This window comes from Bos javanicus, chromosome 5 (assembly GCF_032452875.1).
Source record: "Bos javanicus breed banteng chromosome 5, ARS-OSU_banteng_1.0, whole genome shotgun sequence".
NCBI lineage: Eukaryota > Metazoa > Chordata > Mammalia > Artiodactyla > Bovidae > Bos > Bos javanicus.
In genome coordinates this window covers 112,724,657-112,981,379 of record NC_083872.1, presented here as the reverse complement: position 1 = coordinate 112,981,379, position 256,723 = coordinate 112,724,657, and the positions used below count along the sequence as shown (strand labels likewise).

The 256,723-nt window shown below is 50.5% G+C and overlaps 6 protein-coding genes, 1 long non-coding RNA gene and 2 other non-coding genes across 42 annotated transcripts; 5 read left to right on the top strand and 4 right to left on the bottom strand.

Moving 5' to 3' along the window:
- Nucleotides 1-15,659: 15,659 nt before the first annotated feature.
- On the bottom strand, nucleotides 15,660-39,135 carry TEF (TEF transcription factor, PAR bZIP family member). 2 transcript variants are annotated; one of them, XM_061418652.1, is made up of 4 exons: nucleotides 38,936-39,135; nucleotides 25,065-25,379; nucleotides 20,588-20,808; nucleotides 15,660-19,242 (listed from the first exon to the last, which is right to left on the bottom strand). In XM_061418652.1, exons 1-4 carry the CDS (start codon nucleotides 39,036-39,038, stop codon nucleotides 19,027-19,029), a joined length of 855 nt encoding a protein of 284 aa, XP_061274636.1. In that variant the 5' UTR covers nucleotides 39,039-39,135; the 3' UTR covers nucleotides 15,660-19,026. The 2 variants fall into 2 exon arrangements, with proteins under 2 accessions (XP_061274636.1, XP_061274635.1); XM_061418651.1 differs by lacking the exon at nucleotides 38,936-39,135 and adding an exon at nucleotides 28,786-29,082.
- A 5,691-nt stretch (nucleotides 39,136-44,826) lies between these two features.
- On the bottom strand, nucleotides 44,827-114,354 carry ZC3H7B (zinc finger CCCH-type containing 7B). Of its 7 annotated transcripts, XM_061418632.1 has the most exons (24): nucleotides 100,158-100,445; nucleotides 83,258-83,452; nucleotides 78,406-78,464; nucleotides 74,657-74,690; nucleotides 74,321-74,518; nucleotides 73,336-73,494; nucleotides 70,376-70,456; nucleotides 69,213-69,269; nucleotides 66,277-66,319; nucleotides 65,493-65,686; nucleotides 64,759-65,080; nucleotides 63,866-63,954; nucleotides 62,973-63,072; nucleotides 61,068-61,229; nucleotides 58,844-59,049; nucleotides 57,760-57,860; nucleotides 56,544-56,725; nucleotides 53,476-53,561; nucleotides 48,438-48,574; nucleotides 48,227-48,332; nucleotides 47,987-48,095; nucleotides 47,628-47,761; nucleotides 47,337-47,500; nucleotides 44,827-46,995 (listed from the first exon to the last, which is right to left on the bottom strand). In XM_061418632.1, the coding sequence occupies exons 3-24, from the start codon at nucleotides 78,456-78,458 to the stop codon at nucleotides 46,749-46,751; spliced, it is 2,964 nt and encodes a 987-aa protein (XP_061274616.1). In that variant the 5' UTR covers nucleotides 78,459-78,464; nucleotides 83,258-83,452; nucleotides 100,158-100,445; the 3' UTR covers nucleotides 44,827-46,748. The 7 variants fall into 7 exon arrangements, with proteins under 7 accessions (XP_061274616.1, XP_061274617.1, XP_061274618.1 ...); XM_061418633.1 differs by lacking the exons at nucleotides 83,258-83,452; nucleotides 100,158-100,445 and adding an exon at nucleotides 114,266-114,354; XM_061418634.1 differs by lacking the exons at nucleotides 83,258-83,452; nucleotides 100,158-100,445 and adding an exon at nucleotides 100,552-100,643.
- TRNAG-UCC (transfer RNA glycine (anticodon UCC)) lies at nucleotides 92,059-92,131 on the top strand. Its single transcript has one exon. It is a non-coding gene; the product is annotated as a tRNA-Gly (tRNA).
- On the top strand, nucleotides 108,749-108,855 carry LOC133249032 (U6 spliceosomal RNA). The gene has a single exon (XR_009736840.1). It is a non-coding gene; the product is annotated as a U6 spliceosomal RNA (small nuclear RNA).
- RANGAP1 (Ran GTPase activating protein 1) lies at nucleotides 110,789-139,520 on the top strand. Of its 5 annotated transcripts, none has more exons than XM_061418648.1 (16): nucleotides 110,789-112,651; nucleotides 115,028-115,177; nucleotides 119,962-120,089; nucleotides 122,823-122,882; nucleotides 125,110-125,289; nucleotides 127,316-127,450; nucleotides 129,450-129,608; nucleotides 130,606-130,719; nucleotides 131,142-131,241; nucleotides 131,322-131,406; nucleotides 132,418-132,595; nucleotides 133,616-133,735; nucleotides 135,206-135,308; nucleotides 136,300-136,388; nucleotides 136,613-136,734; nucleotides 138,521-139,520. In XM_061418648.1, the coding sequence occupies exons 2-16, from the start codon at nucleotides 115,066-115,068 to the stop codon at nucleotides 138,588-138,590; spliced, it is 1,755 nt and encodes a 584-aa protein (XP_061274632.1). In that variant the 5' UTR covers nucleotides 110,789-112,651; nucleotides 115,028-115,065; the 3' UTR covers nucleotides 138,591-139,520. The 5 variants fall into 5 exon arrangements, with proteins under 5 accessions (XP_061274632.1, XP_061274631.1, XP_061274630.1 ...); XM_061418647.1 differs by lacking the exon at nucleotides 110,789-112,651 and adding an exon at nucleotides 113,178-114,116; XM_061418646.1 differs by lacking the exon at nucleotides 110,789-112,651 and adding an exon at nucleotides 114,406-114,690.
- A 90-nt stretch (nucleotides 139,521-139,610) lies between these two features.
- CHADL (chondroadherin like) lies at nucleotides 139,611-151,207 on the top strand. 3 transcript variants are annotated; one of them, XR_009736705.1, is made up of 6 exons: nucleotides 139,611-143,192; nucleotides 144,700-144,868; nucleotides 145,400-147,100; nucleotides 147,633-147,799; nucleotides 148,439-150,628; nucleotides 150,972-151,207. XR_009736705.1 is itself a non-coding variant. In XM_061418640.1 (6 exons), exons 1-6 carry the CDS (start codon nucleotides 143,185-143,187, stop codon nucleotides 151,002-151,004), a joined length of 2,277 nt encoding a protein of 758 aa, XP_061274624.1. In that variant the 5' UTR covers nucleotides 139,611-143,184; the 3' UTR covers nucleotides 151,005-151,207. The 3 variants fall into 3 exon arrangements, 2 of the variants coding, with proteins under 2 accessions (XP_061274624.1, XP_061274623.1); XM_061418640.1 differs by having other exon boundaries at nucleotides 148,439-148,637; XM_061418639.1 differs by having other exon boundaries at nucleotides 148,439-151,207.
- A 571-nt stretch (nucleotides 151,208-151,778) lies between these two features.
- Nucleotides 151,779-173,476, bottom strand: L3MBTL2 (L3MBTL histone methyl-lysine binding protein 2). 5 transcript variants are annotated; one of them, XM_061418644.1, is made up of 17 exons: nucleotides 173,388-173,476; nucleotides 167,955-168,195; nucleotides 166,290-166,423; nucleotides 163,145-163,268; nucleotides 162,226-162,305; nucleotides 160,791-160,908; nucleotides 160,266-160,400; nucleotides 159,913-160,001; nucleotides 158,479-158,710; nucleotides 157,877-157,953; nucleotides 157,602-157,706; nucleotides 156,638-156,785; nucleotides 156,184-156,266; nucleotides 155,645-155,879; nucleotides 155,071-155,136; nucleotides 154,113-154,229; nucleotides 151,779-153,707 (listed from the first exon to the last, which is right to left on the bottom strand). In XM_061418644.1, the coding sequence occupies exons 2-17, from the start codon at nucleotides 168,172-168,174 to the stop codon at nucleotides 153,595-153,597; spliced, it is 2,076 nt and encodes a 691-aa protein (XP_061274628.1). In that variant the 5' UTR covers nucleotides 168,175-168,195; nucleotides 173,388-173,476; the 3' UTR covers nucleotides 151,779-153,594. The 5 variants fall into 5 exon arrangements, 4 of the variants coding, with proteins under 4 accessions (XP_061274628.1, XP_061274627.1, XP_061274625.1 ...); XM_061418643.1 differs by lacking the exon at nucleotides 173,388-173,476 and adding an exon at nucleotides 169,995-170,153 and having other exon boundaries at nucleotides 167,955-168,244; XM_061418641.1 differs by lacking the exon at nucleotides 173,388-173,476 and adding an exon at nucleotides 169,995-170,147.
- On the top strand, nucleotides 171,829-213,844 carry LOC133248443 (uncharacterized). 17 transcript variants are annotated; one of them, XR_009736720.1, is made up of 10 exons: nucleotides 174,392-174,852; nucleotides 175,727-175,766; nucleotides 183,639-183,827; nucleotides 188,730-188,869; nucleotides 196,223-196,328; nucleotides 204,195-204,378; nucleotides 210,870-211,066; nucleotides 211,831-211,870; nucleotides 213,048-213,243; nucleotides 213,466-213,844. It is a non-coding gene; the product is annotated as an uncharacterized LOC133248443 (long non-coding RNA). The 17 variants fall into 17 exon arrangements; XR_009736723.1 differs by having other exon boundaries at nucleotides 174,393-174,528; XR_009736722.1 differs by having other exon boundaries at nucleotides 174,393-174,548.
- On the bottom strand, nucleotides 189,736-253,826 carry EP300 (E1A binding protein p300). The gene is made up of 31 exons (XM_061418630.1): nucleotides 253,248-253,826; nucleotides 233,859-234,496; nucleotides 228,568-228,744; nucleotides 227,049-227,310; nucleotides 225,744-225,857; nucleotides 224,631-224,876; nucleotides 222,202-222,295; nucleotides 221,496-221,633; nucleotides 219,784-219,901; nucleotides 218,955-219,126; nucleotides 217,167-217,244; nucleotides 216,619-216,728; nucleotides 215,044-215,181; nucleotides 213,838-214,275; nucleotides 212,061-212,240; nucleotides 211,714-211,858; nucleotides 209,731-209,849; nucleotides 207,743-207,982; nucleotides 207,237-207,325; nucleotides 205,349-205,429; nucleotides 203,407-203,463; nucleotides 202,729-202,806; nucleotides 200,934-201,001; nucleotides 200,164-200,314; nucleotides 199,901-200,047; nucleotides 199,185-199,298; nucleotides 198,311-198,476; nucleotides 197,278-197,442; nucleotides 195,803-195,964; nucleotides 193,273-193,554; nucleotides 189,736-193,019 (listed from the first exon to the last, which is right to left on the bottom strand). Exons 1-31 carry the CDS (start codon nucleotides 253,339-253,341, stop codon nucleotides 190,845-190,847), a joined length of 7,236 nt encoding a protein of 2,411 aa, XP_061274614.1. The 5' UTR covers nucleotides 253,342-253,826; the 3' UTR covers nucleotides 189,736-190,844.
- Nucleotides 253,827-256,723: the final 2,897 nt, after the last annotated feature.

Below are 256,723 nucleotides of genomic sequence, written 5' to 3'. Positions count from 1 at the left end.
AACAAACCTTCCCAGAGCCCCTTCTCAGTGGCAGGTCCTGACCCGGGCTCTGGGCATGGGCCTGCTGGAGGACAGGGGGACTGCTGGTGGAATGAAGGCACTTCCCTGGTGGTCCAGTGATTAAGACTCCGCGCTTCCATTGCAGGCTCAGCTCCAGGGCAGAAGGATGCTCAGGGAGCCATACGTGCCCCAGTGAAGGTAAAAGTGTCTGACTCTTTGCGATCCCATGGACTGTAGCCCACCAGACTCCTCCATCCATGGAATTTTCCAGATAAGAGTACTGGAGTGGGTTGCCATTTCCTTCTCCAGGGGAACTTCCCAACCCAGGAATCAAACCCATGTCTCCCACATTACAGGCAGACACTTTACTGTCTGAGCCACCAGGGAAGCCTAAGTGCCCCAGAGGAGGCTCCTATCCAGCCTAAAGGCTTTTCAGACGGTCGATAGAGGGTCATGGGGGAGTAGCTACAGCCCAGCACACATGCCAAGTACAATAGCAACTAGACTCAGCACTGAGGGGCTCCCTGCAGCGGGTAGAGAGGCAGGAAAAGGAACAAGACTCGAAAGCAGAGACGCAAGGGAGTAAAGCTGTGGGCACAGTAAGTGCAGATGACGTCCTTCACAAAGCGACAGAGATATCCAGAGGGTGGAAAAGTAAAACTAAAATTATAAGACATCTAAACGAAAACAGACGGAGAAGCCAATGGCACTCCACTCCAGTACTCCTGCCTGGAAAATCCCATGGGCGGAGGAACCTGGAAGGCTGCAGTCCATGGGATCGCTGAGGGTCAGACACGACTGAGTGACTTCACTTTCACTTTTCACTTTCATGCGTTGGAGAAGGAAATGGCAACCCACTCCAATGTTCTTGCCTGGAGAATCTCAGGGACGGGGGAGCCTGGTGGGCTGCTGTCTATGGGGTCACACAGAGTTGGACACAACTGAAGCGACTTAGCAGCAGCAGCAGCAAACGAAAACAGAAGAGAAACTTTCTTGGCTGTCCAGTGGTTGAGAATCCGCCTTCCTATGCAGGGGACTCAGGTTCCATCCCTGGTTGGGGAACTAAGATCCATATGCTGCAGGACAACTAAGCCCATGCACCACAAGTACTGAGCCCACTGGCCCTAAAGCCCGTGGCCCGAACAAGAGAAGACTGCTCACTGCCACGAGAAGCCCTTGCGCCGCAACTAGAGAAAGCCTGCGTGCCACAACAAAGACCCCATGCAATAAAAATTTTTAGGAAAGAGAAGAGAAAATCTTTGTGATCTTAAGTTATACAGAGATTTCTTAGGACTCCAAAAGAATGATCCATAAAAGACTGATAAGCTGGACTTTATCCAAATTAAAAACTTCCCTTAGATACTATTAAGAGAATAAAAAGACAAGCTAGACTGGAAGAAGACATTTGCAAAACAGTCTTTGTAAGGGTTTTCATAGAGAATCCATGAGGAACTTTCAAAAGTCAACTATACTATGTCAGAGTATATACAAGTATCAAAGCATTATGTTGCAGGCCTGAAACTAATACAATGTTACAAGTCAGTTATCAGGGCAGTTTCCCACTGCCTTGTGGTTAAGAATCCGCCTGCCAATGCCAGGAAACATAGGTTCGAGGAATTAGTAACAATTATTCACTGCTGGTGGAAATGGAAAATGGCACAACCACTTTGGAAAATAATTTAGAAGCTTCTTTAAAAGTTAAGCATTAAAAAAATAATAATAAATAAAAAATAAAAGTTAAGCATTTATCTACAACCTGATCCACCCCCCATTCCATTCTATTCACCAAGAAGAAAAGGAAATAAATGTCCATACAAAGACTTGTATACAAATGTTCATAGCAGCTTTATGTGTTCGCCCTAAACTGTAAGCAACCCAAATGTCCTTCAGGAGGTGAATGGCTGAACAAACCCTGGTAATCCACACTATGGAAAACTACTCAGGAATTAAAAAAAAAAAAGTACTGATACATGAATGAAGCTCAAAATATTAATGCTGAGTGAAAGAGCAAAAAAAAAAAAAAGAAATACTGTTTGAATCTGCTTATGGAAAATTCTAGAAAATGTAAATTAATCAGGTGGCAAAAGAAAGCAGGTGAGTAGTTGTTTGGGGACAGGAGGAGGAGGGGAAGGGGCAGGAGGGAGGGATTAAAGAGGGGAACATAGGAATTTTCGGGGGTGACTGAAAATCTCATGTTTGACATATTATATACTATGAAACCATCATCACTGTTTATCAATTATTCCTCAATAAAGCTGTGAGACAAGTCATAGTCCCTGCCCACACTGGGCTCATGTTCCAGTGGGCAAGATAAATAGTAAACCTGATAAACAAATGAGAAAAATACCCTCAGGGAAACAAAACCACATGGGAGAACTTGGCAGAGGGGGCAGCAGCGCGCCGTGGGGAGGGAGCCTCTGTGTTCCTCCCCTCTCTGTGCCCCCACTCCCCAAGGCAGCCCCCTGCCTGCCCCACTCTCCGTGAACTCTCAACTCTCAGCCACTGTGGGGCTTTGCCCAAACCCCCACCTGTCTCTGCAGCTCAGCTTTCTTAGCCCTGGGCCGTGAGGGGTGGGGAGACAAGGTCATGGCCTCTCCCATCTTGGTTCTCTGCCCAAGGGGGCCTCTCACCTGGACCTGGCTGGATTTGGGGACAGGGACAGGCAGAGCAAAAGTGCCAGGGGCAGGAAAACATGCTTCTCAGGAACCCAGCTGGCTTCGTGGGAAAGGATACTAGGGAGCCTGTCTCTCTGGACTGGGGTCGTTTTCTGGGGAGAGGGCATGGTTTGGAGCAGCGGGCACCCCTCCTCAGCAGGGCTCGCAGAGAGCCAGGAGGGGCTGAGGCATGCCAGGCCCCGGGAACAGGGAAGGCTGGCCTGAGGCCCAGAGGGGTGGAGCGGGAGGTCATCGGCCAGGGGCGAGGGGCCCACTTGGCCCTCTCTCTGGACACAATGTCCTGGACTGCTCCACAGCTTGGCTGGCGGACAGGGAACAGTGGCTGGCAGAGGGTTCTGGCAGCCAGCCCAATGTGGGGGAGAGCAGCCTGGCCTGAGCAAAGGCTGGTTCTTACAACCTGTCCTGCCACCTTGGGCAAAGAATGGACCAGCTTTTCCAGGAGGCAGGTAGGGGGCCTGGCGCCCTGTGGGGACCTCAGCAATCCCTCCCTACCCTGGGCCTTAGTGGCTCCATGTCACCTGCAGCCGCTGTCACTCGAGGTAAGTTCGCCAAGAATATAGAACCCTGAAAACCAAGGTCCTGTCCCTCACTGCTGTGGCCTGAGGCAGTTCACAACCTCCCTGAGACACAGAACTCCACTTGGAAAATGGCATCGACTTCCTTGGGCTTTAGTACTTGAAAGCATTTAGGATAGTTACCCTCACAGAGGAAGCCCTTGATGGAATAGTTTGCTATAATTGGGTAATGCTGGAGACGCAGGAGACAAGGGTTCGATCCCTGGGTGGGGAATATCCCCTTGTGGGTGGGGGGGATGGCAACCCACTCCAGTATTCTTGCTTGAAAAATCCCATGGACAGAGGAGTCTGATGGGCTATGGTCAATGGGGTCACAACGAGTCAGACACGGCTGAGTGAGTGGGTACACATGTGTGCACACACACACACATGCAGGTGTGCACGGACAGCATTTAGGATAGTCACCCTCACAGAGGGAACCATTGATGGAACAGTTTGCTATAGTCACCACATTATAACATTTACATCAATATATTGAGGGCCTCCTGGGCGCCGGGATAGCAGGCTTTATCACCCTCCTTTTACAGGTGAGGAAACTGAGATGTAGAACAAAGGGACAACTGATATCAAGGAGCAGTGGCCCCCTCAAGGGAACCCAGCCTCCCGCAACAGGGAGGAGCCTGATGGGTGGACCCTGGGGATTCCCTCTGCAGAGCAGAATGAGGGAGGGGGCACTCAGCAGCAGAACCCAGAGACCACGCTTGCTTCCCTTAGGTCTCTCTTGGTGGAGAGCAGACTAGACTGTGAGCCAAGGTGCTCAGCAAGGTTTGGGGGCAGGTCAGGGGAGAGATGTTTTTGCTCATTCAGCAAATATGGATGGAGGAAAAGACAGTCTGGTGCTGTCGCATGCGGCCTCCGGAGCTGGACTGCCAGACTTTCCACTCAGACACTGTCACCTGTGAGATGCGTGTGGCCTAGTGACTCCTGCTTTTCCCACTGAAAGTGCCTTTGCGCCTGGGCAGACCAGGACTTTTGATCACCTGCCTGGAGGAGTTACTCTACCTCTTGCGGTCAACTGTAAAAGGGCACCAGTTCTCATCTCAAGGTGCTGTTTGAAGGTAAAATGAACATACAGCCCTGGGCTCACACTCCAAGCCCGATAAAGGGGAGCAGGGCTCGAGGCATTTCATCTCATCCTGGCAGAGGCTAAGCAAGAGGGAAGGGAAGTGTGATTATCCCCATGTTGCAGATGAAAGAGACTGAGGCTCCCATTGTGTCTAAGCACCACAAAGGTCTGGGCAGATATCTCTCTCATCCCAAAGCCTGCTTGTAGAAGATGCTCAAAACATGTTGGGTGGGCTATTTCAGAGAGTGCAAACAAGGGTGGCACTGCAGGGAACCCCCGGGTGCTCCCAGGGGTCTTGTGGGAGGGCAATTGGGCAGGGTCTGCTGTGCGTCAGCAGTGGCCTCTGCAGGATCAGCCCCCACCCACCCGCAGCTGCCAGCCAGGCCACAGGGCAGACCCGGACCACGTGCTCCCTGGGCAAAAGCCAAGGTCCACTGGGAGCTGACTGGCCAGGCGGGGGCACCGCCTACCAGCCCAGCGCCAGGCCCAGGCCCTGCACTGTGACAGGTCCTGGGAGGGGTGAGTGGAGGAGACGGACAGTTCATAGTTACCTTGTTAAGTACCCAGCAGGTGCTGACATGCAGGGTTCTTCTCTAGGACATGAGAAGGAGGACCCGTGAGCAGCCCCATTTCCTAGGTGGGGACACTGAGACTCAGAGGCAATTTACCCAAGGTCACTCAGAGGGTGGGCGGAGGTATCAGTCACCACTGGACCTCACTGCCTGACTTTAGAATTCAAGATACTGGTGGCCCACGCGCAGTGCGCAGTGCGGATGATTCCTCAGCAGGGGACCTCCAGAGCCCCCAGGGTCAAGGCCAGGGAGGGAACTTTTGTTCAGAGGAGGAAGCCGCGGGCCCCACCCGGAGCTGGGGCTCTCACCGCAATCTAGGCCCCCCCGGGGGCCCCAAGATCCGGGCGAGAGCATCCCCCCGTGCACCGCCCCGCTCGCTGTGCTCTGCTGGACAGCTGCCTCAGTTTCCCCTCTGGCGCTAAGTAGAAGGGGAAAGTGCTGGGAGAGGAAAACTAACGCTGAGAGACAGGGCCCAGACCGATCCTCTGCTAGATCCCCAACCCCAGCAGAGTGCGAGAGGGCGGGCGCGGGGCGCGGGCGGGGTTACGTAACCTGCGGCGCGGGGCGGGGCGAGCGCCAGTGCAGGGAGGGGCAAGCGCCAGGGCGGGGCGAACGTCAGTGCAAGCGGGGAAGGGGAGGGGAGCCGCTGGGGGAAGAGCAGTTCCCGGGAAGAGCCCGGCTGTTCTGTCTTCTCGACACCAGGGCAGCCCCCTCCGCGCCCCTCCACCCCTTCACCTCCCGCAACCCCGTCCTCGGCCCCTGAGAGCTAGGGTACCAGGGGGGCCTGACACTGGGGAGACCAAGGCCTAAAGCAGAATCGGCGAAGTCGCCGAGGCCGGGGCTGGGCGTGCGGAGGGGCCGAGGCCGCTCCCCGGGGCGTGGGGGAGCCCTGTACTCAGAGCCCCTCACTGGCTCCCCAGTGCCCGGCCTTGGCGCCGCGCAGCCTCCTCTCCAGAGCCTGACCCGGCCTGGTCACTCCTCCCGCTTGGGCCTGGCTTGGAAGCTCGGCAGCGCCTCGGCTCCGCCTCGAGGCCCAGAGGTTCCCCCGCACCCCGCACCCCCCCACCCACCCCGTCCCTAAGGTCACCCGGGACCCGAGGGAGCTCCTGGCCCTCTGGAGCGCCTCTGCCTCCCCCGCTCGCCGGCGGCGGTTCCTGCCTCCCTGCTCGCACTTACTTCATCCACCCGGCCTCGCTGTTATTTATAACCGCGTCTGTCTCCCCAGCACCGAGGGAGGGCGGCTGCAAGCCCGGCGCTGAGGCCTGCACACGCGGCTGGTGCAGCAAATGCGGGCCTCTGGGCCCACCTTTGGCGCGTAGACCGAGGAAGCCCTGCGCCTAAGCCTGGCAACTACCATCCGAGGTCATCCCCAGCCCCAGGTCCCTCCTGCACGGCACTGGCTCTCCCTCCCTGGTGGTCATGGCATGCCAGGAAGTTCCAAAAGTAGGATCCTTGGGGCCACTGGAAGGCTTCTTGCAATGCGGGTTCCGGGGTTCCGCTGCAGGTCCCTTTGCGTGGGCCTCCCGGGAATGACGCCTGGGATTCTGCATTTGAAGCACGGTTCCCTAGGAGAATTCTGAGCTTTCTTTGATTTGGGAACAGTCTGTCCTGTGGTTGCTTTTGGGGAAGGGAGAAAGCAGACAGCAGGAGGGTGGCAGGTTGGAACTACCTACCCCTTCTTTGGTTTGATGGAGCAGGATGGAAAGGAGAGGTTCAGTTCAGTTCAGTCGCTCAGTCCTGTCGGACTCTTGGAGACCCCATGAACCGCGGCTTGCCAGGCCTCCCTCTCCATCACCAACTCCCTGAGTCCACCCAAACCCATGTCCATTGAGTCGGTGATGCCATCCAACCATCTCATCCTCTGTCGTCCCCTTCTCCTTCTGCCCTCAATCTTTTCCAGCATCAAGGTCTTTTCCAATGAGTCAGTTCTTTGCATGAGGTGGCTAAAGTATTGGAGTTTCAGCTTTAACACAAGTCCTTCCAATGAACACCCAGGACTAATCTCCTTTAGGATGGACTGGTTGAATCTCCTTACTGTTCAAGGGACTCTCAAGAGTCTTCTCTAACGCCACAGTTTAAAAGCATCAATTATTTGGCGCTCAGCTTTCTTTATAGTCCAACTCTCACATCCATACATGACCACAGGAAAAACCATAGCCTTGATTAGATGGACCTTTGTTGACAAAGTAATGTTTCTGCTTTTCAATATGCTATCTAGGTTGGTCGTAACTTTCCTTCCAAGGAGTAAGCATCTTTTAATTTCATGGCTGCAATCACCATCTGCAGTGATTTTGGAGCCCCCCAAAATAAAGTCTGACACTGTTTCCACTGTTTCCCCATCTATTTCCCATGAAGTGATGGGACCAGATGCCATGATCTTAGTTTTCTGAATGTTGAGTTTTAAGCCAACTTTGTCACTCTCCTCTTTCACTTTCATCAAGGGCTCTTTAGTTCTTCTTCACTTTCTGCCACGAGGGTGGTGTCATCTGCATATCTGAGGTTGTTGATATTTCTCCTGGCAATCTTGATTCCAGCTTGTGCTTCCTCCAGCCCAGCGTTTCTCATGATGTACTCTGCATGTAAGTTAAATAAGCAGGGTGACAATATACAGCCTTGATGTACTCCTTTTCCTATTTGGAACCAGTCTGTTGTTCCATGTCCAGTTCTAACTGTTGCTTCCTGACCTGCATATAGGTTTCTCAAGAGGCAGGTCAGGTGGTCTGATATTCCCATCTCTTTCAGAATTTTCCACAGTTTATTGTGATGCACACAGTCAAAGGCTTTGGCATAGTCAATAAAGCAAAAATAGATGTTTTTCTGGAACTCTCTTGCTTTTTCGATGATCCATTGGAGAGGTTAGGGCAGAGCAATTAAGGGCCTGGGGGGAGGGTAGACGGGGGGACTTGGCCAGAGAATGAATTGTGGCCTTCATGCAATATTCCCAACCCCATCAGAAAAGCCAACTAAGGGATACAACAGATCCCACCATTCTCCTGCAAAATGGGCCTTGCCCACACCTTATAAGGCTCAATCTAATTCATTCATCCAAGCCCTGGGTTTGGAGTAGTGCTTGGCCTTAAGACTTGCCAGTCCAGGAAGAGAGGCAGGCAGCAAACAGCAGATCCGATGGAGCAATGATGGCTCACAGCGGAATTGTGAAGCATGAATAGGAGTTCCCCGTGAAGATTCGATACAGGAGGGGCATTCCAGCAGCGGGAACATCTTGTTCAACTGCTCAGAGGCCTGAAATAGCAATCTCTGAAGGAATCTATGAGCAGTTCAGCGGGTCTGAGTGTCAGGAACATGGTGAGGGATGAGGCTGGATGTTCAGGGAGACTCTTGGCCAGGCCGAGAGGGCAGACGTGGTCCTGAGTAGGGGCTTGGAGCCCATGGAGGAGGGATGGGAGAGAGGCCGAACAGGACACCCTGACAGCAGCGGTGGCAGGGCTTCCCTCCCACCTCTTCCCTGTATCCCCATGGCAGCCATCCATGCAGCCCCCACCCGGCTCCAGAAGCTCAAACAGGGGACTGCCAGGAGAGACGGGACCCCATCTGCACCAGGCGTGATGTGCTGTGAGGCCTGGAGTAGGTGATTTTGTGCTGCGTTTCAGTTTCCTCGTCTGGAAAACGGGGGCAGCACTGAGCCCTGCCAGTCCCTCCTCCAGATCAGACCGTATTTGTTCTGAACAGGGTTGAGCGTGGTCCTGGTCCTGGGCGTTTGCTTACTTGGTGCCTCCCCCTGCCCTCGTCCAAGTGAGCCTTCTCCCCAAATGCTTCCCCACCCCGTGCCCACTAGACTTCAAGAGTCACTACTTGAGGGCCAGCCCTGCTAGCTTCCAATTCTGGAGCTGCCAAATCCCTCAAAGGAAGGGGCCTCAGGCAAGTCACAAGTTCCCTGGGCCTCAGTTTTCTCAAATGCAAAATGAAATACTCCTGAGTGTTGGGGGAGGAGGGGCCCCGGACAGCCCCTCTGGACGGTGACAACCTAGGCTGGCTCTCCCCAAACGCAAACAGCGCCCAGGTGCAGAAAGGGCAGATGAGGACCCCTCCGCCCTGCTGTGTCCCCACCTCCAGCCCTGCCAGGGACATCCTGTGCCCCGGTGATGTCACCAGGGCCTGGGAGCTGTGGCCGGCTGTGGCTGACAGCACTCAGGGTTTATTTTTAAACTCTCAGGGCTTAGTCAGCTCCTGCCCCCTCCGACCCCATCCCACCTCACCCTGCCTACCCTGTCTCCCACAGCCCTGCTGAGTCCCCAGCCCTTCCTTGAAAGTTCTCTCCACATATGTTCTGCTGTCTGACCGCATCCACCAGGCTTCTGAGGGCCACAGGGAGCCAGGCCATTGGCCAAATATCTCTGACCACCAAATCCAGACTTGCCAGAGTAAACAGATGGGCCCCTGGAGGTGGATCACAGCCCGCTGTGCCTCCTGGAGCCCAGAGAGGGTAAGGGGCTTGCCAGGGTCCCACTGCTAAGGCTGGAGGGTCATCAGGCTCTATAGACACCTGAAATCCTTGACTGGGCCTTAGGGTTGTCACTGAGGATTGATTTGGATTCATTTTTAAAAACAGCTTGTTGCCTGTGGACCTCGAGGCTTTCTGAATGCTGCTCAGACAAGCTGCAGAAATAAACTGGGTGCTGGGGCAGCTCCCAGAGGCACCATAGCCCTCACCCACACCCCGGGCAGGGTGCGTGTCCGTCACAGTTGTCACATACTTACCCTCTCAAGTGACTTTACACTGAGGACCTCTCAGCACCCTGAGCTTGGAAACATATGTTGATGAAACACCTCTTTTATATCAGTTTCATATGCTGGCCTTCTGGAGAAGACTGTGGCTGAAAACGAGACTCTACTTGAAAAGTCCATTTGAAAATGGCAGCCTTGATTCCTCACACTGTTCATGGGGTTCTCCAGGCAAGAATACTGAAGTGGTTTGCCATTCCCTTCACCAGTGGTGATGGACAGGGAAGCCTCGCATGCTGCAGTCCATGGGGTCGCAGAGTTGGACACAACTGAGTGACTGAACTGTACTGACGCCTTACAGCTGCCCTGGAAGGCTGGGCAAGGGCTGATGTCCTCTTTGGGGCTTGTCAAAGTCATACAGAAGACAGAGGAAGGTGGGATGCAAACCCCTGCTCGATGGGCAGACTCCCCAGAACTCCTCATCCCAGACGCCTTGCTCCCATTTGCTGAGCCACCCATTCTCCCCACCCCACTGTCTCAGGCTTACATATCCACTCCCTCCCTAGAGAGAGCCTAGAAGTCCAGGCCCTCAGAGGCAGACAGCTTTCCCTTCCTTCCAAGGCTCTTTGGATGCCCCTAGACCGTGTCCGCCAGTAGCAGCTGGAGGGCAGGCTGGGCGGGGCCAGGGCAGCTGGTGCCTCTCAGCACCGCCTGGCACGGGAGGCCGTGCTAGGTTTGCTGAGAGGACGAATCTGGAGGCTGGACCAGAGGTCACTGCCCAGGGACGTGTCTGCAGCGCCGCCTGGTGGTGGCAAAGGCACTCCTGCTACACTGTCCCTGGTGAGGTCGTCCTTTCCCTTTAGGTTCAGCGAACGAACTTAGTGAGGTGGTACTATGATGTGGGGATGGCACCACCAACCCAATGGGCATGAGTCTGAGCAAACGCCAGGAGACAGTGAAGGACAGGGAAGCCTGGCGTGCTGCGGTCCGTGGGGTCACAAAGAGTCGGACACAACTTAGCAACGGAACAACTATGTACCAAGCACCAGGCAGGCCAGGCACAGAGAATGGGGTTTGGCTGAGAAGATCTCGGGGACAGCACTCCACGCAGACAGAATGGCAAGTGCAAAGGCTCTGAGAAGGGAAGGACTTGGCCGTGACCCAGGAGAAGCAAAAGGGTCCAGAAGGGTGGAGAGGGCGGGGAAGTGCATGGGGTAGGTGGCCAGGTCTCAAAGGGCCTTTTAGGCTATGTTGACAAGTTTGAGTTTGTTTCTGAGCGTGCTGGGAACCACGGGATATGACGCAGTTGTAGGCAGCTGTGAGGAGGACAGGCTGCAGGGTAAAAACAGGCAAGCCAGAGGAGGCTACTGGAACCCAGGCAGGACATACGATGGCTCATTCACCATGGGGTGTGTTTGGGGGCAGGGAGACGTGGCTGGATTCTAGAACTGACAAGAACTGTGGACAGATTGGATGGGGCTGTAAGATAAAGCAGGTGATCTAGGATGACCCCAGGGCTCTGTTATGAGCACCCGAGGGACGGTGGGGTCCTTTCTTTTGAAGGGAAGACTGAGGAGGAGCAGGTGTAGGGAGACCAGGAGCCTCTGGGCAGGTCAAGGCAGAGCTGGAGAGGGAGTGGGAGGAGGCACTGAGTCTGCAGCTCGGGGCAGAGGGTGAGGCCGAAGACACCAGAGGAAGTTGCTGGGGTATGGATGGCACTCCAGGCATGCAGCTGGCCACCTGCTGACCCTGGGGCTTCTGATATTTAGAGTTCAGAGGGACAGGAGGAACAGCCAGGGAGGAAGGAGAACCTGGAGCTGGTGGGGAGAGGGTTTCAAGGAGGCCGGAGTGGGCAGCTGGGCCGAACGCTGCTCAGAAGTCAAGAAAGATGAGCTTGAGACTGACCCAGGTTGATGTAGCTACACCAAGGGAATCTCCAGGGTGACCCTGCGAAGGTGGCTTCAGTGGACGGTGGAAGTCTTAGGGGGCCTGTGGAAGTTCACTATACAGGGAGCAGATGGATGGTGGTAGCTGGGGAGCCGTGAGAACTCAGTTATTTAATTTTTAGGATGGAAGATCTTATAGTATGTTTTGGGCTGACAGAATGATATTGTGGAGAGGGACTGATGACCAGGAGAGAGAGAATCTCAGGGGCATTTCCCAGGTGCATGGGGACAGGATGGGTACCCTCGGGGAGGGATTGGGTTACTGGAGGCAGGGAGGCTGAGAGAGAGGGCCCTGGAGTTGGGCTGTCTGTGTCCAAATCTTGGCTCTACCACTGACAGGAAGTGGAATTAGAACAAGTCGTTTCTGCTCTCTGAACCTCGGCTTCCTCACCTGTAAAATACAGGTGGTGATGAGAGTAATAGCTGGCACCTACAGCGGCTTGCTTCCCTGGTGGCTCAGCTGGTAAAGAATCTGCCTGCAATGTGAGACTCCTGGGTTGCGAAGATCTCCTGGAGAAGGGAAAGGCTACCCACTCCAGTATTCTGGCCTGGAGAATTCCATGGACTGTATAGTCCATGGGGTCACAAAGAGCTGGACATGACTGAGCGACTTTCACTTCACTTTTCATGGCTGCTTGCTCCGTGCCAGGCACTGTTCTAAGCATTTCACAAGTTTTAACTCATAGTATCTTCACCTCAGGGTAAGGGAGGGACTGGGCCTAGCTGGGGGGACCTGCCAAAGAAGGTGTGGTGTGGGACGGGACCATGCAGGAGCAGCTACTGGTTCTCAGTAGTGCTGGTGAAGCCTTCCTGGTGGAAGTTCGCTGACTGGAGCCTGGAGGGATGGAGAGGAGATCGTGAGGCAGAGAAAAGAGGAAGGGTAAGGCTTGGCTTGCCAAACACCCCATGCAAAGCCCTGGGGTGTTCTCCAGTCTGGATATCAGTACTGAGATCCACAAGTCTGGTGTTTTGGGCAGATGGGGAAACTGAGGCCCCAAGCAAGGAGGAGCCTAGCAAGTCTGGTGGGTTTGGCACTGGCTCCCAGCTCAAAACTCTGATCCCAGCTTTGGGCACCACCACTTGCTCTAGCCACACCCCAGAGGCCTGGGAAGGCTCTCGGGTGGGCTCCTAGGGCGATCTGAGCCTGGTCTAGCAGTTCTTCAGAGACCTGCTCCAGCCTTCAACAGACCTGGGTCAGACCCCAGGAAAACAGTCACGCTCTTCAGCCCCGAGCAACACAGCCCTGCTGACCTCCAGCCCATTCTGTTTCCCACAGCCCCCAAGCCCCCACCCCACTGGGACTTGGACTCAGCCTGGAGTATAGGCGGGAGTGGCTGCCCCCTCCCCAGCCTGGGGGCCCCTGCAGCCTGGGAGCTGAAGGAGGCTGAGCCTGGTGCACCGCACAGCAGCCCTTGCCCCTCTGGGTTCAGGCGTCGGCCAGCTTGGCTGGGAGGCTTTGCCGAAGCAAGATGCTGAGGAGGGCGCAGGGAGGGCTGGCTGGGGGGCTGTGGGCACCCACCTTCAAACCTGTCTTCTATTTCCTCTGCTGCTCAGCCCCATCTCTGGCTGGCAGCTTTCCTAGATTAGGTGCTGACATCAGGAGCTGCCAACTGGGCTGCTGTGGTGCAGCCGCTGGGAGGTGTGTGGAGCTGTCTGGTCACTGGGTATAATCAAGGAAGGGGGCATGTGTCCAGCTTTGGGGGATTTGTCCTCCAGGGAGGTGGGCGGGAGGGAGCCCTGTGTCAGGTACTGGAACATTATCTATGCGGCACGTCCTTGCTGTACAGAGAGGGAAATAGCTCAGGGGGTGGGGCCTGGGAACCCTGGCTGGATCCCACATCATCCGGTAGACACCCCCTCACCCCCACCCTGCCCGCTGCGCCATGGCTGACAGCCACCAGGCCCCAAAGCCTCATGTCCCAGTCGGTCAGTACCCTCTGCAGCATTGCCACAGTGGCAGCTGCCACGTGGGGAGCACCCGCTCTGTGAGAGCTGCCTGTGAGGCTGAGGCCCATTCTATAGATAAAAAACCAGAAGCCCAGACAGGGGAAGTGACTTGCCCAAGGTCACACCCCAAATTGGTGATGGAGGCAGACTTGAACCTGGGACTAACTCCGAGCCTGTGTTCTTGCATGCCACATGCTCACCAGGCCATAGCCCCTGTGCTTCCTGAGACCGCAAGAATCTCCACTCTGGGCGAGAGCATTTGCACCCAGAGCAGAAAACACAGTGATCACAACAGATCTTCTCCAGAGACCTCAAGGGCACAAATCTCAGGGAACGGCCTCATAGGCCCAGCTGGGTCACATGTTCATTCCTTGACCAATCAGCTGTGCCCAGGGCTGCATATGTACTAAGTTGCTAAGTTGTGTCTGACTCTTTGCAACCCTATGGGCTGTAGCCACCAGGCTCCTCTGTCCATGGGATTCTCCAGGAAAGAATACTGGAGTGGGTTGCCATGCTGTCCTCCAGGGAATCTTCTCCACCCGGAGATATGACCCGTGTCTCTTAGGTCTCCGGCACTGGCAGGTGGATTCTTTACCACTAGCGCCACCTGGGTCAGCTAACCATGTGGGCAGCCCCTGGAGGCCACAAGGTGGCTCAGGGGTGGGGCAGGCCTGCACAGTGATCTGTCTGCCTAAAGATGTGACCCCTGGGCCAAAGGATCTGTTTGAGTTCATCTGCCTCCCTGGGCCTCTTGGCATCTTATTCCCAACCTCAGTGACAGGAGGCTGGGGTGTCAGGCTTTCACGCACCCTGGGCCCTCTTGTAACTGCTTTCCTGTGTCCACCCCTTCGGCCAGCTGGTTGGGTCACATCTATCCGGGGAACTGAGGTGTGTGGATGGGGTCAGAAGCTGCCCGTGGACTTGGCTCTGTGACCAACTTGTGTGGCAGCCTTGGGGGCAGGTCACATCCCTTTATCCTCTGGTCTCAGCTTAAATGCCACCTACAAAGAGATCTTCCCTGCCCCTCTAATATAAATGGTCTCTCCCAGACTCCCCAGTCTCCTCAGCTGCACCGCTTACTGCATCCGTCATTCTTTTCTGTGTAATGTTTGTCTTTCCAAGCGGATTGTGGAGGCAGGGCTGACACAAAATAGACATTTAATAAATATTTGCTGAATGACGTCTCTCTAAACTTGGGTTTCCACATCTGTGCGGGGTTTTGAGGGGGGGACAACATTCCCACAGTGAAGTTTAAATAAGATAGCGCCTCAAAGCACCCAGCCCAGGCTCACAGTCCTGGGAGCAGGGAGGAGGGGAAGGCTGAGCTGAAAGGCTCTGTAAGTCGTCAGGAATGGGAAGACCCGAGGGTGCAGCTGGTGGACAGATGGGAGTAAGTGACACTGCCCTAAGCCCAAGGCCAAGGACAGTCTAGGAATGCTTTTCTGAGCTTCAGTGTTTCTTGTAAAATGGCCATTTAAAAAAAGTCCACCTTGCTGGCCCATCTCCAAACTCCAAACATAGGTTTCTTCCTCTTAGAAATGAAATGATTACCGGTCCCTTAAACCACAGGAGCACGAACGGCGTGCAGCATGGGAAGCAGGGGAGAACGGCCATGCCGCACACAGGCACCAGCTCCAGGCACGCACACGTGGACGGAGCAGACGCAGCATCAAGAGTGGGCAGAGATGTGGGAAGGGGGGTGGAATTGGCAGTGAGCACGGCCAAGGGTGGACACCCTGTTCTGCTCTCACCCCAGGAGCCTGGGCCTGTCCTGAGCAGGGGACCTGGGGACGCCAATGCTGAGTGGCTCAGCCCGACAGCTCCGGTGCCCAGCAGACAGCTGCACCCTGTGTTTAACCTTGTCTTTTAACTGTGACGGTCTCACAGTGTAGACAGAAAATGTGGCAAAAGTAAACAAGGAAAACCTCGAGAATCCCACTCCGAGCACTGTTGAGGATTCCGTCTGGGGACACTTCTCATGAGCAGTTCCCTGGCGTTCCAAGCAGCTGTGCTGCACTTTCATTTGTTCTAACTGCTGAGGACGATTCCGGGGCCTGGCACTTGTCCCTTCTCAGGAACTGTGTGGCTAAGGGGGCAGGGATTCCTTCCACCTGACACGTGAAGAAGCAGGCACAGACTGGCTAGGGCGGCTCGGCCTTGATGTGGGAAGGAGGACAGAAAAGACAGCCCCGAGATTCTCGTCTCAAAATATTTAATTTTGTTTGAAAAGGCTACATCCCCGGCTTCCCTCCCGCCATGTCACCCGGGCCCACCAGCAGTGGCACACTCGCACGCACACACGCACATAAGGCCAGCGGGCTACACTCCGCATCTGCCCCACGCCGGCCAGGGAGAAGGGGTTTGCGCCGTGCCTCCTTCCCCGACACGGGTGAAGGAGAGAGGGGCCTGCTGGAATGCCAGCTCCCGGGGGAGGGCGCAGAGCCCCACACACTCTGTCACATCACATGCACTTAGAAAAATAAAACCAAGTGGTGCTCTGGCGTCCCCAACACTGTAAGACAGCAATATCCACCTGGAAGTCATCTTTGCCATTTTCTAGAAAAATTTATTGCACTTAATTAACAGATGTTAAAGGAGCTCTGGGGTGGTAGGGCTTTGCCATGAAAACCAGGGGGCTTTGAGCCCTTTGCTCCCAGGGTCCCGGATGGAGAGCTGCCCAGCCCAGAGCAGCCCTTGTCAGCTGGCCCCCTCGCCTGCTGCCCCACCTCTGCCTGGATGACTGCAGACGCTGCCTGCCAGGGCCACAGCAGGTCCCCCCTGACCAGGGCGACGCTTACCCAGAATCAAGGGTCACTGCTACGTGCCTTCCCCAACCTCAGGCCCCAGACAGGCAAACCCTTTGCCTTGGGCCAAGGGTAAGAGTTACCCAGGTCCTCCACAAGACTGCTGGTCACTGTGAAAGCTCTCCCTAAATATATATGTATTCTATGTCTAGATATACATTTATTATATGCATATTCTTGCAACATTCCATCTCATTCATGATTTGTCTGTTCGGAGGCTGCAACGGAGGTGAAAGGGGGCGCTCAGGAAGGCATGGCCCGTCCCAGCCCACTGCAAGCCCAGGGAAAGCCACTCACACTGGCATCTCTCGGCTCTGGTGCTTTGCAGAGGGTGTCAAAGACATGAGGACAGGAGCCTCAGTTTTTGGCCATTAGCCCTAAGATGGAGAGGGCCTGGCAGGGAGTCAAGAAGACTCCCAACTCCACGATGGAAACTGAGGAGGCACCACCTCTCCTGCAAGGACTAAGAAGACACGCTTACCTGAGCACCCTTTTCCCCAGCATGTCAATCTCCACGGACCTCTCCTTCCTGTCCCCGCCAGACTCCTGACTCGAAGGGGCTCTTCTAGAAGAGGCCAGCAGCCACGCTCTTTCCAAGTGAGCATTTTGGGAAGGAACCAGACACCCACTGCCTGGGGCGGGGGCGGGGGGGGGGGGGTTGGGGGAGGTGCAAGGGGAGGGCACCCAGACAGGCAGAAAGTGGGACAGAGAGAAGAGACAGCAGGCCATCACCACACCTGCTGGGGTCGGAGAGTGGACGCCACCCAGAGACTAAATGTCCATCCCTTAGAGGGGGGGAAAAAAACCAAGAAAACACAAACCATACACTTTCTGGCCAAAGAAAATGAAGAGCTTTTAAGCTGGTGGCTCTTCTCCCAATAACAAAATGAGAAGTGCCCTCTGGGTGGGTGGCCAGACCAGAGCGAGAGTGCCCGGGCGGGCAAGCTGCCCAGGGCAGGACATGGACATGCTGGATGCAACTGCCCTGCTGTGGTTATAAGAGTGAAAAGTGTTAACATGGTTTTCATAGAACCACGAAGTCAAAGTCGGGGGGGCGGGGGGGGAAGGGGCACCAACGTCCCTCGGCCTCGAGGACCTTTGTCAAGTCCCCTGGAGAGGTGGGGGTGCAGGTCTCTGGAGGGCCGCGTGTTCCCCTGGGGTGTGGTCCACGGCCAGTGGATGGCTTCCCCTGCTCTTAACATCTGTTATAAAAAGTCTTTAGGGGTCAAGGCCCAGGACTCGGAGCCACCACTTTAAATAAAACCAGTGGTGAATGCGACAAAAGTGTGCCTGTCACCTCTGACCCCTCCTTACCACAGGCTGCCCGCCCTGAGCAAATAAATACACCCATCTCCAGGTGCCCGGCTGACCACAGCGAGCAGAGGGTTCCGCAGATGTCCGTAACAAGTCTTCCGGGCAGAACCGAAGGATGAGTCCAGCCGGACATGAGAGGAAGGAGCAGCTGCGAGGTGGGCCCCTCCACCCACACCTTGGCCGGGCCTGCACAGCTGGCCGTCTCCTAGGACCCGGATGGAGGGGTTTCTAGCCTATGTCCAAGTCCCAGGAGCCTGTTCTTCCATATGAGCTGGGTGGGACCCGGTGACCGGGGCCCTGCCCGGGGATGCCCTCTAGGCTGCTCACACTTGGGTGGATCCTGAAGCGAGAACCAGGAAGCCCTCTTCTGCTTTTTGGGGAGAGCGGGCTTGGGCATGGCCCGCACGAGAAAGCAGAGCAAGAAAGAACGGGAGCTTCTAGAGAAACATGCCCAGCTCTCCACCAGCGGTGCTGGGGGAGGGTGAGAGGGGGCCGTGGAGGCCAGGTATCTGAACACCATGCAGAAGGTGCGTCTCCACTCCAGGAAGTTAAGCTCCCCAGACGAGGGGACTTTTCAGGTAAAATCCAAGATCTGAGCGTGGTCACTGGGTGAGGAAAAACAGCAGGCCCAGAGGCCCAGTCTGGTGAGACAAAGGAGACTTAGGCAGCCTCCACGAGTGCCCCGGAGAAGAGAAGATGAGCACGGTGACCAGGGCGCAGAGACCACCGCCCTGGGAGTCTCTCCCAGCAGTGGATGGAACGCACAGGGAGCCCCTCACCAGGGCCTCCTCCTCCCAAGCCTCGAGCCACAGAGAAAAGGGGTCAGGGAACCAGAAACGGCTGGGTGACCTTCTGCTGCAGGCCCAGATGCAAAGGTCATCCCCGGCTGCGTAGAGACCACGCCCCCATGGCCTGGTGCCCACACAGACGCTACAGAGGAGCTGGCATGTCTTTCTACCTCTGAGGAAGATGGTAACAGAGGCTTCTCTCTCTAAGACTTTCTGGGGAGGATGACAGACCCGCCCTGCCTAGAAATGTGCCCAGCTACCTGAGAAGACGTAAGGGCGACAGTCATCACCACTCATTCTGCAGATACTGGCCCGGCCCAGGCTGGAGAAGAGGGAGAGTCACGGAAGCCTGGGCCCCCTGGGAGAGGAGAGCCTGTGCTCCAGAGGTCCCCTTCTGGGCCAGCTGTGACAGCCAAGGACAGAGACGAAGGCTTATTCACCGCCTCGTAGATTCTCTCGAGTCCCGCCAGGGAGGAGGCCGGCCCCCAGGGAAGTCTCCGCACTGGTCGTGTGTGATAATGAAGCTTGAACGTGAAGGCTCCGGGGCAGGTGCGCCGCCATGCGCCCACGACGAGTCATAAGTCTCCACGCTGGGGTGGGTTTCAGGGGCCCTGGGCAGAGGTCTGAGTGAGGCAGCGCCCCGGCGGGGGCGCGTGTTACAAGGGCCCATACTTGGTCTCATACTTGGACACGATGGTCTTGCACTTGCCCACCTCCTTGCGCAGCTCCGCCACCTCCGTCCGCAGGGCCGTGTTCTCCTTCTCCAGGAAGGCTGCCCGGATGGTGATCTGATTCTCCTTCAGGCGCCGGGCGTCCCGGGACCGCTTGGCCGCCACGTTGTTCTTCTTGCGTCTCGTCCAGTACTTCTCGTCCTGTGGGGAAGGGTCTTTGGTGGGTCTCTCCACTTTCCCAAGAGAGAACCCACCCCTCCCCTCCTGCCAGCACTCCACCCCACCCACACCGATTCCCCTTTTAACCCACATGGTGCAGCTGGGACCTGGGGACTCCCAGGGGCCCAGCCCTTACACCCAGGGAGCATTATCCACAAACCCCACAGAATCCAAGTGGGACCACTGGTGGAAGGATGGGCCTTCCTCTTACCAGTGGTCTCTCTCTGCTGCTCCAACATACAGCACTGTCTGTACTCCTGCCTCACTTAGGCTGTGGCTGAGGGTCTGCACCCTGACTCCAGTTCCCGGAGTTGACATCTTGTTCTGCCACTTTCTAGCAGTGGAACCGAGCAAGTTCCTTAACCTCATGATGTCTCCCCACCTTGTCTTTACAATGGGGGGTAATTAGTTACTGTAATTACTCAAAGTTGCCTGAGAATTAGAAGAGTTAATATGTACAAGGTGCTTATACCAATGCCTGGCTTATAGTAAGGACCCCATAAAGGTTTACCATTTTCATCGTTATTATTGTAAAAGCCTCAGAAACCTCTCAAGAGGCAGGTATGGTTATTCCCATTTTACAGATGAGGAACCTGAGGTCTGCCTGACTCTATAAAGCTTAGGTGAAAAGTCCCTTTTCTGAGTTTTTCTCAGTGGGGAAGGGAAAAACTACAAGATCCTCCTCTCCTTCCAGTCCCGTTGCTAACAGCCAACTCAATGGAAAAGACCCTGATTCTGGGAAAGGTCGAGGGCAAGAGGAGAAGGGGACAACAGAGGATGAGATGGTTGGATGGCATCATCAACTCAACAGACCTGAGTTTGAGTAAGCTCTGGGAGTTGGTGAAGGACAGGGAAGCCTGGTGTGCTGCAGTCCATGGGGTCGCAAAGAGTCGGACACAACTTAGTGACTGAACAACTCCTCCCATCCCAGCTCCTATAAAACCATCAGCTTGAAGGCTGCTGGCTCATCCCTGTCATGGCAATGTACAGCTATCTTTTGTCCTTCAAAGTGAGGGCTTGTTCAATCCCGGTTTCTGTGGCCGACTGAGCTCTTGCCCAAGGGCTGGGCTGAAGCCAGGGAAGTGGGAGCACGGGCATAGCCGGTGACTAGAATGGAAAGAGACGTTGCGGGGAGTCAAGCCGGGGCCAAACGCCACCCAAATGCCTTTCTCTCAACTGCTGCAGGATGTGGCCCAAAGCTCTGAATGCACGCCTTTCTCGATGTGTCCCCAAGGAGGGTGGGTCCTCCCAGGGAAACTGAATGGAAGTTGGGGAAAGCCCCTTTACCCCTGAGCCCACGCTGCACTTTCACTATGTACCAAGTTACCTTCTGCTCATCAGGGACAAAGACCTTCTTGGCCTTTTTGATCATGGGCTGGGGCTTCAGGTCTTCTTCGGCAAACTTGTGCTTCCGAGGGTTGAAGAGCTCCCCGCCGGGCACGCTGGAGAGGACCAGGTCGGCAGGGTCGGGATTGAAGTTCACATCTACCTCCACGCAGTTGGGGTCGATGGGACTGGGGGTCTCCCTCTCCTTTTCCAGGGAGGATTCTGAAAGACAGAGAGGCAGGTGGTCCTGAAAAAGCCTAGACTCACTAAATAGCCAAGGCTCACGTCACATACCCAGACACCTACTTGAATCTCAAGGTCACAGAAGCGACTGCTGCTTGGAGGGAAGAAAATCTATAAGAGCACCACCAGCCCCTCACACGCCAGACTGGCATATGTGATTCAATTCAACAACGCAAACACGAAAAGAATTCTTCCCTTTAGGAACAAAATGCTCAAAAGGAAACAGGGGCCTTCGAAAAAGACAAGATTTTCCAATTGTTTTTCCCCCCAGAAATGTTAAGCAAAACATTAAATCATTATACCCCCTTAACTTCCTGTGGTTTCAAGTTCTCAAGTAATGAGAAGCAGCTGAATCTCACCAGGAACTATAATGGTTTAGGGACACAGACTGAATAATGAAATGGCTTCCATTTCTGAATCCCCTTGAGACGAATCAGTGGCTGTGCTCATTCAGTCTCATGACAACTCTGAAAGGGAGATGGGTGTTAACCTTATTTTACAGATGAGGAAACCAAGGCTTGGAGAAATGACAAGGTTTTCCTAGGGTCACGTGGATGGTAAATAAACTAAAATTTAAGTCTGGCCAAAAAAACAAAAAGCAAAACCCTATTCAAATCTTATGTGTTATTAGGGATAAGTTATTTTTTTTTAATCTATACCTTTGGCCTACTTGCTCAATGCTACTTATAAGAGGACACAAAAATAATTATTCAGTCAATACATACATTATTAAACATCTACTATATGCCAAGGACTGTCCTGGCAAAGACAAAGCAGTGAACAAAAGAAAAATCCTTGCCTTCATGGAATGTTATCCTATGGGGAAGGATGACGTTACATAAGATAAATTACAAACATCCATACAGAAGTGTTGGATGCCATGTGGATATTTGGGAGAACATTTCAGAAAGAGTGAACACCAAGTGCATGGTCTGTGCACAGGCAAGTACTGGGAGACTTGAGGAGAGCAGAGGCCATTGTGGCTGGGGTGACTAAGAGGGAGGAGTAACAGGATGGGGACAGAAAGCGTAGGACCTTTAATCCCAGTAAAGCAGTGGTTCTCAGTCAGGAACAAGTTTGTTCTGCAGGGGACACGTGACCCTGTTAGGGTGGAGGGGTGTGTTCCACTGGCGTCTGGTGGGTAGAGGCCATGGGTGCTGCTGCACACGCTGAGGTGCAAGGACAGCCCTTCCCCAACCCCAGCAAAAACTATCTGGTCCGGACGTCAACAGTGTTACTGATTTTGACTCTCCCCTGAGGTGAAAGAAGTCACTGGAGGGTTCTGAGCAGAGGTGTGACACGATCAGACATAGGTTTTAACTGGATCGTGCATATAAACGACTTGTATCCTATCAGACAGGTTAATTACAAACAGGGCTGAGTGTCAGAAGAGTGAGTGGCCAGGGACCAACGTGGTAACTATAGGAATAAACAACCAACAGCCAAGGTACCACAGCCTGGCAACTAGACCGCCCCTGTACTGCTGGTGGGAGTACAAATGGCAACAGCCACTTTGTATCCTATTTGGAAACATCTACAAAAAGCTGACTGGGTGCAACTCAGCTTCCCTTCCAGGGAGTATTCAGAAAGACAGAGAGGCGGGTGGCCCTGAAACAATCTAGAGTGAGTCTACGTGCAAGTCACAATCCTTCCCATCCAACACTGGGTATCCGATGCTCTACTCCTCGGAAAATGCCCAACAGAAAATGCATACAAAGACTCACAAAATAAGAATTAAAAAAAAAAAAAGACTCACACACAAATGTTCATGGCAGTGCTATTAGGCATAACCCCGACCTGGAAACATCTCTTGTGTCCATCCCCTAAAGAGTGGGTAAAAACTGGTGTGGCCATGCAATACAACTTGGAGGGACTTCCCTGGCTGTCCAGCGGTTAAGACTGTGCTTCCACTGCAGGGGGCACAGGTTCGATCCCTGGTGTGGGAACTAAGATCCCAAATGCTGCATAGTGAGGCAAAATAAAACACGGAATACCATTCAGCAACAAAAAATGAATACAGCTCTGCTACAGGCAACAACATGGATGATTCTCATACACGGAGTTGAGGAAAGGAGCTAGTCACGAAAGCATACAGACTACTTATTACAGAGGAACTGAAAAATGAACTGTTTCATTTCTACCACATGTATAACTCTTCAGTATAAATCTTACTTTATTTGTATCGTGGTTTTTCTGTCACAGGAGTAGTCCATAAGTATGTTCTATAAACCTATTTTTAGTCACTGATGCCCACATGATCTGTATGTTACTATAAAGCTAGCCATAGGAAGCTCTAAATGTGAACGTGTAAATGTAATTTACTTAAAGAAAAAGAGAACGTAATATACAGTTCCATTTACAGAACGTTCATCTATAAACAAAACGAATCTCTGGTGATGGAAATAAGGATGGTGGATACCTCTGGGGAGTGAGGACTGAGTGCGGTCAGGAGGAACTTCCAGAATACCGACTGTTCTCTGCTCTGAATGGGGCGTAGTTACATGGGTGGGCTCACTCTGAAGATTCATCGAGCGGTGCACCTATGATAGGGGCACCTCTGGACGCCACACTTCATTAAGGTCTACTTAAACACAAAATCAGAGGGAAATTCCACCTAGGCGGCCTCAGGTATAAGAAGAGGGCTCATTTCCAGCTCTGTCCCCTACCCACACACGGAACCAGCCTTTCAGGATAACCTGACCAGCACAAAAATGAGCTGCCTTCAAACAAGAATTCGGCTGGAATCAGCTGAAGCCTCTGAAGCTGAATGGTTTACAGCACAGAAACGAGGGACAGAGGAGCATGTTAAAAGGCAGTAGAGGGATATAACCAGAAAATCCAGCATGTGTGAAACTCTATAGGACAAACAATTCAGCTTCAACAAACAAACTGCAGAGAAATAAAAAGGAAAGGAGACCCCACAGACTACAAGAGATTTAAGACACATCACTAACTGAAATGTGTGGGTCTCGTTTGGCTCCTGATTCAAGCAAACTGTAAAACAGTAACATTTGGATTTACTGTCAATTTCAGATGTAAAACTGGTATTTCTGTTCTTAAAAAAAACTATACTTTACATATACATTTGATTGAAAATAATCAGGTTAGGGGAATGAAGGAGGTTATAGAAAACAAGACTGGTTATGAGCCAATTACTACAGAACCTGAGTGATGGTTATTGGAGGTTTATTATAGCAGCCCTTCATTTTCATATCTGAACATTTTTCCATTATAAAAAGAAAAAAAATAGAGCATGAGAATTCCTTGGGTGCAGGTTTCCTGGGTTCCACACCAGCTCCTGGGGTCTTTTCCAGGAGACATCTGCCTATATGCCTTGAACTGAGCCTGTGGAAAGCTTTGCAGAGCCCCTGAAACAGGGACCATGTCTGCTCTGATGGGTTCATGACCCAGGGGCATGAAAACCAACCAACTGGAGGTAAAACAGAAAAAGGACAAGAGGATGAAGCAGGAATCCCAAAGATGGTATTGGTCCTGGCAGTGGAAATGCCTTCTTCGTGGTAGTACCTGAGAAGTACCTGGCTAAACAGTCGGACATCCTGGGTTCAAGTGCTGCCTCCACTTCCCATCAGCTGTATTACCCTGGGCAAGTGACCTAACTTCTGAGTTTCCTCACCTAGAAAATGGGGATAACAGGGGACTTCCCTGGTGGTCCAGTGGCTAAGACTCTACACTGCCAATGCCGGGTTTGATCCCGGGTCAAGGAACTAGATCCCACATGCTGCAATTAAGAGTTCACGTGCCACAACCAAGACCCAGTGCAGCTAAATAAATAAAATAAAATGGGGATGAAAGTATCAACCTCATAAGGAGGTTTTGTGAGGATTATGTGTTAGTGCCTGGCACAGAATAAATGTTAAATAAATGTTTGCTGTTGTTATTATTATTGCCTGAGCTTCCTAAGAATCTGAGGCAAAGTGCACACGGCGGCAGAGAGCAGTACTGCGGAGAGGCAGGATGGCACTGCTATCCTATGAAGCCTCCGACTGGGACTGCTCACTCCACTGGGCTGACCATCTGTAGCAACCAAAGACAGGAAGGCTCCGGCTGCCGCTGAGGGGATGGCTATTTTTATCTCCAGCCGTGGGGGATTGTGCTGAAGGGTGGGGGAGCAGAGGGCTTCTGCTAATGGTAGGTCCAATGGGACCACGCAGCCCCCTGGGAAGTGGATCTCCTTGGATGAGGCAGGTGGCCCTGCCCAAAGGCTCATCACCAACCTGTGCTGGACACGGTTTCCGAGGGCTGAAAGACGGCAGTGGAGGATGGTGGGGACGCCGTGGAGGAGCTGGCTGACTCCTTCCCTTCTAGCTCAGCCACCGGCAGCAGCAGGTTCTGCACCAGGTGGGTGGGGCTGGCGGGGATGCCATTCTCCAGCAGGAACTCATCCAGGTCCATGTACTCCAGGTGGAAAGACTCGCCATCGTACGGGATGGTTTTGTCCCAGATGGGCGGCATGAGGGAGGCTGAGACGGCCATGGTGCTGGCTGCTGCAGCCTCGTCTTCCTCCAGCTTTTCCTTCCCCTTTTCCTTATCTGTAGACACAAAATCTGTGATGAGACATCTCTTGAGAGAGTAACTCAACCCCAGGAGGCACGTGGTGAGCCTCACAGGGCAGAGCCATCTCTCTCGGAGTCCTGATCCATCCATGCATGCATTTCAAGAGCCCACATCATTCTCCAGTTATAACCTGGTGCTTGAACCAGGACCACTGGTCTCCTTTAGAGATGGCAGCATACCCTCATGTGCTGCACATCCATGCCTGGGCTTCCTAGGATGCTTGCCATCAGCTCTGAGGCCTGATGTAGTCCCAGGGTTAATTCAGAACAGGCTGTGGGATTATCATCTGCTGGAGAGAGCCTATCGGCAGGGGTCGGGGGGTGGGGAACGGGGTTTTTGATCCTGCTATCTTAGGAAAGGGCTGACTCCTCAGGCCAAGAACTTGCTTGTTCTTCTGTCCTGTCCCATCCTGCCTGCCACCCACTGCAGTGATGTGTGACCTTAGCCATGTTATTTAACCTCTCTCAGCTTCAATGTCCTCCACTGTAAGTAAGGATAAAGCTCCTTCTTTGGTGAAGACTACAGGTAACATTTGAAAGTGTCTTGTAGAGCTCCTGGCACACGCCAGGCATTCATTATTATGGTGAGCTTGCTCAGGGAAGGGATTGTGTTTGATTCATTTCTAGATCATGGGGACCAATACAGGAGCAGGCAAGACAGCAGACCCCAGGAAGATGAGTGTACCGAATGAAGAAGGCTGGGTTTATAAAAGAGAGGGCCTGGAGCTGTCTTTTCAGGACCTTTTTCACAGCAACCATTTCCAGAGACCATTTGCTTATCCCTGAATGAGCAGAGACTTAAGGCAGGTTTTTTGGGAAGAAAGAGACGCATGGAGCTGTAGAAGAAAGAATGCTCCCATTCAAAGCAAAACAAATCAATCAGTGGGGACATGAACCCACCTAACTGTCTCAGCCCGAAAGTTATACACGTGGATGGATATCCAAGAAAGGGCAAATTGAGAAAAAAAGAGAAAAATGTGACAAGGTTGGAAGAAAATCAGAGTGACAGGGAGGCAAATGAGGGAAGTGGGAGATAAGATCATGACAAGCTCATAATGGGTTTTCAAATTGAGGGCGACAACTTTGAACTCTGGTTTCTGAAATGAAACAGAAATCAAATACGATTATGTTGGAAGTAAACCAGTCATGCATGGACGCCTAGACCTCAGACAGCCAAAAAGCAGCTTGTTGGTTCAATAAAAATGGACACACCCAGTGAAAAGGTGGAGGTTTTGACAAACAGAATTTGGTCATGGCTACTAATACAAAGTAACTCGAATTCTTGCAACTGCCTTCTGTACCAGGCTTTGGTTTAAAACCAAATGGGAAGTAAGAAAGCCAAGCTTTGGTGAGCTGGGTGGGCCAGATGGCCTCCCTGTTCTCCTTCCCTGACACTGACTCTACATTCTGATCAGAGATGACTGAGATTCCTGTTGGGTGGGGGTCGTGGGGATTAAAAGAGGAAGAAGGGAGGAGACAGAAAGACAGCCATACTGGAGAACTAGTACCAAGTTCCAGGGTTTGTCTGGCCTGAGCAATTAAGCACACTGTTAATCAGTGTTTTTATAAGATGGAGTTTTAACTGTAGGAGATGTTCATCAGTGGTTACCAGTGATACAATGTAAGGACTGGTGACGTGACCTTAAGGAAACATCCTCACCGCTCTGAGCCTCTGCTTTCTTCATCTGAGAAGTGGGGTAATACCATATAGGACGGCTGCAGAAGACTAAATAAGATTATGTCAAGGGGCTCTGGAAGAATTCTGCAAATGTGAGATGGAATTATTATTATGGATGGTTATTATTCGGTAATCTGACAGAACCTGACAGATTTGCACACCCGTCCCGGGGCAGCTTGCCTCAGCCCCAGATTTGGAACAAAGCATTGCCTTAAAAATAAACAAAAGGGTCTGTGCATATGAGGTCCTGAAGCGGAAGGAGAGAGCCTGGCCTCACCTAATGTGCTGAAGCTATTTATAACCCGACCATGATAGCCATAGGGATGGGAGTCTCAGAACACACCCAAGAAAGGAAGAGAAATGGCATTTTTTAAAAGAAAATGAATTCCCCAAGACCGGTAATTCACAAAAGGCCCATTCCTTCCCAAATCCCTGAAAGACACCAGTGGTTCTTGGAAATTCAAATCTCAGAAGACTGAAAGCATACCTCAGTGCCCCTGAAACTCCACTATAGGTGGTATTCCTGCTGCTCCCTGAACCCCATGCTCTCAGACCAAAAACAAGGCCAAACTTGCTTTCCACAAAAGCCCCAGGGACCTCTGTGGCCTAGGAAACAAGACAAGGGCTTCCCAGGTGGCCCAGTGGTAAGAATCTGCCTGCCAGTGCAGGAGACACTGGAGACCCGGTTCGATCCCTGGGTCGGGAAGATACTCTGGAGGAGGAAATGGCAACCCATTCCAGTATTCTTGCCTGGAAAATCCCATGGACAGAGGAGCCTCGTGGGCTACAGTCCATGTGGTTCCAAACAGTGGGGACTTGACTAAGCACACACAGCAGCAAACAGGACAAAGACCAACCCTGTGGCCTCCAAGTCCAGGGTCAGTCCCAAACAACCAGGTAAAGGGCCTCAGGGGCCTCTTTCTGACCCTTATCCCTCTACCTTCATCCCAATCTCCCCCTCAGAAGGCACCTCCTGTCTCCTCCTGACACCCCTCTCCACCTCGGCAGCAGCCCTGAAACTCATTTCCAAGAAATCTCCAGTGAGGACCCAGAACCTGAGGATACTCACAAGCAGGGAAGAAGGCAGGTCCTCCTCCCCGCTGGGAGGAGGACGGCCATAAACAAAAGCAGTTCGCTACGGTGTATCAGGGCATCTCAAACTTTAGCGGACTGTGGAATCACGGAAGTGGGGTGGTGCCCCTTAAAATGCAGAGTCCTGTCTCTGAAGCCGCAGATCCAGTGAAGGGTGAAGGGTGGGGCCCAGAAATGGGCATTTTAAACAAGCATCCCAAGTGATTCTGATGCAGGGGTCCCCAGGGCAGGCGTCCTGGAGCGTCACTGGAATAGCTGCTGCGACCCCCATCAGACTCCTCGGTAATCCCTTCACGTCGCGCGTGCTCCGGACCCTCCCCAATGAACCTCCTCCCCGCGACCCCCACCCGACTGCCTCCCTCCCCCACCCTTCCCCACCAACCCCCATGTGACTCCGCCTCTCTCAGCTCATCCGCGACCCCTTCCTACCCCCTTTCGCCTCGCCCTCCCGTCCATGAATCCTTCCTGGCCCCATCCCCCAGGCTGGACCACTTCACCCAGACCTCCGACCTCCCCGGCCCCGCCCTCACAAGGCCCCGCCCTTGCAGAAACCCCGCCCCCAGAACAGCGCGGAACCCCCACCCCACCCCACCCACCGCCACCTCCCCTCACCGAGGCGCGTCTCGCGTGGGGGGTTCTCCATCAGCTTCTTGAGGACCAGAGGGAAGGAGCCCGGCAGGCCCCTTTCCCCAGCTGCGCGCCCCGGCCCCGGGCCCGGCCCCGCCTGCGGCTCTACAGGCGGCTTCTTTCCACCGCCCGCGTCGGACATCGTGCCCCGCGCTCGGCTCGCGCGCGCCTCGCCTCGCCTCGCCTCCCCCGCCCGCCTGCCCGCCCCCCGAGATGGGACGGAGCCGTGCGACCCACCGCAGCTGCCGACACAGGCAGCTACTGCGCAGGCGCGCAGAGGCCCCCCCACTCCCCATCCATCCCTACCCCGCAGGCGGACTGGCTCTGGCTTATTAATTATTCATAAAGCCAGGCCAGCTTCCCCGGATGGCGGCCTTGGATTGGCCCATCCCGCGAGAGGGGGCGGGGGCAGGCGCAGCCTTCCGGATCGTGATTGGCTAGGCCGCCCCTAGGGTAAACGCCACACGTGCCGGGCCAGGTGAGAAGCAGGGCCGCAGGCCCCGCCCCGTCCTCCTCGCTGTCACCTGATTGGCGCCTGCCGAGGCCTGGGTCTAGGGGGCCCTTTCCGGCGACAACCCCTGCCCCTCAACCCACGCTTTCGCCTTCGCCGTAACCCCTGCCCTTCTCTCGGACCACTGTAAACCGCTCTCCCTGCCCTCGCATCCCAGTCTCGCCACCTTCCGGAAGCGCCACCCAGAGGAGGCGGGGCTGGCAGCGGCCATGCCGGTGGGGAGGTAGCCTATCAGAGAGACCCCTAGGGGTCCCCGCGGCTGTTTACCCCATCCTCTCCCCCCTCCCCTCCGCGGGTCACGTGGAGCTGCAGCCGAGTCCCGCCGCGCGGGGAGCAGGGGGACAGGAGGAAGGCGCGGAGCAGCCAATGGAGGGCGGGGGGCGGGGCCCGGGGCGGTGCACGAGGCGCAGCACGTGCGGAGCTGCGGCGGGGAGGGAAGGGGCGGGCCTTTCTGTTCTAGGGACTCTGCCTAGGGTCGTGGTACCGGGACTCACAGCGCAGCTTTTATCCCGCCTCTCCCCCACCCCGCGACCTAGAGGTTGGCTGAGGGCGGGGTCGGGGACGGCGACCTGCCCGCCCGTAGGGACGGACGGAACAGGCTTGGCTGCCGCTGAAGATGGTGTCAGATTCTACCCCCTGATCCCGGGTTTCTGGTGCGGGCGTGGCGGCCAGATAAACACTAGTGTGGAGGGCGCATTCTTGAGGCCGCGGGTACAGAGAGAGGGCCTGGGCCCTGAGCCAGGGCGGGAGTACGCGCTTCCGTCCTCGCGCTTAACTAGCCTGTGACCTTGGGAAAATCCAGTTGCTTCACCCGAGCCTGTTTCCTCGTCCATAAAATGTAGGGCTTGGGCTGGATAAGTCTCAAGTCCTAAACAGCTCTGAAATTCTGTTTCTCTCTAGGACATTGCCTTCTTTTTCTTAGGGAAAAAAAAAAAAACCGCAAAATTCCTCCCTCTCAAAATATATGCACATGCTTCCTAGGAGTTCATCGGGAAACGGCGGGTACAAATGTCAAACGTGAGGTTGGGTGGCGGACACATGCTGAGTCCTTCTAGGAACCTGATCCTACAGGTCACCCAAACTTTGTACCTCTTGATAGCAGGAATCATACCCTGCTTTGAACCCAAACAATACTAGGTACTCCCTGCCTGAGAGGGCAGGGACTTTGGCTTATTTGTCCCTATGAGACCAGTGACTTTAGTTTATTTGTTCCTGTGAGACCAGTGACTCTTGCCTTCCAGGAGCGAGGCTGCGAGATGCAGGGCACAGTCCTTGATTCATAGAGTAGGTGTGTGACCGCGACACCCAGCTAGCTCAAAGTTGTCAGCCTGATACAATCAGTACTGGCAGTTGAAGCAAGAGGCTGGGCGCCTGAGCAAGCCTGGAAAGCAAAAGATTTGAAAGAACTCTGGATGGTTGTGGAGGACAGGTGACAGAGCCTGACTCCAAAATTCAAGTTCTCATAGCCTCATTACTTAGACTATAATCACTTTTTGAGTCTGATATCTCCAGCCTATTGCTTCATCTCTCCAGGCCACCTTTCCTATTCTTTGTCTGAGAGAGATGGGGAAGGACTGACCTTGTGAGGCTAGCGTAAGCCAGTTCATGTAAAATACACAATTGTTTTTGTTTTGTTGTTTAGTGGCTAAGTGGTGTCCGACTTTTGTGACCCCATGGACTGTAGCAAGCCAGGCTCCTCTGTCCATGGGGTTTCCCAGGCAAGAATCCTTCTCCAGGGGATCTTCCCAGCCCAGGGATTGAACCCATGTCTCCTACATTGGCAGGTGGATTCTTTACCACTGAGCCACTAGGGAAGTCCTGAAATGCACAATTGCAAACATGCAGTCAACAAATCATTTTCATAGCTTTGCTACCCTTGATGGGTACAAATCCACTGCTTGATGTATCCATTATCCTAGAGGGAGGTACAGTGCCCATGTCACTCTCTAGTTAGTGAAAGTACTAAATTAGGTACAGAACATCTGTTGTGTTGCAGAGTTGTTATTAGTGGGAATTCTCTATGTGGCTAAACTAAGATATCTTTAGGATAAACTGACCTAGAGGTTTTTAGAAACAAATTTCAAAGGACAGTTCAGGGAAATTGATTAAAACAAAGTATGGGGAAAAAAAGTATGAGTTTAAAAAAGACAATGGCTAGTTTGGCCAGGGAGAGACTTATTGGATTACTGTTAAATGTATATTTTCATAGCTAATATGACACTATTGAAGGGGAAAAAATTCTTAAGATATTAGAGGAGGATTTATAGTAACAAAACAGTGGAAAGTTGTAACATTTGTTTATGACAAAGGTGGTATGTAGTATGACATTTTAGATTTAGGTGTTTTTTTTTAAGATTAAAAAAAGTTAAACAATTTTTTTTTAATCTTCAGTTATTCAAAGGGGATAATACCCACTTCATTTACCACCCAGCCTGGAGCAACTGATCTAACAGGCAAGTGGCACTGCTAAGCAGGTTAAGAAGCTGGGTAAACAGGTTAGGGCTTTAAAACTTTGTTCTGATTTAGTCCTCTGTTCATGTACTGACACTCCCCACAGAGGGTTTTTTCCCCTGGATAACCACAGGGTAAATGGTGTGTCACAAACACTGCAGGAACGTCATAAACATGTTCTCTCTCGTGCTTACTTGCAGGCTGGGGGGTTAGCCACGCTGCCGACTGGCAGCATTCAACAGCACCATCCAGGAGGCGGGCGCCATTATGTTCTTGTCTTCATTCTCCAGCGGATCTGAGAAGACCCACAGCGTCCTCTCTCTGCCTTTGTTTCTTATCAGTAAAGTGGGAGGAACATTGCAGCCCCTCCTCTTAGTGGAGGAAAACATTTGAGAAGCAGTTAGCTAATTTCCACAGTGTTTCATAGTGTTCCATAGTGTAATTTCCACAGAGAGCCCTGACAAAGAAGTAAACTCTATGAAAAGAACATGTTGTTACATGATTAAGATGTTAAAACTGTGAAGTAGCACCTTTGTATTCTAAAGTATTAGGGTTTCAATGCAGCAGCTTCTTGAGGAAGGTGGGGGTCCTGGGGCAGTGCTGACTTTGTGGGGATGAGATGCAGGCCTGGGTAGAGACCCTCCTCAGTGGCTGCCTGACCTCTTGTCCAAACAAGTGACTTCTGCTGCCTAAGTCTCATGTATTTTTCTCTTGGAAACAGAAATGGATCTGCCTACGTCACAGGGTGGTTATGAGAATTACGTGTGGGAAGCAATGTCAAGTGCCAGCCTGAATGGTGTATGGCATGGATTGTGTGGGCCTCCACCCTTCCGCTTCATTCAGGCTGTGTTGGGTGAGGAGCAGGATTCTTTGAGGTGGGGGGACAAGGTGGGTTCTAGAGTCGAGAAGGGATATGAAATGTCCATTTTCCAGAGCTGGTCTGGCTTTAAATTCTACTCTTCAGTGTTCCAGAAACTTGCTAACCAACCCAAGTTAAAAATTTAATTCAATTGAACATGTGCAGAACAAAGGACCTTACATGAAACCATTATGCCAATTTGGGTAATTTAAACTTGAAGCTCAGAGGAGCTAAAATTCCAGCATGGGAGCCTTTGGCCAGATACCCCATAATGACTCTTTGGCCTCATAGTCAGCATCTTGCAGGACAGTATGACCCTCTCTCCTGACTTACTGCAAAATGTGACATGAGCCTGGTGTCTGCAAGAGCAGGACGATGAGAAGGCTTCCACTGAGCACTAACAAAGGCCAGTTATCTGTGTGCTTTGCGATCCCAAATGCAGGAGAGCACAAAGCTTTGTTCAGGGTAGTCACCCACTAAATATTTGTTGGCTTACTTTGTTGTTGGTGCCAGTAGGAGGGCTAACAAAAACTTTCCAGAGCTAGGTCATACACATTTGGAACATTACTAACATTAAATAACACTCATTGTGTTTAATTCACAATCAAACCTAGAATAGTAAATAAAAGCCACCCTTATGGCGAGTCCTCCACCACTGGCCTTGCCAACGACTGCCTCCTCTTGAGCCCACATACCTGTGGCTGCATAGTTCTGGGCCGCGGTTTGTACCATGGTCTCAGTGTGTTCTAGGGGAGAGGTGGTGGGTGGAGGCCCTTCACCAACTCTTGCCCATCTCTCAGTACTCTCAAGAGTACTTAGTTTCCTGTTTGGCTTGCATTTTGTCCACTGCCCAGCTTAGAAATATAGAATGATATCCACCCTAAGAGTAGTATTTCCAAAGAGAAGCCCTTACCTCCAGGCTCTGCCACGTCTCAACAGCCACTTTCTGACAGCTAAGGGTTCTCCAGTGGAGGCGGTGTTGGTAGGGAGTGGACTCTGGAGCTGGAACGTGTAGGTCTGATTCTTGCTTGGACTACTTCCTGTGTGACCTTGGCAAGTTACTTAACCTCTCTGAGCCTGAGACGGAAAGGAGCAGTTCAGGCACACTGCTGAGAATAGCACTTGGGAGCATAACACGCACTCACCTGAAGTTTATCTCTGACTACAATCCCATGTTGGGTTGTCCTGGCAACACCCCATTCCTCCCAACCGGCCACTTCCCCAAGAATAGTTGGGGGAGGGTGGGACCTTGTAGTCAGGGAGAAGATGGCCTCACTCTTCTTTATGACCTTCAAGGCCCTGCAGTCCTTCCCCTTGCGGGTCTCTCTAACCTCACTCTTCCTCCTTTCCCATGTATTCACCTTCTGCAGCCACAGTGGCCTTTTATTCCTCAGACACGTGTCGTTTTTGACCCAAACAGGGCCTTTGTAGGTGCTGTTCCCCCAGCCTGAAAGTTCTTGGTGTAACTGGCCCTTCCTCACTCTCCAGGCCTTGGCTCAAATGTCCCCCTCTCAGAGAGGTTGGCCCTGACCCTCCTGATTGCTGTCTGTCTCCCCACTGGAATGCAGACAGCAGGCGAGCAGGGCAGTGTTTGTCTCACTCGCTCCCGTGCCACACGTTAGCAAGCGCTCAGCATGATGAATGTTTGGATGACTGGGGAGGTGCTGCCCTGAGACGGTTCTGGAGACCCCGGGGAAGCCTGTGGGTAGGGAGGAGCCTGGAAGCAGGCCAAGCTGGGTTGGAGCCCCTCGACAAGTGTCTGGCTTTCCCATCTCTGAGTGTCAGTCTCCTGGTCTGTAGAATGGATAATCACACCTCTCTTGCAAAGCCGTTTCACAGATGGTAATGTAAAAGCCAACGGCACTCCACTCCAGAGCTCTTGCCTGGAAAATCCCATGGGCGGAGGAGCCTGGTAGGCTGCAGTCCATGGGGTCGCTAAGAGTCGGACACGACTGAGCGACTTCACTTTCACTTTTCACTTTCATGCATTGGAGAAGGAAATGGCAACCCACTCCAGTGTTCTTGCCTGGAGAATCCCAGGGACGGGGGAGCCTGGTGGGCTGCCGTCTATGGGGTCGCATAGAGTCGGACACGACTGAAGTGACTTAGCAGTAGCAATGTAAAAGCACTGAGCATAGTCCCCAGCCACACCTGGGAAACAGGGGCCATTAGAACCAGGATTCATTCCCTTAACCTAGCCGTGGGACAGGCCCATTAGGATGCAAAAGTCATCTGGATTGCTGGACACTGCTGTCAGTGTCCACACTAGGTGAGAATGAGTTTCTCACATTTCTCTGATTGGGACAGGTAGAGAAGAAAGGTAAGCCCCTGACAAGGGAGGTGGAGAAGAAGCTGGCCTGCGTACTGACCCTGAGGGTAGCCAGTCCTCTGAGTGTGTTTCCTTACCATTAGGATATGGTAGCGAGGGTTAGGGGCTTCCCAAGTGGCGTGGTGGTAAAGAATCTGCCTGTCAATGCAGAAGACACAAGGGACACGGGTTTGATCCCTGGGTTGGGAAGATCCCCTGAGGAAAGAAATGGCAACCCATTCCGGCATTCTTGCCTGGAAAATTCCACGGACAGAGGAGCCTGTTGGGCCACAGTCCATCTAGTCTCCAAGAGTCAGACACAACTGAGTGACTGAGCACAGCACAGCACAACAAGGATTAGAGATAACACGTGCAGTACATGTAAGGCCACTTCTCCAGGCTCTTTTTCCATGGAAGCAAATTTCATGATTTCTTGCTCTGGTTCCCCCAGGCTGGGAGTGGAGGCGACCACATAGACCATCACTGAGGCCAAGCGCAGGACAGCCCAGGCTGCTCTGAGTCCACCCTCTCTCCTGCTCACCTCAGTTCCCCAATGGGAGGTTACCCAGACCCCTGCTTCTGCCCCACCAGGTCCCACCGAGCCAGCTCAGCTGGGCTGTCCTGCTTGGCACAGGGCTGATGGCACCGTGACCCTAAGAACCTCAGCACGTGTTTCCATGGAGACAGCCTTGCTTGTGTGCCCACAGCCTTGCCACATCCACTTCTTTCCAGGAGAATATCCACGGAAAGGAGGGAGTGAGGGTCAGACGGCAGATGTGATGTCCATGGAAGGAGCCTAACCAGGCCCAGCTGCTGTTTATCTTTTGCAGAGAAAACAGCGTGGCACTTCACAGTTTGCAAACGCTTTCATCTGGGATATGTCATTTAATCCTGGCCACAAGCCTGTGAAGCAGGTATTCTTTTCACAGATTGGGGATGGAGAGAGGCATGTCAGGGATACCTGCTGGGTAGCCCACAGTGATTCCAGTTAGGAGCTCCTGACCTGGGGATCCCGCCTGCCCAGCTCAAAGTGAAGGCCTTGTTCCACCTCCGGTGTGCTTTTGCGCTCCGTGGTTCCCTGAGAAGGAGGCCTGAGTGGCCAAAGCTGGCCGAAAGATGAGGTGCCGGCCTCTGAGCACAGCCAAGGAGTTGGGGAGTAAAAGCGCTAACCATGTGGTTTGAGAAGCCGCGTCTTTCTGTAAACTGGAGATGAAAGTGGAGGGTGAGCAGTCTGGAACGGAATGCCTCCTGGGAGAGGATCCACAGGAGAAAAGGCAGGCAGGGGAGCGGGAAGAACAGGGCCCACAGACAGAGGGGAAACTGAGTCAAGGCTTGGGGCACAGATCCACTCTCTTGCTGGGCAGAGATTTCTCTTCCCGCAAGAAAGCTGGTTGCCTGGGTGGCCCAGAGTGACAGGCCACTGGGTGGTGGTTGTAGCCTGAAAACAGGGAGTCTGGAGCCTGGTCAGCTCTGTTGGAGAAAGTCTGTTCCTCCAGGAAGTTGGGGAGGAGGAAGGGAGGCCCAGGGGCAACAAGAGCCAGAGGCCCCACAGTTGGGGTTCAAGGAGCATCGTTGAACACAGTCTGCAGGGCGAGCAGGGTCTTGTGAGGGCATTGTCTCACCATCCCCAGGACTCTCCTTGGATGTCTCCTCCCTCTGGACCCCAGGTGTGCCCTGCACGTGACCCATGACCCCCACGTGAGCTGAAGCACAGGAGGCAACCAGACCTCTGTCATCCTCCTCCCGGGGGGATTGAAGCCAGCATGAGGAACGCACACGGGGAGAAGCCCCTTCGTCAAGAACTTTTAAAGCACAGGTTGTTCCTCGAACAACTCGGGTTTGAACCACAAGGGTTCCACTTATACGTGAATTTTTTTCACTAAATACATACAGTACTACTCAATCTGCGGTTGGTTGAATCTGAGGATGTGAAACCATGGATCTGGGGGTGGCCATAAAGTTACAGGCAGATTTTCAACTTGGGCCCTAACCCCCGAGTTGTCCCAGGGTCAAGTACACTTTTTCCCTGCTGGCTGGGAATTCCAGCTTTGATGTCCTGTGCCCTGTCTTCACCAAGGTACACTGCCTTCAGGTGGATACTTTCATGAAAGATTTGGAGAGTCTGGGAGCTTTGGAAAGTGGCGACAGCAGATGGAGGGCAGTATTAAGAGTGAGGTCTTTGTGGGGTGTACTGGCTCCCTTGAGTCTCCAACCCTCACTCCATCATTTTATCCAATCTGTCAGGGTCTCATGCCTCGGACCCTCAGTGAGAGGGCACATGGAGAAGAGACAGGAGGTGGCCTGAGATGGTCCGTCTCCCATGGACCAGCCCAGCTGTACCAGACCCACCGTCCTCTGTCAATTTCCCAGCTCTTGACAAAGCTCTGCCTGAGACCCTGGCGAGGGGGGCGGGTTTCTGGGCCTGGACTTTGCCATCCACAGTGACTGATGGGGACATTCCACAGGGCTCTGGGGACCAGGTGGGATCCAGGAACCAGCAGCTGCTGCCACACTTCATAAGCCTTGTTGCCCTGGTCTGAGGAGCTGCACCCTGAGTCGCCCCCAAGAACTCTTCCCTGCCCAAGTGGGAGCTGTCCCCGCAGACCCACCAGCAGCCCAGCTGCCCCCTGTGCCCGCCCTGGGCCACAGGCCCACCCTGCCTTCTCTAGCACTCAGACCAAGAAGGGAGCCCTTAACATCCAGATGTCCCGCCTCACCTCCCCACACAGGACATTCAGGAATGGCAAGAAAACATCAGCCGTGGTTCTTTTCCAGGCCAAGCTGTGAGTTTCCGGAGGGGATGGGCTTCTCCCAGTGAGCAGCCAGGACCCTGACTGCCGAGAGGGCACAGACTGCCGACGGGTGAGGTCCGAGGGGCCCAGAGCTCCATGGGAGAGAGCCCACGGGGGACCCTGCCGTGGGCTCTGGGCGCTGCCTCCCTCCCTCAGGCGGTGTCTCCGTGCTCAGAGCCTGCCACCCTCCCTTCCTGAGCCCAGTTCCCTGAGAGGCGTGTCCAGGCAGGGGCTGTGGTGTGTGTCCTCGGGCCCCAGAATTTGGGAGTGGGCTAAGGGTCCCGTGGAAGCGGGGCCTGCGGGCCCAGCCAGGGCTACCTGGTGATGGGGTGGATCAGGTACCTGCAGGGGAGGTGAGGTGTGGGGAGGGGAGGGAGAGGCCTGAGAAAGGTCCCCTGAAGGGCCACCTGGCCCTCAGGTCAGGCTCTGGCAGCCAGGGGGAGCTGGGCTCCATTAAAGGCATCCCTGGGGCTTGAGCAATGAGGACCTGACGTCTCAGAACAGAAGAGATGAGGGGAAATATTTGTCGGGAGGGAGAGCCCCGAGCAGGCTGGCCCCCAGAGTTCTCATGGCCCCCGGGTTTCTCAGGCAGGACTCGGGAGACACCTGGTGCTGGCTGCTGGCTCTGCCCCTTGTCCACACCCTCCTCCACAGGCTCCCTCGCCCCGTGTTTGCCTGTGGTATCCTAGGAACCGGGGCTTCCAGCCTGTGGTCCTGTTACATAACAGCCTTCACCCCATCGCCGGGTCCAGCACCTCCGGCGAGCGGGAGCTGAAGCAGGCGCCCGGAGGCCAGCTTCTCCTGCAGGACACAGGCAGCTGGCCGCCTGAAGCCACAGCTTCTGCTGGTCCCCTGCACCCCAACACACGGAGGGGGGAACGTAATAAGCCGTCAGCATCCGGAGCGTTCCTTCAGCAGGGCCCTCTGGTCCTGTCCTGGTCCTGCGTGAGCCCCGCACCTGTCAGTGGCCGCATGCTGGCCGCAGCTTCCCAGGGCCAGCAAGCCTAGGGGGCATCCCCGGAGAGGCAGAGGCCCTCCCCACCGTGACCCTCTCTACACCCCAGCCCTTCCTCGCCCAGGGAAGAAGCCAAGAGAAGACCCCTGCTGAGGACCCTCCCTAGCCTGGAGATGCCTGTCCGGCCACAGTGCCCGTGGTGGCCCCCACCCCTCAGGCACCTGGGTGGCTGGCCATTGCAGGCCACCTCTGTTCCTACCTGTCCTCTTCTCTGGCCAAGGCAAAGAGTGCTCGAGCAGGGACTTGAGGACCTCCGGCATGTCCATGGCAGGGGCCACTCCGATCCGGTCACAGCTCGACATGGCCTGGCGGGAGGTGCTTGCTGGGGGAGTTTAGAAGCAGCTGGAGAGGCAGGCTCTGGCCCAGGAGAGCCGCAGGCTCTGGAGGCAGGCGGGGCGGGAGCCCGAGGCAGCCAATGGGCAGCACGGGCCCCGGCCCGCCCGTCCACCCCCGGCTCGGCCACCTGCCAGCTCCGGCTGCAGCCAGGCCTTCCCTTCCCGCTGCCTGGCAGGGCGGGCCTGGCCCGGCGCCAGCATCAGCACGTGGAGCCACAGCGCCAATCCTCTGACAGAGAGCCTGGTGTTATCTAACTTTGCAAAGGGAAGTTCTCCTCCAGGCTGGGAGCCAGAGCCGGGCCTGCCAGGTGAGAACAGTGAGCTGGCTGCCCGCCCACAGTGAGCGTGCACTGCACACTCAGGCCCACTCGGCAGAGAAGCTTCAGAGGCCAGGCCCTGCGGGACCCGCAACCCCGGCCGCAGGCAGCTGGGCACAGAGGATGTACTGTGTTGGTGAGCACAGGCCCACAAGTGGGCGTCACGCACTTACCTGCGAGCTTGTGAGTCTCAAGGGGGTGTTGGTGTGTTTTGATGCTGGTCTATAGGCTGTGTACATGCACACGTGCCCTGGAAGGCACACGGTGTGCGTGTGGCATGGGTAATTGGGGCACGCTATCTGCAGAAACTGAAGCCTGCTTTTCTAAGGGGAGGGACAAACCTGCAGCCTGAGATCCCTTTGGCCTTCACGGACGGAGGGGAGGGGGAGATGAGGCAGGTGCCCAGCGGACAGGTACTGGCAGGCAGGCAGAGTAGGTGCCACTGAAGGGGAGCGGCCCCGCAGATTGGCTGAGACTCTTTCTGGGACACCGTCCTGCTTCTCAGCCTCTGCCCCAGCCTGGGGGCCTGGGCAGCAATTGGCTGTTTGCAACAGTCCCCTCCCTGGCCCTCTCACTGGCCTCTGTGGTCCCTGGGCCACTTACTTGAACGTGAGGTTGAAGCCATGATTCTGTTTGGCAGTCTCTACAAAGACCGACGCCAGCCTTGCCCGAGCGGGGGAGGTGGCGGGGCGGGGGATCATCGGGCTCCTCCCCTCCACATGTAGCATCGTGAACAAGCTGTACTGCTCTTTGGAGTCTCAGCTCCAAAACCACCAAATGTGGCGACCTTCACGGCTCCTTTCAGCTCTGGTTCTGTCTCTGGTTCTGTTCTGTCTCTGTTTGGGTAGAATAAGCCTTTGGTTCCCTGCACTTGTAGCTGATTTCTATGTCATTCTTCCCCACTTTCCAAAATCCCATTTTGCTCAAACAGCAGATACGTCAGGATGCCTTCAAGCCTCTCCTTTTCCCAACAGTCCCCAGCTTATTCTCCAGTTACCCTCTTTTCCACCCCAACATGTGTGTGTATGCGTGGTACTCAGTTGTGTTCAACTCTCGTGACTCCATGGACTGTAGTCTGCCAGGCTCCTCTGTCCATGGGATTTCCCAGGCAAGAATACTGGATTGGGTTGCCATTTCCTCCTCCAGGGGATCTTCCTGATCCAGAGATCGAACCCACTTCTCCTGTGCTGGCGGATTCTTTACCGTGGGAAGCCCCTTCCACCCTAATCAGTTCAGTTCAGTTCAGTTCAGTCGCTCAGTCGTCCGACTCTTTGCGACCCCATGAATCGCAGCACGCCAGGCCTCCCTGTCTATCACCAACTCCCGGAGTTCACTCAGACTCACGTCCATCGAGTCAGTGATGCCATCCAGCCATCTCATCCTCTGTCGTCCCCTTCTCCTCCTGACCCCAATCCCTCCCAGCATCAGAGTCTTTTCCAATGAGTCAACTCTTCCATGAGGTGGCCAAAGTACTGGAGTTTCAGCTTTAGCATCATTCCTTCCAAAGAAATCCCAGGGCTGATCTCTTTCGGAATGGACTGGTTGGATCTCCTTGCAGTCCAAGGGACTCTAAAGAGTCTTCTCCAACACCACAGTTCAAAAGCATCAATTCTTCGGCGCTCAGCCTTCTTCACAGTCCAACTCTCACATCCATACATGACCACAGGAAAAACTATAGCCTTGACTAGACGGACCTTTGTTGGCAAAGTAATGTCTCTGCTTTTGAATAAGCTATCTAGGTTGGTCATAACTTTCCTTCCAAGGAGTAAGCGTCTTTTAATTTCATGGCTGCAGTCACCATCTGCAGTGATTTTGGAGCCCCAAAAATCAAGTCTGACACTGTTTCCACTGTTTCTCCATCTATTTCCCATGAAGTGATCCACCCTAATAGCCCTCCCCAAACCATTTGTTCTTTCCCCAAATTAAAAATTAATTTCCATTATTGAATACAAAAAACAGTATGTGGCTCAAAGCTCAAAGCTTTTGATAAAGGTGCATTTCAGGAATCTCATTCCCTCCCTGTTCCCCTTCCTCATAACAGATTCAGTTTATTTATCCTCCCAGTTCCCTTTGCCTCTGTGACCCTGGAGGGTCCAACTCTGGAGGGCGGAGAGTGTGGAGGACCTGGTGTGCAGGTTGCCTCAGTTTGACCTGTGACTCGTAGGCTGGGGCTGGGGCTGGGTTTAAGTCGGTGCATTAGCCATCTCTTGGCCCACGAACACTTTCATGTGCCCGACTGGCTTTACCCCAGTGGTGAGTGGGCAGGTGCACACAGAGTGTGATTTGGGAGGCAGCGGGAAGTCCCTACGTGTCTCAAATGTGCCTGCCTGCCGCGTGATATTTCATTCTCGGAAGTTCGCTCCTGTCAGACCCCTTCCAATGCACAAATGTACGAAGCCTCTAAGGCTGTGAATGATTGCTCACTGCATACCTGGCACCAGCCTAGACCTTGTAAGGAGTTCAAAGCTAAATAACAGACCGGGCCAGGCAAGGCCCTGCCATTAGGGAATTTTCATGCCATGGAAAGTCAGTCTACGTGGCATCCCCACTCACAGTCAGCATGTCCAGCTGGCAGCATCACCCATGGCTCACACAGGGGCCACATCAGCAGGATGCTGGGTCAGGCGGCTGGGGTGGGGGGGCAGAGGCAGGGGAGGGGCGGCACACGGAAACCTGGACACGTCCAGAGGGCCCACATGGCAGGCATGCTGGGATCGTCCGCACGCACTGGGTCTCCTGGCTCAGAGGTCTGGTGGCTGTGCCGGTGGGGGCTGTATGTGCATGCAGTTTGGGCAGAGTCCCCTAGGTGCCCAGGCAGCCTCTCACAAGCAGCTTCCCCGAAGGCAGGAAGGAGGAGCTGGGGAACCATAGTGATGGCGGTACGCAAGGCGGCCCCTAATCACAGGACCAAAGGCCAGAAATGGGCCTATGTTCCATATCTGGGTTAGTTAGCTCAAGCCAGCTCAGGCACCTTGATGGATGAAGCCACTGACCATAAATATCTAGGTTACATTGGGCATTTCTAGGTTACATGTCACAGGTGGAGATGCACGTGTGAAATGCAACCAAGAAAAGGGAAGATGCAGAGTAATAAGTACACATTGATTACGACGATACAATCTTTTTAAGGCTCAAATCCAGGCTCACCTCCCCCCAGGAAGCCCTCCCCAGCTCCCCAGCGTGGATGTGGTACCTTCCGTGGCACTTGGTGTCTCCCACCACTGTCTGTCACATCATCCTACACTCTTCCCTACAGGCCCATCTCCACCTCACAGACTGGATTCCCAGAAGGCCACGTTTTGTCTATCATCTTGTATCTGTAAGATCTGAGATGGGACAAGTGTTCAGCTAATGCCTACCAACCTGAGCTAAGAGAAAACTGGATGAGAATTTAGGGGCATTTTTGAGAATTTAGTCCACTCGGTTCACTGAAGTACTGCTTATCTTATTCTTTGACTTTCTAAGTTTAAAGGAGGTTCTGATGCATGTTAACGATCTCTTCGGCCTGAGGACAGGTCTGCATTTTCTCCTGAGAGCTGGACCCTGACATACCCTGCTGGTTTTTCACAGTGCAGCCAGGGGTGCTGGGAACCCCAGAACACCAGTGCTGAAGGGACCCTGCTGATCACCCAGTTGCCACTGATTCTCCATCTTTTTTGTCTCTTTTCTGAGGGTCTTTGGAACCCTTCACGGAACCTCTGTGAGCTGAGATGTGGACTCCAAATGTTCAGGTTGCTATAGAGACAGACTTGCTATATCCACAGTGCCTGGCATGCAGAAGGTGCTCCATCAAGTCAGCTGCTCCTGTTATTCATCTGGTCATTTATCAAGCATCTGAGCCCCTACTGAGTACCCAGCCCAGATGATTCCCTGTCCTCAGAGGATTCACAGACCTTCGACCTCTGTCCCTGGAGCCACTGCACCCTGTAGTTTGAAATTGTCTGGCGAGAGCTTACTCTCAATGATAGCTGCTCCCGTCAGGACCCCTTCCGTCACCTGTAGCCACACACAATCCAGGAGATTTGCAAAAGGGCCTCCGGCAGATACAGGAGTCCCCAACTGAGAATCCTTGATCCAGTTTGCTGTCTCTTAAAGATGAGGAAGCTGGTCCCATGTGACTCAGACCTCCCTTAGGCACCAAGGAGTCCAGGCTGCATACAGGCTCACGTTCCAAAGCTCGTCAGAGCCCCTTACTTTTCTGGAATAAGCCACCCCCAGAAAGGGCACAGAGATAGCACAGGGTAAAAGCAGGAAAGTGTGGGTACTGCTGAGTCCCCACACAGAGGCCACGAGCAGACAGGCTGCGGAAGAGCCAGCAAAGGGTGGCCCATGGGGCCACTTAAACCAAGAGTAGTTTGTCCCCGCCAGCGAGGCTCTGTGTGAGCCAGGGTCAGCCAGGCTGCCTTGTTTGCGCAAGGACACAGACCTTCTGCCCCTTACCCCTCGGAATTTCTGCCTTGGGGAATGCCCTGTGCCAGCCAGCCGGCCAGCTCGTCCCACAAGGGCCCCCTGGCACAAGTGCTAGGAAGGGAGGAGCAGGAGTGACACCTCGGGGACAGAGGTCAAAGTGCACGTGTTTATTTTCTAGAACAAAGGCTAAAAGAAGCAAGTTTCTTTCATTTTATTTTAAGAAGGACAAAAATTGTTATTAAAACATCTACATTATTATCAAGATACTAGACCTTATGAATATTTAATATTAAAGTGTGGTATTCTTAAATTTTTAATACACAGACATTTTTAAAGGACCATTAAGTTGATTACTGCCCACCTGAGAAACGCAGCCTCCCTCCCGGCCCCATCCCTAAGGGACCCTCACATCAGGGGTGCCTGTCCCCGCTTTGCCGTATCTGCCGTGATGTCTAGTCCCTGCCTGCCGGCGGGGGGGACACAGGCCCACTCCAACTCTCTGAGCCTCTCGGTCGGGTTCACAACTGAAATAAACACACTCATCATTCAGAGTACACGCCTGTCTCCCACCCCCACCTCCTGCTCCCTGCCTGCCTCTGGCTCGCTTCCAACCCCATGGGGGAATCCAGCTCCGGCCAGGCCAGGGTGCCCCCAACATCCCAGGGGCCTCTGCATGGATAACAGGCTGGAGAAGAAGAAAAATCTGGATTCTAACCCTATTCCTTCAGGTGGGAGACAGACACCAAGCCCTTTTCTTTCCCTGAGCACACGTGCTCCCTCCCCACTCAGCTGGGGTGGTCTGGAAGCTCTGAGGCAGAGCTGAGCCCAGGCAGGGACCACTTCTGCCCCTGCTGCCCAAATTACCTGCTCTCCCCACCCTGCTTCAGTCCCTCAATCCTTGTAAAAGGCTTGCTGACCCCGAAAAATCCTTGTTATGCCAGGATGGCTGCATTTTCTGGCCAAATGCTTTATCTTTAGCCCTCATTCTTTATCATTAGAAGTGATTCCTTGGATACCACACACATATATAATATTATATAGAGCGATATATTTAATACCTGTGTATATATGCATCACGGGGGCGACATATATACACACTAAAAACAAGGCTGGTGACGACAGACTGCAACGGCACAGATCAGGGAAAACAAGTGTCATCAACATTCACGGCCACGGCCCCCACCTCGGGTCTCTCCTCCCCCTCCAGCCACGCCACCAGCACCCAGACCCCTCAGTGCTGGCCTGCCGGGGGGAGGGGCGGGGAAAGGAAAGATGCATGCCACAATTATCAGGAAGAGGTCGGGCAGCGGCAGCGAGAACAGGGTTCTCTGTGGCCCAGGGTGCCCGTCATCATATCATCGCACACTCGAAATTCTTGTTTGAGGGGAAATAAAGGGTATTCCATTCTCTCTGTCTCACCCCCCACCCCTCACCACTGACTCCAGCCTTGGTCCTCAGCTCCTTCCGGGGGACCCCACCTCTTGTGCCAATGGTGTGGGGCGTTCTGGAATGTCTAGGGAACCGGGGGAGGCTGGGTCTGCCCACAGCGGGTGGGATGGAGAGGAGGGGGTGCACGCAGACACATGAGACAGGAGGGATGGGAGAAGGCTTGGTTGGGTGGGGGGGGGCGGGTGGGAGTTGGGGGTCAGCTGGGATCCCAGGCAGCTGGTAGGGCCGGGATCAGGGAGGGGCTGGGATGGATGGTCCTAACTGTATGTCTGGGTTGAGGGGAGAAGGTGGAAGGACTCTGCTGAGTCCCTAAGAAAGAGGGGCTGTGTCCGATCCTGGAGCAGCCCATGGTGCCCACGATCAAGTCTCCCTTCTCCCCACGTCCCATGACTGCCCACCCTCCCAGTCCCCTCCCCCCAGGACCTTGTGCAGAACCTGAGCCCACAAGCGCCCTGCCAGGTAACCTCCTCTCTGGAGCAGACCATAGGGAAGTGACCTTCACTGCTACACTCCTTCCGACCATCCTCAGAGGGAACTGTCCCTCTACAGGGTGTGGCCATGACCCACCCCTGGGTGGGGCTGCCTGGGATCCCAGCTGCTGATACAGAGACTGTCACATCCCTGCCGAGAGCCTGGAGGCTCCGGCTGGTAACTGGCCCTGAGTCTTGTGACCACATGTGCGTCCCAGCTGAGCCATGCCGTGTGCTGGGGATGCTGGGCAGATCACTCCCCTCTCCTAGGCCTCAGTTTTTCTATCTGCAAAATGGGGGTTGGGGGTGTGTTATCTCTGAAGGCTCCGATGATCTACTATCTACATTCGGTGGCCCACAGACAAGAAGGGCTGGGCAGATGGCCTCAGCAGAGAGCCAGGCTCCCCAGTCAGGCTGCAGAGACCATGAAGTCCAGCAGCTCCCATTCTTCCAACCAGAGGGGAAACTGAGGCCCCAGAGGGTTAAGTGACCTGTGCAGTGTCTCCAGTCCTGTCCTGGGGCTGTGTTTTAAAGCTAGTTGGGGGCCTCCTGCCCTTGTTGTGTCCTGATCTGCCCCCAGGGGCGGGGAGGGTGGGGTGGGAGTGGGGCAGGGAGAAGGACCCTCCTGCTGCAGATTCAAGTGGGGGACCCCAGGCTCCCCAGCCCTGAGCATTGGGCCCCCTTGAGGAGCAGACAGAAGTTAAAGCTGTAGGCTGAAGCTGGAGGGGTCAGCCAGACCCCTCCCTCCACAACCAGGAGAGCTGGGGTCGGGGAGGGGAGGCACTGCCCAGGGCTTCGGTAGGATAAGAACCCTGGGACCAAGGGGTAAGGGGGCAGGCTGCAGCTCGTGCACCTGGGTATGCACGGGGGCGGTGGTGGGGTGGGGGCAGAGAGGATGGATGGGGCCCCGGGGTGGGGGGCTGCCCAATGCCCCCTGCCCCCAGCCCTGGCTGGCCCCAGTCCTCCCAACAGCGCTCTGTTTCCACCCCCGGCCCCTGATCCTAGGACTTCACTTGTGGCCGAGAGCTGGCCTAGTCCCCGGTGCCGGCGGCAGTGGCAGGGGCCTCCAGGGCGGCACCAGGGGCGTTCCCATCCTCCTGTAGCAGGAAGTTGTATTTGCCGAAGTCGTCGTCCCGCGGGCACAGGAGCATGTCCTTGCGGGCCTTGGCCAGCTTCTGCTTCAGAACCTCACGCCGGTCCAGCCACTCGTTGAGCTCCTCCTGCCCGTGAGCGCAGCGGCACTTGTCACCGTCCGGGCAGGCCTTGCCCTTCTGGAGCCTGTGGGCAGCAGGAGGCTCACTGCCCAAGCCCTGTGCCCTGGCCTCCACAGGCTGCCCGGCCTGGGGCTGGAAATCCCCATTCCCCGCAACGACAAGCCTCTCCCCAGCAGCATCAGCCCCAGGACAGCAGGCCTGGCCCAGCCTTCCCCGAGGATCTCACACATGGAGGAGCAGTCCCCACCTCCAATGCCCCCATGGTCCTCATGCCAGGAGTGACTGTTTCTGGACACGCCACCCCCGCCTGCCACCTCCCAGCCAAGCAGAACCAGAGCCAGCCACCCCACAGCCCTCCAGGCCCTGCCACTCCGGCCCCCCGGCCCGGCCCTCCCCAGGGGGCACCTGTCACAGAGCCGGAACTCGCCCATGGGGAAGCGGTAGGCCCAGCCGCTGGCATCGCTGTCAGACGTGAACACCTTCTCCTTATGCTTCTCAGACTGGATGTGCTGCTGCCATTGCTTCTTGCTGTTGCTATTCTTGCCACAGAGCCAGCAGTGGTACCCCATCTGGGGACACGGCCACCATGGGTGCCCACTCCCCGCCCCTCTGCCCAGATCGCTTCCCCCGGGAGACTGAGGCCCTCCCCTCGGCCCTGCCAGGTCAAGCTGGGACCAGCCTGCGGGTGGGCGTTACCATGATGTCGGCGTAGTCCGTGGGCATCTGGATCTGCTTCTCCCCTTCCCGTGAACCGACAGGCGTCCCTTCCCCTGGCTTCCCAGGGTTGTGTTTCTTCAGCCACATATCATAGGTCTGCTGCATGTCCAGGACTGGTGGGCAAGAGGGGATGGAGGGCCTGGTGAGCACGGATCCTCCTTCCACTCTGTCCCACGACCCCTGCGGGACCCCAGCTTCGGGGCTGCCTGGTCCACTGGAGACCCAGAGAGGGCACGGCCCAGGGCAGGGCCCTGGCAGCAAAGTGAGGTTCAGCGGGTGCCCTGGGGCCTGCCAAGTGGGGCTGTCGGGGTCAGTTCTGCCCCACCCTGCCCACTCACTCTTGTTCTCCTTCATGAACGTCCACATGTCCCTCTCCTCCGGGCTGTGTGCGAAGGAGCAGTTCCCCACGTACTGGCACTTGCGGCCGTTCTGTGCGTGGATGCAGAGCTGCAGTGGGGGCGTAGGGAGAGTCTGCTGAGTCCTGCTGGACAGTGTCATGGCCCCAGCGAGCGGGCAAGCCCTCCTGGGCCCCGTATCTGAAGCCCTGATGCCACCCTGCACCCCGCCCTGGCACTCACATCGTATTGCTGTGGGAAGTTGCGAATGGACGGCAGCGGCCGCACCGATACCCACTTCCTCTTGGCCTTGGACATCACCAGGAGGACCCGCCGCTCCTTGGTCCAGCTGCAGGACGCAGAGGGCTGTGTGACCTCCTCAGGGAGCCTGGCTTTCTCACCCATGGCGCTTGCCCCCCCCACTGCCCATGCCCCTGCCTGGCGCCTGGCTCACCAGTGCCGCGCCTTGGCGCTGCAGTACTTGAGGTCCTTGTCGGGCTCCACCACCTGCCCATTCCTCCAGCACTGGCCACACACAAACTTCATCTGTAGGTCAAAGGTGCTAGGCCCGTGGGTCCGTGGGGCACCCTGCTGGCGAGAGGGGCTGGTGAAGCCACAGGACCAGGCTGAGGCCCTGGGGTCTGACACACAAGCTGCCTGGAGCCTTGGAGTCAGTAGTTCCATTCCCAGTTACTGGTGGGAAGTGAAAGAGCAGAGTGAAAAAGCTTGCTTAAAACATTCAAAAAACTAAGATCATGGCATCCAGTCCCATCACTTCATGGCAAATAGATGGGGACAATGGAAACAGTGACAGATTTATTTTTGGGGCTCCAAAATCACTGCAGATGGTGACTGCAGCCATGAAATTAAAAGACCCTTGCTCCTTGAAAGAAAAGCTGTGACCAACCTCGATGGCATATTAAAAAGCAGGGACATTACTGTGCCGACAAAGGTCCATCTATTCAAAGCTATGGTTTTTCCAGTAGTCATGTATGGTGTGAGAGTTGGACTGTAAGGAAAGCTGAGCGCCGGAGAATTGATGCTTTTGAACTGTGTTGGACAAGACTCTTGAGAGTCCCTTGGACTGCAAGGAGATCAAACCAATCAATCCTAAAGGAAATCAGTCCTGAATATTCGTTGGAAGAACTGATGCTGAACTGAAGCTCCAATACTTTGGTCACCTGATGTGAAGAGCTGACTCATGGAGAAGACCCTGATGCTGGGAAAGATTGAGGGCAGGAGGAAAAGGGGACGACAGAGGATGAGATGGCTGGATGGCATCACTGACACGATGGACGTGAGTTTGAGCAAACTCCGGGAGTTGGTGATGGACCGGGAGGCCTGGCGTGCTGCAGTCCATGGGGTCGCCGAGAGTAAAACATGACTGAGTGACTGGACTGAACCGACCCCCTAACTCCGGGCCCCACGGCCTCTCAGCATGGGGGCCAGGCCTGGGACAGGGCTCTGGTCTCCTGAAGGAGAGTACTTGTCACCTTATCTGGCTAGTCCCCACGGGCCTGCTCTGTGGAGCTTCTGGAGTATCCCTGGGCATGGCTTGTGACCTCTCAGCTCCCTGCTTTTGCACATGCCTGGAATGCCCCTTTCTATCAGGCTTGTTCTGGAAACTTCTGAAATTCAGCTTAAGTACCACCTCCTTCAGGAAGCCTTCCCTGAAGTCCTCCTAGGTAGCAGCTGGCCATCCTGTGGGCTGCCATAGTACCTAAACCACCTCACGCTGACTGCCTCATCTAGTTATGAGGGCCAGGCCTGGTGGAGAGCAGGTCCTAGAGGGTGGGGCTGGAGGAGCCTGCCAGCCTATCAGTGGGACAGTCTTCTGAGCAGCCCTGGACTCTTTTTTTAATATTTATTTTTATTTGTTTGCGTCAGGTCTCAGTTGCGGCATGCAGATCATCAATCTTTGTTATGGCCTGCAAGATCTTTTAGTTACAGCATATGGGATCAAGTTCCCTAAGCAGGGATTGAACCCGGGACCCCCTGAATTGGGAGCATGGAGTCTTAGCCACTGGAGCACTAGGGAAGTCCCAGCCTCTCTGAAGCCCCAACATGTTCCTTCCCATTCTCTGTCTCAGCCTTTCCTTTGCAGGCAGAGGGCCTGCTCTTCCGCACTCCTGCCTGGGGCAGGGTCGGGGGCTGGGCGAGAGATGGAAGGGGTGCCCACCAGCCTTGTCTCCTACCGCTTGCAACCCCTCGCCCAGCTGTGCTGGCCACCCTGCTGGCCCTCCTGCCAGCTAGACCTCCCCAAGCTCCCTGGGGCCTCAGATGTGGGGTCACCCCTCCAGGCAGCCCTCTCCTCTTCCTCTCCTGCCACGGGAGGATCCTCTGTCCCCGGCACTGCCTAGACCAGGGCCTCCCTTGAGCAGGAGGGGGCTCTCACTTTGTTGGATTTTTTTTTTTTGGCCGTGCCACCCAGCATTTGGGAGACTAGTTCTCTGACCAGGGATTGAACCCGTGTCTCCTATGTCAGAAGCACAGAGTCTTAAATGCTAGGTTGCCAGGAAAGTCCCTCCTGGGTGTTGAATGACCCTCTTGCTGGGAGACATGCAGCCTGGCTCAGCCCCAGGTTAACACACATCCCAACAGCAAGGTAAAATCCCGCCTTTGTAACCTGGCTAAAGCTACCTGGCAGGCCCCTATCCCCACCCTCTAGGCCCTGCTCTCCATCGGGCCTGGCCCTCATAACTAGATGAATCAGTCAACAAGAGGTGGTTCAGATCCCGCAGCCTGGCTAAAGCTGGCAGGAAGTTTATGTGTCACCAGTGATTTTGAGACGTCCCATTGATTCCTCACAGAAGTGTGAGAGGGCCCATTTCACAGGTGAGGTAAGTGGAGTCCAAGGAGTCCCATGGCTTAGCCACTGCTCTAAGGAACAGCCACGCTGGCCCACAGTTTCCTTTTCAGAACTGCAGACTCAGCATCTTCTTGCAGCAGACCTGGGGGTAGGGGTCATTCCCACTGGACTGAGTGGAAGCAGAGGCTCAGAGCGGTCACTAACCCTGCCGTGGGTAAGTGGCCTAAGGACAGAGATCTGATGTGAGGCAGGTGCTCCCGCTCCCCTGTACAGTGGCACAGCTGCACCAGGAGCACCAGGCCCGAGCAGCTTCTACCCTGGCATCCTGTCCTTGACCTCAAGCTGCCATTGGCCCCACCCTCTGATGGCAAGCGAGACACCTCATGCCCAGGGCACAGCCAGGTCTGGCACAGAAGGCCTGTTCCTGAGCCAGGCCCGAGAGTGGCATCTCGGGGGGGCAGGATGCAGGGGGATCAGAGGAATGGTGGTGGTGCAGACTTGGTGTTCTCTCTCTAGCAGACAACGTTGCAGGTCCAGCTTGAGTCCTGCATTGCTTCCCAGCCGGGCTCCTGGCCAGGAGCAAAAATAAACTGCATGGCAGGTGGGGAAGAGGACTGAGTGGGAGAGGGGCGGAGGACAAGAACCACTAGGAAGAGAAGAGAGAAAGAAAAAGGACCAGGAAGGAGCAGGTAGGCCAGGAGACTGAAGGCCGAGGTCAGCCAGCCTGGCCCAGGCGTACCCCACTGGCCAGCCTGCCTGCTCCCTGGCTCCAAGCCATACCCAGGCCGGCCTTAAGAGGGGCCTGAGGCCCAGGGTCCTCCCTAGGTGACCAGTGGGTGGGCGGGGCATGGTGGGAGTCATCCCCCACGTGACTGTCTCCTGGGCCCTAAGACCACCCCTCTCTCCCCTCTATCAGATAGAGTTACAATGACCCCTGCCGCTTGGGGAGAGTGTGAGCTTCAGGGGTGATGGGGTCCCTGCATGGAGCAGGGACATGGTCAGCTCCTGTGAGCCTCACACTGGCCCTGGAGATGGCAGGCAGGATTCTGATCCGCGGTTTATGAATGAGGTGCCCTCAGGCTGATGGGGATGGAGCGGCTGGGGCGGGAGCAGAGTGGACTCTAGACGAGCCGTCAGAGAACCCAAGACCACCTCTGCTGCTCTGCTCGAGTGCCCCGGGCAAGTCTCTAGCGTGTCCTGAGCCTCAGTCTCCCCTCCCGAAAACACCACCACGCGCCAGCTCACGGCAGGGGACCCGGGTGAGGATCCAGAGGGATAGGAAGTGATATGAGCAGTGGGGGCAAAGGCTGAGGGACACCAGGACATTTACAGAGTCTCAGAGGCCCTCCAGGAAGACAGTCATTCATTACAAAGGAGGAGAGATCAACTTCACAACAGAGAAAGCTTTCCAGTGGAGGCACCTTTAATCAAGTTACCGGGGAAGGGACAAATGGAAGTGACATGTCTCCAATCAGACAATCCCAAACTGACAGGCCTTTTACAAAGCATCTGGTTCTTCAAAAATGTCAATGTCAGGACTTCCTTGGGGGTCCAGTGGCTAAAAACCCTGTGCTCCCAATGCAGGGGCCCTGGATCCCTGGTCAGGGAACTAGATCCTAAAGCTGTAACTGAAGATTCTAAAGCTATAACTAAAGCCGTAACTAAAGATCCTAAAGCTGTAACTAAAGCCATAACTAAAGATCCTAAAGCTATAACTAAAGCCATAACTAAAGCCCCAGGTGCCACAACTAAGTCCCAGCATAGCCAAATAGATAAAGAATAAATATTAAAAAAAAGTCAATGTCATGAAACACAAAGACTGAGGAACTGCTCTAGATTAAAGGCAATCAAAGACACACACACACACAAAAGACAATAAAGGAATACAATGTGTTGCTGGGATCTGGGGAGGAGTCACAAAAATTTGAATAATAGTACATCACTGGAGGAGGAAACAGCAAGCCACTCCAGTATTCTTGCTGGAGCATCCCACGGACAGAGGAGCCTGGCGGGCTACGGTCCAGGGGGTCACGATGAGTCGGACACGACTGAGCAACTAAGCACGCGCGTACAGTACAGCACAATCCGGATAATCACCCCAGCGTGAATTTGGTGATGTTGGTAACTGTACTGTGGTTATTATGGAAGAGAGTGTCCTTATTTTTACACTGAAGTATTTTGGGGTAACGGGGCATCATGTCTCCATCTTACTCTCTAATGGTTCAGAAAAGTGTGTTTCTATAAATAAATGTATATGTGTGTATGCACACACACACACAGCACAAAGTGAGTGTGGACAGTTGTAAAATGTTAACATCAGGGGACTCTAGAAAAAGCTATACACAAATTCTTTGTGTTCTTAAAATTTTCTGTTAAATAAATGACGACTAGGTAAAGAGGTGGGGGCTTCCCTGGTGGCTCAGATGGTAAAGAATCTGCCTGCAATGCAGAAAACCCGGGTTTGATCCCTTGGTCAGGAAGATCCCCTGGAGAAGAGAATGGCAACCTACTCCAGTATTCTTGCCTGGAGAATCCCATGGACAGAGGAGCCTGGGGGGCTACAGTCCATGAGATTACAAAGAGTTGGACTCTCCATTACATAAAGATAAACCAAAGGGATGGGGAACGGGGGATGCCCCTCGTGGGGGCTGACCCCACCCCCTATGCCAGCCCAGGGTCTTACCAAGCTGCTGCTGGCCTTCCCTGTGTGAGCCTCCATCTGCTGCCAGTATTTCTTGGATTCCTGGACGATGTCTTCGTGGGTCATGCCTGGGAAGGGAGAGGGGGGAAAGACATGGCATCCCTGGAGCTCAGTGAGGAGAAAGGCGGGGGGTCCAAGAGGTGTTGGTGCCACCCCAGGCCCAGGGAGGAGCCCCACTTCCCAGTTAGGCCAGGGAAAGACTAGGGGAGCAGGGATACCCTGCACGTTCTCTAGGCCCGTTGGTTCATCTGCCGCTGGAGACAGAGGCCTGATTCCAGGCCTTATTCCAGGTCCCACAGAGAATAAGATGCAGGAGCAAGATGTGGGCTCTGCAGGATGACAGGGGCCTCCCTGTATCCACGCCAGTGTCTCTGTCCCTCCCCTGTCCCCTGCCTCCCTCAGGGGGGACCTCAAGTCTGACCCCTGCTCGGTGGCCTCTAGCCCACAGGTTCTTAGGGCTTCATGTCTGGCCCAGCCCGGCTGCCCCGCTTACCGAGGGGCCAGGACTTCACTGCCAATTGGTAAAGGACAGATACCCAAGCCTGGTGGCCCAGACCCTCCCAATCTGACTGTGGACACTGAGCGCACCTCCGAGGGGCAGCTCACAGCCTCTTCCATGAGGCCTGCCCTCCTCCCAACCTGGCTCTGGTCTTCTAGTTCCTTCTGCAGACCCACTTCATTTGCAGTCTGGCCCTGTGGATATCGCTCCCCCACGGCGGCTCACTAGTAGGGCCTTACTCGGCCAGGCATCTGCTTGGCACCCACCTTCTTGCTGATGGATGCATCTCCAGCCCAGAGCTCTCCTGGGACCTTCCAGACCCCCACATCTGGCTTGCCTGCTTGACCTTTCCACCTGAAGTCCAACAGGCAGCTCAGACCGCCCCACATCCCACACAAGCCTAGATGTGATCCCCTGACCTGCTCCTCCCCGTCTCAGCCCACAGAGTCCCCACTGGAGTCAACCTGATGCCCTTTCTCTGTCTCTTACATCATGTCTGGTTCATCAGCTCCCGCTGGCTCCACCATCAAAACACCCAGAATCCGATCACTTCTACAACCTCCACTGCTGCCACCAGGGCCTGAGCCACACCCCTGGGCCCCCCTCCATCTGCCCTTGGCCCCTCTGTTCTCCACCCAGTAGCTAGAGCGAATTCTTAAAAACACTGATCAGGTCATACAACTCTACCCGCTCAACCCCCGACCCCCGAACCCTGCACATTGTATTTAGAACAATCTCAGCTGGCGCTGGTGGTAAAGAACCTGCCTGCCAACGCAGGAGACATAAGAGACTGGTGTTTAATCCCTGTCGGGGAAGATCCCCAGGAGGAAGGCATGACAACCCACTCCAATATTCATGCCTGGGAGAATCCCACGGACAGAGGAGCCTGGCGGGCTACAGTCCATAGGGTCACAGTCAGACATGACTGAAGTGACTTAGCATGCACACATGCATGCAACTATTTCTATTTCTGTTATGATCTCGAGACTTTTTCACCTCTTAGGCCTCATCTCTGACACTGCCCCTCCCCCCAGCATGAAGCTGCTCTGCCCTCACAGACATCCTTCCTTCTGTATCAAGCTTGCTCCTTGGCTGCCAGCCTTGCCGATCCCTCTGCCTGGAACGCTCTCTCTGCCCTTCCTTGCTCAAATGCCACCTACTCCAAGAAGCCCTCCCAGACTTCCTAATCCCAAATGCCCCATCCCGCGTCCCTCTCCGTCTTCCTGCTCTGCTTTCCTTTCCTCATGTTACTGATGTACATCTGAAATTCTATCACCCTACTCCACCAACTCTCAGAAGACAAGGCTTGTTAGATGCACCGTTATTTTATGCTGCACACAGAACAAAAATGCTGTTAAGTGAACAATGACAGGCAGCAGGGGACAGTGTGCCTCCTGGAGCACAGGGATGGAGGGTCCCTTACCTCCCCATCCGACTGTTTGCCTTGCTGTCATGTACATCCCAGGGCCCTGAGGCCAAGGGCCTCCACATGCTCACTCAGGACCCTGATGGAGTAGGTGCTCAAGGAATCCCATCAGGTGAGCCAGAGAGCAAGTGAATGGCTTTTAACCTCCTCATCGCTGAGGCGGAGCTGACATCACTGCCTCACAGAGGAGCAGTGGGGCTCAGTGAGGGGCCGCTGGTGACCAGACCACCCAGATGGCCCATGGAGCTCTGCCTCCTGGCTCCTCTGCACTGGCTCCCCTAGCAGTGCCCACACAGGGATAAACCCAGGGTCTTCTGGGCCTGGAAGCCCCCTAATGTAGAGCCTTTGAGTCCTAGGATGTCCAGGAAGTACTGGTTTCTCTGCAGCCCCCATCACAACATCACTGCCCTCCTCTGAACCCTGCAGTCCTCTCACCCTCACCTGAGCCCCCACCTGAGTCCTCACCTGAGCCCCCACCTCAACCCTCACCTGAGCCCCCACCTCAATCCTCACCTGAGTCCCCACCTGAGTACTTACCTGAGCCTTCACTTAAATCCTCACCTGAGCCCCCACCTGAGCACTCACCTAAATCCCCACCTGAGCCCTCACCTGAGCCCCCACCTGAGTACTCACCTGAGCCCCCACCTCAACCCTCACCTGAGCCCCCACCTAAATCCCCACCTGAGCCTCCACCTGAGTACTCACCTGAGCCCCCACCTGAGCACTCATCTGAGCCCCCACCTAAATCCTCACCTGAGCCCCCACCTAAGCACTCACCTGAGGCCTCACCTGAGCCCCCACCTGAGTACTCACCTGAGGCCTCACCTGAGCCCCCACCTGAGTACTCATCTGAGCCCTCACCTAAATCCTCACCTGAGCCCCCACCTGAATCGTCGCCTGAGCCCCCACCTGAATCCTCACTTGAGCCCCCACCTCAACCCTCACCTGAGCCCCCACCTGAATACTCACCTGAGCCCTCACCTAAATCCCCACCTGAGCCCTCACCTGAGCCCCCACCTGAGTACTCGCCTAAATCCTCACCTGAGCCCTCATGTAAATCCTCATCTGAGTCCCCACCTGAGTCCCCACCTGAGCCCTCACCTGAGCCCCCACCTGAGCCCTCACCTGAGTACTGCTGCAGGAGCCAGACCTTGAGCTCGATGAAGCTGTGGGCGAAGTGGCAGCTGTCCTCGCGCAGGCAGCCGTATCGCACCTCATGGCGGCACACGTCGAACTGGAAGTGCTCCTGGAACTGGCGAACCTTGGAGTACTTGAGGGAGGTGGAGCGGACGATGTGCACCAGGCACCTGGTGGGGGGGGGCGGGGCATGATGCAGTCTGCAGCCCCCCATCCCTGGCCGAGGCCCTCTCCCAGGTATCTGTGCCAGACACTTGATGAAGGTCTCCTACCCGGCTGCCTCCCCCTATTCACCACTGGCACAGGAGGGAAGGGGCGGGGGTCCTATGCTCAGGCAGGTCTGCCGCGAATCCCAGCGGTGTGCCCTTCTCCCAGCCTCACCCTGGAGACGGCTTAGGAAGGAGCTGCACCAGACCCCCAGAAAGGGCATCTCCCTTGGGTTCCCCAGCTTGATACCCTAGAGTTGGTCTTGCACCCGGAGGGATGACGCCTGAGCATCTCCTCCAGGCTGGGAATTTTAACTACCTTCCCAGTAACCCTGGGAGATGGGGATTAACATCCACATTATAGAAGAGGAAACCAAGGGTCACAGAGGTCAGAGGATATAAAACAGACCAGGGTCTGAGCTGGGGTTTGGACCCAACTCTGATTCCATCAACTCAGGCTGGGGCACGGCCAAGAGGAGTCAGAGGGACCATAGGTGGGTGCTGGACCCCACAGCCTCTCACACTCTCTGTCCAGTGCCTGTGTCAGGACCGTGGAGGGCGCTGGATGGGAGTCAGGGATGTGGCCCTCACTTGCTGTCTGAGTAAGCAGCTTCTGAGCCTCGGCTTTGTCAACCATGTATCAGAGACACTCACTCCTCCACACAGGAGGACTTTAATGACTGCTGCTGCTGCTGCTAAGTCACTTCAGTCGTGTCCGACCCTGTGTGACCCCATAGACGGCAGCCCACCAGGCTCCCCCGTCCCTGGGATTTGATTATTAAGAAAATGCTTGGACTATAGTAGATGCTCAGTACATGTGGTTCTGTCCTTTCCAGGTGGATGCTGGATCTGAGTCTCAAATCCTGCCCCTTGCCTTGACACCCTAGGCCCACCCTATGGCCACAACTGCTCCCCAGGCATCTAAGCTGCCCCAGGGGGCCTCTCCACCTGCTCCCTCCCTGATCCAGGCCATGGGTCTGGCTGTGGGCCTCACTCACTTGTTGTTGTAGAAGCTGTGCTTGGCAGCCAGGTTGGAGCAGACAGACGGAGAGTCCTTGGTGCCTTTGCTGATGATCCGGGGTTTACTGTCAAAGCAGATCTGCCCAGGGAGGGGGTGGGCTGGGACCCAGCATGGCCACCCCAGAGGGACAGACTGGGTCCCTGCAAGCCCTGCCCTGAGTCAGGGGGATGAGGAAGGGAACCCCAGGGTCTGTGGCCCCCACCTCTCTGATCCCACCACTCCAAATGGCTGGGGCAGGGGTTACTCCTTATCTCTGAGCCTTCGTTTCCTCAGCTGTAACCCAGGGGAAAACCACACCTGCTCTGTCCCACGGATCCACTGTGAAACCGAAGAAGGATCTAACAGAACTGCAGGTGCTTTGTGAAGTCTATGCAACCCCTAGGCTGCAGACTGTGGTCCCCTGAAGGGAGCGGGAGGCCCACCTGCTCTAAGTCAGAGGGAAGGGTTGGCTGTGTGAGGGATGGGGGCTGGCCGAGCAGCACCAAACCGTGCCGGCAACCCAGACCCAGTGCCCTCACTTCCCAGAGATGGAGCCTGTCCCTGCCCGTATCACGTGATGCCTGGTGGGGAGGCTGGTCTCCTGTGACAGCTCTGGGGAGGAAATGAACAGCTTGGTGGGGCTGCTGGCATCACCCTTGAGACTCAGAGGGTCCAAGACGCAGAAACATAGGGAGGGCACCCCGGGGAGAGGGCCTGGCCTGGACATAGGCAGGGAAGTGGGCCGGAAGGTACCATGGGCATTAAACCAGCACAGCTGAACGAGGAAGCACGGGGAGCTTAGCATGAGTTCCTAGGGCACCTGAGTCTGGCCTCTGGTGGCCGGAAGTCAAGAGCCAGGTGTGGTTCCTTCTCTTTGTGGCCTCAGTTTCCACCTCCGCAAAATGAGGGGACTGGATAGGATCTGGGCTCTAGTGCCATAGGGTCCTATGGGCCTAACTTTATGACAGTCCCAGGAACCTACTCATTGGAAGGACAGGCCTCCAAAACCCTTGGGTCCCCGGGCTCATCGCCCACCATGGAGCCCACCCCGGTCTGTGCATGGACTGGGGAGGGGCTGGTACCTCACAGAGGAAAGTGAAGATGCCCTGGTGCTCCTTGAGGAGCTTGGCGATGGTGAGGCTGCCGCGCTTGACGCCCCCCAGCGGGTCAAAGAGCAGGTCGCGGTTAAGGGTGCCCTTCCGCTCCTCCGTCCACACGTCGATCTCCTCCTGATGGTAGGCGAAGGTGCAGTTATCCCCGTACTTACAGTCCTGCTTGTTAATCATGTCTGCAAAGAGGCAACAGGACACACGGTCCGCCAGGCGGACGGCACCGCAGCACCCTCGCGGCCACTGCCGCGGCTGGACGGACAGGCAGCCACCCATCGGGGCTTGGGAGAGTATGCGGTCATCCCTGCTCCTCCCCTACACAGAGCTGCTGTGTATGGGCCAGGCAAGATGGCAGGCACAAATGGGCTTTGTAGACATATAGAAAGTGAAAGTGTTAATCGATCAGTTGTGTCCGACTGTTTGCAACCCCATGGACTGTAGCCCACCAGGCTCCTCTGTCCATGGAATTCTCCAGGCAAGAATACTGGCGTGGGTTGTCATGCCCTTCCTTCAAGGGATCTTCCCACCCCAGGGATCAGGGTCTCTTGCATTGCGGGCAGATTCTTTACCATCTGAGCCATCAGGGAAGCCCAGACATATATAAGCCTCTAAATAAACATGGGAGGTTTTATTATTATATTATTATTAGTCACTAGGAAAATACTCCTGGTGATGGAAAGCATGGGCCTTGGGGTCTGGCAGATGTGGCCTGGGGATTCCCTGTTATTCCTGAGCCTCAGCTGTCCGTGAAATGAGAACACGGTTGTTGTAAGAATTAAGTGAAATAATATATAAAATAAAAAGTAATGATAGTAAATAGAATAATAATAAATAAACTCCTGGGGGCCAGGGAGCTGGGAAGGCAGCAGGTTTATAACCTGGAGACCAGCCATTTCCTGGCAGTGGGAACTGCTTTTCTTTCTTCATCCCCCTCCCTTACACTCTAAGTCGCCCCTGGCCCCTGGCCAGGCTTGCTGGCACACAGGGATGAGCAGGCCGGTGGCCAAGTGACCCCACAGACAGTGGGCTCTGCACTGTGACCAACTCTGAGTCCATCGGGGAGCCCTGGGGGGGCTCCCAAGATCTGGGCACTGCTTCAAGGAGGAGCAGAGGATGATCAGGCTCCCAGGGCACAACGTGTACAAGAGTCAGGGTTCAGTGTATGTGGTGACTGCTCAGGGCCGACGGGGGACTTGTAGGCCTCATGGAATCGGGATTTCATCCACACTGGCTGGGCACGACCGGAGACCTTCAGGCTCAGAAATGACAAGTCTTTAAGATCCAGCTGAGGGACTTCCCTGGTGGTCCAGTGGTTAAGAATCCACCTTTCAATGCAGGAGGCACAGGTTCAATCCCTGGTCAGGGAACTTAAGATCCCACATGTGGTGGAGCAACTGAACCCGTGTGCTACAACTCGAGAGAAAAGCCCACATACTGCAAAGGAAGATCTCGCAACCAAGACCTGACACAGCCAAAAGTAAGTAAGTAAATATTAAAAAAAATAAAGCTAGCTCTTAGAACCAGCCGGGAAGACAACAAGCTGATCCAGAAAGCCTGGGTGGGCTACTGCCACGGGCTGGGTTGGGGGACAAAGGCGGAGTCTGGGGCAGGCTCCCAAAGCCTCAGTTTCCTCACTCAGAGTTGTCATGAGGATGTGTGACGGTGGCAACAAAAGGGTGACACTCTAAAGCTCTGAACGCTATCAAGACTGTTCAGGTCTTGCACCCAGATGGCACCCAGATGCTTGGTTGGGAAGAAGAAGAAGAAAGCAAATGAGGTACCTGCCGAATATCCACAACATGTCAACCCGATGTGAGCCAGAAGGGAGGATGATGACAACACATGAGTTTTTAAAAGCTAGTGTCTATCAAGCCCTTACTATGGTCCAGTCTCCAGTGCTTTACATAGGTTCTCTCCACATCCTTCCCATAGCCCTTTGGGGCCCAGCAGCGTATCAGAACTCTCTGATCCTCCCACCCAGGAGCTGCTGAGGCCCCAGCTCGAGTGTAACACCCAGAGGCTCTTGTCTGTCTGCAGAGCTGGTCAGGGCCGGGGTTGTTTGTTCTTACGTTGACTCCATCCTCTCCAGACCACCTGTCTGTCTGCCTGTCTGCCTGCGGTGAGGCGCAGAGCCGCGGCCAGCTGTGGGCAGCTGGGCCCTTGGCCGTGCCGCCCGCTCCTGCGGCGGCCCACCCACCTTTGCACAGGTAGTAGGAGCCCACGAAGCTGGTCTTGGTGGGCCGGGGCCGGATCCGCTTCCACGTCTGGTCCTCAGCGCTCCGGAGCCGGCCGAGCAGCATGTCCCTCTTGCACTTGTGCTCCAGGCCCTCGCGGTAGGTGTAGTCGCCTGCCCGGGGGCCTGTGGGGGAAGGGAGGTCCGGGACTGCGGTTCCGGAGGCAGAACTGAAGGGGGACGGGGGACTGGCCACCCCACTGCTGCCTAGAAGCCCACCTCCTTCCTCCGGGCCTCCCGCCAGTTCCTTGCCTGTGCTCCCTGCGGACAGGGTGTTGGGGCTGGCCGGAGATCCCCTCTGAGGAGCCCCTTCTCAGCATCCACCCCCTTTCCACCACCGCCCTGACTCTCCAGTCAGAGAGCCTGACCATGTCAGTGTCTGCTTGGAACAAATGATGAAGACAGAGGCCGGCAGAGAGCAGGCTCCATCTCCTCCTTTTCCTGCCCATGGAGGCATGGCCAGCTTTCCTTAGCCTCCCTCCCCTGCTCCTTTTCTTCTTTCCCCTGGTCCTCCTGAATCTTCTGACCAAGGGACTCCTCTCTCCCAACAATAGAGTGGGGTGAGTCTCCCCAAAGAGACCAGAAGGACCAAGGTCCCTCATGGGGACCTACGTGACGTGGCTGGCCAGCAACTGGTGGGCAAAGGCTCTGCTTCCCTAGCAGGGGACTGCGGATCACTCCGTACAAGGCAGAAAACCTCCTCGTGGGCACAGACACCCAGCTAGACGGCGTTTTGTCCCCTGGCCCTGTAGGGCCATGGGCTTCGCAGGATGACTCTGGCAGGCGTGATATGCATGTGATGGGGAGGGGGTGGACGACAGCAATAGATGACCTCTGAGGTCCTGTCAACTCCAGCCCCTCTGAGATGGAGAATTTCAGGCTGGGAAGATTTGTAACCCTGAGATACCCAGAGAATATTATTCTGAAACATCAGGACTGTGGGATTCTGGCAGATGAAATGATGTTGAGTCTAGAAATCTGAAATTCTAGGTGTGTTGAAAATTGTTTACCAACACCAGGTACCTAGCTGGAATTGCTCCTACAGTCTCCTTTGGGTTCAGGGGTGGGGAGCCCAGGAAATAACCTTTCTCAGGCTCCTCTGTCCTCTGGATTCTAGGCAAGGTTTGAATTCACCCAGTGAGAGCTGGATGGAGAGGTGAATGTGGACAGAGATGCAGGCTGCACTTTCTCAGCAGATATGTTTGCAGCAGCTAGCTAGACCCTGCCTTCCACAGCCAGGAACCAGCCTCTGGGCTATGGGATAGCCGTGATACTGGCCAGCAGCCCCCTGAGCTCTGTGTGAGCAGTATACCCCACTTCTGGGCCTCAGCTTGTGAAGAAGTAGCCTACAGGCTCGATGGTGTCTCCTGGCTTCCACCCCTCCAGCCTTTCTGGCAGTTTTGAAAGTCCCTGCCCCACCCGACATCCCTGCTGCTGCTGCTGCTGCTGCTAAGTCACTTCAGCCGTGTCCAGCTCTGTGTGACCCCATAGACGGCAGCCCACCAGGCTCCCCCGTCCCTGGGATTCTCCAGGCAAGAACACTGGAGTGGGTTTCCATCTCCTTCTCCAATGCATGAAAGTGAAAAGTGAAAGTGAAGTCACTCAGTTGTGTCCAACTCTTAGCGACCCCATGGACTGCAGCCTACCAGGCTCCTCCGCCCATGGGATTTTCCAGGCAAGAGTACTGGAGTGGGGTGCCATTGCCTTCTCCCCTGACATCCCTGGCTGCTCTAAATAGCCAGCAGGGCTTCTGTCTTCCCAGACTTCTCTCTGACCGGTGCACTGGGGTTCTGGCATTCTGGGATTCTACGCTCCTGAGACCCCTGCTATCTCTGGGCAGAGGGGTGGAGCACGGAGGTGTGGCCTTACCTGTTTTAGGGTAGCACAGCTGACAGGCCTGCTTAAACTCGTGGGTGGCAGCCAAGGGGTTCTTGATGAGCAAGGCGGTGTTGGGCATGGAAGGCTCTGGCTGTAACAGGAGGAGGTTGGCCATTTTAGGCGCTGGACAGTGGCCGGAGCCACCAGGGCCAGCCTGGGCACCAGAAGTGTGACATCCCCCCCATCCCACTCAAGAGCTGAACCACAGCCTGGGACCCTCCTCCTTCCCCCAGCCTCCCAGACGGGGAGGTCCTTGTAACATGATCCAAGAATCCAACAGGGCTACTTCAGCCTAGTCAAGGTGCCTGCGTGACAGTGACCTTGGCCTAGAACCCTTCCTTGAGTCAAAGTCCAACGTAAAAGGAGTGAACAGGAGTGGCCCTGACTGGGGCCCAAGCACAGCCCACCACCAGCCCCCGCAACCCATCCTCTCTCCCAAGCCCCTACAGCCTCATTAGATGGGAAGAAGGCAAAACTCAGAGAGGTTTGGTGGCTTCCCCAGGGCCACACAGCTACTGTCTTGGCTGAGGCCAGAGTCTAGGTCACTTGAGTCCTGGACAGATGCTCTCTTCAACTCAAAGCTGGCTGAATCCTGAGATATGGGATGTTAATGACCCTGGAGAGATCACTCAATCCTCTGAGTCTCGATGTCCTCTCCGGTCAGAAAAGCGAGGGCCAAGCCCTCTGCTTGCTCCCAGCACGCCACCAGGCCAGGAAGGGTGTGGAAGGGCCAGGAAGAGACCATCTCTGGCCCACCTGCTCTTGAGTTGCTGGACCTCATCCCACGCTGAGGGCTCACCCCCACTCTGGAGCCCACAGGGCTTTGCCTCCACCCCCCGGAGAGCACGAGGTACCTGGGCACCCATCCTGGCCGAGTCACTCACCGAGGGGGCTGGTTTCTGAGTACCGCTAGAGGGACGATGGTCCTGCGAGTTGGTGTCCTCTGGGCGAGAAGACAGAGGGGTCACCTGTCCTGAAGGGTGTAAGGGGCCCTCTATGTTTCTGTATTTCTCTTCTGTATTTCTAACTTGGAGAAGCCATCCAGGCCACACATGCTCTCCTATGTGAGCTATCGCCCGGGGACAGAGAAGCCTCCCAGCTCAGGCACATCCACCCCGCGCTTACACCTTCTATGCCCTGATAGCCCCTGGGAGAAAGCCTGAGCTCCTCAGCTTGGCTCACGGTCCTCCAAGACCAGCCTCAGGCCTTCAAGGCCCCCCAACCCACCCACCCTGTGGGCAACACCTCTGCTCATCCACCAGACCCTCCAACACCAGGCCTGCATAGCATCGCTCCGTCGGCTGGCAGGCAATCCTGCTAGCTGTCACTTCCTCCAGGAAGTCTCCGTGAAGCCCATCTGTGCCCCCTGGGAATTCCCATCAACAGCGAGCACTCTAGGCTAGGTCTGTCGGAAAACTGGTCCCACAGAGGCCCAGGAAGGTCTGTTTCCTTGCAGGGTCCTAGGTCAGAGTGGTGCTGGAGGAACCCATGGCCTTGCATTCTGCCCCTAGACCCAGGATCATCCTCCCACCAGTCTGGCGATCCCAGGGTCCTGGGAGGCTGGGCAGAGAGCACCAGACTATATACCAGCCCTGCTGTTGATCTTAAGCAAGTCACCCAGCCCCTGAGGTCTTGGGCCCATGCTGTGGTGGGCATTACAGGAGACGCAAAGCCAGGGGCCCCAGACCAGGAAGGAGTTGTCATCCCAGCTGCACTCTCCAGAAACTAGAGACAGATGGCATTTTGCCAACTTTCAGGTGGTGGTGGAAGGCCTCACCCAGGAAGGAGCTGGGCTTGTCCAGGGAACCACGGGATGACCCGAAGCTGTCAAGGGCATCCAATCGGGTCTCCGAATATGGCAGCAGGTCCAGGGAGTCTAGCCCTGAGCCCGGAGGCTCCAGGGCATCCAGCACAGAGGCCGCCAGCTTCTTGGAGGGGTCCACGACGAGGCCGAAGGAGGCAGGGGGCAGCGGGCTGGACACGGGGATGGAGCCCCCCACCACAGGGGGCAGCAGCGGGGTCCCGCCGGGGAACACGGGGATCAGCTGGGGCAGCTCGCTGGGCACACCGCCGCCAGGCAGGCCTCCCTGCACCAGAGACTGCGAGATGGGAACAAAGGGAGGAGTTGGAGGAGAACACCAGCGAGATGCGAGTGCCCAGGCCCGTTCCACAGGGCGGACCTCAGTCCCTCCTGGAGGAGAACTCCAGCGAGATGCGAGTGCCCAGGCCTGTTCCGCAGGGCGGACCTCAGTCCCTCTTGGAGGAGAACACCAGCGAGATGCGAGTGCCCAGGCCCGTTCCACAGGGCGGACCTCAGTCCCTCCTGGATGCGTGATCTGTACTTTTCTTGTTTCATCCAGCGCAAGCAGCCTTCCCCTAGGCCTCAGTCTCCCCACTGCGACATGGATGCGGGCCTTCCCTCCCCCTCACCTGGGATGTGAGGATGTGATGGGGTCCCAGCGGGGAGTGGGGAGAGGGGTTCTGGGAACAGGAGGGGACAGCCATGCTCACCAGCGAGTCCAGGAGGGTATCCAGCTCTGGACCAAAGACGTCCCCATCGGAGAAGTCATCCAGGCTCTCAGTGCCAGGGAGGGCCCTGCTGCTGCTGTCCAGGGGGGCCAGCAGGTCCAGAACGTGAGGGAAGAGGGGCATCGTGGGGGTGGAGGGGAGGGGGGCCGGGGAGCCTCGCAGGTCCACGTAGCAGTCTGTGGATGGGGGTGGGCTCAGTAGCTGCAGGGAGTCCCATCTGGTGGGAATGGGGGAGCTGGCCCGGGGCCCGGGGCTCCTCAGCTACCATCTGCCCTCCTCCCCTGCCTCCCCGGAGCCTGGAGCCCTGCCTGCCCCGTGGCCTGACCCCACGGGGAGGCTTCGCTGGCAGAGGGGACTTCAGTCTTGTGGCATCTCCCAGATGGGCCAGGTCAGTGCCCACCTCTGGGGTATGCAACACCCCCTCTCAAGGACACTTTGTAACTGTGACCCCTCCTGGAAGCCAGTGAGGAAGACAAAGAAAGAGGAGGACTTCGAGAAAGGTGGACCCCCACCTGGGTCCCACTGAGGTGACCCCATACCTCCCAGGCTGGAGACTCGCCCTGCAGGGGAGTCTGTTTTCCTGCACTCACTCTTTTCTTTTGTACTTCAGGCAGTCCCCAGGGCAGGGAGCCCCCAGGAGCCCTGTCTGCAGGGCCAGGGATCTGCAGGGGCTTGACCAGGCTGACCTCCCGGGGTCGTGGGGGGTGGGGGCTGAGTTCTCCCCAGGGCGCATCTCCACCCCGTCGTCTGGCATCACGGACACTACCTGTTTCGATGTCATCTATGGAGCCCAATCCATTGGAAGTTCCCTGTAGAGAAGGGGGACGGGGCGGGTCAGACAGACACGGGCTGGGAGGGCCCCTCCCTGAGTGGCCCGCTTGTGTTAACCACCAGGCCGGCTGGTCAGGGGCTTTGTGTCTGCCTCTCACCAGAGTGTCCTCAGAGGGAGGGGACGCAACCTCTGAGCTGGTTCCTTGCCCGTCACAAGGGGGTGTTTTACTGAGCCCTCCATGTGCATGCCAGGCGTGGACAGGTCACAGCTCAAAGCCTAAAACACCAGTCTCCTGATTGACCAGTGTCCCCTCGCCCAGTTATAGCCTCAGGCCCAACTGGCCCAGGTGGGACTCCCCTGCCCCCTGCGGACCTCCCACTGGAGGAAAAGCTGGGCCCAAGCCTGTGCTGTGGGCCTGACCAAGTCCCCCACCCTCTCTGGGCCCCCTTCCTCATCTGTAAAATGAGGACAGCACAGTCACCTCCTCCCCGGGCTGTTAAAAGGATGAGATCACGTGGCATTTGTACAGAGCTTAGAATAGTGCCCGACACACAGGGAGTGCTACATGTGTCAGTCGAATGTGAAACATCAACTTTTAAACCCAGGCCACCAGGAGGTTGGCCTGGGGAACCTGGCGTTCTCGTCCACCGGCCTCCACGCCTGACCCGAGTGGACTCGCCTGGCTCGTGCCCAGCACTGGGCTGTGGCCTGCCTTTCCCCACCTGCCTCCAGGCACTCAAGTGAGCGGCTCCCTCCTCTCCACCTGCCGGCATCCCGCAGCCTGGCTGCTCTGCGAAGTCCAAGGTGAGCAGGAGGCCAAGGCTGCCTCAGGCTCTGTCTGGTCCTGGATCTCACAGTCCTCCTTGCATCTGGCTCCCCAGGCTGCCAAGAGTGCCCCGGGGCCTCGCTGTCTCCAAACCACGGGGAGCGCCCTGTGGGCACAGCTCGTGCCATCTCTGCTCCCAGGCACGCAGGGAATGACTGCCTGGCTGGCACCTCCACACTGGAGAATCTGGTGGGGAGCCCAGTGGCCAGGCTCACATGCAGCATCTCAGTGGGACCTCTGGAAGGTCAGGGGATCCAGCTGGGCCCCTCCTGCCCTTCCGTCCCACGTGTCTGCAGGCCACTGTGTGTAGGGGGTGGTATGTGGGTGTGGGAGTGTGTGGTGGATGTGGGGGTGTGTGTGCACGTGTGCACATGTGTACGCATACATGGCACCATGCTAGCACAGGGAGGCAGGGTCCTCTCCATCGTGGAATCCTCTCTGCCTGGGCTTCTTAAAGACTCCCATCCCTGTGACCAATATGTAGTGGGGGATCCATAAGGTTGCAGGGATGGGTGGCTGGCTTGCCAGGGGCTGGGGTGCCCACTGCCATGCACGGCACCCCTTGGCTACAGACTCAGTGGACACCGAGGGTTGGCCCTTGTGGAGCTGAGCATCCCACCCATATCTGCTGTGCCCCTTTGGCCATGATCATTCAGTTATTCAACAACTGTCTTCTCAGCAGCCACTGTGCCTGCCCAGCGCCACTCTGCCTGCTGTGATGAGCAGACACACCCCCTCATGGGCCCCAAGGACCTGCAGGGGCTCCCCAACACTGCCCTGGAAAGACCCGACAGGCCCAGCCCTGCCTCGGGCACTGCACTCCCTTATGCCAGCCACACACCCACCCAGGGACCTGGGCACCAGTGTCATCTCCATTCTACAGAGGGAACCTAAGGCCAGGACATGATGTCATTTCCTTTAGGCCATGCCACCAGTGACAGCAGGAGACCCTCCAATCTCCAGAACTGTGAGTAATAAATTTCTTATTTGTAAGTCACCCAGTACATGACTGTTTTTTTTTTTTTTTTTTGGCCATACCACATGGCCAAGATCTTAGTTCCCTGACCAGGGATGGAACCTGGGGCCCCAGCAATAAGTGCCAAGTCCTAGCCAGTGGACCACCAGGAAATTCCCCGCATTCTGTTACAGTGGCCAGAACAGACTAAGACATTCCCTTAATTTAAATTTTTTCTGAAGACCCGGTATGCGGCCGACCTAGCCATTCTGGTTACAAACCATCCTGAACGCTACCCAGGCAGGTCCACGTGTGCCTCCCTGCAGCCTGCAGGCACCCAAGGCCAAGGACACGCCTGTCTCAGCTCTGGCCCAGCGGCAGTCCAGAGCCACGAAGGGGTTCCCTGGGAGTCTGGAGTAAATGAGTGAATGAGCTGTCCTGCTGTGTGGCGCTGGCCAAGTCCCCTCGTCACTCTTGTGCTCAGTTTCCCCCTACGTACAACAAGGAGGCGGGACGCCAGCCACGGTCAGCTCTCACAGCCCGTCCCCCTCCCCAGGTCCTCCTGAGCAGTTCCTGTGTGGTGGGTGGTGGGGGGTCTGATGTGTGCAGGGCCCTGCCCCGCCCCCTAGACAAGGCCTGGTGGTCCGATCTCAACCGCCTTTCTCTCTCAGTCCTACTCCCACTCTTCCTGTTGCCACTGGCTTCTTTCTCGGGGTCCACAAGTGAGGGTACCCCCAACGGTCCCCCTGCAGTGACCTAACCCTGACTCTAATGTGTGGGGACCACTCCCAGCACCGCAGCCACACTCCATACCCCCACTCCGCCCCTGTGGTCCCAGGAGGCCCCTCCTGGGAGCGGGGAGGTGCTCTGGGTCCCAGGGCTGCCCTCAAGAGCCTGGTGCAGGCCCAAGCTGTCATCACCCCACTTCTCCAGGCAGGGACTGGCTGCAGTGGTGAGAATGGGGACAGATTGAGCCCAACCCTTCAGTGTGCTGCCTCTGGCTCTGCTGCTTGAGGTTGTTTATATCCGAGAACAAACCCAAAGCTCTCATGATGGATGAACCAAGATAGGCTGGTCCTGGGCAGGGGGTGGGGTGCGGGGCAGTGGTACAGATGGTGGGGATCGGCTCAGGGTCCTGCCCCATCCTACCTGATCTGCCACACCAGCCGCAGTGCCGTTGCTGAGCAGAGAAAAGGTTTCCAATTCCTGCCAGAGATTGGAGAGAGACAGGAAGAGATGGCGATTCTGCAAAGGTGCTCAGCTGCTCCTACCAGCTGGGGCTGCAAAGGAGCCCCAACCAGGCGGGTGGGGTCTGCGGTGCCCTCCCAAGCTTCCTGCCCCCAGGCTTGCAGGGTGTCGCCCACCCTGTCTCTGTGAGTTCCATTTGGATGTTTTCTTCCTGCTACCACGACCAGGGCAGAGGACTTCTAGGCACACACTTCCTGTGTGTGCCCGGCACAGTCTCAAACACTCTCTCCCTGTGATCCTCCCATGAGCCCTCTATTGTTGTTTACTTGCTAAGTGTGTCCGACACTTTGTGACCCCATGGACCGCAGCACACCAGGCTTCCCTGTCCTTCACTGTCTCCTGGAGTTTGCTCAAACTTGAGTCCACTGAGTTGGTGACGCCATCCAACCATCTCATCCTCTGTCGCCCTCTTCTCCTCCTGCCCCCAGTCTTTCCCAGCATCAGGGTCTTTCCCAAGGAGTTGGCACTTCTCATCAGGTGGCCAAAGTACTAGAACTTCAGCTTCAGCAATTCACTGAGCCCTCTGAGAGGGGACACGATTATCCCCACATCCCAGATGTGGAAAAGAAGGGGGAGAGAGAGGAACTAACTTGCTCCAGGTCACAGCAGAGACTCTAGAGCCATACCCTCTCCTGAATGTGGCTTCCTGGCCCAAAGTAGGAGCCAAATGAATACACGTGGATGTGAATGAGCCAAACAGATACCGACAATTCAAACATGCACCACACGGGGGTTATTTGAGAACAGGAGGCTGAAGGACACCAGTGTCAACTGAGGCCATCTCTGGGATGTTAAGGTCGGCCAGGACAGGGGACTGAGCAGGCTTTAACAGCTGGTGTCTAGGGTGAGCTGGGAGCTTTGGCTGTTCTTTCCTCTTCCGAGAGGCTCTGAAAGCCGTTCCAGGGCTTTCAGCCAACAGACAGGGAAGATTACCTGCTGTCACCCCCTCTGTCCTGGCCTGGCCCCAGCCCCCCTCACCTGTGTCTCTCAAAGGCCCTGGCCCCCCCTACACGTCTCCCCACCCCCCAGCCCCACCCAAGCCCCAGCGCCCAGGGCCCACCTACCTGGGGCCTCTTATATGCCTTCCGAACTCGAAGCCCAAGCTTCTGAGCCAGCTCCTGACCAAGCTGAGTTACACTTTCATCCTGAGAAGGCAAGACACAGGGTAAGGGGGGATGAGTTTGCTCCGACTTGCGAAGCTGTGCTCCAAACGCTTGCGCAGCCCAGCAAAGGGGGACAGGGTCCCCATTGCCCCAGGTTATGGGTACGGAAGCGAGATCCTAGGAGGGGATGCTAGCTGCCCAGGTCACACGGCCGATGCGTGGGGGGCTGGGGCCAGGAAACCGTGCTTCTCCTGTTCCCTTTATTATGGGGAGTAGAAAGGAATATGTTTGGGGTTTCATTTCAATATTATCTTTTTGTTTCCACAATTCAAGTAACAGTTACTGCAGAAGGCAGAAATGTCAGAGATGGAGTAAGGACTCCCTGGACTCTCACCCTAGACTCCCACTCACATAGGGGGAGCTTAGCCAACAAGGGTGCTCTGTGTCCCTACAGATCTCAGCTAGGGACTCACACACACGTGGATGACAAAGGATGTTTAGTTTTGCTTTGTGGGGATTTTCTCCTTCTTTTTGTATATGAGTGAGATTATATTACACCTGTTGCTTGTTCTACAATGGGCTTCTTTTATCAAACAGTGTCTTGGAGCTCTCTGCAGGTGAGGACGAGCAGATGGAGCACAGGCGCCAAGGAACAAGGCTGGGTAAAGTCTAGAAGGAGCCTGGCCCACGGCTGTGCTCAGTAATGGCACCCAGCACCCCTTCCACCCTCCATGTCTGTACCACCGCCTATGTGCCAGGCACAAGCTGGAGGCCAGGGACATCGCAGTCACAGGGCAGGTGGGGCCCAGGCCTCCCTGAGGCGCCAGTTCAGTGGGGAGACCAGTCAGTGAACAGAGCAACGGCGACTGCAGTCCTGACTTCAGATGGGCATTGGGGACGCTGTTCATTCATCCACCTCCCCACCTCACTGACAACTCCTGGAGCCCAGGGTCTGGGTCACCTCTGGTCCTGACACCCAGCACAGAGCAGGGCCTGGTCAGCATTTGCCCGGGAAAACGAGGGAATTCTCTGACTCAAAGGCAGAAGTCCTTATGTGGGTACGTCCCTCTGGGGAGTTACCAGCCCTCACAGGGAGCCCTTACAGGTCTGGCTCCCTGGCCTGTACAGCGAGGTGAGAGCCACCCTCTCCTCCTATAAGAAGGCAGGCCCAGGACCCAGATGTGGACCTGCTGCAGATGCTGAAGAACTCGGTGGAGGTCGGGGACTAGATCAAAAGAGAGTAAACTGAATTGGAGAAGCAAGAATAATAAACAGAAAGTATAACAACAGTGAGTGTTCTGAACTCTTACTGTGTCCATCCACTGTGCCCACTTCCCTGTATGACTTTCTGATTCCATCCTCAGCACGGCCCTATGGTGCATGGTATACCATCACCCCCGCTTCATGTCATCGCCCCCACTTCAAAGGGGTGCAAACCAAGACTCAGAGGGGCTAAGCCCTGTGTCCAAGGGCACAGAGCTCATAGATAGCAGGCCCAAGATTAGAACCCAAACCCAGACCAGTTCTCTGGCACTGACATTCCTGATCATCCTGCCTCCAGCCTCATCTCTGCTCTGCCCACTCAAATCTTTCTTGCTTCTTCCAGCCCCACTCAAGCCCTGCCTCCTCCTGGGAGCCCTCCAGGATCCTGACCACTCCTGAGAGCTCTCTTAGTCCTTCCTAGGCAGCATTTACCCTTCTCCAAGCCCTTTCACACCCATGATTCCAGAGACAAAGTGGGAAGGGCACTTTATAGACATGGAGCTGATCTGCAGAGAGGAGAGGAGGGGCTTTGCCAGGATCATGTCAGGCTCCGTGCAGCCAGGCCTAGACCTCAGGGCTGTTTTCACGTGTCTCCCTCCAGACTGTGGGTCCCTGGAAGGCACAGATCTGGACACTCCATGGGCGCTTCATAAATATTTGTTAAGTTGATGGATAAATGGGGAGGGGACATGTGCCCAGCTGTGCGTGAGCTGGGGCAAGCAAGACCTTTGACTGGATTTTCCCATTGACCTTCCCCACCTAATGACACCCTGGACGTCAGGATCCCACACACACGACACCCCCATTAGGTGCTCACTGCAACCCTTGACTCTAGGAGAGGGGTGGAGATTAAACAGTCAGACTGCTCAGGCTTCCCTGGTGGCTCAGTGCCAATGCAGGAGACATGGGTTCAATCCCTGATTCAGAAAGATCCCACATGCCCCGGGGCAGCTGAGCCCGTGAGCCACAACTACTGAGCCTGTGTTCTAGAGCCCATGCTCCCAACTTGAGTAGCTCCCACTCGCCGCAACTAGAGAAAGCCTACTCAGCAACGAAGACCCAGCGCAGACAAAAACAAATAAAAGTGAAAGTCGCTCAGTCATGTCCAAGTCTTCCTGACCCCACGGACTCTACAGTCCTTGGAATTCTCCAGGCCAGAATACTGGAGTGGGTAGCCGCGCCCTTCTCCAGGGGATCTTCCCAACCCAGGGATTGAACCCAGGTCTCTGGTGTTGCAGGCAGATTCTTTACCAGCTGAGCCACGATGGAAGCCCCCCAAAATTTTATATATATATATATGTGTGTGTGTGTGTGTGTGTGTATGTATGTATGTATATAAAAGGAGTCAGACTACTGGGCTCAAGTCTCGACCCTGCCCCCTCACTGGGATCTTCAGTAAGTTCCCTCCTCTCCATGCCTCTGTCTCCTCATCTTTAAAATGGGGATAATGAGAGCGTCTATCTCACAGGACTCTCTCAAGGGTTAAGTAAATTAATATAGAACCTGAATATTAAGTAAGTTGATACACAAGTATATGTTTAGCAGTGCCTGGTGTTAATATCAGCATCTCAGCGGAGGAAAGCAAGGCTCAGAGGGGTGAGGCGCGTGGGCCCAGAGAGGATGGGGAGCCTGGCCTCCGCGAGCGAGGCGGCACTCACGTGGGGCAGGGCCAGGGAGCAGCGGCTGCTGCACGCGTAGGCCTCCTTGTGGCGCCCCAGCTCGGTCAGGGCCCGCGCCTTGCGGAACAGCGCCCGGATGTTCTCGCTGTCCAAGCCCAGCGCCTTCTCGCTGTCCTCCAGCGCCTTCTCATACAGGCCCTGCCAGAGAGGAGCAGGGGGCCGCCCGTCAGCCTGTTACCTGCCCTCCCTCAGCCTCCTGCCTCCACGGGGACCTAGGACCAACCTCCTCCCTTCCTCGCAGACGGGGCGGGGGCAAGGGCTCCAGGAGACAGCTCTGGTGTTCAGACCCAATCAAGGGTGTTTGTTGTCCAGCCAATGAGCCCTGGCAGGACATGAAGGGGAAGGGCTTCGAACTCTACAGTCATGAGCCCGGCCACTCAGAAGACCATGGACTGCAAGTAACACAGGCATCTCCAGAGGAGGCAACATCAGGAAAGTGGCTCAGCACACAGAACACACCGTGAACGGGCATCTGGTAGACCCGTTCATCCAGCCCTGACTCCCCTAACCCTAACCCTCGGCAGAGCCCACTGCAGAGCCCCGTAGGATCTGGGGAATGACTGAGGCCCTGAGCGAGGACAGGCAAGAGGAGAAGGCTGGAGCTGCAAGAATGAGGGAAAGGCAGAACCTGAAGTCTGGAGAAAGGAGGAAGGTGGTGGAGGATGGGGAGGAGGTTTGCAGAAAGAGATGGTGATAAGGGCGCCGGTCCTCAGCTCTGATGGCCCACAGACTCCTGCCAGGGCCCAGGCCGTCGGAGAACCTAACTTAACTCATCTGGGGCAGGGCTTGGGCTCCATATCATGACAACACTTTTTATTATGTATTAGTCCTTTAAAAGCTCTCCAGGTGAGTCCATTGTGTGCTGGGGTTGAGAGCCCTGGGAGCACAGGGCGGGGGTGAGGGGCATGGGGGCGGAGCAGCCACAGGGGCGTGTGGGTGGGACCAGCGGGTGGGGGGAGCTCACCATGGTGAAGTAGCAGGCGGCCCGATTGACGTGGAGCTTACACAGGAGTTCCCGCGGCAAGGCTACCTGGTCGGAGGCGGCGTAGTCGGCCACGTTCAGCCCCTCCATGTACTGCACCAGCGCTTGCTTGTAGTCCTTCTCCCGGAACAGGTCATTGCCCTCAGCGAACAGGTTCTGCACCAGCTTGAGCAGAAAGGCCTGCCGGGGCAGGGCGTGGGGATGAGGGTGCTCAGGGGGTCTTCTGCACCCAGCTCGGGCCCTGTCACCCAAGCCCCATGTCCCCCACCAGGGACACCCTGCCCTTTGCCTTCCCCCAGCCCAGCCCCTGATGCTCACCTCATATTCTTCTTGCTTTAAGGGTAGGGTTGACCTATGGGAAAAGGACACAAGGTCTGGACGGGCCCAGGGTTCTCAGCCTCCCACAGACCCAGGAACCAGAGCCACAGGTTAGAGACCATGCCTGGGAGCTGGTTCCCCCAGCTCAGACCTCAGACATCACCTTGTGGACTGAGATGAGGGGACAGCAGTTTGTTTTTTATCCCCTAAATCAACACCACGCTGCCCCTCTCTTTCCTACAAAAGGATGGTGGAAGGTCCTGCTTCTGCCCCAGGCCTGGCAGCCAGGCTTTCCCAGGTGCTGCTGTGGTTTTTCAGTCGCTAAGTCATGTCCGACTCTTTGGTGACCCCATGGACTGTAGCACGCCAGGCTCCTCTGTCCTCCACTATCTCCCAGCATTCGCTCAAATTCATGTCCATCGAGTCGATGATGCTATCTAACCATCTCATCCTCTGACACCCCCTTCTCCTGTTGCCTTCAATCTTTCTCAGGATCAGGGGCTTTTCCAATGAGTTGGCTCTTCGTATCAGGTGGCCAGACTACTGGAGCTTCAGCTTCAGCATCCATCCTTCCAATGAATATTCAGGGTCGATTTCCTTTATGATTGACTGGTTTGATCTCCTTGCAGCCCAAGGGACTCGCTAGAGTCTTCTCCAGCACCACAATTCGAAAGCATCAATTCTTCAGCGCTCAGCCTTCTTTATGGTCCAATTTTCACATCCATACATGACCACTGGAATAACCATAGCTTTGACTGTATAGACCTTTCCAGGTGCACATTGCTGAGAAGGAGCTCTGGCTGGCTGTCCTCTGCCTAAGAAACCAGTCCCTGGGTACGACCATGTCCCTGCAAACCAAACTTGCAACTTCAGATTCGCAGGCAGCACCCAAAGTCTACCTTGGGGGCCATTCATTTGGGAGTCACTGCACTTTTTCTGTCCCTGCCCACAAGACACACAAACCCCAACCAATGCCCAGCACATAGAACCTAACCCTTCTTGCCAAACTCAGCAGAGTAGGTGGGACCTTAGGCACCCTCTCCTGCCAAAACAATGCCAGCTCAGAACAGCTGAGCCCAGGAGAAAGTGTGAAAGAAAGGAAGGGAGGGGAAGGGGCTTCAGGGAGAAAGGAGAAAGCAAGGAGAAAGCAAGCATGAGCCCAAGGCACATTTGTGAGGCTACAAGGCAGCACTGGAAGGGAAGCTGGGGTTTGTCTTCTGGTCTCTCATGTCACAGAGGGGAAACCAGACATTCAGAGAGGGGCAGTGACAGGCCCAAGGTCACACAGCAGGTCCAAGCCAGGGCCAGAGAGCAGGGCTGGGGCTCCTTCTACTGCCTGGAGCCACTGTGAATACCTGTGCAAAAAAGAACAGCTTAGGGACTTCCTTGGTGGCTCAGACGGTAAAGAATTCACCTGCCAATGCAGGAGATGTGGGTTCGAACCCTGGGTTGGGAAGATCCTCTGGAGAAAGAAATGGCAACCCACTCCAGTATTCTTGCCTAGAGAAATCCATGGACAGAGAAGCCTGGCAGTCTACAGTCCATGGGGTGGCAAGGAGTAAGACACGACTGAGCGACTAACACAGGGACTTCCCTGGTGGTCCAGTGGTTAAGACTCTGTGTTTCCAATGCAGGGGGCATGGGTTCAATTCCTGGTTGGTCAGGTAAGATCTCATTAAAGGCAGCCTAAGCTGGTGAGTGACAAGTGGTGAGTGGAGACCCCGGAGGTCCCCTGTGGGGAGGGGGAGGTGTCCCTGACTGTGACAGTGGGGCCGGCCACCCACCCTCTCATTTGCCGCCCACCATCAGAAACCAGGGCCTGTCCCTCCTCGCTCAGCCGTGGCTGCCCGCCGCTCTCCTCCTAACTCATCTTCCACCTCCAGCCTCTCTTCCTCCAGCCTCAGCTTCATCTTCAGTAGGTCACACTCTGTCCTTAAGGTCACCTTATTCTGGTGTTTAAGGCTCTACACAAGCCCATCACCCACCTGTCCGCAGCACTTCATGGCTCCTATGGTGTTTGGTGCCTAGAGAAGCACACGAGGTCGGCACACGAGGAAACAGCCATTTCCAAAGGAGCAGGCCTGACTGTATAACCTGTAGTCCCTCAGGAGACCAACGTGTGGGCTCCTGGGAGGGTGACCCACTGCTATACCTCCTCAGAGTTCCCCTTTGGGAAGGGGAAGGAAGACACGGAGCTAACACTGACCTCAAGCGCAACGATCTGGAGAAGGAAGGGGCATTCTCTCTGTTTCACAGACGCTGAGACCACAGAAAGCAGGGGCACCGGGACGGGGGCTGAAGACTGGGGCTTGGAGGTCCAGTTACACAGAAATCAGTGACTTGAAGATAGAATTTTTATGACAGACAGGATTCCCAAGGCCTGCCTTGTTCTCCAGAATGGCCTCTGAGCAAAACTTGGGCATTTGACCAAGATCAACGCTCTCCCCCAGATGGAAGACGAGCCCCCTGTGAAGAAGGGTGAGGCCACAGCTCTGAGCTGGCAGAAGCCAGGAAAAGTGGCCGTTTTGCAAGTTGAGGAAGGAGAGCGTGTTGTGAGAATATAAACACAGAGCAGATCATGTGTGTGTGTGTCTGTGTGTAGAAAAGGACCGAGCTTGTGCTGAAAAGGCAGGTTGCATTTTGCAGGTCTGCGTGAGCACAAAATCAGGGAGTATATGAGGGTTTGTGGGGCTTTTGCGGTGGCTCAGTGGTAAAGAATCTGCCTTCAGTGCGGGAGACACAGGAGATGTGGGTTTGATCCCTGGGTCAGGAAGACCCTCTGGAAGAGGAAATGGCAACCCATTCCGGTATTCTTGCCTGGAAAATTCCATGGACAGAGGAGCCTGGCAGGCTAACAGTCCATGGGGTCGCAAGAGTTGGACACAACTGAGCTACTGAATGACAACAATGAGGGTTCGTATGTGCAAACCCCAGTTTTGTAGGCAGTCATATTTAAGATAAAGACACAAAATGAGAAACGAAGAATTGCTAGGCAGTCTTTCAGGGCTTTGGAAAGAACTCTTACAAATGAGGGGCTGGGAGCTTACACTTCATCAGAGTCATGATAAACGTGCCTCTGAGGGTCCATTTCAGAGAGAGAAAAGAGTTAATAAAAATATTTTGTGTGTAAAGAAAAAGATGAAAAAAAAAAACAACATGGCATATGGGTACCAGGGGCAAATAATGGAAAGAAATTTGGGTTTTGGAGTCCGCAAGACCCAGGTTAGAATTCCGTCGTTTAGTAGCTGTGTGACTAAACCAGTTTCTTAACCTCTCTGAGCCTCAGCTTTCTCATCTGCAAAATGGAGATAAAACCACCTGCTTAACTGAGCCGTTGTGAAGATGAGAGAAACGACGGATGTGAAGGGCCCAGCATGGAATAGAAAGACGTGCTCAGCAAGCAAAGACTACTGACTTATTATGGGATGTGCACAGACAAGCAAGAGAATTAACAGGGAGCGTAGGAGCATGCGTGGACAGGGAGGGTAAAATGATATGCTGGACAAGGCCACAGGGTGGCCAGGGTCAGGTCAGGAAGCGTGTGCACGTGTGCAGATCATGGCTCAGGGTTAAGAGCACCCCCGGGGCCCGCCCCGCCAGCCCCTTCCCAACCTGTCCCACCTCCTCACTCCCCAACACACAGGGCAGCCAGAACAGCAAAAGCTCAGTAAGCAAGAAACGGGAGCCCTGGAGAAGATGTGCCACCCTCCGACCCCTGCCCCCCCCCCCCGCCCCAAACACACACTCACTGAATGAACTGCAGCCCCTTCTCGATGTCCGCCTTCCGTCTCTGCCTCTCCATCAGTCTCTGCGGAGAGAACGCCGTCCATCAGGAAGTCAGCAGGGCTGGTCGCCATCTACACCCGCCTTCCCACCGTGTGTTCCCTTACTCCCTGCTCACCCCATCTCACAGGGTGTCAGGGCGTCCCTGAAGGCGGTGACCCATCTCGGGGGCCACATAGACCTCCAGCGCACGGCTCTCCATCCACACCTGCACCTCCCCTGGACCCTGAGTTTGTACAGCACCTTCAATGGACAGGGGGGTTCGTGAAGGCCACCACCCCTTCCCCATACGTGGCTGGGGCTGCCAAACTGCACAGGACACCCTCAAGTTCAAGGGGAAAGTCTTGCTTTACCAGCAGGCATAGTTTAGAGAGAAGAAACACAGAAAATGCCAGCATGGCCATGATTACAGCTACAGTGTAGCATCACACGTGGGCCAGGCACTCTGTATCAGGCTCACTGAATCTGCAAGGAGGTGGGTATCTTTTTTTTTTTTTTTTGCGGTATCATGTGGCATATGGGATCTTAGTTCCCTGACCAGGGATTGAACTCATGCCCCCTGCATTGGAAGTACGGAGTCTTAACCACCAGACCTCTAGGGAAGTCTTGAGGTGGGTGTCACTTTGTCCCCATTTTACCAGGAAACTGAAGCTCAGGGAGCCCTCGTCATAAGCTGGCTGGCCTCCACCACAACCAGGCCGTGGTGGCCTGGTACCCACACCGTTTCAGTGAGATGGTGTGAATTCCCCATGTTATGGATGAGGGGAGACCAAGGCTCAGAGAGGCTGAGGGGTGGCCCAAGGCTGCAGAGCAAATGAATGGCATTGAACTCGTGCAGGGATCTGCTCCAGAGATGAAGGGAGTGAAAACGGAAGGCAGGGGTGCGTCAGGAGAAGGAGGCGCAGGCAGAGCAGCTAGGGGTCTGGTATCCCCAAGGTGAGGGCCCCCCCTCCTCCCCGGGAGCTGGAAGCTCCTGGCCAGATCCAAACAGCCTGCTGGGCTCCTCCTCCATGCCACCATGGAGCTCAGCTGATCCCGCCCAGTGACAGCCCCGAGGGGGCCAGGCCTACCCCAGGGGAGAAACTGAGTCTGGGGCACTCACTGCCCTGCTGCCCAGCACTTTCTATCCCAGCCACTTCCAGGCCCTTCCCAGGCTCTGCCCATCAAACCATTACTGTGAGAGGATTCAGGCAAGGCTCGGGGATGGGACAGCCGGGGACTGCAGGACCCCTCCGGCTTCATATCTCAGCCCCACACAACATCTTCAGAGGGCTGATATGCAGACACAGGGAGAGGGTCCTCACTGCCTCACTGGCAAAGAGGTCTAAAAAAGCATTAAAAAACACCTAACTGCTTTGGAGAGGCAGCAAGTGTACCAAATTGATACTTTCTAAAAATTCTCTGCTTCTTTGTTCTTTATTCCCCACTCCGGGTTGGACCACCTTGTCCTCACATAAGGTAAGCGGGCAGGGGGTCACTATCCCCATTTTTCAGATGAGAAGAGTGAGACACAAAGAAATCAAGTCTCTTTCCCAAGGTCACTTAACCCGTGGCTGGAACCCAGCTTGTCAGAGGCCACAGCCCTACCCACACTCCAAGCTGTGAGATGCCATGAGGCCCAGGTCAGGCAGGGTGCCCCTGAGGCTCCAAGGAGACTGATGAGAGCGTTAAGAGCGAGGAGCTCAGGCCATGGGAACCTTGGTCCGCCCGCCGGTCCATCCCAGGAGGGCTGGAGCCATGCCGCGTCTTCAGGCTCCCAGAGCAGCGCTGCTCACACCTGTTCCCACTCCAGGCAGGACTGGGGCCACTGGCAAGCACTCACTATGCGTCTGCTGGCCCTGCCAGGGCCTTGGGCCAGCACTCTGGACTCAGACCTGGGTATGAGGGCCAGCATTTGCACACCACGTGACTCTGGATCTTGGTCACATGCCTGACGGATGGGGAAAGTGGGGCTGATGGTGCTCCCGACGCGCCGGCTGTCATGGGTTCAGAAGATGACACGTGCGGAAGGCCTGGCTCGGAGCGACAGTCCAACAACCGTGCGAGTGTCTGTCATCCACTCCCTCTTCCAAAGACGCTGCGAGTGTTTCCTGGGATGGACCCAACCGGTGAGACCCTGTTCTCCTGCAGGAGGCGGGCAGCAGTGGCCCCAGGCTGCCCGTGCCTCCCCGAGCGGGCCTCTTGGTTGGTGTCCTGGCCCTCGGTGTCCCTGTCTGTGATACAAGCGCTCATCATCCTTACACCCATGCCCCACATCAGGGCTCCAGCCAGAAGGCCTGGGGGGTTTCCCGCCTCCAGGCTTTTCCCTCTGCCGTTCCTTCCGCCTATGCTGCCATGCTCCTCTATCCGCCTTGTTAATGAAACTCCATCCATCTTTTCAAGCCCGGTTCCTCCATGGAGCTGCTCCTACTCTCTCCAACAGCACTATCACACACTCAGTTATCCCATTTCCTGGGAGCCTGGGGTCAGACCCAACCCTTGCCCTGGAAGACAGGCTCATTGGGTGGAAAGACAACAGGGCAGCCCAGCACTGGCCAAGAAGCTGGGGGAGAGTGGGGGATGGGAGGGAAGAAGGACCATGCCGGCCTGGACCACCAGCAGCCCAGGGCGTGGCCAGAGTGTCTACCCCCAAAGCTGCCATGCCCATGGCCACCACACTCATGGTCTCCTCATCCGTCCCTCCCCACCACCTGGGGTGTTGCCTGCCCCCACTTCCTCAATGCCATCACAGGGGTCTTTCAAACCACAGATCAGACCCCGTCCTCCTCAGCCAAGAGCCTCTCTTGACCTTTGCTGGTCAATTTCCCCACACCAGCGCACACTTCGTGGGAACACGTGCCCTGTTGCTCCCCCACTGCGACCCCTCTGGGCCCCATTCAGCCCACGGTCTTCTCAGAAAACCTCGGGGGTCACAGACGCGTTTCTGCGTCAGCTCTCTAGGTCCTGAGGTCTGAACAGACTTAACAGAAACAAATGCTGCCTGTAACCATCCTAGCGGTAATTCCTGACAAATCTGAACCTCATGCCAGGGAATAAACATTCTCTTTATTCTCTGCCCCAGGCAGTATGAAGGCTCCGCTGCCGGTGGGCGTTAATGCGTTTCTCTGACCACCAAACTCCCAAGGCAGCAGCGCGGCCATGCGCGTGGGCTACGCAGAGGGGTTCCAATCCCCTCTGAGTGGCAGTTTCCTGCTGTGTAAATCGGAGATTACAACTAGTGCCCACCAACAGGATTAATACACAGAAGGCACCCCTGGTACACAGGGCCTGGTACACAGCAGACAATAAATGACGGCCGTTATCAGAGTTCCTATGCTGAATATTCAAGTCAACACTTGCAGTATGTCCATTACATGCAGATGAGAAGAGGAGCCTTAGAAGAGCCCCCAGCCACCTGCAATCCGCCGGAGAAATGCCACCCCATTGTGGGCCTATTGAGGATTCAGCAATGAGCAAAGGTGATAAAGTCTCCCCTTGTTTATAGAGCACATGTTCTGGGGGAGCAGGGACACCACATTTAGATTTAGGGGACTTTGGTGGTCCAGTGGCTAAGATTTCTAACACGGGGGGCCTGGTTCAATCCCTGGTCAGGGAACTAGACCCCACATGCTACAGTGAAGATCAAAGATCCTGCGTGCCGTATGCAATGAAAGACTCGGTGCACCCAAATACATTAATAAATAAATATTTTTTAAAAATCAAAGGAACAAATAGATTTAAATCATAATAATGAAGGAGAAAATAAGGAGATAGAGTGACAGGGTGCTATAATTATATAGGGGACTCGGGAACAGAGACCTCAGTGACCAGAGGGTACACGTCATTGTGAATGTTTGGGGGAAAGGAACAGTGGGTGCAAAGGTCCTGAGGTAGAAATTGGTTGGCATATTTGAGGAGGAGCAGGGAGGCCAGTGTGGATGGCCTGGGGTGGGTACTGGGGAGCATGGTGAGTAGGAAGGCTCTGCCCTACATGAAAACGTGTTGTCATTAAACAAATGAGATTTACTTAAGTTTCACTACGACCCCATCAGGCAGGAAAATAGTGCTTCCAAGAGGCTAGGGAAGTTGTTCATGACCATGTAGGGATGGTGGGACCTGGGTGAAAAGGCCTGGAGAGATGGGCCTCAGACAGCCGCCTTAACAAATGCCAGGTGAGCAAAGACAGGCCCCCCCCTCAGCCCCAGGAGGCACCGAACGCCCCACATGCCTCCCCTTTCCTCAGTTTCCCTCCCCTGGGAAGAACATTTTTACCCGTGGTTGTTATGAATTAAACGTTTGTGTCCCCGGCCAAATGCATATGTTGAAGCCCTAAGTGTGACTGACTGTACTTGGAGACACAGCCTCTGAGGAAGGAATTCAGGTTTCATGTGGTCACGAGCAGAGGGTTCTGATCCAGTGTTTTGTTCTGGCAGACTGTCTAGACGAATATAGATTTTGGTACTGAGAAGTGGGGTGCTGCTATAACAAACACTAAACATACGGAAGCGGCTTTGGAGCTGCGTGATGAGTAGAGACTGAAAAGGTTTTGAGGTGCACGCTACCAAAACCCCCTAGACTGCCATGGAAGCACTGCTGGTAAAAATGTGTGTGTGCTCAGTCGCGTCCGACTCTTTACAACCCCGTGGACTGCAGCCTGCCAGGCTCCTCTGTCCATGGGATTCTCCATGCAAGAATACTGGAGTGGGTTGCCATGCCCTCTTCCAGGGGATCTTCCCGACCCAGGGATCAAACCATAGTCTCCTGCCTCTCCGTTGGTAAAAACATGGACACGAAAGGCAATTCTGGTAAGAACTCAGATGAAAATGAAGGATAGGTTACCTGAAACTGAAGGAAAGGTGATCCTTGTTAAAAAGTGACAAAGTACTTGGCTGAACTGTGTTCTTGTCTTGGTGGAGGGTAGACTTTGCAAGTGATGAAACTGGGTATTTAGCAGAGGAGTATAGAGGCAGCGGGTCTAAGCCAAGTCTAAGCCAAGTCTAGAAGTGTTGGCACGGGTCCTCCTTATTGCTTATGCTAAAATGCAGAGAAGAGAGATAAATGGAAGGAGGGATTGTTTAACAAAAGGAACCAGAACTATCCATATCTATAGCCAGAATGTATCCATATTGCAAAAAAAATGAGGAGTGTTCTGAAAAGCACACCAGAACAACTGTTTGGTGTGTGGCTGAACAACTGTTTGGTAAGGAGATTAGTACAGCTCAAACCAGCCATCAGCAGAAATCAGAAACAGAGATGGGATTATGGCAGCAGAAATAATGCCAGTCTGAACTGAAGGGGACAGAGAAAACTGAATGGCAGAATGAAGGCAGGCTGTCATTAAAAAGAATGAAATAACTTCATCTGCAGCAACATGGATGGATCTAGAGATTGTCATACTGAGTGGAGTCAGTCAGACAGGGAAGGAGAACCATCGTATGGCATCTTTATATGTGGAATCTAAAAAGAAATGATACAGAATGAACTTACAAAACAAAAAGAGACTCACAGACTTAGAAAACAAACGTATGGCTGCCAGATAGTTAGGGACTTCAGGAAGGTCATATACACACTGCGATATTTAAAATGGATCACCCCCAAGGACCTACTGTAGAGCACACGGAACTCTGCTCAATGTCAGGTGCCAGCCTGGATGGGAGCGGGGTTTGGGGGAGAATGGATACATGTGTGTGTGGTTGAGTGGCTTCACTGTTCACCAGAAACTACCACAACCCTGTTCATAGGCTACACCCCAATACAAATAAAAAGCTTAAAGTCTGGGGGGAAAGAGATCATGTTTCTTCTTGAGCTTAAAAGAAAAAAAAAGAGTGAAGAGAAGGCTGGAGGACTTCTGAAATTCTACAGGACAAGACAACAGAGCTATGTGGCTACATACATGCTCTATTCTTTAAGAAAAAGGAAATATAACCCTAAGGTGATTCAGGGATCATCAGGGCCACCTGCTCCATTTCAAAGGGTGGGGCCACTGCTTCCTTTTCTACAAGCCCAGAGTCTTGGGGGCGGCAAAGTGCTGGCAGAACTGTGGGGGTGATGCTGCGCCCCAGGGGCCCAGGAAGGAGGAACATCAAACCAAAGAAGATGCTTCTCAAGCCTTAAAATCAAATGGAATTTGCCCCCCTGGGCTTTGTACATACTCGGAAACTGTGACCTCTTTCTTCTTTCCCGTGAATCCCTTTGAGAAGGAGAATGTGTCCCATGCCCATCCCACCACTGTGCTTTGAAAGCTTGTGATTTGCCTGGTTTCACAGGTTCACAGCCGGAGAGGAATTCTACTTCAGGATGAATCATCCCTCTTGTCTCAACCATATCTGATTCAGATGAGACTCTGGACTTGACAGTTGATGCAGGAACGAGTTGATAATTTGGGGGTTAATGTGATGGAATGAATCCATTTTGCATGTGATGAGACCATGAATTTTGGGGAAGTGGGAAGAGTAGAATCTACGGACTGAATGTTTGTGTTCCCCGCAAACCACATGTTGGCAGCCCTAACCACAAATGTGACTGTTAGGAAATAGGGCCTCGAAGGAGGTGATTAAGGTTAAATGAGACTATAAGGGTAGGCTCCTGGTCTGATAGGATTAATTCCTTTATTAGAAGAGACACCACACAGTTCTCCCTCCCTCTCCCTACAGGCAGGCATCACCAAGAAAAGGCCAGACGAGGCCAGTGAGAAGGCAGCTAGCCGTCTGTAAGAAGGAAGAGAGTGCTCAGTAGAAACCAAATCTGCCAGCACCTTGATCTGGGTCATCTATGCTCCAGAACTGTGAGAAAATAAATGTCTGCTGTTTAAGCCACCCAGGCTATAAGATTTTGTTACAGCAGCCACAGCGGACGAAGACAGTGGTTAAAAGATCACTGGTTCTCAGCCAAAGAGGGAGTGAGCTCCTCCAGGGTGAGGGTCAGGCACGGCTTGGAGAGGGCACTTGGTGAAAGAGCAAGGAGCATGTAAGCCAAATAAATCTTGTTTCCCTCTAAAGAAAAAAGTCCAAGGAGAAAACCAAGGCCCCAATCTCCCCAGAATCCCACCACCAGACTGGGCGGTCCCCTCCCCCCAGCTCTGGGTCCAGATTCTGGTAATTTAGGAATTCTAAGTGGGACCTGACTCAAATGAGCTCGTCTCAGAAATACAGCTGTGAATTAAAAGAGCCAACAGAAAACGATTCCGTCAATATGTCAGCATGGTATGTGACCTCATACCCAGGGGCATGCTGGTTCAAATCCAAGATCTGGCTCCCTATTAACTGCATATGAGCTGCTTAATTTCTCAGTGTCTGACTTCCCTCGCCTCTAAAACAGGAATAGTAGCTACTGTCAGGGGTTGTTGTGAAAGTTCAATGACATGTTTGACACAAGATATGCATTCTGAAGGAGATCAGCTCTGGGATTTCTTTGGAAGGAATGATGCTAAAGCTGAAACTCCAGTACTTTGGCCACCTCATTGGAAGAGTTGACTCATCGGAAAAGACTCTGATGCTGGGAGGGATTGGGGGCAGAAGGAAAAGGGGACGACAAAGGATGAGATGGCTGGATGGCATCACTGACTCGATGGACATGAGTCTGAGTGAACTCCAGGAGTTGGTGATGGACAGGGAGGCCTGGCATGCTGCGATTCATGGGGTCTCAAAGAGTCAGACACGACTGAGCGACTGAACTGAACTGAACTGAACTGATTTTTATTCTATAATTATTATGATTACTTAAAAAGAGGAGCAAAGAACATAAAACAGGAAATTCACAGGAAACACACTGCAACTACAGAGTCACGACTAGAGAAAAGCCCTTGCAGCAACAAAGACCCAGCACAATAAAAAATAAATAAAATTATTATGATAATTAAAAAAATAAGACGGGCAAAGAATATAAACAGGAAATTCACAGGAACATAACTCATTAAGAAAAGATACTCAGAGGACTTCCCTAGTGCTTCAGTGGTTAAGAATCCACCTGCCAATGCAGAGAACACAAGTTCTATCCCTGGTCTGAGAAGATCCCACATGCTCCGGGGCAACTAAGCCCATGCACCATAATTATTGAGCCCTATAGCCCTGCGCTCCACGACAAGAGAAGCCACTGCAGTGAGAAGCCTGTTCTCTGCAACTAGAGAAAGCTCACACACTGCAGTGAAGACTCAGCACAGCCAAAATAAATAAATATAATTTAAAGAAAAAAAAAACGTGTTAAAACAACAAGATAACTCTTTTCACCTATGAGGCTAATGAAAGAAGAGAGCCTGGTCAATGAGGTGAAGGAAAGAGCAGTCTCCAACACCGTAACGCACTCAGCCTGTGAACTGGTGAGGTCTCTGTGAAGCAACACCTACCAAAATGAGCAAGCTGCCTACCCAGCAGCCAGCATCACTTCCTCTGTCTGCACACAGCCGGGCAGGTGAACCTGCACTGGGCTAAACCGATCATAATGGTTCTTTTCCTTACCAGTGATTGGCTTGGGCAAGGGCATGTGACATCATCCTGGCCAATAGGAAGGAGGGGACATCAGCCAAGGGGCTTCTGGAAAAGATTTCCTTCACACTTAAAATGGGACTGTACCTAGAGGGGTCGGATAGGGAGGGAAATGGCGGGGTGGGGGGTTCAAAAAGGAGGGGATATATGTATACCTATGGCTGATTCATGTTGAGATTTGACAGAAAACAACAAAATTCTGTACAGCAATTAACCTTCAAGAAAAATTTTAAAAAAACCTTAAAAATAATAAATAAAATGGGAGTGCAGTGATTATCCCTTTTTCTGGTACTGTATAACTAGAAGCAACCTTAATGTCCATCAGTAAAGAACTGGTTTAATCAAACTACTACATTATGGAATACAACCAGCTATTTAATCTATAGGTACTGTCATGGCAATGCCTCTGTACATGGTTGAGAAAGGAAAAAAAGAAACAGATTTCAGAACATTTGGGTTTGTATGATTACATCTGTGTGTAATGTGTGTTTATATAAAGAAGGCATTTGAGAGAATATTCTCCAGTTTCACTGGTTCTTTCTGGGAACTAGGATCTGCCAAGAGGCAAGAGCACACAGACCACGTTCCCTTCTGCTTTAAATGCCTCAGCAGGGTTTGGACATTTTGCAGGGAGAAAGTATTTGCCTTGTAATCTAAAATACAAAATGAGATGACTGACTTGACGCCAACAGCAGGACAGGGGCCAAATGGGAACCAGGAGCCTGATTTTAAACCCAGTGCTCTGGGACTGCCAAAGCATCCGTGGACTGTCCTTCCTAAGAAAAAGACCAAACCATTGACCTGGGAGCCACGAAGGAAACCCGATGTTTTTCCCACTTTGGAGAAGGGTTTGAAGATGACAGAATTTTAGAGACTCAGATCTTCCTCAGACCAGGCAGGGACTATGCTAGGTTCTCCAAAATCTCAACGTCTGGCCCATGTTTGACATAGAGCAAGTGTTCAGGAAATGGTGGTTTGGATGAAAAAGAAATGGATGAATGAGTATCAATTCATTCAATCCAAGCATTACATAGATAAGAATGAATGAGTGTTGAATAAATGAATGAAAAAACTGATACCAAGATACACAATCAGGTAATAATATTTCCTCAGTGATTATGATGTTCCAGGGACTGTCATGATCCCTATACACATAATACCTTTCTTTTTTTTTTTAATATTTATTTTTAATTGGAGGATAATTGCTTTACAATATTGTGTTGGTTTCTGCCATCTATCAGCATGAATCAGTCTTAAGTATACATATGTCCCCTCCCTTTTGAGCCTCCCTCTCACCCTCCCTTGTAGCTTAGTCGGTAAAGAATCTGCCTGCAGTGCAGGAGACCTGGGTTCAATCCCTGGGTTGGGAAGATCTCCTGGAGAAGGAAATGGCAACCCACTCCAGTATCCTTGCCTGGAAAATCTCATGGACAGAGGAGCCTGGTGGGTTGCAGTCCATGGAGTCACAAAGAGTCGGCATGACTAAGCGACTAACACTTACTTACCCACCTCCCACCCCACATAATACCTTTCTTAAGACTTGCATAATCCTATGACATCGGGACTACTATCATTCCCATTTTGTGGAGAAGCAGAGGGCACAGAGAAGTTAAGTGACTTACCCAAGGTCACACAGCTGGAACTAGGCAGAACTGGGATTCAAACCCTAGCAGCCTGGCCCTCAAGCCCACGCACATGGCCGTTACCTTTAGTGTTGCCCGTTAAGCAAAGAGACCTAGCCCCAGGAACCTCCATCTGTCATCGCACTCAAGTCTTCCTCACCCCTCAAAATAATTCCCTCCTCAGATCCCGAATCCCCTTCTGGCGAGCACAAACTTGATTCCCTCTCTTGGTCACATTCTGTGAAAGAGTTGTCTATTCTGTCTCCACATCTACACTTCCCACTCCACTCCCCAACTCACGACAAGCCCACGCTCACTCCACTGAGGGTGCTTGCCAAGGATCCTCCTCGTCCCAGGGACCTCCTACCTGCTCAGTCCAGGAGGGGCCAGTTTTTCACTGGCCTTTTCTGGGACTGCTGGCTGCATCTGTGGGTCCTTGTCCTCGTCCGCCCAGGTCTTCAGCTTCAGGGACAGTGCTCTTGGTCTCCTCACTCCACCTGCTCCCCCTAGATGAGCTCTTGCATTTCATGATCTCATGAGTCATGTCGATGACTCACAAATCTATTCCTCCCACCAGGCTCACCCCCTCCCCAATATTTCAGATTCGCGTCTTTTACTTTGTGGGAAATGCTACCCAGATGCCCAATACCCAGGCTGCTTATGACTTCTGTGCCTTTCCTAATCCTGAACCCTCTACCTGGAATGCCCTCCCCCTCCCCAGCCACACCCCCAGCCAACTCCTACTCATCCTTTAAGACCCAACATGGATGCCTCCGTGTTCAGAAAGTCCTCCTTGGTACCCATTCCAGTTGAGCTGAGTGTTCTTTCCGACTCAATACATTCCAGACTTAACTCAGCAGCTTCTCCCCTAATCCTGCTCCTCCTCCGTCATTCTCCAACTCTAGTTATAGATCCAACCATCATCCTTCTCTCAGTCAATCTCCAATTCCAGCTTTACCTCTGAAACGCTTGTCCACACTTCTCCCACCACCTCCACAAGCAGGCCTTCCATCACCTCTGACCATTGTGCTCCCTGCAATCTGCTGCCATTTGCTGGTCAGGGATCTCTGTCTAATTCACATATCAGCATCACTCCCTTGCTCAAAACCCTTCCAGATGCGTGCACACACCCACATGGATGTAGGTTTAAAAAAATGTGAGGACTTCCCTGGTGATCCAGTGGCTAGGATTCGACCCTCCCAATGCAGGTGGCCCAGGTTCAATCCCTGGTCAGGGAACTAGATCCCACAGGCCACAACTAAGAGTCTACATGTCACAGTGAAGTTCCTGAGCACCGAGCACCGTACAACTAAGACCCAGCGCAGCCAAATAAATAATAAATCAATTAAAAAAAAAAAAGGTGAAAAGTGAATAAGCTCTGTGGTCCAGTAATGTACCAATGTCATTTTTCTGATTTTGATATTGGCTATATATCACCATCAAGGGAAGCAGAGTAAAGGGAACCCTTTGTTACCATTTTCGCGACTTCCTGTGAATAAAAAGTTAAAAACAAACAAAACCTTCCATGACACCCACTACCAGGAGGACAAAGGCCAGGCTGTTCATCCAGGGCACACAGAGCCCGTGGCCCGGTCTGGAATGTGACATTCCAGCAACTTTGGACCACGCAGCTTCCTGTTCAAGCTGCCGGCTCTTTCTAGAACAACCCTGATTAACGCCTGTTTCTTAAAGCTCAGCTGAGGTGGCTTTTCTACCAGGAAGGCTGTCTGCCCCAAAGTCCACCCTAGCACAGCTCCCCAAGCTCACAAGCACGGCAGCGATCCTAGTTAACTGAAAGTATGTGCTCATATTCCCATTCTCTCCCTAAACTAGGTGCTCCTTGAACGAAGAAGCTGTATCTGCTTTATCTCTCAGCAGCACAGAAAAATACACTCAGAGTAAGTACAGTCTCATGAAAGCTGGAATAAAAGTGAAGATGCAGAGTTCAGTCACCATTTATTGAGCACTTTCTCTTACCGGATATTATTCTGAGTTGTTTGTTCAGTTGCTAAGTCTTGTCTGACTCTTGGGAAACCCCGTGGGCTGGAGCCAGCCAGGCTCCTCTGTCCATGGGATTTCCCAGGCAAGAACACTGGAGTGGGTTGCCATTTCCTTCTCCATGGAATCTTCCCGACCCAGGGATTGAACCTGCATCTCCTGTATTGGCAGGGGGATTCTTTACCACTGAGCCACCAGGGAAGCCCTGGTGAGCTTTAACTATAATGCTATACTAAGATACTATCCAATAAAATAAATTAATTTTAAAAAGATACTATATACCAATAGAGTAAGATACTATATACCAAGAGAGTAAGATACTATATACCAAGAGAGTAAGATACTATATGTAACATACTATAAGACACTATATATAACATACTATAAGACACTATATATAACATTAAGTATACCGCTTAATCCTTATAACACTCCTTAGGAAGGTACCACTATTACCCTCATTTTACAGATGAGGAAACCAAGGCACAAAGAGATGAAGTGACCTGCCAGGGTTAGTTACTAAGTGATGAAACTGGGCTTTGAACTCTGGCAGTGGGTTCTGGGGCTCAGATAGTGTCACCTCCCAACTCAAAAGTGCTCCCCCACCCCCACAGGCTGCCTTCAGCCTGGACCTGCACTCCACCTCCCCCTCCAACCCCCGGCACTCACCGCCCCACCACAGTGTGCAGACAGGTTACACACCACACGAACACTATCTGAGCTTACGTCATCTCCATGCCTGGCACTTCTCCTGACTCACCAGGCCCTCGACGGCTACCCAGAGAGACCGGGAAGGCTTTAATTCCATGGTCTCTGACCTCACTCGTCAGCTCGCCGGGTCTGCATTTATCCCTTCCCCTCATCCTCCTCCATCCCCCATCTGTCCAATGGACAACCCTCTGCTCCAGGGAAGTCATTTCTGGAGGTCATCTGCTGGGTGTCCAGCCACTTCTATGGCAGGAGTTTTGAACCTGGGTCCCAAGGAGAGAACTCAGGGGTCTGTGACCTTTTTTCAGGGGTCTGGGAAAACACAACTTTTTTCACAAACTTCTACCTCATACTGACCATTCCCCTCCAATTAGGAACACAGGAAAAACACCCCAAGAGCGCCAGGCACAGAAATCACAGCTTTTTCCCTGTCACATTTCAGCTGCTGCAGACACAACAAAATCTTGGTTCACGCTCACCCCAACTTTGAAATTTTGGTAGTTACATAGACTCACTGCTAGTTCTTATTTTTTAGTGCAATGATTTAAAAGAGACCCAAACTGTAGTTCAAGAGCATGGATTTCCTTGGTAATCCTGTGTGTTTTTACCATATGCATCTAGAAAGAGTATTCTGAGAAGGCATTCATGGATGCCCCAGGCTGCCTGACAGGTCTGCAGTACAGAGGGGCTTGAGAAGCCCTGCTCTCAGGATCAGGTTATTTATCCCCACAGTAATCTCAAAAATAGGTGCTCTTATCCCCACTTTCCACCCAAAAGCGAGGCCTATAAAAGTAAAGTCTTTTTATTAAAAAAATAAAGAAATTTGAGGACTTCCCTGGTGGTCCAGTGGTTAAGACTCTGTACTTCCAATGCAGGGGGTGCAGGTTCGATCCTTGGCCGGGGAACTAAGATCCCACATGCAGCGTGGAGCGGCCAAAAAACAAAAAATGAGGCTTGGAGTGCTCTGTGACTTGTCCAAGGCCACACTGCTCCCAGGGAAGCGGGCTGCACGTATGTTCAGGAATGGACATGCAATGGATACCCACAGGCCTCAGCAACCTGTAATTTGTTTCTTTTAATTGGCCACCTTGAACAGAAACCAAGGTTCAAGAAACTTGCCCCAGGCCTCCTCCGGCGCGCCACCATAAGCCAAAGTAAAAGCAAGCATCAGCAGCAAGGCCTAATCCCCACCCTTCTGCAGCACCCTGGCTCCAAATGGCTTTGATTCAATACTTTCTTCACCTTGTCTTTCTTCTTCCCAGCAACCTAAGGGCCCAATTGCACAGAAGGGTTCAAACCTACATCTCTCTCCAGGGAACCAACGCTCTGCTCCTGCTTCTCCATCAAGACCCACCTGCTATGCTGCTCAAGTGAGACATTTGAACAATAACTCTTTTGTTTTATTTTTTTTTTTAATAGAAAAGTAACAGAAGCTTACTCTTGGGAGTTATGGGCATGCACACATTAAAAAAAAAAAAAACAGAACTCAACCAGGGTCCCAGAGCTCCGACTGACTGCTTACTATTCTTTTTTTTATTTTTTTGAGCAATTTGAAGTCACTGCTCCTGTTCATGGGAGAAGAAATCCTTGTGGTCCTAACACCTGAGCACCAAGAGTTTCATGAGCTGCTCTGCCTGCATCATGGGCTGAAGAGAGGCCAGAGCAGTGCAAAGGGCCCCGAGCTGGGTTCCCATCATAGCCCTGACTCATGCTAGCTTTCATGGCATCAGTCTGAGCATCTGTTTTGTCCTTTATAGGATGGACCTAATGATATCCACCTTGCAAGATTAATGATGACACCTGTGTGCTCAGTCGTGTCCGACTCCTAGAGCCTATGGACTGAGCCTACCAGGCTCCTCTGTCCATGGGATTCTCCAGGCAAGAATACTGGAGTGGGTTGCCATTTCCTCCTCCAGGGGATCTTCCCAACCCACAGATGGAACTCGCATCTCCTGCACTGGCAGGTGGGTTCTTTACCGCCGAGCCACCAGGGAAGCCCTGCTTTCTGTCTAGGCCACTCTTTCTGGGCAAGGGCTCTTCTGGACCACTCTGCTACTACTGTTCATTTACTCAACAAACAAGCACAGAACACCTTTGAGTGCAGTGGGCTCTACCGGAGCCGAGGGAATGAGATTAATGAAGTCCCTGGCCTTGGGGAGCTTGTGGTTCAGGCGTGGAAAAACAAATAAAAAGGTCAGTGTTAAATGCACAAGACAAGCAGAGATATAGATAAGAGCTACACAGAGACTAAAATAGGGAACGTGGCAGGGAATGACGGGGGTGGGGCGGCTGGGAGCTTAGGGAAGGCCTGTCCTGAGAGGTGGCATTTAAGAGACAAGGAGCCAGTCACGGGGACACGGGAGGTGGGTAAGGGCGCACCTGGCACCGGGTGCAGCTTGGGGAATGGCCCTGAGGTGGGAACAAGCTTAGAATGTTCAAGGAAGAGACAGAAGGCCAGTTGAGGCTGCAGGACTGGAACGAGAGCAGGTCAAGCAGGAAGCAAAAGGGGCAGGGGACAGGCTGGAGCTGGTCAGAGAGCTACACGCAGGTCACTCTGTGCGAGAGCCAGCTCTGTGCTCCACGTGTGCTGGGAAACCACCAGAAGGTTTTCAGCAGAGGACTGACAATCTCATCTATTTTTTAAAATATTTATTATTATTATTATTATTTTATATATTGGCTGTGTGGCATGCAGGATCTTAGTTCCCTGACCAGGGATCGAACCCATGCCCCCTGCAGTGGAAGTGCAAGTCTTAACTATTGGGCCATGAGGGAAGTCCTGACAGGGTCTCCTTTAAATTTTGAGAAGACCCCTTGGCTGCTGCCTTGGGAGTGGGTCCTAAGAGGCAAAAGTAGAAGGTTAGGAGGCTGCCTGCTGTTGTGGTCAAGGCCCAGATCAAGGCGGGCAGTGGAGAAGATTCAGGAACATTCTGGAGGTTATTCAGTATTCATGGCCATCACACTGGGTGGTCTTTATAACTTTCAAAGTTCCTTCATTTAAGTTTCAGAGCCAACCTGAGGCAGATGGGACTGAATCAGCAAGGCCATTTCACAGACCAGAAGACCAAGGCCAAGACTGAGGAGGTGCTGGTGCCCCGCTCACGCAGCTAGTGTGTGCTGGAGCGGGGAACGAAAGCCAGGACTTTGGACCCCTCTGCCTGCAGAGGGACAGGGTTTGACACGGAATGCTCCAGAGCTTAGAGGAGCCTCTGAAAAGGGTCACAGTCTCGACCTTTGCCTGCAGCCCTCAGGGAAGTGCTCGATAGACACTTGCTGGCTGACCCCAGCTCTCGGTCTCAGGGTATCTGACACCCGGTTGGTCCCCTCTCTGAGTCACACTGTGGACAAAGCAGGAAGAATTGGAGGGTGGGTGGGTCGCCCCTTGGTTTCTTTTGACTAACAGAGATTTCTCTTATCATGAAGGATTATCATGAGGATGAATGAGAGACTAGACACACATGTCAGATAACTAGGGTTTCCAGGCAGGTAAGAAAAGAGCTCAAGGGACTTTACTGGTGGTCCAGTGGTTGAGAGTCCACTGTGCAATGCAAGGGACACAGGTTCAATCCCTAGTTAGGGAACTAAGATCCCATGTGCTGCGGGACAACCAAGACCGCACGCTCAGGAGCCTGTGTGCCACAACTAGAGAGTCCTCGTGCCGCAAGGAAAGATTCCACATGACACAATGAAGATCTTGCAACTAAAACCCCATACAGCCACATCGATAAATAAATATTTTGAAAAGGAAAAGCAAAGAGCTCCCTGGAAACTGAAACAGCTTGACAGCATCTCTCTGGCAGGGCAGCTAAGACCTCCGACTCGGGCTCGGGCTCCCCCTGACCCTCCTGCTCTACCTCAGTCGTATGATCTGGGAACCTTAGTCTTCTCTTCTGCAAAATGGGGCTGCTAGCAGGTTTGGTAACAGAAGGCACACAGAAAGCACAAGTACAGTGTGGGCACACAGCTGCGTCCAGCTGTGGTGGTTGCTGGCGCTGTAGCCGCTGTGCCCATCAAGCTTGAATCTCAGGCTTTGATCCGGAGCTCAGGAAATGCTGCTGAACTGAAGTCAACTCTAGACAGCTCCTGGATGCAGAAAGGCTGCCTCCCCTTCCCTCTGGGCCTCCAAGGCCTGATGGTAAAATGGCGTTAACACACCTGCAGAAGCCATCAGGGCGCTTGCAAAGAAACAGACTTACTAGGAGAAATAAATAAGGTGGGAAGGAGCCCCATAGCTGGTGTTGACAGAGAAAAGGAAAACGAGCCCGTTTTCTATGGACCATTAAATGTGATGAAAGGAGCTGGCTTCCGTGGAGGCTCCAGGGAGCTGACACATAGCCGTCACTTCATCAACCCCAGCTGAAGTTGCAGTCAGACTTCCTCAGAGGACACCTCCACCCTCTGCTGTCTCAACTGTACCACCACCGGCCCCACGAGTCTCCTGCCTCCCTCCTGCCTAGCCTCACCTGGTCCCCAAGTGGGCCAACTCAAGAGCCAGACTGCCCCGGTTTGCCCTCCAGCTCTGCCACTTACAGGATGACATTTAACCTTTCTGTGCCACAATTTCTCCATCTGTAAAATGGGGATAATTGTAGCACCCACCTGTATATGGCTATCATAAAGATTCAATAAGCTTATCCAGGAGAAAGCACTCATAACAGCTGGCCACTAGCTAATCGCTGGATTGGTGTTTGTGAAGTTACTAAAAAAATTTAAACTCCCCTGCTGCTGCTGCTAAGTCGCTTCAGTCGTGTCCGACTCTGTGCGACCCCATAGACAGCAGCCCACCAGGCTCCCCTGTCCCTGGGATTCTCCAGGCAAGAACACTGGAGTGGGTTGCCATTTCCTTCTCCAATGGGTGAAAGTGAAAAGTGAAAGGGAAGTCGCTCAGTCGTTTCTGACCCTCAGCGACCCCATGGACTGCAGCCTTCCAGGCTCCTCCATCCATGGGATTTTCCAAGCAAGAGTGCTGGAGTGGGGTGCCATTGCCTTCTGCATAAACTCCCCTAGTTCCTCTCATAAAGAAAGCTGAGCACTGAAGAATTGATGCTTTCGAACTATGGTGCTAGAGAAGACTCTTGAGAGTCCCTTGGACAGCAAGGAGATCAAACAAGTCTATCCTAAAGGAAATCAGTCCTGAATATTCATGGGAAGGACTGATGCTGAAGCTCCAATACTTTGGCCACCTAATGTGAAGAGTCAACTCACTGGAGAAGACCCTGATGCTGGGAAAGACTGAGGGCAGGGGGAGAAGGGGGCGACAGAGGACGAGATGGTTGGATGGCATCACCGACTCAATGGACATGAGTTTGAGCAAACTCCAGGAGATGGTGAAGGACGGGGAAGCCTGGCATGCTGCAGTCCATGGGGTTGCAAAGAGTCAGACACAACTGGGCCACTGAACAACAAAGTTCCTCTCATATGAGTCTCCTGTCCCAATCCCCTGGCACTGGGCTTCTCCTAGAGGTTACCATAAAACATCATCAACTCTCAGAGTTCCTTTTCAGAAAAGGAAACTTGGGTCCAGAGAACCCAAGGGACCACGGTGGCAGAGCCTGACTTGAACCTGAACTCACACCTGCCACCCGCACTGTGGACTGTACCAGACAACCTGCCCGGTCTGACTTTACACAGCCCTGCCTTTGTCCAGTTCAGCTCCTCTCCTTAGAATGCCCTTTCTCAACCCATCTTTCCAACACGTTATTCTTTTTTTTCCTTTCCAATGTTTTAAGTGGCACTTCTTGGAAGACCTTCCAACCCCCAGGGCAAAATAAATCTTCTTCCTCTACACTGGGACATTATTCAATTTGACAAGACAATAGTTGATCGTGTCTTCCTGGCACTTCCACGGGGGCCTGGGACACAGAGGGTGAATCAGAACCAGTTTCTGTCCTTGGGAGACTCGGGTTAATCATCCGTATCCTTCTCCTTTCCAAGCACAAGCTCCTCGGCAGTATCAAATCAGGCGCTGGCAGGCACTGGGAACTGAGCTCGGATCTCATGCTCGGGACCCAGTCTCCTTCCACCACCAGTCTGCCTTCTAAAATCAGGCTTCCAATAGCTGCCTGAGAGGACTTGCACTGGGCCAGCCCCATAAGACCATGGGACACAAGGCTGGTTCAGTGAAACTCTGGCCCTGGGGAGCCTACCGACCTTTCAGCCTGGGTCCTCACCCCTAGAGCGTTTGCCAGTTCAGACTGTCTGGGTCCCTGTTGTTGCTCTCCATATTTGGGATGGAGGTGGTCCAATTCTGACACCATGTAGCCCACTCAACTGTCACACAGGACTGGCTTCAAATCCAGCCAGGTGACCTTGGGTGACCAGCCAAGGTCCTGTGTTCCTGTGTTCCTCAGTTTCTTCATCTGTGAAATGGAGATAATAGTGCCTACCCCTCACGGAGCCGCTGGAAGAATCAGAGAAAATGTACACCAACGTCGCGGCGCAGAAGCAGTGGTGAGGAGCCCAGAATCCCCTACTTTTTCTCCACCCCAGCCACACCTCCTCATCCTTTCAAGCTCAAGATCCACCTGCTGGAGGAAACCTTCCCTAACTTTTCCAGGTTACCCTGAGAGCTCTCTCTTCTCTCCGCTCTCACCGCCTGGACCCCAGTATTGATCATCTTCTTGTTCTCTCATTGCTTCACTAGAGTTAACTTTTCTCTTTCCAGCCAGCCTTTAAGTGGCAAACTCAACCCAAGCCGACTCCACAGCATCACACTGTACACCATAAGAGGCTCTTGAAGACAAATTTGCTAAGGTAGGCAGGGCTCTGGGAGAGGGTGAAGATTTGCAGGCAGAAAACAAAGCAGGAATCCTAACTCTGTTGTGTGACTTTCCAGGAAGACCTTCAACTCTCTAAGCTTCAGATCTCTCATCTGGAAAATTAAGATTGAAAAATGTCGAGCTGACATGGTTGCTATGGAGGACAGATGAGAGAACATATGTGGAAACCCTTTTGTTATAAACTAAAAAGTGCTATTTAAGGGATTATTATGTTTGGATTCTCAAATCCAAACCTACTGATGCCTCAACTGTCCTATACTTAAGATTCAAGAGCCCAGATCATCCCACAGAGCTTCTTAGCCCCAAATAGTCCACCAAAACCCACATTCTTTATTGTTCATCCTAAACAAAAAGCCAGCAGTCATTCACAGTATCCATGGAACCTCATCCCAGTACGAACGTGCATGCATGTTCAGTCGTGTCCGACTCTTTGTGACCCTGTGGATTGCAGCCCGCCAGGCTCCTCTGTCCATGGGCTTCTCCAGGCGAGAATACTGGGGTGGGTTGCCATGCCCTCCTCCAGATCTTTCTGATCCAGGGATTGAACCCAAGACTCCTGCATTGCAGGCAGATTCTTTACTGCTGAGACACTGGGGAAGCCGTCATCCCAGCTCAGGGATCACAAAAGTTTTCTCCCATCCTCAGATCTCAACCCTTCTGGAACATGTTTCTTCTTCCCAGCTTAAGGAAGCCCACACCTCAAACCTGCTCTAATTGTGATCTGCTGGGCATCATTTCTAGCTTGCAGTCCAATTTCCAAGGGAAGTAAAAATGGGGAAAGACAACCAAGGTGGGTATGCTTGTATTTGCAGAGAGAGGAAGAGGAAGATTTGGTAACAGAATGAAAGATTCTGCTGGAATTTTGTGTCCAACAGTTGCTAAACATACTATAATTATCCCATTTGTGTGAGGATTCAAGGATCTGCATTCTGCTATTTTCATGGAACTTGATGAACTGCAAGCTCTGAGGGAAAATGCTAAGAAGTTGGGGTTCAAAGTCTTGTACCCAGGACCAAAGTCCCAGTAAGCAGCCCCAGGAAAATGAAATCCCTGACAAAGCTGCTGGGGGCCCCCAGTCCCCTACTCTGGGCTCAGACCCCTTCTCCAGCCCCTACTTTTCCCCACAGATGGCATGTAGGCATCACACCCATCAGAGTCCATCAGAGTGAATCCTGATTTTTTTTTCTCCTGGGAATACTGCTTTGTCTCTGTTAAAGACCCCCAAATCAGGCACCTATAAACGTCCTAGTCGGTCAGATTTTAGGGGGAAATCAGGGAAAGAAAGGGGCAGGCCGGGAAGGGTCCTGAGGCCCGCGGAGGGTAGTAGAGGGGTCCGAGGCCGCCGTTGTGGGTGGCTCTCGGGGACCCATATTCAGGGGGCGCCCCGCAGGCACTGGAGCTGTCCCCCGCAGCCCCTGAGCGCACCTGGTCAGACGACGGAATTCTCGCAGGCCTAGGAGTCCTGGGACCGATCCCACGACCGGAAATTCCCCCCACCCAGACCGCGCCCCCCTTTCCTGCCGCCCTCTCCCCCCGGCCGGGCCGCAGGCCCCGGATCCCCGGGCTCGCGTGGCCGCCGCAGCCCGCAGGGGCGGCCCGTTGGCGGCCGCTGTCCTCCGCCCGCGCTGCGGTCCCTCCAACTCCCGGCGCTGCGGGGCCAAGGCGCACACAAAAGGAAGGGGAGCGCTGCCAGCGACGCCCCCGCCAATCGCCAATCCCCTCGAACCCCATCGCGGGGACCCGCAAAGGCTCCGCGCACCCCAAAGCTCCGGACGCCCAAGAGAGAGCCCCCATGCAAGAAATTCCGAGACACCTCCCGGGGGCTTGCAGAGGCGGCCAAATCACCCAGCGGCAGGTGCCCCCGGCCGCACAATAACTTTGAAACTTTGGGGCTGGGCGCGGGGGCCGGGAGGGGGAGCCCCAAAAAGAAGGAAAGGGGGATTGCGGAGGGGGAGGAAGCTGTGTCTTTATTTTTGCAACATGCACTCTCCAGGCGTCCCCAGCGCAGCTCCGGCCGGGCCAGGGGTCCCCGCGCCTCCGCCCGGCCCGGCGCGGCCCCCGGGTACCCCGAGCCCTTCCCGCGCCGGCCGCCCGTCCGCGGTCGGGCCCCCGGCCTCTGCCCCGCGGGGCTCGGGCCGCACGCTGCACTCACCTCGGCCGGGCTGCGCTCCCCGCGGGCCTGCGCCGAGCCCGATAAATGGTATGCTATGACTAGAGGTATGATTACGTTATTATTATTAGTAATAATAAGAGTAAATGCTATTTAATTACGGGCAGCCGCATCCTGCTCCCGGCGCCGCCGCCCCGGCAGCTCCGTCCATGTGGCTCCGGAGCGCTTTACTTTCATTTCCAGCCCTCCCCGCCGGCCGGCCGCTCGCGGCAGCACCCGCTGGAGGCTCGGTCTCCCTGCAGTCCCTCCTCCTCGGGTCCTAGAGCGCGGCTTCCCTCGCCGGGCGCCGGGGGTGGGCGGCGCGGGCCGCGCACCTGGGGGCGGAGGGGGCGGGGAGGTCCCCCTTCCTCGCCGACAGCTCATGCCTGGAATTCACCTTTATTTTCTTTACAAGTGTCCTGCCCTCTTAGGGCTTTTCTCTTGGCGATTCTGCATTTCTGGGACGGTGCTGGTCTCCCTGAGCGCCTCCGCCCTTCTTCATGCGTGTACAGAGCACCCCCTCCGCCCCCGCCCCAGAGTTTCTAGCTGCTTTCAGTGTAGGCTCCCCCAAAACCCTAGGAGCCTTGTGCCCTTTTCAAGAGTGGGAACCCAAGGTTGTTGTTTGTCTAGGATCTTTCCCTAAAGGATGTGAGGCCGCTTAGAAGACCCAGTGAATGGGGTGGCAAAGAGTGGGACACGACGACTCAACAAAGAAGACCCAAAAGTTAAGGGGAGATCACCCGAAGGAGAAACCAGCTGTCAGAGGTCCAGGTTGAATTTGAATCCAGAGCTTCAGATCCAAACACCGTGTCATCCATCCCACCCTACCATTGATTCCTAGAGTTCTTTTCCCTCTTCATTTTACACACATGTATGTATATGCACATAAATTTCTTTATTGAGGGGGGACTTCCTTGGCGATCCAGTGGTTAAGATTCTGCACTTCCAATGCTGGGAGTGCAGGTTTGATCCTTGGTTAGGGAACTAAGGGGCTTCCTCTGTGACTCAGGGGTGAAGAATCCACCTGCAGTGCAGGAGATGCAGGAGATGCAGATTCAATCCTGGGGCAGGAAGATCTCCTGGAGGAGGAAATGGCACCCCACTCCAGTATTCTTGCCTGGAAAATCCCATAGACAGAGGAGCCTAGCGGGCTACAGTCTTCGGGGTCACAAAGAGTTGGACATGACTGAGCATTTGTCCCAACAGATCAGTGGTAAAGAATCTGCCTGCAATGCAGGAGACACAGGAGACGGGGGTGCTATCTCTTAGTTGGGAAGATCCCCTAGAGAAGGAAATGGCAACCCACTCCAATATTCCTGCGGGAAGATCCCATGCACAGACGAGCCTGGTGGGCTACAGTCCATGGGGTCTCAGAGAGTCAGATACCACTGAGATCCAGGCATGCAGGAAACTAAGATCTCACACGCTGTGCAGTGAGGTCAAAAAAAGAAAATTATTTAGTGAGGATCAACTGTGAGATTTGTGAAGATTTTATCTTTATAAATGTTATCATTTCCACATTTGTGCCATACAGTCTTAGGAACTGGAGGTACATTACTGAGATGAATTTTAAACATGTGGCAAATGTTGGGAGGCACAAGAAACTTAAACAGTTTACCTAATTCTCACCATAATCCTGGAAGATTGGGTTTATCATGCTCATTTTACAAATAGAAAACTGAGTCAATTCAGTCACTCAGTCATGTCTGACTCTTTAAGACCCCATGAACCGCAGCATGCCAGGCCTCCTTGTCCATCACCAATTCCCAAGGTTTACCCAAACTCTTGTCCATTGAGTCGGTGATGCCATCCAACCATCTCATCCTCTGTCATCCCCTTCTCCTCCTGCCCTCAGTCTTTCCCAGCATCAGGGTCTTTTCCAATGAGTCAGTTCTTCACCTCAGGTGGCCAAAGTATTGGAGTTTCAGCTTCAGCATCAATCCTTCCAATGAACACCCAGGACTGATCTCCTTTAGGATGGACTGGTTGGATCTCCTTGCAGTCCAAGGGACTCTCAAGAGTCTTCTCCAACACCACAGTTCAAAAGCATCGATTCTTCAGCACTCAGCTTTCTTTATAGTCCAGCTCTCACATCCATACATGACTACTGGAAAAACCATACCCTTGACTAGATGGACCTTTATTGGCAAAGTAATGTCTCTGCTTTTTAATATGCTGTCTAGATTGGTCATAACTTTCCTTCCAAGGAGCAAGCATCTTTTAATTTCATGGCTGCAATCACCATCTGCAGTGATTTGGGAGCCCAGAAAAATAAAGTCAGCTGCTGTTTCCACTGTTTCCCCATCTATTTGCCATGAAGTGATGGGCCCAGATGCCATGATCTTAGTTTCCTGAATGTTGAGCTTTAAGCCAACTTTTTCACTCTCCTCTTTCACTTTCATCAAGAGGCTCTTTAGCTCCTCTTCACTTTCTGTCATAAGGGTGGTGTCATCTGCATATCCGAGGTTATTGATTTTTCTCCCAGCAATCTTGATTCTAGCTTGTGCTTCATCCAGCCCAGCGTTTCTCATGATGTACTCTGCATATAAGTTAAATAAGCAGGGTGACAACATACAGCCTTGATGTACTCCTTTTCGTATTTGGAACCAGTCTGTTGTTCCATGTCCAGTTCTAACTGTTGCTTCTTGACCTGCATACAGGTTTCTCAAGAGGCAGGTCAGGTGGTCTGGTATTCGCATCTCTTTCTGAATTTTCCACAGTTTATTGTAATCCACACAGTCAAAGGCTTTGGCATAGTCAGTAAAGCAGAAATAGATGTTTTTCTGAAACTCTCTCACTTTTTCAATGATCCAGTGGATGTTGGCAATTTGATCTCTGGTTCCTCTGCCTTTTCTAAAACCAGCTTGAACATCTGGAAGTTCACGGTTCATGTCCTGCTGAAGCCTGGCTTGGAGAATTTTGAGCATTAGTTTACTAGCATGTGAGATGAGTGCAATTGTGCGATAGTTTGAGCATTCTTTGGCGTTGCCTTTCTTTGGGATTGGAATGAAAACTGACCTTTTACAGTCCCGTGGCCACTGGTGAGTTTTCCAAATTTGCTGACATATTGAGTGCAGCACTTTCACAGCATCATCTTTCAGGATTTGAAATAGCTCAACTGGAATTCCATCACCTCCACTAGCTTTGTTTGTAGTGATGCTTCCTAAGGCCCACTTGACTTCACATTCCAGGATGTCTGGCTCTAGGTGAGTGATCACACCATCGTGATTATCTAGGTCGTGAAGATCTTTTTTGTGCAGTTCTTCTGTGTATTCTTGCCACCTCTTCTTAATATCTTCTGCTTCTGTTAGGTCCCTACCATTTTTGTCCTTTATCAAGCCCATCTTTGCGTGAAATGTTCCCTTGGTATTTCTAATTTTCTTGAAGAGAACTCTAGTCTTTCCCATTCTATTATTTTCCTCTATTTCTTTGCATTGATCACTGAGGACGGCTTGCTTATCTCTCCTTGCTATTCTTTGGAACTCTGCATTCAAATGGGTATATCTTTCCTTTTCTCCTTTGCTTTTCACTTCTCTTCTTTTCACAGCTATTTGTAAGGCCCCCTCAGGCAGCCATTTTGCTTTTTTGCATTTCTTTTTCTTGGGGATGGTCTTGATCCCTGTCCCCTGTACAATGTCACGAACCTCCGTTCATAGTTCATCAGGCACTCTGTTTATCAGATCTAGGCCCTTAAGGATTAAGTGACTTGTCCAAGGCGGCAAGTCTGACTGCAGAGTCTGTACGCTTTAGATGGCCTCCTGTGCTTTTCACTATCCACCTCAAGGAAGCCTTGGAAAGGGGTGGGGGAAAGCACACCTGCACCATCGGCATTTCTCCAGCCCTTCCTTCCGTGGGTGCCATCGCTCCCCTCACTCCTCTGAGGTTAACAACAACAATAGAAAGGCAGTCTCTGGCATGAGGGGACGTCTAGAAAGGAAAAGCCACGTCCACGCAGGCTCACTGTGGTGGGGTAGAGGAGGGTTGTGGCATGTTTAAAATGAAGACTTCTAGAGAATTCCTTGGCCGTCCAGGGGTTAAGACTCCACACTTTTGCTGCAGGAGGCTCGAGTTTATTCCCACAAGCTTCATGGCCAAAAATAAAAAATTAAATGAAATAAAATGGAGACCTCTAATCACCCCCACCTCACTGCTATCTCAGAGATTCTTTTTTTGGAAGAGGAGGGGCGTGCTACATGGCTTACAGGATCTCAGTTCCCCAACCTGGGCCATAGTTAGTGAAAGCCCAGAATCCTAAACACTAGGCCACCAGGGAGCTCTCAGAGATTTTGATTTAGTATTTCTGACAAGCACTGCTGGGTCACCTGTAAGAAATCCAAGATCATAGGTTAAAGGTATCCATAGGTCGAGCCTGGCAATTTAGGGAGGCTAAGTGGAAGAGTGGAGCTGTCACTGAGGCAACCTTAGGTAGACAAAGGTTGGTCGGAGTCCTAGCTCCAGGGCTTGCTAGTTATGTGACCCCAGGCAATCTTGAAGCCTCAGGCTCCTCAATGGTAACATAAAGATAAGAAAACCCAATCAACATAAAGTTTGTTTCAAACACTACATTTAAATAATACATGTAAAATATTTAGAACAGTGCCCAGCCCACGGGGGTGAATCCATGTTAGTTCCCATATCCCCTGTACAATGTATGGTGAAACATTCTTGACAGATTTATCAGATTAGGTTCCACTGTTACTATCAGTCCGGTTTTATGACTGAAGCTGTTGAGGTCAGCTGGACTACTGCATCTTGCCTCAAATGAACTACCTGGTGACGTGGTGATTCCACCATCCCAGGCTGCCAGTGGAAAAACACATATCCTTAAAAGAGGACTATTCATCATTCAGGTTGCAATTCAACTGGACATCGGATCTCCTCTCAGCTGCCGCCATCTCTAGAATTTGGTATCAAGCAGTTGTTGCCTGTTTCACAGTAAAGAAACGGACACAAAGCAGTTAATTGACTTGGTTAAGGTCACACAGGCTTCCCTTGTGGTTCAGCTGGTAAAGAATCTGTCTGCAGTGTGGGAGACCTGGGTTCGATCCCTGGGTTGGGAAGATCCCCTGGAGAAGGGAAAGGCTACCCACTCCAGTATTCTGGCCTGGAGAATTCCATGGAGTGTATAGTCCATGGAATCACAAAGAGTTGGACACAACTGAGCGACTTTCACTTTCACTTCACTAAGGTTACACAGCTAAGAAAGAGGTAGAGACAGAATTCAATGCCAGGGCTGTCTACCTGTAAGATGTGAATGTGAATGTCATGATGTGACTATCTTAAATCTGAATGCATATCACTGATTACCTCCAAGGGCCTGTCATGGGAGTGGGTAGCTGGAGAATAGGAAGTGGACACTTGACCTTTGAGGAACTGACAGGTACATCACTCAGTTATCCCTTCTCCAGTGAGCACCTTCCGCTCCAAGCTTAGGCATGCCATGGGCTGGACCTCAGGGATGCCTTCTTATCACCTGGGAAAAGCCTGAGTGCATGGCAATCTTTTTCTTTTTTTCCACGCTGTGCTGGATCTTTGCAGTTGCCCACTGGCTTCTCTGGGGGCTTCCCTTGTAGCTCAGTTGCTACAGACTCTGCCTATAATGCAGGAGACCCGGGTTCGATTCCTGGGTTGGGAAGATCCCCTGCAGAAGGAAATGGCAACCCACTCCAATATTCTTGCCTGGAGAATCCCATGGACTGTAGCCTGCCAGGCTCCTCTGTCCATGGGGTCGCAAGAGTCGGACACGACTTAGCAACTAAACCACCACCACCACTGGCTTCTCTAGTTGTGGCACACAGGCTTAGTTTCCCTGTGGCATGTGGGATCTTAGTTCTCCAACCAGGGATTAAGCCCGCATCCCCTGCAATGGAAGGCAGATTCTTAACCACTAGATCACCAGAGAAGGGCAGCCTTAATTGCAATCATGTATACACTGTTCATTTACTCACTCAAAAACATTCATTGCCAGGCCTCACTCCTGGGACTGTAAGTAAACCCCTTTCCCCACAGCTCCAGCACAGTCCCTGGTCCCAGCCCTCCAGAAAGGGATCTTAACTTCGGGGTTAGGGAAAGACCATGAAGATAAAGTGCACAATTTTAGGCTTAGGTTGAGGGTAATGAGAACATTCCCCATAGGGTTACTATGAAGATTGAGTTCCTGCATGCAAAGTACTGTGTGATTAAATAAATAACACATTCTTCTGGGAAACAGTCCATAGAATTCCAATTCTCAGAAATGAAGATGGACCCATGAACCCAGAAGCTGAGATAGGTTATAACACAGTGGATGAAATTCAGGTGATAAAACATGCTCACATTTGTCCCCAGTATGCTTGAAAATGATCAAGCATACGGAAAACTGGAAGAACTATAGAGCCCTCTGTTATGCTATTCATGCGCAGTTGCTTCAGTTGCTCAGCCATTTCGACTCGGCGACCCCCTAGGCTGTAACCTTCCAGGCCCCTCTGTCCATGGGATTTTCCCAGCAAGAATACTGGAGTGGGTTTCCATGCTCTCCTCCAGGGAATCTTCCCAACTCAGGGATACAACCCGAGTCTCCTGAATTGCAGGCAGATTCTTTATTGCTGAGCCACCAGGGAAGCCCATATTATGCTCTGACTATTAAACTTTTTCTGTATTTGTTTTATCATATATTCATCCCTCCATCAGTCTACGTAATATTTTTGTTAAAAACAAAATAGGTAATTTTTAACTTTCTTCTCTGTGCTCTTTTACATTTATACTAATTTTTAAAATTGCTGTCAGTTTTCATTTTAAAAATGAAATAATTTCCATTTTGAAACAAAAGAACTATTAAAAGGGGATATAATCTACTAAAAGAATTTGATACCAGGAAACCCTTCATACACATTAGACCCAAATTTAAGCTCCTCCCCAGGCACTGTTTTCCATCTTACTCAACACTGGATTCTGGAATAATGCCTTGCACATAGTAGATAACTATTTGTGGAGTGAATGAGTTCTTTTGAGTATCATTTTTTTATTGAGGTTAAAAAGAAATCATTAAGGGAGCTCTGGGCTTGAACCTGGGGGGAGCCTGGTTTGAGTTATCTTTAACAAATAATGTAGTAATCCCCTCCCACTGGGGGAGGGGGCAGACTCTCCAGCAATGTGGGTAAGCCAGGCCTCCTTGCCTCTCTCCAGGAGGAACCTAAGGCCAGCACCCAGTTGGTTCTTGGGACTTTCTCTCCGCATTCCTCACGTGTCTGACATAGTTCAGGCATTTGTTTTTGATCTGACTAAATGGCAAGTCTGCAGCCTTGGTAGCTCTTCAGGAAACCAGAATAAATATTGTTATTTATTCCATTCAAAATTGGCAATTAAGTTTGTTTTTAGGCACCAGAATGGAATTTAAAACATTCAGTTCAAGAAAACCAAACTAATCAGAGGCAGTCTGCTTTTTCTCTTCAAAACATTAAAAAAAGAAAGAAAGAAAGCAGACAATAAAAGCTGCTGCACAATGGAGAAAGGGGTCTGGAACATCCACTCTCCTCTTATTCCCAACTCACACTCAAAAGGTGACTTATTTTGCATGTGTAATGAAAAAGAACCCCAGAGATCTGGCTTCCACTATTTCTTGTCTAAATTACTGTGTAATTTATGTTATTTGACCTCTGGGCTTTAGTTCTCCATTTGCTGAAAAGAGAACAGGGGCTTCCCTGGTTGTCCAGTTGCTAAGACTTGGTGCTCCCAATTCAGGGGGCCCAGGTTCAACCTTGGTCAACGAACTGAGAGTTTGCATGTGGAAACTAAAAGTTCGCATTGCCACAACTAAAGATCTTGCATGCTGCAATTAAGACCCGGTGCCTGCAAATAAATATTAAAAAAAGAAGAAGAAGAACAAAAGAAAAGAGGCAAGGGATGGCCTAAGATGGTTCCATCTGTCCATTCCATTTCTTTTCTCAGGGTCAGGCAAACAGACTAGTCTCTCTGAAAGAGAGAGTTGGAGAAAGTGAGGGGAAGAGAGAAAGAAGATGACAAATGAGTTGCTTGGAAACACTGATTTTTCAAGACTCTGTGTTGCAGGAAGTGGGACCCCTTCCAGGGCCCGAGAATGGGCTCTTGTCTAACACTCGGAAATGAATTGTCCAAGGAGACACATGCGCTGACAAAGCAAGAGATTTTATTGGGAAGGGGCACCCAGGCAGAGAGCAATAGGGTAAGGTCACTTAGGAGGACTCTTCTGCCACGTTCTTGCAGTCTCGGGTTTTATGGTGATGGGATTAGTTTCCAGGTTGTCTTTAGCCAATGATTCTGACTCAGAGTCCTTCCTGAAGGCACACTCATCGCATCGCCCAGCCAAGATGGATGCCAGCAAGAAGGATTCTGGGAGGTGGTCGAACACATGGTGTCTCCTTTTGACCTTTCCCGAACTCTTCCCATTGGTGGTGGCCTGTTAGTTTCGTGTTCCTTACCAGGACCTCCTGTCTTAAAACAACTCATGCAAATGGTTACTCAGGTACTTGGCCAGGGTGGGCGATTTCAGTCAGTGTGCTTCCCCTAACATTTGGACTCAGTGTGCAAACCCCCTCCTCCCTTTTAAACTGTAGTCTCCCCATTTTAAAGGGGTTTGGGTGCTCGCTTCGGCAGCACATATACTAAAATTGGAACGATACAGAGAAGATTAGCATGGCCCCTGCGCAAGGATGACACGCAAATTCGTGAAGCGTTCCATATTTTAAAAAATAAAATAAAATAAAGGGGTTTGGGATAGAATCTAGATTCAGGAGTAACAAACAGAATCTGTGTTGCTAAGGGCCTGGATTTGTGATTTTTAGCTTTGAACGTGAACACCTTCAAGCAGAACACCTACCCATTGGTTCTCCACAGGCCCCATGGGACCCCGTTACCCCTGGGCTTTGAAGGCCATTGAGTTTCTGCTAAGAAACTTGCAGTTGTAAAAAACCCTGTGATCCATCACCCAGACAAGGAGGCAGGGAAGATTACCTCAGATGTTCTGCCACCCACTTCTCTCTTCCCTTCGGGAGGTCCCCATCAGAAGAGTCTCAGAAAGTAAAACTAGAAGAGGGAGGCTTAGGGTCATCCTAAGGAAAATTTAGACTGATTTGATCAGTCCTAGCCAGAATTTGGAGAAGGCAATGACAACCCACTCCAGTACTCTTGCCTGGAAAATCCCATGGACAGAGGTGCCTGGAAGGCTGCAGTCCATGGGGTAGCTAAGTCAGACACAACTGAGCGACTTCACTTTCACTTTTCACTTTCATACATTGGAGAAGGAAATGGCACCCCACTCCAGTGTTCTTGCCTGGAGAATCCCACGGACGGGGGAGCCTGGTGGGCTGCTGTCTATGAGGTCACACAGAGTCGGACACGACTGAAGCGACTTAGCAGCAGCAGCAGCAGCAGCAGCCAGAATCAGCTCAGGAATAACATCAGGCCTAGCTGGAAGCTTCTCAGACTTTTCAGATGATGATTCATTTTAAGGAAACATCCTGTGACCCTGACTGAAATCCAGTTCAAATGAGGAAACCTGTGGGCTGGAAGAAGCACAAGCTGGAATCAAGATTGCAGGGAGAAATATCAATAACCTCAGATATGCAGATGACACCACTCTTATGGTAGAAAGTGAAGAAAAACTAAAAAGCCTCTTGATGAAAGTGAAAGAGGAGAGTGAAAAAGTTGGCTTAAAGCTCAACATTCAGGAAACTAAGATCATGGCATATGGGCCCATCACTTCATGGCAAATAGATGGGGAAACAGTGGAAACAGCAGCTGACTTTATTTTTCTGGGCTCCCAAATCACTGCAGATGGTGATTGCAGCCATGAAATTAAAAGATGCTTGCTCCTTGGAAGGAAAGTAAGGCCAACCTAGACAGCATATTAAAAAGCAGAGACATTACTTTGCCAACAAAGGTTCATCTAGTCAAGGCTATGGTTTTTCCAGTGGTCATGTATGGATGTGAGAGTTGGACTGTGAAGAAAGCTGAGTGCTGAAGAATCGATGCTTTTGAACTGTGGTGTTGGAGAAGACTCTTGAGAGTCCCTTGGACTGCAAGGAGATCCAACCAGTCCACCCTAAAGGAGATCAGTCCTGGGTGTTCATTGGAAGGACTGATGTTGAAGCTGAAACTCCAATACTTTGGCCACCTGAGGTGAAGAACTGACTCATTGGAAAAGACCCTGATGCTGGGAAAGATTGAGGGCAGGAGGAGAAGGGGATGACAGAGGATGAGATGGTTGGATGGCATCACCGACTCAATGGACAAGAGTTTGGGTAAACTTTGGGAACTGGTGATGGACAAGGAGGCCTGGTGTGCTGCGGTTCATGGGTCGCAAAGAATCGGACATGACTGAACAACTAAACTGAACAGAACTGAGGTACCTATGACAGGCCAGGACCCCAGAGAATGCTGCCCAGATAGAAACAGTACCTGCCTAGAGGCTCTTCAGATGAAGGAGGAAGCTGCCAAGTAGAATGTTAACTCTGTGAAAAAGCTCTCAGACCCACAGCTGTGAGGGTTCTGAAGCTTGCTGAGGGGCCCCACAGGAAGCTGATTCATTCAGGGTGGAGTCACCAGGGCAAGGAAAGCCTCCTGGAGGAGGTGGCATTTAATATGGGCTCTACAGGCAGAAGAGGAAAGGGAGAAGGCAGAGGATCCACAACTCAGTAGTACTTCGGACTAGAGTCTGGAGCTTCTGTTTTCTCATCTCTGCTGGGAAGGGTAGCAATGATGCCCTTTTCCTTTGTGGTTGTAAAGATTAATTTAGTTGTATGTGGAAGAACCTGGCACATACGACATTTAACTCTGAATTGCAGGTAAAGCGAAAGCGTAAGTGGGTGTGTGGGCCGAGTTGTGAGAGGTAACTTTGGAAAGAAGTCTGCCTGTGTTGCCAGTGCTGATCTCCGGGAACTGGAGTTTCTCTGGTAAGGTTTACTTTTCTGTTTCTATCCTGTTCTATGTTGGTTGAAGTGTTTATAATGAACACCTTATTTACATAATGGTTAAAGAGTTCTTTGTGAAAAGAAAATAGCTACTTGTGTTCTGTTACTTAAAAATTCGAATCTAGAGGAAAGTAGCAAAAATGTTGAAAGAACTCCCACAGACCCTTCACCCAGATTCACTTGTTTACATTTTGCTGTACTTGCATTCTCTAACGCTACATATGAATGTATACATTTTTTGAGCCATTCCAGACTAGGTTGCAACATCATGCCTGTAATTATTTCAGCATGTATTTCCCAAGAACAAAGGCAGTCTCTTACATAATCAGGTACAATTTAAAAGGAACAACAGGTTTAACATGGAAACAATGCTATTATCTTTTTTTTTTTTACAATGTTACTATCTAACATACAAATTTTTCTGTCTCAATATTGCCCTTTATAATAATTCTCTGTACCCCGACCCCAGGATCCAATCCAGGACTACGTGTTGCATTTAATTATCGTGTCTTTTCAGTCACGTTTTATCTGCAACAGCTCCTCAGCTTTTGTCTTTCACGACACAGACATTTTTGGAAGAGTACAGACACATTATTCCGTAACGTGTTCCTCAGTTGGGTACGTCCGATGGCTCCTCACGATTAATTTTATGCGTTGCGGGGACTGGATGGTGATGCTGTGGCCTCAGCACAGCGGGAGGTGTGCGATGGATGTCAGCGTCAGTGTAGCGTTAATGTGAACGTTAATATGGCTAAGGGTGGTGTGGTAGAGTTTCTTTGCTACAGAGTTACTATTTCCCCCCCTCCTTTTAATTATCAAGGAATTTGTGGCTATTTTGGGGAAAGTCCTCGAATGTCCTTCCAATTTCATGGGACAAAAAAAAGCGAGGTTTTCCCTTTAGGAAATGGACACCTCTTAGCTTGCGGAACAGATTGAGCTTCGAGTCTCCGTCAGCACCAGCCTTTGTCAATAAAGTTACGTGAACCTGAACCTTTCCGGAAGGGCGGAGCCAGCCCGGCCTCAAGGCATTTAGGGAATTGTAGTCTTCCTGGGAGTTCGCGGTTCAACGCCGCCCAGCGGCCTCCGGGAAAAAGAGCCAGAAGCCGCAAAAGGGAGGGCACAGAGGGACCTAGCGGAGGCGCCCTGGGACGCCGCGCGGGTATTATGGAAATGGTAGTTCGCGGGCGCGACTCTGCGGCGTCCAGCCGCTCCCCGCGCAGGAGAAGCGGACTACCATACCCGACAGGCCGCGCGCGCGCAGGGGTAGGGGAAGCCGGACCAGGCCTCCGACAAATCAAATCGAAGGAAAGAAACTGCCGGCTTTCAAAATCCACCTCCCTCCGCCATCATCCGCCGCCGTGCGGGGAGCAGGTGGTGTCGGAGTTGCGAGCGGCGAGAAGCGCTTGGGCAAAGCTGACGGACGTCTACCGGTGGAGCTGAGCATCGGCAGCCCCGGATCGGAGGCGGCGACCCCGACCTGACCTGACCTGACCCGGACCCTAAATCCGTCCGCGCCCGCCGGACGCACGCGCGCACTCAGATCGCCCCACGCGGCGGCGCAGCCTGTGTACGGTAGGGTCGGGGATCCCTTTCCTTTCCTTGTCACCTGCCTGGGGATACAGGCGGGGGTGGCGCGGCCCTGGAACCGGGCGAGGAAGGTGTGGCGCTTTCTGCATGCCCCTCCGCTTTCATCCCCTGTGCCCTCGACCGCCGAGCGCCGAGCGGGTGGGAGTTTGGGAAGCCGGGAGGGGCGCTGTCCCTTTTCCCAAGCGGCGAGGCTGAGGCTTAAGAGAGGGCATCAGGCCCACCCGGCTCGCCCAGCCGGCAGCGGCGTCCCCTGTTCGCGTCGGTGTCAATCCGAGGGCGGTGAACGTCCGCCTGGGATCCCGGATGGGACTCCGGTGCGGCCCCGCCTGTCATTCGCGGCCCGAACTCGCACGTCGCTCTCCCGCCGCCGCCTCCCAAGAGGCCCACACCCGCCGAGGACCTGGGCTGGTGCAGCCTCATCCCCGGGGACCCTCGTGAGTCTCTGCCGACGTTGGGCAGGAGCGGTGGATGTGCACGGAGGCAAATGTGCCAGGCTCCTGCTCGGGAGGGAGAGGAGATGTTTGTGTTTACTTCGCTGCTGGCCCTTTGTAGACCTTGGACCAGTCAGTTCATCTCTCTGTGGTCCAGTTGCCTAGACTTTACAGTGAACGGTGTGTGTGTTGCCTAGTCTTTATAGTGGATAGGATGGGGTGTGTGTGTGTGTGCGTACTGGACTTTTCCAGCTGAGAAGTTCTGTGTTCCTATTTCGTCTGGACGCCTCACCACCGTTTTTCTAGCCTTAAATTGTCCCAAACTGAAATTACAAGGAGTGGGGTGGTGGCGGTGTCAGGCTGTTTTATGCTCAGTTTCATCCCCTCGTTCATTCTTGAGGCAGCTTTGAGATTCCCTGCCTCACGCAGCAGATAGAGTGATCCGGTCAGAATATAACGTCACATCACAGTTCCTCTTCTGCTAGAAACCCTCCAGTGGCTCCCTTTGTCATTCACAGTAAAAGCTTCGGTTCTTAAAATGGCCTTTGTGACTGGGGCCTCTTGTTAATTCTCTTTATCTCTTACCTCTTTTCTCCTTCTCTCTCTGTGTTCCAGCCCCACTGGCCTCCTTGCACTTCCTCTGACCGCACCCCCCCTTCCCCCACAAGAGCCTTTGCAAGAATGTTCTTCCCCCAGATATCTGCGTGGGTCAGTCCCCAGTATCCTTCAAGTCTTTGTTTCTTTCTTAATAATACCTTCTCTAAGACTCTTGCGAGTCCCCTTGTATTGGAAGGAGATCAAACCAGTCAATCCTAAAGGAAATCAGTCCTGAATATTCATTGGGAGGGCTGAAGCTGAAGCCCCAGTACTTTGGCCACCTAATGTGAAGAACTGACCCCTTGGAAAAGACCCCGATGCTGGGAAATATTGAAGGCAGGAGAAGGGGACGACAGAGGACAAGATGGTTGGATGGCATCACCAACTCAATGGACATGAGTTTGAGCAAGCTGCAGGAGATGGTAAAGAACAGGGAACCCTGGTGTGCTGCAGTCCATGGGGTTGCAAACAGTTGGCCATGACTAAGCAACTGAACAACAACCACCACTCTATTTTAGATTAAATCCATTCCCCCCTCCCAAGAAAAAAGGAAAACAGCAAAGCTTCTTACCCCTTTTCCTGTTTGTTTTTTTTCTTATCACTGTCTGAGACACTAAATAACCTTGTTCTTCCTGATCACCCATTCCTCTTTGGGGAAATGTAGTGATCCTTTCTGCCAATCTGCTGAACTATAAGCTAGAAGCTCCTTTTTTTCAGCAACTCTGTCCTCAGTCTATTGTGATGGTGGCTGTTGTGATGTAGAGACCTCTGGTCGCCTAGGAACCCCTGAGGTCTGGCCGCCATGGGCTGCCCAGTCTCCTGGCCAAGGTTGAAACGAGCTGTGCAGTGGGCTGTGCCCTGTGCCCCACCCCCAGAGTCATGCCAACGAGGGCAGTGGGGCATTCTTTGGGATGGATAACCTGGATCCCATAGCCATCTGTGTCCTGTTTGAGGAATGGGACCCTCAGACAGAAAGCACCCAACATGATCAGGCAGGTGTGTGCTCTGGGGAGACTCTTCATAGCCGTCAGACTGGGACTCGACTGCCATTCCCTGGGGACCCAGTGGTCAACTTACATGGCTCTGCTTGGTACCCCGCCTGGGGCAGTTGGGCAGAGGAGGGCTTGTGGTTAGACGGTAACTCTACAGAGGTTGAAACCTTTGCCTTTTTAGAACTCTTCCTTGCTCAGTGTTTTTATTTCTCCCAGTGGTTTAGTGCTTGGGATTTCCTTATCCTGGGAGGTGGGCTCAGGCAGCTGAAATGGTCCTACCTGGCCCTCCCCAACCTGGAGATGCCCAGAGATCCTCTCTTAATGCACTTTGACCTCCTCAGTCTGCAGATTTCCAGAGGAGCCCACCAACGCAGCCACCATGGCCTCTGAAGATATTGCCAAGCTAGCAGAGACGCTCGCCAAGACCCAGGTGGCCGGGGGACAGCTGAGTTTCAAGGGCAAGAGCCTCAAACTCAACACTGCGGACGATGGTGAGTACCCGTGTGGAATGGCCCTGGAGGGACAGGGAGCACTTGTCAGGCCCGGTTAGCTTCATGATCACACTTGTCCTAGCCCAGTGAGGCTTAAAGATGTTTTGTCCGTGAGCACATTGTGGGCATCCCTGCCGGTGGCTTCAGGCCGGCAGGTGGGAAGCGCCTCTTTGGGGGAATGGTTGGCAGCGCAGGACCACAGTGAGCTGCAGTCCCAGGATCCGGCCCTGATTTCTTACTTCAGATCCACCCCCGCGTTCACCGCACAATCCAGAGTTGGTCTGGGGACAGTCGTTGCCCTTCCGAGAGCGGGAAGGTTCCGAGCACTGCACCCCTGAGAGCAGTAAGGCTGCATGAGAAGGACAGTCCAGGGGTTTCCCTGGCGGTCTAGTGGTTAAGACTCTGCACTTCTACTGCAGGGACCATAGGTTCAATCCCTGGTCAGGGAACTAAGATCCCACATGCTGTGCAGTGCAGGCCAAAAAAAAAAAAGAGACTTGGGGCCCTCTTGGGAGTCTAGTCCACATAGTGAATGCCCCTGGGGAGGGATGGATGTGCTTGTCTGTGAACAGGCATCAGGCCTGGACAGAACTAGAAGCAGAATGCAGACCCTGTCTTTGCTTCTGTGGCCAGAGTATGGCTGGCACGCATCCACCCCGAATCCCAGGCATCTGGAAATGAAGGTGCCCGCATCGGGCCTCTTGAGGTTCCAGCCCAACCAGAGAAACTGGTCTGGACTTGCCCAGTTGTCCTAGTGTACAGGCAGACTGGCTCCCATCCTCCAGGCCAGAGACCGCTTGAGTCCTTGCACATTCCTAACGTCTCTGTAGGGCCTTAATCTTTAGAGTTCCTTCCTGTGCTTTGTCACTTTTGATCCTTGCATCATCCCTGGGAAAGGGAGGTAAACATGTTGCCATTTGATAAATAAGGAGTAAAGGACTCGGGAGTCTTCAGTAACTTACTCAAGGTGGTGTAGCCCTGAATAGCAGAGCCAGGATTCCATCGGAGGTCCAGCTGAGTCCCTGGTCTGGTGCGTCTCAGTGTACATTCAGCCCAGCTCAGTAAACGTGAATTTGCTATTAAATGCTGGTTGTTAACACTGAGTCACGTAGTCTTCAGTGCTGTACAAAGAGTGTCTCCGTTTATCCCCCCCGAAAAGGTCTGGAGGTAGGTTTCACCCCATTTTGCAAATTGGGAAGTTGAGGCCTAGGGAGGTGATAGGACTTTCCTAAGGCCCAGCTCTAAGCAGTGGAGCTGGGAAGAAAATTCAGGTTTGTCAGCTCCTAAAATAGATGCACGTAACCACTTCATTGGCTCAGGCTGGACGTGCCACCTCCTGCTTTGGCGGTCACCAGGGATGGGCAGCTTAGAGCCCGGGCCTCTGAGGAGCTCCTGACCTGGAGTAGGAATGAGGTCCTCAGACAGCCAACAGGAGAGAGATGAAACACAGTCTCAGAGACATGGAAGAGCTCTGGGAAGTAAGGTTGGGGAAGGGATCAGATGTTTTCCACTTAGGGAGAGGCTGGGAGCCTGGTGGGCTGCAGTCCTTGGGGTCACAGAGAGTCGGATGTGGCTGGCGACTTCACTTTCACTTTTCACTTTCATGCATTGGAGAAGGAAATGGCAACCCACTCCAGTGTTCTTGCCTGGAGAATCCCAGGGACAGTGGAGCCTGGTGGGCTGCCGTCTGTGGGGTCGCACAGAGTTGGACATGACTGAGGCGACTTAGTAGGAGGAGGAGGAGGAGGGCTCCAGAAGTTCCTGAGGATGAGCAGATATTTGAAGGAGAGTGGGCACCGCAGGCAGGAGAACCATGTGATTTGGCCCAGGAGCTGGGACACACAGGGTGGGCTTGAGAGAAAAGAAGTCAGAATCCCAGAAGGAGCCCTGGGCAGAGGCCCTTGAGTGCTGTATCAAGGGGCCTGGTGGCCTGATCGTGAGCCCAGAAAGGGCCTCTGTCTTGGCTGGGAGTGAGCAGGTGAGGTCCAAGGAAGGCCATGAGGCCATTGATTAGAACTAGGCCCCCAAAATTGGAAAACAAAACAAAGAACTAGGTCCTTTTCTCTGCTCACTGAGTCATGTAAGGACCAAAGTAAGGCCTTGCTACCTTAGGTAGCAGAGCCCCTGGGACTTGTTTCTTTGTGAGGCAGTCGAGGCTGAAAGGAGAACCCCCTTCCACACAGCCTGGTGACGGTTGGTGGTTAGTCAGGGCCAGCTGGGGCCCATCCCTGGCCTGTTTTTAAGTTCTGTGTAAAGTAACTCTGGATTGCCAGTCAAGCGAGAGGCGACCCGGCTGTGACCCCCACCCTCTCCCGTCCCTGCTCTTTCCATTTGGGTGCTCTTCCTTGCACGCTCACTCTGACTCCCTGGCTAAGCTCGTGGCAAGCACAGGACTTTCCGGTCTCTGTACCTGTGTCACATACACGGCTTCCCCTGGGGCCCTGGCATCTCGCCTCGCTTCTAAGGACGGTGTAAACATTCCCATGAGCAGCCATCTTCCCTCCTGGTGAGCCGGCCGTTCCCTGGATGTTAGGGGGACGCCCTGTTGGAGCAGGTCTTCCAAAGGCTGAGAGGCCACGCCATCCCTGCCCCTAAGTGCCAGCTGCAGAAGCGGCCTGGACACCTGGCACTGTGGAGTTGCAGCTCCAAAGGGGGAGAGGGGTTTGGGGGTTTCTCTGCCAGGGCCTCCCTGTGTGAAGTCTGTGGTTGTGCACAGAAGCAAGACTTTGGGGAGCAGCACATACGTTCATTTTGGGAAAACCTGTCTGAAGCTCAGCGTTGCCGTTTCCCCTGAACTTCTGGGCAGAGTGGCTTCATTCTCTGAAGCCTCAGCGTACCTTCCTAGGAAATGGGAGGCTCGTGCCTATCCAGTCTTTCTTGTCATAAAATGCATGCTGGTCACTACTCTAGCTGTGTGACCTTCGCAGGCACTTCCTTACCTCAGGTCACTTAACAAGACCAGGCTTGTCAGTAACAACCTTAGGAAATGTGGTAGCAGTGAGCAGAGGCGAAGTGAGATGAGGAAAGGCCCTTTCTTCGCAAACGGATGACCCAGCGAGGAAGCCGGTATTAATGAAGTCTCTGTGTGATAATCAAGTAACCGTTCAGGGACCTCCCTGGCGGTCCAGTGGATAAGACTCCACACAGTCCATCCCAGCTAAGACCCAGCATACTGCACAACAGGGCCGAAAGAAAAATGGACCTGGTTGGAGGTAGCAAGGTTTCTGAGGAGGTGCTACTGTTGGCGGGGGTGGGGAAGAGGAGGGAGACCCCCAGCTCTCCTGCAGCTCTGACAGCTTCTCAGGGAGCCCCTTAGAGGCTGCAGGTCACGAGCTTTCTCTTTTAAAACTGTTTGCTTGGCTGAACCGGGTCTTCGTTGTAGCTGTAGCCTGTGGGATCTAGTTCCCTGACCAGGGATTGAACCCAGGCCCCCTGCATTGGGAATTTCTTAACCACTGGACCACCAGGGAAGTCCTAGCATATCCCAGACTTTCTGACAACCCTTCTGTGGTTGTCGTAGCCTAGAAGGTCGTGTTCCGCTCTTCTCTCTCACATTCCTCTCCATCTCTTCCCCACCATGTTACCCCGATCCATCCTGTGCCAGCCAGACTAGATTTGTCTTTCATGTAACCTGCATGGTTTTTTTCAGATTGTAAAATTAATACATGCTCATTGTAGCATACAGAAGCATTGAAAGAAGGGGGAAAAATTATCTTCATTATAACACAGCCCATTATATATATAACAGCAGGATGTAACTGCTGTTAATTTTGATGCTTTTTTTTTTCAAGTTTTGTGTTTTTTTCCCAAAACACATAGTTGAGTTCCTCTTTTTTTTTTTCTAAGTAATTGGGATCATAATTACAGATACTTAAAAAGCTGCTTTCTAACCAGACACATTGAGAGTATATTGAACAGATGCTGGGAAAACACAGATTGAGCCAGAATCCCACCACCTGGAGATAACCGCTTTAACGTCTGGTTTCTAAAACTTGGGGGGGGGCGGTGTGTGTAAGAATTCATACAATGTTTTCACTTATCACTGTAAGATGATTATTTTCCAAGTCAGGTAAACAGCTCTGTTGCCATTCGTAGTGACGTCAGTGTGACTGCTTATATCACGCACCCCAGTGAGTTACCCTGCCCTCTGTTGATTGGCATTTAGAGTGTATGGGATTTTTCATCACAATAAAGCAGCACACTAATGCGCACGCCAGCCCGAGTCACCTCGCCCTGGATGCGTGTGTGCCTTCTCCCTGCCCTGCCGGTGTTCGCCCCTTCTTGGCAGGTTCCACCCACACCACCCACAAGGTGCCCCGAGCACCTTCTTCACCCACACCAGCCGGTTCCTCTTTTCCCTTGGTTCCCAAGCCTTGTTTTAACACTCATTACAGAGGAATTGTAACTCAGATGGTAAAGAATCTGCCTACAATGCAGGAGACCTGGGTTCGATCTCTGTGTCGGGAAGATCCTCTGGAGAAGGGAATGGCTACCCACTCCAGTATTCTTGCCTGGAGAACCCCACGGACAGAGGAGCCTGGTGGGTCACAGTCCACGGGGTCTCAAAGAGTCGGACACGACTGAGCGACTAACTACTAACGACTACAGAGGAATTGTCCGCATAGCCACGTCCCCTACTATACCGTGAGCCCTTGGTGAGCCTAGGCCTGGCACCCAGGAGGTGCACTGTAGCCCTCGTGAGGGACGAGGTGGTTGCTGGGCCTCAGCTCCTGCATCTGTGGCCCATGAAGTCTAAGAATGTGATTTTTTTGGTCCCCGGGCAGCCAAAGATGTGATTAAGGAGATTGAAGACTTTGACGGCTTAGAGGCCCTGCGCCTGGAGGGCAACACGGTGGGCGTGGAGGCAGCCAGGGTCATCGCCAAGGCCTTGGAGAAGAAGCCGGAGCTGAAGGTGAGGTCGGGGGCGAGCAGGCCCAGCCTGGTTGGGGACAGGCCTCCGCTCACATACCACCCCCCCGGCAGGTGCCTGTGTCCAGTCCCTCCTGGGCCCTGGGGGTGGTCACCTCGGACAGCCCCCTTGCTCCAGGCTTCCTGGAGCACAGCGCCAGCTGGGGCCCCTCTGCCTGTGTGATGTGTCTGCTCGAGCCCGGCGATCACAGACCCGGAGAAGGTGTCAGGAGGATAAGAGGTTTACCGGGTCACGTGAGAAAGGGAAAGAGGAAGGAGCAGAGCTGGAGAGAGCCTGCAGCTCATGTCACAGATCTGGGAGCCATTCTGACAGGTGCTCAGCCCAGCCTGGGCAAAGACTCCTGAGCAAAGGCTGCCCCTCGGAGGAGGCGCGTTTGGGGCAGAAATGGCCACACCTCAGCTCAGGTGCTGGTGGTTGGAAGGAAGGCTGCTCAGTGGGGGCCTTCTACCTGCCCTTCTCACAGCCTAATGGCTGGTCCTTTCTTGAAGGTTAGACGCAAACGGTGCCCTTCCTCAGCCAACCCAGAGATTCTTCCGTTTTGGTGTTTCTCAGAGCGAGTTCCTCTGAATGCTGGTCCTTCATGCTCTGTGAGAGACGTGCCGTCATAAAGCTGTGTCTCCATCTTGTGAGTCAAGGGAACTGAGGCCTCAGGGCGGCTGAGTCAGCCTCCTCAGATCCTGCTGCTGGTCAGAGCCTGAGCTGTGCTCACATTTCCAAGTCCAGCACGCGTTCGTGGCCCTCAGGGCTTTCTCAAAAGGAAGGCAGACGAGGCCAGGGCCGTGAGAGGAAGCGGAGGGCCCCGAGCTGGTCAATGGCGTGGCCTCTGATGTTTGTGTCCTCAAGAGGATCACGGTCAGGTTAACAGACAGCCAAGGCAGGGCTGCTTCTGCTCTCCTGCCCAGGGCCTGTCCTTTGCCTGCGCATGAACTGGAACATTTTTCTGTGAAGGAACTCTGCTCTCCCGGGTGATCCCTGAAGGACAGGAACAGAGGAGACATGCCTGCAGCTGAGCGTAGGGATCCAAGGGCCTGGGTTGGAGCCCCAGTGCCGCCACCTCATTGGCTGCACTGCCTGGCCTTACATGGCGTCTGGGCTCCTTGATGCAGAGGAGTGTTTCCTCCCTGGGTGGTTGCCATGGTGACCACAGGCAGGCTGGAGTGAGAGCGCTTGAGCTGTGGGAGTAGGGCCTGTTTCGCATCCCCCTGTGCAGGCCCAGGGCCTTGAGTCGCCTCACCGCAGAGTCTCAAGCTTGCCTCTCTGCAGGAAGGAGCTGGGGGTGTTGGAGCAGCAGCCGGGGCAGAGGTGCCTGTGACACCGGTGCCCTTCTGGGCACAGCGCTGAGGTGAGATAAGATGGTAGTTCCACTCCTGTAGCACCTCACACGTTAGGTCTTGCCAGGTGAGCAAAGTGTGACCCAGGCTTGGAGCCCAGACAGCACCCCAGCCTCTCAACTGCTATACTGCCCACATGGATATGAGCGAGGCCTAAAGCCTGTTTCAGAGATAAGATGCTGGGGGTCAGAGTCAGGGAGTGGCAGGCCTGGGTCAGCTGAGCCAGGAATAGAAGGCAGCCGCGTGCTCTGGAGCCCCACACTGACCTCAGCCCATCAGAGCTAGGTTGGGGAAGCTTCTGGATGAGAACACTGTCCATAGGGAGGCGCTTAGGTTGGAGCTGCCGGTTCTGACCCCACACACCTACATACAGGTGTATCTCCCCAAGCCAACTTGTGTAGGATGTCCGCAGGGGTGTTAGTGATTTGCTTTATTGGAGGATGTGAGAGTTTTGCCAACACCAGCTTCTCTAGTACTTAATGTTGGGTCTAGTTCATACGTGTTGAGGCCTGGGTTTCAGGGAACAGTTGCTTCTCCTGTGTCCATTTTTCCGAGGGTTGGCCAGGAAAGGCCAGAGCTGTCAGAGGTGATATTTTAAGTGGACACAGACCTAGCGTTAGAGGTAGGGCTGTGTGCTGGGAGCCTCAACTCTGCTCCCCAGCATGGATGTGACCCAGCTACGTGGCCACTGCTTTTGTGATATTTAACTGGCATGGCCTTTAAATCAGCTCACTTGGAAGTAATTTAAAAGCAAACGCGATCTCTTTTCTAGCTGGAAAAATCACATCCCTTACTATAAAGGAAATCAGAGTGTTATTAAATTCTAGTTCGAGGTCACTGTCATCTAAAGGGTCTGAACCTGAAGCCTTCTCTCCCTTTGTTAAAAAGGCAGATGAGCTGGAAGTGGGGGCGTGGGTGAGACTCACCAACCCCAAACCAAACCTGTCTTCTGGAGGTGGTAAGGAGGGTTGAAAGAGAGTAACTTCTTCACTGCTGGGTTCTATGTTGTCTCGTTTCCTTTCCTCCACTCTCCAAGATCATGTCCCGTGTTGCTATGGCCCACACCATGGGGGAAAATTGGACTGGGAAGGAGCACTGGGCCAGGAGTCTGGTGTCCTGGTCCTGGTCCTTCCGCTGCCTTGCCGGGGGGCCTGGGGCCAGTCCCCTCCTTCCCTCTCAGCCTGATTATTTTTTTCTCTGAGAACCAGAGGGTTGGACAGATGGAGGGTTTTCCTGACACTGCTGCTGATACTCACGGTCCTTTCCTCTGGGGCCTCCAGGTCCTGTCAGCGTCCATCACAGCTGGTCCCAGGTCCATGGGGGTGAGGGGCTGTCTGAAGGCCATCTCGAAGGGATTCGGCTAACTCTCTTCTTCCTTCCAAAGCGATGCCACTGGAGCGACATGTTCACGGGGAGGCTGCGGTCGGAGATCCCTCCCGCCCTGGTGAGTAAAGGCGACCTCTGCTTGCGCCCCGGGCCGCAGGGACCCCTTTAGCACCTCCCAGGACTTTCCCTCACAGCCTCCTCTTTGTGGAGGCTGAGAGTGCCCTGGGGGCGGCCGAGATTCTGCCATGGCAGCCAGGCAAGCGCGGTCGCTGTCTGTGTCCTGACAAGCAGGTGGCAGCACACGCGGTGATGGGGAGCCAGGAGTGAGGACTCAAGGTCCCTGGGAGACTGGGCGGCCCAGTGACAGGAAGCGCAGCAGAGACCTGAGCTCAGAGATTTCGCCCACAGGCAGCGTGGGTCTCCTCCCCAGATGATTATCCCCTCATCCCAGCCCCTCCTTCTCTGTGTCCTGAGGTCCCTCTCGACTTGACTCTGCACACAGGCTGCCCAGTCTTCCTCCGGCCCCTCCCTTTCTCCAATACCACTCTTTCTGCTTTGGTTCTCATCATGGGTGGCTTCTCTCTGCCTGTTTTCCCTTTCCCCATTCCTGGGCTCAGCTTGGCTTGGGTGGAGCTCCCAGCCTGTGTGCCTGTGTGGGAGGCACGGAGGGTCACAGGACCCAGTGTGGCTTGCCTGGGGCTCAAGGGGAGGGGGCGGGGCTGGCAGCCTCCCAGCGAGGCTGGGCAAGCTTCCGGTCCGTCTGGTCTGTGTTGTGCTGGTGCTATCTTCCCAGGCCTCCGATCAGCCAGCACCGGCCCTCCTGAGATGCCGGCACTAGCCTCATCTCTAAAGCACCTCTGTCCAATAGACAGTTAAGGGTCATCCAGGATGGGACAGCTGTCCCCATGGGGACACTGGAGAGCGGGCTCCCTGGGTGGAAGGTTGATGGAGCCCTGGCAGAGTTGCTCAAGCTGGATACAAGTCTCCAAGGGTGGACAGGAACCAGGGGCGGCTAGGATTCAGAGCACAGGTTAAGTGAATTGACGTGAGTGTATACAAAAGGCTTTTGAGTTAGAAAAGTTGAAGGAGACTGACTGACGAGATCCTGGCTGGGCGCCTCTGCGCTGTTGTCTTACCTACATTTTAGTCTCTAATCTTCTGCAGAAGTTCTGCAGAAGGCGTGATCTCCATACTAAACTTACGGTGAGAGCACGTCTCAGAAACAGGAATACAAATTTGGGGTCCAGGAATGGCGTGAAGTGCAGGGATGGTGGAGTGGTGTAGAGGGAGAGCTTGAGCCTCTGACCGCTTAAGGGCTGAGATTTGTTGCAGCCCTATCACTGGGGCTGGGCTTTCTTCAGCAGGCGGGGGAGCCAGAGAATGGCCCTTCGTTGTCGATCTGGGGTTGGAGGCCGTGGAAACTGCCTCAGTTGCCCTGTCCATCACCGGATCAAGGGCAGTGTCTTCCCTACGCCTCCCACCTTGAAACCCTGCCGCCTCCATGCCCAGCCCTGGCAGAGCCGCCTTGCCCCACCCACTTGTCCTGGGGAACTTCGGTGTCCCAGCCTGGCAGGTTCCCGGGAGAGCTCAGCACCTTCTGGCCACATCTGGTCCTGGGCTGAGGTGGGAAATGGGGCACCCACATTGGGTGCTCAGTCACCGCTGGAAACCCTGGGGCATCGGTGGTCCTTCCTCCCCTCCCTGGCCAGTGAACCCATCTCTGCAGGTCCCCCCTCTCTGTGAGAACCCTGACGAGACTCAGTTTCCCCTCCACCACCTCTCATCACACTGGCCCCCGCAGCCTCTTCTGTTGCCTGGATCCCTGTCTCACACCTCCAGCCTCCCTCTGCCTGTCTGTCTGCCCTCCCCAAGTCTGGGGCTGTGTCTTCTGTACCCCTCACGCGCCTCCAAGCCCACTGCGCTCAGGCCCAAGTTCACAGTTCTTGGCCTGGCGCCTGCCTGAGTTGACCCCCGCCTCTCCTGGAGGCTTGTCCCTAGACACACAGCTTGCCGCTTCGTGCTGTGTCCCTCTGCTAGTGGGTTTACTTCTGGCTGGAACCTCCTCGTATTCCATGATTGGCTGCTGCTCATCCAGACTGAGCTCAGATGTGGCCTCCTGCAGGATGCTTTCCCGGATGACCGTACTAAGCCCCAGGCTACAGCTGAATTAAGAGTCCTCTGCAGGGTTTTCAGTCCAATGTAACATGGTCAGCTCTGTACTGAGACCGTCTGTGTCTCTGCCGGGTCCCCACCTGCCAGATGCCCCCCGAGGGCAGGAAGGGCCTGGCACAGAAGTAGCACCTGGTCCCTGTCTGTGAAACTGACGCGAGCTCCTCTGTGCCCAGATCTCTCTCGGGGAGGGACTCATCACGGCCGGGGCCCAGCTGGTAGAGCTGGACCTGAGTGACAACGCCTTCGGGCCTGATGGCGTGCGAGGCTTCGAGGCCCTGCTCAAGAGCTCCGCCTGCTTCACACTGCACGAACTCAAGCTCAACAACTGTGGCATGGGCATCGGTGGTGGCAAGGTGGGTGTGGCCACTCCCTCCCCCACATCCCTGTGTCTTCCGCCTTCCTCCCTGCCCGGTCCCCTGGTACATCTGCATCCGCCTGGAGTATGTGCCCTTGGCCACCCACCGTCTGGGATGGTTCGCCTCTTGTTTTTCTCTTCAAAGGACAAAGGCCTCAAAGGCAGCAGCCTATGGCCAGTGGGGACAGGAGATGGATCTGGGAGGGTGGAGTTGCCAAGCAACCATCCTCAGTTCTGTGTTGCCTTAGCAACCCACAGGCAGCATTGCAGACGTGCTCCAACCTGCTGGCTCTGCAGAGCACAGGGTTTGGGCATCACCAGACCCGCTGTGCCCTCGGAACAGCTGCCAGAGCCATGTGAGGGCTGGCATGTGCAGTGGCGGAGGGAGCCCACAGCAAGGGGCCACTCGGGGAGGCCTGGGCGCAGCTCACCTTTGTCCCTGGTCAGACCCTTGCCCAGGGTGCCTCCTCTGTCCTGCCAGCAAACAGGCTGGTCAGGGCAGAAGGGCCAGGGAGGCCAGCCTTGATTATTCTCTTCTTGGCCCGTTCTGGCTGTTTCTGGCCTAGCTTCTAGAAAGGCCAAGCGCCAGTCTGCATTCCCATTCTCCTTCCCTCACCGTCTGACCAAAACGAGCAGGGGGCCAGGACATAGGAACTGACAGCAAACAGGGACGTCTTCTCTTTGAAGACGTGTCACCTTAATTCTCCCCCCTTACTGAGAGGTGGGTGACACTGTCCCTGCCTTTTCAGATAACGGCACTTGAGCTTAGAGCTCTTGGGTTGAGCGCCTCAGATGATGTAGCTAGCGTGGGCCGGATGTGGGATTTGAACCAGCATCCCCGTGGCCGCTCAGAGCAGCAGGAGGCACCTGTGTGTGCTCGAGGCGGCCCAGGCTGAGGAGCCACAGTGGCCTGCCCTGCACATGGCCTGTCACCTCCTGCCTCATGGGAGGGCGGGCAGCTCACGCTGGGCCGTCTCAGCCTGCAGGCCTCTGGTCTAGGGGCAGTAAGCTGTGTGTTAAGACAACAGTGTTTGCCTCAGCGCAGGACACCAGTCCAGCCCCACCCGGAGTAGAGCTGCCTCTGCAGATCCCTCAGGCTGGCCTGCAGCAGAAGTCGGTGGGCTCTGCCCTGAACACACGCCCGACCCCCGCTGGCGGTGTCCCGGGTCCTGTATGTGCCCCGGAGTAGAGCTGTGTGCAGCCACACTGAGCCGGCTCCCTCGTTGCAGAGCAAGGCTAATGCCTTCTGTCTCCCGGGCTGGTTTTGAGGTTGAATGAGGTGTGAAAGCACCTTGGCTGGGAGCGCTCAAGGCCTGGCAGGTGTGTGTAAGTGTCTGCTGCCGCCCTGCCCGGGACCCGTTTACATCCTCTATACTGCCGTCTCTCCACTTCAACCCACCAGCCGACTGGTGTTTGTGACCTCTTGCTCTGTTGGTGTCACTAGATAGAGGCCACCTCCTGGCACCACCCCAGGGTCAGGGCAAACCACGTTTTAGGTTTTTACCCCCAGCAGGTGAGCCCCCGCTGTATGGCTGGTCAGAGCCTGGGCGGGTGTCAGATGGGTCATGGTGGGGGGAGCCCTGCCCTCCTTGGCCAGCTCCCCTGAGGCCTTGCAGAGCGTGGAGGAGATGCCAGAAGGTTCAGGTTCTGTCCAGGGTGTGCCGCTTGCATGGTGTCTGCAGGAAAGTTTCTGTCGCTTTCTGAGCCCAAGTTTCTTCAGCCAGAGTGTGGGAGTCGCGATGGTGCCCACCTGACAGAGGGTCCTGACGCTAAAGTGGGCTGACCATGAAGCCCCTTGCCCACGTCACTCGGTGTTGTTATCTCCCTCTCCCTGTCCCTACCATGAGGCTAAGCCCCACAGGCTGACGGGATAGGTGGACACAGAGGTGGATGTCACAGCCCATGTTCCTGCAAAGTGCTGGGCCCAGCTGAGGTGCTTGCTGCTGAGCAGTTCCTCGTCCCGTATCCACCCGGGCCGTGGCTGGTACAGCACTTTGAAGACCAGGGCCTCCTGCCTCCCCCAGATCCTGGCAGCAGCTCTGACCGAGTGTCATCGGAAGTCCAGTGCCCAAGGCAAGCCACTGGCACTGAAGGTCTTCGTGGCGGGCAGAAACCGTCTGGAGAATGACGGAGCCACCGCCTTGGCAGAAGCTTTCGGGGTGAGTGGTTTCTGCCCTCCCTGCCCTGGGGCAGGCTGAGCATGGCCGGCAGACGCAAGAACTTGGCCAAGAGACCTCGGGTGGCTCGCCTCCCCCTCCGAGGCTGCTAGCTCATCTTCTCGGGACAGGATCCCCATCACTCGAGTCGGAAAGGTGGCATGATCCGCCTTCTGGGGTGAATCGTCAGTGCTATTTGTGACCTGCCATGCTGGGAAACGAGCGGCAGTGCCAGAGCAGCGTGAGTGCTGACCCCGGCCTGTGGGGTCACAGTCCCTGGCTCCAGTGAGAAGGGCGCTGGGATGGAGCCCATGAAACTTGCCCATGAGCCAGGGAGGAGGGCGGGAGCAGCAGCTGGAGGGGGTGCTCTCAGGTGTCCTTCAGGGCAGGGCGTCTAAGTCAGGTCCGTGGACTTCCCAAGTGGCTCAGTGGTAAAGAGTCTGCCTACTAATGCAGGAGACACAGGAGACTGGGTTCGATCCCTGAGTCAGGAAGATCCCCTCAAGTAGGAAATGGCAACCCGTGCCAATATTCTTGCCTGGAAAATCCCACAGACGGAGGAGCTTGGTGGGCTACGATCCATGGCTTTGCATAGAGTTGGACATGACTGAGCATGCACGCTGTGGGATCCCACTGGTCTGTGAATAGAGTTCAGGAAGGCTTTGAATGTGGTCAGGGGGATAGTGCATGATTGTTTCACTACCAGAGCTAATAAAATGCAGCATTTACCTTCCATGGTGAATGTGGACAGTAAACTTCAGCTTTAGAAATTCTTGTGGCATTGTTACCAGGAGAAATCACAGGTATTTTCATGTCAAATGATAGCCATTGTGGATAGACAGAAGTATTTGTTTCTCATACATTAAAGTTAATGGTTCTCCAAGGTCTTATTATCCGTTGGCTTAAGAGGTATATGTATGAGTACAGCAAACATTTAGGCAGTTTTCTAAACATTTTGATACTTGTCTTCCAGTTGAATTGATTTGTTATTCTGTATAATTTAGCTTAAAATTTAAAAACATCCAGAGGGGGAGCCCTAGGGCTTTACCAGGTTGCCTGATGGCACAGAAAATATTAAGAGCCCTGACTTGGAATGTGCCTCAGTTGGGCTGCCTGTGTTCATTTGTGAATCCCCATGCTGTGCTGGGCGCCCAGAGATGACAAGGTGCCTGGGTACAGAATTAGGCCAGGCCTGTCCTCAGTCCCTCCAGGGTGGTGATGGAGACTGGGACGTGGGCCTCTCCTTGAGATCTTGGGGGCTGTTAGGATGCAGACAGGAAGGTGGCTTTGACACTTTAGAAGGATGAACACCATGAGAGGGGAAGGATGAGGCGCCCTGGGGGCAGAGAGGAAGAGTGTTGGGTTGTGGTGGGGGGGTTGGGGTAGGGCAATCCAGGAAGTCTTCCTGTGGGAGGAGGCATCCAAAATGAGAGCTATTAAACACATTAGGAGTCAGCCTGTCAAGAAAATGCCAGAAAAAGGAGGAGACAGAGTGTTCCAGGCAGAGAAAAGGAGGTGAGGGAAGGCTGGAGTGAGGGGGTTCGCTAGGTTCAGGAAGCCTTCTCACCCCAAGAAAAGGATGCAGAAGATGGGCTGCCACTCATACTGTGTAAATAAGGCAGCAGCACCCTCATAAAGAAAGGCCACGCGGTGCTGCATTATACAGAGCAGGGCCTGGGCTGACTGCAGGCCAAAGCCCAGGGTCCCTGCAGTGCAGAGGTGCCAGACAGAGACACCAGTGCTCAGAGCTGTGTGGCCCTGGGCAAGTTACTTAGCCCCTCTGATCTCAGTCATCTGTCTGGTGATGGTCCTGATCCCAGGTAGGTCTCCCTCGTGAGACGAGAGGATCAGGTGTGGTTGTGCCCTGAAGCATGCTTTGCCCTCTGTTCATGGACAAGCCCCTCCCACACCTGGTTGGTGGTACTGCCCTCCTGCCCGCAGGGTGTCCCCTGGCCCCGCCCCCGACCTCGGGGCCCACTGCTCTCACTCCTGCCCCCCACAGATCATCGGGACCCTGGAGGAGGTCCACATGCCCCAGAATGGGATCAACCACCCCGGCGTCACTGCCCTGGCCCAAGCCTTCGCCATCAACCCCCTGCTGCGGGTCATCAACCTGAACGACAACACGTTCACCGAGAAGGGCGCCGTGGCCATGGCCAAGGTGAGAGGGGCACAGCAGGGCCCGAGTGGGCCACGGAAACCAGGACTGGTGGTTGTCTTTGCTGTGGACCCGTCGGCAGGTGGCTGCTCTCCCCCCGGCCCACCCACCTGGTGTGTATCCCGTGGCTTCAGCCACGTGCACGTGTCCCGAACGGGGCATCTGTCACCAGGGGGCCTGGGCCCTGGGGGCAGCTCTGCGTGTCCGCGCTGCCCCATCCTGAGCGACCTCCATGCAGCCGCAGCTGTCGGTGCTGGTTTTGTTCTCAGAGGCCACGTAGAGGCTGCTCCAGCCTGTTGGCCTCATCGATTCTTTCCTCAGCTGTTTATTGAGCCCCCGTCTAGTGCCCAGCGCTGTACCGAGTGCAGGCCACACAGAGCTGAGTCTGGGACTCTGCCTTCAAGGAGCCCCGAGGGCGAGGAGGGGAGGAAGGAGCCAGTCCACTGCGAGCACAGTGGCTGCTGGGCGTCGGGGCTGCTGGGTGGGAGACGCTGCTGCTCCCATCAACCTCAGAGGCCTGCACGACCCCACAGGAGTCTGGCAGGCCTTCTGTGGGGTCTTAGAGACTTGAGCAAGCGTTGGGGAGCACACAGGGAGTTCCAGCCAGACGCAGGGCAGGCTTCCTGAAAGAGGCCACCTTGTGGCCAAGTTCTCCAGGACAAGTGAACTTTGTGTGGACAGGGAGGGCAGGAGGGGTGTTCGGGAAAAGGGGTCAGCAGCCCGTGGGCAGGCCAGAGACGGGAGTGACCCTTACTCCATTGGTCCTGGTGTGACCAGGCCGGGGGTCAAGGTGTGTCTGAGGGCTGGGGGATGGAGGGGGCCTTGCTGACTCCTTGAGACCTCCCATGAGTAATAGGGAGCCCTGGAAGGGGCTTAGCCAGAGGCTGGGAGGCCTCCCGGGGGCAACAGGAAGAGCTGATGAGGCAACTGGACCGGGCACAGGGCGGTGTAACGCTGGCTCAAGGAGGGCCTCACCCTGGTCCCCCACCTCCTCCTGCAGACGCTGAAGACCTTGCGGCAGGTGGAGGTGATCAACTTCGGGGACTGCCTGGTGCGCTCCAAGGGCGCCATCGCCATCGCAGACGCCATCCACGGGGGCCTGCCGAAGCTGAAGGTGCTGGCCAACCCCCTACCTCCTCCCTCCGGGGTCCAGGCTCCCCCGCTCTCAGGGTGACAGCGTGCGGGGAGCAGGGTTCAGGCCTGTCAAGGCAGGTGGGCCTGGGTTCACAGCCCGGCCTTTCCACCTCCTTCTCCCCGAGTGACTCTGCAAGTCTCTTCACCCCTCCGAGCTAGGGTTTCTGACTTTTCAAAGAGAAGAGTGACTCGGGTCGTTGCAGTTTAGTGGGAGTTGTCGGGTGAATAGTATTCCTTTTGTCGTGGCGGTGTGTCTACGCCGGACAGAGTCTGCCTCAAACCCTCTCCTGGGGAAGCGGAGGCTCCTGACCCCTTTGTCTCCTGGTCACCCCGTGTCTCCTGGTCCCCCTGTCTTCTGGCTCCTGTGTCTGCCTGCCTCCACCCCTTCCCGTTATCTTTTAGGAGCTGAATTTGTCATTTGGTGAGATCAAGAGAGAGGCTGCTCTGTCCGTCGCTGAGGCCGTGGCAGACAAGACGGAACTGGAGAAACTGGACCTCAATGGTAGGAGGCGGGTGGCCTCGGCCTCGGCCTGCCCAGTGGGCCCCACCCCGTGCTGACCTCCGGCCCCTCCCCGCGAGCAGGCAACATGCTGGGAGAAGAAGGCTGTGAGCAGCTGCAGGAAGTGCTGGAAGGCTTCAACATGGCCGCGGTGCTGGCGTCCCTCAGGTGGGGGGTCTGGGGCCCCGGATTCTTCGTTCCTCCCTTTATTCATTCAGAAAACATGGGTGGAGTCCCTGTGGTGTGCCGGGCACCGTGCTGGGCATTAGGGAATTGACAGCGAGACAGTCAAGGTTTCTGACTCCTGAGACCTTGTTGCCGTGGGCAAGGGATCAAGGAATAAGACAATGATAATCAAGTGATGGCGTGTAAATATCACAGGGACATAGAGGGGGCTGAGAGCAGTCACCCTATAGAGCAGGAGGGTCGGGGAAGCCTCCCAAGGGACGCGCTTCGATCTGAGGTGACGCTATGCGGGGCAGCAGTGATGTGGGGTGCAGTGGCCATGGGATGGGCCCGGGCTGTTCCTGAGACCAGTCTTGGAGGTCGACTGGAGAAGGCAGAAGTTGATGCAGGAGCGAGGGTCTTCCAGGTTTGAGGGGCAGGGGGCTGCCTCCTCCGTCTGGATGGGAGCTGGCTCGTCCATCAGCACCCGTCTCTGCCTGCCTCTCTGACCTCTAGATGGGCGTCATTTCTGTGTCAGGCCCTCCATCGTGTCCCATCAGGGCCAGGCCCTGTGCTGCTGCAGGACCTAGGCCAGGAAGGGCTCGAGGGGCCCCCCAGTCCGGGGGAAGTGGAACAGGCTTCATCAGAGGCAGGGCGGCCCCCCACTCCCCCTTGACCGTAGTTTCCCGTGGTCAGCAAGACGTGGGTGGCACCGTCCTGGGCGTCTCAGCCTGGGCAGTGTTCCCGCCCGGCCCTGGGCCCCAGCTATGACAGAATTCTTCCTTTCCTCCTTCTCCCCCGTGGGACTGCGGGTTCTTTGGGACAGGGACAAGGTGCAGTGCAGGCGTCCCTGTGGGACGGGCCTCCAGGCGACTCCCAGGTCCCCAGTCCGGGACAGCTGCTCCTCGGCCCTCCCTGCCCGGCTCCTGCCTGGCTGGGGGTCTGTGGGTTCTCGGGGCCAATGTGGGCCACCGGACAGGGAGGGGTCTGCTTCAGCCAGACCTTCCTCCACAGTGATGACGAGGGTGAGGATGACGAGGATGAGGACGAGGAGGAGGAGGAGGAGGAGGAGGAAGGAGAAGAGGAGGAGGAGGAGGATGAAGAGGAGGAGGAGGAAGAGGAGCCACAGCAGGAAGAGCAGGGCGAGGAGTCGAGCACACCTTCAAGGAAGGGCCAGGGCCCGAACAGTGGGGTGAGTCCTGCAGGTCAGAGCCCCGCCCCGGGTCCTGGGGTCCTGAGACCGCTCCCCCGGGAGGGGGGGTGGGGGTGTCTTGGTCCCAGGACTGCAGACTCGTTCTGCCTGTGCGCTTCCACATGGAAAAGAGGAAATCACCCCAGTGCGGCTGCATTTGTCTTACTTAACCCCAGGACAGATGTGTCTGCTCATTTATAAGTTATCCACACGTACAGTGCTGCTGCGCCACGTGCAGTAGACTGCTGAACAGCACGGGTGTGCCCTGCACGAGCCCACTTCTGTGTGGGTGTCTGCAGTGACTGAACTGCAGCGCGGCTCCGTGATCTGCGGTTGGTTGAATCTGTGGGTGTAGAACCTCAGACACAGAGGGCAACTGTAAAGTCATACCTGGGTTTTCAGTTGTGCGGGAGGCATATAAGTGTTTCTAAAAGAGTAGGGTAAAAAACAGGCAAAAATGGAAATTCACTTTCCTCCCCATCTTGGTGACCCCTAGGGATGGTCCCCATTCTGGAGACAGTGGCCGGGTCGTGACCCAGCTTGGATACTTGGTGTTCCTTTCCCGGCCGGGAGGCATGTCTGTTCCCTCAGGTTCCCAAGTAAAGCTTCTGGGGGACTTCGGGTTGGGCACAGAGGGCCAGGCTATGTTGAATGTGGCTAATGGTCCAGTGTGATGGCCGGGCGCCTCTGGTGCCCACCGGCAATGGTCATCCCAGCTAAGACACTGGCTCCTGGTGGGGCCCCTTGAGCCTTGGAGTCATTTCTGCAGTATCCCATGTCATCCCAAGGATCCCCTTGGCCGCACCAGGCTCTTGGAGTCTGAAGGAAGTGATTGCCCACACCCTAGAGGCTCCTACGTGAAGAGCTGACCAGAGGCAGCCTCTGCAGGCCCCTCACCCTTAGGGAATTTGGGGAAATTCTGGACTCTGAGCCTTGAGTGGCCCGAGTGAGGGGCGTCCTTCTGGGCAAGGAGTCTGGACATGGACCTCTCCAGAGCCACCTGTGCCGCCTGTCCCTCAGGAACCAGCTCCTGTCCTGTCCTCCCCGCCTCCCGCAGACGTCTCCACCTTCCTGGCCTTCCCCTCCCCGGAGAAGCTGCTGCGCCTCGGGCCCAAGAGTTCCATGCTGATAGCCCAGCAGGTAACAGTACCACTGATGCCAGCCCCACTCGGGCCTCGGCTGCTGGAGCTGCCGGAGCAGAGGTTCCGGCACAGCTCGGGGTTGGGCGGGGGCGGGGCTGCCAAGCGTCATAGCTAATGCACACTCGTGTAATGAGTGTGACAAGTGCTGGCACAGGTCTGCGCACACTGTGGACACAACTTGGGCCGCGAGGAAGGGTAGGCCTGGGGCGTCTCAGTGATAACTGGGGTTTGGGAATTTTCGCAGGATTGTCACGGGAGCACACGGTTATTAGGCTTCCCTCTGCACGTCCTGCAGGACCGGCTTCTAGACGGCTCTCCTTGCCCCCGTGAAGGTCCCAGGCCCCCAAGCAGGCCCCAGGCTGCTCACTTGTGACTCGTTCTTGCCGAGGTGATTACCGAGCACCCTGAGCTCAGCAGCGCCCAGTGCCTGTCTGCCCCCACTGCTCTGAGCACTTGGACATGATTTTACTCAACCTTCTTGGCACCTCGGAACGTAGGCCCTTCTACTGTCATTTGACAGATAAGAAAGCTGAGGCTGCATGTTTGTTTTTACACAAATGGAAGGTGTGTGGCAGCCATGGTGAGCGAGTCTCTTGATGCCGTGGTTGCGCCGTATTTGCTCGCTCGGTGTCTCTGTCACATTTTGGTATTTCTCACAGTGCTTCACACCGTCCACTGACAAAAGATCACGACTTTCTGAAGGCTCAGATAACAGCATGTTCTAGTAAGAACGTGTTTTTGAGTTAATATACGTGTTTTTTTGGACATGATGCTACTGCACACTTCATAGACGCACACACAGGGTGACCCAAAGTTCACGTGGCTGGCTTCACTGTGGCATCTGCCTTATTGCTGTGGTCTGGAGCCAAGCCCACAGTGTCTGCGAGGTGCGTCTAGAAGAAATAAAAGGGGCCACTCGCAGAGTTGGCTTGGTATTTTGGCTTTTTATTTCCCTCTTATGTTGTTCTGTGATCTCTTTTTTTTTCTTGTTATCTGATTTCCCCCATGGTAAATGAGATTATATGATGCAGACCTTCGTGTGGCCACCCTTTCACTGAACACCATTCATTGTTTTCTGTGTCAGTACAGCTCTCATCACGCCCTTTATGTCAGTGAGCAGAGGTAGCACTTAAACCATCCACACTTTCCGTGGATTCCCAACATTTCGCTTTTCCTCTGTTGTCGGTTAAGCTGAGGCAGGTTTCCTTCATGTGAACGTCATTTGCGTGCTGGATTATTTCATCGGGTTAGGCTGCAAGAGGGGGTCCCTGGAGACAGTGGTTTTTAGCGTGTACACTCTCCGTGGGTGCTGCACACCTGTGGCGGCCGGGCCCCTGCCGGCTCTGGGGGGACAGCGTGTCCCTGCCCAGCAAAGGCCCATGTCCTGCCAAGGCCTCCTCTAGCCACAGGCAGGGGCCCACGTCTGCCAAGGCCCCTGGTGACCAGCTGTCGTCTCCTGTGTCCTCAGACTGACACGTCTGACCCGGAGAAGGTGGTCTCCGCCTTCCTGAAGGTGTCCTCCGTGTTCAAGGATGAAGCCTCGGTGCGGACGGCTGTGCAGGACGCTGTAGGTGCGTGCGGGGGGTGGCCCAGACAGCTCCAGCCTCTTCGCTGCCCTGGGCTCGGCTCAGAGCGCTGCCCTCCCATCTGTTCTTCGTCGGGTTCTCGCCGTAGCTCGGGCCGGGTGCTCGCCTCTCTGTTTTTTGCAGATGGGGAGCCTGAGGCCCTTCCCAAAGCCATACAGTTCTATACGGTGAGAACTCGGGCCAGGTGGTGCCCTCTGCAGGAAGGTCAGACCTCTCTGAGGAGGGGTGATGAGAGTTGAACCCTGTCCCCGCCTCCAAGCGGCTGCACACACTGTCCCCTCCACCCGCAGGTCCCCAGGCCTTCCCCAGGCTTCCGAGGGTCTCTGGTCCTGTTGGGACCCTCTCTCGCCACCCCCTCCTCTCAGTTCCTCTCCTCACAGCACTTCTCACCTTCCACCTTGCCAGTGTTTGGGCCACCAGGTTGGGCCAGGCAGGGAGGGGAGGACAGGCTGGAAGCGATTGGAGAAGTGGGTGACGCTTGCTGGGCTGGTGGAGGGGAGGCTGGGAGGGGCGGGAAGGGCCAGGCGGGGTCTCTGTGTCTGTTCCCTGAGGGCCCAGCCCCGCCCCTCCTGGGGCATTTGTGGGGACAGGTTGCCTGAATTCTGTTTACCAGAACAGCCTCACACAGGAGCAGGAGCTCGTGGGGTCCCTGCATGGCTTTGGCCACACCTCCTCCTGTTCCCCCATCCATTCCCCAACCCCCCACCTCCAGAGACCAGCTGAAACCGCCCCAGGGTGACCTGCCTCACCTCACCTCTGCCCACGCCCGTTCCACCTGAGGCCAGGCCAGGCCCAGGCGTCCCTGTAGGGGCGGGAGGGGGGTTGAGCCCTTCCCCTGGTGCTGGCTGGTCCCGCCGTCTGGCTGCCGTGGCCACATCCACCCCACGTCTACCTCCTGACGAGACAGGAGACAGGGCCAGCCTGTGTGCCCAGGGGCCACATGACCTGAGTCCTCTCGACTGCTTCTGCCTTGTAGATGCTTTGATGAAGAAGGCCTTCAGCTCGTCCGCCTTCAACTCCAACGCCTTCCTCACCCGGCTGCTCATCCACATGGGGCTGCTCAAGGTGCGCCAAAAGGAGCGTGGCCCAGGCGGGGGGGTACACCCCAACATCCGGCACCTCGAGTCCTGCTGGGGCCGCTCGCCCACCGTCCCCAGGCCTGGGTCTGCTTAAGCAGGCTTTGCCTTTGTGATGGGATGTGGGATTCAGCTTGACCTCGGCCGTGGGGCGCTCTCAGCAGGGGCTGCGTTGGTGCTCACCCAGCCTTCTGCTGTGTGTCTGTCTCGCAGAGTGAAGACAAGATCAAGGCCGTTGCCAACCTGTACGGCCCCCTGATGGCGCTGACCCACGTGGTGCAGCAGGACTACTTCCCCAAGGCCCTTGCCCCCCTGCTGCTAGCGTTCATGACCAAGTGAGTGTCCGCCCGCCGGCCACGCGGCCAGTGTCCATGTCCCCAGCCTGGCCACGCAGGCTTCCCCAGCTCTCGGCATCTGTGTTTGAATCTCACCAGGCCTGGCCAGCTGAGGACACGGCTCGGGCACAGTATCTTCCCTGAGAGTGGGGGACACGGTAGTGGCCCTGTCTTGCAGACAAGGCAGTGAACACCGGGTCAGAGGGGGTCTGCCCACGTCTTGCTGCCGACCGGGGCTCCATGCCTGGCAGCATCCCAGGAGCAGTTTGTGTCTGTTCCCTCAGCAGCCTAGGCCAAGGGGGCCTTGTCCTGGAGGGTCCTGGGCCTGGTAGGGTGCTGGCCACAGTCAAGGAACAAGGAGCCTCCTAACCTCAAGGCCCAGCTGGGGTAGGGTGGGGTGGGAGGCCCATCCCTGCCCTCACTGAGGCCCCGTGTGGCCCCCAGCCGAGCCCCTGCCTTCCCCAGGCCTCAGTCTCCCCTTCTGCCAAACTGAGGGGTGGGTGAGGCTGTCTCCGAGGTTCTGACCACCATACTTCTGGTGAAGCCAGGACCGTGGGGGAACATGGGAGGGTCCAAGGAGAAAGGAGGGGCCCCCACCTTGGGGGACACGTGACATCGCTGGGCCCCCGGGCATCAGTCAGGGCGCTTAGAGCTTGTGAGGGAGTATGTGGGGGTGGCCTGCATAGAGGAGGGTGAGGACCACCCACTGGCCGCGAGGACCCAGCTGGCCTCTGCCACTTGGCATCTCAGGTGCCTCCTTGGTCTGGCCTGACTCCCTCGCTGTGTCTGCCTGCCCCTGCCACCACACACCACCCCTCCACCCCCTGCCCCAGCCCAGGCATCCCCTTGTGCTGCAGCTGCTCCTCTGCCAAAGCCCAGGGCAAGTCCAAGCCCTGGGCATGGTCTCATGAGGACTGCAGCCCGGCCTCCCCCGCCAGCCGAGGTGCGCGCTTCCCTGCACCTGTTCCCGCTGCAGGAGCCATTGCCACAGGCTGTCCAGAGTGTCCCCAGCTGCCATCCCCGGCTGCCCGTGTCCTTCCAGCCCTTGGTTGGGACTGTTGCCTCTGTTCTCCTGTCGTCCCTGTCTGGCCCTTGGGCTAGGCATGGACCCCCAAACCCCTAGAAGACACCCTCGCCTGCTGGTCAGTGACAGACTGCCTCCTCCCGGCTTGTTGCCGGCCCTCCAGTGCAGGCCTCAACGTATCCACATCAGAGGAGGGGGGGCTTGGGCCTGATAGGCGACCGTGAGGGTCACGTGTGCTCCCTTCCCTCAGCTCCAGCCCAGGGCTCTAGGGTCCAGGCCCAGCCTGCACCAGGCAAGGCGTCCGTGGCTTTCGGTCCTGGCTGCTCGCCAGGTTCCCTGTCCCCCTGAGCACCTCGCCAGTTTCTTTCTCGGCAGTGGAACTAACCATCTAACGATCTGGTTACCTGTGGCTCTCAGGGGCCCAGCTGGGACTCCCACGGTCCAGTCGCTCACAGGGACCAGTGGCTCAGGAAGGCTCCCTGGCCCTGTGCCCGCTGGAGAAGCCTGGGAGAGCCTGTCTGGCGGAGTGGAGGCCAGGTTCCCAGCCCGGTGCCAGCTCGGGGCCATGTGGCCTCAGGTGCCTCCCCAACCCCAACCTGCAAAGGCAGGAGCTGACGTCCCCCTTGCAGAGTCGTCGTGAAAATTAGAAAACCCGAGTGTGGTGTGTATTCTGGGTAGCATCACAGCTGGGAAGCTGGCACTGCACAGCCAGAGCTTCCTGGGTCCAGCGGGGCCCGCCCACTGACGTTTCTCTCCCCACAGGCCCAACGGCGCCCTGGAATCCTGCTCCTTTGCCCGCCACAATCTACTGCAGACGCTGTACAAGGTCTAGATGCCAAGCTGGCCTCTGCCCATCCCTCGCCTGGACCATGACTTGGGAAGGGACTCAGCTGAAGGACTCTGGCCGGCGGCAGGGACGGGCTTTGTCTCGCGTGTCGTCTCCCGAGTGTGTGTGTTGGTGTGGCGTACGTGCAGGCGTGTGCTTCTGGTCGGGGTTTGAGTTTTTCATGTCTCCTTGCCGGACTTGCCCTGGTCCCGCTGGAGCGGAGCTGACGGCCCCCAGGCGCCAGGGCTGCAGGCTGCTGTGCCATTAAAGCTGCCGCCGTCTGAGGACGCTCTGCTCTCTGCGCAGGCGCCAGGCCCCGGCGGCCATCCCCCCGCCTGCCTTCCTTGCCCCCGCTGCGGGCGGCACCAGGCCTGGGGCACTGCTGGCCGGGTGTGTCCTATCCTGCCTGGGGCTGCTTGCTCAGGGCTGCTCTGCTTCCTGTCGCCAGGGCTGGCTCCTCCGGCCACCCCTGCCCCTACCATCCACCCCGCTCTGTGCGGCCGCTCAGCCTGAGGGGCCAGGACCACTCTGGTTGGGGCCACGGGGTGGGGGTGGCAGAGGGCAAGACTGGGTGTGGGTGTCCGCCCACACCGCGTGGGCAGGAAGGGAAGCGGGGGGCAGACGCAAGGGTCTGGGAGCTGCATTTGCCTGGACAGCTCTGGCTCTGCACCCCGTGTGGGCCGCTAAGGTGTCTGGGTGTGGCCTGGGAGCCCTGGCAGAGAGGTGGAAGGTCTGGGCAGGCCCACAGCTGTTCTCCAGCGGTGTGGGCAGGGACAGGGCCTGCTGGGGCCGGGGCAAGGTGGGGGCTGGGCTGGGCTGGAGGGGCCCTGCGACACTCCGTGCTTTCCCCATGTGCTCTGTGTGTGTCTGGGCTGTGCCCGGGGCTTCACAAATAAAGTGTGGCAGCAGTGACCACTGAGAAACATTTCCCCTAAAGCGGCTGTTCTCAGGCCTTGGTTCCTGGGGTCCTGCCTCACGGGGCCACGGTGATGCGCCCCCCAACCCCTGCCACATCTAGGTCTGTAAGGGGCAGTCCGCCTTGCCCAAGAGCTCCCAGGCCAGTCTGTATCATCACCGGGGGTCAGCCTGGTAGCCCCCTCTCTCTGTCGTGGGCCTGCCTGTCCCCTTCGCACAGCTGGGTGGGTGGCGCCCAGGAGGGGCAGCCACTCCTGGAGTTCGGGGACAGTGGAAGGCCTCTGCTCTGGGCAGGGGAGTTGGGCCCTGGTTCACCTGCCTAGCCCCACGTCCCGCCTTACCTAACCTGGGCTCCACCAGACCTTTCATTATTCCATTTACGGACCCAGCTGAGTGGAACACAGTCCAGATGTGGCCACAGGCCCTGCTGGCGGCCGAGGCAGGAGCCCCTGGGCCTGCATGGGAAGCGGCCCAGAGTGGAGGGCACCACCCCTGGGGTCCTCTTGTTGCTGCGGTGGTGTGACAACAGCCTAATCCTCTCCTTCCCGCCCTGGAGCGGGCCCCACAGTGAAGAGCTCCCTCCGAGGTTGCTTAGGGGGCAGTGTGTCTTTACTGGGCATGGACCACTCAGGCAACATCCTTTTTGGCTGGGTGGCAGAGCGATGCCCAGGCCTCACCCTCCCCTCGCCCCATCCCAGGTGTCAGGCAGGAGGCCAGTGGGGGTCTGGCCATTTTGAGCTCCTGGGCGGCACCCAGCCTCTGGGGAGCTCCAGTCTGGTGTAGGAGACCCAGTGTGGGGGTGGTGGGCGGTGAAGTCAGAGAAGAATCTCGAGTTACAGGTTCAAGAGCTGAGTCGTGACGTCCAAGCAGGACCTCTCACAGGTGATACAAAGGATGCCCACCCCTGCCCCGTCCTTCAGAGCAACTCCAGGTCCAGGAAGGGGCCGGGGGCTTCTCCCCTGCCTACTGAGAGCAGACTTTGGAATCTCCTCCCCAGACTCGAATGCCCACATTTGAGGACGACAGCCAATCCTAGGATTACACAGGCACCAGGTCCCTGAACACCCTGACTTGGGGTCTGCGAGATCACGGATGCCTCCGCTGAGGCAGCCTGTGACCCCCCCCACCAGCTGCAAACGACCTGCTCAGCCCCAGGCTGTTCCCAGTAAACGGAGCTCAGCTTTGGGCCAGTGGCTTGCAAACCATCGATTCCATCCTGGAAGGCCCACGCAGTGTGGTCAGGGGCGCCCGGAGCAGCACTGTTGCGACAGCAGGAACCTAGAAATGGCTCACAGGCACATCTGAAAAGTGGACCAGGAGCACAGGCCACGTCACAACAGTGAGAGCGTGCTGTGGGCTCGAAGCACACCGTGACCCCCACAGGTGAATCAACAGTGGCCCTGAGCAAAGGCAGCCTCAGCCCAGCACCCCGGGTTCCAAAGCCGGGATACACGTGTGCGACAAACCCAGCTTTCAGGACGGGAGTTAGCCTGGGGAGGGCAGGGGTCAGGACGGGGTGAAGGCACAGGCTGCCTTCGTGCACCAGTCTTCAGAGTGGTCCACCTCTACTGCCTGACAGCCATAGCTTTTTTTAAGGGAAAAATTAAACACAAGAGCATTTTTGACACACAAAAAGCACAAACCATAAGGAAATTTGCCTTCATCAAAATAAAAGGGAGTTCCCTGGTGGTACACTGGGTAAGAATCTGCCTGCCAATGCAGGGGACGTGGGTTTGATCCTTGGTCAGGGAACAAAGCGCGTGCCCCAGAGCAACCAAGTCCACAGGCTGCCACTGCTGAGGCCGCACCCTGGAGCCCATGCGCCGCAACTAAGACCAGACACAGCCAAATACATTTAAAAAACAAAGTGAAAAACAAGTGACCAAAAATACCGTGGAAGTTAACAGACAAGGTGAGAGAGTAGAAAAAGACACTGCAACACAGCAAGGATTCGTGCTGAGAATATACATCCAGTTTGAAGGAAATGCGAAGTAAAACTCTAGGTAATACCGTTATAGACCAGGCTGGCAGATACGATTGAGAGGTGACACCAGAAAAAAGACGAGTCTGGCACGTTTACACATTGCTGGAGGGACGTCAAGCTAACGAAAGCCGCTTCAGAGAGTAATTTGGCAGACACAGAAAGCTGAAAACATACACGGCCTGTGAGTCCAAGTTCCCATCTAAGGGTCTGCTTGAGAGAAACTTGTACACGCACAGAAGGAGACAAGCAGCTTGGTGAGGAATACCAGAAGATTCAATAGCCGAATGAGGCTTCCCTGGTGGCGCAGCAGCTGAGCCTCCAAGCTCTCAATGCAGGAGGCCTAGGTTCGATTCCCAGTCAGGGAACTTGATTCCCAGGTGCCACAACTACAGATTCTGCGTGCCACAGCAGAGATCTCACATGTCACAACTAAGACCCCAGCACAGCCAAAGTAAATAAAGAACCAAATATCCATCAGTAGAAGAGTTAAACTATGGCACACAGACATGCAGTGAGATATGTGTAGCACTCAAAGTGAACAAACCAGATGCAGAAGCTACATGGATCTACTAAATAAACCTTCAAAAACATGGCTGAGTGAAAGAAACATGTTTGCAAAATAATATGGCACTGTTTAATATATTTAAAAACTATACTACTACATGAAAGCCATTGCCTTCGGGTAGAAAGGAGAGACAAGGAGATGCTACACTTTCTTACCTCCATCGGGGGCGGACCACGCTCCTGCCGCTGTCCCAGAAGGGAATGCTGGGTAAAAATGAAAATGAACAAATTTTTAAAATATGCATCACAGGCGAATCTCACAAACAATACCGATCGAAAAAAAAGCCCAGACATAAAAGAATACACCCCATGGGATACTGTGGATAGAACTCGCTGTGTGAGATAAAGCACATGGGGAAGTCTGTGTGTGGTGTGACACTGTTTCTTGCTTTTAAAAAAGAATGAAAGCTGCACTTCCACCAGAAACACAGATCTAAAGTATAGGATGTGGAAAATCATAGGATACATAATTGCTACGGTCTAGATAAACTGTTTTTTTTTTTAAGTGTGCATGTCCCCAGGAAGATAGTATTTAGGTATTCTGTGCAACACTGCAATAAAAAATGGAGGCAAGTCGATACATTTATACAATGAAATACCATCCAATACTAACTAATCAACTTAGTTCCATGATGTTGAGTGGAAAAACAAAAAATGTGCAGAATATCTTGTGTAAAGTGTTGAAGAACATAGGTAAATGTTAGCACAAACAAGGCAGAGTTAACTGTTCTTGAGTCCCTATGGTGTGCCAGATGCCAACCGTAACCCCACAGCAGCCCCGTAAACCAGTCACTGTGTGTGAGCATATTAACAGAGCAGGGAACTGACCCACAGCAGGAGGAAGTCTAGGTCTGGGACCCACGGGCTGCCTGGCCCTCGAGGCCCCTCCTTGCTGGGCTGGTCCAGGGACTTGGGTCTCAGGCCCAGGCCCAGATTCAGAGCAGGAGGCCCTGTAACTCCAGCCGCTGCTCCCATGGTGCCTGTCTCTCCCTCACCTCACAAAGCCTCCCATTCAGCTCTGCCCCTGCTGCCAGGTCTGTGGGCCGGGAGGGGGGGCTCCCCCGGCGTCCAGGCCGGGGACTGTTGCCAGCCTTTCCCTGTGCTGCGCCTCCAGGCCAGACTGGCCGTGCGATCGGCATGGCGGGGTGAGTCTTGGGGCCTCAGGGTTGCTGGGGGGGTCTGAGAAGCTGCATGGCTGCAGGCAAGCCCCTGTCCCTCTCTGGGCCTCTCAGGGCTGGGGGGACAGGGGCTCTGGGATCTTCCCGGACAGAGATTCTCCAAGGGTCTCAAAAGAGGGTTTTGAGGAAGATGGCGGGTGCAGTTGCTCCCGTGAGCTCCCCTGGGCTAGTCCTCCAGGAGCCCGGCTGAGAGCTTGGCAGCCCTCCTGGACGCTTGACCTTGCAGGGATCTGTCACCACGCAGCCCCCACCCCACTCCAGCCTGCGCTGAGCCCCAACCTCACTACAGACTAGAGGATGCCACCAGCCCCAAGGCCAGGCTGGACCCTGGGACTCCAAGGAGACTGCAAAATAGATGGTGACAAGCCAGTGAACAGAAATGGGGGCAGCTCAGGGTAGAAGCCAGCCCAGGGGTCAGGAAGGGCTGCTCAGAGCTAAGGACAGACACGGGAAGAGCTGGTGAGGTTTGCGTGGCAGGCAGACAGGAGGGAGCTGCTCTGCGTACTTACGGTACACTGAAGGCTCAGAGCGGGTGGGTACCTGTCAGGGAATCAGGACTCAGGACCTCCCAGCAAAGGCAGTGAGGAGATGCTGGAGGGTTTTCAGCTGGGGTGTCAGGGCCCAGCTGTATTTCAGAAAGTTCCCTCTGGGTGTTAGCAGTGAGCGGAAGGCTGCGGGGGGGGGGGGGTGCGGCAAGGAGTGCCATCGTGGCACGGTGGGCCCTGTGGAGAGGCAGGTAGCAGTTGGGAGGTGAAGGGGTCTTGCTGGGCAATGGATGGATGGTGGGTGGATAGATGGGTAAGTGGACAGACCAGGCCCAAAGCACAGCTCTAAGGCCATATCCTCAGTTTCCCCCAGGCCAGGCCAGCTGGGTGGTGCTAAGATGGAGAGAGGAGAGCAGAGGAATAAACAGCAGAGAAGGCAGAGCTCCCACCAGCCTGCCTGTCAGAGTGGCGCTGGCCAGCCACCAAGGCTCCTTGAGGCTCTCGGGTCCCATGACACCTGGTCCCCCAAAGTCTAGCCTCACTCGGGCCAGGCCTGGGTCCGCCCCTCCAGCTGCTGGGCCGTCTTCTCAAGGTGGGTGTCGTGCTCCCTGGCACCAGGGTGCTGATGCCACATCAGTCTGAGGAATGGCTGACTCTCCATCGCCAGCCGCACCCCGGGAAGACAGGCCTCCCCTGGACCCAGGAGCCTCTGCACTGCCTGTTCACTCCTCTGAACTGACTGGGCAAGGCCTCACCAAGGCAACGGGCAGATAGTCACAGAGACTCGCCAGGTCGTCCCTCTGATCCCATCTCCTCTGTTAAAACGGAATCCCAGCTCTGTGGAGGGGTTGGAGGCTCAGGGTAACGAAAGCTTCCCCAGCACCAAAGGAGGAAGATGTCCGATGGGCTCTGGGACAAGAAGCAGGGCTCAGGGAAGCAGACAGTGTGGGTCTCTTGTTCTGTGAACAGTTGGCCCTTCTCTCTGCCAGGCCCCAGAGCCTCTCCCTGGTGCTGTTGCTTCCACTGCTGCTGCCGCTAGGGCCAAACCGGTGCGCAGTGGCCCAGCGCTGTCCACAGGCCTGCGTCTGTGACAATCCCAGAAGGCATGTCGCCTGCCGGCACCAGAACCTCACCGAGGTGCCAACTGCCATTCCTGAGGTCAGCAGGGCAAGGTGGGGTGGAGAAGGACAGCGGGAGGAGCCTGGGCTGGCACCGGAGGTTCTGCCACTACCTGGCTGGGGGAGGCCCCGGCAAGTCACTTTTCCTCCCTGAGCCTCTGTCTTCACATCTGTAAAATGGGAATGATAACAGCCAACAACAGGGAGATGATCTATTTAAAATCCTAAGTGACTGGAACAAGTTATGTGACCTATAATAGATACTGAGTTAATTACAGGCCCTAGGGCAGCGAACTGGGGACCTACTGGGATAAGGTATGGTCTCTGCCCTGCGGAGTCAAGAGCTGGAGAGTGAATGTAGAGGGGTCAGTGATAATTCAGTGTGGAAAGTGCCAGAGTGGGGGATACCCGGGTGGCTGTGGATACCCTGGAGCAGGTGTCAGGGAGCAGGATGAAGAGAATGAGGGGGAGGAGGCTGTTCCAGGTGAAGGAAGAACAGGTGCCAGCATCAGCAAGGGGCACAGGCTGTGGTCCGGGTGCCCCTCAGCGTCCCCTCCCTCTCCCTGCTCAGCTGACCCAGCGTCTGGACCTCCAGGGCAACATGCTGAAGGAGATCCCCCCGGTCGCCTTCCGGGACCTGCCTCACCTGACGCACCTGGACCTGCGGCGCTGCCAGGTGGAGCTGGTGGCCGAGGGTGCCTTCCGAGGCCTAGGCCGCCTGCTCCTCCTCAACCTGGCCTCCAACCGCCTGCGCGCGCTACCCCAGGAGGCGCTGGACGGGCTAGGCTCGCTGCAGCGGCTGGAGCTGGCGGGGAACTTGCTGGAGGAGCTGCGGCCAGGGACGTTTGGGGCGCTGGGCGCGGTGACCACGCTGAACCTGGCCCACAACGCCCTGGTCTACCTGCCCGCCATGGCCTTCCAGGGGCTGGTGCGCGCCCGCTGGCTGCAGCTGTCGCACAACGCGCTCAGCGTGCTGGCCCCCGAGGCCCTGGCCGGCCTGCCCGCCCTGCGCCGGCTCAGCCTGCACCACAACGAGCTGCAGGCCCTGCCTGGGGCGGCCCTGTCCCAGGCCCGCGGCCTGGCCCGCCTCGAGCTGGGCCACAACCCCTTCACCTACACGGGCGAGGAGGATGGGCTGGCGCTCCCCGGCCTACGGGAGCTGAGGCTGGACCACGGGGCCCTGCAGGCCCTGGATGCCCGGGCCTTCGCCCGCTGCCCTCGCTTGCACACCCTAGATCTCCGCGGGAACCAGCTGGACGCCCTGCCGCCGCTGCAGGGCCCGGGGCAGCTGCGCCGGCTGCGGCTGCAGGGAAATCCGCTGTGGTGCGGCTGCCGGGCCCGGCCACTGCTGGAGTGGCTGGCGCGGGCGCGCGTGCGCTCGGACGGCGCGTGCTGGGGGCCGCGGCGCCTGCGCGGGGAGGCCCTGGACGCCCTGCGGCCCTCGGACCTGCGCTGTCCCAGGCCCGGGGCGGAGGAGGAGGAGGAGGCCGAGGAGCTGAAGGCCGCGCGGCCCCGCGCCCCTGGCGGCGCCCCTGGGGAGGAGGCCGGGGCGGCCGGGCCCTGCCCGCGCACCTGCGTGTGCGTCCCGGAGTCGCGGCACAGCAGCTGTGAGGGCCGGGGCCTGCAGGCCGTGCCCCGCGGCTTCCCCAACGACACCCAGCTCCTGGACCTCAGGCGGAACCGCTTCCCCGTGGTGCCCCAAGCGGCCTTCCCGGGTCTGGGCCGTCTCGTGTCGCTGCACCTGCAGCACTGCGGCCTCACGGAGTTGGAGGCGGGCGCCCTGGCGGGGCTGGACAGCCTCATCTACCTCTACCTGTCAGACAACCGGCTCTCCGGCCTCAGCGCTGCCGCTCTCGAGGGGGCCCCCCGCCTGGGCTACCTGTACCTGGAGCGGAACCGCTTTGTGCGGATGCCAGGGGCCGCCCTGCTCGCCCTGCCCAGCCTCTTCTCCCTGCACCTGCAGGACAACGCCCTGGACCACCTGGCACCTGGTGACCTGGCAGGCGGGCGGGCCTTGCGCTGGCTCTACCTGAGTGGGAACCGCCTCGCCCGAGTGTCCCCTGGGGCGCTGGGCCCCGCTCGGGAGCTGGAGAAGTTGCACCTGGACAGGAACCAGCTGGGCGAGGTGCCCACTGAGGCCCTGGAGGGGCTGCCGGCCCTCCTGGAGCTGCAGCTCTCGGGGAACCCGCTCGGGGCCCTACGAGATGGCGCTTTCCGGCCCGTGGGCCGTTTGCTGCAGCACCTCTTCCTGAACAGCAGTGGCCTGGAGCAGGTGGGCGCAGGGGAAGAGGGGCGAGGGGAGGCAGCCCACACCGCTGCCCTGCCTCGCTGGGCCCCAGGCTGGGCGTGGGGCCCCGAGATGAGCCGGGCACTGCGCCTGCCCCTAGGAGCTCAGGTGTAGGCCACAGATCAGGCCGAATGCTGTGCCACAGCGAAGCAGGGAGGACGCTGCTGAGGCCTGGAGGCAGGAGCTCCCCAGGGTCTGTGGGATTACCTGCTGTTACACACGTTGTGGGCAGGGCTTTTGTTATAATTATATGGGGGGTATATATATAAATAATTATATTTATATTTATAATCAAATATTTATAATATATATTATATGGAGGGATAGGGCCTAGCAGTAAGAACCATGAACTGGGGGGTCTGGGTGGCTTGCAGAGGGCAGTGCTTTGGCCTTGGACCAGCCTGAGTCTCCCACCAGCACTGCCCTTCCTGCCTCCGCCTTGGCCTTGCCACTCCCCAGGCCTGGGGCTGGGACAGGCGTGCAGGGTCTCACACCAGGGCCTGGCGCCTTCCTGCAGATTTCTCCTGGGGCCTTCTCAGGCCTGGGGCCCCAGCTCCGGAGCCTACACCTGCAGAAGAACCAGCTGCAGACACTGCCTGCCCTGCCCGGTCTTGGTGAGCTGGAGCTCGTTGACCTCAGCGGCAACCCCTTCCACTGTGACTGCCAGCTGCTCCCGCTTCACAGGTGAGCACCTCCGCCTGATGTCCCCCAGCTGGGGGCCCGGCCAGCTGCTCTCAAGCCCCCACCGTCTCTCTGGGGGCACCAAGTCGGTGCCATCTGAGCACCTTTAGCAGGGGAGGATCCTGCCAGGGCCAGTTACCCCCTCTGGGGAACTACCCCACAGGGCTTGGGGTGGGTTTCCCTGAGCCTCTGTTCCCTCATCCATAAAGTGGGGGTGAAATCTGCCTGGCCGAGTGGACCTAGTCAGTGTGTGTGAGTGCTGTACATCATTGCCCAAGAAAGCAGCAAGGGCCCTGGAGCCCAGTGACCGGGGCTCAAACCCGCCTCTGTGATTGTCTCCTTTTGAGGAACGTGGCCTCTCTGTGCTGTTTCATCATCTATAAAGGCCATGATGGTGACTGTAAAATGACGTTAAATTCAGTAGCTCGTCTCGATCGGTTTGGCTCACCAGTCCTCCACCACTGTTTATTACCGGCCCCCTTTTACAGGAAGGGGATTGAAGTTTGATTTGCTCAGGATCACTTAACTGGTGTGTCCACTCTCACCCACTAGGCCCCACCATCCCCAAATCCCTGAGGACCTCCTCGCTGTCCTCAGGAAAGCTCGGCACAGGGGCTTCCCCACTACCCCTTTTCTTCTCAGGTGGCTGGCTGGGCTGAACCTGCGCGTGGGGGCCACCTGTGCCACCCCTCCCAGTGCCCGTGGCCAGAGGGTGAAGGCCGCAGCTGCTGTCTTTGAAGCCTGCCCAGGCCAGGCTGCCAGGAAGGCCAAGAGGACACCAGCCCCCAGGCCTGGCGCCTGGGGGACCCCCACGAAGGGAAGACGGCAGAGAGCGAACAAGGTCGGCCGAGGGGTGGTTGGGTCAGGTTTCAAGGCCCTTATGGTAGTAGGGGTCTGACTTGTCTTGGTCCCAGTTTCATGAGGTTGTAGATCTGGGCAGGGACCAGATCTACTTCTGGTGGCTTCTGAGAGTGATGTCCACCCTCTCCAGCTCTGCGCTAAGCTCAGAGGGGGCCTATGGGGAAATGACTGCACGCCGTTTTGTCCCCTGGGCAGTGGCTGATTAAGCTGCAGCCTCCCGGGACCGTGTGTCCAGAAGAATCCCACAATGACGGTCACTGCTGGCTTGCTGTCCATTCAGCCTTTTCCCACCCAATCTCGGGGGCCTTGCTTGTTGCTGGGGTGGGAAGAGCAAGGGTACAGGTGTGCTGCTGGCACCACAGATGAGACTCCATCACCCCCTTGACTACATTTGACAAAACATATAGTTTTCTTTTTTTTAAGTAACTGGGACCATAATTCAGTTCAGTCTCTCAGTCATGTCCGGCCCTGCGACTCCATGGACTGTAGCACGCCAGGCCTCCCTGTCCATCTCCAGCTCCCAGAGTTTACCCAAACTCATGTCCATTGAATCGGTGATGCCATCCAACCATCTCATCCTCTGTCGTCCCCTTCTCCTCCTGCCTTCAATCTTCCCCAGCATCAGGGTCTTTTCAAAGGAGTCAGTTCTTCGCATCAGGTGGCCAAAGTATTGGAGTTTCAGCTTCAGCATCAGTCCTTCCAGTGAATATTCAGGATTGATTTCTTTTAGGATGGACTGGTTGGATCTCCTTACTATCCAAGGGACTCTCAAGAGTCTTCTCCAACACCACAGTTCAAAAGCATCAATCCTTTGGCACTCAGCTTTCTTTATAGTCCAACTCTCACGTCCATACGTGACTACCGGAAAAACCAAAGCTTTGGCTAGATGAACCTTTGTTGGCAAAGTCAAGTCTCTGCTTTTTAATATGCTGTCTGCTGCTGCTAAGTCGCTTCAGTCGTGGTTGGTCATAACTTTTCTTCCAAGGAGCAAGTGTCTTTTAATTTCATGGATGCGGTCACCATCTGCAGTGATTTTAGAGCCCTCCAAAATAGTCTGTCACTGTTTCCATTGTTTTCCCCATTTATTTGCCATGAAGTGATGGGACCAGATGCCATGATCTTCGTTTTCTAAATGTTGAGCTTTAAGCCAACTTTTTCACTCTTCTCTTTCACTTTCATCAAAAGGCTCTTTAGTTCTTCTTTGCTTTCTGTCATAAGTGTGGTGTCATCTGCATATCTGAGGTTATTGATATTTCTCCCGGCAGTCTTGATTCCAGCTTGTGCTTCATCCAGCCCAGCGTTTCTCATGATGTACTCTGCATGTAAGTTAAATAAGCAGGGTGACAATATACAGCCTTGACATACTCCTTTTCGTATTTGGAACCAGTCTGTTGTTCCATGTCCAGTTCTAACTGTTGCTTCTTGACCTGCATACAGATTTCTCAGAAGGTAGATAAAGTGGTCTGATATTCCGGTCTCTTTCAGAATTTTCCAGTTTGTTGTGATCCACACAGAAAGGCTTTGGCATAGTCAATAAAGTAGCTGTTTTTCTGGAATTCTCTTGCTTTTTCTGTGATCCAGGGGATGTTGGCAATTTGATCTCTGGTTCCTCTGCCTTTTCTAAAACCAGCTTGAACATCTGGAAGTTCACGGTTCATGTACTGCTGAAGCCTGGCTTGGAGAATTTTGAGCATTAGTTTACTAGCGTGTGAGATGAGTGCAATTGTGCAGTAGTTTGAGCATTCTTTGGCATTGCCTTTGGGACTGGAATGAAAACTGACCTTTTCCAGTCCTGTGGCCACTGTTGTTTTCCAAATTTGATGGCATATTGAGTGAGTGCAGCATCTTCACGGCATCATCTTTTAGGATTTGAAATAGCTGAAGTGGAATTCCATCACCCCCACTAGCTTTGTTCATGGTGATGCTTCCTAAAGCCCACTTGACTTCGCATTCCAGGATGTCTGGCTCTAGGTGAGTGATCACACCAGGGGTTTATTTCGGCTAGGCTGGGTCTTCTTGGCTGCACGGGCTTTTCTGGAATTGCAGCAAGTGGGGGCTGCCCTTATTGCGGTGCACAGGCTTCTCACCGTGGTGACTCTTGGGCTTCAGCTTTAGCTGCACATGGGCTCAGTCGTTGTAGCTCCTGGGTTCTGGAGCACAGGCTTAGTAGTTGTCCTGCAGCATGTGGCATGTCCCCATATCAGGGATCAAGCCAGCATCTCCTGCACTGGTAGGCGTTTTATTTACCACTAAGTCATCAGGGAAGCCCTAGGATTTGTTTCTACTTCTATTGAAAGTAGCTGCTTCCTCCCAGGAATACAAAAGCCTTGAAGGACACGGGCTCTGATCCCCGGCAGAATGTTCTGCACTGGGGTGCTCACCAGATTGAAGCCACCGAGTCCTGGTTGTGACCTGGCCGACGAGCTGGAGTTTAATCCCACTGTTGCCATTTCATGTCAACTTAGGCCACCAAGTTACTGAACTTTAACAAGCCTTCTTTCTCTTACTTGTAAAATAAAGTCAGCACATCCTCACAGGATCAAAGATGAAGCAAGCAGTGTGAACACCTGTAAACTAGTGTCTGGCATGAGGCTGTCACAAATGTGGAATCCCTTGCTTCCCCATCCCTCGAGCAGCCAAGTCCGACGGGGTGACAGTAAAGGAAGGTGCAGGGGGTTCCACCAGTGTTTGTACCAGGGAGCCGCTCGCTGCAGGCCGTCAGGCAATGGGGCAAGTAGAGAGGCTTCTGTTCCTCAGGATGTCTTCCAGTCTTCAGGTGTTCCCCACGCCCCCGACCCCCGCCACTGCTGTGGAACTTCAACAAGTCCCATGCAAAGGCAAGGGCACTGGAGGGACAAGGTTCATTCTGTGCCTTGAGCTAAAATGTCCTGGAGGTCGACACTCCCGTCTGTGACCGACTAACCTCTAGGTCCCAGGGACATGAAGACACGGGCGGGGGCCTTTGGGGAGCCCGGGGTCCTGGGAGGGGAGTGGCAGGGACAAATAACATAGCATACTGCTGTGGAGACGTGCTGTTCTGCACTCTTCACGGGTGAACTCTCCCCGTCTCTGTAACCGACCTGGTGGGGTGGTGTCTCAGAAGGAACACTGACAGACTGACTGCAGCAAGAAAGGGATTTAATCGTCTCATAGGATTTAAGTGTGGGAAGCCCATCTGGGGCTGTAACGGTGGCTAAACTTGTCCTCTAGCCCTGCCTGCTGCACCCAAGCATCAAGTTGTGGGCATCAACTTCTTCACTTAGGAAGAAGCAAAACTGAAAGCCAAACAAGTCCCATCGCCCCAGAAGCTCTTCAGGCAGAACTTGATCCTTTAAGGGCAAGAGCATAGGGGAAAATGATTCTTCTCAGCTGGGCAAGTCACCCTCAACAAAGGCAGGCGATGAGAGCAGGCTGTGGAACTGCAAGCCACTGTCGGCCACCTTCCTCCAATGACCCACCCATCAATGTGAGGTGGGGTGAGGGGAGGCACAGCCCCTGTCACATTTAGGGGAGTTCAGGCTGCAAGAGCGTCGTTTCTATTCCACGTGAGCCTGCACAGTGCCTTTAGGAAAGGACAAATGATCTGGTTCTCTCTGAACTGAAATTGGCTCCCTTTGGGCTGGTTGCCCATCTCTGGGATGACACCCAACAGCAGAGTCCTCAACACACCCAAGGTCAGCACCCCATCAGGCAAGCATGGGCCGTGGCAGCTATTACAGGGGAACACAGGGACACACTCAGCCATGCTGTCTCTATTCAAACACGCGGAAGGAAAAAGAAGGGCTGAGGACAGCAGCCTGTTACCACTTAGGTCCCAGGTCTCCTGAAGAGAGGGTGAGTCAGAGGGAGAAGACAGCTTCAAAGGAGACTTAACTGTGGAGCAGAAGCAGCTGAAATGTGGGCAGACACCAGGTGAAATTCTAGAATGTACTTTCAGAGGAGCAGCGGAATCAAAATATATTATGGAGTTAAGGACATGTACGGTGAGGAAAAGGACCAAGAAGTACATCCCTGCCTCCAGGAGCTCCTCCAGGGCCACGTCCCAGCAGGGCAAACCACCCCCCGTGTCGAGGCCCTAGGACTTCCTGGCAAGGCCAGAGCTGCTCTTGGTTACAGAAAGGGAGGAGGAGGAGGACAGGTCCCGTCCAGCTGGGCTCCAGAGTGGGCTAAGTTCAACACTGGTGGCACCTTCTCTCGGGGATACTTGCATGCTTGTGCACACGCATGTGCATACACCCACACCCACCCCCCACTCCCATGGCACAGGGACTGGTGTGGTCTCCCCGACCTGAGGCCCTGGAAAGCTCCCTTTCCCAGGGAGCAGACCTTATCTCTGCTCCTCTTGGAAATGGAGTCAGTACTCATGCCAAGGGAAAACAGATCAAGGCCACCTCACAAGTCACCAGGACCTCCATGCTGGTCACTGCTGCTCAGCTGCCTGCCAGAGCTGGGCACCAGCACAGGGCTCCGCAACCTCCTGGGGGTGCCAGGAGGAGCAGAGCCCCAACCGAGGCAGGAGGGGCCGTTCTGCATGGAGTCTGGGACAGAGGCTGTACCCCTCACACCACTCACGTCCATCAGGTGACCGTCTGTCCCCACCTCGAGACCTGCTCGGGCCTAACCACTAGCCAGCTTGTCTCCCGTGTGTAGCCCCCGCCCTGGCAATGGAGCAGTGTTGGGGGAGTGGAGGGGACTAGTGTGGAAGAGCTTCAGGAACTCGAGCTGGAGAGGGAGCTGCTCGCAGGCAGCCCCCGTCACATGGCCTTGCTGGAGAGGAGGCCAGAGGCTAGAGGAGACCCTGGCTGCTCCTTGGGTCCCCGGCCCCCACAGTACCAGGCAAAATTTATGCAAAAAGGCTCAGTCTCCAAAGTAAAGCAGGTTGGCGTGGTGGCAAGAGAGGCGCCCTAGGCTGGCTTCTGACTGGCAGCGAGGAAGGCTCAGTCGTCTGTCTCCTGTTTGATGTTCTCGACGGGTACTGGCAGCTCTGGACTCAGAGCCTTGTCGGCTGTGGCCACGTCCAGGTGCTCTTCCTTCACACGCACGGTGATGACTGAAGAGGGAGAGAGGTGCGGGGCAAGGAGGAGAGAGCATGGAGCTCAGGATGCAAGGAACTGGGCTTCCTACAGACAGGGGCCCTTGGGTGTGGTGGGGAGAGCCCCTTCCCATCTGTGGGGCAGACAGCGGCCAAGGCCTAGGGCCCTGTCCCACCAGCCTGGCAGGCAGCCCACCCTGCTAAGGGCTGGGGCTGGGGGTGGAGAGGGCCAGGCTGGTGCTTGGCTCCATTCAGAGCTGGGGGGGTGGTGTCTGGGAAGCCCTCCAGGCCCAGTGGTCTGAGAGAGGTTTCTCAGTGCCCAGAAAATGCCCTTTAAGCCTGACTCTGCTCTTCTGTGCCAGGTTGGAAAGGAGGCGACCGGCCTCTGAGCAGGGAGCCGCCTGCCGGCCCCCGGAGGCTTACTCTCATCAGGGGCGGGCTCCGACGGGGCCTTCGCCGCTGCCTGCAGGTCCTCCTCCAGCAGTGCCTTCTTGGACCCCTGTCTGAGGGGCCGCGTCTTGGCCGGTGGTATTCTTTTTCCTTGGAATAAAAACAGAATTCAACCCAGGCGAGGGCTGTATCCACATGAAACAGCGGTCAGGCAGCCCAGCAGAGGGGTAGGTGCCAGCCGGGGAGGACGGAGGCCCAGCTCTGACCTCAACCCTCAGGGCTGTGTGTCCGAGGCGCAGAGCTTCTCCCCAGTAAGAGGTTAGTGCCCCCACCCCGCCACGGTAGTTAAGCTTCCTGTTTCTGCTCCTCACTGTCTTCACTTCTACACCGTGCCTTTCCCAGCCCTGATTCGGAACGGCACAGGATCCTGCCACTCGAACCACACCACACCCTCACAGGATCTTAACCCTGCCCAGGGACCGCATCTGTTTCCTTTCTGTTCCCTTTCGGGACATCCTCTCTTCTGCAGAGACCACATTGGGGAGCCCAGCTCACTGCAGCTCAGCCTGGGGCCTGTGAGGTTGGGCCGGCCTGTGAGAGGTTCCCAAGCCCGGTGGTTACCCTTGCTCCCTCCCTCTGGGGATCATGAGAGAATGCCTTCCGTCTGTTGGCTCTTACATCTTTTACTTTCATACACCACAGCTGCACAAGGCCTCAGAGACCAGGCCACCCCCGACCCCTGCTCCAACCTATATAGTCTCTTGTGTCTTTTCCTCAGCATCCTGACCACTGCCAGAGACCAGAAGACTCCCTAACTGTGCTGTGGGTCCCTAAGACACAGGGTGATGGATGGGTGCATGGGGCAAGGGGCAAAGGAGAGGTGGGAATATGAAGAGTGTGACTGATCTGCGTAGTGATCCCCTGCCCAGGGGCACAGGCTCAGGTGATCCCAGGTCCCACCCCAGCCGGGCAGCTTTAGAGCATCACTTACGTTTCTTCCCAAACTGTTTCTTTTTCTTCTTTGTGGCCTCTTTGGCTTTCAGAGGTGTGGTGGGCTCTGTTGTTGAAAGACATGGACATGAGGTGAGAAGAGAGTTCTGAGAGGACATAGGCTGCAGGCACGTCCCGAGACCCCTGCCCACCCCTCACGGGCCTCCCTTACACAGGGGACGCCCCTGAAGGAAAGCCAGAGCTGGGCCATGAGAACGGGGAGGGGGTTGCGGGGAGGGACTGGATGACAGCTGTCCCTTCTTCCCACCCGCATCACCAGGGTGCTTAGAGGGGCCTGGGGGATTTACCTGGTGCACAAGGGCACGAGCATATGACAGAGTGGGCAAGGTCAAGGAAGGAGCTCTGCAGGCCAGAGGGAGAGGGAGACAGAGAAGTCAGGAGCAGGAGGGGAGACCAGGGCCACTCTCTCCCTAGAAGTGGTCCAGGAGATGCTCGATCTCATGCCAGAGGGCCAAAGGTGGGCATGCGGCACGGGGGGTGGGGTGGAGGGTGGTTGGCAGGAAGGAAAATGAAAAGGAAAGTCAAGAGCCCCTCAGGGCCAGGAGAGCCCAGACCTGTGGCCACAGGTGGCTGGAGCTGGTAGCCGGTGAGCTCACACCAGCCAACAGGGTAGATGTCTGGGGACTCGCAGTCCACCCACTGGTCGTACTCGCTGTCCCAGCCATCGAAGTGGATGCTAAGGAGTCGGTGCACCACCCGCTTCACTGTGGCCACACAGATGAGCCGGGGCTCCATCAGGTCCACGGCCTCCAGCTTCATGCCCACCTTGAAGCCGTGGTTGGGGCAGTCCTGGGATGGGGATAAAGGCCGAACAAATCAGCTAGGTCCCCACCCTGGCGGGGCAGCCCTGGGTATGGGAGTGGGTCTGAGCCTGCCTGTGGGGGCAGGGTCCTCAGACCAGGAACCCCTCTGCACTGTGATCCCAGGCACCAGCCCCTCTGGGAAAGGGACTGGCTGACTGTACAGCACGCATCCGCATCCATCAGAGTTTGGACTTGTCCCCGAAACAGCTGATCTTAGCAGCAGGGACTCGAGAGGAGAAGGGGTTGGAACCACCACCTTGGGTGGTAGTGGGCAGGGTTGGTCTATTCACCATGTTGAAGAGTCTCGATGGAGCTGCCTTTGCCTTGGTCTTCTCCAAGTAGGCCTCCCAGCTGAAAGTGTGAGCCTCGTACCCTGGAGTGGAAGGCGGAGATGAGGGAGGGAGGGAGGTGAGGGGGAGTCCCAGACAGCGCCAAAGGGGCTTCTGCAGCTCCATCAGGACTCAGCCCGAAGTTTCTCCAGCAACCTTCTTCCTTCCTGCCCAGGCTGGTACCTGCTCTAGGACCATGGTCCTGTAGTACAGGGTGCTCACTGCCCAAAGGGACAGGTGGGAGTTCTGCTCACCAAGCCACATGGGGCCATGGGGCCAAGGCAGCCCAGACTAAAGGCTAGTGGTGACCGTGGGGAGTGCTGTCACCTCTCCAGTCCACTCAGACTTCAACTCTGGGGGTCTGGCTTGGCCTGTGGCCTCAACCCTGCTCCCTCCAACTGTATGCCAGTCTTACCTTTCGGGGGTGTGAGCTCAATGTCATTCTTCTGGCAGAAGTTGGCTGGGAAGATGGCGTGGGAGGAGGCGTGGTAACAGAACCAGTCGGAGCCATCTGTGGAGGGTCCCCCGTCTACACAGATCATCAGGTAACCATCCAGGAGGACCTAGTGGTGGCAGAGAAGGAAACAGAACCTGGTGTTCTAAACTGCACCCCCATTCCAGGGTGAGGTGACAGGACAGGGATAGGATGGAGCTGCTTTTCAGAGCACTCAGCACTCACGTAACCCATAACGGTAAAATCATCTAGCTTCCTCATGTGTGGTCTGTCATGTCAGACTCTACAACCCCATGGACTGCAGCCCACCAAGCTCCTCTGTCCATGGCATTCTCCAGGCAAGAATACTGGAATGGGTTGCCATTTCCTGTCCCAGGGCATCTTCCTGACTCCCTCAGTGGACACCACATGCTGTGCCAGCAAGGACGGTGTCTGTCCTTTTGTCACTGTTCTCAGGGGTGAACAGGGGGCAGAGCCTGGAAGTTGGCTAGATGGACAAATCAGCGTGTCCCCAGGAGGGCCGAGGGGTGTGGCTGGCTCCTCAGGCTGCAGCAGTAACAGAGGTCTGCAGCAACACCAGCCCGGCTGAGGCGTGGCGATGCCAGCCCCCAAAGGAGACAGCAGGCAGTGGCAGGAAGGCCTACACTTACCCCAGGACCAGGCTCAGGCCAGGTGTTCCGTAGCACCCACGGGTGGCTGGCCAGGGACTCTGCTAACCTGCCAGCTTGATGCCATGGCTGACACGCCTGGGCCAGCCCACAGGGTTGGCAAGCCTCCGACCCCCAACGAGAAAGCAGATTCCCAGCCAGGAGCTCAGTCTATGTGCCCGAAAACCAGGCCACTCGGGAGCAACCAGTAGGGGGCGCTCTGCCACCGCCCTGCCCGTAGGAAACGCTGCTGGAGGCGGGAGGGCACCCAGGCTCACCTTGCAGATGGTTGCCACACAGATGTTGCCCAGATTCAGGGGGTCGATCGCCTCCAGTTTCATCCCCTCCTCAAACCAGCCACCTTCTGTGTAGACAGCTCGAACCTTAAAGGAATGGGGCAGTTGGGCAATCTCTGGGCTGACCCGGGGAGGGGTGGGGAAGAGGCCTCAGCTGTCGTCAGCCTGGCAAGGAAACGGGGAGGGAAGGGAGAGCCGGGGCCTCAGGTCTGGAGTGGACCTGCAGCCAAGGGGCAGTGTCCAGGGCTGGGCCTCACCTTCTTGAACAAGTAAGGAACAGCGTCACAGTAGATCTTCCGGAAGGTGGGGTGGTGGGCCATGTCGCTGCGCCTCTCTTTTAGGGAGATAGTGGAGGGAGGAAGGGAGAGAAGGAAGTTGAAGCTTCTAACATGACCATCTCCACGCCTCCCCCAGAATGTGGGGCTGCTCAGCAACCTCCCACCCGCACGGAGGAGCTCTCTGTCGGAACTATTCAGCCCTGAGGACCCAGACTCCTCCCACGTCGCAAGGAGAGGATGTGGCCTGGAACCTCTAGTTGCGAATTAACTTTTACCATTTCTGGTTGGAGAAGGAAATGGCAACCCACTCCAGTATTCTTGCTTGGAAAATTCCACAGACAGAGGAGCCTGGCAGGCTACAGTCCATGGGGTCACAAAGAGCTGGACATGACTGAGCAACTAACACACAGAACACACTTCAGGCTGAGTGTCCTTGGTCAAGTCACTCAACCCCTTGGGACACCTGGTCAAGTCCTGCCATCCTCAGGTAAAGATGACTGCCCCCATTACTCAGAGTAGTTGTGGGGTGCAGAGATGTGCCCCCCTGACCCAGGCCCATGCTGGCCAGGGACTCGGCTAACCTGAGAGCTTGATGCCGTGACCGACTCGCCTGGACCAGCCCACAGGGTGGATCAGGGGACTCCACATGTGGCACCAGAAATCGTCGTCACTGTCACCATCCTCATAGAGGAGCCGCAGGCGACCCCCGATGACTGTGTCCACCACAGCCATGCGGGTCCGGGACACTTGGGACTTGTCCACCACCTCCAGCCGCATGCCCTGCCGAAAGGGGTACTTCATGCTCTCCACCATCTGCAATGACATCAGAACACAGGCCTGCTGGGGTCGATCCCTCCCTCCCACTATCCTGTCCTGTCCCTTGGGAGTAACCAGAGGATGGGACGGGGCGGGGGCGGGAGGAAACGGGCAGAGGGGCCCCTCCTGCCGGCCAGGTTCCACCCTGGCTTCCAAGTCCCTGGGATGATAGAATATTTACAATGTGTGCACCAAAATGCCAGCAACTCATTGTGATGGGAATCATAGACTGCTTTTCAGATTAAGGAAACAGGTGCCCCAGGGAGGTCATGTGACTAACCTGGAGTCACACAGGGTCATTAGTGCCAGAGCTGAGCCACAAATCTCGTCCTGGGGTCCAGCTCTGAGCTCTTTCAGGGATCTGCACTCTGATCACGAGTCCCTCCCAGTGCTCTCTAGCTTCCGGCCCCTGCCAACAGCACTCACTCAACCAGCCTGGTGTTTATAAAGAACTGAGCACCCTTCGCCTCGATACCTCTAATTTCAGCCCTGGCCCCACTGGGCTGCAGCTCTGAACGGCTCTCCTAGCACCTCAGCAGTAATGCCAGCCTCTTGGACACAGCCAAGGATAGTGATCAAGATCCCACAGCTGCTCTAGAGCCCCGGTGGTGGGGCCTGGGTGAAGAGACAGGTGGTTCTGTCTGCTGAGATTCTCGTGCTGTCCTGCCTGGGATAGAGGATGGTTATGGAAGTTCTGTGGCTTTTCTAGCACCAGGGCACTGTGGACTCAGGGAGAGCCATTCCAGTTTCTTAGTGGTGGTGGGGACAGAGCAGTGCAATTCCAAATCCTACCAGGAGGGGGAGAGTGCCAGATGGCTGTGCCTTGTATACAACAAGCACTTAATCAAATCTATCGAATGCAGAGAGATCTCCTACACTGCAGGCAGGTTCTTTACCACTAGCGCCACCTGGGAAGCCCAGATGAATGAACGCTCCTTAAAATGCTGTGAGCAAAGGGAAGGATCTGGAAGAGCACGCCAGCAGACAAAGCAACGTGACCGATGAGGCTGGATCAGAGAAGGGAGGAAGCTAATGGTAGATGACGCCCACCACCCATACTTAGGGAATCTGGAGCTGCTCTGAGGGCTAACCCAAGGGGGTCTTAGAAAAAATACTCCAGTGAGCAGCACCAAGGACCAACAGAAGGGGAAAAGGGCAGGAGCAGACCAGTCAGGAGACCCCAGGGTGCTCTGCCAGACCTTGATATGGAAGTCCACAGGAAGTGTCCTGGAGCCCACCAGGCGTTTCATGAGGTAGCCCTTCCAGTCGGTGAACTTGGCATGGATGGCTGGGGAGACAGAGCAGAATCCTGAATACAGACTGCCACCACTCTGCTGACGGGTGCCAGTCTGCCCCAGAGAGCAGCAGAGGGCCTGAATAACGTATTTCTGCCTTCTCAGGCTGGCAATCCTGGACTCCCCAACCTGGATCTGCCCTGGGGCCTCTGGATGAGGGAGGAGAGGGAGCGAGGAGGCAGGAGGGCTCTGGGCTGTTCTGACTTCTCCCAGGGGGCCCACAGGAACCAGGACGGGGAGCACTCTCATCAACTCACTCCGCGGGGGCACCAGGATCTTGCTGTTGATGGCACACCAGCCGATGGGGTGGACATCCACAGTCCCCAGGTTGCACCAGAAGTCATGGCTGGCATCATTTTCAAAGCCTTCATACCGGAGCAGCACCCGGTACCCTGAGCAGGAGGAAGGGGAGATGAACTCTTAGGCCTTCTCGCTTCTCCAGCCTAAACCAGGCTGCCTACTCCAAGAACCCCTTCTACAACAGCCAGAGCGAAAACAAACCCCTGCCATGTACCTGGAAAGCAGTATGGCACAGCAGGGGGAGTAATTTTCTGTGGCCTGATCAACCCCGGAATGAACTTCAAAATGGGAGTTTCCAAACTCGCCAAGCTCTGTGGTCCCCTCTAAGGTAGGTAGCATGAAAGCATAGCAAGGAGGGAGAACGAAACTCCAGTGGGCGGGATTTTTTGTTTTATGAAGCTGATGTCTGCTCCGATTCTACCTGTCCATCTGGAGATGTCGCCCCCAGCCCCTGACCCTGCCTTGGCCAGAGGAGCACCCACCTGCAGCCTGGATGACCGAGGCAATCCAATATACCCGGCTGGGGAGCACGGCGTCACTGTTGAGTACCTCCACCTTCATTCCCTTCATCACATCCTCCCACTGGTCATAGAGTGGGACCTGCGTGGGGGTGAGAGGGTTCAAGGGGACAGTGAGCCACTGGGTGGGCAGAGGAGAGTGGCTGGCCGCAGGGCCTCACAAAACACCGTATCCTCTCCTTTGCCCCTCGGTGTTTCCCCTCACTGTGTGTGGAAGGCCAGGCCCAGGACCAGGGAGGAAGCGATGAACGGATGCGCCCGCCTCTGTGAAGAGCCTAGTCGGCATGGGAGTCGGGGTGTCAGACAGCTCTGCTAATCTCACAGGCCTGGCTCCTAGCTGTCACCCTCTGGCACATCACACCTGTGCCAGCAGACACCTAGTGGCTTCCCACTCTCACTGCGTAACAGGCGCTTCTGAGACACAAACAGCGCTCCTTCAATCGCCATACTGGGTGGTTGGATTTCTCTCGTGGTACAGTGGGTAAGAATCTGCCTGCCAGTGCAGGGGATGTGAGCTCAATCCCTGGTCAGGGACTAAGCACCCACAAGCCAAGGGGCAACTAAGCCCTTGTGCCGTAACGAGGAGCCCCTGTGCTCCGCAGCAAAGACCCAATGCAGCCAAAACAAACAGGCCTTCTCCAGATTTCCTGGGGTTTAGGAAATTGGCTTGAAAGACGAAGAGAGCCCCCTCGGCTTCTCTCTGCACCTGTGGGGGACCACTGCTCAGGCCTGCACTCCAAGCCCAGCCCTCCAGGTCTCAGCCTTGGCCGCTTCTCAGTGACAGCGGGGCTTCCCAGGTGGCTCAGTGGTAAAGAATCTGCCTGCCAATGCAGGGTTCGACCCCTGAGTTGGGAAGATCTCCTAGAGGAGGAGATGACAACCCACTCTAGTGTTCTTGCTGGGAAAACTCCATGGATGGAAGAGCCTGACGGGCTATAGTCCACGGGGTCTCAAGGAATCGGATACAACTTAGGCACTGACAGGAAGCCTTTAGCAGAAGGGGTTCCAGGAGGCACCCATATCTGCCTCCCAGGAGCCAATGGGCCGGGGGCAGTTCACAAGCACCAAGCTGTCAACAGGAAAGCACTAAAGATGGGGGAAAAGAGAAAGGGATTCTCACAGTTGGCTCTGGATACCAGAACACAAAGTGCCATTATGTGAATAAGCCTAGGGGGCGACCTCCAAGGGGCGTGCTCGAAGCCCTCGGTGAGGGTCTGTGGGAGGACTTGGTGAAGAACAAGTGGACAGAAACGGTGAATTGGAGCGAGTGGCAAAGCCAGGCTTCGAGCACCCAGACTTCAGCCTGTTCCCTCCCGGAGCCGAAGCGGTAAGCCAGGTGGGTGAGCCGGCGGCAGCGCCCGGGCCCTGCCCTCCCTCCCCTCGTGCCCAAGGCACTCACATGCTTAAAGCAGCTGACAGGAGCAGCCTTGTAACTGTGATCCTTCAGGAACTTCCCCCAGTCGAAACCCAAGACCAGCGCTGCAGAGCCAAGAGGACCAGAGTTGAGGGGTCGACGCGGGGAGCTCTCGCAGCAGCCACTCCAGGAACCCGGGCGGCCCCGAGGACTGGGAGCAGCCAGGGCCCGCCCCATACCTGCCCCAGCAGTGGCCACCGCAGGAACCCGGGCCTGGGGAGCGGGAACACAGGCCCCTTCCTGCCGTGCAGCCCGGGCCCACCCCATACCTGCCTCAGCAGTGGCCATCGGGATGGGACGGGGAGGACCTCATCCAGAGGCTGCCAGACTCTCAGTCAAGGAAGCTCTCAGAGGGAAACGTCTGATCTTTCTCCCCAGGAGAAAAGACCCTCTGGCTTAAATTCCTCAGACCGCCCCCAACCTCTCATTGGCCACAGCCAATCTAGATGGGTGGGAGGCACACACACCACAGCCCCTCCTGCCCTGATCTGGGAGCTGTGTCAGACCACCTAGTGCAGAGCTTCCAGTCTTCATTTATTTAGAAACAGCTACTCATGCTGAGAGAGAGAAGTTCCTGATCCCATCACCCTTCTTCACAGGAGATCTAGGTCTCCACTGCCCCAGGGAAATAAAAGCCAGAGGGCTACAGGCAATGCTCAACAGAGGAAGCTAACTCTTGGCTTTTAAGTGCTCAAGAGAAGAGTGAGAGTGATTGAAGGATCTCCTGAGCCATCTCACAGTTACTCCCAGGTGAGGAAGATGGCATCTAAAGTGAGCCTGGGCTGGCCCTTTCTAGCTGGCCCCCTTCTCCAATCCTGGCTCCTAGGGAGCACCCCCGCCTCACCTGCCGAGTCCTGGCATCACACCCCACCGGCTTCCTGAGCACCAGTCCCCACAGACTTACCGTCCTGCCCGGTTGGGGTCCCATCGGCGAGCTGTCCTGTCCCCTGGGAGTGGAGGAAGGCTCCAATTTTGGCAGACCAGGCAGCTTTGTGCAGGACTTTGGCCTTCTTGGTAGGTGGTTTTCCCTGGAGGGAGGAGAGCCTGTCTGTAGCCTAAAGGCTGATAACATGGCTCTGGATTTGGACTGCCCTGGTAACCTCTTTGGGACTCCAGGTTCTTCACTTGTAAATCAAGATGATAACAATTATAATGCTTAGCTCAGTGGGGAGTTGCAAGGGTGAGGGTCACACATTGTGCTGAACTCTGGAAGCACTTAGCCATTGTTCACCTGCTGGGGCGGGGGTTGGCAGAGCCAGAGGGCAGGGAGGGATACATTTTCCATCTTTTAAGCCCTGCTACTGCCAGGAACTTCTTGCTGGTGGCCAAAGCTCTCAGCCTTCTCCTTCCCCTGGTGCTCCTATAGGTTTATGGCAGAGATGGGGCTTCAGGAGGCTCATGAACTGAACAGAGTTTATGAGGTGCTCAAAGGTGTCCTACCCCAGAGTGAAAGGCCACTGAACTGTGTGTTAGTCGCTTAGTCGTTTCCGACTCTTTGAGACCCACGGATTGTAGCCCGCCAGGCTCCTCTGTCCATGGGATTTTTCTCCAGGCAAGTATACTGGAGTGGGTTGCCATTTCCTCTCCAGGGGATTTTCCAGACCCAGGGATCGAGCCCAGGTCTCCTGCATCAGAGGCAGATTCTTTACCATCTAAGCTAGAAGGAAAACCTGGTCGGTAATTTGTAGCTTAAGCACTGATCAGAGAGGCCCAGAGACTTTATTAGAGATCAATGACTGGGGGAGAATGGATAGACGCATATGTATGGCTGAATCCCTTTGCTGTTCACCCGAAACTATCGTAACATTGTTAATCGGCTATGTTGTTATTTAGTCACTCAGTTGTGTCCGACTCATTTGCAACCTCATGGACTGTAGCCCATCAGGCTCCTCTGTCCATGGGATTTCCCAGGCAAGAAGACTGGAGTGGGTTGCCATTCCCTTCTCCAGGGGATCTTCCTGACCCAGGGATAAAACCCACCTCTCTTGCACTGGCTGGCAGATTCTTTACCACTGAGCTGCAAAGGAAGCTACTGTAATACAAAGTAAAAAGTTAAAAAAAAAAAAAAAGAGATCAGTGAACTAGAAATGTGGGTTTAGGGAGTTCCCTGCTTGTCTAGTGGTTAGGATCTGGCACTTTCACTGCCATGGACAGGGTTCAATCCCTGGTCGGGGAACTGAGATCCTACAAGCCAAGTGGCACAGCCAAAATTCAAAATAAAAAAATGTGGGTTTAAGTTCCAAAATCACTGCAGATGGTGACTGCAGCCATGAAACAAAAAGACACTCCTTGGAAGAAAAGCTATGACCAACCTAGACAGCATATTAAAAAGCAGAGACATGTCTCTTTGCCAACAAAGGTCCGTCTAGTCAAGGCTATGATTTTTCCAGTAGTCATGTATGAATGTGAGAGTTGGACTATAAAAAAAAGCTGAGTGCTGAAGAATTGATGCTTTTGAATTGTGCTGGAGAAGACTCTTGAGAGTCCCTTGGACTGCAAGGAGATCCAAACAGTCATCTTGAAGGAAATCAGTCCTGAATGTTCATTGGAAGGACTGATGCTGAAGCTGAAACTCCAATACTTTGGCCACCTAATGCGAAGAACTGACTCCTTTGAAAAGACCCTGATGCTGGGAAAGATTGAAGGTGGGAGGAGAAGGGGACGACAAAGGATGAGATAGTTGGATGGCATCACCAACTCAATGGACATTAGTTTGAGTAAACTCCAGGAGTTAGTGATGGACAGAGAGGCCTGGCGTGCTGCAGTCCATGGGGTCGCAGAGAGTCAGACACGACTGAGCGACTGAATTGAACTGAAGTTCCACACAGATCTGGCGCCAAATCCTGGCTCTTCAATTTTATTTGTGTACCTCTGAGTAAGTTAGTAAAAATTTTTGAGGCTTTGAAATAGTAATCTTTAAAAATTCATTTTTTAGGAATCACTGGTTAGACTGAGGGTGCCAAGCCCTTCTCAAGTATCCCCAGACTGTAGTTAATAACAATGTTATTATTAGCTCCCTGGGAAGGACTTTCTTATGCCTTGACTAAAAGCTGCAAAGTGAGGGAGACAACAGTAGCTGTCTCATGAGTGAGAGAGAACATGCACGAGGCTCTAACTAGAAGAGCTGGGCTGAGACCCACAATAAACATCAGGCTTCACAGGACAATTACCTAGGGTGCTCATTAAAGCCTCCTATGTCTAGGCTGTGCTCCCTCCCAATTAAACTAGAATCTTCATGAGATTTTTGAAACTTTCCAGGTGACCCCTACGTGTAGTCAAGTTTGCAAACCAGTGTAGTGAAGACACAAGGCCAGGCTCCTGAGATGAGGCTCCAGTCTCAGCTCTGTCCTCTTCCTACAGAGCCCACAGGTAAATCATTCTTCCTCTCGGGACCTCAGCACACTTGTCAATTAGTATGTGGGTTAGACAACACATCTCCAAGAATCCTCCCCCTTCTCAGAGTTCTACAAATGTCAAAAGTAGAGGCTGGTAAGACTAGTTGGTAATACTAACTAGAGGTTGGTAAGACTCTAGGCAGCTGCCTGTGGAATGGAGTCAGAGTCAAGGCACCATCTTCTCAAACACCCCATGGCCGGAGAAGCTTGTGGCCCATTTCCCAGCTTCCTTTCAGAGCATTTGTAAAAGTGCAACAGGAAGGCATGGGTGTCAGACTCCCCCCCGAGTTCTTGTTTATAACTTATTGAGGGCAGCGGTTGCCTGGCGGCCCAGTGGTTTGGACTCTGCGCTTCCAATGCAGGGAGCATGTGTTCCATCCCTGGAGCTGAGATTCCCGCATGCCATGCAGCACAGCCAAAAAGAGAACTTTCTGAGAACACATCAGACCCTGAGGGTTGAGGGTTGGGGGTGAAGGGTAGCTCCATGAATCTGCAACTTATTGAGCTCCAGAAATGGGTGCATAAGAAATACCAGGCCGTTTATAACCTGCAACGTCCTGCCCAAGCCCTCTGGGCCCCTCGGCAGCACAGGTAGTGGTCCCTGACTCAGCACCCAGGGCCCCAGGAAGGGTCTTCCAAGTCACTGCCTCTCACCTGTAATCTTGCCAAGATACTGGCTTTCTTGGAGTTGGAGGAGTAGCTCCTGGAACAGGAGACGCTGCAGAATCTCTTGGTCTTGGAGAAGAAGGCTTCCCTGGTACCCACGATCCCACACATCTCACAGACAGCTGGGAAGAGAATTTAGCACGTGACTCCCTCGATCATCACCCCAATTCAAACAAAATGATGGGCCCTTCAAACCTGGGGCACTGTATTAACCCCCTAAGGCTGACAGAGCTGGAACAGGAGGAAGCGGTTTGGGTGTGTACCCCTGAAGCTGTGTGGCATCCCTTGGCTGTGTGTCAGCAGTGGGGCTAAGGAGATCCCTGCGGACAACTGGGGAAAGTTTGCAAAGAGGAAAATGAGAAGACAAAAATGTAATTTCTGTGGGCCTGTTTTCTTCTCATCTCTAAAGAGGCTGAACTAGATCAATGTTTCATCCCTGATATCACATTAGAATCACCTGGAAAGCATTTAAAAATGCCCTGATTAGAATGACCTGCTCTGTGGTGGGACACAGACATCAGTGGTTATGAGAAGTTCCCCAGATGATTCTAATGTGTGGCCAGGTGAGTGCACCCCCAGACTAGATGGTCTCTAATAGTTCATTCTAGTTCTAAGATTCTAAGATAATGACTGGAAGAAGATAGAAGGGAGAAAAAAGAAAGGGGAAATAGGACTTCCCTGGTGGTACAGTGGCTAAGAATCTGCCTGCCAGTGCAGGAGAGGCGGATTTGATCCTTGGCCTGGGAAGATTACACGTGCCACAATGCAACTAAGCCGGTGCCCCACAACTACTGAGCCCATGTGCTGCAACTGCTGAAGCCTGTGCACCTACAGCCTGTGGTCTGTAATAAGAGAAGCCACCACAAGAAGCCCATATACCACAACGAAGTACCCCCATTTGCTACAACTAGAGAAAGCCTGCGTGCAGCAATGAAGACCCAGCGCAACCAACAGACACATAAATAATTTAATAAATAAAAATAAAAGGGGAGAGAGGAAGAGAAGACAGGATGAATGGAGAGGCAAAGAGTATTAGATGCTCCTCTTCTAAAGAGTAAAGGGACCAGGAAACAGGAGTGTCATCACAGACCATCTAACCTGCCTCTCTGCACAGGCAGTCCCCACACTGGAGGCCCTGACACACAGGTCCAGCAGCTATGCAAGCATCACACCTCTGAAGCCAACTGGCTTCTAGATGATTCACGGGGATTCTTATCTGCCCTCATCCTCTTACCTGGAGGTCACTTAATTCTGTATTTCCTTCCCTCTCACTTCCAACTCACGAGCTATTTCTTGTCCCTTCCCAGAGAGTAACCAGATCACATTACGTGTCATATGTTCTCAAGACCCAGGCTTAGAAATCCACCAACTATTATTATTTACACAAACACAAAAGCACCACCATGTTAATGACCGGCATCTAATATGTGCTCAATGAATATTAATTGTGAGAAAAGAATGAAATCACGACTTGAAATCAGACTGAAATGACCCTTGGGGATAGTTGGGGTGCCTCTGTCTCTCTCACAGGTCCTTAGACATCAGATCAAAGAGCCCTTTACACCTGGACAGCTCCGCCCACCTGGCCTACATCTGCCTCTCCATCCATAGCCTCTGCAACCTCCCTATCTTCGGGGGACATTTTGAAGGCACCTGGCTCAGAACCGCTGCCGTCCAAGGACCGGGGCGTCCCAGGGCTGAGCAGATGCAGCGGGGAGGTGGGCAGCTCCCCCGCTTCCCGATCCTCATGTTCCGCTTCACTTGACTCCTCAAGATAGGAGCTGCTCTCACTGCCCGCGCTGCTGTTGTAACTCCGGAAACTGTCATAGCCGCCGAAGAGCTCCAGGTCATCGTCTTCCTCTTCCTCCTCCATCGGTTCTGAAGACGGAGTCTCCTAGGAAAAGGATGACACGAAGCAGGCAGAAGCAATCGTGGTTGGCTTACTGTAAGACAAGGGAAACTGCAAGTCTGCTATCAACTCCCTTTCCAGTTCTTAGTCAAGTCAATGCTTCTGGGCCAAGTGGCAGGTACAATCAAACACCCCTTTCGTAAACACCAGGATCTTTACTCGTGTTTATACATTTCTCAACTGCAAGTCGAAAGAATACCTTAGCCAGACAGAAACATGTATTAGGAATTCACCAGGGTCCTCTGCGGATTTACACGTGACGACATTTTACCACAATTCACACAGAACACAGTGATGTGAAAATATACTAAGCATGGTGCCTCGTGAAGACATTTGGAAAAGATGTATTTTAGAAACTCATTCTTCCCCCTTCAGCAGGTGTACACCAAAGTAATTTCAACTCAAAAACAATTTAAGTCAGATGAAAGTTAATTTGGGGCCCAGACTGCCCTAAAGAGGATTTGAGGAAATGACATACTAGCACTGTGGGAAATACCATAGCTTTGGACTCAGCCTTGATCCTAACTAGCTGTGGGTCCTTGGGCAAGTTGTTGAACCTGTCTGGGTCTCAATTTTCTCATCTATAAAACAAAAAAATATTTGGTTCAAAAGATGTGCAATGTAAAATGAGGTATTGTATATGAATCTCATGGCATGTAGCAGAAAAGGTGTGAAGCGTTTGGGCTCTAGGCCAAGACTCCAAAACCGGCCCTAGTATATGACCGGCAGCAGTTCAATCTCAGTGCCTCGGTTTCCCCATCTGTAAATGAGGACAATTCCACCTATTTCATAGGCTTTGGGGGTTAATATGGGAAAGGCACTCAGAATAGCGACTTGCACACAGCAAGTACTCAATAAATGCTGGTGATCATTACTGGTTAAAAGCACAGGCTCTCAAATCAGATACGCCGGAGTTGGAATCCAGGCTCTCCTACTTAGGGCTCTTGGTCTCTCCATCAGTCCAATGGCTGTAACGAGCCTTCTTTAGAGGGCTGCTATGAGCACCCAGGCACTATGTAAAGCCTAGTTCTGTTCCCAGGAGTCAGTGACAGCTCTAAAACTGGGAGCTATCATTCACACTCTACACTGATGATGATTCTTCTTTACTCTTGTAGAGTGTTTGAGCAATTCCACTTTATATTTATACCACACATGCAAGTGTGCCAGGAACGAAACTCAAATATAAGGTGACCAGAAGCCAAATAGTGAAAGGATGTATGGGGTACAGGTGGTGGGAAGAATGGAAAAAGCAAAACAGGGAGAGTTTTGGAACTTGACAGACTTAGCGCCCATCTCCTTCACTTTACAGCTGGGTGACCCTCCTGGGGAGAAGCACTACCCTCTCCAAGCCTCAGCTGCATGATCCATAAAAAACAGACAATAACACAGGGCTTGTAATTGTGGGAGATAACGAATGGGAACGCTCCAGATGCGGAGTGTTTATTAAACTTTAATCTTCCTTTACTTCCCACCAGGATGTGACAGGCCTCACAGACCCTAAAGACGCCACCATGAGACAAGGAGGAGAAGGAAGATTCAGGAGCTCTCATATTCTGAACCCAGTTCCTCTTCCCCCAGAGCAGTGACGCTGTTCCTCCCTCAACCTCACTCGGACCCAGGAGAACGGGAGCAAAAGGCGACGCCAATCGCCTCTGGCCTTGCTCAGCCTAACTACCTGTTTATCCATTCTTCCATCCTCCACCCTCCAGGCGTCGCTCAAAGGCCCACCGAGCGAGGCTCTCGGGGTTCCCTTTCCCAGTCACGAGAAGTCCTCTCCCTCTCACCTCGACGCCCCGTGGCTTCTCCATGAGACCTAACACAGGTTCTTCAACCGTCACCAGGTGCAGGAAGCCATATTGGCCTCGCCGCTCTCCCAGAGCGCACTTATTGGCCGCCTCTCAGGGCCGAGGGCCAATCACGCTGCAGGAAAGAGGTAAAGCCGGTTCCGCGCTGGCCTGAGCCCCGCCTCCCCTGGAGGCGGGGAAGCCGCGGCTACTTATGTGACTTGTAGTTTCCTCTGGGCTGCGCGTGGAGGGGGTCGTTGCTATGGCGACGTGAAAATTTCCCCGCCCCAGACCTGCCCGGCCCGGGAGCACAGTTCTTGTTTCTCCACGGTAACCTCTTGCTATCACACCGACTCCGTTCTTCATTAAACAATTATTGAATACTTAAGAAGGTACTGTTCAGGCACCCTCCAGGAAAAACCTCGCCCTCTCCCTGATGAGAAATTAAATGTGCTCTAGTGCTGGGATGCCTAGCAGAGAGACTGTTCCCTGTTTAGGCAGAAACTGGAATACTCACTCTTAGGTCCAATGGTATAAATGTCCCACATGCTCAAAATTCTGCAACACTCTACCTTGCATCACCATCTCCTGAAATAAATCTCAGATATGAGGCTCTCTGCCTCATTCTTTTGGGGTTTCCCACAACGGTCCTTACAGTTCTAGGTGCTGTAGTAGAGCTTTAAATTAAAAAAAAAAAAAATTATTCATTTATTTGTGCTGGGTTTTCCTTGCTGTGTGGACTTTAGTTGCAGAGAGGTGGGGGTAGGGTGGGGACTACTCTTCCTTGCAATCCGTAGGCTTCTTATTGCCATGGACTCTTTTGTGCAGACCGCCAGCTCTAGGGCGCAGGGTCATTAGTTGTGGCACACGGGCTTCATTGCTCCACAGCATGTGGGATCTTCCCGGACCAGGGATCAGAACCCTGTTTCCTACATTGGCAGGCGGATTCTTTACCACTGAGCCATCAAGGAAATTCTACCATGGAGCTGTACAAACATCTTAAATCAGGAACAATCAGTCACTGTTTCACAAATGAGGAAACAGTGGCACTTTGGGTTTAGACAGTTTTTAAGATCACATTTGATTGGAATTCAAGATTTATTCCAAATTCTTTGCCTATGCTATACTCTTAATTGAGAATCTAAATATAATAAGTAGGCCTTGACATGTGTTAAATATATTTCTAAATTTGAGGTCCACTAGATACATGTGAGTGGGCTTCCCTGATAGCTCAGTTGGTAAAGAATTCACGTGCAATGCAGGAGACCCCGGTTCAATTCCTGGGTTGGGAAAATCCCCTGGAGAAGGGTTAGGCTACCCACTCCAGTATTCTGGCCTAGAGAATTCCATGAGCTGTATAGTCCGTGGGGTCGCAAAGAGTCGGACACGACTGAGCAACTTTCAGTTTCAGTTCAGATTCATGTGAAAGTCTTTCTTAATTTGTTTTCTTCAAGACTTTCTACCTCCAGCCACATACCCACGTTGTCCACGAGTACTGTTGGTTCTTCTGCCACCAAAAGGTATCCTATATTTTTAAAAACTATGTATTTTTTTATTTGACTACATCAGGTCTTAGTTGTGGTATGGGGGATCTTTAGTTGTGGCATGAAGGAGCTTTAGTTGAGGCATTTGAGTTCTTAACTGTGGCATGTGGGATCTAGTTCCCGAACCAGGGATCAATCCTGGGCCCCCTGCATTGAGATTGTGGAGTCTTAGCCAATAGACAACCAGGGAAGTTCCCAGACACAGAATTTAGAGGAGGAGGTAAAGGGCTCCAGTTGGCAGAAAGATGTAACCAGAAACCTTTAAAGATTTTTAAGGAAATAAGTAGATTGTTTAGATTTTGTTTTAAGAGCTCACTCTCTGGATGCTTCGTGGAGAGTGTGTTGGAGGTAGATCAAGGGAGTAGCAGGGGGCCAGTTAGAAGGCTCCTGTGCTGATCCAGGGGAGGGATGGTGGTGACTTGGACCAGGGCAGACTTAGAGGACTTGCAGAAAGGTAGAAGAATTTGAGAAGTATGTTGGAGGCAGTAATTAATTGTATGGAGTAGGTTTGGAAGAGGGTGGAATCCAGAATGACTTTGGGTAAATATGTCAGATGGGTTGACCATGTTCTGTAGTTGGTAAAAACTGTACAAGGAATAAGTGAGTTTGGGTGGTTGAATAGAGGGAATTAGGAGTTCTGCTTAGCCTGATATGCCTCCAAGAGGGCAAAAAGGTAGTGGAGTTCACCAGAGAGTCCTGAGTTAGAAATATAAACCCTGAAATTAAAAAAAAAAATTATTCGGCTGCATTTGGTTTTAGTTGCAGCACGTGGGATCTTTTGTTGTGGCATATGGACTCTGTAACTGTGGTACATGGGCTCCAGAGTGCACAGGTTCGATAGTTCGGGCACGCTGGCTTAGTTGCTCTGTGGCATGTGGGATCTTAGTTCCCCAACCAGGGATCGAACCTGCATCCCTCAGGTTGGAAGGAGGATTCTTAATCACTGAGCCACCAGGGAAGTTTCCTCAACACTTTGCTGTTGCAGTTTTCAACAACCTCCCTTTAAGATGAAATCAGAGTCAGAGTCCCTAAATCCATCTTCTCTATGATGTATTATTTTTCACATCGCAATGGATATATCATCAACAGTAGAAGAAAGCAGAAACCTGAGCTTTCCAGTTTCATGGCATTTCCACAAAAGTACCCAGCTTTGGGGGAGGGAAGGAAGCTGAGGCAGGTCCCAGTGATGTGAACTGTTAGCCTAAGTTGAAATGGCAGTTAATGAGGAATTCAGTTGAAACATCTTACTAAACACAGGTTGCTAAGCAACAGTGGCTACCCTGAAATAGTGTGGCTGTTTCTTCTGCAGTGGAGCTCCTGGGTCTTTGGTCTGAGCTGTCACAAAGGTATGCTTTTTGGCTGGTCTGAGCTATGCCTTTATATACAATCTTACATACTCCCCTCTTTCTGAGGCCTTTCCTCTGTGAGTCACTGCCCCTGTCTCTCCAGGATCATTAAATCTCTTGCTCTCTGTTGGATCATTCCCAAATAACTGCACACATGTGCTCATGTGTCACCCATTCTAGACAAATAAATCCCTTGAAATCACCTCCTCTGTCCCTGACCATTGCGCTGTTCTCTTCCACCCCTCGATGTCTTGAAAGAATTGTCTGTGCACACTACCTACCTCCACTTCTGCTGCTGCTTGTCCCTACACTCCACCAAACGCGCTCTGTCAAATTCAAGTACAATTTCTCTGATGTACAGCCACATCGCTGTTCTCTCAGTGGCATTTGCCAAAACTGATGACTCCATGCTTCCTGAAACACTGTTCTTTCTGGGTCCCTCATGGTTTTCCTCCTGCTTCTCTGGCCAGTCCCCTCCCCTTTGCAGGGCCTCCCTCTCATACCAGAACTCTAAGTCCAGGTGATTTTCAGGGCTCTGTCCTGCTTGCTTCTTTTATCTTCTCACCATAAGTGATGTCTTTCATTCTTAATGCTGTAAATACCATTTATATGGCCTGCATTCCCATCTTCAGTCCATGTGTTTGTCCGCTGAGTTCTAGACTTTTATATCTGTAGAGATAACTTACATCATAAATAGAAAAACAGAACACTTTATTCCCTTAACCTAAACCTATTTCTCTCCTAGTTCCCCATTTCACTATCCAGCACCATCAGCCACTTAAGAACTGCTTCTTTATTTCCTCTTGCTCCGTTCCTTACTTTCAATCCATCAGAAAATCCCCTTAATTCTCCAAAACCTATCTCAAACATTTCCCCTTCTATCTCCACTGCCACCCCTTAAACAGACCACCATCATCCTGCTCTGGGTTTCACTGAAGTCTCCTAGCTGGTCTCTCTCCACCTCTTCTGTAAATTGGATTAATTCCTCTGCACAAGTGCAGGCTGGGAGCTCTTTTCCATATCATATCCCTCCTGTCTGGACTTTCTCCGATTCTTGTACAAGCTTTTGAGGAGAAGCCTGGGTGACTCAAAGTTGAAGTTAGAGAGGTAGGCAGGGCCGGAGTAAATCATTGAGTCAACTGATTTACTGCGTGCCCACTGTGCTCGGGCACAACACCGAACGGCACAGTTCTGCCCTCTTAGGGCTTCCGCTCCAATATAATCCAAAGGAAAGGAGACCAGCGCTTTCCCGCCCCAACCAGGGGCAGGCACGGTGCTAACCGCTTTGACACCCGGCCGGCCTCCACCCCCTCCCACCGCCCCGTGACTCTGGGCTGGCCTCAGTTTGCCTCATCTGCAAAATGGGACGATAACTATTAGGCCCAGATCTTGGCGCGCCCCCTGGGGTTACGGGGCGGGAATACCAGCCTGGGGCGGAGTTGCTCGCAATACCCGCCCCGCCCCATGGGTCACGTGGCCTGCGAGCGCGCGCGGGTTCCCGGCGCCAACCGCCGGCTGCCCCGCCCCGCCCCGCGGCCCGCCCCCGGCCCGCGCCCCGCCCCGGCCCGCTCCTCGGGAAGGGTGCAGCTTCTGCTGGTGCGAGCCCGGCCAGACTGCTGAACAGCCGGGGGCCAGTCAGGGCGGGTCAGTGACCGCCGTTTAGGGTAGGGGCGCTGGAGTCGTCGCGGGGCAGCGAGATAGGAGAACTACTGAACCGGGGGCTGCCAGAGCTGGGATGCCCGCCTGCCCGTGATGGGGAGGATGGGGCGGCACGACCCCCCACAGGCACACCACCACCATTTGTCTTGGTCTGAGGAGGGGGTCGCGGTCGGCTAGAGCCACGAGCACAGTGCCTGGCACTCAGCGAGCCCTCAAAGTGTCCCGGCCTTGACTGCAGGCCCCCGAGCGGAGAGAAAACAGGACAGGAAGTGCCAGCTGGACTGACAAGAAGCTAACTGCCATTGTTAGGTATCCAGGCTGGCCAGGCGGGGTCGCCACCCCATCCTTCCCCTGAGGCGCACGGAGCAGTCGTGTGTCCTAGGAGGTCGTGAGAGGCAGCGCTGGGGTGCGAACCCCGGGCTGTTTTTGTCTCTTGCCCGCTGCGCTGGGCTGAGGAAAACGCGTACTCGAACCAGGCTTTGAAATTTGAGAAGGGTTGGATGGTTGCAGATAACCGAGCGAGCTCTGCCCTGGTTCTCTGTGAGACCTTGGGAAGACGTTTGATCTCTGTAAGCCACACTTTGCTCTGACGTGAAAACGGCTGGACTTAGGAAGACATAACTAGTATGTGAGTAGTGCTTTGCAAAAGATAGAGCACTTTCAGATACGTTGTCAGAGATAATTCCTCACAACGCACTGAGGAAGCGTTTTATTAGCCTCCCTATATAGATGGAGAAATTGTGTCCTAGAGACGGTTATAAGATCAGGGAGCAGGGGCAGAGCCTTAATGTTGAATAAATCAAAGGTATGTAGGAATACTGCCTGGCTGAGCATAGAGCTCTGAAAAGCTCAAAGATGCTGTGACCTCATCTGAGTGCCTAGCTATTAGTTTAAAGCAGCTTTTTTGCGGAATCTGCTTGCCCCTTCCCAAGTCCCAACGACTGTGTCCCAGCAAACAAGATCACCAGGCTCCAGCAGTTTTGACTCTTACTATTTTTTAAACATTTCTTGATTTGGGCTGGATCAACTACGAGGAGTCCTATAGGCAGAATCAAAAGTGGGAGGTAGCTAGAGAGGGGGTTGATTGAATTCTGAAAATTCCAGCTGACTATTTTGGGTTTTCTAAGTGAGCGTTCTTTTGAGGGTGTTGGTGATAGATAATTTTTGTCCTTCCTATTGACAGGTTCACCTCCTAGCAGATTACTGGAAGGCAAATGCAAAATGTAAGTAGGAATTTTGAAGTATCAGTTAAAGAACTGAAATCGTTTCTTTGTAGAATAATGGCAGTTAATTTGGTGGCACCACTTCCAGGTGTACAGTTAATTGATGGGTGCTTATCAAATGCCCATTTTTGAGGGGTGTATTTACTAATACATGTAGCAAGGTCTACGCAGCTGGCAGTTTATTATCATAGACACTGACAGGGACCCTAAGAGACGCTGTGTTTTTTTCAGTCCCCATCGGCCTGTGAAAGGGAGAGAGGCCAAGCGTTTTCTACCGTGATGTGTGTCAGGTGTTTCCAGGCTGCCTGTTCTCATTGATCCTGTAACTTTGTTTTTCCCCACAACAAACTTAAAAGGCCGGAGGGGTTTTTATCCTTTTTAGAAATGAGAGTGAAGCGTAGAAAAGTTAAGTAAATCAGCCTTGTTGGTGCTGAAAAAGCTTTTCACTAAACCACACTTTTCCCATTGTTGATCAATCCAGGTTCAGAGTCTGTGAATATTTAATAAACAGCTCCTTAGGCCCGGTGCCTTTGAGTATTTTATTTAATCCTCATGACAACCCACCATGGTTTTTGCTCATTTCAGCTGATCACCTTGAAATCAACTAGGAAACCTTAAAAAAAAAAAAAAGCCCAATCCCTCCTGCAGGGAAGGGGATAAACATTTATAAATCCATGGTGATGTTCTAGCCCCTCTTTCTAAATGTGATGTGGTGCTGTGGGGACACATGAAGTAAGTAATTCCTTTAACGCAATCCTGACATTTCAAAAAGGGAGATGCAAAACAGGTGTGGGCCTTATCTAAAAAATTGAATAGCAGGAGCATATTCTTCCACTGACCACAATTAAATCTGAAAATGTCACTGGTTTCCTATGATAAGTGCACTCAATAGTGATTAGTGAGACTAACCACTATTGTGACACTTGGACCAATTCAGTTCAGTTGCTCAGTCATGTCTGACTCTTTGTGACCCCATGGACTACAGCAGACCAGGCTTCCCTGTCCATCATCAACTCCCAGAGCCTACTCAAACTCATGTCCATCGAGTCGGTGATGCCATCCCACCATCTCATCCTCTGTCATCCCCTTCTCCTCCTGCCTTCAATCTTTCTAAGCATCAGGGTCTTTTTCAGTGAGTCAGTTCTTCGCATCAGGTGGCCAAAGTATTGGAGCTTCTGCTTCAACATCAGTCCTTCCAATGAATATTCAGGACTGATGCCCATTAGGATAGACTGTTTGGATCTCCTTGCAGTCCAGGGGACTCGCAAGAGTCTTCTCCAACACCACAGTTCAAAAATATCAATTCTTCAGCATTCAGGTTTCTTTATGGTCCAACTCTCACATCCATACGTGACTACTGGAAAAACCATAGCTTTGATTAGATGGACCTCTGTCGGCAAAGTAATGTCTCTGCTTTTTAATATGCTGTCTCGGTTGGTCATAACTTTCCTTCCAAGGAGCAAGTGTCTTTTAATTTCATGGCTGCAATCACCATCTGCAGTGATTTTGGAACCCAAGAAAATGAAGTCTCTTACTGTTTCCATTGTTTCCCTTCTATTTGCCATGAAGTGATGGGACCAGATGCCTTGATCTCAGTGTTTTAAATGTTGAGTTTTAAGCCAACTTTTTCACTCTCCACTTTCATCAAGAGGCTCTTTATAAGGGTGGTGTCATCTGCATATCTGAGGTTATTGATATTTCTCCCTGCAATCTTGATTCCAGCTTGTGCTTCATCCAGCCATGCATTTTGCATGATGTAGTCGGCATATGAGTTAAATAAGCAGGGTGACAATATACAGCCTTGTCGTACTCCTTTCCCGATTTGGAACCATGCGGTTCTAACTGTTGCTTCTTGACCTGCAATCAGATTTCTCAGGAGGCAGGTAAGATGTTCTCAGGTGCTGCAGTTCATGGGGTCACAAGAGTCGGATGTGACGTAGGGACTGAACAACAGCACCAGCAACAACGCCTTCAAGGTCCACCCGTACTGTTGCAAATGGCAGGATTTTTTTTTTTAGTGACTAGATCATATTCAGTTGTATCTTCTGTGCTCAGTCCTGTCTGACTCTGTGACCTCATGGACTATAGCCCACCAGGCTCCTCTGTCTATGGGATTTTTCAGGCGAGAATACTGGAGTGGGTTGCCATTCCCTACTCCAGGGGATCTTCCCGATCCAGGGATCCAACCTGAGTCTCTCTTGTCTCCTGCATTGGCAAGCACGTTCTCGCCACTGCACCACCTGGGAAGCCCCTATTCAATTGTATACATTTAACATATTGTCTGTATTCATTTATCCGTCAGTGAATGGACACCCAGGTGGTTAATATATCTTCACTATTGTAAATATTGCTGCAGTGAACACAAGGGTGCAGATATCCTTTTGATTTAGGGTTCATTCCTTCAGATAGATACCCAGAAGTAGAATGACTGGTTCATATAGTTCTATTTTTAATTATTTTCGGAAACTCCATACTGTTTGCGTAGTGCCTGTACCAGATTTACATGTCCATAATAGTGGATAAGGATTCCCTTTTCTCCACATCCTCACAGACACTTGTTATTTCTTGTCTTTTTTGATAATAGTCACTCTAAAAGGTGTGAGGTGGTCTCTCACTATGGTTTTTATCTGTGTCTCCCTGATGATTAGTGGTGTTGAACACCTTTTCATGGGCCTGTCGGCCATCTGGTGGTCTTGGAAAAATGTCTTTTCAGATCCTCTGCCTATTTTTTAATTGGATTGTTGGCTGTTTGTTTTGCTGTTGAGTTATATGAATTCTTTATATATTTTGGATATTAAATCTTATCAAAGATATGATTTGCAAATATTTTTTCCCATTTGGTAGGTTGCCTTTTCATTTTGCAGATTGTTTCCTTTGCTGAGTAGAAGCTTTTTAGTTTGATGGATGTTTACTTTTGCTGTGTTTGTTTGGTTTTTTGAATAGCAGTTTTTGTTGTATTTATGATTTACAGATATTTACACATATTCTCTTCATATGGCTTGTTCTCTCATCGTTTTTGCAAGGCAAGTTTTAAATCTTGATAAAGTCCAGTTTATCATTTTTAAAGAGGTATATCTAGGAATTCTTTGCCTAACCCAAAGTTACAAATATTTTCTCTATGTTTTCTTCCATGAGTCTTTTTCTAAAAAAGATGAATTTATTTATTTTTGGCTGCTGGGTCTTTGTTGCTGCATTTGGTTACTCTTCAGTTGCCCAGAGCGGGTGCCACTCTAGTCGGGGTGCACGAGCTGCTCATTTTGGTGACTTCTGTTGTGGAGCACAGCCTCTAGGGCACGTGGCTCAGTAGTTGTGGTGCATGGGCTTAGTTGCCCCTTGGCATGTAGGATCTTCCCAGGCCAGGGATTGAGCCTGGGTCCCCTATAGACAGGTGGATTCTTTTCCACTGAGCCACCAAGGAAGTCCATGTTCTTGAATCTTCCTGCATCTCAGTTTTCTCATGTGAAAACTGGAGTACTAACAGAACTTACCTTGCTGGGATTTTGTGAGTGTTGGGTGAGGCAATGTATGTGAAAGCTTAGCGGTACCTGGCAAGTGCGAGTTCCCAAGAACTTTTGGCTGCAAATGTTCCCACTGACCAGAATAACCCAGCCAGTGGGAACCAGGGCTTAAACGGGTCAACAGGGTTGAAACAAATAATAAACAGGAAAAGTATTGGTTAGAGACAGGGTTCTGGAGCACATCGACACAGGGCAGTGTGCCGGAAAGTGGTGGTCAGGACCTCTTTGAGGAGGTGATGCCGTCCCCGAGAGCTGCATGGTCAGCAGGTGCTCGTCACATGCTGGTGGGGGTGGAGGCAGGGCTGGCAGAGTGCACACGGCTGGAAGGCAGGCTAGCAAGGAATGTGGTGCTGCACAGTGGGGACAGCATGTGACCAAGAGCCCAAACGTGCTGTGACAGCAAGTGCTCTGTCCATCGAAGGAGGGAGTCTGTGCACCAGTTATCAGGGCAGCTTCCTGGAGGAGGAGGCCTTGAGCCACCATCAAGCACTTACAGTGTGTCCCTGGCCCTGTGCTGAGCCCCATGGCTGGTGTGGTCCCCCGCAGAGGAGACTTGCAGAAGAGCTGGGGAGTCCCCTGGGAAAGGCCAGCTGCCCCTGGACAGAGTCCAGCGGGGGTCCCTCGTCACTTTCGCCAGCCAGCTTGGTCCCTGCGAATCTCTGCCTGCAGGCTCAGAAACCTGCCTCAGCACCAGGAAGCTCTTCTGGTTCTCACGCCCCGGGTGCCACAAGCAAGGGCGTGGGCCTGATGGACACATGCTAGTTAATGTATTTGCCTGGAGAAGTAGAGGACTATTTCAGCCGCATGGCCAGGGGCCAGGAGTGGGGCAGTCCCACATCTGGGACCACACCCCGGGAGGTGGTTGGCATGGAGAGTCTGGATATCCCTGGGCTGACCCTTTGCCAGGGCTGGGACGTGTGTCTGCAATGGCCTGTCTTCTCTCAAAGCCATTGCTGATGGGCCCTTCTGATGGGGTAGCAGCGACGTTGGGGACGTCAGTGTAGGCGTGGCAACTGTGCTGTTTCTTTGTGATGATTTTGTATCTTTGAGCTGATCCATTAGAGGACAATCAATTTCACGTTTCCTTTTTTAACCTGAGTGGGAGAAGCTTAATATTTTCCCCATAGACTGACATTAGGGACCTCGCAAGAATCCCACTTTATTCACTTGTAAAATGAGGATTATGGTCCTCACTTCTGGGAGAGCTGGAACTGTGCTGTCTACAGTAGCATTTCCCTTTCAATTCACTAAAATTAAAGAACAATTCAGTCCCCCAGTTGTAGGAACTGCCTTTCCAGTGCTCAGTTGCCACATGTGGCTAGTGGCTCAGTGTAGGACAGACTTATATTTTAGGGTTAGGGCCAAGGTCTGCACCATCACAGAACATCCTTACCAGAGAGTTCAGTGAAACGCTGTGTGTCACACACGCTGCACAGTGTGACGTTTGGTGTTTGCTGGCGTCAATGGCCTGGCAGTGGGGGAGGCTAGGGAAGATGTGGCCTCTGGCCAGGAGTCTTCTCTGGGGTGAGGTGAGATGCGGTGAGTCCAGTTCGATGAGTACCCTCACTCCCACACAGGAAACCAAGCATTCCCACCACCCCAGGGAGTTTACCGATAGGTGCCTTCACGGTCAGGCCATACTCTACCCCCGTCTGGCCCTCGGCAACCACTGTTCTGATTTTTGCTACTAATGGACTAGCTTTGCCTTTTCTAGAATCTCACATAAATGTAATACAGTATATGCTTTTAAATTTGGCTTTTTTCATGCAGCATTGCGTTCTTTCGAGGCTCATCCTCCTTGTTGCATGAGTGAGGTTGCTTCTTTGCTGGGCAGTGTCCTGGTGGCTGAGCGTCCATCCACCTGGTTGCTTTCAGTTCGGGGCTGTTAGGAATAAAGCTGCTGGGAACGTGCATGCGCAGTTCTCCGCATGGACAAATGTTTGGGGTAAATACTTGGGAATTTCATAGAATTCCTGGGTCTTAGAATACTGGTGTGATTGAATTTATAAAAAACTCTCAAACTGTCTTCCAGAGTTTGGCATTTTAAACATTGAATGGCACGCTGGGAGAATTTTAGTAGTTCGGTGTTCTTACCAACACTTGGTATTGACAGCCTTTTCAATTTGAGCCATTTTAGTGGGTGTATATCTTGTGGTTTTGGTATCTTGTGGTTTTAGTTTGCATTTCTCTGAAGACTAATGATGTTAATAAGCACTTTTCATTTGCTTATTGTCATTCACATATCTTATCATGTGAAGTGTGTGCTTAAATCTTATTGCCTATTTTTTAATTGGGTTATCTGTCTTCTTACTATTAAGTTGTAGGGGTTCTTTATTCTAGATGCTGGTCTTTTTTTTAGTGTATCAAGTATGTGTATTGTGAATATTTTCCCAGGTTGTGGGCTGTTCACATTTTCTTAGCGGTGTTTTATGAGTATTAAACTGTGTTTTACTCAATAAAAAAATTTTTTTATGGGTCATGATTTTTGCATACTAAGAAATCTTTGCCTCTCCAGATTTGCAGAGATTTTTTTTTTTTTTACTATGTTTCCTTCCAGAAAATTCAGTAGTTGTAGCTTTAACTTTTCAGTTCAGTTCAGTTCAGTCACTGAGTCGTGTCCAACTCTTTGCAACCCAGTGAACCGCAGCACGCCAGGCCTCACTGTCCATCACCAACTCCTGGAGTCTACCCAAACACATGTCCATTGAGTCAGTGATGCCATCCCACCATCTCATCCTCTGTCATCCCCTTCTCCTCCCACCTTCAATCTTTCCCAGCATCAGGGTCTTTTCAAAGGACTCAGCTTTTCGCATCAGGTGGCCAAAGTATTGGAGTTTCAGCTTCAACATCAGTCCTTCCAATGAACACTCAGGACTTATCTCCTTTAGGATGGACTGGTTTGATCTGCTTGTAGTCCAAGGGACTCTCAAGAGTCTTCTCCAACACCACAGTTCAAAAGCATCAATTCTTTGGCGCTCAGCTTTCTTTATAGTCCAACTCTCACATCCATACATGACCACTGGCAAAACCATATCCTTGACTAGATGGACCTTTGTTGGCAAAGTAATGTCTCTGCTTTTTAATATACTGTCTAGGTTGGTTATAACTTTCCTTTCAAGGAGCAAGTGTCTTTTAATTTCATGGCTGCAATCACCATCTGCAGTGATTTTGGAGCCCCCAAAAACAAAGTCTGACACTGTTTCCACTGTTTCCCCATCTATCTGCCATGAAGTGATGGGACCAGATGCTGTGATCTTAGTTTTCTGAATGCTGAGTTTTAAGCCAATTTTTTCACTCTCCTCTTTCACTTTCATCAAGAGGCTCTTTAGTTCTTCTTCACTTTCTGCCATACGGGTGGTGTCATCTACATATCTGAGGTTATTGATATTTCTCCTGGCAATCTTGATTCCAGCTTGTGTTTCTTCCAGTCCAGCGTTTCTCATGATGTACTCTGCATATAAGTTAAATAAACAGGGTGACAATATACAGCCTTGACGTACTCCTTTTCCTATTTGGAACCAGTCTGTTGTTCCATGTCCAGTTCTAACTGTTGCTTCCTGACCTGCATGCAGGCTTCTCAAGAGGCAGGTCAGGTGGTCTGGTATTCCCATCTCTTTAAGAATTTTCCACAGTTCATTGTGATCCACACAGTCAAAGGCTTTAGTTTGTATATGGTTTGATGTGTAAATCAGGTTTTTTTTGGTGTTTTACTTATAACTGCTTGTTTCACTATCATTTACTTAAAAGATTATTCTTTCACTGTCAAATTACCTTGGTGCCTTTGGTGTGCATAAGTTGTCCGTGAATATGTGGGTCTCATTTTCTTTCATTATTTTATTTCACTGCCCCGGGTCTTAGTTGCAGCTATAGAAACTCTTAGTTGCAGTGTGTGGGATCTAGTTCTCTGACTAGGGATTGAACTTCAGCCCCATGCATTGGGAGCACAGAGTCTTAGCCACTGGCTCAACAGGGGAGTCCCTGACTCCTTTGCATTTCTATATGCATTTTAAGATCAGCATGTCAATTTCTTCTAAAAAAAAAAGTACATTTTCTTGATAGGGATTGCACTGAATCTGTAGATTAGTTGGAGAGTAGTATAGGCGTACCTCAGATATATTGACAGTTTGTTTTCAGACCACCGCAGGAAAGCAAGTATTGCCATAAAGTGAGTTACATGAATTTGTTTATTTCCTAGTGCTTAACTCTTAAAATTAAGAGTTATGTTTACACTGTCCTATAGTTTATTACATGTGCAATAGCATTATGGCTAAAAAACAATGTACATATCTTTTAATTTTAAAATTGTGAGACTTCTCTCATGGTCCCATGGTTAAGAATTTGACTGTTAATGCAGGAGACACGGGTTCGATCCCTGATCTGGGAAGATCCCACATTGCCTTGGAGCAGCAAAGCCCACGCACTGCGTGTACTCAAGCCTGCTCACCTACAGCCTGTGCTTTGCAATGAAGTGTAGCCCCCGCTCACGACAAGAGAAAGCCCATACACAGCAGAAAAAAGACCCAGCGCAGCCAAAAATAAATAAGTAAATCATTTAAAAATACTATTGTTAGATTATACTATTGTATACAATTATACTATTGCTAAAAATGCTAACCATCTAAGCCTTCAGTGAGTTGTAACCATTTTGCTGGTGGAGATGTTGATCAGGGTGGTTGGGGTGACTGGTTATTTCTTAAAATTGACAACAGTGAAGTTTGAATCATCAAGTGACTCTTCCTTTCCCAGATGCTTTCTCTGTAGCATGCACAGCTGTTTGGTAGCATTTTACCCCCAGTAGAATTTCCTTCAAAGTTGGGGTCGGTCCTCTCAAGCCCTGCCACTGTTATCACCTAGGTTTCTGTAATCTTCTACCCCACTGTTGCCCAACAGTCTTCACAGCATCCTCACTAAGAGTAGGCTCCATCTCAAGAAACGACTTTCTTTGCTTATGTATGAGAAGCAACTCCTCACCCAAATTTTATCATGAGGTGGCAGCAATTCAGTCACTTCTTCAGGTGCCACTTCTCATTCTCTTGCTGTTTCCACCACCTCTGCAGTTACTTCCTCTCACTGAAGTCTTTTTTTTTTAATTAAAAAAATAATTTATTTATTTTTGGCTGTTCTAGGTCTTTGTTGCTGCATGGGCTTCTCTCTACTTGCGGTGAGCAGGTGCTACTCTCCACTTGTGGTGCTCGGGCCTCTCATTGCTGTGGCTTCTCTTGTGGAGCACAGGCTCTAGGGAGCTCGGGCTTCAGTAGCTGTGGCTCCTGGGTTCTAGAGCACAGGTTTAATAGCTGTATCACACAGGCTTAATTGCTCCATGGCTTGTGGGATCTTCCCGGATCAGGGATTGCACCGATGTCCCCTGCACTGGCAGGCGAATTCTTTACCACTGAGTCACCAGGGAAGCCCTCCACTGAAGTCTTGAATGCCTCAGAGTCATCCACAAGGGTTGGAATCATCTTCCAAACTCCTGTTAATACCTCTTGCCTTGAATCTGTTGGCAGCTAGAGTGGTGAATCCTTTCCAGAAGGCTTTCGGCTGATTTTGCCTGGATCCATCAGAGAAATATCACTATCTGTGGAAGCTATAACCTTATGAAATGTGTTTCCTAAAAATAAGACTTGAAAGTAGGAGTTACTCCTTGACCCGCAGGCTGCAGAAGGGATGTCAGCAGGCATGAGGACAATAGTAATCTCATTACATCTCTGCCAGAGCTCTGGGGGACCAGGTGCATTGTCAAGAAGCAGCACTATTTTGAAAGAGATCTTCTTTTCTTTGCAGTATGTCAACAGTGGGCTTAAAATATTCAGTAAACAACATTTATACAGGAGTACTATCATCCAGGCTTTGTTTTTCCATTTATAGAACCCAGGCAGAGTAGATTTAGCCTAATTATCAAGTGTCCTAAAATATTCAGAATGGCAAACGAGCCCAGGCTTCAACTTCAAGTCATCAGTTCTGTTATTCCCTAAGAAGGGAGTCAGCCTGTCCTTTGAAGATGTGAAGCCAGGCATTGCACTGACTTCTCTTTAGTTATGAAAACCCTATATAGTGTCTTCATTTGTTATTGTTATTCAGTCGCTCAGTCGTCTCCGACTGTTTGCGACCGCATGGACTGCAGCACGCCAAGGCCTCCCTGTCCTTCACTACCTCCCGGAGTTTACTCAAACTCATGTCCATTGAGTCGGTGATGCCATCCAACCATCTCATCCTCTGTTGTCCCCTTCTCCTCCCGCCTTCAGTCTTTTCCAGTATCAGGGTCTTTTCTAATGAGTCAGCTCTTCACATCTTCATTTGTTTTATCTGCATCGAAAATGTTTGGTGCAACCACTGCTGTTAATTATCTTAGCTAGATCTTCTGGACAACTTGCTGCAGCTTCTTCATCAGCACTTGGTATTTCACCTCGTACTTCTGTGTCACGGATGTGGTTTCTTAAACCTCATGAACCAGTCTCTGCTGGCCTCAGATTTTTCTTCTGCAGCTTCATCACCTCTCTCAGCCTTCCTAGATTAAAGAGGTAGGGCCTTCTCTGGATTAGGCTTTGGCTTAAGGGACTGTTGGGGCTGGTTTGATCTTCTTTCCAGATCACTAAAAGTTTGTTTTCCACATCAACAGTAAGGCTGTTTTGCTGTCTTATCATTTATGTGTTCATTGGAGTAGCAACGTTAAGTTCCCTCAAGTATTTTTCCTTTGCGCTCACAACTTAATCTGTTTGGTGCAAGAGGCCAGCTTTCAGCCCAGTCTTAGCTTTTGACATATCTTGCTCACTAAGCTCCATCATTTCTGGCTTTTGCTTTAAAGGGAGAGATGTGTGACTCTTCCTTTCACCTGAACATTTAGAGGCCATCATAGGGTTATTAATTGGCCCAGTTTCAGTATTGTTTTGTCTCAAGGAATGGGGAGGCCTGAGGAGAGGGAGAGAGATGAGGGGATGGCCAGTCAGTGGAGCAGTCAGACCACGCACATTTATGGATTCAGTTCGCCATCTTAGATGGGCATAGTTCTTAGTTTCCCAAGACAATTTTAATAGTAACATCAAAGACCACTGATCATAGATCACCATTTTGTTCTTTAGTCGCTACTACTACTACTACTACTACTAAGTCACTTCAGTCGTGTCCGACTCTGTGCGACCCCATAGATGGCAGCCCACCAGGCTCCCCAGTCCCTGGGATTCTCCAAGCAAGAACACTGGAGTGGGCTGCCATTTCCTTCTCCAATGCATGAAAGTGAAAAGTGAAAGTGAAGTCGCTTAGTCGTGTCCGACTCTTAGCGACCCCATGGACTGCAGCCTACCAGGCTCCTCCATCCATGGGACTCTCCAGGCAAAAGTACTGGAGTGGGGTGCCATTGCCTTCTCCGCTTTAGTTGCTAAGTCGTGTCCAACTCTTTGCTACCCCATGGACTACAGCACGCCAGGCTCCTCTGTCCTTCACTATCTCCCAGGGTTTGCTCAAATTCATGTCCCTTGAGGCAGCAGTGCTATCTAACCATCTCATCCTCTGCCACCCCTTCTCCTTTTGCCTTCAGTCTTTTCCAGCATCAGGGTCTTTTCCAGTGAGTCGGCTCTTTGCATCAGGTGGCCAAAGTTTGGAGCTTTAGCTTCAGTCTCAGCATCAGTCCTTCCAATGGATATTCAGAGTTGATTTCCTTTCAGATTGACTCATTTGGTCTGCATGCTGTCCACAGGACTCTCAAGAGTCTTCTCCAGCACCACAATTCAAAAGCATCAATTCTTTGGTGCTCAGCCTTCCTTACGGTCCAGCTCTCACATCCATACATGACTGCTGGAAGAACCACAGCTTTGACTGTACAGGCCTTTGTTGGCAAAGAGACGTCTTTGCTTTTTAATACCGTTTGTCATAGCTTTCCTTCCAAGGAGCAAGCATCTTTTAAATTTCATGGCTGCAGTCACCATTGTCTGCAGTGATTTTGGAACCGAAGAAAATAAAATGTTACTGCTTCTGCTTTCCCCCCTTCTATTTGCTATAGCAAATATAATAATGAAAAAGTTTGAAATATTGGGAGAATTACCAAAATGTGACACAGAAATGAAGTGAGCAAATATCATTGGAAAACTGGCGTTGGTAGACTTGCTTGATGTAGGGATTACACAAATCTTGCTTGTAAAAAAAAAGTGAGTATCTGCAAAGTGCAATAAAGTGAGGCACAATAAAACAAGGTATGTCCGCACTTTCTTAACAATATGTGGTCTTCCCAGTCTTCTGATCCATGAACAAGGATGTCCTTTTATTTCTTTAGGTCTTTCATTTCTTTCAGTGATGTTCTGTAGTTTTCAGTGTACAATTGTGCATGTCTTTTGTTAAATTTATTCTTAAACATTTTATCCTTTTTGATGCTGGCCTGTGCGCTCCTTGAACAGCATGACTACGTCCTGAACTTAACACTTTGGGAAACTGTCTAGAGATCAGGTTCCCTGGTTGGAGAACCCTGGAACTTAAGTTTATTATTCCTTAGTTTTTGTCCCTTCAGTTTTTAGTCTGTGTTTTGGATTTGTTTGGAATACAGCCTTGTGTCGTCAGCCGTCACCGGGGCTTCTCTGCAGTGAGAGAAAGGATGCCGGGGAAGGCAGGGCTGGAGTCCAGCAGCCTTTGGCTCGCTCTGGCTGTAGGACCTTGCACACACACCCAAGCTGCAGTCTTCTCATTTGTCAGCTTTTGGAGCTGGTTTTGAGGATTCAGTGAGCTAGTAAATGAAAAAGCACCTGGATACTGCTGCACCCATTTCCTAGACTGATGTCCGAGAAACAGCCCAATTGGAAACTTGGGGCTCCTTTTAGACCTTTTGATTGTGGTAATTTTCAATACACAGAAACACTGGAATCACCTTCTTGCATCCCTGGCTGTGTATTAATTCAATCTTTCCTCTCCCTAGCACTGCCTCTGGCCTGGGCGAGGACAGCTTGTGTCCTCCTCCCCATTTAATTATTTCTGTCCCCACTTCCTCCTTGCAAAATTGCGAATGTTAACACTTCAATCCAGCTGTATTTGGCCAAAGAGGCTAGGGTTACCTAGGCTGGGAATCCACTGCTTGGAAATGGATGGAATTCTAAGTATCTTCCTTGTTGGGCGCTCAGATCTACCCTGGGTCTCTAGTTGGGACCACACTGGGGACCTTTCTGTAACAGGCACTCACATCTTCTCTCTGGTCTGTCATGGGGACCTGAAGCTGTTTTTTTCCCAGTAGGAACTGACTCTTCTCTTCAGGGGCGGAGACCGTCCTCACCTCTCTCCTTTGGATCCCATCCATCTCCCCCACAAAGCTGTGGATAGTCCCCACAAAGGAAAGTTTAAGTGCTGTCCTCCCCAGAAACTTCCCAATAGCCAGAAGCTTTTACTCCTACTTCCTCTGTTCCCTGCTTACAATGCTTAAGACTTTCCACTTTATCTTGTTTAAGCATCATTCTGTCTTTTCTTCTAGATCACTAGCTGGCTAGCCTGAGGGCAAAGCTGCACCGCATCCACGTGTGTTGTCCGGCCTGGCACAGAACGTAGGCGCTGCGTGTATGTCTGCTGGACCACTGACCTGAGGCAGGTGGACACTGGCTAACATTTTCTGGGGTGGGTGCTTGAGTGTGCTGGTCCACCTCACATGGACATACTGGTTATTTTTGCTGAGACCAAGTAAACTAGTGGAAAGGCCAAACAGGAGTTTGAATTAAGGTACTTGAAGAGGGTCTTCTTTCCTTAGCCTTTAGCAGATGATCGAGTCAATGTAAATTAAAGCTCTATTAGAGTAACAAGGAAGACCTGCCAAATGCTGCCAGAGCAGCTCACTCCAGGGTCCTTCTGACTTTTCAAACTTGTCCACAGTGGGTGTAATATTCTGTAGAGGAAGGGCCGGTTCCCCTTCTGTTCTTCAACACCCATCTCAGTACCAGACTCTGTGCTAGTCTCTCTCAGCCTTCCCATTGTGGGTTTTATTTCCAGAGTGTCTTTTCCTACAGCCTCATCCCCCCAGGACTTCTTGGCTGGCAGTCAGCAAAATAAAGTGTGTTTCACAGAGAACAGGGCTGTATTGTTGCCCCAGCTTCCAGTGGAGCTACTTGTGACTTCAGCAGGTATGACTCCTCTTAGGTGGTCATTCTTACTCCTTTAAGATGAGGGTGACTGAATGACAACCATGCGGTCATACATAGGGGACCATAGAGAAGGAGCTGTATCAAGCTGATAAAGGCTTGTATCAATTCAAATGGATACAATTAATGTTTAGCTGGTGCTTGTCTTTTTCCCTGGCAAGTCTTTTTCCAAAATTTTGGATGAATTTATCAAAATCTATCTTATCACAAAATCACTTCACGTAGTAGTTAGGGAGGGCTGTTAAGCCAGTGCTCTCACCTTCCGCCTGAAATCCCAGATGTCAGGCATTTAAACCGATGGTTTCCAACACAGAGATGCAATCGCAAGAAGTGAAACAAAATCAGGGGTCTGTCTCACACGGTTTATTTAACAATAGGTAATAAGAAATCAAATTTAACAGTCTATACAGTGATCCAAAGTTCATATTTATAAGTAATCAATTTTAATCGCATGATTTACAAGTTGAGGGTTTTTGCTTTCTATTTTCAAGTTTTACAGAAAGTGTGTGTGTGTGGGGGGTGGGGGCAGGGTAAGGAGGAAGAAAGCAAGCACAGAAGAAACCCCAGGGACATTCTGCGTGTTAAAATCATCCCACTGGAATCGTTTCTTACCCTCTTTTTAATTTTTTCCTTTGTTAGATGTAAAAATAACGAAAAAAATTCTTTCAAGAAACAGAACCACAATATATATAATACATCAATTTGGCAGCTGCCCCTGTATATTTTGAAAAAAGTCATTTTTCTCTCTACATGTACAAATTACTTTAATACTTGAAGTTTTTACGATCAGACTTATGGAATAGAAAATTTTCTGGAGCACAAAAGTTGACTTGAGGGGAGCAAAGGGGTTGTTTTTTTTTTTTTTCTTTTTTTAAACATTTTTAAAAGAATGAACGTCTTTGCACCCAGAGAAAAAAAATTGGTATTTTAATATATATTTATATATATTTATATATATATAGAATGAATTTTAAAGTAACATTAACCCTTTTTGTCCTCTGGTTTTAGAAATGTTCTTTTTTAACTCTTTCATAAAGTGAGGAAAATAGGGAAAAATGTCAACCATCTGCACCAGTAAATAATAACTATTAATATTACATATTTTCATTAATTTAAAAAAAATAATAAAACCTATTGGAGGTGCAAGGCAGGAGCATGTGGTTGGCTTCACAGACCTCAGCCTCCTCCCAGTGCACACTTGAACCAAACACACAAGGGAAAAAAAAACAGGCTGGTGGTAACCAGCCATTAACAAAAATATATTCTTTGTATTCTATCACCCCTCAGGTTCATCTCGCATGTTTGCTCGAAACCACAAACAGCTACTGCACAGTTCTTATGTGTTCCAAGGAAAATTGTCTCTTAGGCTAAGAAAGATTCAAAAAAATTGTTTGCAGTACAAAAAGTCTTAAGAGAAAATAATTTTTTTTTTGCTCCCAAAATACTACAAGGTGTCTCTAGTGTATGTCTAGTGTACTCTGTGAGAGGTTTGAATTCAAGTCTGAGTTGTCGGTGCCGAGTCCCAGGTCCGTGGCGCTCGCACCATGGAGGTTTGCCATGCCTGGATTGCTAGCGAGCTGAGAGAGCATCGAATTCTGGTCCGGGCTGGCAAAATGCCCTTGTTCCATGGGGTTGCCCTGGGCAGCGACCAGTCCAGGATGTGGAGAACTGGTCTGTGGGGAGACGTGGTGTGGAGAAGGCTGAGGCTGCATCCGTGGGGAAGGGCTGGAGTGGGGGGGCTGGGACTGAGGCCGCGGAGAAGGGACAGGCTGGGGAGATCGCACTTGATTGGAGAGAGACGGGATCTGCTGGCCTTGGAGGTGCGGGGACTGAGCCTGACTCGGGAGCATGTGCTGCTGGGGGCTCATGGGGTTGGGCTGGGCCGGCGAGCCCATCTGTTGCTGAAGGAGCCGCTGCTGGTAGGCCTGCAGACTGGCTCCCGCCTCTGCTCCCAGGGCCTGCGGGAGCTGGCCCATCTGTCCCATGCTCCCTTGTGGTATCTGCTGCATGTGATGCTGCATTCGCGGTGGCGGCTGCTGCTGCGGGGCAGGGTAGCCCACGCCCTGGGGAGGCTGGAACTGGTTGTGGTTGGCCAGCCCCGGGCCCATCCCTGGCCCCGCTCCCTGCTGCTGCTGCTGCATCATCTGCTGTCGCCTCAAGATGTCTCGGAATTGCGAGGGCATGGTGCTGTGATTCATGTTCATCTGCTGAGCCTGTGGGCTCATCCCGCCCATGGGTGGCGGGAGCTGCTGCTGCTGCGTGGGCTGCTGGGGCAGGCCAGCCCTCGGGACACCTGCCTGCATGGGGTTCAAGTTCTGCATGGCGGGGCTGGAGTGGACCCCCTGCTGACCTGGCATAGCGGGGGGCTGCAGGCCCGGCTGCCCGGGGAGGGGCTGCGGGTTGGAGTTGGCGTACTTGGCAGCCCGCTGTTTGATGAACGCAGCCAATAGCTGGGGGTTGGCATGAAGGATACTGAGCACCTGTTGCTGCTGCAGGGGGGAGCTGGGAGACCTGAGAGTCCGCAGGAGGTTCTGTAAGGCTTGTTGAGACACAGTGCCTGGCTTGAGAGGGCTCACACCTACCTGGCCCAGGCCCGGCTGGGGAGGCATGTTCAGGGGCTGCCCGTGCTGTGACACCGACATCATGGCTGGCCGGGGCATCCCGGACTGCAGCTGCTGGGGCTGGGGCAGTCCTCCCTGGGCCCATGGGGGTTGCTGCTGCATGCCAGTGGGCCCCATCCCTGGCTCCAAATGCCCACCAGGCCCTCTGGCCATGGAGGGCGGGTTCATACCCATAGGGGCCATGGGAGTCATCTGCGGCATCTGGTGCTGGATCGGCCGCTGAAAGATTTGCACGTGGGCCATCTGGCGTTGCGTCTCGGCTGCCCTCTGAATCTGCATGGCCACCTCCACTGCTGCAGGTGGGGGTCCCGGAAGTGGGGGCTGAGCAGTCTGAGGAGGGGTCGGGGGGGTCACCTGGCCTGCTGCCTTGCCCTGGGACACTGGGCCAGCAGCTTGAGTCCTGGGCAAGTAGGGCGGCATGTTGTTGGGAGGTGTGGGCTGGGGCTGAGAGGGGGGTGGGGGCTGGGGTGTCTGCGGGGTGGTGGGCTGCTGGCCCGTCGGCGTGGTAGGGGTGGCAGGGGTAGGGGAGGGCAGGCCCTGCTGCTGCCCCACCACACCAGTCCGCTGCATGCTGGCCATCCTCCTGCGCAGCATCTGGGCCTGCTGGAGCCGGTGCTGCAGCTGCTGCTGCCGGAGCTTCTGCTTGATGTTGAGGCAGAAGGGCACGGGGCACTTGTTCTCCTGGCAGTGCTTGGCATGGTAGCAGCACAGGGCGATGAGCTGTTTGCAGATGGGGCAGCCGCCGTTGGTCTTGCGCTTGCAGCCCTTGGTGTGCTGCACCACCCGCTTCATCTTCTGGCAGGACGGCAGCGAGCAGTTGGCGTTGCGGCACTGGCAGGCGTGCACCAGCGACTGGATGCAGCGCTGGATGCTCAGGCGGCGGGAGTCTCCCGGGCTCTGCGTGGCGGCAGCCTGCTGGTTGTTGCTCTCGTCATCAAGCCCCAGCCCGAGCTTCTCCATCTTGTGGTCGTGGTTTTTAGTGTTGTAGCAGGTGATACACAAGTCATAATCCTGGGGAAAACAGAGGCGCAGGTCAACACTCCAGGATTCAAGCCATTCAAAGGCATTTACATATCCTGCTTGGGCTAAAAAGCCCTAGTTTAGAGAAAGCTTCTTTAGCCCAACCACTCAAATCTGACACCAGGCCCCACCTGGCCTGTTCTGGTCCTCACACTGGCCCCGGAGCCTGCCCTCAGGCCAGTACCACCTCTGAACCACCTCCCAGGTACCTGGAACCCCCAGCCCTCCCCGCCAAGGGACCGACCTCACACACGGTGCAGTGCCAGCGTGTCTCCACGTGGTGCTTGCACTCGTTGCAGGTGTAGACAAAGCGGTCCTGGCTCTGGGTGTGCAGCTCCACCAGCATGCACATGGTGGACCACTGGGCTCTTCGCAACGACGAGAACTCCAGGTGCTTGTCCCTTGCAAGGGTGAGAAAAGCATCCCGCCCATCCATCAGGTCACAGGGGATGAGGGGGTCGGGGTCAACAATGGGAGGCAGGGAGTTGGCGGCAGGGCCAGCGATGAGACGGATCACAAAGAAGACCTGCAAAACAGACAGTCTCCTCTGGACTCTGGAACTAGAGTACTGCAGACAGCTGGGCCAGGCTGTGCACCTGGGGGGCTGGGATGCCTGGCTTCGTTTTGTGACCACCCCGCAAGGTTACACGATACTGCCCTCGTTCTCCTGCTTCACGCATTTGTTCTCTTTTTTGAAACTGACTACAATGGGCCTAAAACATCTACATCTTATGTTTTCTACCTCATTCAGTAATTCTTCAAAAGAAGAATGGTCAGACACAGGGCCATACAGGAGACATTCTGCTTCAAAGAGGTCAACTTTTAAAATGCAATCTATGGTTTAACCTGACTCTAATTATAAGGAAACAAATCAGAAAAACCCAAATGGATAGATATTCTACAAAGCAATTGGCCTGGAGTCTTCACAAAATGCCCATGTCATGAAAGAAAATAAAGCTAGGAACTGAGACACGGCAACTCAACATGGAGCAGAGGAGCAGATGGGAGGTGGCTACAGGGGTGAGGTTTCCCGAGTGTGAAGTCACAGCACGCTTATGCAGAACGTGTCCTCTGTCTTAGAAGGAGCTTACTGAAATAAAATATAGCAGAACGTTAACTGATGAATCTAGCTGAAGGCAACAGGAGGGCATCTTCTGTAGAACTTTCCTGTAAGTTTGGAAGGGAAAAAGAAAAAAGAAAAATCTTTTTCCTTGCTACAGAAACAAAAATTTTTTGTTGAAGTTTAAAAACACAACACAACCACTGTTTCCCATAACCACTGGTATAAAGGCTGCAAGAGGAAGCTGCTGTTATTTCTGTAATAAAATGTAAAATGGAACCTTCAAGACATCAAGAACTTGTAACTGCTGTATTGCCCACTATATCCTGTCAGTTTTTTTGAGGCTGAAAATCTGTGCAAACTGGCAGTAATATTTGTTATATATCTGGGCAGCAATGTTGGCACAGAACAAGAGTCTAGGAAAAGAACACAGTGACTTTCTCGGTGGCCCACTGGTAAACACTGCACTCCACTGCAGGGCATGGGTTCGGCCCCGGGTGAGAGCGGGAGACGGGACGTGGGACTAAGACTGCGCGTGCCAGAAAACAACACAGGACAAGAGCATCCACACTGAGTAAAGACGCATCAAAGCCAGAGTTAAAAGCTCAAGGGGGGATCTGTGATACTGCGTTTGCTACTGCGGCTCAAAGCAAGCATTCATAGAGTGAGGAGGAGTGTTGTGAAAATGCGATCACACACAGGGAAGTACTGTATCTAACAAGTGGGGGCAGATCAAACCACCTGGTGACTCCCTAGGAAACCTTCACTATGGCCAACCTCCAATAACAGCCATCGTGACTGACTCTGCTGAGTGTCACCCTAGAGCTAAAACAACACCTAAATTTAATAAAATGATTACAATTAGATTCTAACTCCTAACAGGAGACTACTACCCACAAATTCTTCAGATGATGTATCTACAACTGAAGTCATACCGACTACAACATACTCTAAGGGCCTTTCCTAATCGCTGTTATTTCAGAGTTCCACACCTAAAGTCAAACCATCAGTTCCCTCTCCACATTAATAGCCTCTTCCTGTAAGAACCTGATGTCTGAACATGGAGATAAACAGATGTTTAAACAAAGCAACATCTTCAACACGCCTCATCTTACCAACAATAATGTCGAAGGGGAAAAAAACCCAACATACTCAGTTATATTCCCAAACAACAAATAACCAATATAAATATTCAAATAATTCAAAGTTTTAACTTTGCTGTGAAGGCATTCACAAATGCATATATCAAAGTTTAACTTTTCTTCAATTCTCTCCATTTGCCAATTCCCTTTCAGTTAGGCAAAACATTCATTCGTTTTGCCAAAGTTCCATTACAAACTTGAATGGCCAAATAGAGTTCTAAGGGGCTTTGGTCTAAAGCAAGACCACAAAGATACCCAAAAAATATCCAACAAGCCGATCTTCTGAACAATGGACAGAAACACAAACATAAAATGGTTACAAACAATAGGGTCAGACAAACTATGCTTACACTTTTCCCAACACCATATAGCTTTGTAATAGCTACAAATCCAAGTAAGACACCTTACCATTTCCTGTTCTCACTGCCCTCTCTTTGCTTTCTTCTCCCTCAAATGATTTCCTTCCTTCTGAGTTTCATATGATCTGGTGCTCACATCATAGATACCAACTACGGTGGGCAGTTCTGGAGGACCCTGGCCTTGGTTTTCCTGCTCTTCGGCTGTCCCCTTACCTCTTTGTGCTTCTCCATGGTGGCATACAATTTCTGTGAGAGGTCGTTGGATACGTTAGGCATGCCTGGCTTCTTCTTATTGCCACGACTCAGGCTGCTCTTGTTTTTGCTAGTTTTCTTGTTGTTTTTCTTTTTAGCATTTTTGCTGTCTCCCTTTGTCACCTGCAGGTTACCATAAGAGAACAAGAAAATGTTAATAACTCTTTGTTAACAGACTGTTTAGAAGTTTGGAACAGTTATTTGTTAATAACTGTTAAGAACAAGTTTCTAATGGAGGAACAGATCATAACCTTCTAACAGCTGCTTTCTCTTCATTGCTCCTCTCTTTTTAAAGCTGTTGTTTACAGTAAACTAAGGTTTACTAATGTTTTTGCATTAATTTTCTCTCACTGAAAAATCTCTCTTCTATCTTTTCATTAGGCAACAGCAGCCTTAGCTCCTTGGCCAGCGGAAGCTGCGGACCGGGAGACACCTCAGGTGGAGCCAGGCCATACCAAATCTGAGGATGGAGAGGAGTGAGCAACAGGTAGTGAAGTGTACATGGGAGCAGGGAGCCAAAGGCCCTGGCTCTATTTCCTTCGACTCACTTTCTAAAATTTCATGGACCTACTATTAAAAAAAAAAAAAGAAAACCCTTGAAAAACATTCAATCGAGGAATCTAAACTGCAGGCTGTAAAGAGTTCTTAGACTAAGGGTGACTTCAGTAGTTCAGGCTCAGCAAGGGCAACCGAAACATACTGCAGGGAAATAAATGACAAGGAAAAACTCCTCAGGTGACCTGCTATAAGGCAACTTCTGTTGGGGGGACTGGTAAACTCTGGCCCAGATCTGTTTTTTGTACGGCTAAGAATGATAGTTTTTACATTTAAACGGTTGTTTAAAGAAGAAAAAAAGAATGTGCTGGAGACAATATAAGGCCTGAAACATTCAGACTTTTGCAGAAACAGTTTATCAACCTCGTGTTCTAGACAGGTAATGTTCTGTTCTCCAGGGTTTCCATTACTAGAAATCTAAGATTCCATTTAAAAATGAGCTCTGGTGCAATGGCACCCTACTCCAGTACTCTTGCCTGGAAAATCCCATGGATGGAGGAGCCTGGTAGGCTGCAGTCCATGGGGTCGCTAAGAGTCGGACATGACTGAGCGACTTCACTTTCACTTTTCTGCATTGGAGAAGGAAATGGCAACCCACTCCAGTGTTCTTGCCTGGAGAATCCCAGGGACGGGGGAGCCTGGTAGGCTGCCGTCTATGGGGTCGCACAGAGTCAGACATGACTGAAGTAACTTAGCAGTAGCAGCTGGTGCAAAAAGGGCTTAAAATCTCTAAACTAGAACCATAGTAACTTATCTATACCAATATTCCCCGCCTGCCCAATTTAGACAGCTGGAGCTTCAGGGCCCGGTGAAAGCCTCAGCTCACGTCTGGGTCATATGAGCGGAGGCAGAGGCGGAAAAGGGAAACGCAGAGCGCTCACATCTGTGCTCTCGTTGCTGGTGTTCTCCTCCCGCTTCCGCTCCTCCTCCTCCTGTTCCAGTTCCTTAATGCTCTCTTCCAGGACGTTGGGCCAGAAATCACCCTCAAAGTAAGGCAATTCCTTCGCGCTTGTCAATCGATCTTCAGTAGCTTGTTTTAAAATGTCCTGTGAAAATATCCAAGAACAAATAGCAATGTCTATTTTTTTTGGGGGGGGGGAAGTGTTTATTATATAGCAGCAGAGTCACAGCTAATGGATTCAAGAAATGCAAAGAACCAGATTTGTCTTCTGGAAGACAGCAGGGATTTTGTGCAAGACAGCAGGGATTTTGTGCCCAAGCCTGGTGCCTGGGGAGACAGTGTCACCAACAGGGAAAGGTCTGGTCTGAAGTCAGTATTTCTGGCTTCCTCTTTCCTCTACCCTTGAGGACGGGGAGATTATCTGCCTTTATGTAACCAAGTGACAAATGCCTCTGTCGGGAACAAAGGCAGAGGCAGCAGCACTCACACCCATGCCTCCAGCACTTCTGAGACAGAATGCGGTGTGATGGGAGGCGCGCTGGCCTTGCAAAAATCCTGGAAATATTGGCAGTTTCTACTGAGAAGTATGTTCAGAAAAATCCCAGTTACAGATACTGGAAACCATATAGCTAAGAACGATTTTCTGGGCTGCTTATTAGGACAATACCAGTTCATGGAGAAGGAAATGGCAACTACTCCAGATTCTTGCCTGGAGAATCCCAGGGACAGGGGAGCCTGGTGGGCTGCCATCTATGGGGTCGAATAGAGTCGGACACAACTGAAGCGACTTAGCAGCAGCAGCAGCTCATGTTTTCCCTCCCCATAAGTAAAAACAGGTAAAAAATTTAACAGTTCAAGTTTCTTATTATGAGACATCCTATAGTCACAAATGGTTGTTTTAAATTACATGGAAGAATGAGAAGAAACACAAGATTTTTGTTAAGGTAGTAAAACAAGCCGAATACAGAGCAGCAGGACTAGTCGAGCAACGGTGCTGCCATCCCTGTCCTGACCTTATAATCATGGACGATTCGCTCGGACACAGCTTTGTCGAGCATCTTTTTGTACCACTCCTGCAGTCGCTTGGGCTTGGGTATCTTCTGGTCAGGGGGGTGGCAATGGAAGATGTAGTCGTCTCCTTCACTTGGCGGACATGCCCAAATATGCCCTGTTGTGTATCTAACAACACAGACAGAAGGAATATTGAAGAGAAAGATCATCCATTCTAGAAAGAATGCTACACTTTAAACCACAAAGAGGAATCAGTACAGAAACTAACGATTCTCCAAGATAACATGAAGTGTGTGATCTACGCCAGAACTAGGCATAACCCTGGATCAAAAAAATCCCCAATTTCCATTTAAAGATCAAACAAAAGCTACAATGCAAAGGAAAGTCAATCCATGTCAGCAAGAGAGTTAAATGAAATGCAAACGATCAGGAGGAATAACCTGCAAGGTGAGGTGCTAAACATTCTCAAGCATATATACCTTGAAGGTAAGGAACCACTACGAAGGAGTTTTGTATCTTCAGACCTTAGGGTGATTTTGGTTTTGATACTTAGAGGTGTGAAAGGACCAAGTGCAGTTTAAAGTTCTGGCTCTTCAAATCAAACTGTATCAAACGGCTTAATTGAACAAAATAAAGTAATTTGGGGTGGGTGCAACTAGCATCACAATACCCATTTCTTTCCCATGGCAAAGCCAACAATTTCAAAGGGTCTCTAAATTATAGTTCTGCCAGATGAAAACCAAAGTAGAGGAGAAAAAACCAAAGTTACATATTTGCATGTACTGTATCTCACCAAAATACCACAGTGGTGATCAGTTTAAAACTAATCAGCTTAAACAAGTTGTTTTTAAAACTAGCATTTGTTTTTATGCTTACCCTAATTTCTTGACATATTCCAAATATCCAATTAGGATTTCATGATAGACGGCAGTCCTCAAGCATTTAGGACGGAAGAAGTGAACACTATCGAGGTATGATATGTATACTCTCCTGTATCAAATGACAAAGAAGCCAGGTCAAGTTGCATAATGAGTTTCTGACGATGTGGCTAAAGACATCTCTCTTCTCTGTGCCCTTGGCTCGCCTTGTCATTTTTAATGTTTATCACACAATATTACAGTTATTTAGGTAAATGACTAGATCATGAGCTCATCAGGGAGTTTTGTGGGTCTGTGGCCCTATTACCATCTCAGCACCTAGAGGGCCTGAGATACAGCATAATTAGTCACTACTGAGCAGTCCAAATACATTCTGGCAGACTCTTATTCTGGCCTTTATACTATGTGGAGAATTCTACACCATATTCTACTTCATTTGTAGTAGAATCTCAAGAAGGTACTCGACACAACCTAGATTTAAGTGCATTTTCTGAAAAGTCATATTTTAGGCTGCCATTCATATCTCTTTCCCTGTTGTTATGAATATGAAAGAGCAGTATTTTCTATTTTTTATTTCACTTCTGTACTACACACTTGAGAACTTGCATTTCCAAAAGAAGCACATCAAACATTTTCTTATCCACTATGCTTGTTCACCTTATTGTAATTTCAAACTTCCACACAAATTACAAAGTAACCACAGGAAAGTCCTACCTCTGGTTGGGCGGAGGGCAGTCAGAGCCATACTCTTGAACGTGCATACCAAAGAAGCACAAGTCAACACCATCGATCTCCTCGAAGGCAAAGAGCGCTTTGGTTCGATATGGAAAGGATTCTGCCATCTCTCCACTATCTACAAATCTATACAATTCATAGTGGAGGGAAGAAGTACAACATTTCATTCAGATTAGAATCATCAACAGTAACTATGTGTGAGCAATTGTGGATCCACAGAGAAGGGGGAAATAACTAGATACCTTGCTTTCATGCCTGGTTTGACTTCCACAGTTTTGTCAGAAGCATGAACTACTCGAACAGTGACCTCTCCTGACTCAGGGTGATTTTGTCGCCTCAGAAACTCATTCACACGATTCTCCAGAAATGTCCCAAGCCTGGTAGATGGCAGTCCTAGGAATTTACAAGTTACAAGTTCAGGAGAAACCAAGGTGCACATTTATTACTATCAGTCAAATTTCAATACCATATCTCATTTCTGCCTTTTCAATACTAGCAAGATTATCACTGACTCACTGGCCATCAATTTGAGCAAACTCTGGGAGACAGTGGAGTACAGGGGAGCCTGGCGTGCTGCAGTTCAAGGGGTTGCAAAGAGATGGACTCAACAACAACACCACCGAACAGCAAAAAACTGCACAGGCATCTATCTCCAGAACTAAAACTACTGCCACCCCCAGCCAACTGAAAAGATCACACAGGACTAAATGCAGACCCTACACAAAACTGAGGGAATCACTCACGGGATGGCAATTCTGGCCTCTATCAGGAAATGTGTTGGAACAAGAAAAATACATCTGCTCTTTTTCACACATTATTAGGTGTAAGTAACTTCACACCAAAAAGGATACTACAGTTCAACTTCAAGTACATCATGGAAAACTTATTTGTTGTTTAGTTTGGTTAAATATCTAAAATAATGTTGAAACAAAATAATTCATTATGGATGTTAATTTTTAACTATGTTTCAAGCAAAGTTTTCCCAAAATTTACGTGTAAGAAAGGAACTTACTTTTAGCAGAAAACTTATTTTCTTTTCTAGTTCGTGCAGTCTTCTTTAAACAACCATCACAGACAAATCTAAAATGTAAACCAAGACTTTGTTTAAACAACTTAGAGAAGCATTTCAAATAACGCACTCTACAGAATCTATCTTATGTATGCATAAAGTTGAAAATAAAAAAACAACCTGGGAGAAATACAACCAATATACAAAGAGCTTTCAGAAAACATTAAGAGAAAAAAGATAAATAGGTAGAAGATATGAAGAGCGTATAAACTAGCTTACATGTGCAAAGATGGTGAAGATCACAGATTAAAGCAGAAATTTTTGTTTTTTTGGCCAATCACATTAGCAAAAGTGTATATGTTACAGGTGGGAATATAAAAAGGGACATTTTGAAAGCAGCATGAATAGATTTTATATGTACATTCTCTTTGTTCCTGAAATTACATAAGGATGTGTGCATAAGTAGAATTTTCAGAAAAACGACACCACAAAAGTACTCGTCAACCAGCTGGCTGACCTTCAGTTGCAAGGATCACTGCAAGTCTCGTGATCCTCACATCCTCTGTAATTAAGGAGAGAAACCTATCTAAAGACAAGCCTTTAGAAATCTACTACTATTTTCCTTAGTTTTTTTTTTTTTCTGAAAATTTTGTTATTTAGCCTCCTTTTCCCCCATAAACTCTAAACTAGCATCAGGTTAGTCCAGGAAAAAAGCAGAGGAGAGAGTAGAGCTCCCATCTTGATGAGAGTCACTTAATGCACAGACATCCCCTCCCCAACCCTTCCCTTGAAGGGAGCTGGGAGCAGCCTCATTCCTGGAGAGCGAGAGGCAGCCGTGGCAGTAAACACTTGGCAATGTCACAGTGGACAAAAATCCACGTATTTCCGTGAGAGGCACTGATGATAGGCAGCCTGGGGAGATATGTGGAGAATACTCAAGAAACAAAACAAGAGGCCCAAGTGTATCTAGCTCACTGAAGTCTGTATCTCATCATTTTCATGCATCTCTGCCTTGCAGGGGGGAACACCCATGTTACCTGTTATCCAACTGCCCAAAAGACTTTAAATAATCCAGACTAACCAGGGCCACCATTCAGTATACAATCTCACTTTAATGTTCTCTCGGAGGCAGAAACAAAGTCGTCGTTTTGGCGTTCTCCATTATTGACATCATCTAGTCTGTCTACTGCAATATTAGCAACATTCAAAATCTGTCAAGTTTAGTTGACACAACTAACACGTTAAGGGCTTTCCTGTGGCTCAGTCAGGAAAGTCTACCTGCAATGTGGGAGAGTTGTGCTCTGTCCCTGGGTTGGGAAGATATCCTGGAGAAGCAAACAGCAACCCACTCCAGTATCCTTGCCTAGAAAATCCCATGGACACAGGAGCCTAGTGGGCTACAGTCCATGGGGTCACAGAGAGCTGGACGTGAGCGAGTGACCAACACTTAGTTGTGTCTAACACTTCCTTTCTAGTTTCTAGGTGCTACAGATTTCTGTTACCTCTACTGATGAATCCTCTATGTTTACTTTTGATGCGCAATGACCACCAAAGAATTTAGAAACTGTGAACCAGCAGAGAGAAATGTTTATACATGGACTAACCGATGCAATAAGAGAAGGACTGTTCTGGATTCCAGGTTCATTACTGTTTCAAAACTGAATTTTAATGACCTTTTCCCAATCCAGAGAATAATTCTAAGAGGAATTAATTTTGACGATAAAATACAATCATTGCAAAGATGACAAAAACTTGCTAAAGTTCGCAACAAAGTCTGGGGAAAATACTGATGCCTCACCCCGATGGCCAGATGATCTCGTGATGGAGGACACAGATCTGATGCATCTTTCTCCCACACTCTGTACACTCAACAAACCTGCAAAGGCAAAACGTCGAGTTAAATCCAAAACTTGAACCAAATGAAAACTGCCGGTATTTCTCATTTTCTGACAATTCAAAAGATGGCCAAGATCATGTCCAAAGAATTGAAGTAATAGTGTTTTTAAAAGCTCTTTAGTGTAACAGAGCGAATCTTAAACACAGTTAAATTCAGTCATTTTATGGAGTAAAAAGTCATAGAAAAAATGACTGCTGCTTAGACCTCCGAGTCTGACACCATCCTGTCCATTCCAGGAATGTCTAGTACCAGTACATCTCTGTACCTCTGAAAGGTGTCACAATAAAAGAGGCGATTACGAAACGGTTGGAACACACAGAGGACAAAGTTGGAATAACGGCACTGAGCAGAGGTAGCCTGGTGCTTCACGTGAGCCTCGAAAGCATCAAAACACTAGGGAGGGTTAATGAAATGCAAATGTAAACCATAACCTCAATTTTTTACATTTCTACCTTTCCTGCTAGATGTAGGTTACAGATTTAGCCCAAGAATAATAGCATCACCACACTGGCTGCACAAACCAAGAGAATGACAGGAAGAAGGACAATGAAAGTGTACTACTCAAGGGGAACTACTTACAGTTCAGGATCCAGAGTGTCATTTTTTCTCTTTGAAAATTGTTCTTTATTTATTGTACTAAGGAAAGAAAAGGATACAATAAGAAAAAGCAACACAAGAAGATTAGCAAGTTGACTATTGTTCTAATAACCAAATGACAAAAACCCCACCCTGTAAGGAGATTATTTAAATCTAAGACTATATCAAGGATACAAGTAGTACATTCTAAGCTCCCACAAAACACACGTTTACATGCCTATGTTTTGGGAAATGACTTTACAGTAAATCTGTTCCCACTAACAGGACAACCCAGTAAGACCTAAAAATGAATTTGTACTTTTTTCTTTTCCTTTTAAAATCTTGCCTACTACTCTTAGTGTTATGTATTTATACCTTTGAATAGTTTAATGTTTCTAGACAGCTCAGTCTAGCAGTATGAAAGACAGTGCGTATAGAGGGAGCTAAACCACTATTGGAAAAAAAAAAAAGGCATTTTTTAGGACAGTCCAATCAAGCAACTTTTTATATTAATAAAAAATTTCAGCATTAAGAATACATAGTTCAGGTTACTGATGGGATTAGTCAAAAAAGAAAAAAAAAAAAAAGGGGTTCATTAAAAATTTTTCACATGGCCTCCTATCCTGAAATCTAGCCTACTACTCTGCTCATAGTCTCACAAACACAGGAGGCCACCTACAACAAACTTAAAAAAATTTAAAAGTTTCTAAAGTTAGGGACCTAACTTTGACTACTGTGATTCTTCCTCATAAAAATGAAGCGATTTCCCCATTGAAACTGTTTTCTCCTAGTTACAGACTCCAGATTCATCGCTACGTGCCCTAAGATATTGCTACCCAAAGTGAGTTTGGAAGACTATCAGCCTGGATGGACCTGGGAACTTGTCAGTAACGCACACTCTCAGGCTCACTGCCAACTGCAGAACTGGAAGAGGGGTTCCTACACACTTCAAAGTCAGAGACCTGCTGTCCTAAGGTACAAAACTTGTGGTAAGGATGCCTCCCTTTTTTGCATCAGGGAAATCTACCTAGACCTGACTTCCCTGGTTAGCCAAGAGTTAGAAAATCTCAAGGCTCAAGGGGACCCAAACCAGTACCAGACCCCACCATTTTATATGTCAGTGGTGACTGAAGGAAAAGTACAACTTCAAAATCCAATTTGAAGACACCAAGTTTTTCTCAGAAGCCCTGTTTTTACTAGTAACATAACAATTCTGAATTGCTATGGGAAATATTCTGAATTGCTTGTGTATTGTAGGTTAAATCAGAAGAGAAGCTGAAGAATATTTAAAGGACACCAAATAGTTCTTTCTTCCTAAAACAGTTAAAATTTGACGGTTTGAATCTTAAGAGATTAGAGGCAGTTTAGGCAATGTTTAAAAAATTTTTTTGGCATTTACCGAACCACAAGAGCTTGTGGATTGCAGAAGTCCAACCAAGTCTCTTTAAAATAAGTCATTCTCACAACCTCCTAAATCCCTAATGATATTATGATACACATGATTCTAAGGATTTTGGTATTATTAACCTTTATGAGAAGGCTGTATGGTGGTTATTTGTTCAATTCTCCTCAAACTCAAAACAATTAATGATGAAGTTACCTTGCACTCCACACTTGCACTTTTTGGGAGAAGCTATTTCCTTGTAGAAGGAATCTATGACCATCCAGTACTGCTGTACCCCCCTAAATCAGTACCGAGAGAACTTATGCTGTGATCAAAATGTTCTCCCTCTATGCTGACCAATATGGCAGTCACGAGCCACAAACGTCTACTGAGCAACCGAAATTAGACATTTTAAATCTTATTTATTTTAATTTCCATTTAAATAGCTACCTGTGGCTGTACCATCCTGGACAACAAAATCCAAGACCACTTAGAAGCCTGAGCACGATCATCTGACGACAAACTGAAAAGACAGTACTTTCTAAAATAATAGTTACTTACGTTTGAGGTTGGGAAGGGTCATCCCCCAAAGAAACGCTCTCCCCTTGGATTTCATTGAAACACTTCTCACAGAAATGATACCTGTCGGCAAGAAGGCCATACTGGGGTGAACTGTTCCGTTCACACAACACAGCCCAAGCCAAGCAACGAAGCCACCAATCACAGCAGGCCAAGGAGGGGGACGGGAGCAGAGAGCAGGTCATCAACGGCGACAAGAACATTCAATGATGCAGATTTATGGGCACCACAGTTTGGGTTTTGGTTTTTGCAATCAAAGCCAAGTGCAGACAACGACAAGCATGAGGAGAAAAAAAAAAACACAAAACAAACGAAGAAATGAGGGATTGCAGGGCAACAAAAAACATAAAAGCAAGACAAGACAACACAAAGCAGAAAGCCAAGGCAAAGCACAGATTAGCATTAAATATCTCAATGGGATCACAAGTAGCAAATGATTACAGCAAATAAACAAGCCTCACACAGACCTATACCCTTTCATTTGAGTAATTAATGCTACTTGATACAAATAATCAAAGATAGGATAAACAAAAATCCACTATGAACACAGTACTAGGAAATAATCATCTAAAAACAATTTTGGTCTGAAAAAAACAAAAAAACACCAATTTCTCTTTGATCCCAAGGAAACCACAGTGTACAATAAAAAGTCTGCACAAGCAGTTAAATACTGATTGTAGCCACCTAGTTTGAGAGGGAAATGAAAGGCAGTGGTATGTGCAGACACGTGATTATATATTCCTTGGTACAAAGACTGCAAGCGCTGTAGACTGGTGTTTAAAATCCAAAAATGGTATATAAACGCCAAGATGATAGCATGAGACTATAGCATGCCAGCTGTCACTTGCTTTTTTTGAATATAAGGTGCTAATAACAACTTGAGACCCATTTTTTCCTAGGTTTTCATGAATAAAAAACTGTGGATTCTTACCACTACAAAGCATTAGGAGAACACACCTAACTTTTTGTAAATAAAACAAAAAGTTTAAGTGACTTTTTCAAAGCTAGAAATACAGCTGTAGTGCACAAGTTCAGCAAAAAGCCATCACCATGGGGCTGCTTTATCAAAGTACTGACTGTCCAGCCATGCTCTTACACTGTCTTAGAGCCCCAAGTCAACAACCCATGCCAGGTACACTGCTGACTGATTTCACAAAATAAGAGACAAATCATGATTAATGAATGCAGTCTGTGTGACTACAGTCCTTACTTTAGCAGGAGAAAAGGCCGAAGTGTCTAACTTGTTAAAAGCACACCATCCACGGTCATGTGCATCTTGTAAGGAACAGGCCGGTACCGAGCTGTTTTTGGAGGTGCTCCTTTTGATGTACTTAATAGAGAAAAAAGCAAGTACCCTGGGATCCTCTGATTTTATATGCTCCAAGAAAAACTGAGGAATCCATTGCACACAAAAAGGGAATTATTTCCTAAAAGATACAGCTGGCTAACAAATTTCTGGTTAAAAGTTTTCTGGGTAGATTTGGGAATTTCACGGAGAGATAGACCAATTAGTTTGACAATTTTCTGTTTTGCCAGAGGCTGTGGTAAGCTATAAAAAGACAGTGGGAAAAGAATGTGGAGCCTGGGACATAATCCCATGAATGCTACCAACTCATAAAGTTGCTTGACTTCTTCATGCCTTGGGTTCCTGGCTTATAAAAATACGGGCCCAGACAACTGACCCAAGGCTCCTTTCTACTAGAAAATCATGCAATTTTGCAACGGCAGAATGCAAAGACCAGAACTTGTGCTGTACAGCTGTGTTCAAGCAAGCCACACACAAACCATGACTGTATGTGTGCTGGTCCATCCGCATGCACTCCCTGGACACGCGGACACTGTGACCTTGGTCCACACAGGTCAAGCTTACCTGTTCTGATAACTGTAGTAAGTGGCATCACGAGGGATTGTGCATAACTGTTTGCCATAGCAACAGAGTGTCTGTGGAGAGAACTCCAACTGCAAGAGAAACCATTTGGTGAATATGGTTTGAAGGGCAAGCTAAAATATTTACACTGGCAAATCAGAAAGAGAACTTAAGCCTTAGTCCTCATTATGTCTCTCACGATAGGCAATTTCAGATTCCAAGACAGTTCACCAAACTAAAACTACTCCAGTTTACTACTGTATTATTCCACCACTCTGAGGTAAGCTTAATAGCTGTTACTTCTCCACCAGTTGCCAAACAACTGAAGAGGGCACAAACAGCTCAGTGTGAATTGGCACGCACAGGGGAACTAGCACATGCCAGGCACAGTGCCCCGCAGGCAAAAATGACCAAGTCCCTAACTCAAGATGAACTTAAAACCTGATGATCCAAGGATTCTAACTGGTTAAGTTTTCACTGTAATTCTTATCTGTGCAAAAATTTCCTACCTTTCTGCCACAACAGTATCCAAGGCTTTGCATGACAGGGTCAATTTCTTGTTCGAAGACCTCAGACAGCTTGGAGCAGTATTTGTACACCCGTGATGTTTTCCGATTATATAACCAAGCATTGTTGAACATGAGCCAAATGTCATCCACATACTGCCAGGGCTCCTGATACTGTCCAGTGTCTAACTTCCTCTTGATGGTAGAAAGATCCATAGGGCTCTTCACAATATCAAAGTAATCCTAGAAGGACAAGTGACACCAAACAACATTACCAAAAACCTCAGTATATTCAAGGTCCACAGTATAACCATTTGACATTTTCTAGGCAATGCTGAATCTTTGATGTGTCTGTCCAAATAAATGACTGATGCCCATCACATCTTTATTTATTTAAAATATATTTTTGTTTATTTGGCTGCATCGGGTCTTAGTTGTGGCATGCGGGACCTGTCCTTGCGGCACATAGGCTCCCGAGTTGTATAATGCGGGCTCCAGAGCACTCAAGCCTGGTTGCGCCACAGCATGTGGGATTTTAGTTCCCCAACTAGGGACTGAACCCAAATCCCCTGCATTGCAAGGATGATTCTTAAGTCACTGGACTACCAGGAAGTCCCCCAACACTTCCTTAAATCATCAGTCTATAGACATACTAAGCAGACAGGGGCAGAGAGAATAACAACTATTCTCGAGCTTCTTATTGTTCAGTTGCTCGGTTGTGTCTGACTCTTTGCGACTACGTGGATTGCAGTACACCAGGCTCCTCTGTCCTTCACTATCTCCTGGAGTTTGCTCAAACTCATATCCATTGAGTCAGTGATGCTATCTAACCTTCCCATCTTCAGTCGCCCTGTTCTCCTTTTGCCTTCAATCCTAGACTTTCTAGTAGCAAGCTAATGGTCTATCGGAGCAATTCCACACACTTTGTTACAGTATGTATGTGATCAACTTAAAAACCAAGAAGTCAAAGACCCTTAGCATTTTAGTACTAGATGGGGCCTACAGATGAAACTAAGATCATCTATAAAAACAGAGGGGACATTTTGATATTTGGCAAAACTAATACAATTATGTAAAGTTTAAAAATAAAATAAAATTTAAAAAAAAAAAAAAACAACTTTGCTCTGAAACTTCACAGACCTGTACTCTAAAAAACAAAACAAAACAAAAAAAACAGAGGGGAAAAAAACAAAAGATTCCAACCAATTTTTACCCCTTGAAGCACTCCAATGCCTTATCCAACACCACTTAAAATCCTCAAATGAAACTTGCCAGTAGTCTGGTGTATAAAGGCAACTTTAAAAGCAAAAAAAAAAAAAAAGTAAAAGCAGATGAAGCTACTTTGGGTCTATCTTTTCTATCATGAAACTACTGCTGCTCAACTGATAAAAATAAAGCATATGAGCCAGCAGTCCCATTTTTAGATATATACCCAAGAGAAAAAAAAAGACACACACACACAAATTTGTACGTAAACATTCATAGGCATGCTATCTTCAACAGCCAAAAAGTATAAAAAACCCAAGTAACTACTGACTAATGAGTGGGCAGAGAGAACGTATGTATATCCACACAAACACTGGTGGGCCATAAAGAATCAAGTACTGATTGTGCTACAATATAGACAAATTTTGAAAACTTTATGTTAAATGAAAAGAACCCTGTCACAAAGAGCCACATACTACAAGGCTCCATTTGATGAAATGTCCAGAAAAGACAAACCAGAGACTGAGAGCAGACCAACAGCTGGTTGGGAGTAGGGGGACTGTGGGCAGGAAGGGAAGTGACTGCTTATGGACACAGTTTCTTTTTTGGGATGATGAAAAATGATCCAAAACTGACTGTGGTGATAGTCGCACAGTTCTGTTAATACAAAAAACCATAAAATTGTACACTTAAATGGGCAGTTTGTATAATATGTGAATTCCATCTTTAAAAAAAAGCTGTTACCAGATTGTAAGAGAAATGAGAAGTAGCACCCACATACTTACAGGGATTCCTAGAAGCTGAGGGTCCACAGGCTGACGGAAGGGAAGGGATTCCGGATCCTGTCGGTAAAGTGCCTCCAGTGTTGACATCAGTGCCTGTCGTAACTCTTCAGGTTTGAAAACTGAAAAAGAGTATATTAGAAATTAGTTACCAACTAAGAGAAAGAGGAGAAAAAGTTCAAGTTGAAACTATAACATATACCTCAAGGGTCTTGAGGTATACACAAAATTCCCTACGTTGTCCCCATCAAAGATCACTAAGGGTGTTTCTATTTTCTGGTTCAGACAGATCCTTTAAAACACCCTGTCTAGTCATCTTTAAATACCTGTCATGACTCAGTTAAATTTCTTAGTCAGAAACTCACTTAGTCTTGACCAAGTAGCAAGAGAATCCTAAGTGCTCCAAAAATTTATGAAAAGACTTTGTCAGCATATTCCAAATGATACGATGGGCAGGGGATGCTGTCAAGCAAGAAGAGAAAGAAGCCCCCTCTTCACAATATCAGAGTATAACAAGTCAGAAATTAGACCTGGTATTGTCTTATCACCAAAGGAATCAGAACCAATGAAGGCCAAGAGTCCTTCGTTAAAATGTTTGATGTTTTAGAGCTTCAGCAGTAGACATATTTACTGTTTCAATGGCAAATGTTAGTTTTAATTCTTAAAAAAAAAAAAAAAACCTAAATTGTTATCACCAGAATGATGTATTCAGTTATCAAATTATGTTCAAATGTGTTCTCAGTATGTTTCCCAAAAGTCAGGAAGATTTGCTGGTGTGCGCCAAATGGAATTAATTTATACTCCATTTAAGAAGCTGGCCATTCAGGGTCCATCACTGTGAGCAGAGACTTATTTCTTCTATTTACAAATTAATTTCATCTTCAAGATGGTATATCTGTCAGTACTTGAGTATTTTTTCACCACGTGGTGGGGGCTGCCATGAAAAATTCAAACAAATAGATGGGAGAAGCTTGTCTCTTAATATATTAATATTTCGCTGTGTTCAAAATAAACAGAATTTGAGCAAATTTGTGAGATTAGCTGTTTTAAATATTAATTCCTAATAGTAAGACTGGGTCTGTTGCAGCCTACATCAAAATCACATCTCCATATATAAAACTTTATTTTTATTTATTTTTTAGCAGGATCTTAGTTCCCCAAAAAGGGATTGAACTCCATATCTCCTGCAGTGGAAGCAAGGAGTCTTGACAGTGGACCACCAAGAAGTCCCAACAACCTTATTTTTAAATAATTTTTTAGCCCCATCATTTGAAGGTGCATTGTATTCATGGAACACTTTCATATATATCATCTCAGGAGCTAGCAGACCCCCTCTAAGGTAAGTCCTACCACCTGTGACACTGAAGGGGTCACCAGAGCCATAAGAAGTTCTAGTCCTAAACTAGCTAGTAAATTAACTTCCATGGGACCTGTTAAACACTTTCTGCTTAAGCAGACTTGCTTGCCTCATTACCATTCAGTAGCATGGTTCAGAGCAGAGACTCTCAATCAGCCTGCCTGGACTAAGAGAGCTGGGATAAGTTACTGGACCTTGCTGAGCCTCGGTTTTCCCGACTGTGAAACAGGGGTCAGGGACCTCACTCACAGAGGGGCTGTGCGGTTCTCAGACGAGACCAGAAAGCTTGTGGTACAGTGCCTGGTGCACAGCAGTTAACAAAGAAAACAAAGAATATTATTACTGCTGTTATTTCCTGCATTTTGATCCAGACTATTATTTAATAATTTCTGTCCTCTGAAAGAGTTCTGAGAAGTTGTTTGCCAGCCAGCGACTGCTGGAAGCAAATACACTTAAAGGAAAGAAAATTCCTTCTCCAACATTAGTAATAATGAAGACCAGGCCCAGGGCGCCAAGCTTAATGAAATCACATGAGAGTTCAATTCCAAGGCCCAAGAAGCCCAATCTCGCTCTACTGAAGTCTTTAGTTTTCCCTCTGCCTCCACGAACCCAGAGACTAAGAAACTTACTCTTCTTCTTTGACTGTCCTGGGGCTGGAGATGACTGGGTCGCTGAAGTACTTGGCTGGTCTTCTTCCTCTTTTGTCTCAGTTTTTAATTCAGTGCCTCTCTCTTCGGTTTCTGTAGGTTCTACTTTACAGTCTTCTGCTTTAGTCTAGAAGGCAAGGTAGGAATTTTTGGTATTCCAAAGTCATGTAACTGAGTAGCAGTACCATCATTATCTTATTTACTCTCCCCTGTGAATGGAGCTCAAGACCCCTTCTCATACGGAAATCAGTAAAATGAGACCTAATTATCAGAGTCCTTTCCTGTAACACGTTCCTAACCCAAAAAGGTGGTAACTACCCTCCTCTCACCTCTGGAATATCCTCCGGCTGAGTATCTGCTGGTTCTGGTGCCTCCACTTCCATTTTAGGCTCCATTTTTACTTCCTGTGAAGGCTGCTTCTCAGGAATGGTCTGAGAATTCACTTCCGTGCTACTAGTGGATGGAGGGTTTGATACCTGCCCTTCGATGCTTACAGCTGGCTGGGAAAGCTGGGTAGAAAAGGGCGGGGGAGAGAAAAAAAAAAGTCCGTCTATTACAAAACCAGAGTTTAGGCTATATGACAAGATGGCAGCATAACCACCTATTTCTAAGCTAATGTCATTACACCCATTTATGGTGTTTTGGGGCTAGTAAAAAACTGCCTGCAATGCAGGAAACATATTAGATCCCTGGGTGGGGAAGATGCCCTGGAGGAGGAGGGCATAGCAACCCACTCCAGTATTCTTGCCTGGAGAATCCCTGTGGACAGAGGAGCTGGTGGGCCACAGTTCATAGGGTTGCAGAGAGTCAGACACGGCTGAAGTGATTTAGCACGCATGTACACGCATGGTGCTTTCACTTACTCTACCTAGTTGGCCCCCCTGAAGTAAATGTTGCTTAAGAAAAGGAGACTGAGGACTAACAAATATCGGTTGGCTGGTTGTAGACATAAGAGTCAACAACTGTTTCTCCAGTACCATTCTGTGACAGTGCCTGGGAGGGAGGTTTCAGAAAGGACTGCCCCAGAGGAGCTCATGTTTATAGAAAAATGGAAAGAAAATAAGAATGACTGATGGGCAATCTTTTAGTTTTAACTCTCCTTAGAAAAAGTTTCATATGTCCAAGTTGGGAGAATATAATAAATACCCACCATGAGCAGCTGTTTTGAGTCATCACATTCTAATGGATAACTAACAATCTCTATTTTTCCTAAGTCTTCCAATAACATACCTCTTAATGGGAAGTCAGTATTTTCAGAATCTGTCCTACACAGAATAAAGATGCCTTTTTGCATCCTGCCTTTTCTTACATATCAGAGGCTAAGATGAACCAGTCACACATGAACAATGTATTAAGAAGTAGCGATGACTCACAGCACTTCTCAGTTTGCCAACAGGACAGAGAACTGAAGTGTTAGTATCAGCGATCATGTAGAAAGTTTAAACAGTGACACGCAGAGTTCTGTTAATAAGGATCAACTGTCAGGTGGACATCTGGATCTCTGCTACACAGGTAACACATCTTTTGCAAGAAGTGTTTCAGGCCCTTATGAAACACCTTCTCATGAATTTTCTAACTTTGGCTAGTACCACAGACATTCGTAAATCAGTGATTTTGTTCATTTGCTCTTGAGCACAGCAGTTCAGGCTGTTTGAAAAGACTCTTTAAATATCTGTAAAATTCACGTGTAGTATTAAACGTCTGGTCGCTCTTCTCCCCTTACATGCTTTCAAGCCTCTGAATACAACATGACCGCGGTCAACATAAGATCTAAACAAAATCTTTGAGGTCCTTCTACGTGAGGTATGACAGCAAAAGTCCGTAAACGTAAGAGGTTCCAGTCTGAGGAGGCGACAACGAGAGAAGAAATGACAGAAAACAGACATGGCAGAGGAAATTCCCCCGAGGTCCAGTGATACGGACTCGGCGCTTTCACTGCCAAGGGCCCAGGCTGGATGCCTGCTCAGGGAACTAAGATCCTGCAAGCTCACCACCCCCACCCACCTCCCAGCTTAAAAAAATAAAAAAAAAAAGAAACCGCATTGAAGTAGTGTAAAACTACAGCACAGCTGACATGGTTCTGCTGAAAGCCCAGACTCTGCTTACTGGAGTTGCCGGCTGCGGAGGCAGCAGGGGTGCCGTCGGGGTGGGCACAGAGGCTGCTGTGCTTTGCTGGGACAGAGGCTGCTGCTGCGCCTGGTCGACTGAGGGAGCAGCAGGAAGCGAAGGCTGCACTTGGGGAGGAAGTTGTGTTGGTGGCGGTGTAGGCGTCTGTCTTGGAGGCGGATGGAGAACCTGGGACTGTGGGCCAGGTGGCATGGCTGGAGGCGTAGGAACAGGGGCTGGGATTGCTGTTGCTGGTGGCTGCTGAGCCCCTATGCTAGGGGGAGTGTGGTGAGGGGTGGGGGTGCGACTAGGTACGGGTGAGGGTGAGTTCTGATGCAGAGCTGGTTGAGGGAGAGGGGGACAGTGAATGTGGCTCCCTTGAGACCCAGGAGGCATTATAGGAGAGTTCACAGGACAGGAAGAACTGGACATCTGTGCCTGTTAAAAGGAAAAACAAAACAAGATGCAATTCAGAACACAGTCAAAGAAGTATTTACATAGGCAGGCTATATACATTTAACAGAAATCAGCAATGAATGTCTCCATTTCAAAATGTGTCAAAAACCCAATTACTGGGGGCCTGTCTTTGGAAAATCCAACCAGTACACAGTACTTAGGTAGGTAGATGTCTCAGGTGCTGTGGGGGCATGGGACAGGTGAACATGTTGTTTTCTAGCTGTCCAATGCTCTGTTCAGCCAAAGCTCTCTCTTCTGCTTTATAGCACTCAGTAACATACCATTTTTAAAGAGTTCACGGTTTTAAAAACTGGCTAAAATGGTTTTCTTTAAAATCTAATCTCCTTCTTACTTGGGCTTCCTGGTAGCTCAGTTGGTAAAGAATCCACCTGCAATCCAGGAGACCCAGGTTCAGTCCCTGGGTGGAGAAGATCCCCTGGATAAGGAGATGGCAACCCACTCCAGTATTCTTGCCTGGAAAATCCCAGACAGAGAAACCTGGTGGGATATAGTCCATGGGGTCACAAAGAATTGGACACAACTGAGCAAACAAACCACAGTCACTTTTTTCTTACTTATTAGCAAGGAATACCACTGGTGTATCACAGAGTCATCACTTCATGTTCAGAATACTATGTCCATAACTATTTTTATTAAAAGCTTAATTTTGCTGCCCTTCTCTGTAAAAACCTACATCAAGAGAAGCTTCAAGAATTGCACAAATTTAGAACAACCATCTGTGAGACATACTTGAGACACTGGTGCTTGACCGCCAGACGGAGCCAAAGGCATATTTGTTACATTCATTCCCTGTGTTGAGAATTGAGTCTGAGGAAGAAACTGGCTCTGGCTGGAAGGCTGCTGCATGCGAGGCCCGTAGCCCATAGGCTGTACACACACACACAAAAAACAAAACACAGAGCACCAAGTTGCTTCATTTTAGTTATTCTACTAAGGCTGGAATCACCAATTAATTGCTCTGGCCCTGCTATGGGAGGGTGGGGAAGAACAAGAACAAAGTGGCATGAGAGCAGCAGACACTCATGCCAAGATAACAGAGAACAGCCTCACTACTTACCTTAAAGCCCACTCTAAAGAAGTTACACACACGCATCTAGACCGAGGTACAGAGGTAACTGTCTTTATACACTGCTTGTTTTATAAGTGAGAAGAGCAAATCAGTTTCATGAGGTTTTTGCTTATGTAGGTATTATTAAAGCACAAGCTGTAAGACTCTAAAATGAGTAATTATGGATACCAAAGGCCCAAAACTTCATAATCTAAGAAAGGCACTTGTCTCATAGATTAAAATGAAAAATAAAACCCCTCATTAAACACAGCAGACCAGAGGCGAGAGACAACTCCAAAAAGGCCCAATGACTGATAGTACTAACTCTGAGAGGTAGGGTAAGGGCTGGGGGCCAACATGGAAAGGTGGATGACAGGTTTAGAATCTGTGTAAGGAGGAATGAGGTGCTCAGAGTCCCTCTTCTCCACTCTTGAGAACCAAACAACTGCCCCTCCATCACCCTTGACAGGTTCCTCCCTGGGCAGGCTCTGTGTTTGGGGACGATAGGCATTACAGAAGAGAGAGGACTCTGTCCAAGTGTGCAGACTACTCAACGCTGAGTGAGACTCTAGGCAGTGCTGACTGGGTGCTGTTACAAGCTTTCTAGTACTGTGACTAGATATGAACAGTATTTGGAAGCAAATCTTTCTTTTAGTGTTTATTTTATATGTTATAATCCAGAGAGAGTTCTTAACTGTACAGTATCCTATATACTTTAGACACATGCTTTTCCCAATTAAAGCTGTAAACAGCTTTCATGCCATCATATAAGTTCTGAAATTAACACTTATGAAGCATTCCAATTTACAGATGTACCATAATTTAACCATAATGAATCCCTTAATGTACATTCAGGCTATGGCCATTTTCTAAAACACATTATATAATATACCACCCTTAATATGAATTTTCTTCAAATTATATCCTTTCAGTATCTCAGGAATTATTTCTATAGGATAAATTTCTAAAAACAACAAATATAGGTAAACAGAGGTAAGTGAAAATTAAGAATACTGTCTAATTGTGGTATATGGTTTAGTTTTAATCATTTAATCATGTCTGTGATAAGGGCTAAATACAACAGAATTCTACACAAAACGAAAAACAAAACAAAAAACCCCAAAGAACAACAGCATTAAGAACTAATTGCATGTAGTTAGCTGTTTAAGCTAGTGTTAGAATTTGTTGTCTCAGAGAAAAGGAACTTCAAAAAGGTCAAGTAAAGGGCAAAAAGATGACCCAGAGGTCAAACTTACCGGGTTAAGTGTTCCAGTTTGAGCTAACTGTACATGGTGCTGAAGAGGAGAGTTTTGCCGGGGTCCAATAGGGGGCTGAGGCATACTCACCTGGCCAAACTGATTCAAACCTGTAATCAGTACAAATACTAAACCTGAACACCATGTGACTGGAGAATAAGAGAGTTCTTCTTTACAATTCTATGTCATTTTATCAGGACAAATAAAGGAACCTGCTTCCAACTGTGAAAGAATCTCTGTTTCATTCCCAACAGCTACAGAAAGGCACTGTTAATTAATGTATGGTCTCAACCAAATTTGGATGGAATAAACCTCATCTTGGCTAGTTGTTTTTGAATGAATGCGTGATCCTTTGTACCTTTTGCTCCTACACCTGCCAGTCAACCTGCTCTTCACACTTCCCCCCCACCTGGGCTCCTAATCTAAAAGGCTTTCTGATTTCTCAAGTAGACAATCGTGATACCTGCTGCTGAGTGGCAGCAGGAATCAAGGTGACAATTTTAAGCTTGTAATACACTAGGAATTCTGTTAAAAAACAAAAACCTTACCAGGCTGTGGAGTTACCCGAGGCATCATCTGGTTTGGCACACTGCCGCGGATCATAGATGGATCAGGGAGAGGGCCATCTAGAGCAGAACAGAGAGATGGTTAGAAACGCACCTTTCAGCCAGCTGTTCCCATTTAAATAAGAGTAGTAACTTACAGAATTCAGTCTATCAAAAGAATAAAGGTTTGAACCAGAGAGGAATCTGAAGAAAATGCTTTTCTGCAGTACAAGAAAATACCTCAAAATGGTTTTAGTCCATTTCTATATGAACCAGGGTGCTTTTGCTGTTGACAGGAAATAATGTGAGATCTTATATTTAAAAAGACGAATATAGTATTTAATATGCTGTCATTTGATTAAGCCTGATTATTTCACTGGTAAAAAGAATCTCTCTATAGACAAGAGCCACAGATTTTGTCCAGTGACCGATTTTGATTGTGTACCCCCAATAATGTGTTTTGATGTATACATGTCCACTGTGAACACTGACTTTAAATAATATACATATTATATTGAACTATATATCATGTACCTCTTAAATACAAAAATAGAAATAATTAAGAATGATTAAAATCTATATGGTCTAAAATCACCTTTTTTATGAAAGGTGGTTCGCTTGGTTCCCCTGGTTTGCTCATTAGTTATGTTTATGGTTAAAAACAAAATTTTGGATTCTTCTACAATTGATTTCTGTGTATGGGATAAGAGAGGGATTTCATTCCATAAACACGCACTTAGGGCTACTCAGTTCCACTAGTATTTGTTCCTGCCTACACTAGAACCATTGTTTGTATTTTAAAATACAGACTACAATTTAATACCTGACAAACTTTAAACTTGGCTCCAATTTCTGAAGAAGTCAAGTAAATTGTAGCACACTCAAATATCTCAAACTTATCCACTTGTCTCTATATCATAGGTACTGCTCTAATTCAAACTATCAGCACTGAAGCAGTATCCTCAACCCAATCTTGACTTTGTTTCCAAACAATTGTTCTACCTACTCAAAAAAAAAAAACCAAAACAAAAAAACCAACCCAAACCCACACACCTGCAATTTTCCCTTGCTAGTGGGGCCTCCGTGCATGCTGTTCTCTCTGCCAGAAATGCTGTTCTCAATTCTTTTCACCATCATGGTCCAATGAGAAAATGTATCCAGCACACCACAGTTAACACATGAGGCTGCTGAAAGCTCTCCACCTGACTACTTCGAGACCTGTGGGGTGTCAATTTCTCAGCCCACTCACCATCCACCAGTGGCCTAAGAGTTGGTACCTGCTGGCTCAGTTGGCACTACTTACAGGTAGCCAGCTTTTCCTGACTTAAAAAAAACACAGGTTTTCCCCATCACAGCCGTTCACACATCATTTAAACAGTTCTTAGCCTATGAACATACTGGGTCAAGAAGAAAGTGTGACAAGGTAAGTAATCTGATACTGTTTAGGATGTATCGAAGCCAATAAGGTGCTTGCCTGCTGAGTCTACATCAATTGGCTGCCTGCCACATGCAAGTCAGTAAAAACCCATGGGCTATCAGTTCCTAGGTGTCACTATGAGAGAAGAATACCTTTGGCACTAAAAATGATGCCATATTGTTAAGACAAGTAGCAAATCTAGGAATCTTCAATACACTGTTTACTGTTTTTACTAGAGAACAAACTAAGTTCTTTGAAAAGGCAATAGTCATTTGAAAGCTCCAGAATAGTAACATAAGCCAATGCAAATTAGTGAATTTGGTTAGAAACCATTTTATTTCAGTTTCTCCTAAAAATACATAAAAAGCACTTACTAGACGTCATTCCTGGTTGTGGCTGCCCCATGTTAGGCCCTGTGTTCATAACTGGCACCATGCTTGCAGCACTTGGTAGCATGTTCTGTTTCTGTAGTCTAGTCCTTCGCTTTTCTTCTAGTTCCTTCTGAATCTTATAGATCTTCTCAGCTAGCAGGTGGTAGTATTCCGCCTTTTTGAATTTTGTTAAGTAGAGATGAGGAAAAAAGATGAACTACCATCAGGTAACAGAAAAAACGAACTAAGAGCAAATATTTGCTTCATTTAAAAAAGGCAGAAATGAAAAGGGAAAAGAAGCATTCTAATCTATTTTCTTAGATCATTCCAAATATGAGCTCACATTTAAAATGATCAGTAAAAAATTGCTATATAATGAATATACACAGTAAGGCATGACTTCTCAAAGTACAATTCCCAACATGTGCCAAGAATATGCTACTTCTTAAAGAAGTGCCAATTTAGAGAAGAAAGTTCAACTGATACAGAAATACTACTTGAGATGAAGATACTGAGCAGCTGATTCACCACCATATTCCAGTGAAAATAGCACGGAGCATGGTAACAGCTCAACCACTTTTTAGCTGCCAGAAGGACAACCCAGATAAAGTGCCACATGAGTGCGCTGTATTAAGAGGAAAAATGCAAGATTCTTGACATACACTTTAAGAAAAGTGTTTTGTTATCGCAACTCCACAGTGCATTACAGGACAGAATGGCTAAAGGGTGTCCTCTGAGGTATAGTGTTCTGTGTACATGCAACACAGAGGAACAAAAATAAACAACCAGAAGAGGTCCACTTTTGCTTTAAATAGAAAAAACAGATGCTCACTCGATTGTTTGCCGATTCATACATGTCCCCTTCCACTTTCCGGGCATATGCAACTAGGTTTTCCATCCGTCTGTCTTTTAAAGCAGCAGGATCCGGAGTGGGAAATATGGCTTGAACGCTAGGAATATAAAATCCTACCACTATTATATCACGTCAGCTTTTTTTTCTCATCATAGAAACACACAGTATTTTAAATATTTTCCTGGTTAGTATTTTCTCATTTTTATACAATGAATACTTTGGGTAAAATTTTAAAATAAGGCTTGAGATGTGTTCAAACATAAATTACTGACCAAAAGAAGTGTCTGTATTAATCAAATCAAAGGGTTTTCCTGATCAGAATATAAGAAATGACTCCATGGAAATACTCTGGCCCCTATGACTCTAATGTAAGGCAAAAAAAAAAAAAAAAAGAAAAAACTGTGCTATCTGCATAAAGGGAAGTGATAAAACCTGACCTTTGCTATAGCATCATGTAGCAAAAGCCTTAAGATCCTTCTACTCTTGCACTCAGCTTAGTAAAATAAAACCTAATAGTCTCTACAAAATCTTAAAAGATCAAAAACTTGAAGTGAAGGGAGCAAAAATGCAAAGAAAATTCTGCTAAATTCAATGTCTTTTACTCTCTAGCAATTCCCCAAAATGCCTGGCACTAACTTTCCTGAAGGCACCAGGTGGAGAAGAAATAAATGGAAATCCGAGTTAGTAAAAAGTTCTCAAGCATATAATATTAACATCAAGTCAGATGATCAATCCCAAATAACCTACCGTTTCTATTAAGTTTCTAAACAATTTGATCACAAGATAAGTTTGTTTTGGTTATTCCTTATTAATTCATTGTATTAAAAATAATCTGTTTTTTCTTTGTGTCAAATTCCATTTCTGGTGCTATCATTTGAGAATTCCTAAATGAAGCTCAAGTATAACTGATAAGCTAATGTAACATAAAAATAAACTAAGAAAACAAGACAGACTACCCTGTTTCAAGGTAATAAAAAAAACTGGATGAACTGGAGATCTCTCTATTAAGTAGAGGGGAAATGAAAAAAAAAAAAAAAAAACCTGATTCTTCCAAGAAAAAAAAAAAGTGCTGCATTTTGTTGAAGTATAAGCTCTGTAACCAGTGAGGGCAAAGCTCAATTTTTAGGGTATCGGGTATATTACATTTTACCATTCTATATGCCTTACGCCTCTTTCATCCAACAAGACAGTGTTTGTGAGGCAGTGTGCCTGGCATACATTAACTTCACAAAAAACAGTGCACAGGTATTTCACAAGTAATTGCTATGTACACATTTAGAAGACCAGAAGACCAGAGAGGCCACCCAAACAGATTCAGTTTGTCAAGATAATAAAAATTTTACCAAGGATAACAGAAGGCTGTGTTGCCACTACTATTCTAATGATCTCAGTTAAAACCTAGTTTTTCTTTTAAAATATTAACTTTGTAAAAGAAATGATTAATAAAATGAATAATCTTTAATATATATTGATTATTGTCACTAGACAGAATCCTCACACATGGTTAAAAGCTAAAAGACACCTAAGAAATAATGGAGAAAAAGTTGAGAAGCAGAGAATAGAAGCAGGAAAGCCATAGGAGAAGTATCAGTAGCAACCAGGCTATAGAAAAATCAGTAATTTCTCGTGTTTAAGTGCCTGGCAGATTAACCTTATAACTCTTTATGAATAAGACATGCCAACAAGCTTACAGTTTGTGGACAAGATGATTTCGAAGATCCTGAGTAATATCTTCATGCCATTGCTTCCGAATTCCAGTACTGGATGGTTGAGCTGCTGTTGGCATAGGACCCAGAGAGGCCACACTGCCATTGTCACTCATCATTGGGCTTTAAGAAGGAGTGAAACAGTTTTAGCAAAGAAGGGTAGTAGGAAAAAGAGGCTCTCAATTTAAGTAGAGCTAACAGTGATGACTGCAATAGGGCCAATACACTATGACAAGTCTATTTACACATAAATCTGGGGGAAATGGTATATATGTATTTGTACTTGTGAGGGGAAACAATTAAAACACACAACATTTCACTGTGTACAGGGGTGGCTGATAACCTTGTGTTTAAAAGACTGAGTCTTGTGTTACAAGACTGAGCTGTCATTTTGACACAGCTTACCCAAGAATCCACTGGGCGATGGACTAACTGCTAGCATTGGGATAAAGCAAACTCGCTTTTTAAGCAGCTGCATTTGTTAACTTCCTACTGTATTTGTACAGGTGTCAGTTACCCCAAATACTTGATATAATTTCTAAAGAGGTTATACAGAGCCTAAAGAAAACACATAATTTGTCATCATTCACCAAGGATATTGTCAAATCAAGTAAACTTAAAAAGCTCAAATAAGGAGCTCTAACAAGAGTCTGAAATCTGACAAAGGGCACAAGCCAAGATTAAAACTTACTTTTGAGAATTTATGGCTGAATGCAACATCGAGTCAGAAAGAAGATTCGACGGTTGAACCCCTACACCTCCATTTACTCCCATAGGACTAGCACCTACATCAAAACAAAAAGCAAGAGACGGTATTTTAAATACCAAAAAATGATAACAAAAACAACAAAAATTAAGGATAAAAAGAAAGGAAGAGGAAAAACTATGAAAGTACTAGAATAAAACATTACAAGAATTTTTTGTCCATTCAAAAGACCCAAAACAGAAGTTTTAAGGATATTTAGAAATGTAACAGTAATTAGTAATAAGTAAAATAATCACCATAAACCAAATCAAGAGACAGATGACAAATCTGGGGGGGAAATGCTAATATTATATATGATAATTATTTGCAATATAATCAGCAACACATATATAAAGGCTACTACACAAAGTTCCTTTATAGCATAGTAAGAAAAACATGAAGAAGAAAAGAACAATTTACATAAAAAAAGAAATACAATGGCTTAAAAAATATACATGAAAAACATGTAATTTTTTTTCACGTATGAAATTCCACAAACTTTTTTTGGGGGGGCCACTGGGCTTGTGGGGACCTTAGTTCCCTGAACCAGGAGTTGAACCTGTGCCCCCTGCAGTGGAAGCATGGAGTCCTAATCATTAGACCATCAGGGAATTCTTATGAATTCCCTTAAAGTTTGAGAATACAAAATGTTGAGAAAGGTTTGGGAAAAGCAGCATTTCTCTGAAAATTCATAGGTGTGTAAACTGATCCACTCTTTGGAAAGCTATCTGGTAACCGTTAAACAAATGAAAAAAAAAATGTACACACATTTTCACCAACTTAGATTTCCACTTGCTATTCCATCTTACAGTTATACTCACATATGTATGGATAAACATAAGAGTAATGGTGTCAAAAGGAGCAAAAAACTAGAACTAAAATTGTTTAGGGAACCGAACTTAACACATGCACGTGTTTTCATAAGCACCATCTATGTAAGAACCTAAGAAAGCTAAGGATGATGATCCCCAGGGAGGAGAATTAAAGACAGTATTTGCATTACACATTTTAAATTGACTACTCCTTCAAACTGGCTTGAATAGCTCTATGTATTCCTATTACTTTTTAAATTAATGATTTAATGAATATTACTTCTTTAAAACAAAGAAAACCATCAATGGCAATATTTATACTAAACCAGATTTTGATGTGGTTAAAATTTTTTGATTAACAATTTTATTAATATATCCTTCAAGATATTTAGTTAAAAATAAGAAAACAAAACTCCTCCCTAAAATGCAAATAATTGACTGGATTTCTCAACAGTGTCTAATAAAAATCCTATTGTCTTCTTTCATCACGCTTCCCAAATCGTTAGGCAGAACTCTCCTAACAGCATCAAGGCAGGCTCTGAAATGCAGTTGCTGGTAGTGGCTTATCTGTCACTATGAAATATTCATTTTTAAGAAAACTACACATCCTTAACACAGATTTATTTCACTGGTGGTAACAGTATTAAGGTAAAGAAAAAAGTGATTATACTATTACTGATTTGCTTATTTTACTGCCTTCTGATGGCATACGAAAAAAGACATTCCCTCCAAAGTATCCAGGTTCATTTAATCTTTGGCACTGATTGCAAGTAATGGCTCAATCTAACTTGAGAAAGATACCTTTACACAGATTTGTATTTAGGACCCTAAGAGTGAGCATTCACTTGAGATACAAAAATGTAGGGATAAAAACACCACTGGCACTGGCAGAGAGTAAGTCAGAAAGAAAAAAAAAATGAACAAAATAAAAATTCAAAGCACCTAATAATCAAGGAGAAAACATGTAATATTTTAAGCCCTAGGGAGAATCTTAAGCCTTAGGAGAACATATATTTTTTTCTAAGCCCCAACAAAATCTTTATACATTAAGTGAATCCAATAGTAATCAGAAGATTAAGCATGTGGTTAAACAGGGTCATGGGGGCCTTACAGAGAAAAGCTCTAATGCGGAGTTCCAGGAGTGGCTCCCTCTTTCCCCTCTCTGCTACAGAATTTCTACTACCTGAAATATGCAGTAGAGATCCTGCTGTTTTGTCTATTTGTTCACTTACTTGCTCATCCACACTAGAGATGTCTCAAAAGTAGGGACAACCAGTTACTGAGCCCCTGCGCCACAACTACTGAGCTCGCAAGCCTAGAGCCTGTGCTTCATGACAAGAGAAGTCACTGCAGGAAGGCTGCCCACCACAGCGAAGAGTAGCCCCTGCTTGCTGCAACTAAAGGAAATCTATGTACAGCAATGAAGACCCAGCACAATGCTCCCCCCAAAAACAGTAGAAGAGATCAAAATTTAAAAAAAAAAAAAAAAGACTCAGAAAGGTAAAAAAGAAATCCAAGAAGCTAACTTGCAAGTCTGCCATGACGAGGAGGACACAGACTTACTCATGTTGCTCATGGGCCGCATCCCTTGGGGAGACTGCCCAGACTGCTGGTTCTGCTGATTCTTCGCTTGCACCTGGGGCTGGGTCGGCATCTGATTTACTTGATAGGGCAGTCCAAGGGCTGCATAGGCTCTTTCTATAGAGCTGGGATCAATCTGACTGACAGTGCTTAGGCTGGGAGTGGACTGTTGACCCACCCCTAGAGAGCTAGTACTGCCAAGTCCAACTGGTGCTCCAGTCAAAATTGCTAGGGAAAACAGAAGAAAGAGTATTACAACATTAAAGATGCTGAGACAGGAAATACTATCATGTCTGAGTTTTAAACACAAAAATACTGTTGTGTGATTATGAAATACATGCATCTTGTTTCCCATTATTTCCTTAAATTTCTAAGCATAGAACTGATTGGTCAAAGGGCAGCACTGGCATGAAAAACTTTTGATCCAAAATACCCAAAAGCCTTCCCACAAGCTGTTATCAATGTTCCCATGAAGAATGCATGACAGCGTGACAGGAGAGAAATGGTATTTTATTTCATTACTTAATTTAATAGGGAACTTTTGGGTATTTCCTCCTCCTGGTGAACTATTTCCTAGTCCTAATTCTCTACTAGGATATCTATGATTTATTTACTCATTTATGGAATTTCATTCCTTTTAAAAATATGCTATATGCAGTTCCAAATTTATCTTTCAATCCTAAATGCCACCTTTCAATTTTAAATCCTAAATGAGACTTGGTGGCTGCACTTTCTACTTTTGATACTTTTTCTCTAAGAAAAGCTCATCAACCCCAGGCTTCTAAAAATAACCTCAAACTTTTCTTTAACATTAATTTCAAATTATCTAAATATTTACATCACAGGTAGAGAAGAGTAATAATCTGCCCAATGTCAAAGCAATGATCTTTCTGGATCTTATTTTAAGTAATAAACACTTCAGTTCTAACCTTATTATTATGAAGTTTGTGGTAAGTGGAAATAATCTAGTATGACAGCACTGGCAGTCACAGGAACTTCATATAATCAAGAAGTATGTTAAATCTCACCAAATTGCACCGGGGAAGAGTCTAATAATACTTTGATATAAAAGTTTCAAAAGATTTCATCACTTACACTGTTGATTTCTCTTATCTCCAGCGTTTTTCAGGGGGAGACACACAGGACAATCATGCCTTGTACAATTCTTCCAGTGGGAAATGATTTGTCGAGAAGATGCACAGTGTGCCACTGATAAGAAAAGTGATTTTTTACATTATTATTAGCTAACTTATCAACCATATAATGAGTGCTACAAATGTTATTAATGCATCTTCCTAACACCCCCTAAAGGGTAGTTATTAATCCTCAAATTTTACAGTTGAGAAAATAGGCAAAAACTGGCTAAGTGATTTGAACAAAGTCACAGAGCACCCCAAGTGGGATTCAAACTCAAGCAGTCTGATTTCCAGAGCCTCTATTTTTGACCACAACACTGTGTGAGAAAAATCTTTAAAATACAGATTTCTCTTAAAAAAATAAAAGGGGGTGGTGGTGGTACAGGGCTTCCCTGGTGGCTCAGTGGATAGGAATCTGCCTGCCAATGCAAGAGTACTCTGGTCCAGGAAGATTCCACACGCCACAGAGCAACTAAGCCTGTGTGCCACAACTTCTGAACCCTCGAGCTCTAGGCCCCGAGAGCCGCAACCACTGAAGCCTGAGTTCCTAGAGCCTGTGCTCCGCAACAAGAGAAGCCACCACAGGGAGTAGCCCCTGCGGCCTGCATGCAGCAATAAAGACCCAGTGCAACCTTCCCCCCAAAAAAGGGTACAAATGAACTTATTTACAAAACAGAAAGAGAGTCAGAGATGTAAAAAAAAACTTCTAGTTACTGGGCAGGGGAGGTGGAAAAATTGGGAGATAGGGAAGGACATATATATACTACTATACTCTATAAAACGGATAACTAGTAAGAATCTACTGTATAGCACAGGAAACTTTACTCAATACTTTCTAATGACTTACATGCGAAAAGAATCTAAAAGAGAATGGATATATGAATATGTATAACATTCACTTTGCTGTACAGCAGAAACAAACACAACATCATGAAGCTACTATGCTTCAATAAAAATACAGATTCCTAATGGCTCTATAATTATATTAAGTTGGGTAACATTCTTTTTAGTATTTGCCTACATGACAGCAAACTCTCAATATTTAAAGCTATGCTGGGGCAAATAAAAGTCCCTTGCAAAAGAGAAGTCTCTAAAACTTCCTCTACTACCATATCTCTAGATACGCACAAAATGATACTGAATTTGATCATAACATAGAGTAAGGCATTATCAGTAAGGAGTCTCAGGGGAGAGAAAATGTGATCAGCTCTGACTATAAATAAATATTGACTGCGGAGCACAAAAAACCTCTGAGCCCACTCACCTTGGCAGGACTTGCCCGACTGGCAGTGTGTCATGTGGTTTAGGACGTTCTTCATGGTTCGACAGTGGGGAAGGTTGCACTGCCTCACCTCCCCGTTGGCCTGCTCCCGGCGCTGGCACTTGTGAGCGTGCAGGAGGAGGACAAGCTGCTGCTGGATGAGCTTGCGCTTCTCCGGATCAGCCGTATGTGCCCCAGAACCCATCCCCTGGGCCACCGGAGCCACCAGGCCTGGCTGCTGGACCTGTGGGGCCTGCTGCTGGCCCTAAGGGGTACAACAGTAAAGACACATTCAATGTTAGGGGTCACTGGGTGCTACCTCCTGAATAAATACGGACCTGGAGATTTTCAATGAAAACCTTTAACGACATGTCATCTACTAGGTGCCAGACCCAATTTTTTAACACAGGGGATTCTAAGATAAATAAACGATGGCTTCTACCATCAAGAAGCTTAATTTAACAAGAAAATAAATTACTATTACTATATTAACAAGTAATATAATCAAAGTATGTGTAACATAGAGTAAAACAAAGAGGACATGGTAAAGTCCAACACAAGGGGGAAAATGAAGGAATCTGTTGTGAAAGGCATGTTCAAGTTAGGTTTTGAAACAGTGAAGAGCTTCTCAGAAGACCTGGCAGGGGCCTTTCAGGTGGGTGAAAAACTAGTTTTTGTAAACTCTGGACAAAATTCGTCTTGTCCTATAGAAAAGTAAACATTTCTGGAGACAGGGAAACGTGTTAATCTTTTGTCTCCAGTACTTCGCAGAGTATCTGAAATACAGGCATTCAGTGACTATGGGACATAAAGCAAAAAACCTAAAATATCTGAAAAAGAAATAAAATTCCTACAGTACAATTTTTGAAGACACACATGGACTATTTGACACATTTACAACTAGAGATAGTTTTACTTTAGAAAAACAGCAATGTTAGAAGAGTTGGAGATTCTTCCCTAACAGTCACTGTTAAAAATGTGTAACTTTGAGAGGGAGAAGTTACTTCTGTCTAACAGTACCAGATATAAATCAATAGATATCCAGATGACTGACCGAAGAGGAAAAAGGTTCCACTTTCCTATCCTATAGAAAGAACTGCATATACAAGGAGTTGAATATGGCAGGACCCCAAAACTTTCATTGTGGCAGCCCCACTTGCTTCTGTTTGGGCTAACAGCTTTACTGATCAATACCCAAGTAAAAAAACACCATGTGAAATGGAAGGCAGGCATAAGCTTCCTTGATCACAGGGACCATCCCATTAAATCCTAGTGTTGTGCTTTATAGCAGAACAGAAAACATAAAAGTTTAACAGAATTCTTTAAAAAAAAAAAAAATCTTTTGGCTGCACCAAACATGCATGGCATTTGGGATCTTAGTTCCCCAACCAGGGATGGAACCCCCGCCCCCTACACTGGAGGCACAGAGTCTTAACCACAGGACCACCAGGGAAGTCCCAAACGCATTTCTTTTGCTCAAGTGTCAGATGGAAAACAAATCTGCAGACAGATTACTACCCACCATATTGGGCATTCCTCCACCAGGAACTGCCTTTTTGTCCATTGCAAATGGAGATAAGCTATTTGGTAGTACAGACTTTGTCGGAATCTGGAGACCAAGGCCACTGGCTCCCATCTGCTGTCCAGAATTCTGAGTGTATGGTGAACCGTAAGGATTAGGGTTGTTCATCATTCCCATCTAAGAACAAGAAACAGAAAAGAAATTACATCTTATTCCCCACACTAACAGGACATACTATTTCCCTTCCTTTTCCACTTCCTAATTTACAAAGACAATTCTAAAAGAAATTCTCCATATATAAAAAGACTAGGGGGCCTGAGGTACAGTGAATTTAGAGGTATTGCCTGTAAATATGAGATGTTACTAAAAATGTGTCTTCATTTAGCTATACCTACTAAGCAGGTTTTGCCATTCATCTCCACTTTCAATGACTACATAACTTTCATTTAATGTGCAAACTATAACTTAACAAATTCAATTCAACTCAATAAACCATCTAATCCTTAAATATATTAGAGAACTTGATATACCAAAGCATTTGAATGCTTATTCCAGCATTAAAAAAAAAAAAAGGAGTGGGGGAGGGGACTTCCCTTATTGTCCAGTGGTTAAGACTCTGTGCTTCCCGTGTAGGGGGCATGGGTTTGAAGTCAGGGAACTAGGATCCCAAATGCTGTGTGGAGTGGCTGGGTTAAAAAAACAAACAAACAAATACCAAAAACAAGGTAGAAAACTGGTAGTTTGGGGGATATGTCTTTTTTTAAATTTAGGGACACAGTAGAACAGTGATTTAAAATTTTTTTGAATCTGAATTACCTAGATACAGCGCATAAACTTTAAAGCCTGCATTTCTTGATATCTTAGACCTAGCTGCTTTATTAAATTGCCTCCTTGGCTCTTAAAGTAATCTGAGTATATTCGTAATCCCTATGTACTTTAAAAAGGAAGTTCGGGGACTTCCCTGGCAGTCCAGTGGTTAGGAATCTGCACCTCCACTGCAGGGCACACAGGTTGGATCCCTGGTCGGAGAACTAAGATCCCATATGCTGCAGAGCATGGCTTTAAAAAAAAGTATTTCCCTGTCTTTATGTAAGTCTGTGTGGAGCCATCATACTGTAGCTTAAAGAACACAGCATTAATTATTCAAAAGCCAAATGTTTTATTGATAACAATGATGCAACTCACAACTCTATTCTTCCACATAAGACCCCCATGTAAGTCAATCACTGCCTACTTGCAAGCACTCAGGATACAAACTAAGGATGCTAAAGGAGTCATGCCAGATTTCTCACCTTTCTTGGACAGATCCAATCTATCAAAGGGTCCTTCAAATTCTACCTCTAGCCGCCCAGTCCCATGCATCCGTGCCACTGTCACTGTCTTAATTCAAGTCCCTGAACGCAGCTTTTGTAGACTACATCTAACAGGTTTTCTTGCCATCTGTCCTCCCTTTTTTCTACTCATAAGGGGGAAAAAAATGATGGTATACCAGACCTTTCATTATCTTCATGAGAACTTGACTACTTCTCCATGGCAGAAGTACTACTTATCTCCCTTACCCATTTACTTGCAAACCTGAGAGCATCATGTTTCTTGAATCTCCAATATCTGCTTCAGCTTTTCCCTTTCCCTATAACTAGGCAGTGAGTGGCACACCTTCCTTCCCTATTTTTTGGCTCCTGAATGCTAACCTGTAAAGGAAATAAAATACTAAATTCACAAAGAGGCAGGGATGATGATAGGGAATGAGACTGAGGAAGTGGCATCGTTCCGGTGAAAGCATAAAAAAACAGGCAGCCTCAGTGGGATGCAGCCAGAGTAAAAACGTATTTGGTCTCCGATAACTGGAATTTCCTATGTGAATCTGACCAGTGAAAATGTAGGGATAACCAAATACAAAAACAGGCTTACGTGAAAAGTTTCAGTTTCTTCTGGTAGTTCCAAATGGGGCTGGGAGCACTGCTGCTACATGTTGCTTTTAAAGGACTGATATTTACACTAACAGTTCCAACAGTGTGCTCGCCTACACTTGGGGGAGTTGGATTTCACTTGTGTTTCTTATTAGCATGGAAATCCACGGTAGATGTAAAACGAAAGCCATTTAAGAGTCCACAATTTATATAAACAAAACCCTGGCACTAGTAAGATGCCTTCACGTCTCTTGTTTAGATGCATAATGTCTTTATCAAGTACATCCTCGTAGAGTTCGGTCCTTCACACATTTGTTCACACAGACATCACCTTGATTGCTCTCACCAAGTTTCAACAATTTCTGACACTGCTTGTTTCCTCAATCACAATGCATAACCTGGAAATTCCAAGTTCACTCTAGCAGACCCTGGTCTCAAATATACAGACTGCACTAACTGCTGGTCAGACGGCGATAATTCATTCCTAACACTTCTGGTCACCGTGACCAACAAAGGCCCTCAGGCTTTCTGTGTGCCATCTCCCTCAGAGTTTTGTGTTAGAAAATAAACACAACCAACCCCCTCACCCCTATCGTTTCTATTTATTCAACCCCCTCTACTCTCTAAGTATAACAGGAAGGGAATATACTGTACTTAATTTCTGCTACACTGTGGTGAGTTATCTCATCTTGTTCCCTTCCCTACAGCTAATGTGATCCAGATGTCCAACTACGTACCACCTACCTGGACCACAGTGATACAGATCTCCACCTCAACTGAAAAGGCAGAGGACCAGGAAGCCACAGTCAGTTCCAGGCAACTAAAACCAGAGGACCGCACGGGAGTATTTTATCTTTCTTTAAAAATAAATCTGACTCTACAGGTTGTTTCTTAGCGTCCGATGCATTAAAAACAGAAACTTAGGGAACACAGGAACACATAAAACACACGATGGTAACACACATGACAAACAAAAACCAGCGCCCAGAACACAACAACGTGAACAGTTCAGGAATATTTAAGAAACAAAATCCCTTAATAAGACTTGCATGCATCAACAGTAATGCACACACTCCATGAATCCCCAAATAATAAAAACAAAATTAAACTACATCCTGACCTGGTCTACCTAATGGATTTGATAAATACATCTATATCCAGTCATTCCCCAAGCACTGTGTCAATTGGTGGTGGGTGGGAGAGGCGGTGGCAGGGTGGTATGTACAACGATAAACAAGGAAGACTAGGGATCTTTCAGAAGCGAAAAGACATCTAATCCTAAACATTTTCCATACTCATTCCTATGACTCTTACACTTAATTCAGGGGCCTCACCTCCCCATAGGGACTATTTTTCAAATTGATACAGCACACCTAAAACCACACCCATCAAGATTGCAAATTTGGAGAAAGAGTCTCCTTTAAAATCCATCAGGATTTGGCATAAAGACTTGTCTTTTTCTCTCTCAGCATGGATTCTTCCTCTCTGCCTTATACTTAATACTCTTACTTTTAAACTTTATGGGTTCAGTACTCATATAGGTGGTATTCACTTAAAACAAATATTTTAGTAATAGAATCTTTATATTTGAATTACCCCTCCCCATGCAAATATAGGCTCCACAGAGCCAAGGATTTTTTTGTCTGATTAATTTACTCGCTACATATCCAACCTGAAACAATGCTGATATAGAAATGTGTGATTCAGATTATAAATACAACAGTGATCCACTCTCAACCTAGGCATTCTCCTAATGAGCCTTTTCTTATTTTTCTTCACAGCACTACCTGGAATACTATTAATTTACATCTTATGTGTAGCCTAGAAAGTAAGTTCCCTGAAGTGAGTTTATCCACTGCTCTAGCTTCAGCATCAAAGCCACAACTCAGTAAATATTTGCTGGGTCAGTGAAGGCGTAAGGTGTACCATCCCTGCCCCATACAAACATCAGGAGGGCAGGGACTCCTAACAGGCATATCCCCAGAATCCAGAAGAGGTACTTAATACTCTACCTTCTTGTTCTTTCTCATTCCAAATATTTTAAGTAAGCCACACCAACACACAACATGACAGTGCCGGAAAGGGAGAGCCTCGAGTAGGCAGCTGACCCCAAACAGAACCCTTTCCTAAGTTGTCTGTATTTTTTACCCTGTAGCTATAAAATATATACACACACACACAGCCCCCCCACACACATATATTTAAGGGCTTTCATTTATCTGCGTGCCCTCAGGGTTCCCGCTCCCAATTCATCCACGTTTTACTTTCACTCTAGAACCCTCACCATCATGATTCTCAGGAATACACAAGTCCTAATGTTGCTCAAATTACTCCTCTTACAGAGCATGCTTGCTCCTAACTCAATGTGAAAATCTCTCCCACCTCTAATATCACCTTACAAGTGAAGCCATCTCTTTCATTCAACAAGAACTTAGGAATAATTACATGCCAGAGACTGGCAACTGTAGTGTGATGCCATTTCAAGAAAAAGGAATGAAATGTGCAGGAAAAATATGGAGGAATAAACATCAAATATACACTGATAAAATTTTAATTACACAGAGTACATATTTAAATGTATTTTAAAATGTATTTAACATTCTCTACTTGATAAGGCTAAGAAAGTAGGCTTTTTAAAAGAGAAAAGTCTTTCAAATAACAGCCAAGATCAGGTTAATTAGAACACCTGGGACGTTGGTTGGGGCTTAATGGCATCTTAGGGTTTCCCAGGTGGTCAGTGGTAAAGAACCTGCCTGCAACGCAAGAGACGTGGGTTAGATCCTTGCGTCGGAAAGATCTCCTGGAGAAGGAAATGGCAACCCACTCCCATTTTCTTGCCTAGAAAATCCCATGCACAGAGGAGCCTGGCAGGTTGGACTCCATGGGTCACAAGAGTGGGACACAACTTAAGTGACTAAACAAAAACGCATCTTAATATCCATCAACCAATAAGGAAAAAAAATAACACATCTCTTAAAAACCAGGGACATTCCAAGCAATGGCAACAAATGAAATCTATCTGAAGATAGTATAATGCCAGCTCTCTCAAAACTGTGTTTTAAGGGAGGCTATGAAGGCTAAAATGAGATGAAAATATTCTAATACTTGTGTCACAGGGAACAGGAATTAGCTGGCAATCATTTGAAACAAACTGTGAAGGTACTCAAAGTTGTTAAAATAAATTTATCACTTACATTTAATGTAAGAGCAGTATAAAATTTGTGACAATAGATGCCTGGCATATAATATGTGGGAGATGCTACATAATATAAGAAGAGTAAACATGAACAGTAAAGAATAAATGACCTTAGGCCCTCCTCCTCCACCCCTGGAACACTCAGAAATACACTGACAGGGCACACAAACCGAAACTGCACTCACCTTGAGAGGCTGGGGGCCTCTCAGTCCCGTCTGTCCCCCCATCTGGGGAGAGCCTTGCTGCAGCGGCTCAGTCATTAAGTTGCCAGCACTTCCCATGCCTGGGTTCGGGTACTGCATATTCGGTCGCCCCCGGCCTGCTCCAATTGAACCGTTCATGACTTGATTAGGCATCATCCCTTGTCCATTGCCGGCAGTCAGCATGCCGGGACTCATGCCAGCGTTCATCCCCGTGTTCATTCCCATGGCAGGCTGACTGACGGGACTGCTCATCACACCTGTTGCAGACGGCGTGGGGCCCTGATTTGGCCCACTAGTGCCCATCCCCATGTTGGGAGAAGTCAAGCCTGCCTGGGCCATTGGGCTTTTGACCATGCTATTTATCAAACCTAATCCAGGACTGTTCTGTTGGGCTTGGCTGGCCATGCCTTGGCCTGGGCCACCAACCCCCATATTGAGGTTAGGGGAACTACCAGACCGTAGCAATTCTGACAGCTGTTTATGTTTAGAGGCTGCATCTTGTACTATGCCAAGACTTGTCTGAAGCTGACTAATATCACCACCATTGGTTAGTCCCAATTCTGTAGAGTTGATTAATTCATCTGGTAAGTCGTGCTCCAAGTCAAACAGAGAGCCAAAATCTAAAAACAAAGAGGAAAGATAAAGGTTAAAGTATGACAGTCAAAATTACAGATTTCTCTATACTTGTTCTTGATCAGCATTAAATATCATCTCTAAACCTCACCCCATGGAATACTGTTTGTATTAGTTTTTCATGTTACACTAAAGTTTTATTTTACATGTTTGTGTGTGTGTGCACATAGAAAATATATATAAAAGAGTACTATCATGCCAACAAGTTTAAACATTTATAAACTGTACCTAAAATAAAACCAAAGAAGAATACATATTAGTGTGATATACATTACAAGTTGCTGAAAGTTTGTATTGACAGTCATGAAAAAGATATACAATTAAAATTGTTTACTATTCCAGAATTTCTTACAAGGGGTTAAAATAACTAATCTATACACAGACTAAATCCAGAATCTATACACAAACTTAATTCAGAATGAAACAAAAGATTAAAACTATAATAATTATAAAAAAGACAACTGATATAAAGAAAAAGACCTGCTCTTTGTAGACCACTCAGGGTAAGCTCCAGAAAGACAGGAGCTCCTTACCTCTAACTGCTATCACACAGCGCCTGCCACAAAGCTGAATGAAGTTGTGTTCACCTGACTTCAAACCACAGAATAGTTCTCCTTAACCAAAATCTAGCTGAGTAAGATATGAAACCATGCGTCTAGTTCCTTCACTAACCTACGAACCATCACCACTCCATCTCTGCCCTACCCCCGTGCCAAAAAGAAGATGCGAAGATTATAGATTAACCTAGGGGTCCTTGTCTTGGCACTATTGAACATTCTAGGCTAGATAATTCTGCTTGGGAGGAAGGAAAAATTGTCCTGTGCACTATACTCAGCAAATCCCTGGCCTCTCCTTTTAATGCTAGTAGTACCTCTAACCAATTTGTGACAATAAAAAATGTCTCCAGATATCACCAAATGTGCCTTGGAAGTGCAAAACTGTCCCTGGTTGTTGACAGTATTAATTCATTATATGCTGATGGTGGCATGTTTCCTTGTGTACTCCAGGGGGACAGTAGAATGAAAGTATGCTTAAAGCATATACTTAAAAGTATATGCTTAAAAGTATATATGATTGCTGCTGCTGCTATGTCACTTCAGTCGTGTCTGACTCTGTGCTACCCCACAGATGGCAGCCCACCAGGCTCCGCCGTCCCTGGGATTCTTCAGGCAAGAACACTGGAGTGGATTGCCATTTCCTTCTCCAATGTATGAAAGTGGAAGGTGAAAGTGAAGTCGCTCAGTCGTGTCTCTTAGCGACCCCATGGACTGCAGCCCACCAGGCTCCTCCATCCAGTGTTATGTAAATAGAAGGACTGAGGTGTTTTGAGTTTTAATTCTCCAAGTAGTTTTAACATTAAAAGGACACTGCTGAACTTCCTTGGTGGTCCAGCGGGTAAGAATCTGCCTGTCAGTGCAGGGGACACGAATTCCAGCTACAACTAGGAGCCCAAGTGCCACAACTAGTGATCCCATGTGTCCTAGAGCCTCTGCTCAGCAACCAGAGAGGCCACTGCAATGAGGAGCTCCAGCACCACAGCCAGGGAAAGACTGCGCGCAGGAAGGAAAAACCAGCGCAGCCAAAAGTAAGTAATTTTAAACAAAAAAGGCCCTACTGGGTATTTAAAAAGTAAATATAGTTCAATCTACAACTGATAATCCTATTAAAGATAATTCATCCAAAGACAAGATACCACTTTAATAATGATCTTCTTGGTCTAATTACCCTCAGTTCTTAAGTACAATTCTTCTTCTATGTGAACTTCCTGTTCTTTTGCATTCTGTCATGGCACTGAAATCACATGTGTGTCTCTTTCTCTTCCTCCTCTCCTGCCGTCTTTCCCCCCGCCCCCACCCCTCACCCCACCTATGCACCCAGACTGTAGCTCTGGGAATGACATGAGTTACTTACTTACATACCAACTCCTCAAAGGGTGATATTTTAGTTGAACTGAATTGTACCTCAGGATCTCAGGATGTGATTTAGAGTACAGAATTATTCTCTTTCCTTCTGAAAAATCATGTGCCCCTCCATCATAAAAATAAAGTATCTCATGATTAGTTTTGGAATATAAATAAGGTTTCAAATAAAATTTACCTGACATCACTACTCAAGACAACTGCTTAATTATATATTTCTTTCATTTCCTTCTATTTACATAATTCACAACACTGGAATCATACAAACTTTTAAGCAGCTTTGCATTCTACTGACCCCCTGGAGTACACAAGGAAACATTCCACCGTCGGCATATGTTTAGTGTTTAAGAAAAAATAATCTCTACCTATTTAGAAATTTAAAATATACACATGGGGAATTCCCTGGCAGCCCAGTGGTTAGGACTCCAGGTTTTCACTGGGTTCAATCCCTGGTTGAATAATGATAAGAATACATTTCAAAACTTAAAGGAAATACAGCTAGAAATCAACAAATATCTAAGATATTTGAAAAAAAAATAGTAAGAAAAAGATGATCAAATAAAAAAGCAATGCAACAAAAAAGAAAAATGGAGAGGTTACTAACAAAACCAGAAGTTAGTTCTTCAAAGAGAGTAATAAAGATAAACTTCTGGGAAAGTTAAGGAGAAAAGACAATAAAAAGAAAAAGTGGCATTACTAATCAATTTTATACCAAGAAAAAACGGAAAAGTGACAAAACTAATGAATTCCTGTTAGCACTCAATAAACCTCAATCAAAAAGAAATTATACATATCCCTGCATCTCCAACAAGTCAATGGTAGAAGTTATCAAGAGATTCAACAATACCTCGTTTGAATACCTGATTCAAACCCAACTGTGGAAATACATTTTAAGAAGAGAATCAAGATAACACAAATACTGATTAATGGATATTAAGAAAATCATTAATTTTGTTGGGTACGACAACAGAACAGTTATTGAAATAAATCCTAAGAGATACATATTTAAGCATTTCTAGTGAAACAAGAAGCCTGGGATTTACTTTTAAAACTCCAGCAGAAAAAACAGAGTGGGGGAAGAGACAAAATTATTAGTAACCTGAAGTAACAGGCACATGGGAATTCTTTTTTCTATTAAATTGAATTCTTCCATTTAAAAAGTTTAAAAGGAAACAGAGAAACTCTGAATATTCCTATTACTATCAAAGAACCATTGCTTAATTTTCCCATAAAGACCAAATATAAGTATTTTTGCAGGCATGTCCTACTGAACTTTCAAGGAAAAGACAATTCAACCTCACACAAATACTTCTAGAAAACAGAAATACTCTAAAAACCACACATGGCCAGTACAAGAAAAGAAAATCATGAACAGAGAAGCAAGAATCCTTAAAAAAGAGCAAACCAAATTTATCAGTGTCTTAAAGGTGTAATCTCATGATCAAGTTGGGATCATCTCAGGAATCCAGGAAAGAGAGGTTTGCATATTCACCATAGTAACAGAGAAGAAAGAAAACATTAGGTTCAGTGACTGGAATAAAAGCACTGGATAAAAGTCAATACCCAATCACGATTTTTAAAACAAAACCACAGCAATCAAAACCCGACGGGAAAAAGAACAGATATATATATATATAACTGAATCACCATGCTGTAGACTTGAAACTAACAGTGTAAATCAACGATGCTCTCGTCTGTAGTCGTGTCTGACTCTTCTTGCTACCCCATCGACTGCAGCCTGCCAGGCTCCTCTGTGGGATTTTCCAGCCAAGAATGCTGGAGTGGGTTGCCATCTCCTTCTCCAGTGTATCTTCCCCATCCAGGTATTGAACCCACATCTCATGCGTTGGCAGGTGACTCTTGAGTCACCAGGGAAGCCTGTGTAAATCAGTAACACTCCGATAAAACACACACACACACACACACACACAACTGATGAGAACTTCCTTAAATTGATAAAAAAGGCTCTTCCAAAACCTAAAAACTGACAGCAATTATGGATAACGCACCAACATTAAAAACAGCCTCTTTAGCATCAGAACAAGACAAAGATACCCAAAACAACCATTTCTATTCAGTGCTGAACTGGAGTCTCTAGTCAAAGCAATAATACAAGAAATATTCATGAGTCAAGACTGAAAAGGAAGAAACATAACTTACTGTATGCAAACAATACACCTGTCAACAGTGAAATTCCAAGGCAAAGAAGTGGAAATAGTAAGAGGTTAGCAAATTAAATTGCATTTTCTGTATATCAGTAAAAAATGATTAGAAATACTTTAAGAAATGGGGGGGGGGGGACCTGACAATAGTATTAGAAGATACACGTGAACTATGAAACTAAAGACCATCTAAATGAACAGAGTAACATCACAAAACATATGGGTACAGATCTTCAATATTACATAAAGACATCAACTCTTCCCCAATATTGACCTATAGATTCAATGCAAGGCCAATCAAAATTTTAACAGGGGACTTCCCTGGCAGTCCAGTGGTTAAGTCTATGCTTCCACTGCAAGGGGCCATTGGTTCCACCCCTGATTGGGGAACTAAGATCCCAAATGCCAAGCAACACCACCCCCCCACAAAAAAAACAACCTAACAATTTTTCAAATCACCAGACAAGACTATTTTAAAGTATACACAGAAGAACCTAGTTTCCACAACAGGAGAAGTAGCCACTTCATGGATTATTTGTGAGAATTCGACAATATAAGTATTTATAGTAGTGCTTGGCACATATTCAGAACTATGAAAATGTTACCTATTATTCAATAGAATCATCACTCTATTAGGAGGTAAGACTAGCTTATAACTAGCTTATAATAACAAAAACAACTTTTTATAAGGCACTTTCAATGTGTCATATTGTCTGCATTTCCTCAATAAATACATTATTCTCATTAATCCTCCAAGAATCTCAGAAGTAGTTAAAAGCCACATATAGAGAGTTCATTGAGGAGATATCAACTTCAATAATACAGAAGCCTTATTCCAGGCCCTCACCTTGAGGATTTAACTTAACCTGTACTACAGCCAATCTGCTACACTTGGTTACTGTTTCAAAATATTCAACATCTCATTACAAAGTTAGGCTCCACTGTGAAGCAGACAGGAAAGCTAACGCTGGTAGACCTTGACAATGGTTATAGGGTTATTCTTTTAATGGCAATCCTGTATTTTCAATTGACCTAATTCAGTGATCACTACAAAAGATCCACTCAGGTTTCAACTCAGTCTGATTCAAGTACTCCTATTTTCTAAGATGGTTCATTGTTACAACCTCAATTATGTACTTCCTATCTTCTACCTGTTGTTATAGCTAAATATTTGTGTGCTCTTCTCTACCAAATTTTAAGTATTGAAAGGTAAGGGTCTCATTTAACATTTACATTTCCCATAGCACCTCACATATACTCAATAAATGAATATGATAATAAACGTTTCCAGCAATTCTGCAACTGCACACTATATTTATATCTGATTGGGTGATTTACAAATTTATAAAAGTTCTCTTAACCTTTCCTTAAAACTTGTTCTTTTCAATGATTAAATTAATTAAATTTGGAAGACTATGCTAGAGTGTCACAGGCTTCCCTGGTGGCTCAGTGGTAAAGAATCCGCCTGCCAATCCCTGAATCCGGGAAGATTCCACATGCTACAGGGTAACTAAGCCCCTAGGCCACAACTAAGGAAGCCTGCGCACCTACAGCCCGTCCTCCCCAACAAGGTGAGAAGCCTGCGCACTGCGAGCAGAACAGCCCCGCTCACCGCAGTCAGGGAAAAGCCTGCACAGCAAAGAAGGCTTGAGAGTCGCATCTACTTTGACCCACGACTAAACAGATCTTACTATTTCATTTGATTACCACTGACTGTTCTGAGCTAGTCTGATTGTGCCTCAGAGTTCTGCACATTTAGGATTCCCAAATGCCATCAGCCATCACTGGTACCTAACAGCACAGTTCAAGGGGTCCAAATACCTGAGGTTTAAAACCTAATTCTTATAAGCTGACTTAATTTACCAATTACTTTCCAACTGAGCTCATGTTACCTCTTCTATCAAAAGGCTACTTATTCTACCCCCATGAATGAATGGTGTTTTTTTTTAAAGAACAAGATGGTTCTTACATATTTAAAAACAAAAAAAGTAAAATTCCAAAGTATATAAATGTATGTGCCTATTAAAAAACGTGTAAATTCATTAACCCTCTTTTAAAAGTTATATACCAGGTGGGACTGAGCAAAGGATCCTCAGATCACCTAGTAGTGTTTACTTGGAAACAGACAAAATATAAAAGCAGAAACATACTGGGCTTCCCAGGTGGCGCTGTTGGTAAAGAACCCACCTGCCAATGCAGGAGACTCAAGAGACACAGGTTCAATCTCTGGGTGGGGAAGATCCCCTGGAGGAGGGCATGGCAACCCACTCCAGTATTCTTGCCTGGAGAAGCCCATGGACAGAGGAGCCTGGTGGGCTACAGTCCATAGGGTCGAAAAGAGTCAGACATGACTGGAGAGACTGAGCACAGCACACATGGGGTGGGGAGGAATTGGGAGAGCGAAGATGCATTTTCCTCAGGCCTCTTAGAGAACACGGCCCCTGCCAGGGAGGGCCCAAGATCAGAAATGACTGATTCTCTCATTTTATAGGTGCAGTTAGTGATCCATCACCGGCTTCCCTGAGACTGTACTATTTTGTTACTGAATAGGGACTCTATTAAAGCCCCTGGATTCCAGCTGAATGTTCTATGTAAGTAAGCAAATAGACTTCATTTTTAGCAGTTGTTTTAGAGTAGTAGTCAACCTTATGAGAAGTGTAACTTTTCTGAACATTTTTAAACTGAGAAAACATTTTTTAATAAAAACTTAAATATTTACAGACTAAGAAAAATTACCCAAACTGTATCAGTTCTATACTGGTAGAGTTAAGATAAGAGGTGTGCTCAGTTGCATCTGTCTCTTCGAGACCCTTTGTACTGCAGCCTGCCAGGCTCCTCTGTCCATGGGATTTTTCAGGTAAGAATACTGGAGTGGGTTGCCATTTCCTTCTCCAAGGGATCCTCCCAACCCAAGGATCAAACCTGTCTCTCCTACACTGCAGGCAGACTCTTTACCCACTGAGCCAACAGGGAAACCCCAAAGGGTTAAGAGTACTAAAGCTCAATAAATGTAATACGAGGGTTTTACTTTAACAATCAAACTTCCAAGCTTTCCCCATTAGGTTCTTCTGCAAGGGGCTTCCCAGAAAAAAACCTGGTTGCAAGTTCATGAGCAGCATATAGGAAAAAGATTACTAAAAATGAGATATTATGTCTTTAACCAGTTTGTCATAAACAGAAATAAAACCCAATGATCTAAAACTAGTAGAAAAGCAAATCCCAAACAAAAAGTAGTATGTATGAAGATGCAAGGGAAAAATAATTAGAAATTTAAATGCCAGGATTTAAACAACTACTGAACAGTGGGTCTCAATACTGACCAGCCTCAATCCACGACTCTTACTAAGCTCCTCAGCTTCTTCCTTTTCGTTCAAGGAAAGGAAAAATATAAACGTTCAAATAAATCACCTTCTGAGGCCCCCATCTCAACTTGCCCTTCACAGGGATTAGTCAGATCAGCTGAATAAAATTTACGTGTTAAACAAATAAAAGCAGCAACCTAGAAGATCCTTAACGTTAATACCTTGGGATTTTTACTGTAAAGAGAAGAATTTCCCAACTGAAGAGTTTTAAGCAAAATATGACATGAATAAAGGGCTTCTTCCCTGGTAGCTCAGCTGGTAAAGAACTCACCTGCAATGCAGGAGACCCCGGTTCAATTTCTGGGTTGGGCAGATCCACTGGAGAAGGGATAGGCTACCGACTCCAGTATTCTTGGGCTTTCCTGATGGCTCAGCTGTTAAAGAATCTGCCTGCAATGTGGGAGACCTTGGTTCGATCCCTGGGTGCGGAAGATCCCTGCAGAAGGGAACGGCTACCCATTCCAATGTTCTGGCCTGAAGAATTTCACGGACTTAATACAGCCCATGGGGTCGCAAAGAGTCAGACAGGACTGAGCCACTTTCACTTTTCAGGATATGAACAAATCTTCATGCTCTAGCTCACTCAGACAAAGAAGATGAAAAATAAATCGACAGACAAGTCTAGAGTAAGGCAGACTGGTGAGGAGGCTGCTGCTAAAGGGGCATCAAAGAGGTCTACCAGAAGAACTCTCTAACTGTAGTTAGGGGGTTACGGAGAGAAAAAGAGAGGAATGACTCTGAAGTTACTCTCTTGGATAACCTGGACATGCCCGTATTTAAAGGACAATGATCTTACCAGCAAAGGATGCTAAAATTCAACATCCTCCTCCAGTCCATCTACCAGGAATACTGTCCTGGAAACCAGGTTCCAAGAAGGCAATGTTCGTGGTGTTCCATGCTTGAGAGAGAATTCACTGAATATAGATAACAGGAGATAGTTGGTGGTCTAAGTTAACAGCAGTGAAGCGCATAAGCCAGACTGCAGTGGACTGAGAAATAGGAAGTTAAGATAGTAAATGACAGAGAGAACTTTTTCTAGATACTAAGGTGAGCCTCTAACATTTAATTTGCTGACTCCCCTTTTTCTTTGATTAGAAATGTATAAATCTGAAATTTATCCCATTACCTTTAAAGTATCCCATGACAAACACTGTAGAATAGTATCACGAACAACTTGAACGTCTTATCCTGTAAGATGTTTCCTGCTTACTTTTCAAAGTATCAACCGATCAACATCAACAGCAGGCTGCTTCTATCAAATAGTTTATTGACAGGTTTCCATATACAGTTCTCAGATGCTCAAATACAAAAGAACTTTGAGTAAAATGCTTCTTCGGGACTTCCTTGGAGGTCCATGGTCCATCGCTTCCATTGCAGCGGGCTTGTTTCAACCCTGGGTTGGGGAAGTAAGATCCCAAATGCCAGGCGATGTGGTAAAAAATAATGTTTCTTCACCTGAGTATACATTCAGTCCAAACATGGTGGCACAAAATGAGCCGAACAGGACAGATTTTAATCTGGTTTGAAAAGCTTAGCATAATACATTAGGTTCAGCCAATGGACCGTGGATAAGAAATGTGACAATTTAAACAAAAATGAATTTGGACTGAACATGTAGGAAACTAGTGTTGAGTCAAAACACCCTTTCATTCTTACATTCTGATTCTGTAGATTACCCTTGGTGTCTTCTCTATTTCTGTGGTCCTCACAGCAGATTTAACTGTATCATCTCTTGTACAATAAATACTTAGCTGAGAAATTGGGCAGACATTCACTACTGTGAAATATATAACTGAAGTATAACTTTCAAAATTAGGATTACTAACAATATAATTCCAAACAGTGGATTGTCTGAGTATAAAGAAAAGTTTAAAACTACAAACTAGGATGCAAAACTGAAATAACGTTGGCTCAAAATCTAATTCTACTGCATAAGAGAATCTCTTGCACTTACTAATTTTTTTCCCCATTTAGAAAGTTCAAACTTTATTTGCTGAATAAACAGGCTTATTTTTTGTACTTCAGGTAAGCTGAATTCAAATAAAAACTCAGTTCTCTTAAACTGTGTACATTAAGCGAAATACCTGTACAAATTATTCTAAAACTAGTCAATTTGCAAGTATCTGCTCAAAAGACAGAATCTATCCATCCACTCCTTTAAGCTAGCTTTCTCTGTGATATTAAAGGACTTCCCTGGTGATATTAAAAGTGCCTTTAAATTAATGTACAATCCAGATCTCAAAACCTTTCTTTCATCCCTGTGGTGGGGCCAGAGGACGAGTAGGAATGGGACAAGTTAAGAGTGGAGAGGAACTGAGCCACAGCAAACTGAAGGGGAGCCAGGTGAGTGACGAGGTGGGCAGAGAGCTGAGGTTTTAAAAAACAGGGATTGGAGATGAAAGTCAAATCTACAGAACTTTAATAATTCTGAAAACGGTTTGGCTAGATATGAAACTATCAATCTCACAAAGATCTCTCCTTAATGGTTTGGGGCACTTCTATTCTTAAATTAACTCAGCTGTTTTGGGTGCTTAAAAAAGCACAATGTTGGCCTTTAAAATCGAGGCAATTTTGTAAACTTCATGATAGGTAACTTCTATTCAGTACTGTAATTCGTAAGTATTTTAATACTCTGTAGATGAAGCAGAATTAATCTAACCATAAAAACCCACCTGTCAAGGAAAAGATCACAGACACTCAAAACTACAATACTGAGCTTAAAGGAACACTAAAAAATGTAATGAAATATTCACAGTGGGTGTTCCGTGGTGGCTCAGTGGTAAAGAACCTGCCTGCCAAAACAGGAGACATGGGTTCAATCCCTGATCTGGGAAGATCCCACAACTAAGCCCATGCACTGCAACTACCGAGCCTGTGCCCTAAGAGCCACAGCTACGGAAGCCCATGCATGTGCACCCCAGAGCCTGTACTCTGCAATAAAAGTCACTGCAATGAGAAGCCCACACATTGCGACTAGAGAAAAGCCTTTGCAGCAACAAAGACCCAGCACAGCCAAAAATTATATATATATATAAAAAAAAAATCCATGCTGGAGAGACAGGTAAGACTTCTACTACTTTACGAAACATCTGTTTCGTAAGATACAAGTTTGATCAAAGACGATAATCAATATTAAGTTTTATAGGATCATACAGCTATGCATGTTGGCTGGTGCTGAATTTTGAAAGCCAACAGGCAAAAGCACGTATTAATTTTCAAAATATGCATTCTTAACAGTCTTGCAACCATGACATCAAAAGGTGTACCTATACTTTGCAAAGTGATTGACCTGAAGTTTTATTCTTAACCCTAACATATTTATGATATTTCTTGGTATGAAATTAAAAAGATGAGGACACTATTATTTTCATTTCAATAAATACCCACTTTACCAATCAACTCAATTACATGTTTATTAAGCCTAAACAGCATGCTAACATAACTACCACTGATCATTTCTTGATTTTGAGTATAGTAACATCTTATGAGAAGCTTTGCTCTGAGGGCTGGATTTGTTTGCCTAATTGGAGTCTGTTCCAAGGGAATGCCTAGGGGACTCCTAGAGAAGCTATCATACTCTTTTCTTAAAAAAAAAAAAAAAAAAAGCCTCCTAGAAACTGTACATCTGTAAAGAAAAAGAGGAGCATGACTTTTTTTAATCAGCTGTATTTTCTACATGTATGACAAACAACTGGTAACAAAACTTGGATCTTAAGAAAATAAACAATTCACTTTGAAAATTACAACTTACCAAAACCCTCAAAGACAAAAGATATGTGCATGTCCAAGAGATAAACGACAAACCCTAGGTCTTCCAGCCATTAGGTTCTGTCGCTGTTACCGATTCCGTACAAGGCTTCTGGAACTACTCTTCCCCTGACCATGCCACTATTCTCATAAAATGTTTATCCTGATGGTGAGATAAATGTCAAATTCCTTAGCATATTTCTGTCTTTTTCAAAATAGGACCCTAACATCCTTTCCCATCTATCGCCTATGAAAACATTCCACCATATAGTCTGTGTTCCGGTCACATATAAACCACTTATGTTTGTTCCACCTGAAATACCATTCCAACTTTCCCTACTTCTTGTTTTTTTTTTTAACTGGCCCATGCGGTTTGCAGGATCTTAGTTCCCTGCTGAGAGACTGAACCCAGGCCCTTGGCAGTGAAAGTGCAGGAGTCCTAACCACTGGACCGCCAGGAAATTCCCAAGTTTCCCTACTTCTAAGAAAAGGTAGGTCATGCTCTCCTACCCTTATTCAAATATACATTTCCTCTATGAAATTTTTCCCCTAATACTTCAAACCCATTCTGTCAAAAATAATCCCTGGACTTACCTGGTGGCACAGTGGATAAGAATCCACCTGCCAGTGCAGGGGACACAAGTTCGATCCCTGGTCCAGGAATATTCCACATGCCTCGGAGCAACTAAGCCCACATGCCATGATTACTGAGTCTGTGAGCCACAACTGCTGAAGCCCACTCAACCTAGAGCCAGCAAGTAGCCAACTACTGAGCCCGTGCACCTAGAGCTTGTGTTTCCCAACAAGAGAAGCCCGTGCACCGACAGAGAAGCCCCCGTTCCCTGCAACGAGAGAAAGCCTGCCTGCAGCAACAGAGACCCAGTGTGGCCAAAAATAAATAAATATAGCAGCTGTACATGTCAAGAAAGAAATAATCCCTATCCTCTGCCTTCATCTAACCCATTTTAACAACTTGTATCAGAGTATAACTTATGGGAAAACTGTGTAGATATGTATACCAATTCCAGCAGATTCTAAAGGCTTTGAAACCAGACACTGCACCTTGCTTCATCTTTATGTGCGAACACTTATAACTCGGTAGGCAGTCAATGTTTGTTAGCTGAAATGAAAAGTCTTCCAAATGAAAATAGTGACTACTCAATTCAGGAGAATTGCACAACTTCAAAATGTGCAAAACTTAACTCATCAAAACCCCTCCCCCATCCATACCCACACACCTCTCTTCCTATGCTTGCTGTCTCAGTAAATGACATCCTCATCAATCCTGCTGTCCAAGCCTGAAATTTGGGAATTTCCCTCTCTGGCAATATCCTGACATTTAATTAATCACCAAGCTCTGCTGACCACCCATGCCCCCTCAAACCTCACTTCTTTTCATCTACTAATCCGGGCCACTCCCATCACATCTGGAATTCTGAAACAGTTATCTCACTGGTCTCCCTATTTTCTCCTTTTCCTTTCCAAACCATTCCTCATTTGTCAATCATCTAAGCCTTAGACTCTAAGGTACAATTCTGTCTATACATTTAAAAAAGCTAAAATGGAAAGTCTAAACTCTAGTAAGCAGTAACGCCAGTAAGTCCTGTATGACTGACCCCTTGCTAACCTATGCAGTTATATTTCTTGCTGTCCCCCAACTAGATGACATGCAAAGATTCCCTGACAGACCAGACTCTTCTCCTTAACCTGGGTTCACTCTTAGCAGCCCTGTCTATCCTTCAAATCCCAAGATCAGATTCCAGTTTCTTCAAAGACAGCCACCAGAGCAACAGTAGCTACAGGTTAGGTACCCCCATTTCTCCCACTGTACACTGTACTTCCCAAATACAATACTGGCCCCATCAGACTTGAATGTTGTTCTCCTCCCCTTATCTGCAAACCCCAGGAAGGAAGGGTCCATGACTTTCTGGATTACCACAATATTCCTCATTCTGAGGATAAATGCCTAGCACACAGAAAATGTTGGTCCAACACAGGACAACTAACTGGCAGACTGTCAACTCTTTTAAACTAGTATTTTTCAAATACTAGTCATGAGCCACAAGCCATGGTGGGTCATGAAATCAATGTAGTGGATCACAACCACCACTTTTTAAAAAAATAAAATGCAACAGAAAATATCAGAGTAGATCACAAGAAATAAGCAGGATAAGTACTGTTTGTTCACTTGCTGAGACAGGGTCTCTGGTTCTCCATATAAACTGTAGTTCTTATTGGGTGTGGCCAAAAATACTGAAAAGCTGTACCCTGCTCCTCCTACTTTTCTTCCTCCTCCTTTAAGAAAGTTTTAAAATCCAGATAAATAAAAAATGCTCAACCACACGATTCTTTAGAAAAAAAGACATTCTTACCTTGAGCATTTCCAGTAAGAACAATCTTTCTTAACTGCCTTCAATATGTGACAGTGTATGTGTGTGTGTGTGTGTGTGTGTGTATACACACACACACACACACACACATATATACTCTTAAATCTCTGCTGCCATATTATATTCTCAAAAAACTTCACATTTGAGTAGATGATGTATAGGCTAACTCTGCACCATAAGCCTTACTTTTAAGACTACTCTCTCATTATCTTTAGCCAACCTATCTGTATATCCATTAAAAAACATACCTAGAACTGCTTTTGTGGGGTATATTTAGCAGTAAGGTTAAAAACACTTAACACTTAATAAGCTCATGCTATATTACAGCAAGCACCACCCTAAGCGTTTTTAATATTTATTTATTTCATTTAGTTATTTGGCTGTGCCTGGTCTCAGCTGCAGCATGTAGGATCTAGTTCCCCAACCAGGGATCGAACCCAGACTGCCTGCATTGGGACCACAGAGTCTTAGCCAGTGGCCCACCAGGGAAGTCTCTATTCTAAGCATTTAATAAAGAGAACTCTCATCTACTCCTCACCACAATCCTACACATTGGGCACTACAGGTGAGGAAGCTGAGACAGAAAGATTAAGTAACTGGCCTAAGGCACACAGTTAATAAAGGCAGGCCTGGGATTTGAACTCCGCTAGTTAGACTCTAAAACCCATTCTCTCAGCCACTCACTTTCCCAGTAGTGTACATTTCACTTTTTTCCCTATTAGTCAAAATTTACATTCTCGACTAAATTACTCCTAATTGACGTTGGGGGCATTTATTTTAAAAAATGTACATTCAAAAACAAATGATATCCAAATTGTTCAGAATAGGCCTTAAAAGCTCAATATTTATTCTCTTAAATCTTTTTCAAGAACTGAGCAGTAATAAAAAATTTTCCCATTAAAATTTTAGAAGAAAACTACTACCCATCTAATTAAAAAAAAATCATCTGCAATAGCCAATGTTTTAAATATTTTACACGTGGCATAATTTAAGTTTCAGCTTGCCCATTAATTTCTCTTAATGCCTTGCCATACGGGGGGGAAAAAATATCAACTTCAGAAATTCTCAAAGGAGGAAACCTTAAAATTTAAATCACACCAAACAAGATGTCTTTTTTTCCCATTAATTGTTGGGTGTAAGAACTGGCAGAATAACTCTTGAATTGTTTTTGTAAATATACCAGGAAGAAGCTTTTTACACTCCCACTTGTATCTGCAACATTCTTCCTACTCTCTTTCCTATTTACCGCTTACTGTTCTTACAAACCCACTATGCACTAATATTCAACTTTTTGTTTTAATTCCCCTCCGTTTTACAGAACAGACTAAGGAGAAGGTTCAAAAGCAAAGTAAAACCGAAAACAATGCCAAAAGGCAACCAAGGCAGAAACCCTTTCCTCCCTCCCCTTCATCCAATCGCTGGACATGGCAATGCATTTCTTACCTCCGCAAAATAACGTGAACTCTAGCTGAAAAAGGGAACCCTACTGTAACACACACAAGATTTACAACTTAACGTCATCTTATCTTACTATCAACCACAGACAACTTTCTGGGAGCCTTATAAATGAACTTACAAAGTCTTAAGAATAAGCAATTGCCAGAGTTTAAGGCACTTAAAATGTTTTGAAATTTAACTTAACACAAGGTCAGCAATACTTTGCTGGACTGAACAGCCATAACTCAAAAACTTCAGAAGCAGAACTCTCAAGCAAACCTTCATGCCCCCAAAATAAAATTAAAACATAGTATCACCGGTGTAAGAGCTAGAAACGAGAGTCTCCAATCAAAAATATTTTCTTTGATGATAAACCACTAAGACACAATGGTGTCCTGAGAAAGAAACAGACATTTAAAAAATCCTTGCCACACACACAAAAAATCCATTACGTACCATAATCTAGTGTTCAAATGCAGCTATAGCTGTCCTTTGCCTTCAAAATGAAAACGGGCATAAAATCCAAGCTAATTCTGACACAGAGTACACGCAGAGCCACAAAACTGTATCAAGACCAGAAAGAGCCTACTAAACATACCAGATCATGCTGTCATGCCTCCTTCCAGACTCTGGCCATACAGCATCCAATGTACACGAAGCAGTGCTAGAACACGTCCAGTGAGCAATGAAGGCAACGCATCATCCCCATCTTTCCCGCCACTCAAGGTATTACCAAAACAGGTTCAAGAAATATTTGTAGGACTTACATATTAACTATTCTGGTCAATAATTTTACCAAAACAATTTTTTTTACAAATGCTTTTATGATGTAGGGCGGTAACAGATGTGGTAGGACAGAAAGTCAGTTGATTTCTCAAATAATTCTGATCTAACCATACCAAGTTACGTAAAAATTTCAATGGATCATGTGCGAATATTGAGACAAGACCATAAAGATGCAAAAGCTGTAATTCTCTTTCTCCTCATTTTGACATGTAAAACTTGAACTTAATTCAAGCTACTACAATCAACCTGGAAAATCTTTTAGAAGAATCTCTGAGAATTAAATAAGTCATTTTCATTCTGCATCAGTGGATAACCTTAGAAGTTCAAATTTGGAGATTAAAGCACTAATTCTGTTTTGTAATGCTTTAGCATGTCAACCCAATTGTGTTCCAACTTTCTTCCCTATAAAACTGGCACATGCAAACACTCTTGGCAGGTACACGTACACTATTAAAACTGCAAGCCTCAACCATTTAAAAAAAGTTTCTGGAGTCTAGAATTCGGGGATCATTTTGAACAGTTCTAGATAAAATCAATCAGTAAGTACTGAGGCATAATTTACATTCACATTTATAAACTACCTAGGGTGGCAACTCTAAAAATTCAGAAGTTACAAGTTTAAAATGTAAAGTTTTAAAGAGTGAAATGTTTCTATTAAAGTTACCTGCAAACTTAAAACTACACCGTGCTGGATGTAAAACAATCAATCGATAGAAATACAATGGTGCCCAATGTGAAGTTCACAGGGGGACAGTATATTCTTCCTCCAGCCCCAATCAAAAAATCCAGACTGGTTAGGATTAAAAATTAGATACCAAACAATTCCTGGATTAGAATCTTAAGTGGGGCGGGGCAGGGGTACAAAAATCAATCTTCACTACAAAATTTAGAGTAAAGTAATTAAGATAAACTCTTAATACTAAGACTGAGTTAAATCTCAATGTTGAGGAAATTTTTTTTTTATATAAAAACCTACTTGATACATTTAGTACTCTTACAATTATTCACAGGTATTTAAAGTAGCAAAACAGTTTCTGTGTATAAGTCAGGTGAAACACTACCAAAGTAAGTTAAAGTTACCAAGTACACAGATCAACCTGAATAGAAGTATCTGAACAACAGAGCAGTCTCCTTTCAGGCCTTGCAGTACTCCCAAGACTAAACTGCTTAAATGAGGAATTGGCAAAATAGTACAGGTAAAAAGTTTTCTTTACAATATCCCCAGTCACTGGCTAACTCAAATCTATTACCATATTACACAAAAACTAATCAGCAAAAACTACCACAGTACACAAAAACTAAAGAAACAACACACAAATCTACAGGTGGAAAATGAGTCTAAAGTTAAGGTGAAAGTCGTCCCGAGCGACATTTTAATAAGCGCAAAGGAATACGATACTCAATACGTGTAGGAATTCTGAGGGAAAAAACAGGTTAAAAAAAATAATCCCTGAAGACTACAGAAACTTCAAGGAATGAGGACAGATCAAAGTTCATGTACTGTCAATGTTACAAGCCTGAAGCAGAGGAACTCTGCAAAAATCCTCAATCTTTGCAGGTTATCTTAAACTCAGGATACATCTTATAAAAGCAAAAAATCCACAGCATTTTGCCATATCCTTACCTTTTCACCCACTGAAAGGAAACCTACTTAGAACCGCGCTTAGAAGTTCTCTACAAACTCAGAGGGTACATTTAACTCCATTATGCACTATCACTGGCAGATGGAGGGATGACGTCGAGCCTGTTTTCTCAGGGTGTTAAAGAGATGCTCCGTAGTAAAGGGGAACATCTTGTAGACTGTCAGATGGCCAGCCATTCTTCGTCTTCATTATCCTGGCACCTCAAACAACTATGACAAGCCAAAGAGAAAGTCGGTGCCCATCAGGATAGCACCAAACTCACTGTGAGAAGGGAATGATACAAGTCTCATTTCTCTTGACAAAAGGCTGGTCCACAACTGAGTGAAGTAAAAAATTTGAAGTTTTTTTAAACTGCAATCTGGATCCCCATACATTGTTTAAAGTGTAAAAAGACAAAACCCACAAATACAAAACTTAACACACATTTTAAATTCTTCTTTGATCAGTTTATGTGGGCAGTTCTTGATTGGGACTCTTTCAATATCTAGTCTTGATTTCCAAGTATATAACTCCATAGAATCAGTTAACCCCCCAACTCTTCCCAAAGAGAAAGTAACTACAAATTGCAAAGAAAATGCCTCTGCTCTCTTCCAACCTAAAACCCCAGAATTTCAGACATTTTGGTCTGGCACCAAAGAAATGAGAGAGATAAAATGAACTGCGCTCCATATTGATTTTTAAAGCAAATAAGGGGGCGGAGGGAGCTAGGAATGGTTAGTAAAATAATTCATACCAAATTTCAAGTTTGACGTTTAACTTCACATCAAGCCTGAAATCCTGGATCTCACACACACAAACAAGTAAAACCAAGAATTTTTACACCTTCATCCTCAATAGAAAATCTTATGCAAAATGGAATTCATGAAGAGTAGTAGAAAGTAGAAGAAACAGGACAAGTAACGATCAGGAAGAAAGAATTCATAATTCCTCACTTAACCACAAATTACAACTAAAAGTGCAAAAAAAAAAAAAAAAAAGCCCTTACAACTCAAATGCACTAGCATTTCCAAAATTAAACTGCATGATAACGACAATAAAGGCCATTTTTACAGCACCACTCAAGAGCCCTAATTCCAGAACACACATCGATATGACATAGTGTGGCAACGAATGTTTAGGAAGCAAAGAAAATGGTTCGGCTACTGGACGCCTTCGATCAGCTCATTCAAACACCTTTAAAATCAATCAAGAGGCAGAGAACTAGGAAGAGAGAAGAAAATATGGACGAATAAAGGTGCAGCGAGCAGAAAAGACTGAGGAGGAGGTGGAAGGCCAGGGCTTCAGAGACTAACCTGTGCCATCGCTGGCGGACGCCGAGAGGGCCGGAGATGAGAGTTTAGGCCGCTTGGCTGAAGGCGGCCCCGGTTCCACGACATTCTCGGCCATTTTTAATTCTTTCGGAGACACGGGCGAGGAAAACGAGAATCCTCGGGAAATCTCTTCTTCAGCCCGGGGTCCCCGCCCGGATCCCGGGGGTGGGCTTAGGGGGCTCCGCCGGCCCCCGAAGGGGGTGGGGGGAAGTTCCTTTTTCTCTCCGCCGGATCGCGGTGGCTGAAGAGGGATGTGGACTCGAGAGAAAAGGTAGGGGCAAGTGCGAGGGGCCGGGCCTGGGCCCGGAGGAGGGCACAGGCACACAAATGCGCCGAGCGCGTCCGCTGCGGCGAATCCCGGAGAACTCGCGACTCTAGAGGCGCAGTCCCCGGCCCGCCACGGCCGGCCCCTGCCCAGCCGAGGTCTCTCGGAGCTCCGCCGCCGCCATCAGCTTCTTCCTCCTCGGCGCTGTCCTCCTCCTTCTCATCGCCACAAGGAGGCGGGGGCGAAAAGCGGGGAGAGGAGGAGGCGACAAGAGACACTCACCTCCTCCCGGTGCCCCCTCCCGGACCTGAGCCCCCACCCTCCGAACCCTCCTCCTCCTGCTGCCGCCGCGCTCCGCGCCGCCACCGCCGCACCGGCCCCTAATGGCCGCAGAGAGCTCGCCCGAGCTGAGAGCCAGGCTGGCGCCGCCGCTTCACATCGCGCAGCGGAGGCGCGGCGAGGACGCCGGGCGCGGAGCTCGGCGGCCCAGAGGGCCGAGGGGGGCCGGGCTGAGCAGCGCCGCCTGCCCGCGCCGACGCCGAGCCCACCGAGGAGGCCCCGCTTCTGGCGAGCGGCGCAGGCGGCTTCCTCTCGCGCCGCGCTCTCTCCTCCTTCGCCCTCCCCTCCCGCGGAAAATAAATACGGCCGCCGCTTCGGCCCCCACCCTCGGCGGCCAGGTGCCTGGAGCGCCCGCCCCCCGGGGCTCCGCTCGGGGCCGCCCTCGACGGCGGGCGAAGGCGCCGCGGGGCGCGGGGTTATGTAATGGTCCCCCCTTAGGCGTCGACGCCGGCCCGGCTCCGGGGCCGCGGTGGGGGTGTGTGCGGGCGGGAGGGGGCTGGGGGTCGCCTCAGCCCGTGCGCCCCGGGCCCCCTGCCACTGTCTCGGCCCCCTGCCGCCTCTCTCCGGCCCAGCTCCCCTCCGCACTCTCGCTCCCGCAGTTCGCACTCAGCCCGGCGTCCCGCTTGCCCACTCTCGCCCGCTCCCTCTCGCCCTCTCTCCCCCCCAAGCCTAGCACACAAACAAGATGGCGGCTGTTGTTTCTTCCCTCTGCCGAATCCTCCTTACAGGCTAGCGGTAGCAGCGGCGGCCGGAAATGAGCCAAGGGGGGGGTGAAAAAAAGGGGAGGGGTTGGGCCTCCGGAGGGAGGTGGCAGGGGGCGGGGCCTGGGCCCGAGCCGCTCACACAATGGGGGAAGAGGAGCCGGGGGGCGGGGCCGGGTCAATCACGGGATCCGCCCAAGGCCCCAACGCGGTTGGCGCTTCCGCAAACTCCCCCGGCGTCACCCGGTGGCTCCCTTTAAAGGGGAGGATTGCGGAGGGGGGGGGTCAGGGGCGGGCTTGGGATCTATTTTCAGTCGGTGGACATTTACGGGGGAAGGTGCCTGGGTTGGGTCTTTGCGTAGGAGATCGGTGGGAACTGGGTGGCGGGGTGACGGGGCCGCGCAGCTACTCAGGGAAGGCGACAAATCGCCACACAGGTGGCCGAAGAGGAGCTTCTTGGGGATGGCACTGCGCCCGGGGCCCTTGGGAAGCCAGTCTTCCCAGCCCTGTTAATTTATTAGGCAGGGGTACCCTGCCGCCCAGTATTCCAGGCCACAGATCGTGCGTTCCTCTCCGTCGCTTTCCCAGGGCTCCCATCCAAAAATCACACCAACTACGAGTTGTTTCCTTTTTCTTTTAATGTTAGGTTTTTTTGACAATGAACATACTTTATTTTGATAATCAGGAAACAAAAATCACAGCAGTGGGAAGATTTTTTAAGACCAGATCTACTAAACTCTTTTCTTGCCCACCACGTGTGCACATGCCCCTACCAGGCGGCACTCTCACCAAAGGAGCGTTGAATTATTTTTCTGAACGCATCCAGGACCTGATGACATTTTAGGGTGTTTCTTTTAATTCGCTCTCGATAAAACAGCTTAAAAAAAAAAAAAAGGCCATGTTTAGGCAGTGCTTTAAAGATAATGTAATTATGGGGAAAATGATGGAGGAAAATGCTTGAATATAAATAAAATGTGTTTATGACATCAGTTTTGCAGAGGAAGGCCTCACCAGCATTCGTACCTACATGTTACAGGATTTCTCTGTGTTTGGCCTTGGGTAAATTGATGGCAAGGTCTCCCCAAAGAAACCCCTAAACCAGTTTCTATGGAGATAGTTAAAAGCTTTTAAACATGTTTCAGATCTCATGCTTCTTAGTTGATGTTTCCTTACTGTCAAGTTTACTTTGATTTTTGTTCAGTTCAGTTCAGTCGCTCAGTCTTGTCCGACTCTTTGCAACCCCATGAATCGCAGCACGCCAGGCCTCCCTGTCCATCACCAACTCCGGGAGTTCACTCAGACTCATGTCCATTGAGTCAGTGATGCCATCCAGCCATCTCATCCTCTGTCATCCCCTTCTCCTCCTGCCCCCAATCCCTCCCAGCATCAGACTCGGTAGATGTTGTTTATTGCCTTTTAAATGAATAACTAGGAGAATAAATAAGAACCTAGAAGTGAAAATCTTAATAAAGCAATTCAGGTTGCCAACAGGGATGAATTCCGTCCTGTGACTTCAGGCCTTATTTACCCCAAACTGCAGTAGAAAGGGTGGAGAAGGCAATGGCACCCCACTCCAGTAATCTTGCCTGGAAAATCCCATGGATGGAGGAGCCTGGTGGGCTGCAGTCCATGGGGTCTCTAAGAGTCGGACACGACTGAGTGACTTCACTTTCACTTTTCACTTTCATGCATTGGAGAAGGAAATGGCAACCCACTCCAGTGTTCTTGCCTAGAGAATCCCAGGGACGGGGGAACCTGGTGGGCTGGCGTCTATGGGGTCGCACAGAGTCGGACACGACTGAAGCGACTTAGCAGCAGCAGCAGTAGAAAGGCAGGCAAATTGAAAAGGGCAGTACCAACTTACCTTAAAGTTGTTATAGGATGGATTCACCTTGTTGGGCTACAGTCAGAACTGGCCTTCAGGAATAATTCAGTTCTCTTTAGTAGTTTATATCCACGTTCACAAAAAGAGGACAGAGGGAAAAAATATGCACAACACCTGGAAATTTTGCCCATCATTTCCTCCTGAAAGGTTTCTCATCTGATTTTTTTTGAAGAGTTCATGACTTCTGGGGAAAGATTTGCCTTGTTTGCAGATGGTGCAGCTTGAGGCTAAACAGCATTCAAACGTCCCTGGCCCACCTAGCCCCAAA

Coding starts and splice junctions, on each gene's coding strand:
- TEF (XM_061418651.1), bottom strand. CDS start 28,942: ATGTCCGACGCGGGCGGTGGAAAGAAGCCGCCTGTAGAGCCGCAGGCG. Junction 25,380..28,785: donor CCCACGCGAGACGCGCCTCG/GTGAGGGGAGGT, acceptor TTGTGTCTACAG/ATAAGGAAAAGGGGAAGGAA. Junction 19,243..20,587: donor TTGTCCCTGATGAGCAGAAG/GTAACTTGGTAC, acceptor CCTTCCCCACAG/GACGAGAAGTACTGGACGAG.
- ZC3H7B (XM_061418633.1), bottom strand. CDS start 78,458: ATGGAGAGGCAGAGACGGAAGGCGGACATCGAGAAGGGGCTGCAGTTC. Junction 63,955..64,758: donor CAAGCCCAGCTCCTTCCTGG/GTGAGGCCTTCC, acceptor TACACCCTTCAG/GACAGGTGACCCCTCTGTCT. Junction 46,996..47,336: donor GAGTTCCGGCTCTGTGACAG/GTGCCCCCTGGG, acceptor TGCTGCCCACAG/GCTCCAGAAGGGCAAGGCCT.
- RANGAP1 (XM_061418646.1), top strand. CDS start 114,606: ATGGATAACCTGGATCCCATAGCCATCTGTGTCCTGTTTGAGGAATGG. Junction 115,178..119,961: donor ACTCAACACTGCGGACGATG/GTGAGTACCCGT, acceptor GTCCCCGGGCAG/CCAAAGATGTGATTAAGGAG. Junction 122,883..125,109: donor CGGAGATCCCTCCCGCCCTG/GTGAGTAAAGGC, acceptor CTCTGTGCCCAG/ATCTCTCTCGGGGAGGGACT.
- CHADL (XM_061418639.1), top strand. Junction 147,101..147,632: donor ACAGCAGTGGCCTGGAGCAG/GTGGGCGCAGGG, acceptor GCCTTCCTGCAG/ATTTCTCCTGGGGCCTTCTC. Junction 147,800..148,438: donor CAGCTGCTCCCGCTTCACAG/GTGAGCACCTCC, acceptor TTTTCTTCTCAG/GTGGCTGGCTGGGCTGAACC.
- L3MBTL2 (XM_061418641.1), bottom strand. CDS start 170,018: ATGGAGAAGCCACGGGGCGTCGAG. Junction 160,002..160,265: donor GATCCTGGTGCCCCCGCGGA/GTGAGTTGATGA, acceptor CTGTCTCCCCAG/CCATCCATGCCAAGTTCACC. Junction 158,711..159,912: donor CTGTGGACTTCCATATCAAG/GTCTGGCAGAGC, acceptor ATGTCATTGCAG/ATGGTGGAGAGCATGAAGTA.
- EP300 (XM_061418630.1), bottom strand. CDS start 253,341: ATGGCCGAGAATGTCGTGGAACCGGGGCCGCCTTCAGCCAAGCGGCCT. Junction 219,902..221,495: donor AATCATCTTGTCCACAAACT/GTAAGCTTGTTG, acceptor TTATATTCCTAG/CGTTCAAGCCATATTTCCCA. Junction 209,850..211,713: donor AGGACAGTCAAAGAAGAAGA/GTAAGTTTCTTA, acceptor ACTCTTTTTCAG/TTTTCAAACCTGAAGAGTTA.